The sequence below is a fragment of the Globicephala melas genome, chromosome 10 (assembly GCF_963455315.2).
Source record: "Globicephala melas chromosome 10, mGloMel1.2, whole genome shotgun sequence".
NCBI lineage: Eukaryota > Metazoa > Chordata > Mammalia > Artiodactyla > Delphinidae > Globicephala > Globicephala melas.
This window is the reverse complement of record NC_083323.1, coordinates 57,190,971-57,415,284: the sequence shown is the minus strand read 5'-3', so window position 1 is coordinate 57,415,284 and position 224,314 is coordinate 57,190,971. Positions and strand designations below refer to the sequence as shown.

The 224,314-nt window shown below is 48.2% G+C and overlaps 15 protein-coding genes across 57 annotated transcripts; 10 read left to right on the top strand and 5 right to left on the bottom strand.

Annotated features, from left to right (window-relative positions):
- Positions 1 to 3,077: 3,077 nt before the first annotated feature.
- Positions 3,078 to 4,616, top strand: INHBE (inhibin subunit beta E). The gene is made up of 2 exons (XM_030866938.2): positions 3,078 to 3,375; positions 3,626 to 4,616. The coding sequence occupies exons 1-2, from the start codon at positions 3,078 to 3,080 to the stop codon at positions 4,381 to 4,383; spliced, it is 1,056 nt and encodes a 351-aa protein (XP_030722798.1). The 3' UTR covers positions 4,384 to 4,616.
- Positions 4,617 to 7,053: 2,437 nt separating this feature from the next.
- GLI1 (GLI family zinc finger 1) lies at positions 7,054 to 17,634 on the top strand. 7 transcript variants are annotated; one of them, XM_060306761.1, is made up of 13 exons: positions 7,054 to 7,405; positions 10,005 to 10,193; positions 10,557 to 10,683; positions 10,914 to 11,006; positions 11,272 to 11,467; positions 11,722 to 11,866; positions 12,219 to 12,308; positions 12,399 to 12,536; positions 12,850 to 12,999; positions 13,620 to 13,784; positions 14,288 to 14,518; positions 15,037 to 15,304; positions 15,726 to 17,634. In XM_060306761.1, exons 3-13 carry the CDS (start codon positions 10,584 to 10,586, stop codon positions 17,468 to 17,470), a joined length of 3,321 nt encoding a protein of 1,106 aa, XP_060162744.1. In that variant the 5' UTR covers positions 7,054 to 7,405; positions 10,005 to 10,193; positions 10,557 to 10,583; the 3' UTR covers positions 17,471 to 17,634. The 7 variants fall into 7 exon arrangements, with proteins under 7 accessions (XP_060162744.1, XP_060162746.1, XP_030722392.1 ...); XM_060306763.1 differs by lacking the exon at positions 10,005 to 10,193; XM_030866532.2 differs by lacking the exon at positions 10,005 to 10,193 and having other exon boundaries at positions 10,536 to 10,683.
- A 183-nt stretch (positions 17,635 to 17,817) lies between these two features.
- On the bottom strand, positions 17,818 to 29,716 carry ARHGAP9 (Rho GTPase activating protein 9). Of its 3 annotated transcripts, none has more exons than XM_070046517.1 (19): positions 29,543 to 29,716; positions 25,057 to 25,124; positions 24,413 to 24,746; positions 23,915 to 24,138; positions 22,728 to 22,952; positions 22,427 to 22,540; positions 22,127 to 22,231; positions 21,835 to 21,896; positions 21,616 to 21,706; positions 21,267 to 21,407; positions 21,071 to 21,169; positions 20,701 to 20,842; positions 20,491 to 20,598; positions 20,022 to 20,120; positions 19,772 to 19,849; positions 19,571 to 19,624; positions 19,188 to 19,322; positions 18,727 to 18,832; positions 17,818 to 18,092 (listed from the first exon to the last, which is right to left on the bottom strand). In XM_070046517.1, exons 1-19 carry the CDS (start codon positions 29,550 to 29,552, stop codon positions 17,921 to 17,923), a joined length of 2,367 nt encoding a protein of 788 aa, XP_069902618.1. In that variant the 5' UTR covers positions 29,553 to 29,716; the 3' UTR covers positions 17,818 to 17,920. The 3 variants fall into 3 exon arrangements, with proteins under 3 accessions (XP_069902618.1, XP_030722388.2, XP_069902619.1); XM_030866528.3 differs by having other exon boundaries at positions 21,312 to 21,407; XM_070046518.1 differs by lacking the exons at positions 23,915 to 24,138; positions 24,413 to 24,746; positions 25,057 to 25,124; positions 29,543 to 29,716 and adding an exon at positions 23,056 to 23,122.
- Positions 28,931 to 47,182, top strand: MARS1 (methionyl-tRNA synthetase 1). Of its 3 annotated transcripts, XM_060306913.1 has the most exons (22): positions 28,931 to 29,126; positions 29,941 to 30,031; positions 30,192 to 30,270; positions 30,349 to 30,483; positions 30,831 to 30,906; positions 31,154 to 31,326; positions 31,505 to 31,611; positions 35,597 to 35,713; positions 35,856 to 36,059; positions 36,809 to 37,010; positions 39,037 to 39,111; positions 42,945 to 43,115; positions 43,286 to 43,381; positions 43,520 to 43,637; positions 44,324 to 44,537; positions 45,277 to 45,408; positions 45,516 to 45,620; positions 45,712 to 45,898; positions 46,452 to 46,523; positions 46,648 to 46,671; positions 46,761 to 46,853; positions 46,953 to 47,182. In XM_060306913.1, the coding sequence occupies exons 1-22, from the start codon at positions 29,018 to 29,020 to the stop codon at positions 47,097 to 47,099; spliced, it is 2,727 nt and encodes a 908-aa protein (XP_060162896.1). In that variant the 5' UTR covers positions 28,931 to 29,017; the 3' UTR covers positions 47,100 to 47,182. The 3 variants fall into 3 exon arrangements, with proteins under 3 accessions (XP_060162896.1, XP_030722376.1, XP_060162897.1); XM_030866516.2 differs by lacking the exon at positions 46,648 to 46,671 and having other exon boundaries at positions 28,932 to 29,126; XM_060306914.1 differs by lacking the exon at positions 28,931 to 29,126 and having other exon boundaries at positions 30,380 to 30,483.
- Positions 47,115 to 47,930, bottom strand: DDIT3 (DNA damage inducible transcript 3). The gene is made up of 2 exons (XM_030866526.2): positions 47,793 to 47,930; positions 47,115 to 47,702 (listed from the first exon to the last, which is right to left on the bottom strand). Exons 1-2 carry the CDS (start codon positions 47,928 to 47,930, stop codon positions 47,334 to 47,336), a joined length of 507 nt encoding a protein of 168 aa, XP_030722386.1. The 3' UTR covers positions 47,115 to 47,333.
- On the bottom strand, positions 47,815 to 51,514 carry LOC132598009 (DDIT3 upstream open reading frame protein). The gene is made up of 3 exons (XM_060306915.2): positions 51,291 to 51,514; positions 48,697 to 48,744; positions 47,815 to 47,950 (listed from the first exon to the last, which is right to left on the bottom strand). Exons 1-2 carry the CDS (start codon positions 51,351 to 51,353, stop codon positions 48,703 to 48,705), a joined length of 105 nt encoding a protein of 34 aa, XP_060162898.1. The 5' UTR covers positions 51,354 to 51,514; the 3' UTR covers positions 47,815 to 47,950; positions 48,697 to 48,702.
- Positions 51,515 to 51,559: 45 nt separating this feature from the next.
- Positions 51,560 to 60,778, top strand: MBD6 (methyl-CpG binding domain protein 6). 4 transcript variants are annotated; one of them, XR_009565625.1, is made up of 14 exons: positions 53,364 to 53,660; positions 54,702 to 54,765; positions 54,944 to 55,080; positions 55,374 to 55,476; positions 55,606 to 55,768; positions 55,998 to 57,053; positions 57,228 to 57,889; positions 58,169 to 58,322; positions 58,506 to 58,675; positions 58,806 to 59,219; positions 59,311 to 59,378; positions 59,602 to 59,665; positions 59,811 to 60,304; positions 60,564 to 60,778. XR_009565625.1 is itself a non-coding variant. In XM_030866511.2 (13 exons), the coding sequence occupies exons 3-13, from the start codon at positions 54,968 to 54,970 to the stop codon at positions 59,883 to 59,885; spliced, it is 3,042 nt and encodes a 1,013-aa protein (XP_030722371.2). In that variant the 5' UTR covers positions 51,560 to 51,616; positions 54,702 to 54,765; positions 54,944 to 54,967; the 3' UTR covers positions 59,886 to 60,778. The 4 variants fall into 4 exon arrangements, 3 of the variants coding, with proteins under 3 accessions (XP_030722371.2, XP_030722372.2, XP_030722368.2); XM_030866511.2 differs by lacking the exon at positions 53,364 to 53,660 and adding an exon at positions 51,560 to 51,616 and having other exon boundaries at positions 59,811 to 60,778; XM_030866512.2 differs by having other exon boundaries at positions 59,326 to 59,378; positions 59,811 to 60,778.
- Positions 60,779 to 60,937: 159 nt separating this feature from the next.
- Positions 60,938 to 75,549, bottom strand: DCTN2 (dynactin subunit 2). 5 transcript variants are annotated; one of them, XM_060305793.2, is made up of 15 exons: positions 75,353 to 75,549; positions 74,386 to 74,454; positions 65,847 to 65,943; positions 65,622 to 65,692; positions 65,200 to 65,298; positions 64,382 to 64,542; positions 64,040 to 64,190; positions 63,615 to 63,680; positions 63,361 to 63,399; positions 63,174 to 63,251; positions 63,013 to 63,084; positions 62,676 to 62,778; positions 62,468 to 62,559; positions 61,305 to 61,387; positions 60,938 to 61,098 (listed from the first exon to the last, which is right to left on the bottom strand). In XM_060305793.2, exons 1-15 carry the CDS (start codon positions 75,386 to 75,388, stop codon positions 61,086 to 61,088), a joined length of 1,230 nt encoding a protein of 409 aa, XP_060161776.1. In that variant the 5' UTR covers positions 75,389 to 75,549; the 3' UTR covers positions 60,938 to 61,085. The 5 variants fall into 5 exon arrangements, with proteins under 5 accessions (XP_060161776.1, XP_060161777.1, XP_030722382.1 ...); XM_060305794.2 differs by having other exon boundaries at positions 65,631 to 65,692; positions 75,353 to 75,547; XM_030866522.3 differs by having other exon boundaries at positions 60,938 to 61,387; positions 75,353 to 75,548.
- A 2,552-nt stretch (positions 75,550 to 78,101) lies between these two features.
- KIF5A (kinesin family member 5A) lies at positions 78,102 to 106,198 on the top strand. Of its 2 annotated transcripts, XM_060305517.1 has the most exons (29): positions 78,104 to 78,490; positions 89,479 to 89,566; positions 89,661 to 89,734; positions 90,131 to 90,235; positions 90,488 to 90,536; positions 90,968 to 91,023; positions 91,269 to 91,356; positions 91,645 to 91,769; positions 92,340 to 92,444; positions 92,769 to 92,917; positions 93,024 to 93,172; positions 93,445 to 93,620; positions 94,400 to 94,468; positions 94,844 to 95,050; positions 95,355 to 95,501; positions 96,112 to 96,300; positions 96,666 to 96,783; positions 97,158 to 97,222; positions 97,332 to 97,441; positions 97,799 to 97,900; positions 98,406 to 98,466; positions 98,716 to 98,787; positions 98,950 to 99,054; positions 101,649 to 101,865; positions 102,097 to 102,250; positions 102,567 to 102,649; positions 103,058 to 103,085; positions 103,542 to 103,656; positions 104,637 to 106,198. In XM_060305517.1, the coding sequence occupies exons 1-28, from the start codon at positions 78,362 to 78,364 to the stop codon at positions 103,618 to 103,620; spliced, it is 3,099 nt and encodes a 1,032-aa protein (XP_060161500.1). In that variant the 5' UTR covers positions 78,104 to 78,361; the 3' UTR covers positions 103,621 to 103,656; positions 104,637 to 106,198. The 2 variants fall into 2 exon arrangements, with proteins under 2 accessions (XP_060161501.1, XP_060161500.1); XM_060305518.1 differs by lacking the exons at positions 101,649 to 101,865; positions 102,097 to 102,250; positions 102,567 to 102,649; ... (1 more) ...; positions 103,542 to 103,656; positions 104,637 to 106,198 and adding an exon at positions 99,603 to 99,707 and having other exon boundaries at positions 78,102 to 78,490.
- A 2,861-nt stretch (positions 106,199 to 109,059) lies between these two features.
- PIP4K2C (phosphatidylinositol-5-phosphate 4-kinase type 2 gamma) lies at positions 109,060 to 121,336 on the top strand. 5 transcript variants are annotated; one of them, XM_060305578.2, is made up of 11 exons: positions 109,228 to 109,504; positions 112,380 to 112,477; positions 113,152 to 113,248; positions 113,609 to 113,752; positions 117,293 to 117,439; positions 117,629 to 117,667; positions 118,259 to 118,372; positions 118,744 to 119,011; positions 119,181 to 119,284; positions 119,466 to 119,565; positions 119,868 to 121,336. In XM_060305578.2, exons 1-10 carry the CDS (start codon positions 109,331 to 109,333, stop codon positions 119,544 to 119,546), a joined length of 1,266 nt encoding a protein of 421 aa, XP_060161561.1. In that variant the 5' UTR covers positions 109,228 to 109,330; the 3' UTR covers positions 119,547 to 119,565; positions 119,868 to 121,336. The 5 variants fall into 5 exon arrangements, with proteins under 5 accessions (XP_060161564.1, XP_060161561.1, XP_060161563.1 ...); XM_060305580.2 differs by having other exon boundaries at positions 119,466 to 119,577; XM_060305577.2 differs by having other exon boundaries at positions 119,466 to 119,588.
- A 994-nt stretch (positions 121,337 to 122,330) lies between these two features.
- Positions 122,331 to 127,672, top strand: DTX3 (deltex E3 ubiquitin ligase 3). 5 transcript variants are annotated; one of them, XM_030866501.2, is made up of 6 exons: positions 122,331 to 122,772; positions 124,116 to 124,180; positions 124,371 to 124,447; positions 124,814 to 125,543; positions 126,435 to 126,652; positions 126,972 to 127,672. In XM_030866501.2, exons 3-6 carry the CDS (start codon positions 124,419 to 124,421, stop codon positions 127,045 to 127,047), a joined length of 1,053 nt encoding a protein of 350 aa, XP_030722361.1. In that variant the 5' UTR covers positions 122,331 to 122,772; positions 124,116 to 124,180; positions 124,371 to 124,418; the 3' UTR covers positions 127,048 to 127,672. The 5 variants fall into 5 exon arrangements, with proteins under 5 accessions (XP_030722361.1, XP_060161565.1, XP_060161566.1 ...); XM_060305582.1 differs by having other exon boundaries at positions 123,255 to 124,180; XM_060305583.1 differs by lacking the exon at positions 122,331 to 122,772 and adding an exon at positions 122,824 to 123,494.
- Positions 127,673 to 128,065: 393 nt separating this feature from the next.
- ARHGEF25 (Rho guanine nucleotide exchange factor 25) lies at positions 128,066 to 135,144 on the top strand. Of its 4 annotated transcripts, none has more exons than XM_030866491.2 (16): positions 128,066 to 128,202; positions 128,494 to 128,608; positions 130,889 to 131,103; positions 131,240 to 131,335; positions 131,416 to 131,489; positions 131,660 to 131,726; positions 131,916 to 132,019; positions 132,209 to 132,278; positions 132,398 to 132,487; positions 132,585 to 132,677; positions 132,867 to 132,917; positions 133,091 to 133,168; positions 133,355 to 133,555; positions 133,710 to 133,890; positions 134,158 to 134,273; positions 134,675 to 135,142. In XM_030866491.2, exons 1-16 carry the CDS (start codon positions 128,104 to 128,106, stop codon positions 134,783 to 134,785), a joined length of 1,761 nt encoding a protein of 586 aa, XP_030722351.1. In that variant the 5' UTR covers positions 128,066 to 128,103; the 3' UTR covers positions 134,786 to 135,142. The 4 variants fall into 4 exon arrangements, with proteins under 4 accessions (XP_030722351.1, XP_030722350.1, XP_060161542.1 ...); XM_030866490.2 differs by having other exon boundaries at positions 134,158 to 134,369; XM_060305559.1 differs by having other exon boundaries at positions 133,091 to 133,555; positions 134,158 to 134,369; positions 134,675 to 135,144.
- Positions 135,145 to 136,915: 1,771 nt separating this feature from the next.
- On the top strand, positions 136,916 to 145,011 carry SLC26A10P (Solute carrier family 26 member 10). Of its 2 annotated transcripts, XM_030866489.2 has the most exons (18): positions 136,916 to 137,336; positions 137,806 to 137,916; positions 138,480 to 138,637; positions 138,829 to 138,993; positions 139,254 to 139,406; positions 140,137 to 140,219; positions 140,369 to 140,516; positions 140,627 to 140,740; positions 141,765 to 141,842; positions 141,932 to 142,027; positions 142,439 to 142,545; positions 142,657 to 142,726; positions 142,799 to 142,915; positions 143,056 to 143,089; positions 143,169 to 143,251; positions 143,349 to 143,403; positions 143,520 to 143,626; positions 143,939 to 145,011. In XM_030866489.2, exons 1-18 carry the CDS (start codon positions 136,994 to 136,996, stop codon positions 143,975 to 143,977), a joined length of 2,061 nt encoding a protein of 686 aa, XP_030722349.2. In that variant the 5' UTR covers positions 136,916 to 136,993; the 3' UTR covers positions 143,978 to 145,011. The 2 variants fall into 2 exon arrangements, with proteins under 2 accessions (XP_030722349.2, XP_060161541.1); XM_060305558.1 differs by lacking the exon at positions 143,939 to 145,011 and having other exon boundaries at positions 143,223 to 143,251; positions 143,349 to 143,657.
- On the bottom strand, positions 141,455 to 151,488 carry B4GALNT1 (beta-1,4-N-acetyl-galactosaminyltransferase 1). 10 transcript variants are annotated; one of them, XM_070046389.1, is made up of 13 exons: positions 151,470 to 151,488; positions 150,944 to 151,032; positions 149,821 to 150,724; positions 149,119 to 149,283; positions 148,876 to 148,982; positions 148,386 to 148,426; positions 148,058 to 148,238; positions 146,949 to 147,056; positions 146,618 to 146,808; positions 146,005 to 146,145; positions 145,514 to 145,754; positions 144,187 to 144,886; positions 141,456 to 143,225 (listed from the first exon to the last, which is right to left on the bottom strand). In XM_070046389.1, exons 3-12 carry the CDS (start codon positions 150,249 to 150,251, stop codon positions 144,669 to 144,671), a joined length of 1,824 nt encoding a protein of 607 aa, XP_069902490.1. In that variant the 5' UTR covers positions 150,252 to 150,724; positions 150,944 to 151,032; positions 151,470 to 151,488; the 3' UTR covers positions 141,456 to 143,225; positions 144,187 to 144,668. The 10 variants fall into 10 exon arrangements, with proteins under 10 accessions (XP_069902491.1, XP_030722357.1, XP_069902490.1 ...); XM_060305564.1 differs by lacking the exon at positions 151,470 to 151,488 and having other exon boundaries at positions 149,821 to 150,039; positions 150,631 to 150,724; positions 150,930 to 151,131; XM_060305565.1 differs by lacking the exon at positions 151,470 to 151,488 and having other exon boundaries at positions 149,821 to 150,039; positions 150,631 to 150,724; positions 150,944 to 151,131.
- Positions 151,489 to 194,106: 42,618 nt separating this feature from the next.
- On the top strand, positions 194,107 to 223,740 carry OS9 (OS9 endoplasmic reticulum lectin). 4 transcript variants are annotated; one of them, XM_030866485.3, is made up of 15 exons: positions 194,107 to 194,307; positions 194,734 to 194,910; positions 196,060 to 196,123; positions 196,254 to 196,330; positions 196,516 to 196,614; positions 218,856 to 219,066; positions 219,180 to 219,281; positions 219,517 to 219,617; positions 219,819 to 219,870; positions 220,256 to 220,344; positions 220,547 to 220,822; positions 221,108 to 221,297; positions 222,223 to 222,387; positions 222,545 to 222,657; positions 222,958 to 223,740. In XM_030866485.3, exons 1-15 carry the CDS (start codon positions 194,146 to 194,148, stop codon positions 223,081 to 223,083), a joined length of 2,004 nt encoding a protein of 667 aa, XP_030722345.1. In that variant the 5' UTR covers positions 194,107 to 194,145; the 3' UTR covers positions 223,084 to 223,740. The 4 variants fall into 4 exon arrangements, with proteins under 4 accessions (XP_030722345.1, XP_030722344.1, XP_030722348.1 ...); XM_030866484.3 differs by having other exon boundaries at positions 219,177 to 219,281; XM_030866488.2 differs by lacking the exon at positions 222,223 to 222,387.
- The last annotated feature ends 574 nt before the right edge of the window (positions 223,741 to 224,314 follow it).

Genomic DNA, 224,314 nt, shown 5'->3' with positions numbered 1-224,314 from the left:
GAGCTGTGGGGCTTCAGGCCCAAACTCATGGAAGTTATCCCAACTTTGACTTGAGGAAATCTTCATCTAAGCAGAGAATCTAAGGAAGTCTTCTGGTGGCTCTGCCTCCCCCTTCCACCGCTGTCTCCCACCCCCAATCCACCCGTTCCCCAGATCTAACCTCCCTCCCTCCAACTATAGCTTCAGTCCCCAGGGCCAAGACTAAGGTGAGGAGAAGCGAGGCTCTTGCCTTGGGGGCAGAATTTTAAGGGGATGCCAAAAAATTCCTCAGTCAAGATAAATAGGATCTTAATGCAATATTTTAAAAAATCAAACTCAATGCAAAAAAATACAAGATGAACAAAATAGCAAATTTTAAAATAAACTAAATTTAGAAGGATCAGTATTATTCCTTTTCCTTTTTGGCTCTGTCTTTGACAAAAAGGAGAAAGAGTGGAATTGTCTTCTTCCAAACCTTTTCTTCCGGAGCTCCCTGGCCCCTAACTCTAGACTTGGTCAGGCTTTTCTCTTTCGGGCAAGATAATCGCTCAGGCTCCTTCTACTTCCTTACCCACCCTCATTCTACTTCCTTACCCACCCTCAAGCCTGTCGCTACCCCCCAGCCCCCAACCAGGTTGGTGGTAGGGCGGGCCTGGGAGGCAGATGGCTGGGGTATTTATAACCTGGGAGCACTTCTTGAGAAAAGTGACTAAGATGCTAAGAGCATATTTATAGCTGGGTTCTGACGTAAGTGTCAGTAGGGAGGTAGGGGCAGGCCAGGCACAGCAGAAAGAGGGTAGGAAGAGCTGGAAATTGGGGGCATCTGACACAGAGGGAAGGGGAGAGATGGGGTCAATGACTCCTGCAGCCACTTCCTCTTGCTTTGCTTGACTCAGGCTCACCCACAGATAAGCCCTCTGAGACACCATGGGCAGAAACCTCTGCTTTGCAGTTCTGTGGTCCAGACCCCAGGGGGTAGAGGGCTGTCACTCAGGATAGAGAGGGAGCTGGGGAGAGCCCGGGACAGATGGGCTTGAATATGACTCAAGACCTAGGGTGGCGAGGAGCATCTAAAAGTCTCATTGGCCCCCTCCCCACCACAGGTGCCCTAAGTTTCTAGGAAGAGCCTGGCACCCATCACCACGCTCCATTGCCACGTGTCAGCAGCGATGAGATCCAAAACCAAATCGAAGTTAGCAGTGATGTGGTCCTGACGACAGCTTCTGCTCTCCAGCAGTGGCGAGGGGAGAGAGCTGAGGGACCAGCTTCTCTGTCTTCTGGTGTAGAGGCAGGGTCCCCAGAGTAAGAGGTTGGGAAGTGCTCTGAATCTCTCCACTCCCCAGAGCAGCCCCTTCCCTGGGAAGCTGGTCAGCGCCAAGCCTGCTGCTGTCCAGTGGCTCAGCACTGCCACATGGTGGACACTGGTGGTACTGAGCCCTAGCCCACAAGGCACCACCTCTCCCCCTGTGCCAGATCTAGCAGTCTCTCTTGACAGCCCCCACTGGCTGAATAGTGGGGAGACTAATAAATTGGAATAGGGGCACATTTCCAAATCACACTCACTTCCTCCCAGCTTCTTGAAGAGACTTGAGCACAGGGAGAAAGGCTGGCATGAGGCCTTGGTTAGGCCATTTAAAGCCAGCGAGCAGTGTGGTAAGGAGGGCTGGGGCTGGGACTAAGGTTGCTGTACTGGTCATGCTTTGTTCTTAAAAGTCCATAAACCTGGGCTTCCTGGTGGCACGGTGGTTGAGAATCCGCCTGCCAGTGCAGGGGACACGGGTTCAATCCCTGGTCCGGGAAGATGCCACATGCCGCCGAGCATCTAAGCCCATGCACCACAACTACGAAGCCCGCGTGCCTAGAGCCCGTGCTTGGCGACAAGAGAAGCCACCGCAATGGGAAGCCTGTGCACTGCAATGAAGAGTAGCCTCCTCACTCAGCAAAGACCTCATGCAGCCAAAAATAAATTAATTAATTAAAAAGAAAAAGTCCATAAACCTTCCATTTCCCACCACCATGAACAGAGGCTGGCAGCACTTCTAGGATATCCCAAATCTGGGCAGTTCTTACAGTGCCCTGAAAGAGAACCAGCAGCTGGGGACAGGCCCTTCCAACTCCCATGCCCCTCTGCCATCCTTGATGGACTCTGCCCTGCTGTAAGATTGCATCACCACTACCCCCACCTCTCTAGGTTTCCCCAGACATCACAGTAACATGCTACTCCCCCCCACACACCAATGCTCCAGCCCTCGTCCACACTGTGCTCCAGTCCAACTGGACTCTGGGCGGTCAGCACAGGCAAGGTCAGGGGGTGACTTCTGTGCCCCGTGGCACTGCCACCTTGGCCTGGGCAAGAGGACTCCGTTCCTCCCACCCCCAGCCTCTCACCACTGTCCCAGCCCCATTGCTAGAAATAAAAAGACCAGAGTTCACCTTCCAGCCCAGAGAAATAACCACTGGGATTCCCAGCTGCCTCATGGAAACTGCTGCAGCAGTGGTGGATGGGCAAGCTAGACAGACTGTAGGTATGGGGGAAACTGCCCTTCCCACCTTGCTCGTATGGAGTTCCCTCCCCCGAGCCCCAGACCTTGGGGACTGAGCATGTGAAATCATCCTCCTTCTTGCATCATGCGTGTCCACATAGCCCCCCCACCCCCATACCCCTGCCTCAAGCTCCGTGACCAGGGCCAGATGGTGAAACCTGAGCTCCAGGGGGGAACCTCCACCCCCTGCAGGGACCTGATGGGCAGCACAGTTGGCCAATCCTGGGGCTCAGAGGGTAGGTCTGCCTGCTGACCACTAGGTGAGGGAGCCCTAGGCTGCTGGCTCTAGAGAGGCCCCAGTCAGTAGCCAGACATGAGCTGTGAGGGTCAAACTGGCAGACTACACTGAACATAGCTACCCATCGGAGCGTCCACTGTCTGCCTTCCTGAGTCCCAGGCAACAGAAGACAGGTGGCTCTACCCTTGGCCAAGGGTAGGTGTGGCACTGCTGTCTGCTGCCGCCGTGCCCTCATTGGCCTCCACGCAACCAGACTCAACAGAAGGAGCTACAGCCATCCGAGGCTCCCGACTGACCCAGGGCCATTCACCAGGAGCATGGGACTCTCTGATGTCCAGCTCCAGCTGGTGCTGCTGTGGGCACTGGTGTGGGCACAGAGGGCAGGGTCTGTGTGTCCCTCCTGTGGAGGCCCCACACTGGCACCCCAAGCAGAAAGAGCTCTGGTCCTTGAGCTAGCCAAGCAGCAGATCCTCGAAGGGCTACACCTGACCGGTCGTCCCATAATAACTCATCCTCTACCCCAGGCAGTGCTGACCAGAGCCCTCCGGAGACTGCAGCGGGGAAGTGTGGTTCCAGCGAATGGGGAGCAGGTCATCAGCTTTGCTGCCATCACAGGTGGGTGAGGGAGAGACAGGCAGAGAGCAGGCGGGGAAAGGGAGAAGGGAGGGGAGAATGACAGCGACAGCAGAAGCAGAGGGAGCGCGGCACAGGAGGAAGAGGAAGAGTTGGAGCAGGACTGGCCTCGGAGTCCCTGCTTCCTCTAAAGGTGGGAGCTAGGGGGAGCAGCTGGCAGGGCTTGCGGGAGCGTCAGGGGACAGCACATCTCCGATTGCAGTCCTCAGTCCCTTCTCCATCTTCCCGGCAGACTCCTCCACCTCCACCTGCAGCTCCACGCTCACCTTCTACCTGTCCACGCCTCGGTCCCACCACCTGTACCACGCTCGCCTCTGGCTGCACGTGCTTCCCACCCTTCCTGGCACTCTTTCCTTGAGGATTTTCCGATGGGGCCCTAGGAGGAGACGCCGAGGGTCCCACGTCCTCCTGGCTGAGCACCAACTGACGGCCCCGGGCTGGCACGCCCTGACTCTGCCCTCTAGTGGCTTGAGGCATGAGGAGTCTGGTGTCTTGAAACTCCAACTGGACTGCAGACCGCTAGAAGGCAACAGCACAGCTGCCCCCCAAACTCAGCAGCTCCTGGACACAGCGGGAGAGCAGCGGCCCTTCCTGGAGCTGAAGACCCGGCCCAAAGAGCCTGGAGCAGGCCGGGCCAGGAGGAGGACCCCCAGCTGTGAGCCTGAGACCCCCTTATGCTGTAGGCGAGACCATTATGTAGACTTCCAGGAACTGGGATGGCGGGACTGGATCCTGCAGCCTGAGGGGTACCAGCTGAATTACTGCAGTGGGCAGTGTCCCCCGCACCTGGCTGGCAGCCCAGGCATTGCTGCCTCCTTCCATTCTGCTGTCTTCAGCCTCCTCAAGGCCAACAACCCTTGGCCCTTGGGTACTTCCTGTTGTGTCCCTACTGCCCGAAGGCCTCTCTCTCTCCTCTACCTTGACCGTGATGGCAACGTGGTCAAGACAGATGTGCCAGATATGGTGGTAGAGGCCTGTGGCTGCAGCTAGCGAGAGGACCTGGGGGTTTGGAGTGAAGAGATCAAACTAGGGGTTCCTAGGCAAAGGGCATCTGTGTCTGGAGGCATCAGATTCCTGACCCATACCTTCATCCAGTGGGTCACCTGGCAATATGAATGGGTTGACCCCTCTGGGACCCAAATGGGCACTTTCTTGTCCAAACTCTGGCACATCCCAGGCTGGTTGATGTGTGGGGAGATGGGGAAAGTGTGTCCTCTAAAGGAGTCTACCCAGAAAGTATGATTTCCTACCCTAAGCCATCTGAGAAGATGGCAGAGGTGAGGGAGGGAGGGTGGGAAGGAGAAGGCAGAGGAAAATCACTTAGTCTCTCCAGAGGAAAGTCCTCAAGTGAGGGAAGGAAGAAGCAGACCAAGGGCCCACTGGGCTTGGGATTGGGGGAAACAGGCTGGCCAAGTGTAAGGGCTGTGGAAGTGCTTGAAGGGAGGCTCAAGAGGGAGCTGGGAAAGGGGCTGACGGGAGGTGTTTGGGAGAGCCCCGGAAATGGGAGTCCAGAGAGAGGAGTGCTGAGCCTGAAAAGTTCTCTGGTTTTTCTTGGGGGGGGGGGCAGGACCCATCAGGGAGGCAAATGTTTATACTTTCCTAATAAAAATGAGGAAAAAAAAATCAACAAGTGTGAGTCATAAAGAAGGGCTGGGATGATGGTCCAGAGCAATTGTTCTCAGAGTGTGGCCTGGGAACCTCCAGGAGGTCTCTGAGACCCTTTCATGTAGTCAAAACTATTTTCATAATAAAACTAAGATGTTATATGCCTTTTTAATTTTCAATATCTCCACAGCCTACGGTGGAGTTTTCCAGAGACTGTAGGACATGAGATTACATCACATTTCTGACATCTTTGTTAATGGGATGTGTGCTTGTGTATTCTTGTGTTACAAACTTTTTTTTCAGTTTTAATTTCTAATATGGTAAATTGATATAAATCACATAAACAAAAGCTCAGTAATTTTTCAGAATATAAAGGGACATTGAAGCCAAATTGTTTGAGAATTGCTGATCTAGAGTCCTGGGTGGGGAGGAGAAAGCAATGCGCTCTAAAGAGCTCCCCTGTGACTTCCCTGGTGGCGCAGTGGTTAAGAATCCACCTGCCAATGCAGGGGACACGGGTTTGATACGGTGGGGTCCGGGAAGATCCCACATGCCGCAGAGCAGCTAAGCCCGTGTGCCACAACTACTGATCCTGTGCTCTAGAGCCCGCGTGCCACAACTACTGAGCCCGTGTGCCACAACTACACATGCGCTTTTAGAGCATGTGTTCCGCAACAAGAGAAGCCACTGCAATGAGAAGCCCGCGCACTGCAACGAAGAGTAGCCCCTGCTTGCTGCAACTAGAGAAAGCCTGAGAGCAGCAATAAAGACACAACACAACCAAAAATAAATTTAAAAAAAAAAAAAAAAGAGCTCCCTGGAAGGGGCATGTGTAAGGTCTCTTCTCCAGTTACCATTGATCTTGCCTGACCCTCTGGGTATAACTGTCTGGGTCAAAGTCATGTGGGGGAGGGAGGCTAAAATAGGGCTCCTTATCTGTCCTCCCACAGTTAATACATATATTTGTCAGGCCTCAGACCTCTTCCTAGCTTCACCTTTCCCCTTGACCCTCACACTGAACAGTTAACTGACTGACTCTTCAGACCCAAGGAGGCGTGGTTCTTGGAAGCAGAGCTAGGATGTGGGAGGGCTATCTGAGGGGTGACAGAAAAAGAAGGGGCTCCTTTCCCCCACCATGCCTTCTCCCCTTTCTCATAAAGAAAGTTCAGAGAGATTAAAATAGCTGCCCCTTCCCCTGCATCCGGTAACCATGGCAACACAAGTCCAAAGGGACAGGGCACTCCCCTATCAGACACTACCACTCTGCAGTAGCAGCCTCTGCCGGTGTGCCCCTCTGTTTCTTTGGGCTTATGCAACCCCTGCATGGGCTCCCAGCTGGGCTTTGGTGGGGGGACCTAAGCCTCCTACTCCTTCACTTCCCCAGTCTCCCCTGCCTCCAGTCAGACTCGAAGAAGGTGTCATGTGCCAGAAAGACCAGCAGAGGGAGCAGACAGCCTTGAAGAGCAGAAAGAAAGAGTGCCGCGTAGAGGTGCAGAGGTGGCCCCAGTCTCCAGAACTCCGAGATGAAGGAAAGTAGGAGTTCTCCGGGAACAGTGCTTCAGTCTCAGGGCTCCTTAGCACCTTTGTGAACACAGGCCCTGCGCTGTACCCAGAGCCTCAGCCGCTGCTCCTCCCTTTTATGCTCCATGGACCCCTCACCTTCCGCCCAGGGCTCCCAACCCAACTTTATCCCAATCCTGTTTCCACCCCAAATCTGTCCCAACCCCTTCATGTTCTATCCAAAGGGTGAGGCCGGCAGAAAAACTACAGGATAGTTATGGAATGCTCAGTTAGCACCAACTAAAGTCGACGACCCTACTTCCAATATTATTTTTCTCGGGTGAGTTTTTTCGTCACCCCTCCGCCCCCCAATATATTTCTCAATTTGTTTTTTCTGGCTCTGATTCAGGGCCTCTTCGTAGGCAGCCGATCCAGGGATCCACGCCGGGATTTACTGCCCACTACCAGCAGCATGTTCAGCGCGGGGGGGGGGGTGTTAGGCAGTATAGGGTGCCTCAAGGGAGGGGGAGGATCCTGGGGGTCCTGGGGGTGCAATAAGCCCGGCACCCCCTCTCTTGCTTCCAGCTACCCCGCCTCATCCTCCGGAACGGCAAGAGGGAGGGAAATAGGAGGGAGGTGAGGGGCGAGCGGGAAGAGCGGCGGCGCGCCAGCGGCTGGAGAAAAAGTTTTTGCAAAAGGGAAAAAAAAGTTTGCGCTTCTCGCGGGTGGTCCCGGCTCGCGGCCCGGCGGGCTGGGCCGGCTGGAGGGCTGGGGGCCAGGTTGGGGGGTGGGGGTGGCCCTGAGGCTGCGCTGCTGTAGCCCTGTCCGCCCCCCCTCCCCACCGCACACCCCCCAGCCCAGACTCCAGCCCTGGACCGCGCATCCCGAGCCCTGCGCCCAGACGGAGGTGAGAAGGGGGGCAGGAGGGGGACCACCTGGGAGCGGTGGGGGAAGGGACCTGAGGGGATGCTCTACTTGCAAGGGACACTGCCCAGCCAAGGCGGGAGACCTAGGGCATAGAGGCAAAATAAGAGTGGGAGAGCCTGGGATAAGATATTAGAAAGTTTGGAGAGTTTTTTCAAATGTATCTCCCTTTCTCTGTATTTTTTTTCTTCTGACAGTCTGTGTGTCTCTGTCTCAGGCAACCGTGGATCTCTTTGTTTGTCTCCGCCTCTCCCACATGTTAGGAACATCTCACTTTAATGAGGTTGGGATGAAGAGGTTGGAAGGACGGTTAGCTGGAGGTCTGCGTGGTAGAAAGGGGACTCCAGGTGTGATTGTGAGCGCAGGGCAGGAAGACATCAGTGTTTCTGAAAGGAGGGAACAGCTACGGAGAGTCTCCTAGATAGGGTGTGTGAGGTGACAAAACCACTGGGGGGCAGCTGGGCTTAAAGCTCTGACCTGTCTTGTGACAGATGTGCTTGCTGGTGCATGTATTTGGGGGAAAAAGAATTGTCTTCTGTAGTAGGAAGGGGGCTGGTGGAGTCAGTCTCTAGTTTAGGCCCTAGGAAGACTCCCCAAGGAATTTGGACTCCTGGGTCCCAATGGCTGTGGGCAGGGTGCTAAGGAGGAGCTGAGGAGACCTTGTCTTGACCCTCTGACCTCAGGACCACCAGGGCAGCTGGGGCCAGCCACAGGGAGACCCCTACTGGGATGGGGCGGGACCACTGGCCACTGCCTGCCTGTGCATCACCGTTGGCCCCCCTCCCGAACGGGAGCTGGGGACCGAGGCCCCTCCTCTGGCTCAGACCACCCTGCCTGCCCTTGCTCCCCGCTCTGAAGCCTCTTTCAGGCCCCATGACCCCGAAACAATCCGTCCTGGGCAGCTAGCTTTGGGGACAGGATTAGGGAAAGGGGATCCTATAGACACTGGGGACTGAAGGTTTTAGGGCGCTGGAGAACTGCGGTCTTCGTAGGATAGGTCTTTACGGTCCAGTAGAGGGAGAAGGCAGCGCAGTTTCCCGGGGGGGGGGGGGAGTTGTAAGGGCCGGAATAAGGGTGGGTTTTCCTTGGGGGGCGGGGTCCAGAGACCCCCCCCATTATCTCCCAGGCATCCCCTGCCAGGCAGCACAGACCCCGCCTTTGACGTCACTAGGGGGTTCCCGGGGGTCTGGAGGGGTTAACCCTTGGGAAGCTAGCTGGGATACCCGGGAACCTAAGGTGTCCTGGCCCCTCCCCCTCCCCGACACACCTTATTTTATTTACCCTAGTCACTTTCTCTCCCTGTAGTTTCTGGATTCTTCTTTTTCACCCCACCAAGGGGTCTCCCACTCTCCAACAGTGCCCCCCCCCCCACGGGCGCCAATGCCAGCTCTCTGGATGCACTGAGGGGACGAGGGAAGAATGTGTCCCGCCTCTCAGTCCACCCTCCCTCCACTCCGCTGCAGCTCGCTCCACTGGGCTCCCGGGGCGGGCGGGGGAAGCGGAGCCGTCTGCAGCCAGAGCCTGCGGCGGCGACTTGGGTGGGCCGAGGAGGCACGGGGGCGGGGAAGGCGGGACCGGGAGAAGGGGGGCGGGGCCGACTCCTGGGAGTTGGGGAGCGGGGGTGCGAGGGGGGACTCTGGAAAATTGGGAGACACAGAGGATGATTCAGGGCTCCAGCAAGGGAACCCTGGAGCTCCCTGCCCCATCCTGCGCTCTCATCCACACCCCAGAAAAACTTAATTTTCTGAAGCTGGAAAAGTTGGCGAAATCTTCCTTTCACTAATGTGAAGGGGAGACGTGGGTGGGCTGTGGCACGCGTGGGTGAGGAGGGATGTCGCCCAATTTCCATCTCGGCCTCCCCTATGGCTGGGCAGTGGGGCAGGAAGATGTCTGAGTAGGCATGTTTGGGGGAGTCTCTTTAGTTTTGGGGGGGTCGTTTGCTAGCCCCCGCCTCCTTCCCCTGGGTGAGTCATAGAGGAAAGAGGCGGGAGAAGTGTCCCCCCATCCAGCTGCCAGCCAGCTGTGCCCCCCCCCCAAAGTAGTGCCAAGGTCGAGTTGGGAGGTCTTGGTTGCAGGATCCGGATCTCTACTGGTAAAGGAGGAGTTAGGAAGAGTACAGCCCAGGCTGCGGGGCTCGGGCTGGGTCATGGGGTCCGGGTTGCGCTCCCCATCTTACCCCCGCCCTCACCCTAAATCCCAGCATCCTGGGATCACCCACCGCGCCGGCCGGCCCGCTCCCTGTCGCTCTCCACCCTACCCCGCCCCACCCCACCCTCAGTCCTGGGAGACCGGAAAACCCGGGGTGGAGTAAAAACTGGAGTTTGAGGAGAAAAGCGGACAGCGGCACCCTCTTCTCCCTCACTACTCCTCTCCAATGGATGACTTGTGTGTGTGTGTGTCTGTGTGTCTGTGTATTCTCCCAAAGTTTTCCCTCACAGCCCCTTTCCCGTTCCCGCAAAACAGACCAAAAGAGTTAGGCGGGCGCCCAGATTCAAACCACCCCTGAATAACACCAGCTTCCATCCTTTGTACCCAACAGACCCTGGAGGCTCTCCTCAGAAACTTTATCCCCTTCCACCCAGTTTTCTGCCTTAGAAAGGAAAGGACAGATCTTCTGGGCTCCCTCCTGGCCCCGTCAGCCTCTGTGGGCTGTGGCGAGGGCTCCCTCTGCTGGACACTGGAGAGGTTGTAGACGGGCTGTCCCTAGGCAGCGAGCAACAAATGAAGAAAGGGAGAGGGGCTCAGGCTGAGCAGCCAGCCCAGTGCCTGAGGTCAGTCACTCCTCCTCCTGAGTTCCCCCATCCCACCCCCTCAAAGCTGGCCCATGGTCAGAACAAGACGAAACAGAGGGCCCATGGTATAAAACACACACACACACACACACACACACAAACACACACCACCCAGGCAAAGCTCCCACCTGGTTCCCACAAAGATCCCCAAGACTGCCTCTACCTCTATGGGACTTCTCTCCTTACCGTCCCCTGGCTGAGTGAAGCTCACTTCAACTTGATTTCCCACGGCAGATGTCTTGGAGGTGCTCTGCCCAGGGTTCGGCACCTGACTTAGTTACCTGACCTTCCATATTTCTCTCCTGCCTTTATAACTTGCAGATCTCCCTTCCCCTCCTGCAGTGTCCCCACACTCTCCTCTGAGACACCATGTTCAACTCGATGACCCCACCGCCAGTCAGTAGCTATGGCGAGCCCTGCTGTCTCCGGCCCCTCCCCAGTCAGGGGGCCCCCAGCATGGGGACAGAAGGTCAGTGCGTACACCGATCCCCGGACCTTGATGACTGGCAGATCTCTCACCCAGTCCCAGGGATCCCTCGTCTATTGCCGGCCCCATGCCAGTTTCCCATATACAAAAAGATCTGAGACCCCATGTCATTGGTGCTTGGAATATGGGATCGGGCCTTACCTGGGGTTTCGAGGTGAGACCTTATGTGTCCTCCATTCCCAACCCCCATTCCAGCTGTATCTCTTTTCTAGGACTGCCTGGTCTGCCCTTCTGCCACCAGGCCACCCTCATGTCCGGCCCCCACAGTTACGGGCCAGCCAGAGAGACCAGCAGCTGCACGGAGGGTGAGGCTTCGGGCAACATCTCTTTCCTTTCTGCCTCTTTGGGACTTGTCCTGAGGGAGAAAGTTGGAGGGCAGGGCATCTACTTTGGAAGAGGAAATGCTTGGAGATGGGATCAAGGAATCAGAGCATGATCAAGAGGTCACAGATGGGGTCAACAGGGCAGAGTCTGGTGTCATTTCTTCTGGCTGAGAGTCAGGACCCATGGGCTGCATGCATGGGGGACATGCTCCTTTACCGTATCTATCTCCCCTGTTTCCTGCCCCAGCCCCACTGTTTCCTCCTCCCCGGAGTGCAGTCAAATTGACCAAGAAGCGGGCTCTCTCCATCTCACCTCTGTCAGACGCCAGCCTGGACCTGCAGACAGTTATCCGCACCTCACCCAGCTCCCTCGTGGCCTTCATCAACTCACGCTGTGCATCTCCGGGGGGCTCCTATGGTCACCTCTCCATCGGCACCATGAGGTGCAGACAGCCTCGGGCTAAGAGGCCCCTAAAGGCCCTACCAAACCCCATTAAAAGCCTCAAGCCCTCCAAACCACCTGACCCTATTTGAATCCTTATCACTTCAAAGGCGTGGAAGCCCTGCTCAGTACTTCCCTGGGACTGCCTCAACCACTTCCCATACCGTCTTCCAGAAACCCTCCAAAGAGCTCAAGCACTCCTGAGGCTTTCTGAGATGATAGTCCTAAGTAACTGCCTCTCCTCCTCCTCCTCAGCCCATCTCTGGGATTCTCACCCCAGATGAATCACCAAAAAGGGACCTCGCCTTCCTTCGGGGTCCAGCCCTGTGGTCCCCATGAGCCCACCCAGGGTGGGATGATGCCACATCCTCAGTCCCGGGGACCCCTCTCAACTTGCCAGGTGAGAGTCCTCATATTGTCACCTGATTTCCCTCAGTTCCTGGTGGGCGGGTGGTAGACTTTTCAGAGGAAAGGTGAATGAAGAACAGAGGACGTAAAAGTTTTCAGTGCCAGAAAAATTAAGGGGTGTGGGTGCTGGGATTCGCTCCTTGGGGTTGAATCAGTCTCTTCCAAATGAGATCCCACCTTTCACCCATCCCACTCACCAGTGCAGTCTAAGGAGGAAGTCTCTTCCAAACCCAGGGGTTCCAGATGCTTGGGTGGGGGCACTCAGGGCAGGAAGACCTGGCTGGGCTCTCCCTTCTTCCTGCTCACTTCTCCCTTCACCATCCTCACCTCTGCCCTCGGGGAAGCTGAAGTCTGAGCTGGATGCGCTGCTTAGCAAGCGCCCAGAGGAGCCCTTGGAAGGTGATATGTGCAGCCCCAACTCCACGGGCACACAGGTAAGGGGGAGCGGGGAGCTTCACCTCTGCAACCTGAGCGAAACAAAAGCTGTCACCCAGGTGACACTAGGATTTTCTCTCCTACCCTAGGATCCCCTGCTGGGGATGCTGGATGGGCGGGAAGACCTGGAGAGAGAGGAGAAGCCTGAGCACGATTCTGTGTATGAGACTGACTGCCGCTGGGATGGCTGCAGTCAGGAATTCGACTCCCAGGAGCAGCTGGTGCATGTGAGCCGCAGGGGGTAACAGGAGTGCTGGCTGGAGCCTGTAGGACGTTCTGGGTGGGACATGGTGGAATCAGGCTAAGGGCAGGAGGTCAGAGGTTGGGTGCCCAGTGGGTAGGCAGAAATTCAGGAGGTGTAGCTTTGTTTTAGAAACTTGGAAGAACGGAGCTGTGGGCTATGATGTTCTTCCTGCCTCTTCTTCCCCCATGATGGGAAGCCATGGAGGGATATGGTGTGGTGGGGAGGTCCAGGGAAGGTCTGTTGTGGATCTCAGGGGCATAGGGAACCACAGAGAACCTCTGCATCTTCTCCCTCAGCACATCAACAGCGAGCACATCCACGGAGAGCGGAAGGAGTTTGTGTGCCACTGGGGGGGCTGCTCCAGGGAGCTGAGGCCCTTCAAAGCCCAGTACATGCTGGTGGTGCACATGCGCAGACACACAGGCGAGAAGCCACATAAGTGCACGGTGAGGCAACCCCTCCCCAAGCTCAGGGCTCCTTTCTAAATCGGGGCTCCCCACCAAGGCAGGGCCCAGTCTGACTTTTGCCTCCATAGGTCCCTTCCTCCATAAACAAATATTCAAAAATTGTATTTTATGACTACGTTGGTATGAAGATGAACATACTGATATTATATATTAGAACACTTTCTTGGACCTAAAAGCTAATTTTTCCCCTTGTTTTTAAAAGAAATTAAAACATTTTTGTGGGCCCCTAGAAGTACAGTGGGCCCTAGGCACCGGGTCTGGAACTCTGCCTAATGGGGAAGCCCTGCACTGAGGATACACACTCCCCGGATGACCCCTCCTAAGACAGTCTGGGCTCCCCATGCAGGAGACGTGCCCTGGTTTGACCAGGGGCTGCTCGCTGCCTCAGCTCCATGTCCCTGCAGGCCGAGTTCCTCCAGCTACTTCTGTTCCCCCAGCTCTTGCCTGCCCTTGTCCCTGAATTTTGGGAATTCTGAAGCCCCAGTGCTCTCCCATCCTGAGTTATATTCTCTGATGTATGTCCCTTTTGAGATTCAGGGTTCCACTAATCTCCATGTCCTTCTGTCTGAGAGCGATCCTTTGACCCCCATGTCCCCTAGTTTGAGGGGTGCCGGAAGTCATACTCACGCCTGGAAAATCTGAAGACACATCTGCGGTCACACACGGGTGAGAAGCCATACATGTGTGAACACGAGGGTTGCAGTAAAGCCTTCAGCAATGCCAGTGACCGAGCCAAGCACCAGAATCGGACCCACTCCAATGAGGTGAATGCCCCACTCAAGAGACCCTCCCCACTTAAAGAAGCCACCTACTGGGGAGGTTCCCCCATAAGAAATCCCTTAGCCCAGCACCCACTCCACAGAGGTGAGTTCCCCCTACCCCCGACCCATATAATTCACCTGAAGAAGGTCTTTCTGAAACCAAGAGTTTCCACTTACCACCCCTCCTCTAACCAGCCAAAGGGCTAAACTAAAATAGACACATTCTAACTAGAAGAGACCCCCTGGTCCCTTCAACCCCTGAATTTATGAGGCCTCACAGACCTGGGTTCACGCCCTCATCTTTCCCAGCCCTGGGCTGTCAGTTTTCCTCATCTTCCCCTTGATTCTTTCATCCTTGACTCCAAGGGCCCTACTCTCCTATTTCCTTGGGTGCTATGCATTCTCCCTGACCCCCCTCGTCCTCACTTACCACCACTTTTTCCCATTTCTTCTGAATTCTCCCGCTTTGATCCTTTTGCCTGCTGTCTTCACTCTCCATTCAACAGAAGCCCTATGTGTGTAAGCTCCCTGGCTGCACCAAACGTTACACAGATCCCAGCTCACTCCGGAAACATGTCAAGACAGTGCACGGTCCTGACGCCCACGTGACCAAGCGGCACCGAGGAGATGGCCCCCTGCCCCGGGCACCGGCTCTTTCCACAGTGGAGCCCAAGAGGGAGCGGGACGGAGGCCCCATCAGGGAGGAGAGCAGACTGGCTGTGCCGGAGGGTGCCATGGTGAGGCAACCCCCTGCCTCTATACCCCCACCTGCCCTGCCGACATCTTTCTAGTCCCCTCCCAACTGTGCAAATCTCTCTTCTGTGGCTGGTCCCCCAGTCTCTTATCCAAGTTTTGCTCCTTGGGCTACCTCAATTCTAGGGATTTTAGTGTAATTAACTACTTCATGGGTTCAACAAACTCATATATAGGAATTAGTATATTATTTTAGGCCTTGTGCCTGTATAATTTCACGTACTCCTCACAACAACTTCATGAGAAAGGAACTTACTCTCCCCATTTTCAGATAGGGAAACTCAGGCATAGAGAAATTGTTCAAGGTCATAGAGCCCAAATTTGAGTCAAGGTAGTCTAGGCTCTTCTCATCACCTTTGGCCCTCGTCTTTCACTTGCTCGGCCCTCTCCATACCCTTAAGCAGTCACTGGGACGCAGGCTTTAGCCACTCACCAAGTTCAGGGAACTGTGGGGAAGGGGGGTGGGTGCCACCCTTAGCCCTCATCTTCATCTTCCCCACAGAAGCCACAGCCAAGCCCTGGGGCCCAGTCGTCCTGCAGCAGTGACCACTCCCCAGCAGGCAGCGCAGCCAACACAGACAGTGGTGTGGAAATGACTGGAAATGCAGGGGGCAGCACTGAGGACCTGTCTAGCTTGGACGAGGGGCCTTGCATTGCTGGCACTGGTCTGTCTACTCTTCGCCGCCTTGAGAACCTTAGGCTGGACCAACTACACCAATTCCGACCAATAGGGCCCCGGGGCCTCAAACTGCCCAGCTTGACCCACACCGGTGAGAGATGGGTGTTGGGGGTGGTTGCTAGGCTGGGACCTGGACCTTCCCTGGGGTTGGAAGGAGGACTTCACCCTTCAGGGCTGCTATACAGCTCCTTTGTACAATTAGAAAAACGTCCTCCTTCCTCAAGACGCTTTCCTTCCATCTATCAGAAAATTGTTGTGACATACAAAGTCTACGATGCAAATGCTGTCCCCTACGATTGTGCAGTGTACAACCTGTAGGACTGTTCACAGCGACCCTGAATCCCTGGTGACCCAGAAGCAGAAAGGGCATGGGTGAAGGAGGAGACAAAACTGAGTGGTTAGAGTTAAGGAGCCTTCCTTGGGATTCCAGGACAAGGCTATCCCTTGGGGGAGGCAGGGTGAGACTCAGAGGGCTCCCTGGCCCCCCTGCCTTTTCTACCTATCACTTGCAGGCACTCCTGGGTCTCGCCGTCTGGGCCCCCCAGTATCTCTTGACCGCCGCAGCAGCAGCTCCAGCAGCGTCAGCTCAGCCTATACTGTCAGCCGCCGCTCCTCCCTGGCTTCCCCTTTCCCCCCTGGTTCCCCACCAGAGAACGGGGCATCCTCTCTGCCTGGCCTCACGCCTGCCCAGCACTACCTGCTCCGGGCAAGATATGCTTCAGCCAGGGGAGGTGGTACCCCACCCACTGCAGCACCCAGCCTGGATCGGATGGGGGGTCTTCCTGCACCTCCCTGGAGAAGCCGAGCTGAGTATCCAGGATACAGCCCCAATGTAGGGGTCACCCGGAGGGCCAGTGACCCGGCCCGGGCTGCAGACCGCCCTGCGCCAGCCAGAGTCCAGCGGTTCAAGAGCTTGGGTTGTGTCCACACACCCCCCACAGTGGCAGGAGGAGGACGGAACTTTGATCCCCAACTCCCAACCTCTGTCTACACACCACAGCCCCCCAGCATCACTGAGAATGTCACCATGGATACCAGAGGGCTACGGGAGGAGCCAGAGGTTGGGACCTCCATGATGGGCAGTGGTCTGAACCCCTATATGGACTTCCCACCTGCTGATACTCTGGGATATGGGGGACCTGAGGGGGCAGCAGCTGAGCCTTATGGAGCTAGAGGTCCAGGCTCCCTGCCTCTTGGGCCTGGTCCGCCTACCAACTACGGCCCCAACCCCTGTCCCCAGCAGGTCTCCTATCCTGAACCCACCCCAGAAACATGGGGTGAGTTCCCTTCCCACTCTGGGCTGTACCCAGGCCCCAAGCCTCCAGCTGCAGCCTACGGCCAGTGTCCTCGTCTTGAACATTATGGACAAGTGCAGGTGAAGCCGGAACAGGGGTGTCCAGTGGGTTCTGACTCCACAGGACTGGCACCCTGCCTCAATGCCCACCCCAGTGAGGGGCCTCCACGCTCACAGCCTCTATTCTCCCACTTCCCCCAGCCTCCCCCTCCCCAGTATCCCCAGTCAGGCACCTATACCCAGCCACCTCCTGATTATCTTCCTTCAGAACCCAGGCCCAGCCTGGATTTTGAGTGCCCTACTCATTCTACAGGACAGCTCAAGGCGCAGCTTGTGTGTAATTATGTTCAGTCTCAACAGGAGCTGCTGTGGGAGGGAGGGGGCAGGGGAGACCCCCCAGTCCAGGACCCTCTCTACCAGAGTCCCAAGTTTCTGGGGGGTTCCCAGGTTAGCCTGAGCCCTGCCAAGGCACAAGTGGCCACATATGGACCTGGCTTTGTACCCAACTTGCCCAATCACAAGTCAGGCTCCTATCCTACCCTTTCACCATGCCATGAAAATTTTGCAGTAGGGGCAAACAAGGCTTCCCACAGGGCAGCAGCACCACCCCGACTTCTGCCCCCACTGCCCACTTGCTATGGGCCCCTCAAGGCAGGGGGCACCAACCCCAGCTGTGGCCATCCTGAGGTGGGCAGGCTGGGAGGGGGCCCAGCCTTGTACCCTCCTCCTGAGGGGCAGGTGTGTAACCCTCTGGACTCTCTTGATCTCGACAACACTCAGCTGGACTTTGTGGCTATTCTGGATGAGCCCCAGGGGCTGAGTCCTCCCCCCTCCCACGATCAGAGGGACAGCTCTGAACATACCCCACCTCCTTCTGGGACCCCCAACATGGCTGTGGGCAACATGAGTGTCTTACTGGGATCCCTGCCTGGGGAGACACAGTTCCTCAACTCTAGTGCTTAAGGAGTGGGGAAGCACAGATCCACATTTCCTAAGGGGTTTCCATCCCCACAAAGGAGTCAGGAGGAGGAGCCATAGCCCCCTGGAATACCCCAGGGATGGGAGGTATGGGCTGGGGCTGTACACAGTCTAACTATATTTGGGGAGGAATTTGATAATGACACTGTTTCCTGATAATAAAGGAACTGCATCAGAAAGAGCCCTGCTTTATATGTTATCTTGGGGGAGGGGTAATGACAGGGAACTAGAGAAGCAGGGTTTAATCCATCTACTTCCCTCTTTAGAGAAGCTTCCTCACCCTTTCCCAACCCCTCAGGTCCAACTCACAAAGATGGAGACAGTCATCTGGTAGACACAGGATTTAAAGGGATATCCTCAAAGCAGAACAACCCCCACCAAAGGCTATCCAACAGAAATCACCGGAGACACATTTTCTCTTCTACCTTGCCCCAGTCAGCGGAAGAGGCTGGTGTAGTCGGTGAGCATCAGCTGGACGAGCTGCCCAGGGTAGAGGGCATGGGCCGCTGGGTCAGATGTCTCCTGCTCCGGTCGAAATAGGGTTGGTCCAAACACAATTCCCAGGTTGTGGGAGGTCATGCGGTTCTTGTCTGAGTGTGCTATCACCCTGTGGGCAAAGGCCAAGAGACAGGGCCATAGGGCAGCAGCCTTGCCACTGCAAACAAATCTAACCCTTCAGAGGTTTGAGGAAGAGTTCACTTTGGGATCCCTCCATGCCGCGGCTGAAGAAAATCAAGGAGAGAGCCTCCAGGGGGACGGAGATGAAACCAATGGAGAAGCCTTCAGGATACAACTTGAAGATACAACCTAGGATACACCCACCTCTTCCCAACTTCAGAGACTGCCCCTAGAGTCCTCTCTGCTCACAATTTGGGAGGCTTTAATTCAAATGGCTATGCTCTCTCAGAGGTCACTGCCCAGGTCCAACTCCACCAAATAAGTCATCCCTACTGTCCCAGTGAAAGACAAAGAAGCAGAGGGAAGGGAGAGGGTGAGATTTTCCTTACTTCTCTCGCAGCATCCCTGGGCTTGTCTTGGTCCCCAGTTCCCCATTTGAGGCTGACTGAGCAAAAAGGCTTTGACTCTGGTAATATGTGCTCTGCACAGCGGTTGCTTATTTCCTCCATCACCCACTAAACTTAGGTGTTTCCCTACCTTCACCCCATCTGAACACAGAGTCCCAGCTGCAGGCCCCATCCCACCCTCTCCCAACATGAACAAAGATGTTCAGTCTTCCTGACCTGCATAAATGCTCCAGGAGGTACTGTAGAGTGTCATGGTTGGGCTTCGGCATTGAGCTTATTAATTCTTGTATTTGAGAGAGGCGCTGTTCTGATTCAGAGAGTGCTAGAGAGAGAGTGATGGGAAGGGCATGGGAGTGAGGTTAGGGAAGGTGCTAGGGCAGGGTGGGTAAACTCACTACTCTTTCCCATGCTCGGTGAAGACATCATTAATCTATCACAGCTTTCTTTTTTGCTGAGCCCAACTGCAACCTTAGAATTCTTTTAAACTCAGCCCTCTAAACACTCAGCAAAACAACAACTGGAGTTGGCACATTAGTTGAAAGTTATTTTCCATCTCTGTGCTCAGGATGGGACAGAAGAGTATAAGGGAACCTCTACTCTATTCTTTATCACTCATGCTCCCCCCACTTCCCCTCCACCCCATATCAAGGGTATTGCCCAAGGCTCCCATCCTTTACCAAGGGCAGCACGAAAATGGGGCAGCAGCAGTGGGGGCACCAGAGGCTGGGGTAGCTCCCTGAGAAAAAGCTTCAGGGCTCCAGTGATCACATGAATGTCATCCCACTCAGCACTGTCCAAATCTAATCGGCCTTCTGGAAGGAGAAGGAGGTACAGAGGGGCTCAGAAATGGCCAGAGGGACCCAGAAACTGAGAGATCAGGAGTTTGGGAAAAGATTCAGTTAAGGCAGACCACAGGAATGCCTAAGGGGTCCACAGTGGGGCAAGACGGCAGAAATCAGGATGGGGACAACCCCCCAGAAGCAGGACACGGGGGAATCCACGGGGAGCAGGGATGATGTGGGTGACTTTTAAGGGTCTGAAGGGCCCTCCATGTAAGTACCTTGTCCTGGCTGTTCTGGGAACATGTATCTCCCATCGGAGGTGATTGCCCGCTCTGCAACATGTATAAGAAGAGATCAAGCACTAAGACATGTAGCTCAAGACAGAAGACGTCCCTTTTCTGCCAGCTCCCTCACTCAGAACCACCTGTGATTCTGATACATGAAGTTCTTAGTACCACACCTGCCCAGAGCCACCTCACCTCTGTCCACCAAGAAGCGAAGTTTCTGGACCACTGCCAAGTTCCCGCTCACCCGGTAAATGCCATCCACATTTAGACCTAGGAGATAAGGCAGGGAGCAGATAAGGATTCTTGCTCTAAAGTGTGTGCTGGTGAGGGATCTGAGGGTAGAGTGAAAAAAGGGCAGAAGGAAGACTAGGATGGGGGAGGTGGGGAGTTCTGGGCCTTGGCCTGTTAGAAGGGGAGATTCTGGGGTCTCTGGGAAAGTGACCTCTCTTATCCACAGCAGCAACGCAGAGCCGCACAAAGCTGGGCACAGTGTCCCCTTCCCGCTGGCACAGTGATTCCAACTGGCAGCCGAACACCTGGTCTGGGGAGGCACAGAGTGAGGTGGGAAGCCAGTGACAGCGTCACCCACGAAAGCTCTTTCTAGCACGGGTCTTCACCCCAAAGTTGGGCTGGCTCTCCTGCCTGCCTGTTCCAGGTCTGGGCAAGGAAGTATACCCCCTCCCCCCAAAAATCAGCTGCAGGGGCGAAAAGCAGTGGTCTCAGAAGTCTGCTGATCTAGTTCTGGGAAGCTCTACTCTGAGCCTCGCTGAAGTTTTCTCATCCATGAAACGGGCTGATGCCGAGATCCGGAATGTAAATAAAAGTGCTTGCAAAAACACTAAAGCAAAAAAAAAAAAAAAAACACTAAAGCAGGCACTAAGAAGGGCCTTAGGTGGCCCAGCCCATCTCACCTCGGAGCAGACCCCGCTCCTGCAGGGTTTGCAAGGGCGGTCTCTTTGCGATAAGCCGCTTTAGTTTGTTTCGTACCCGGTTCTGCTCAGCTCCTTCCGGACACCGACCTGCGGAAGCAAGTGGAATCTGAGCATGAGAGCAGCCGCCACTGTGGCTCCGAGGAGCAGGGAAAAGCCCCCAGACCCCGCCCACCAGGCCTGCCCCTTAACTGGAGCTCCGACGGCTGCTGATCCGCAGCAGTGGCTTGGACACCGGCTCGGACTCCACTTCTTCGTCCTCCCCCGCGCTCAGTTCACCCAGCTCCGCAGGTCCCGAACCGGACAGACGCAGCTCCAGGGGGTTCTCTCGATCCTATATCAGCACAGCAAGATGGGCCGAATCAGAGGTTGGAAGAGAGCTAGGAGAGAAATCTGCACCCCCCTTGCCAGCTGCTGGGGTCCCACACATCCCAGGCCCACCCCAGGGCTCTACCTGCCACCTTGTCCCTCACCACCCCACATCCTACAGTTCCTTCTCCACTCCTTCTGCCCGCCCAAGCCTCTCCCGGGTCACTGTCCTGCCACCTCCCACCCATCTCACCAGGCGCTCGATGACCGCCCGCAGTGCACAGTGCCAAGCGCGTAGCTCGGCCTCGTGGTCTGACTGCAGCAGGAACTCGTGGCCAGGGACCGTGCGGATCTGAGGGGCCCGCGGGGAAAAGGCTTGAGTCAGCGGGAAGGAGCATAAAGAGCAGGGAGGCCCAGCGGGAGACCCGTGAGGGAAACTGGGGGCGCACCCTCGGGCCGGGCGGGGCTTCGGGGATGAGCGGGAGAGCGCTCACGTGTAGGACGTTGCGGCGGCTGGACAGCTGGCGGCCATGGGCCAGGGCGGCCCCGCGCAGGTCGACGCTGCTTTCGGGTCGGCTACCCGCCGGTCCCTGGCGATCCGGGGAGAAACTGAAGCCACGGCGCTGTTCCCCTCACGGCCTCCCTCTCACCCGGTGGACTGCGAGGACACGGGAGGCTGCGCTCCTTCCTCTCGACGTGCCCTCCCCCTCCCCCCCCCCACCCCGGTAGGCCTGAGGCCTGTAGAAGTTGTGCCGGAACCCCTCGTGCCCCCCCGCTGCTCCCCTCCCTCACACTCACCCAGACGGTGCAGGGGGCGGTCGGCGGTGGCTCTCGGTAGAACACCAGGCTGTTACCCGCTAGTACTACCCAAGATGGGCCCCAGTTCTTCCTGCAGGGGCGGCGGGGGCAGTGATAATAGTGCAGAGGTCATTTACATTCGCGTCCGCGAGGGCCCAACACTTGGCGCTACCCGCGGAATCCGACAGTCCCCGCCCCTGCTGTGTTCCCAGTTCTCACCGGAGCTTGCGGCCGCCCTGGGCGATCTTCGTCATGTTGAGCATGCCCGACCTTTCCACCTCCTGGCAAGAGGAAGGAAAGGTATCAATAAGCCACCCAGAGCCCCCCACAGTCACCATGGCTTTCCCCAGGGGATCTCCCAGGAGTGAGGTCCTTTAAAGTTGAGCGGGCGGTGCTCGGTAAGAGAGGATACCCAGAGAACGCTCAGAAAGAGGAAGACCTTTCTGAAGGGGCAAGAACTGGGGGCTGGGCAGGGAGGATCTTCACGTTCACAAGGAAACGGGAGACTTACATGGGGGTCGTCCAGGACCTGCGGCAGTGGCCGAGGGGACTGCAGAGCCGAAGGCTGGTCTGAGGGGTCGAGCTGGGAGGCGAGTCTGCAGAGGGAGGGTGAACCCTGGGGGAGGGGATTGGAGAAACAGGTGGAGGAAACTTTAACTTCGGAGTCCCTGGCTGTAGGGGGAAGAGGGGTGCGGATGTGGGGGTGTGAGTCAGGGGGTGTGGTGGGGTGCTGAAGAAGAATGTCTTGCATAAAAGAGAAAGTCTAAAAGGATGGCTTTTCCTGCATGTGATGGGGGGGCGGGAATCTCACCTGGGAGTCGAAAAGTCCTGGCGTCCCTGTGCCAGATTCTGAGTCCTTTGCCTGAGGTTGCAAGACACCGTTGTCCTTATTCATGGTCTGTGGCCCCTCCATGGAGCCAGGGTTCTGGGGAGAGGGAAAGGCAAAACTCCATCCAGATGCCACCTCAATCGGCTCTCGACACCCTTCTTAACAATTTTTTGATTTGTCTGATCTTCTGAGAGTCCCAGTGAGAAAACATACTACTTTGGGGATCAGTAGGGGAAAGAAGGAGATTGAAGGGACAAGGGACAAGCAGGAGGGAAGGTCTCACCATCTCTCGGGTGCGAGTGTGGCGTGGAGGCTTCCAGGATTTGCAGCCAGTCAGCGAATTTATGTAGAAGCAGCGTCCAAAGTTGGGGTCCAAGTGCTGCTCCCAGGCGTCCAGCCTCTGCAGCGGGGGACATGCAGGGCTTGTGGGTGGGGACCGGGGACAGCGGCGAAGGTCCACCAGGTTGCAGTACACAGGGGGCTCTGACATGAAGGTCTGGGGTCTTGCCTGCAAGGAAAGGGGGAAGAAAGAGGTAGTTATTCTACCTGAGCCCCTCCCCGATCTTCTCTCTCCTAACCATCTCCTCCTCTCTCCCCCACCATTTTCTCACCACCACCTCCTGGCTGGGGTGACCCAGGTACTGAGGAAGAAACCCTAGTCTCCTGCAGCTGTTTTTTTTTCTGTTTTTTTTTTTTTTTGACTCCCTCCCTCACAGTCTTTGCTTTTCTCCTCACTTCCTGTTGCCAACTTCCCTCCTCCCCCACCCCACCCCCACCAGAGGACCTCAGGAAAGGGGAACAGGCTTTCCGTGTGTATGGAGGGAGGGGTCAAGAGGAGCGTCCCACCCTCACATCCTCCAGAGTAAAAGGAGACAGAGAGGGGTCAGAGGCCCCTGCTAGCGGAGTGTGAGAGAGGAGGGGCCATTTTTCACCCACTAGTAAGTAAGAGAGAGGGGAGGGGCTGAATCTTCAGGAAGATCAAGGGAGTTCCATCTCTAGAGGAAACTTGCTGGTGACCTGAGCTAGCAAGACAGGACGCAGCAAAAAACCCTGCCCTGGGCCAGGAGTCAAGAGGCTGAGAGACAAAAGCAAAGCTAAGCTGGCCTTTCAGTCCCTCTATCATTTTGCAGGTTCCACGTACCCTCAGGATCTTTGCTACTTGCTGTCCCTCAGCTAGAATTCCTTCTCATCTCCTCATTTGTTTCAGGGCTGTCTCTCCTCATGCAGATTCAACTAAATGTCATTTCCTCAGAGATGCATTTCCTAGACCACTACATTCATCCTCCACCACATTTAGCTTCTTGGTAGTGCTTTTTAGTACCAAGGGCTATCTTATTTATGTGTTCATTATCCCCATGGGAATCCCTTGACGGCAGAGATTCTGTCTGTCCTGTTTGCTAATGTGCCTAGAACTAAGCCCAGCAGTAAATGTCTGTTGACTGACTGCTCAGAAGAAGCACTATGACTCACCATGTTCGCATCGGCGTCTGTCAGCAAGTCTTCCTGGGAAAGGGATCTTCTACTTGGTCCTTCCTGGAAGGGCTTCAGGAGGCTTGGCCTCAAGTTGCTAACACTGATACTTCTACACATTTTAGGGGGAAGAGGAGGAGGCTGCTCAGATGTAGCCTGGGCTCTGCCTGGGGTTTCCTGACACAGGTGCATCTCCTCCAGGGAGCCAGGAAGTAACTTTGGCCCTGGAAACAGAAAAATGGGAAGAGTTGGGGGCAGGGTCCCCCCATGGGTCTTGGCTGGGTCCCTGATCTTGGGGGCTCACAGGGAAGACAAGAGCAGGTAGAAAATTACATGAGATGTAGAAGGCTTGAGACTAGGAAGGAGAGGCGATAGGGACACCATGGTGGGGATGAGGGGTAGGAGTAGAGGATTAGCAAAAGCTTCGGGGAAGGGGATCTTTCCAATAATTCCCAGAAGCCAGGGAGGTAGGAAGGTGACGGGGGAGGACTTACTCACCAGGAGTCCAGAGGGATTGGCTGGGGGTGATGGTTGTTGGGCTCTGGGAAGGGCTGAATTCCTCTGTCATGGAGGCAGCTGGGATGAAGATGGGGCGAGAGGTGGAGGGTGTTCCCAGGCGCCTTACCAACCACCAGTCTGAGTTGGTCTTTTGAAGCAGTAGGAACCTGTCCCCTTCAGCCAGAGACACCTGCCGGCCATCTGCCCCAGTGTAAGTGAAGGCGTACAGGGCACAGAGCTGGGATCCCTGAGAAGGGCTCCGGGTCCCCAGCCCTAGGTTTCCCCGGGTACTTGGCCACCACCCGCTCGATAGCATTGTCGTCGGTACTGTCACCTATGGGAAAAAGGGGTGAGGGAGGTCCAGAAAAGGATAGGAGTGGCTACTTGCAGGCAGAGAGACATGGTTCTAAGAGCAGTGTGGGGTAGAGAGGAAGAATAGAAAGCCTGGGGTAAGAGGAGAGGGTAAGGCAGAGGGCCTGAGTGGGGGTCAGTAAGAGGTTTTGGGGGCTGAGAAGTCCTGGCTGATGTGACTAATGAGGAAGTATGCAAGTAAGGTGAGAGAGGATGTGGTCAGCAGGGCTTCGAGACCAGCAAGGCAGGAAATCAGAGGAAGGGGTCTAGCTGGGTGATTTTCCTCCAAGTACCTTCTGGGGCCAATCAGAAGATCCAGGGACAAGAGGAGCTGGTCCTGGGTGGTGGTGGGACTCTTGAGCTGGACCCAAGAAGATGAGGAGAAAGAATCAGGTCTGAGACAGAACACAGGCAAAGAGACAGGAGTTAATGAATGACAAAGATACAAAAATGTGTGACTCTTTATTAAATTTACACAAGCACCAATGTTTCTATTGCCAATCACCTCAGACCTAAAACTGCGTACTTCCTGTGCAGATTCAGAAAAACACAAAGACAGAGAAACAGAGTGCCAGAGAAATACTAAGACCAAGTTGGAGAGAAAGAGAAAGTGGCTGGGAGAAACACAGAGGGGTTCAGAGTTTGAGGAAGAGGTGAAAATACCATCCTCTCAATTTAGGATGTGTTTTGGGGAGCTGAGCAGCCTTGATATGATCCTCTGTACATAAGCCTCTTGGGTGGGACCATACTTTAGTGTGTGGGTTCATTCATTCATGCTCTTAGCAAGGATTGGCTGAGCACCTCCTGCGTAAAAAGAACAGTGTCAGCTACTGGAGATAAGAGAAGGGAAGGAGATAGACATAGCCCTTGCCTTCTTGAAGCTTAAAGACAGATCTTAACTGATGACATAATAAATTTATTAATTACAATTGAATCAGGGACTATGGACAAGTAGTACAGGATGCTTTGACAGCTTATGGGGGTGAATGGGGGACTAATGTTAGCTTCTCCCTGGTGGAAGGTGGGAACTGACCTCCGCTGTCGGTTGCCAGAGCTTTAAACCCCACGCCTGTGCTTCCTCCTTACCTGACCACGCCTCTTTTCCCCTTCTCTCAGTCTCTCCACTGCGAGATGTGAGGATTTCTGTCTGGCTTTGGAGATGTTGGGTAGGGAGTGCCCCACCCCCTTGGTGACATCAGAGAGCCAGCTCTCCTCCCGACACATGATTTGAGGCCTTGAGGCCCAGGCTGCCAGTATTGGGATTCTGTCTCAGTGATGTCTTCCTTAGTTTGCTCTGTTTTCAACTTGTGGAGAAACTTACCTCTCAACTCTCCCTTTCCACTTCCAAAATAGTGACCAACTTTATTCATTTATCCATTCATCTGGTGGTTGTTAAGTGCTCAAATCTCATCCTCTTCTGCCTTCTCTGCCATCTCTCCTGCACTTTATCCTTTTCCTCTTTATTGGCTCCTTACCGTTAGCTTTTAAACATATCCAAGTCTCTCCCATCTTTAGACGAACTTCCTTTTACTGTACTCTCCACCCTATCTCTGTCTTCCTTCTTACAGTCAAACTTCTTGAGAAAGTTGCCTAAATGGGGGTCTCCATTTCCTTTCCCCTCACTCCCTCACCTTTGCAAGCTCACTCCTCATAGGGTCACCCCTAACTTTGCAGGGACACTCTGCAGTCCTTATGTTGCTTGACATCTCAGCAACAGCCAACACAGTTGACCTTTTCAGCAGTTCCTTCTCTGTTGCATAAGGAAGGACTTTGCTTGCTTCTTAAACTCCAGAGGTCTGTCTGAGATCCTGTACCCTTTGCATTCTATACACCATAGGTGATCTTATTCTCTCCCCAGCTCAAATGACCTCCATACGTTGCTGGCACCATATCTCTGGTCCAGCTCTTTCTCTGGAGCTCCAGTCTAATCCATTGTCCACTGAAAAACTCCACTTGGGTTTTTCATAGGTACTACAAACATAGTATGTTCTGAACTGAACTTGTCAGCTTCCCCCCCAAATCTGTTTCTCTTCTAGTACAACTATTAAGTTAAATATACTTATTTATTTTTGGCTGTGTTGGGTCTTTGTTGCAGTGCACAGGCTTCTCATTGCAGTGGCTTCTCTTTGTTGTGGAGCATGGGCTCTAGGCACGCGGGCTTCAGTAGTTGTGGCTTGCGGGCTCTAGAGCGCAGGCTCAGTAGTTGTGGCGCATGGGCTTAGTTGCTCTGCGGCATGTGGGATCTTCCCGGACCAGGGCTGGGACCCGTGTCCCCTGCATTGGCAGGTAGATTCTTAACCACTGTGCCCCCAGGGAAGCCCCTATTTATTTATTTTCTTTTTTGGCTGCACCATGCTGCTTGACGGATCTCAGTTCCCCAACCAGGGACTGAACCCGGGCCATGGCAGTGAAAGCCCGGAATCCTAAAATCTAGGCCACCAGGGAACTCCCAAGTTAAATTTAAATTTATAAATATTTATTGAATGCTTACTGCCATACGTGCCAGGGCAAGGACCATGTGCTAGGCATTGTCAATTAAGAGGCCCTCTCTTGGGGAATTCCCTGGCGGTCCAGTGGTTAGGACTCAGCTCTTCCACTGCAGGGGGCCTGGGTTCCGTCCCTGGTTTGGGAGCTAAGATTTCTCATTTTTTGGCGTGGCCAAAAAAAAAAAACAGATGCCCTCTCATAACAATTAAAATACAGTGTGATAAACACTATGATAGGGGAAATACTATCATCTGTTGGAGTACATAGAGGATGTACCCAATTGCCCATGCCAGAAACCTGGCAGCCAACCTTAATTTCTCTTGTTTCCTCACCACTCACATTTAATTGATTACTGAATCTTTCCAACCTGCCTACTTCCTTTAATCCCTACAACTACTGCCCTTTTCAGCCCAGATAATATGACCTTTGAACTAGTCTCCTTGCATATAGTTCTACTCCTCTCCAGTCCATTCTTGGCACAGCAGCCAGAGTGATGCTTCTAAAACATAAAAATGGCCTGCCACTCCCCTGACTTAACCATTCAAAGGCTTCCCATTTTCCTCAGAGTAAAGTCCAAATTTTACAGTGTGGTTTACAGAGGCTTTCTCCTTTTAGCCCAGTGTTTTCACACTCCCCACCACAAACTCCATACTCCAGCCACACACTACTTCCTCACATTCCTAAACAGCATTGAGGTCTCTGGTCCTTTGCATAAGTTGTTTCCTCTGCCTGAAACACTTCCTTTCCCCACTCCTACCAACCTCCACCAGGCTAACTCTTTCTCATCAGCTAGGTCTCAGTTGAAAGGCCATTTGCACAAGAAGGCCTCTCTTAACCCCTTAGAGTCGGGTAGGGGTCCTAACTAGGAAACCCTACAGCAGATTTCACATTCCCACATTATAACTTTCATGACACGTTAAAGGTTATTTGACTTTCTGACTTCCCAGGAAGTCTGTGAGCTCCGCTAAGGCAGAAGCCTATATCTATTTTGTGAATAATCGTATCTTCAATGCATTGTATAGCACAAAGTAACCTCTCTGTACCTCAGCTCATAAGTACAATTAGGTATTAATTAATCTTAAAGGTATACAAAGATGATTAAGAAGGGTCCCTTTCTCAATTACTGATACGTGCTTCCTTGAATAACGTATACTTATTGACAAACTCTTAGCCTTCTTACTCCGCCTCAACTTACCTTTTTCCTTTACATGCTCCCTTCCCTTTAAATGAGATTGCCTGGCTGCATATGCGCTTTAGAATGGTATTAAATCAATATTTAATAGTCACATTCTTTTTTGTTAATAGGATATGTACCCTAATTTTTATTGTGTCACTAACGTAAGTTTATCATAACTCTCAACTCTAAAACTCTGATTCTTATGAACTCGAATCAAGAGTCAGCCATTGCGAACAGCCGCTATCATGACGTCGCCACTTCAGCAAGATGACTGGGGGCCTCGGTTTCCGTCACCGCCCGTGGGCTGCGTTACAGGATTAAAGCGCGCCGAGCCCCACACGTAAAGGTCTCCTCGGCCCTCCCACCAAAAATGTGCTGCTCTGGCACAGTATCTACTGCCTCTCCGTCTCTATGACACTCTTTTCCTGTTTCCTAGTGTTGCATGATGGGAGAAATAGTCTACTTTCCGGGAGTCTGGCCGGGGGAAAGGCCACATTCGGAACTCCATTTCCCGGCGTGCTTCGCGGCGGTCGCTCATCCCACTGGCGGGAGACCGGTTCCGGTTGCATCAGCGTGGGATCCGCGGCGAAATGAGGTTGTTCGTGAGCGAGGGCGCCCCGGGGAGCCTGCCCGTGCTGGCCGCCGCCGGGAGGGCCCAGGGCAGAGCGGAGCTGCTTATCAGCACTGTAGGCCCGGAAGGTAGTCTGCTGGTGCTGGTGGGCGGTGGATGAGCCGGGCGGGACTGAAAACACGCCGACGACCACCCTACAGTTGTCTTCGTCAACCCCGCCCCCGTCACGCACTCCCGTCAACCTTCTCCCGCATTATCCTTGGGCGCCCCATCCCCTCTTTCTTCCCAGTCGTACCTTTCATCCGTCACTTCCCTTAATTACCCTCAATGTACCCTTCTCTTGCCTTCCCTCCTTCCTCTTCCAGGACCTCGCCTCACTCTAGTGAACCTCTTTCCCTTTTCCAACCTTCTCCCACCCCTATCAGGCAACCCCCCCACCACACGTCACTCACATGATAACCGCCAGGTTCTCCTTTGTCGTTCTTAGGAAACCCTGCTTTCCTTTCCTAAGCACACAGAGACACACATACTCTCTTCGGTTTACCTCTTCTCATTCCCAGCCATATGTTTGGGTGACTCTTAAGTGGTTCTCTTGTCAGTCCTCCCAGTTCTCTTAATTTTGTTCTCCCACTGTAGCTCAGATCAGTCTCAGATATCCTGATTACTTTCAGTTGTTCCACTTCTTGGCTGCAGCACTACCCCAGTACCACCACCTCCTCGCTGCAGTCCCCATCTGTTGTTTCCAGCTGGCCGTCTCAGCTGAACACCTGCTGGTCTCTCCAGTTCATTCTGGACCCACCCCCTTTCAGTGCTCCTATCCTGGACCCTCTCCGTGAGACTGCCCATCCCCCCCCGCCCCCCGCCGTAAAGTTGTCCCTCTAAGTTGACAAAGCATTTCTTTTCTTTTCTCTGTTTTTCACCCATCTTCCTCTCCCGGGTCAGAGTGTGTGGTCCCGTTCCTGACCCGGCCTAAGGTTCCTGTCTTGCAACTGGATAGTGGCAACTACCTCTTCTCCACCAGTGCAATCTGTCGGTCAGTACTGGTTCTTGATGCAGGGAGGTGGCTGAATAGAATCAGGGATTATTGTCCTCTGTGTAGCCTTGTTTACAACCACTGTTTCACTGGGGGGTGAGAAATGGGCTAGACAAATGGGCCCCTTTAATTCTACCTCTGTTGCTCTCTTCCTGGGTAGATACTTCTTTCTGTTATCTGGCTGGGAGCAAGATGACCTCACCAACCAGTGGCTGGAATGGGAAGCGACAGAGCTGCAGGTAGGACTGAGATGTGGGGAATGGCAGGCAGGCTCTTGCTCTGCATGGCTGCCCTGACCCGTGTCTCCTGCATTTTAGCCAGCTTTGTCCGCTGCCCTGTACTATTTAGTGGTCCAAGGGAAGAAGGGAGAAGATGTTTTTAGCCCGGTCCGGAGAGCCCTGACTCATATTGACCACAGCTTGAGTCGTCGGAGCTGTCCATTCCTGGCTGGGGTGAGTTGGGCCTTGAGATGGGTACTGGGAAAAGCTGTATGATATACGAATTAAGAGGGAAGACTGTATTCAGAGTTCAGAACTTCCAAACTGCCACTTACTAGCAGTGTAAACTTTAAAACTCACAAAAACACTTTAAACTTCATTTTTTTCACCTTTGAAGTGAGGGTAATGTATTACTGTCCGCCTCAGTGGGTTATTGTGAAGATTAAGAGAGGTAATTTAAAATGCTTAGCACAGTGCTTGACACATAGTAAGTGCTTAGGAAATGTACGATACTGTTATGTCAATTGGGAAGAACCTGAGTGTCTCACCTGTGTACTTCTTCCTTTCTTTCCTCAACAAAGGAGACAGAATCTCTAGCTGACATTGTTTTGTGGGGAGCACTATATCCATTACTCCAAGACCCGGCATACCTCCCTGGTGAGAACTGTGCATATCACTTCTCCACCAGCCCCAACCCCAGGAGCTTGGTGTTGGGGTTACAGAGTGGGCAATAGAATATTGAGGACCCATTTTGATGTGTAGCTTGACAGGGCAGCTATAGCAGAAAGGTGGCTGAGGGAACTGGGAAAGGCAGCTGGAGAAACTTTGTGAAGAAGGGGAGGAGGTCCCTTCCCGCCTGCCCATTCTTGGTCTTACTGATTGCCTCTTTTCTTCCATGCCACAGAGGAGCTGCGTGCCCTGCACAGCTGGTTCCAGACACTGAGTTCTCAGGAGCCATGTCAGCGAGCTGCAGAGACTGTGCTGAAGCAGCAGGGTGCCCTGGCCCTCCGGCCCTACCTCCAAAAGCAGCCCCAGCCCAGCTTCCTTGAGGGGAGGGCTGTCAGCAATGAGCCTGAGGTTTGGAACAGAGCAGAGGGGTCCCCACAGAGCCTCAGTGCGTGAGGTGGTGGGTGGCTTGGAGAGGGACTTTGAGCATGACTGCTAACTTTTTCAGTTCATGGAGAGCAAGGAGAAGAGTTCTTTACTCTACGCACCCCCCCCTCACCTGGTGAGGGATACTGTCCACTCTTCATAGGAGGAGGAGCTGGCTACCCTATCTGAGGAGGAGATTGCCATGGCTGTAGCTGCTTGGGAGAAGGGCCTGGAAAGCTTGCCCCCTGTTCAGCCACAGCAGAATCCAGTGTGAGTAGGCACACATGAGTGGGGCTTGGTTTCTTACGTGGAAATTGTTGATTGAGCCAATACCTGCCTGTCGAATTCTCTTTGCTGACCTTTGATTTTCTGTCCTCTCAACATCTTGGCTAATACTTTGGATATACTGTCCATCAGTCCCATCTGCACCCATGTTTTCAGCTACTTTCTGTCTACTGATTGCACCTAAATCTGTTTTTTCCAGTTCACATCTCTATTCTGAGCTCCAGACATAGTTGTCAGACTATCTCCTAGATTCCTCCACCTCCACTGGCATTGCAAACTCAACGCGTACAAAACCAAACCTATTACCTTCCCTGCCAGCTTCTCCTTCTCCTTCATTCACTTGTCTTAGTGAATGACTCCCACCTTCCACCTAAAATTCCAGGCCAGAAATCTTGGTGTCATCTATCTATACCCTTCTCTCATCTCTGCTTGTATCATTTGTTCCATTACCAGGTTATTGATTCTAACTCCTAAAGAGTCCTTGTATCCATCCCTTCTCCCTGTCCTCACTGCTGCTACCTGAGATTGGGGCTCACCATCTCTTAGCTTCTCCTTCCGTGCCATCCCATGCTCCACACTGCCACCGGAATGGCTGCTTAAAACTGCCTATGTTATCATCTCACCTTCCTTTTCAGAATTCTACAGATGGTTTCTCTGTGTAGTTCACAAGGCCTTTCATGATCTGGCCCCTGCCTGCATGCTTAGCGTCATATTCTGTTACTCTCCTGATAGCTAAGATAATATTCACACACATACGTAGATTTTTCCATTGAAATGAAATGTCTGTAGTTCTGAACATGTTGTTCAATAAAGATTTAAGTGTCCACTCCTTGTCAGGCCCTGTGTGCTGGGAACTGGGTCTACAGAGGGGAACGAAACAGATAAGACTGTGCTCTCATACCACTTTGAGTCTAGTGGTATAGACAGGTGTTTAAAAAAAACTGTCACTCATGAAACTAACACAACGTTGTTAATCAACTATACTCCAAAATAAAATTAAAAGTTAAATAAAACCTGTCACACAAAGGTGTAATTATAAATTTTGGTAAGTACTATGAAGGAAAAGAACAGGATGCTATGAGAACATATCACAGGAGATTAACTTAGAAAAATGGCATTTGACCTAAGACTTGCAGGAATTCCCTGGTGGTTCAGTGGTTAGGACTCCACGCTTTCACTGCTGAGGTCCCAGGTTCAGTCCCCGGGTGGGAAACTAAGATACCGAAAGCCACGCAGCATGGCCAAAAAAAAAAAATAGGGAACTAAGACTTGCAAGATGAGTAGAGTTGGGCAAGGGTAAGTCTAGGGGAAGGGTGTCTCAGATAGAGCAAGCATCGTGTTTGGTTCTTTATAAGGAATTTCTAAAAGGCTAGTGGCTGGAGACTGGTCAGTCAAGGGCAGTTGGGTCAAGATGAGTTTTAAGAGGAAGGCAGGCTGAGATCATATACTCTCACACCTTGTTGTTTTTGCCCATGCTCTTCCTTCTCCCTGGAATGCCTGCATCTTACCTACCTGCTGTACAGTTGTTCAAGAGACCAGTTCTATCATTTCTTTCTCTGTAGAGCTTGTGAGAGTTTTAAGTGCTTCATCTTCTGGGAGCTTCCATTGTCATATTATGTTGTAATTGTCTCTTTTTAAACTTTTTTTTTTTTTTTTTTTTTAATTTTTGGCTGCGTTGGGTCTTCATTGCTGCACGCAGGCTTTCTTCTAGTTGTGGCGAGCGGGGGCGGCTCTTCATTGCGGTGCGCGGGCTTCTCATTGCAGTGGCTTCTCTTGTTGTGGAGCACGGGCTCTAGGCACGCAGGCTTCAGTAGTTGCGGCGCATGGGCTCTAGAGCCCAGGATCAGTAGTTGTGGCGTACGGGCTTAGTTGCTTCGCGGCATGTGGAATCTTCCCGGGCCAGGGCTCAAACCTGTGTCTCCTGCGTTGGCAGGCGGATTCTTAACCACTGTGCCACCAGGGAAGCCCTATAATTGTCTCCTTACATGTCTGTCTCCTCGCTAATCTGTAAGCTTATTGAAGGCAGGGCCTCTCTCTTCTTTTATGGTACACATTTTCTAGCACAGGGCCAAGCATTTGGTAGATTATGATAAAATTTGAATGAATTAATGAAAGTTTGTTCATTCACTGATTTTGAGTATTTCTTTTGAGTACCTGTTGAGGATTGTTTTAAAGGTAATAAAGAATAGGAGATAGATTTTTCTCAGGTGTTTATACAGGCTAACATGTTTAAATGTGTACTTAGAGGAGGAGACAATTGACTAAAGACCCTAGAGCCAAACCAGGCTATCTTCTGTGCTTTTCCTTCTGACTGAAGGACATCCCCAGTGTCTTTTTTTTTTTATTTTTATTTTTAATTAAACTTTTTATTTTGAGATAATTGTAGATTCACATGCAGTTGTAAGAAATTATACGGAGCATCCCCAGTGTCTTGATCAGGCAAATTCCCACCCATTCTCGAGGGCCAACTCAAGTAGTTCTGCCTCTGTGAAGTCTTAGTCTTAGGCCGGAGATACTTGCCTTCCTTCGAGCTCCTTGGGCACTTTGTACCACTCATCGCACTGATCCAGTTAGAAGTTGTCTGATAGAACGTAACCCTCTTGAGGGCAGAACCCTGGGCGTACTCTGGTGGTGCATATCTGCCACCGTAGTAAGCACACTCAAGATGAGAGAGACGTTACAAGGTGACAGAAAAGGAGCACCACAGATTGTGTGGTACAAGATGCTTATGGACTCGGGATACAAGGATGACTGGGTGGAAGGCCGGTTGCCAGTAAAGAAAGGCTTTCCTGAAGGAGCTGATTTCTAAGCTGGATTTCAGAGAAAACTATGGTATTCAGTCATGGGGAGAAAAGTCAGTTAATCCAGGAGAAAACAGTGAGATCTTTCTCAAGGAAATGAGCTGTAAAATGTTCCAGGAAGTAGATGGAACATCTAACTGGATATATAGCATGCAGCTGGGAAGAAGGGTAAGGTTAACATGAGGGAATCATTGGAGTCTCTATTAGCAGAATAGATTATGGGACTTGGTGAGCTCGCAGGATGCCCAGGGTTGAAGGACACGGTAAGTGATGGTAGTCAGCAATTGTAGATTAAGAATGGTTGGAAGTAACGCAACATTGTAAATCAACTATACTTCAATAAAAAAAAAATATTAAAACTGAAAAAAGAATGATTGGAAAGATGAAAGGAAACCTGGTGAGGTGTCAGTGCCAGGGAGGGGGGTGAATACAAGACGTGTGCAGCTGAGCTTTCACTGGTGATGAAGCGTGAAAAGAGAAGAGCAGACTGAGTGACTTCCGACAGCAGATTGAGTGACATGACTAGGAATGATCCTGGGAAAGTGGGGAGGAGAGGGTGGCTATGAAGACAATGGCTGGTTCCTGCTGGTTTGAGTCAGGCCGTGAGGAAGTGACAGATACGGGTTAGGGAGGGAAGAGTCAAGGGATATGAGAGGACTTGGGAAGGCTTGTGTATGGGCTGGCGAGCTGTAAGCATTTCAGGTAGTGAGTAGAGGTAATGTTAACATAGCACTTGGGAAGAAGGGAAGAGGTCAGTGCTGGAAACGCGTTTTTGGGTGGCACTGGCGTCTAGGAAGTCAGCAAATGATGGTGGTTGGACAGATCCTGGGGAGAGTTGTCAATATCCCAGAGTTTGGAGCCTGGGAATGAGCTAAAGGAAAAGGAGTACTTAGGGTAGTAAAGAGAGACAGAGCTCAGCGTCAGAATGAGGCTTCTTAGGAGCAGTACACGAGGCTTGCTTGCTGTGGGCAGGGCCCTGTATTTGCAACCGTAGGGATCTCACGGCTTTTGGGGGAGTTTATACTCCAGTGGATTCATGTGAGGAAAGACTTCAGATGGACGTGAGCCTGTTACAGTAGAACAGATGCATCTGGGTGTTCTGTGCACTTTGGGTCCCTCTTGACCCTCTCTTCTCCTCCCTGGACTGTTCTCTTCCTCTTCCCTACCAGGTTGCCTGTGGCTGGGGAGAGGAATGTGCTCATCACCAGCGCCCTCCCTTATGTCAACAATGTCCCCCATCTTGGAAACATCATCGGTTGTGTGCTCAGTGCTGACGTCTTTGCCAGGTGGAGCCAGCTGCTGGGGGAAAGCCCTGAGGGAGCAGTGGGCCCCAAGGGAATAGGAGGCCTCAAGGGGGGAAGCCGGAGGGATCCTGGGTACATGGGAGGGGCTGAGATGGGGCCTCATGATCACCACATTCCTTCCCAGGTACTCCCGGCTCCGCCAGTGGAACACCCTCTATCTGTGTGGGACAGATGAGTATGGTACAGCGACAGAGACCAAGGCTATGGAGGAGGGTCTAACCCCCCAGGAGATCTGTGACAAGTACCATGTTATCCACGCCGACATCTACCGCTGGTTTAATATCTCGTTTGACATTTTTGGTCGGACAACCACTCCGCAGCAGACCAAGTAGGTTTCCTCTAATCAGGCAGAAATGGAGAGTGGGAGCAGTGGGAATATCTAGGAGACAGAAAGAAGGAACCAAGATTGTTCCCCGCCCCCCACCCCCAAATATCCAGATATTGTCCTGAAATGTGTCCCAGGCATTATTACGGGGATTCATTGTGTGCAGAAGCCTGACCAGGGCTGAAGGTGCAGCTGAGGGAGGGAAGAGACAGGACTTAGGCTCATGGGAAGGACCTGCCTTCCCTCTACCGCCTCCCTTCTCTTCCTGGCCGCCACTGTCTCAGGACAGCCCCTCTCACTCCTGTGTTTATAGCAAATACACTCATTTTCCTCTGCCTGATTATCGTCCTTATAAAAACTGCATAGTAGACAGGCTGCCAGCTGAGAGTTCTGTGCAGTTTAGCAGCACTCTGATTTAATTTTAATTTTTAGGACATATCAAAGAACTAAACAGTCCTATTATCCTTTTGGAGATTTTTGTTAATGAAGAATACAAAACAGATCTGTATTTTACAAAAGTAAATTCTAGAGCGGTGAGGAAAGAGATCGTGTGGGGAGTTGGGCAGTTTATGTGAGGTGTTTGGGCTCATCAGTAAACTCCCTACAGATGACTAAGTGGTCTCTGACTGATTTCTTTGGCACTTGGACTGAATGGGTTTGGATCCTGGGTGGAGTGGCAGGAGGGAGGGGTGCACCACTTCCTCTGACTTCCCCCGGTCCACCCCTCCCCTGTCCCTTGCTCACCTCATCAGAATTACCCAGGATATCTTCCAGCGGTTGGTGGCCCGAGGTTTTGTGCTGCAAGATACTGTGGAGCAACTGCGGTGTGAGCACTGTGCCCGCTTCCTGGCTGACCGCTTTGTGGAGGGCATGTGTCCCTTCTGTGGCTATGAGGAGGCCCGGGGTGACCAGTGTGACAAGTGTGGCAAGCTCATCAATGCCATCGAGCTCAAGGTGAGAGGAGGGTCTCCTGGGAGCCCGGAAGGAGACAGTCTCTAATCTTAAGGGACTCCCGGTCTGGTCCGCCTCAGGTTCTTTTTTTTCTTCCTTTTTTTTTTTTTTTTTAATTGAAGTATAGTTGATTTACAGTGTTGTGTTAATTTCTGCTGTACAGCAAAGTGACTCAGTTATACAAATATATACATTCTTTTTTATATTCTTTTCCATTATGGTTTATTCCAGCTTATTGAATATAGTTCCCTGTGCTATACAGTAGGACCTTGTTGTCCATAGGATTTTTGTTTTAGCATTCAAGACCTTTCACCAGTGGCTCTTCCTACTCTGTCTTGGCAATTCATCACTCAGTTCACTGCATAAATACTTACTGAGCATTTACTATGTGCTTGGCATTGTGCTGGAAAATCGACAAGTTGAGTTCATATTACCCTACCTTTGCTCCTGCTTCATACCACCTGATCTGCATTTGTTTAGTTCTTTCTCTTTTCCATATATACCACCTTTACTTCTACTCCATGTTTATTCATTTGGTAGTTCATTCATTCATTCATTTATTCAACAAACTTTTTTGAGTCTTTAGGGTAGTCACAGTTCTAGGTGTTGAGGATGTAGCAGTGAACAAGACAGATTTTTATCTAGTGCGGGAGGAAACCAACACTAAAGATAGAATAGAGTCACTCCAGGGTAAACTGCCCGGAAGATGTGCTGGAGGGTGACTTCTGGGGGAAGAGTTGAGCTGGGTGATTAGGGAAGGCCTCTCAGAAGTAACATTTGAATTGAGAGTTTAACTGAAGAATGAGAAGGAGCCAGGAGGTGATGAGTGGGGTTAAGAGTGTTCCAAGCAGAAGGACCAGGAAATGCGAAGACCCGAGGCAGCAAAGCGCTGAAAAGGGGAATTGAAAAGGCCAGTGTGGCTCATAGTGAGTCGGGTCAGAGACAAGGTCAGAGAGGTAGGCAGTGACCCGATTTCCAGGGCCCAGTCAGCCATCTGAGAGTGGAATGGCACGCTGCTCTGTGGATAATGGGTAGGAGGGAAGCGAGAGAGAAGGTGGGGAAACCAGTCTGGAGGCCAGTGGTAGCTCAGAAATGGGATGACGATAGCTTGGACTAGGTTAATAGCAGTAGAAATAGCGGTGTGGGAGGGGGGAAGGATTTGAGATGTGTTTTGGAGGCAGACTCTATAGAACTTGATAGACTGCAATTCGGGGTGATAGAGAAGTCAAGAGAATGATGACTTGTATGCTTTTAGCTTGAGCAGCTTGGGCGGATGGTAGTACTATCTATGAACACAGGCAAGATTGGGTGAAGAAGAGCTTTCCTGTGGAATTCAGTGATACTATTTGGGTTTGTTAAGTTTGAGGTGCCTCCTTAGACATCCAAGGAGGGATGTTAGGTAGACAGTTGATAGAGGCATGTGGAGTTCAGGAGAGAGGTACTGAGAGTTATAATTTCTCACCTTCAAAAACCCAGATCAAAACTCATTCAGAAGCTTTCATTGGTTAGCTCCACCTGTTTACTCCTTTCGCCATCATCCTTCAATGTTTGTATAGTCAAGTTGTGCCATGAAAATGAGTATTTCTTGACATTTTGCCGTGTGAAAGCCTGTGCTTGTTTCTCACGCAAGCCCTCTCTCCCTGATTGATTGTAACTTCCTCAAGGAGAGGAACCGTGTGTCTTCTCTTCGTTGCTCTTTCTGCTCCTCACACAGCTGCGTACAGTGCAGGGCTCTGGGTCTAGCCTGTGCTCAGAGAATGCTTTTTCCTATTCTTTGGAGTGAAAGGACACAGATGTGAAACTCTGAGTAGCAAATGTTGTGCTATGCAAACCTGAGTCTGCAAGTTCAGAGAAGACCCAAGTAAGTAGTTCGTGAGTTGGCGGGGTGTGAGCGTGAGGCTAAGCTCGGTGCCAGACGGGGGACCTCATCTCTCTGTGCCTCCCCCCTCTCCTGGACAGCTCCTGGCATGTAGCCTGATCCTGACTGTCCTACCTTGGGTCACCCCTTCTCTTGACTTTCCCTTCACAGAAGCCTCAGTGTAAAGTCTGCCGGTCGTGCCCTGTGGTGAAATCCTCTCGGCACCTGTTTCTGGACCTGCCTAAGGTGAGTGGGCCTTTCCCTCAAGCCAGTCTGCATGGCCTCCCCTGCCCCCTCTGCCTCAGCCACAGGCAGAGGCAAATTTGTACCAAATCACCCTCATATATTTTTAATTTCCATTTTAAAATTATACTTAACATGCTTAAGGTTAAAAGATGTAACAGGAAAAGGGCACAAAGTGAAAGGTCCAGGCCCATCTGCCAAGAGAGATTTACTACTGCTGATTTTCCTTTGTAGCACTTGCACATGAAAGTATTCTTATGCCTTTTTTTTCTCCTTAATACAAATTAGATCATGGCATTCATATTCTTCAGTCTACTTTCTTTCTTTTACTTCACAATGTGTCTTAACCAATTTTTCACTTTAGTGGATTTGCTGCTTTTTTTTTTTCCTTTTAAACTTTTTATTTGGAAATAATTTCAAGCTTGCAAAAAGAGTTGCAAGAATAAGCAGTTGCTAGAACAAAGAACCTCATGTTCTTTACCCAGAAGAACCTCATGTACCCATTACCCAGATTCATGGCTGTTAAGATTTTGCTCCATTTGGTTTAGCTTATTCTCTCTCTCATACATGTATGCATCTGTACTTATATAACCTCTTTACTCTTGAATGCTGCCCGGTGTGTTTCCTAAGAAAAAAGACATATTCCTGCATAACCACAGTATGGTTAACAACTTCAAGAAATTTAACATTGATATAGTTGTGTGATCTACCAGCCATATTCCAGTTTTGCCAACTATTCCATTAATATCCTTTCTAGCATCATTTTTCCTGTAGTGTAGAATCTGGTTCTGGATCATGTATTGCATTTAGTTTTTCTGTCTCTTTAGTTTCCCTTAATCTGAAACAGTTCCTCAGCCTTTCTTTATCTTTTATGACATTAACAGTTTTTAATAATTATAGGCCCTGATTCCCCCTTTTAAAATAGAGTATTCATTCTGGATTTGTTGGCTGTTTTCCTCATGGCTAGATTCAGGTTATGCATCCTCAGCTGGAATACTACATAAATGATACTTTGTTCTTTCCAGATGATACTTTGTTCTTTCCAAAATGATACTTTGTTCTTTCACATCATGGCCATTTCCCCCTCATTGGTGATGTTAATTTTGCTCAATCAGGGTGTTACCCAGCTTCTCCACTGTACAATTAATGTTTTCCCCTTTGCAACTTATAAGCAGTCTGTGGGAATACACTTTAAGACCATGCAAGTACTTTGCTCTTCATTGAAAGGTTCCCTCTAAATTTAGCATCCGTTTATTTAATCATTCTTACCTGAACCAGTTTTTGTTAAGATTTGCCAACTCTGCCACTCCCTCCACATTTACCCTTCTCCTTCATTCATTTATTTCATTTATTATCAGTGTCAACTCATGGATGCCAATTTTTTTCAGTGGTTTATAATTGATTCCTGTCCTAAATAATTTTCATATTCGAATTGTCCCTTATTTGGCCAATGGGAGTCTATTCAAGGTTGTTTCTCTGGGTGTTTCTGAGGTCTCCCATCATTTTTTAAGCACTTCCTTATTTTCTAGCATAGCAGGATATTCTAGATTCATCTTGTTCCAGTCTGGGATTCAACCATTTCTCTCAACCATTTCTCTTCAACCATTTCTCTCAAACCAAGCCCTGTTTCTTTTTTTTTAAGTAGGTAACAGTGTTAGAGACCAAGATTTAAGTGTGCTCATTGCTACTGGGATGTCTTTGCTTCTAGGCCCTGTCAGCAGAGAGTTAGGCATTTGTTTTGGGTTCACACTGACACCTGAAATACCAGGCCAGCCCCATGGGGTTCTTCCTCACTTTCCCTCATCTCATATTTTTATTTCCCTTCTTCCAAACAGTAAGTACTCTGGTTCCCAACAACATTATTTACTCATTTGCTCGATTCTACAATACACCTAAAAATTTCAGAATTGCTTCACCCATACCACTATCAAAAAACCTACTAAGATGAGTTTAGGGTTTATTGGCAGTCCTGCCCCTTCCCCCCCAAGCGCGGGTATATAATCAAATATGTTCAAAATTGTCTTGGCTTAGTTTTTTCCCCCTTTAGTGTGGTTGTGTTACTGAAGTAAGCCAATAAGTTTGGTTCATTTGCTTCTAGTTCTTTTTCTCTCCTCATACTTACTAACTTAATTTTTTGAAAATGTAGAACATCAGTATGCTTCTGAAACATCAAAACCATGCAAAAAGGTATACGCAGAGAAGTGTCATTCCCTTATTCCCTTTCCTGTCCAGGCTACCTTGTTCTCCCATCTCCTGTAGGTGATGGGCTTTGTTTTCTGATTTTGTCTTAGTGTGTTTATTTTTGTAAAGATAAGCCTATATGTGTGTGTGTGTGTGTGTGTGTGTGTGTGTATGTATGTTATTTCCTCTTATACAAAATACAGCATACTGTATATACTCTTTTGCATTTTGTCTTTTCCATCTAACAGTATGTTCTAGAAATGACTCCATATCAGGATTACTCCATATCAGATGATAGAGATCCTTCTTACTCAGGCTTGTTTGTTTGTTTTATTTAAACAGCTGCATAGTACTCCATTTTGTGTGGGTACCATGGTTTTTTGTTTTGTTTTTTAAAAATATTTATTTATTTGCACCAGGTCTTAGTTGCGGCATGCGGGATCTTTAGTTGTGGCATGTGGGATCTTTTTTTTTAGTTGTGGCATGAGGGATCTAGTTCCCTGACCAGCGATTGAACCTGGGCCCCCTGCATTGAGAGCGCAGAGTCTTAACCACTGGACCACCAGGGAAGTCCTGTGGGTACCATAGTTTATTTAACCAGTTTCTTGTGTTTGCCATTTAGGTAGTTTCCAGTATTTTGCAGTTAAAAATACTATTGCAGTGACTAACCTTGTGCATGTGTATTTTTGTATTGTGGGAAGTGTATCTTCAGGATAAATTCCTTAACAGGGATCACTTGCTGTGTCCAGGAGAAATGCATATGTAGGTTATTGCCAAATTTTTCTCAATAGGTGTTATTCCATTTTACATTCCTCCCAGTAGTGTGTGTGTGCACTTGTTTGCCCAGAGCCTCACCAGTAGAGTGTGTTGTCAGGTTTGGGATGCTACAGTATTTATGTGGATGAATCACATGAACCATCCCTTACAAAAGATTTATCTTTGTTTTTCTGCTTACAGAAGTGATATACACTTGTTTTTAAAATTTCAGAATGAGGGAATTCCCTGGCAGTCCAGTGGTTGGGACTCTGCACTTCCACTGCAGGGGGCACAGGTTTGATCCCTGGTCGGGGAACCTAGGATCCCACAAGCCACGCAGTGCGGCCCAAAAAAAAAATGTTCAGAATGAAATACATGGTGTAAAAGTGGATGTTCCCCTTAATCTCATGAGAATAAAGCACTGAGATATAGTTTTCCTCAAAAATTTTTTGGCCTTATGTTAATCTGTGTATTACTATTCTTTATTTTTATAAATAGGATTATATCATATGTTACTGTTTAGCAGTTTATTTAATGTATTTCTGAGATCTTTACATATCAGTACATACAGGTCTTCCTCACTCTTTTTAAAGGGCTTATAAGTATTTCATTATGTTGATATACCATATTTCTTTAAATTCTACAGAACCAAGTGAATTAGTTTTAATTTTTGCTGTGGTGAACTGTGCACTTCTTTATAAACACATCTGTACACACTTATGTGAATATTTCTGTTGAAAAAAATCCCTAGAAGTGGAATTGCTATGGCAAAGTCATGAATCCTTAATTTTAATTATATATCACCAAACTACTCCAAAATGGTTGTACGTATTTATCCTTATGGTGACCACACATGCGACTGTCCTAAACCAGCTCTCTGTGCTTCTCTGCTGTCTCAGTTGGGAAAGCCGCTGGAGGAGTGGTTGGAGAAGACGTTGCCTGGCAGTGACTGGACACCTAACGCACGGTTCATCATTCGTTCTTGGCTTCGGGATGGCCTCAAGCCACGCTGCATAACCCGAGACCTCAAGTGGGGAACCCCTGTGCCCTTAGTAGGTTTTGAGGACAAGGTAAAAACGCTATGCTTTATTCATATCTCATATTATTCAGCCTTGGGATTGAAACCCTGGGCTAGCAGAACAGACTTGATTGTGTCTTGATTCAGTCTGAGGCTTTGGGTTGGCAAGGTTTTCCCAGTGTTCTTGCATCTTACTGTGTCTCCTCCCTCCTGACCCTCCAGGTATTCTATGTCTGGTTTGATGCCACCATTGGCTACCTGTCCATCACAGCCAACTACACAGACCAGTGGGAGAAATGGTGGAAGAACCCAGAACAAGTGAGCAGTTTTTTGTTAGCCTGTCAAAGACCTGGGGAGGGTGCGTGTATAGTGGGGGTGGTTAGCGGTGGGTAGCTGATCTTTCTTGGGCCTTTGAAGAGGATGTCAGGAGCTCTGTCTCCCAATTATATTCCATAGGTGAGCCTGTATCAGTTCATGGCCAAAGACAATGTTCCCTTCCACGGCTTAGTCTTTCCTTGTTCAGCCCTAGGAGCTGAGGACAACTACACTTTGGTCAGCCACCTCATTGCTACAGGTACCCTGGGAGATTGGAGAGGGGGATGTTCTTAGGGAATGAGGGCCAAGACAGTACTTGGAAGAAACTCCTGGAGAGGTGCTAGGTCTTGAGTTAGGAGTTGAGATGGAATAGGAAACAATTAGAACATGGAAGCTCAATGCAGAAAAGGAAACAAGGGCTTCCCTGGTGGCGCAGTGGTTGAGAGTCCGCCTGCCGATGCAGGGGACGCAGGTCCGTGCCCCGGTCCAGGAGATCCCACATGCCGCGGAGCGGCTGGGCCCGTGAGCCATGGCCACTGAGCCTGCACGTCCGGAGCCTGTGCTCCGCAACAGGAGAGGCCACAACAGTGAGAGGCCCGCATACTGCAAAAAAAAAAAAAAAAGAAAAGGAAACAACCTGAAGAGAGCAAAAGTCCAAAGCTAAATTTTGTAATGGGTAGAAGTAAACAGAAGACCAGAATGCAGAGGAAGGATCTCCCAAGTTCTGTGCAGGCCATCTACTCTAGAACTGAGGTTGAGGGAGAGGAAAGAAGAGTTAGTGGGTCAGAGAGGAAGGACATGATTTTTTTTTTTTATACAGCAGGTTCTTATTAGTTATCTGTTTTATACATATTAGTGTATATTTGTCAATCCCAATCTCCCAGTTCATCCCACGAGGAAGGACATGATTTGAACAGATGGTTCTCATTCTCCTTCTCTGTCCAGAATACCTGAATTACGAGGATGGGAAATTCTCTAAGAGCCGGGGTGTAGGAGTGTTTGGGGACATGGCCCAGGACACAGGGATCCCTGCTGACATCTGGCGCTTCTATCTGCTGTACATTCGGCCTGAGGGTCAGGACAGTGCCTTTTCCTGGACAGACATGTTGCTCAAGAATAATTCTGAGCTGCTTAACAATCTGGGCAACTTCATCAACAGGTGGGACCTGGTGAGGGGTGAGAGTCAGCAGATGAGCCTGGGGTGGGGCTAGTAGGCCACGTATGCTTGGTGCGAGTTAGTTGTAGAGATGTGATTTAGCAGAGTTGGTCACAAAGTGAATTTTTGTGAATTATTTTCTTATTAATGTTCTTTGTAGAATTGGAAATGTGTTTTTTCCTAGCAAAAAGGTTCACTTGCAGACCACTGAAAAGTTTGGCTGAAGAAGGGGGTTATTTTAGCATAGGGGTAGGAGACTTCTGCTGTACTTTTCAGTTTTCTTACTTCAGGCTCACATTCCATTATCGGTCCCTATCTCAGCTACTCTGCAACCTAAAGAAATATCCTCCATGGCTACACACGCTTTCAGGTTTGCTCATTAACCACATTGAACAGATAGTCCCTACTAGAGGATTTATTTGTTTGGTAGCAATTAATGCATATTTCAACGTGATCATTCTGAGTTTTTAACTTCTTAAAAATAAACGGTTGCTTAACTTTATTAGTTCCCTTTATATAAGGGATATCTGTATATAAAACGTCTGTTATGTGCAGACTCATATTCTTACGGGAGAGGGAGAATAAGGAATTAATTTGTTAAGTTTTGCCTTCCAGCTTGAGGGAGCCAGGTGGTTTCAGTTCTGAGAAAATGCAGAATTATGAAAATCGTGTCAAATTTCTCTAAGGAGACTGGGCAGTAACTTCTCTTTTCTCTCCCCTCTCCTGCCCTCCTCCCATCCAGAGCTGGGATGTTTGTGTCTAAGTTTTTTGGGGGTTTTGTGCCTGAGATGGTGCTCACCTCTGATGATCGGCGCCTGCTGGCCCATGTCACCCTGGAGCTCCAGCATTATCACCAGCTGCTAGAGAAGGTTCGGTAAGTAGCTATACCTCTGTCTCAACTCAGTGATCTGCTGGCATGTTGAGAGCCCCATACTGGTCCCCCCAGAACCTTACACCTTGGCCTGCATCCTTCCTTCCCAGGATCCGGGATGCCTTACGCAGTATCCTCACCATCTCTCGCCATGGCAACCAGTACATTCAGGTGAACGAGCCCTGGAAGCGGATTAAAGGCAGCGAGGCTGACAGGTAGGTAAGGAGGTACGGTTGGATCTAGGAATAAAGTGGCTGGTAGGCTACGTCCTCCTGGGGGTCGTGACTAATATCTTTTCTTCCTCAGACAGCGGGCAGGGACAGTGACAGGCTTGGCAGTGAATATAGCTGCCTTGCTGTCCATCATGCTCCAGCCTTACATGCCCACGGTTAGTGCTACCATCCAGGCCCAGCTGCAGCTCCCACCTCCAGCCTGCAGCATCCTGCTCACAAACTTCCTGTGCACCTTACCAGCAGGACACCAGATTGGCACAGTAGGTCTCTAGATTTGAAAGAGCCAGCTTCTCTCAAAATTCCTGCTTTTGCCAAGCAGCCTCTGGGGAGGGGTCAGGGAAGAACTTAACTTTGGGCATGAGACTCTCATAGCTATTCGAACCCCTTCCCCACTCATCCCCACTCTTCACTTAGGCTTGTTTCTAATATTAAGTCCTTAGTATTGGTTTACAAGCCCAGTGTTTTCTGTAGCTCACGTATCCTCACTGTCCTTCATGCCAGGACCCAAGGGGCAGGGAGAATACAAAGTAACCACTTCCTCAACACAAGGGGATAAAAGTATGTACACCTCTAAGCTTTTGCATCAACCTAGCATCATTAAATAGTTTAAATAACTTTTGACCCTAGTGAATGCTTTTTCTGGATTCTTTACTGAAATCAGCAGGTATTTGCTCAGTGTTACACTCTGTAAGAGTGTTTTTTCTAGACCACTGAGTTCCTAAATGTCAGAAGTTGGGGTGGAGAGGCCCTCTATATAGTCTGGTAGAGTTTATACCTAATCAGTGAATGATTCTGGAATTCTTTTTTTCACAGGTCAGTCCCTTGTTCCAAAAACTGGAAAATGACCAGATTGAAAGTCTGAGGCAGCGCTTCAGCGGGGGCCAGGTGAGAAAACTAAAGACTGTGCCTCACCCACCCACAGTTAGCATCCTCCAGTAGCCCTCACTCACCCCTCTTTCCATCTATTGGCCCTGCTGCTTCCTCACTTCATTTTTCTTTCCTGTCTTAGCTAGAAGAGTCCTTGTCATTAAAGGTAATCACTTTCCCCCTGAGATGTTATATAAAACTTGAGGTCAGGGAATGTATATGGTAGCAGGTGCTAACTCTGTTGTTGATCTCAAGGCAAAAGCATCCCCCAAGCCAGCAGCTGTAGAGACTATGACAACAGCTGGACCACAGCAGATACAAGTGCTGATGGATGAAGTGACCAAGCAGGTACGGAGCTTAAGCCCTATGGGAGGCTGGAAAAGCTGAATCCTAAATAGGTCGTTTCTGGTCTCACTGTTGTGATTCCCCCATCCCCTCTTCTCTTAGGGCAACATTGTCCGGGAATTGAAAGCACAAAAGGCAGACAAGAACCAGGTTGCTGCAGAGGTGGCTAAACTCTTGGATCTGAAGAAACAGTTGGCTCTAGCTGAGGGGAAACCCCTTGAAACCCCTAAAGGCAAGAAGAAAAAGTGAAAGTGAGAACTTGGCTCCTAGAAAGTCACTTTAATGGATGTGGACAGTAATAAATAAATGTACAATCTCTACATACATGCCGAGACCCTCTCCTGTCATCTACCCTAAGTTTTCCCCCTACTGAATAGATGGGGGTGGGAGGGGTCCATCGTTGGCACTGGTGAGAAGGTGGTCAGTAGATACTTCCAGGAAGGGTCGGAAGTGGCCCGAGGGGGAAGTGCTGGTCCCAGCCGTTCATGCTTGGTGCACATTAACCATCCGGTCAATCAGGGCTCGGCGAGTCGCCTCCACTTCCCTGGTCAGGCGCTCGATTTCCTGCTTGAGCCGTTCGTTCTCTTCAGCTAGCTGTGCCACTTTTCTTTCGTTCTCTTGTTCTTTCTCCTTCATGCGTTGCTTTCCAGCCCGTGCCGGGGACTGGCCACTGTGTTTCCGTTTCCTGGGTCTTTCTTGGTCTTCCTCTTCTTCCTCCTGAGCCGGGGAGCTCTGACTGGAATCCGGAGAGCTGGGGCTCTGGGAGGTGCGCGTGACCGCTGCTCGTCCTGGCTCCTCGGTCAGCCAAGCCAGGGAGGCGGGGTCAAGAGTGGTGAAGGCTTTTGGTTCTTCCTTCAAAGGAATGAGGAAAGGCAGAGTAGGTGTTAATTAGCTGAGAAGAGACGGGCAGCCCCTGACCAGCGTTAGGCCTAGCATTCTTACCTCCTCGTTTCCAGGGGGTGAGACATAGGTACCGCCATTTTCATCTGAGGACAGCACCTCCTGCAAGTCCTCATACCAGGCTTCCAGCTCCCAGCTGGACAGTGTCCCGAAGGAGAAAGGCAGTGACTCAGCTGCCATCTCTGTGGCTGGATCAGGCTCTGGGAAAGGACATAGTCAGGATAGTGGGTGGGGGAAGAAGCTCCACAAAGCCGTCAGTCTACGGGTTGGCACACTGGCCTGCTGCCTGTCTGTTTTGGTAGATAAAAGTTTATTGGAACACAGCCACATCCATTTATTTACATATTGTTTACGGCTGCTTTCATGAGACAACAGCAGAGATGCATAGTTGTTACAGAGACTATTCTGTGTGGCCCTCAACGTCTAAAGTACTTACTGTCTGACCCTTTAAAATTTACCAACCCCTGATCTAGAATGATATTCCGTCTTTGCTTTTGCCCAGCACATGAAGAAGCAAGTGCCTGGATGTGCATTCTTATGGGTTCCTGGTAAAAGTCTTCGGCCCCCCTTGGGGAACTCCACTGGTTGTGTCCAGGGGCGGTCACCAGACCATCTGTGCTCCTTTCTCCTCCTGTGTGGGGAGCTTGGGCAAACAGTCCTTGGGTCAGTCTAACCTTGGTGGGGACGGAGGTGTGGTGAGACCTCACCTGACTGCTCACTCAGGGCCAGCTTTCAATTAGGACATGCTCTAAGAATAGTGATTTGGTCACCTTGTTAGGGGCAGGTCAGGAGGATGGATGTGGCCTAACAGCAAAAGCCTGCTCAGATTCAAACCGTCCTCTCCCACCTTCTCTAGGTGTTTTCATAATTTCTTAGGGCCCCAGTAAAGGGGGCCTAAGCAGCAATTCTTAGGAGCTGGTTTTGGGAAAGGGTTGGTTAAGTTTACCTGCTTTCAGGTGTGGTGATGTATGAAGATACACTTCCTTCTGGAACACTGTGGTGATCAAAGATAAATGTTAGCCATTTCTGGAAGGGGGGAGACAGGCAGGTTCTTTTATCTCCAGCTTCCTACTGCTCCTTCCTTACTTCTTGTCTTATTGAGTATAGTTAGTTATTGGTCCCTGTAGCCATTTCTAAGGACAGAGAAGAGCCTGACTTCCTTTATTTTTAGTTGCTGACATTTGTAGTCCTGATTACATAATAACAAAATCCTGGCCAACTCAGCTTTCTCTAAATTTAAGGCAGTCCTCAAATCTGCCAGGGTAAGGACTGGACTACAGGGAAGGGAAAAAATCAAGTGGCATTTTCCTAATTCCATTCCCACACTGACATCCTCCAAATGTGTATTTCCAGTCTAGACCTCTCCTGGGACCTCCAGCTCTAACTGCTTACTTGCCATTCTCTTTTTGGATATCTAATATGCATCACAGACTGAATGTGTCCAAAGACCAACTCCTGCTAATCTTCTCCTTCCAAGGTCTTTCCCATCTCGGTATACAGCAACTTTAGCTTGAGCCAAAAACCTTGGTATCATCCTTGATTCCTCTCCTCTCACACCCCACAATCCAATCCAAACCACCAGCAAAACTTCTTGAGTCATTCTTCAAAACCCCAGAATCTAAACACGTCTCACCAGTTCCACTGTTTCTAATCTAGATCAAGTTACTATCATCTCTCGGGTGACTGCAGAAACCTCTTGACTGCAGGTCTCCCAGTTTCTGCTTCTGCAACCCCTCCCAGAGTCTATTCACAACAGCCCCCAAAGTGAGTCTTTTAAAACTTAAGTCAAGGGCTTCCCTGGTGGCGCAGTGGTTGAGAGTCTGCCCGCCGATGCAGGGGACACGGGTTCGTGCCCTGGTCTGGGAAGATCCCACGTGCCGCGGAGCGGCTGGGCCCGTGAGCCATGGCCGCTGAGCCTGCGCGTCCGGAGCCTGTGCTCCGCAACAGGAGAGGCCACAACAGTGAGAGGCCGCAAAAAAAAAAAAAAAAAAAAAAAAAACTTAAGTCAGGCTGTGTCATTCCTCTATTCAAAACCTTCTCATTTCACACATATTAAAAGCTAAATTCCTTAAAACGGCTTAGAAGGCCCTCCACAATCTGCTCTTTCCTTGCTCTGTTTTTCTCATTGACCACTCTCCGTCTTGCTCACTCTAGTCCAGCCAACTGGCCTCCTGTTCCCTAAAGATACTATGCATGCTCCCACCTTAGGACCTCTGCTCTTGCTATTCCTTCTCCTGGAAAGCTCTTCCTTCCACATACCACATGGCTTACTGCCTTGCCTATTTTTAGGTCTTTCATTTAAATATCACCTCAGTGGGGGAATCCCTGACCACCCAGTGTAAACTGTAACCTCCACTCAGCATTCTCTACCCTTCCATGCTTTAGTTTTTTTCTATGGCACATGTTTGCTTACTGTATGCCTCTTCCCACTGAAATGTAAGCTCTTTGAGAGGAGAGATTTTTTTCTCTCTTGTTTACGGATAAATGCTGGGTCCCAAACTTAACCAGCATAGTAGGTGCTGGTTAAGTATTTGTTAGGAATCAATGGATAAATGTCCCCAATCTCTCATAGGGAAAGGAGGACGAAGTCCAGAGGCAGAGCAGCAGCTGCCTATCCCTGGGGACTGTAGATGCAATATCGTCCTCAGTGCTTCTGTACAGGGCTGTCCTCCCTGGAGAACCCTCCTTGCTTTCCAGTGTGTGGGACATAGCTTTCATCATCAGTGGAGCCCCGGGCCAGAGGGCTGCAGAGCCAAGCAGGGGGCTGACCTGATGCAATGGTTACACAGAGATTAGCTGGAGACAGGACAAGGGGAAAGAGGCAAGGACCAATCCCAGGGGAAAGACAATCCACTGGGGTGACCTCCAAATGGCTTCCTACACTTAAAAGATCCAGGATGCTCTCTTCTGCAGAGGGCTTAGGGACCTCTGGGGAAAAGGAAAACTCATCTCTGCTCCCCGTCCATCGACATCCCTCTTCCCAAAGGCTTGTGTCGGTCTTTTAAGATTCTCTCCTCTGCAAGGGTGCAAAAAGAATGTCCTGTGGAGGGTCCAAAAGCCCCATCTACTGACGTGGCTATGCTGGCCCTGAGACGCTGCGGCTAAGACAGGATTGGGGGTGGGGGAGGACGCTAGTGGCAAAGTGGCGGCAGCGGCCTGAACCACTGTCAACCAGCCTTCTCGGCGCGGGGATGTGTCCTGTTGCCCCGCCTCCCACCCGGCAGGCCTAACAAGGAGGCCTGGGGTCTGCAACGGGAGAGAAAAAATCTTCCTAGGGCAGCTGGGGCCCCTTCCCTGAACAGCACAGAGTAAGGCCTATGCTCCGGGCAGTGGTGGGATGCTGCTGTCGTGCGAAGGAAGAGGAGTCTGTAAGCACTACTTCTGAATGTAGGCTTCTCATCCCTCCCCCGGACGGTCACTTCACTTCATTGCGGAGGGTGTGGGACCACATCCTTAAGAGCGGATGCCCTAACTTTAAGGTGACAACTGGTGTTCACGAGGATGGGAGGGTAAAAGGTAGATGGGGGAATCAGTACTCGCCTCTCTCCTCAGGTTCCGGCTCTGATTTTGGCTCTGTCGCTGCCACCCGCTCATCTTCAACATGATACACTCTATGCCTTAGACTCAAGCCTCTGACCCGGATAGCGCGGAGCTGAGATCTTTTAATAGGGCCTTGCCCTCCTCTCCGGAGGCGGATCCAGAAGCCTACCAATCATAAAGCGGCACGCCGGCATTGGCCCCGCCTCATACCTTACATCCGCCACTCAGGAGCCCCAAGGCACCGCCCCCATCGCTCCCTCCCGCTTGGGGGTCGACTTAGTGTTGGACCCGGAAGTGGCTTTGGGTCACGAGGCTTCGCGGAGGAGGTGAGTCATGCGCGCGCGCGGAGGGGAGAGCTGGCGGGGGAGGGGAGGAAAGGGGGGCGGGGATGATGCAATGTTTGGCAACCGGTGTCTGCGCGCGCACGCGCAGGGCACTACAAGGGTGGTGGGAGGTGCGGGGGGGGGGTGGGGGAGAGGAAAGAGGGCGGGGCGCCAGCTCGCGGCACCCAACGGCCCCAACAGCGCTCAACCGTGGTTGCCCCTAGGCTGCGGTGTGAAGCCTTACTGCGGCTAGTCTCCCTCAAGAGCTCTTGTTCTGCCCACCTGACTTGAGCCCCAGTTTTACCTCCTCCACAAGAGACTCCCATTTTCTTTGCCCCTCATCCCCTCCCAGCAATGGACACAAGGTCTTTTAAACCTCCGTCCTTTGAAAATTTGCATCCAACCACCAGGGTTGTTTGCATCTTCTTGAGTCTTCCTAAAGGGGTCCTCTCTTTTAGCTCCCTGGCTCCCTCAGAAGAGGCCAAGTAACTTGAATCCCCTTGGTAGTCATTTTCAGCTCCTCCTCGCTGAAGAGCACCCTTAAACTCTTTATAAAGTTTTTGATGAGCCCTTGGCATGCCAGAATTCATGTTCTTTGCCGGGTGGCCCCGATTCCCACTCTTTCCCTTATCACCTTCCCCCGTGGTGCTCTGGTGCCCTTCACCAAAGATCAGGCCCGCCCTTTTCAGTGTACCAGACCTGCAAGTCCTTTGACTCCCTGCTGTGAGGAGCGGGGCATAGGCCTCCTGCTTTCTAGGTGTTTGGGCTACAGTAGGGCTGTGTTGCCTGGAACACTGCGTGCACGTGAGCGCACGACTGCCTTGGACTAGGTTGTCAGGAGCCCAGATTCTAGCCTCAGCGGTCCCTCACTTGCCCAGGGATCCCAGGCCTGCCTGCCACCTAATCTCCCCGTGCTTCACCGTTCTTGTTAGTAAATAAAAGATAACGAGTTATGGAAGTAAAATGAGAGAATTATGAACTTGGAGGCAGCTTGAACAAAAGTGAAAAGCACCGTGGAAAATGCAAAGTATTTTTCTAGTGCCATTAGGGAGAAAACAGAGGCCATATGGTGGCCTGTTACATATCCTGTCATACCCTCATGGGGGCAGCCGGAGTTTGTCCTAAGTAGAAACTGTCAACAAGGCTGGTTGTGGCTGGGTGGCAGCTTCAGGCGGTGGTGTGACGGTGACAGGTCTTTGGCCAGGCCTGCACCATTGCTCCAGAGCTCCATTTCTCCTTCTGTAAATGGGGGTGGGGGTGGGTTGGAGCAGATGGTCTCTCCTGGCCCGAAGACATGACCAGGTTGTCAGTGACAGGCAGAGGTCATGTGACTTGACAGGCCGGGGTCGTGTTGTGACTTGTTGACCTGGGGAGGCGGGTCAAGTCCCAGCACACTACCCGGGAAGCCTTTGGGGGCGGGGCAGGGCAAGTCGCGACTTTCATCTTTTGGGGCCGGTTCCTCCCGGACCTGGCATTCCTGGCTACCCCAACAGATTGTGGCTTCGGAAGGGGCCCCTCCCGGGGGAAGGCTGGGATTGGCCACCAGTGGCCTGGGAAGAGGCTCGGATCCTTCCGCTGAGGCCGGGGGGGGGGGCGCGGGGGGGTGGGGCCCGCGTGGGGTGTTTGTTCTCTTGGGGATTAAAGGGGGGTTGTGGGGGAGGGGTAGGCGCGCTCCCGCATGCGCACTGCGGCCCCTCCAGTTGGCTCGTCCTTGTCCGCTGGGCGGGGGCCCGGCCCCGCCCCTCTCCCGTCCGGGCAGCGGCGGCGGCAGCGGCGGCTGCGGCGGTGGCGGCGGCAGCGACGGCGGCGGCGGTAGCAGCCTGCGCGGTGCCTTCTGGGAACGGAATCCCCAGGGCTGCCCCTGGCCCCCATGGCGCATGCGCGGGAGGCCGCTCGGTGATCCGCGGCGGCGGCAGCGGCGCTTCCTGCTAGGACCGGCCGGGGCCGTACCGGAGGCTCGGGCTCCACCGACCCTCCTCCCACTCCCTCCCACTCACCCTCTGGGCCGCGACTGCGCAGGGCGGGGCCGGCCGAACCATGGGCCGCGGTGAGTGCAGGGCCCGGCCCCCCCCACCCCGCCCCTCCCCCTCCCCCTCCCTTCCCCTCCCCTCCCCTCCCCTCCTCTCCCCTCCCCTCCCGTCCCTACCCTCTGCCCCCTCCGCGTCCTCTCGGCCCCTTTCCCTGGCCCCATCCCCATTCCCCCGCCCTCACCTGCCCCCACCGTTTTTCCCTCTCACTGCTTGACTTTTGCCTTCTTCACCTCCTTCCCCTCAGTGCTTCGCCCACCCTCCGCCCGCCCTCTCCCCAAGTTCCTTCCTACTTCGTGCGCCTTCCCCTCCTCCCCAAGCCGAGGGAAGCAGGCTGGGTGACAGGCGCCTTGTTATGAGAGGGAAAGTTTAGAAGCCGCCAGTGTGGGGTGGGAGCGATGGTAAGGTTGGAGAGGATACTTGCAGGTTTGGGGGGCGTCCCCATGTACATCAGAGGAGAATTCTTCTTGGAGGTAATTTGAAGCCAGTGGGACAGGAGGTGCTGAATCCCCTTGCCTTAGGCTTGGGGGAAAATTGGGAGTTTCTGAGAATCGTGGGAGAAGACCCAAATGAACTAGATCAGTGATTGTCTAGTGGAGCCAGGCATGGGGGGAGTTATGCTGGTACCACCCCAGCGGGCAGTTGGGCAATTGCCTGGTGACCTGTGGGGCAATCTACTTTTTATATGATCTTCCTGAGGGGGAGGGAACAGCAGGGGCCAGACTCTCTGGGAAACTTCCTAGTGGCCTGGTATTATAGGAATTAGCCCACACTCTTGGCTGAAGGTTTCTCTCCTTGGTGGGACAAAGGGGCCTTACCCTTTATATGCCTAGGGATTGGGCTGTGATTCCTTGGTCCCTGGAAGCTGAGGCTTTGACCCTCTGGTCCCTAGGGACTGGACATGGAAAGGATGGTTGTGGACTCAGCCAGCAGATCCCTGAGATCTTTATGGGTACTTACCTCATATTATTAAGGATCTTTCCCTTGAGAGTTTCCTGGGCTGTGGTACTTTCCTAGCTTGGGCAGATTCCTGACGGTCCCTCCTCTCTCCTGTGTTGCAGGTGTGGGCTAAGCCGGCGGCCCCGGCTTTAGACTGGACCCCACAATGTTTGCAGAGATGTTCAGGTAGCCATGGTGGGATGGCAGAGGGTTCCCCCTCATTCTCTCTCCCAGCTCTCCGAGGGTTTCCCCTTGCCTCCGAGTCCTCTTGAGTCTCCCCACACCTTTGCTTTTCTTAAGTGCTCCCTCAGGTACCCAGCCCAGTTTAATCCTCCTAATGCCACATGGATGTCTGTGTTATCAGGCACGTGGGAGCTGATTACACACAATGAATGGGGGCAATGAGAGCAGTGGAGCAGACAGAGCTGGGGGCCCTGTGGCCACATCTGTCCCCATCGGCTGGCAGCGCTGTGTTCGAGAGGGTGCTGTGCTCTATATCAGGTATGACTCCCCAAAATTCCCCAGTTTCTATCCCCAGGCCCTTCAATTGCCTGAGTTTTCTCCCATCCCTCCTCTCAAAGCCCAGATTGCTGGTGCCCTGTTCCTCTTCTCTGTTCCTCCTCCTTCCTCAGCCTTTTTGCTCTCTTTGTCTCTGGCCCTTTGCATTTCTTCTCTCTGTCTCTTCCTTACTCTGCCCTTCCTAGGAAGGTCTTTGACTAATGAACTGTTCTTTAAGAGTCTCTCCCAATTCAGTGTCAACTAATCCCATACTCTCTGACCCTGTCCTCTCCCAGCCCAAGTGGCACAGAGCTGTCTTCCTTGGAGCAAACCCGGAGCTACCTCCTCAGCGATGGGACCTGCAAGTGCGGTCTGGAGTGTCCACTCAATGTCCCCAAGGTCAGAGTGGTGAGGGGAGCCAGAGAGTATAGGGATGAGCCGAGAGACTTAATGCAAATCGCTGACTGTGGTAGCTCTTCTCACAGATTCTGTTCCCTCAGGGTCCCTGTCCATGCTTCCACCTTGCAGGTTTTCAACTTTGACCCTTTGGCCCCGGTGACCCCGGGTGGGGCTGGGGTGGGGCCAGCATCAGAGGAGGACATGACCAAGCTGTGCAACCACCGGCGGAAAGCCGTTGCCATGGCAACTCTGTACCGCAGCATGGAGACCACCTGCTCACACTCTTCTCCTGGTGAATCTTTTCCACTTTACAGAGACTGAGGAAAACTTAAGGGCCTGGAAGAGGGATGGTGGGAAGAGCTTTGTGAGAGGGAAGCAAGGAGAAGGGTGGAGTGGGGAGCTGCTTGGTGAGAGGAGGGTACAGGGAAGCTGGGAATTTATGGGAGAAGGGATGGAGAAGACAAAAGAAAGTTCTTGGAAGGGGAGCCACAAGTTGATCCTTTGTTTCTCATTTATTGCAGGAGAGGGAGCGAGCCCCCAAATGTTCCACACTGTGTCCCCAGGGCCTCCCTCTGCCCGCCCTCCCTGTCGAGTTCCTCCTACAACTCCGCTTAATGGGGCTCCTGGCTCCCTTCCCCCAGAACCACCTTCAGTTCCACAGGCTTTCCCCCCTCTAGCGGGCCCTGGGGGGCTCTTCCCACAGCCAAGGCTTCCCGACCCAGTCCCCTCTGGAGGCAGCAGCAGCCCTTGTTTCCTGCCAAGGGGCAATGCCCCCTCTCCAGCTCCACCTCCTCCACCTGCTATCAGCCTCAATGCCCCCTCATATAGCTGGGGAGCTGCTCTCCGATCCAGCCTGGTGCCCCCTGACTTGGGCTCTCCTCCAGCTCCCCATGCCTCCTCCTCACCACCTTCTGACCCTCCTCTCTTCCACTGTAGTGATGCCTTAACACCCCCTCCCCTGCCCCCAAGCAATAATCTCCCTGGTCCCCCTGGCCCCCCTGGTCCTGCCACTCAGCCACCAGTGTCTTCAGCCACTATGCACCTGCCCCTGGTCCTGGGGCCCCTAGGAGGGGCCCCCACGGTGGAGGGGCCCGGGGCACCCCCCTTCCTTGCTAGCAGCCTACTCTCTGCAGCGGCCAAGGCACAGCACCCCCCTCTCCCCCCTCCCAGCACTTTACAGGGCCGAAGGCCCCGTGCCCAGGCGCCCTCAGCTTCCCACTCCTCATCATCACCCCGCCCCTCTCAGCGTCGTCCCCGCCGCCCCCCAACTGTACTGCGATTGCTAGAAGGGGGAGGTCCTCAAGCCCCTAGACGGAGCCGCCCTCGGGCCCCCGCTCCCGCCCCACAGCCTTTTCCTCTCCCTGAGCCCTCCCAACCGATTCTCCCTTCTGTGCTGTCCCTGCTGGGACTCCCCACCCCTGGCCCTCCCCACTCTGATGGAAGCTTTAACCTTTTGGGGTCAGACGCACACCTTCCTCCTCCCCCAACCCTCTCCTCAGGGAGCCCTCCCCAGCCCAGGCACCCCATCCCGCCCTCCCTGCCTGGGACCACCAGTGGCAGCCTCAGCAGTGTGCCAGGTATGTGAGTGTGATGGAGCCCTTCCTCCCTTCGGGTGGAGAGACAGCCAAGGCATTTACGGGGAATTGAGAGAGCTCTGTGGTGGTTTTCTGGGTTGGGGGCAGGGAGGTTGGATTCTTCGGACGCTGGGAGGAAGGACCTCCCTTGAGCTGAACCTCTCTTTTTCTTTGCAGGTGCCCCTGCCCCACCAGCTGCCTCCAAAGCCCCCCTAGTCCCTAGCCCTGTGCTTCAAAGCCCATCCGAAGCGCTCGGGATGGGATCGGGCCCAGCCTGCCCTCTGCCTCCCCTGGCTGGTGGGGAGGCTTTCCCGTTCCCCAGCCCCGAGCAGGGCCTGGCACTGAGTGGAGCCGGCTTCCCGGGGATGCTAGGGACCTTGCCTCTCCCTCTGGGTCTGGGGCAACCTCCGCCTTCTCCATTGCTCAGCCACAGTTTATTTGGCGTGCTGGCTGGGGGAGGGGGACAACCTCCCCCGGAGCCCCTGCTACCCCCACCAGGGGGACCTGGCCCTCCCCTAGCCCCAGGCGAGCCCGAAGGGCCTTCGCTTTTGGTGGCTTCCCTGCTTCCACCACCCCCCTCAGACCTTCTTCCACCCCCTTCCGCACCCCCTAGCAACCTCCTTGCCTCCTTCCTGCCCCTGTTGGCCCTGGGCCCCACAGCTGGGGATGGAGAGGGATCTGCAGAGGGAGCCGGGGGTCCGAGTGGGGAGACATTTTCAGGTTTGGGAGACCTGCCCCCCTTGCTGTTCCCCCCACTTTCAGCACCCCCCACCCTCATAGCTTTAAATTCTGCGCTGCTGGCTGCCAGCCTGGATCCCCCGTCAGGGGCGCCCCCCCAGGTGAGGATGAGGATGAGTGGGTGGGACAGAACCAGAGGTAGAATCAGAGATAGGAGCCGGGAATCAAAGGCTTTCAGTTTCATGTCTGAGCTCTTCCTCAGGGTCTTTGGGGAGGGCTTAATTCTTGGCTGGGGGTAGGATGGCTGCAACAGCTGGGTCTGTATTTAATAAACATGGCCTACTTCATGTGAGGCTTCAGTGGGATTGTACATATGAAAGTACTCTAAACTTACTGAATACTTTACACATGTAAATGTAATAACTATTCTTTCTCCTTAGCCCTGTGTCCTGAGTGCCCCCCAACCTGGACCACCTACCTCCAGTGTCACCACGGCAACTACTGACCCGGGGGCCTCCTCTCTGGGCAAGGCCCCCTCCAACTCAGGGAGACCCCCCCAACTCCTTAGCCCTCTGCTGAGTGCCAGCCTGCTGGGTGAGTCTGAGGGAAGACTCTGGTGTGGGAGAGAAGAAAGGAAGCAGAAAAATTGAGAGTAGAGGCTGGATGAATTAGGGAAGAAAGTCTCTGACCACCGGGTAAAGGCTAAAAGAATAATAGGGTCTGCTCAGCCTAGCTGATTGGCCTAGGGAGACCCTTGACTTTACAATTCCTCAACAGGTGACCTGTCTTCGCTGACCAGCAGCCCTGGAACCCTCCCCAGTCTGCTGCAGCCTCCTGGCCCTCTTCTCTCTGGCCAGTTGGGGCTGCAGCTCCTCCCTGTGGGGGGAGCTCCTCCACCCCTCTCAGAGGCTTCTAGTCCCCTAGCCTGCCTGCTACAGAGTCTCCAGGTGAGGGTATGGGTGTGGGTGTGTTTGTTAGGGAGAGAAGTTTTTCCCAAACTGGAAGTATAGACATTTTGAGTTAACAGTAGCAGAGGGACTGCATTTGAGACTGACTGAGATTTTGTTTTGTCTGCAGATCCCTCCAGAGCAGCCAGAAGCCCCCTGTCTGCCCCCTGAGAGCCCCACCTCAGCCCTTGAACCGGAGCCTGCCCGGCCTCCCCTCAGTGCCTTAGCCCCACCCCACGGTTCTCCCGACCCCCCAGTCCCTGAGCTGCTCACTGGGAGGGGGTCAGGGAAACGGGGCCGGAGGGGAGGAGGGGGACTTAGGGGCATTAATGGTGAGGCCAGGCCAGGCCGGGGCCGAAAGCCTGGCAGCCGGCGGGAGCCTGGCCGACTGGCCCTCAAGTGGGGGGCACGTGGTGGCTTCAATGGACAAATGGAACGGTCCCCAAGAAGGACCCACCACTGGCAGCATAATGGGGAGCTGGCTGAAGGGGGTGCTGAGCCCAAGGATCCATCCCCTTCTGGGCCCCATTCTGAGGACCTTAAGGTGAATGCAGAGTGATGGTGGCCTGGGCACAAAGACTCTGAGGAAAAGTTGAGGCCAAGGCGCCTTCTCCTAACTTTTCCTACACACACAGTCTGTCTTTTCTCAGGTGCCCCCAGGGGTAGTCAGAAAGTCTCGTCGTGGCCGGAGGAGAAAATACAAGTGAGTGTTGGGCCCACCACAATACCGGCCTTTCCCCACATCTTCTTGGGTTTATAGAAATAGCTCAAGAGTGACTTGGCTTTCAAAAAGGCAGATACTTGCTTGAATATGAATAAGGATGTTACGCCTTTACTATCCAAACGTAGAAAGTTTCCCACCCAAACTCTGAAATTCACCTGGTGCTTGGGGAGGTGTTCCTGATCATCTGTGCCCCTTATTGCAGCCCCACCCGGAACAGCAACAGCTCCCGCCAAGACGTTACCTTGGACCCCAGCCCCACAACCCGCGTAAGTGTGCGTCCCTGTGTGGGTGGGTGCGAGTGCGTGTACGGGGTGAGGCAGGAGGAGAAGGTCAGTGGGAGTGGGGAGAAAATAAAGGACTTCCTGATACCTAGCTGTTTGATCACTTCTTTCAACTTCCCCTCTTGTATAGGCGGCTGTCCCTCTGCCTCCCCGGGCCCGCCCTGGCCGTCCTGCCAAAAACAAGAGGAGGAAACTGGCCCCATAGCAGCCATACCTGGAGCTGGATCTGACCCTGACTGGGGAGAGCTGAGTGCTGAGCCTTGGGAGCCCCTGCCAGCCACGTGCACCTGTGGACAGTGGGTGGGGGCACTACTCCCCACTCAGAGCACAAATGCAACCCCTTCCCCACAATCCCATCCTGAGCCATTGCAGGGGGTAGGGAGGTCACCCCCTCCCCCCCAAAGCCATGTCACTGAAAAGGCCTGGGGGGGGGTATATGGCCCTCTCCCCACCAGGCTAAGGGGAACACCCCTTTCCCCAGGTCTTTTATTTGTTTAAGTTATTTTTGCACAAATGACTCTTTTATATTTAATTCGACTTCATTGCCTCCCTTCTCGAAGCCAGCAGGCTCAGTTTACAAACCTGTGAGCTACTGTTGGCTGCTGCCCTCCTTCCCAGTGAAAGGTACAAAGCAATAAGCATCATGCACCCTCCCCTCACCCCTACAACACCCCTCTGCCTCTGGCTCAGGTTGCTCAAAGCACAGATCCCTTCTTACCCCTGTCCCCAGGTTTGAAACACATAGCCTCATTTCAAGGTGTAGCCAGCTTCCCTCTACTTTCCTCTGGGATATAAAAAGGGGGTAAGGGGGCAAAGAGAGCCGTCTGGGTCTCTCCTCCCATACACACTACACTGCCCCTTCTCCCCCCATCAAAACGCTCAGAGACGTTGTGATGATGCGACTGAGGATTATGCAACGTGGTCCAACCGGAGCGGCCAGCATGACCAGCTGTCCAGGGGCTGCCTCCTGCCTTTTCTTTTGTAAAGACAAGACCTTTGGGAGTTTTAATTCTGTTTTGTACTTGCCCTTTGGGGCCTCCACTGCTTTTCTATGGGAGACACTCTTAATTTAACAGATGAGAATATTTTGAAACTCTGGCTCTGACTCTGTCCTCATTTTTTCCTTAGTTCTTTTGTAAGAACAGGTTACAATTTAAATCCTTCTCTTGTAGTAGAGAGTGGCTTAGACTGTCTATTACACTGTGAATGTCTCTCTCTCTAGTGCTGCCTCTTCCCCAGGAAACAGCAGAGGCCACACAGAGTACAACAGCATTTAATGGTCAGAAACAGTTGTACAGTATTACAATCAGTCACAGAAGCTGTGCTGGAGGACAGGATCCAATCCTTCCCCACACCAGGCAAAGCAGTATTGGACAGGAGCTGGCATGTGGCTGGGCCCACGTCCTCATCCCCGTGGCCTGAGGGGAGACCACCATCTAATATCCCCCAGGTTCCACTGCTCTTCAGAGGAGGGGTGTAAGCCCCACATGCAAGAAGAACCCCTTGCCCCCCAGTGTCAGATGGGATGTGAGAGTTATGATTAAGGGGAAACCCTGTGTAAGGTGTTAACGGAGTTCAAAGGGGTAGGGATTACCCCTGTTCTCCATCTCCCAAAGGTGCTCACTTTCCCAGTTTCTTCATCCGTTCATCAATGTTGGCAAAGTTCCGCTCAACTGTGGACAGGTTATCACGCATTGTTGTCTGCACCTAGAAAAGTGACAGAGCTATTTTACTCTTTGTCAGGTTCGGGTGCTTACCTGAATGAGGACCTAAAGAAATTCTCTTACAGAAGGCAAAAAAGATATGGAGGGGGATTCCCTGGTGGTCCAGTGGTTAGGACTCAGCACTTTCACTGCCAGGGCCCCGGTTTGATCCCTGGTTGGGGAACTAAGATCCCACAAGCCACACGGTGTGGCCAAATTAAAAAAAAAGAAAAAAGAAACGGAAACAAGTTGATGGGCCCCAGAGCGGGAAGGTTATTGCACCAGTTTCCAGGCTGCCCTGGAATACCGTGGACCTAGCACAGGGTCTGCCAAGCAGGCAGGCTTCTTAAGAATTCCCATCCTGACTTTAACCAGAACAGCTCTTTTATCTGTTTTATGTAATGAGGAACAAGTAAGATTTTGTTGACATGAGGGTTTCACAGGTCCAGTTTTAGAAAACTGCTCTGGAGGAAGAACATATACCAAGCACTTTAATTTATCTTGATGGTCCTACGATACAAGACAACTTTAGTGCTTCTCCCAGCTCTGAGAACAGTGCCCCCAACAGAAACCGAGGACTCGCTATGTGCTGGGCACTGCTAAGAGAATGAAGGAAGAGGCGAGGCTCACTGCCCAGCATCAGGAAGGAAGTGGCAGAATCAGGTGGGAGCCCAGCTCCTGATTTCAAAGCCCATGTTCTATCCGATGTGCTGTGCCCAGAAGCATCTGGTTGAGGACCCAGGGCGGGTAAAACTAAGCTGTGACTACAGAGTGAAGGGGTAGGTTTTATAGGAAAAACTGAGGTTTACTGAACTCTTAACAATTCACTCATATTATTTCACCTAATCCATAAAACTCTGAGGTAGGTGTAAGTTTCCAGACGGTAAGATGGAGGTTCATAGATTAAATAAGTTGTCAAACGTCCCACAACCATTGAGAAACAGTATGGAGACTCAAACCAAGCCCCTGCCATACCACCATGCCACCAAATGGGCTAAGGCAGAACCCTATGGAGATGAAGCTGGAGAACCTAGCCTGTGTGTGCTGGGGAAGGGAAGTAGCTGACCAGTAAAGGGGCACACACCTGGGTCAAGAGGGTGGCGCTGTCCTTGAGGGAACAAGCGATCATCTGCTGTGTCGTATCCAAGTGTGTCATAAGCTGACCAAACTGCACGGCTATGAAAGAAGGTCAGAACGGTATGTGTGGTGTTAGAATCCAAGACCAGAGGGAAGGGAACGAAAGCTGCCCACTTTCTAATTCCTCTTAGCACCCCTGGCAGCTGGCCTCCCACCTTGTTCATGCAGCTGCCTGATGGTGACAAGTCTCTGCACCAGCTCAGGAAGGGTGGAGGCGAGGGGGCTCCAGCGCTGTATGGTTTCATACAGCTGGTGCACCTGGACGGACAAGACAGTGGCCAACCTTCAGCGAAGTACACACTGACCATTCACTAGGGTGGGAAAGGTCAACTTGGTGGGGCAAGAGGGAAGCACTGCCTTTTCTCAGCTATTAAGAGCATATGAAGACAGGGACCTGAGGATTCAGTGCTCTCATGCTTTGCTCTTAACCACCAGAAGAGTACATAAGGGAGCAGGAAAGGGTATGAAGATGGAGGAAAGGTAATTCCTGACCTTGCTTTGTGCATCTGCATCCTCTACAGAAGCTTTATGCTTGGCAATCTCATTCACTTTTCCCAGGACACTCTGAAAGCACAGGTTTTAAGGTTTATAGGGCATCTAGGGCTTCCAGAGTCCCAAGCTACCTGTAATCCAATTTGCCCCCCACTTAATACCTGTAGCCGAGCCTCCACTTGGTCCAGAACTGCAAGGTCCAGGGCGCTCACCTTTGCTTGCAACAGCTCTACAGTCTCCTGGGGGCGGGATTTAGGACAAGCTTCATGAAGGGGAAGAATCAGACTAGAAAACCCAATCCCGATATCCCCTCTGTAATCCAAACACTCCAGTTCCTTTTACACTCACCATAAGGCAGGCTCCCTGCAGACCTGCAGAAAGGGGATTCTGATGGGGAAAAGCAGGAAAGAAGTCAGTGGTTCTTATCTCTCCATGCGATTACCACCTTCTCCCATCCTTTCTGGTTCTAGCGGGCAACCCCTGGCTGATCCTGTAACTGGAGCCCTTTCCTGACTCCTCCCAGGATTCTGTGGAATGCTGTGGACCTCAGGGCTCAGGGCGCAGGATATGCGGGTTAGACTAAGTATAGGAGAGCACCTGACCTGAGCATCCTGATCACAGCGTACAGCTGCTTCCAGCTCCGCCAGGCGCTTCTCGAGTTCTGCCACCTAGGGGGAGGAAGGAGGGGAGATTTGCCATCCACCTCCCTGCTGCTGCAGTGGGAGGTAAGATCCTGCTCTTTGCTTGTCTGCTTACCACTCCCCTACCCTCTTCCCACCGCTCTGCCAAGGGACTTCTTTCCCTGGAACACATCCCTAGTCAAAGTCTTCACTGAAAGTAGATGGTGAGGCAAACACGGAGAATGAGACATCAAGAGGAATCAAGCATTCCCAGCACCCTCTCCCCAGATGTGATCCCTTGGAGGGAGGGAGGCAAGTCTCTAGAGCCACATCTCCCTGGCCCCTCAACCAACAATTACATACATACATACATATATACATACATACACACATACATACATACATACTTTGGCAGCTTGAGAGAACTTGTCCTGCTCAGGCCGAGAATGTAGTTCATAAGTGACAAGGCTGCTATCTGGGGGTGTCCCACTAGTGGTCTTTCCCCCTGAACCAGTCCCTTTGCTGTTCTTTGTTGCTTCCAGCTGCAGCAGTAGGCGCCTAGGTCAGGAAACCAGAAACAATGTCATGACTTGAAGGATGTGGGTCAGCCCAGTCACTCTCGTTTCTGCCTCACAGTCAGCATTAAGGAACAGCTAGGCCACTTCTCCCCTTCGTATCCCTGTCAGTACCTGGCTGAGTCCCTCTACACCCCAGTCACCAATGATTTCCCAACGAAGTCTGGCACCCACTTAGCCAGAGCTCCATCGGGGTCAGTAAGGTTGATTGCGGCATCTGGTCCCAGCAGCTTCTCCAGATGGGAAGCAACCAGCTGCTGCTTCAGGGCTGCCAGCTGTTTGGCCAGCACCACGGGGGTCAGCTTCTCCTCAGTGGCTGACTCCTTCACTGTCGTCTGGTATGAAAACAAACAGACAGTGAGGGGTGGCAAGAGTGAGTCAAGGAAAAAAAATAGATCAAGACCCTTAAAAATAGCTGCGGCTGAGGACTTCCCTGGTGGTGCAGTGGTTAAGAATCCGCCTGCCAATGCAGGGGATCCAGGTTCGAGCCCTGGTCCAGGGAGATCCCACATGCTGCGGAGCAACTAAGCCCATGCGCCACAACTACTGAGCCTGTGCTCTAGAGCCCACGAGCCACAACTACTGAGCCTGTGCTCTAGAGCCCACGAGCCACAACTACTGAAGCCTGGGCACCTAGAGCCCATGCTCCACAACAAGAGAAGCCACCTCAATGAGAAGCCTGCACACCGCAACGAAGAGTAGCCCCTGCTCACTGTAACTAGAGAAAGCCTGTGTGCAGCAACGAAGACCCAACGCAGCCAAAAATAAATAAATAAAAATAAATTTATATTAAAAAAAAATAGCTGTGGCTGAAACTCACTGGGATGGTCCTTACCCACCTATAGTACCGAATATAAATTCATGTGCATTTCTAAACTCTGAAAACCTCAGCCCCTTATCCAGGAGCTTAGGGAAGCTTTCTCCTCTTGCTGGGAGGTCTTCCTCTGCTACATAAGTCATAGCAGAGAGGGGAGAAGAGAGTTTATAGTTACCTTGATTTTCTCAACTTCAGTCGTCAGCTCTTGGACCTCATGCAGCAGTCTCTGGTACTTTTGCTGGGGTGTCTCCTTCACTCCCAGACCCTCTCCAAGCTAGAGAGCAAGCACAGATGGTGATGTTACACCTCCCAGTAGAGGGAACCTCAAGAATTGGTCCAAACCCCAGGCCTAGTTTGTAAGTGTATCATGCCCAACTCAGAATCCACGCCATCCTAGTCCAGGAGGACTGGAGATGGCTGGAGGCCTGGAGACGCTCCAGAGCAAAGAGCAGGGGGACAAAGCATCCTCAACTGCATCCTGCTGGCCTCCTCAGGGCCCCCATCCACAGAGAAACTTGGAATCCCAACTATGTCCCTTGATCTCTCTCCTAAATGCCCGCTGGGTAGGACTGCTGCACCATTCCCATCAACACACACACAACAAACCATCTCGTATTCTCCAGATTCATATCCCGTTCTTTTGGTTTTTCCAATTCGATCTGAGAAATCTGCCAAGAAAAGAAGACGGAATTGAGGGCCTGATCAAGACACACGGCAGTCATGGTCTCAGATGACTGTGAGGGCTTCCATAAGACAGCCCAAAGCAAAAGTCAGTAAGGCCTGAGGTCAGGCTTCCCCATCCAATTTCCAACCGGGTCTCACCAAGTCCCTTTGTTCCCACTCTCTTGTCTTTGAACTTGTCATAGGCAGCATTGGGATTGACAATGATGTGCTCCACACTTGTACTCGTCAGCTCCTCCTGCAGGAACAGGTAGTTCAGACCAGGGGCAGACTCATTCCCACCCTCGAACTTCCCCGACCCCACAAAATCCCCAAGCCACTGGGAGACTGGGCTGTACTTTCCCAAGGGGAAAGAAGGGCGGCTCCATTCCAAGCTACAGACCCAGGTTCAACCTAGGAAATGAAAGCTTCCTGGTAAATTTGGAGTCTCAGTTGTATAAATATTAACACCCTGATTCAACTGGGAACAGAGGCTGCATAACCTCCCCGCCCATTCTGTACATAAGCCTCCCTATCCCCTCCCCTTCCCCAATCCAACTGGGCCCTCCCAGTTATCTGGCACACACCATGCATTCAGGGCAAGAAATCAACTTGACTTCTTTCAACCTCCCCCTCCTAAAAGTAAATTTCCTTGCTGCTGAGGAAGTCTATTTTCAAGCTAACTTCCCATCCTTGCTGGAGGGAAAGAGGAGACAATCAAGCTACTAACTCTGAGAGTGAATATCAGGACTTTCATAGCTGCTGAAGGGAAGATACCAGCTCTTAGATACAAAGGGAAGGTTGGCAGAAGGCCTGACCAGAAGCCTTGTTTCCAGGCTGCCGTGAAGTCAGGGAATTCAGGGGATACAGAGAAGAGGCAAATGCTTTTTAATTTTTTGGCCGCGCCGCGCGGCACATGGGATCTTAGTCCCCCAACCAGGGATCGAACCCATGTCCCCTGCGTTGGAAGCGTGGAGTCTTAACCACTAGAGTGCCAGGGAAGTTCCTTGCTGTATTATTATTATTATTATTATTATTTGCGGTACGCGGGCCTCTCACTGTTGTGGCCTCTCCCGTTGCGGAGCACAGGCTCCGGATGCGCAGGCTCAGCGGCCATGGCTCACGGGCCCAGCCGCTCCGCAGCATGTGGGATCTTCCCGGACCAGGGCACAAACCCGTGTCCCCTACATCGGCAGGCGGACTCTCAACTACTGCGCCACCAGGGAAGCCCACTGTATTATTTTTTAAGGGACATCTTAGAAGCAACAAGCATAAGCTGTATCTGTTTGCCAAGAGTACCCATGGGCAAAGGCCACGTTTAAGTCCTGAAATGGAGATAGCCCGGATCTTTTCAGAGAAGCTGCAGTACCTGCCTCTTCTCCCTGACCCTTCTGCTGTTTCTCAAGCACTGAAGCTCTTCCATAAAGAGGGGAGGTGGTAAAGAAAGTGAAAGAGATTTCACCCTAAAAATTGATGCAGAAAGGTTCCCTCCTTACTAGGTATCTATTAGCTGTTCAGATTCTAATAACTACACCAAGACCATGCCCTCCGGACTGCATGTCTCTCCTTCAATTGTCAGCAGTCCGACAGGTCTCATTACGTTACTGAAGGAAGTGGAAGGAGACCAGAAATCCTTTCCTGTTGGGGTGGACATCTCCACCTTCCACAGGAAGAAAGTAAAGAGAGTCTTCCCTCCTTTAGCCAGAGCAATGATTCTCAACCCTGGCTGCACAACAGAATCACTTAGAAAAGGGGCGGGGGGCGGGGGAGAGGCCTGGGTTCACCTCTGTAGATTCTGATTTAATTGTTCTGGGGTAGGGCCAGGGTAGTGGGCCAGTTTAAAAGCTACCCAGGTCATTCTAATATGTATCCACGACTGAGAGTCTCTGTCTGTGTGTGTGTAGTAGGGGTTGATTGGTGGGGGAGCAGTTATGATGGAGAGACATGGAGAAAGAGCAGCAGACACAAGCTCCATCCTTCATCTCTGCTCTGCTATTACAAAAGGAACCAGTGTGAGTGGCAGCTTTATAAATAGGGAGGAGGGGGGTAAGGAGAAAATATCAACTTCGACCTTTACCTCTTCTTCAGGGAAGTGCTAGGCAGAGGGGCAAGAGCTAAAGATTAAGGGAAAATAAAAGGGTTCAACGTCCCATATGCAAGTGCCTAGGGGAAGAAACAACTGAGTCCTAAATTATTCTCTCCTTAATTTTCTCTGAAATGTTATGGCCAGAGCACACACTGGCCAAATAATTGTGTGGTCTCTGGCCTCTAAAAAGTGTTTGTCTGAGAAGGACTCATGTCCAGGAGAAGGACTCATGTTCGGGAAAGAACATCACCCTCTCTCAAGTTCCCCCTCAAGAATATGCCTCTCCTCCTGTGAGTGCCCCGATCAAGGCCAATGAAGTAGGAAGAAAAACCTCTTTGGGAGGCAGAGTCTACAGACCAAGGAAAGAAATTAATCACAGCTACCATTTTGTTAAGCCCTTATTGTAAGCCAGGCACTATGCAGATGAGAACCTGCTTTCCTAAATAGGGAAGGTGTGGAATAAGAAAGGGTCAACAAACAGAGCATGAGTCTCAGAGGTTCTGGGATGGTAGGAGGGATGGTCAGTGCTTTCATCTCACTATTCCTGCTGCAGGAGCACATCCTGAGGCAGAAGGGCTGCCCGACGCTGGCATCCTCTTGGAGCCTCTCCGAGGGTGTGGCCCCGGAGACTCAGGTCGACAGCATACTTTAGCCCTCCGGTGGCACCTACTCCGCCAGTGACTCGGAGATCTGGGGGCATGGGCTGGAGGTAATGTCATTACAGTGATTCGTGAGATGGGAAAAGGTCAGCTGGGGCTGGGGCTGAATAGAGGGACAAAAGATTTAGTAGAGATAAAAGGACAGAGAAACAACTGCCCATCATAGCACACCCCGTTAAAAAGCACATGAAAGGTCAGGCTTCTTACCAGCTCCTTGTGGTTTCCCCAGAGGTGAGAAAATCAAAAGAGTTAAAAGGAAAGGGAGTGGGGACATGGGGGTGAGGGAGGGAAAAAAAAGACAAAATTGTTATTAGCAAATTGTCACATGCACTACATGATAGTCTTCAAACATACTGCACCACAGGGCCCAGGGGAGCCTAGCAAAATTTTGGGGCCAAGAAATTTCAGCTGGAGTCACCACATACCCCAAGAGAAAGAAGAGCTTGGGACCCTTTCCTCTCTGATGGTGAGGATGTCATGAAGCTTTGCCATTAACAGCAGCAATTCAGGATCATCTGAGAACTAGTAGTTAGATGTTGCAAGCTGGTGGCATGGAAGAGGACAGTGCGGGGAGAGAAGACTGAGATGGAGGGGAAGCTGTAGAAATGGCAGAATGTGAAGCAGAGGCTGTGAAGACATTCTGAGAACGTGTAGCTGATTGAAGGTCCATGATTCTCAAGGGGGCGTTCATGGCTCAAGTCTTCTTATCTCTCGGTTTCTCTAGTTTTGAAGAATTAGGCATTTGGATGGCAGAATCAGTCATAATGAGGGTGCTCATGTGGGTGGTTTGATATGACTTTATGTTAAGCAGAACAAAATATGTTAGGTACAGATGGTGAGTTTAAGGAAATCCGAAGTACCTAATTGAAGCCCCATCCTCATTCTCTGTTGCCAGAGGAGAGGCAGGGCAAATCCTGGTCCCTTGCGTAGTCTGGTGTATTATGTACGTCCATCTTGAGTGGTTGGGACTCACCCTACAGCTCTGAGGGATCCAGAGCAATTCTGCCATGATGTGCTATAGCACAAAGAGTCCAAAAGACACCAAGATTCACAGCTACCAGACATGTGCAGAACGTATTTCTTCAACCCTCTGTTCACAAGGTTCACAGGGGTTGGAGGGTACACAAGGGGGAAAGGTGAGAGTATTTCAAAGAGGCTGGATTTTAGTTCAGGCCACGTAGACAAGGCTCCACTTCCAGGCAAGACTGGTAAAGAACTGCCAGGAGAGGAAATCCAGCTGTATGCACAGCCTTTCCAGGATCTCTACTGATGGGCAGACAGAAGTGTGGGAAGTCGAGGATGGTTATATGTATATGAAAACACACGATGGAACAAAAACAACTGCATCCTCTCCCAGAGATTTCAGCTAGATACATCTGAACTTCAACCTCGCCATTCCCGTCTCATGCCAGAGTCCAGCCCAGCCGAGACTCCTCTTTCAGCTCAGGGTAGAGGTGGATCCAGGTCCTGTGGTCTAGGCTGGGATGTCTCTGCAGAGTGGGTGTAAGCACTCACAGGTGCACACATGCAAACACACAAGGGGAGGCACACACACTATACCTTTCTCTTACTTGCCTCACCAAGCTAAAACCAGCTTGAGAAAAACTCAAGGATAAAGAGAGGACAATGGGCCATAAGTTCAAGTTCAAATCATCAGGAACAAGCAGAATGGGGGAGGAAAGAAAATCAAAAAAAGGAAAAGTGGTATATTTGTTTGTAAATAGTATATACCACCTCCAGGTCTGACCTATGCGTGGGTTGGGAAATGAGATTTTAGGGATAATTTCTGTAACCTGGAGTAGTAATAGTCACCATGGGAACCTATTACACCAGCCAACTTGGTTAGAAAATTCTAAGTGCCCTGATCCCAGGTACCAGTTTACCTGGTACAGGACTCTCAGTCCCTCTCACTAATAACCTCCCAGACGCCCCAGGGTTGTTTGGCTAAGTGGCTATGCCTCAGAGGGCAAGACCTGAGGTTCCAGATCAGACACAGGAAGAGGTCACTGCTGCTCTCTGAGCCTGTTAGGCTCTGTGCCAACACCGCAGCCAGGGGCACTTCGGAACCATGATGACAAGGAAGATGGATAGTGCTGTAGAATAAAACTGTCCAGGATGGACCAACATAGTGCTGACCATCCAACCATTTCTAAAGGAAGGGTACAGAAACAGAAAGACTCACGAAAGCACAAAGAACCCAAGCTAGTACCTTAAAAATGTATATAACACCCCTTTCCTATCCCATTTACTTTTCTCTAAAGGCTTAGCATAGGAGAATATTAAAATGAGGTTTTTACCAGGTATAATCCACATACAGTCAAGAAGTGAGGACTGTTGCTGTCCCCCTTGTTCTCCACCCTTGTCCAGAATGGCTAAAAGTCACTCCCTTTCTCTTAACTCCATTTCAGTCTGTGGAGGAGAAAGGCAACCCCCTTCCAACTCCAGCTCTTAAATGCCTTATGTCCAGAAGCAGTCTTAGTCTCCATGCTTCTATCCCATCCTCCATTGGACAGTTGTATTCTGCACACCTCACAAGGGGAAGAGACAATGATCCATGAATCATAGCTGTGCTTCTAAACCTTGATTAAGGATCTTTAACCATGAGGCCAGCAGGCCCCTTAGTGATCCAGCTAGAGATGCATTAGAATTTAAAACAATTAGCTGCAACAATAGCACAGTGACAGAGCATTGCATGCGAGATGGCAAATGAAAAAACATGCAGAGAAGAAGCATCGAATGGTCTTACTTGTGCAAACTAGTGTCCAGGCAAGGTGGTGAGGAGGGAGGATGGGGGAAGCATTAGGAAAAACTCAGATAAGTTCAAGTGCGCCAATAGTCAATGAACACAATCAAGCATACTCTGTGATATCCTAAACTGCAAGGAAAAGAATCTACTATTTCACATCTCAGGCTGGTGGAGTTTTCAGCATTATCTACCCTTTGGAGAACCAAACCTCTGCCACAGACCCACCAAACTAAGGCTAGGTCACTTTTTCCCTTTCACATGCATCAGGGATAGTTACAGCATAAAGGGAGGGACTAAATCCTATTTCTAGTGAGTTTTCTAAATTTACTCCCCTTGTTCCGGCAGTTCAAAAGCCATGAGCAGAATGCCACACAGACCCAAAGGTAGGCTGTGGGCCCAGGGGGGAAGAAATTCCAATTGGGAATTAGCTTTCCTGACAAGACATTTTAAGAAAAGTTTCCAAAAAGCCCATCACCCCAATCAACCCAGGAGTGTCTGAAATGCAGAGGGGATCCTCCTAGCTTGAGGAGTTAAGAGCTAGACTGTGCCGTTTTCTGGCCCATTCACTTTAGAATATTTTAGTTCCTGCTAAAATTGTTTTGAAGGGATAGCAGGAAAATCAGGATTATGTTTACCAAAAATAAAACCTTCTACTACTTTCCTCCCCCATCCTCCCCACTATGGGAATCGCAAACTTTAATGTTTAAGTTAAACTAGCAATTACAATCTTTAGGGGCTATTATAGGATATTATTTCCTTCAGCAGCCCAATTTCTTCCACAGTGGAGCAATGAGAAAGGAAGTGAAAAGACAGTGAAGGTCAATACCCCTTGACTATTTCTTTAAATAAAAATCTGGAGACCGCCCTGAAAGGTTCCATACGAAGCCGGTCGTCCTGGCTGTCTCCAGGGAGTGGAACTACGCAGTGGCAGGCAGCGGTGGGAAGAGACACTTTTTGTTCTACGTGCATATATTACTTACTTCAAAAACTAATAAAATTAAAGTTGAAAATAATCTGGAAACTAAGGCAGAACATGCTCTCGCCAGGAGTGAAGAAGGTGACTGAAATCTCATGGTTCAGCCACAATAGTGGTGATGTGCACTGTCACCTGTACTAGGTCTTGGGAAGGTAAGTGAGAAGGGGACAGGCTGCTAGTGAGAATCCAGGCCTCACAGAAATGAGGTTTCTGGATTGTCTAAGTACAACCCACTGCTCCTCAAGTTGCACATATACGTCAGTATTAAGAGCAGTGGCAGAACCATTACTCAGCTGACTTCCTGAAAGCTGCCCTCCTAAGGCGCACAGGGACATGCAGGGGCCAGAGACATTAGCTGACATCAGGAAACATCTCAGGCCTCTCCCACTCCCGCCAGGGCTCTTGAAGTAGCTGAAGGTCTCCCCACCCCATTTACTCCTCCCTAGTGATGGAGAGTCATTTAGCTGAGCCTTAGGTGATGGAGGCAACTTAGCTCCTCTTGTATTTACCATCCAGTTCCTATATACTTCTATACTGGCATTCTGGGCTACATGCTGCAGGAAATGAACACTTACGGTGTGCTCTCCCCATCAGCCACCCCACTAGATGCTACTAAAATAGGCTGCTCAGGCTCAGCAGGGAGGAACAGCCAATCAGGGATGCACATTCAGTTCTTCCATGCCTGGGATGAGGGTCATGTTCTTTTTATTAAGAGATAGCCCATAACTTCAAAAGGAGAATTACAATGTATTTTTTCGTTTGGAAAGGGGACTGCTATATTACCTGTCTGTATCACAGCCAGCGACAAAGGGACAAAGTTCCACTCATTATCTCACCATGAAGGCTTGATATTTTCTAGGCAGAGGCCTAGGCCAGAGTTGAACAGTCTCTGAACTATGGTAGTAGAATGGAGTCCTCGGTATACATACTCCTGCCCTTTGAGGTCAGAGACTGCTCCCTAATAAGATACCTCTTAGAGTGACAGGTCTACACCTAGGTCCTGAGCAATGACAACATCTGCATTATCTCCAGATACTCAAGTTTGGGGGACAGACTGACATGCCAGCAAGTACAGAAGCAACAAGGAACACACCACTCTGAGAGGGGACAGGGAAGGTGTTCCCCACAAAGTAGGAACCACTTCCACATGGGGGAAATCAAATAAGGAATAAGTGAGTACGCCAAGCCATACATTATAAGCCAGCCACCAGCATTCTCCAGAACTAACCAGCCCCACAGACATAACCACAGGACTTACAGACACACATACTGAGCCTGTTCCCACTGACTCTTGGTCACAACTTTATTGAGATCTCACACCATCAGTGTGACCCTAGCCCAGCTCTCCTTGGAAACTACAGAACCTAAAACACATCCTATAAGACATGTTAACAGATCTTTGCTCCTCTTGGCACTTACATATAGAATTTTTACTATGTTGATTTCATTCACTCAATTTTTTCTTTCATGTTTCCTACACGTATCCTAATTCCCCCATTAGTCTGGGTGATTTTTGAGGGCAGGGACATTTCTTCCTCTGCATTGCACAAAAATCAACAGAGAATGAACACATTCAATAAATAATGCTAAGTGGTTTCCCTTATGGTTAAAATGTGTCCATAACTAATTCCTTCCCCTTGAGTTCTTCTTGAATTTGAAAGTGCTACCAGGGCCTCTCCTCTGCTGATATGAAAGATTTATGTGCTTCCTCAAATTTGTTTCGCTCTAACCAGGTTCCTTATCTTCCTAAAATCTCGAATTCATTTTCCTGCTCCTTGGCCAATGGATACTGTATATTCACATAAAAGAGTATTCCTCAATACTTCAAAGTCTAGCTCTTGTTAGGATAATAACAAACATGTACTGAGCAATATATTTTATGAAATAGAAGGCCTAGGTCTTAACCTCAAGCAGTTTGTAAGTGCTCAGGATTCATGAATCATTACCATGGACTAGTACCTAGAGCCCTAACTAAGTCACTAGCCCCCAACCTGTTTTAAGATATTCCAATTGTATTTAAAAGGCCCAAGTACCAGGCCTCTTAGCTGTAATTCCACTGACCTGACTCTCCTTCCTGGCATTGCTCATTTGCAAGCCCTGCGACATACATACCACCCAGGCTGGGTTGGCATACCCGCTTATTGCTGTGGGTGGCTCACCAGAAAAGGGAAAGGGCCTGCCTGGGGGAGAGAGATCAGAGTCCAGAGGAGTCCTGAGGCAGCACACAGTCTTACCGCATCAAACTCCGCTTGATCATCCTCAGGCAGGTCGCTGGTTTCATAAACATCTGGCTCGTTCCTGGCCTGCAGGTAGAAGCAGTGACCACCCAACCTCACTACCCAGCATCCACCAACACCCCTAACCCCACTCCATTTGAACAAGTTAACAGAGAAAGCAGGCTGTGACGCCACGATTCTGCCCCTTCTTTCACCTGCCCCGTGACCTGCCTGTCAGTTCCCATGTCTCAGAGGGGTGGGGATAACAGTGGGGACATCTGATGGTTAATGGTGAATGTTAAGTGATGACAAAGATGTCACCCTGAATCTGAAGGGGGGCGGGTCCTCGGCACTCATGTCAGGAGGAGAGGAGCTATCATTAGGCCCTGTACACACTACCCTGGCACAAGGGCTGAGAGTGACTCAGGACCTTAGTACCCAAGGTCCTATCCCAACCCCCACCCCGAGAATGCAGGCAGGGCAGCACAAAGGGAGGGTACATGCCGGCCTGTGCGGGGGTGGTTTGGGAAGGAGGTTCCCCAGAGGACATAGTTCTCCATCTGGCACAAGAGGGGTTCTGTCACGGTAACCTCGTCACTCTTGCCAGGGTGAAGGCCATCACCAAATGGTGTGGTATGTGTGTCTCGGGAGGGGGTGGGGGGCTCATGGGAAGATTTGGGGAGACACGGGTGGTGTTGACACGGATGGCAGAAGCACTCGAGCACAGTGCTAAGTGCCTGGAGATGATTTCTGAGCCGAGAAACCGGCGACTGCCGGAAAGGGGCCTTGTAGGCCGTCCCACGGCCCAGCCCAGTCGGGTAGAAGGAGTCCGGAGGGTGCAGCGGCCGGTCGGGGAGCTAGCGGCGGGAGCCCTCGGGGCGGAGGAGGGGTTTCAGGCGGGAAGGGTCACGGGTTGCTGTCTGTTGGGGGTCCTTAGGAGGTCGGGGGCGCGGTCTTGGGGAGCCAGGGCCGGCCGTGTACTCACAATGCCGGGAAGATCGGCGTATTTAGGGTCCGCCATGGCGGCGGCGAGGCGGGGTTGGGGGACCGGGGCCTCGGTGGAGCCGGGGCCGGTGTTCGGGTAGGGGAGAGGCTGGGTCCGGGTCCAGGATAAGGCGGCCGCAAAGGGAGCGGCGGAGGAGGCGGAGGAGTAGGAAGTCTCGCGACAGGAGTAGTACAGGGGAAGGGTGAAGCAAAAGTCGCGAGAACAACCCGCTACCACACCCCTGGAGTGACAGGGATTGGCGAGAACAAGACCTGGGAATGACGTAGTGGCGGGGAAGTGTCGCCTAGGATTGTGGGATATGTAGTCTTGGATGATCCGGCTTGGGCGGGTGACGGACAATAACGCGCCTTGGGAGTTACCTCGTACGACTTATTTTCTTTCGTTTTTACGTCGAGTCTGTGAAAGAGCTTTTATAATTCCTGTTTCTCGAATAAATTTGGACTCCCAGAAATTAAATGACTAGGTAAAAATAACACAACTAGGCATGCTATGGCACAGCCAGGGCTTCGAAACAACAATAACAACAAGTAAAATTTAGTAAAGATTTAGTCATGTTAGGAATGAGAAAGTTAAGTAAACTTCTCAGGTTAGGGCTGTCAGGTAAAATACAGAGCACCTAGTTAAATGTGAATTTCGGATAAACAACTAATAGTCTTTTCAGTATAAGTACGTCCCATACGGTATGGGACATACTAACACACACAAATTATTAGTGTTTCATCTGAAATTCAAATTTAACTGGGCTTCCTGTTTTTGTTTTTCAAATCTGGCAATTCTACCTCAAATAGAATAGGCACTTGGTAGCACCATGTCTGTCTGAATACCTTCTGTGCTCTTAATCCCTTCACTAATGGTTTTCAGACTTTTGAATTTCACAGTTCAATACAATTAAAACAACAAAAAACCTTCTTGAAGATAGGCATAGTATTGCTACCTTTTTATTTTGCCAAGTAAGTACATTAAAAAAAAAAAACCTACTCTCTACTATTACCATCATTACTTAGTAGAAAAGTATGGAAGGACATACAGTACTCTCAGAATAAAAGTCCTTTGAAACAACAAATCCAGCTTTATTAAAAAAACTTACCACATTCCACATTGTGTGGTGGCTTTTTGGGGGAGGGATGCATACACATGAACTTTTTTCTCTGACCAGTGACCCTCTATGGACTAGCATTTTGAAACTCCTTCACTAAGGATGCCATCCTGGAACCCTTGGGCGCCTGAGGTTGGGCTATTTCCTGAGCTTGCAGGATGCTGCAACAATTAGAAATAGTGCCAGACCAAGTGACTGAAGAAATGCCTATATTTCTGAGTTTATAGGAACTCATTGTCATTCTATGTGTCCTCTCTTGGCTCCTCCCCAAGCCTCTTTCTCCATAGTCCTACTGCCTACCCATCCAGCTTCTTATGCTGAACCCTTTTCCTTCAGTTTCCTTAAGATTCAAGGTGAGTTAGGGGTATATGTCCAACTTGGAGACCCCTTCAGCTGCCTTCCGAGTGGTTAGGTCTTGTCTGGCCAGGCCATCTTTCTCTCCTCCTTGCCTCATAGTATAGTATCTAAGTGACCCTAGACACTTACCAGGCAATTGCTAGGCAGAACCTCCATCCCCTCCTCCCTTCTTCTCCCATCACCCTGCTCCTCCCCTTGGCCTAGAGCCTCAACTCCTGCAGTCTAACTCTGTTGGCCAGCAGAGGCCCTGTGACGTGGAGAAAAATCTATCTGGCCAGTTTCTAGGTGGTTCTGTCCAGGGGCTGCAGCAGGAGTCTGACCTGAGGGGAGGAAGGACACAGAATCTCTAGCCTTGGCTCTTTTTTTCCCAGGGAAGGGAGAGAAACAGAAGAAGGGCCTGAGAAAGGGGCTGGTGTGTTGGGACTCTGTCCAACAGTACTGAGACAGGAAACACTCACGTAGGTGCCTAAACCTGCCTGAAGCCCAAATGCAGTTGTCTGCTCTAGAGGTCCTTTCTCAAATCCCCTCTGGCCTTACCCACCGCCATCATCACCCCTCCATCACTGCTTTCTGACTCCCTTTCTCTTGCAAAATTACTCTTGCCCACCTCCATCCCAGCCCCGACCTATGAGGCAAAAATAAGAATTTTACCTGCTTTTGAATTCTAATAGGCCAGAATAGGAGTTTTTCTTCCTTCCAACTGGGGACCTATTGTGTATGTTGGGGAGAGAGTAGAGTGCACCTTTGGATGTAGAAGGGGAAGGGAAGACCCAGACCTCCTTTGACCCTCCTCTCTGAAAAAATGGGACCTGGACACCCACCTCCATAGGGGTACAGGCAGCTGCCCTTGAAGGCTGAGTGGTGGGCTGGGAATCTTTGCGAGGGTTGTGGGGAGAGGGGAGGAGAGGTGTGCTCCCACTTTGGAGAGAGGATTGTGATGGGGGTGAAGGATGCCTTGGAATAAAGGTGTAAGCACTATTGACTCTCTTCCCCGGACAGTAGACAGGCCCACCTCGGATCCCTTAGCCCTTCCAGGGGGGTGGAGTCCGAGCGAGGGACAGACGGGTCCGGGATGCAGGGGGTGGGACGCAGTGAGTGACTGAGGTGGGGAAGGGGTGAGGACCAGATACTCTCCGAGGGTTAGGGGTGGGGAGAGGAGGCGAGAAAAGAGCAGAGGCGCCGCGGTTCGGCGGTGGGCGCCGCGGCGTGGCATGCCCCAGCGAAGGAAGCCCCGCCCTGCTCCTCCATCGCCGCCCCGCCCAGGCCCGCAGCGCCGCGCTGCAGCGCAAGGGGCGGAGAGGCAGAGCGCCGAGAGAGGACCAGACGACCAGGTCTCCCGCATCCCGGTGCCGCAGGAGCGAGGAAGCGCGCCTCGGCCCTGTTCCCCAGCCTTCGTCCAGGCGCCCGCCGCGCCTTTCTGAGCCCCAGAGACCGAGCGCCTGTCCTCCGCCTGGGCCTCAGCTGAGCCCCTCTCCCCCGGAGCACATACGCCCCTGCAGCAGAAGAAGTGCCCCAGCCCCACACCGGCGACCACCATGGCCGAGACCAACAACGAATGTAGCATCAAGGTGCTCTGCCGATTTCGGCCCCTAAACCAGGCCGAGATTCTGCGGGGGGACAAGTTCATCCCCATTTTCCAAGGGGACGACAGCGTCGTTATTGGGGTGAGTGCCGCCCCTGGAGGGAATTTCGGAGAGGGGGCGGGAGGCTGAATCTTTTCCCCTGCCGAGCCTCAGCCCCTGCCTGTCTCTGCGCCCTCTCTCCACCGCTCATCCTCCATCCTTTTCGCCGCAGCCCCTCCTCTCCCTGCATCAGGATGGCTGGGTGTGGCCTGGCCAGGCCGGCGGCCGAGTCTCTGCAGAGCGAGAGGGGGCTACTTTCCCGCGATCAGGGGACCGGATTCCCCTTTGCTGCGCTCTGCAGCGTCCCCACCCCTAGAGCCAGTCCCATGTTTTTCTGATGTTTTCCTTCTTCCCTAGGGAAAGCGCATCTTCCCTTTGTTATTGGCTCAGATCTCTACCCCCCACCTCCCAGGAAGGGGGAGACTAGTGGATGGGCTAGATGAGAGGTGGGCAGTCCAGGGTCTCTGCGGAGGTATAAATGAGAGTGGACTCTAGGATCAAGGCCTCCATCATTCCCTGAAGTAGTTACAGTCTGGACTTGGGGGGAGGGCACAGGTCTGATGAAGGGTTTTCAGAGAAAGAAATATGTTGGTGCCACACCCAGTTTGGTGGGGGAGCCTCTGGGTCCTAAGGAAATGTCTGCCTTTCTCTCCCAGGTACAGTAGGAGGAGGATTTCAGACCCCCCAGCTCACCCTAACAAATAAAAATAACCAAACCCTGAGATCCTAACAAGTAGTTGCGTATTCATCCTTTCTCTTGATGATCCAATAAAAAGTAGCAAACCATCTCCTCTACCTCATCATGACAGCCCCTACCCATGGAAGAGGCCTTGTTAAGAAGGAGAACTAGTATTTACTGTGTGCTTGTTACTCTACATATATTATTTAATCTTCAAAACAACACTCTGAAGAAGGTATTAATATTTCCACTTTACAGATGAGGAAATTGAGGCCCAAAGAAGTTGAATGACTTTCTCAAGGTCACACTGTTAATTCACGGATCTGAACCTAAATCTGTGACTCCAAAGCTCACGTCTTTCCTTCTGTATCACATTGCCTCCACGGTTTTCTGTTCTGGACTTTTATCTGTGATGGCTCCAAAGGAATTCCTAGGGAATTCCTCACCTACCCCTCCTTTCCTAGATTGGTTGGGACTGTCAGGCTATGGGGTGAAAAGATCTGGGGTTCAGTCCAATAGGGAGTCAGGCTTAAGGGGTGCTGGGCCAGGAAACTGTAGCCAGTTTGAGAAGGGAGAGGCCCATATAAGGACCATCCTCAAGGTCAGGGGCACTTCTTATGTGTCTTTGATCCACAGTGCTTGGCACAGGGCATGCTCGTTAAAAGAATGAAGGGAAAAAAAGGGAGGGAGCCTGGGCCTTCTGAATCAGTGAGATTGGGACTTTGAGTAAACATGCCTTAGGAAGAGACTTGCTTACATGTCCTGTCCCTAAGGGCCCTAGTCCATCACCAGGCTCTCTCACCCACACTATGGACTCAAGTGGGTGCTTTCGCCCTGTGTGTGTGCTTATGTATGTGTGTGTTTGCCACATAGAGAGGGCCCCTGCTTCTCTTTGTCTCAGGGACGTTAGACCTTGCAGTCTGGTCAGTCTGGCCAGGCTAAAATAATGCCTGGATCAACCCTCGGGGCCTCTTCTCTGAATAGTCTGGACAGTGGGCGTTAGCTGTGAGAGTTAGAGCTTGAGGGCCCCCTGAGACATAAAGGCTGAGAAATAGGAGAAAGGTAGTTACAGAGGAACAAATCCACAAAAGGCTTCCACTTTTAAGGCTAGCTTCCTTGCTCTGGGTTTTTTAGGTAAATCTGAACCAACTCCTTTAGGCTCTCTGGGCCATCCATCCTGGCACGGTGGGCGCAGGGCATGGGGTGATGTTGGGAGGAGTTGTGTTGATCTGTCCGATTTGCCTAGCTAAACAGGAGAGACGTGGTGGAGGTTGGGAGGGAGGAGAGATGAAGAGAGGCCCAGGGCCCCCTGCCAATTCAGATTCTATCTTACTCCACAGCTGTTCCTTCCTTATCTGTTTTGCCTGATGTTTGCAGGCCTGTACCTTTGTCTTGCTCTGTATCTTCCCTTGCCCTAGCCCTTCCTGTCAATCTCTCCTGCCAAGATAAGTGCTTATGGGGGGGCCATTTTGTCTCAGGCAGCATCCTTGGAGCTTGCCTTCCCAGCCTTTCTATTCATTCCTCATTCCGGAGGATGAGGGCTATAGGAGAAGTGATTTTGAGGAGTGCCTTGAGGGTCTCAACAAGGGAAAGAAATCTCCCATTCCCTTTCTTCTCTCTCCCTCTAGCTCCCTTTGGGGACCAGTGTGTGGGAAACTGAGGAATTCATGGAGCAAGCAGCTTCAGGATGTCTGGGAAGGTGAGGGAAGGATGAAGGTGGGAGAGGCTAATCTCTCCAAGCCCAACCCCTGCTCCTTTCTCTGACGGCTCTCCTCTCTGCACTGCGGCTAGCTCTGGGCTACAGAGTCCCTAATGTTCATGGGCTTTTTCTGCTTGGCAAAATGTAGGAGAATAAGCTGGGAAGACAGCCCTGTGAGCCATATCCACACCAGCCCCCCATGACTTCTCCCAGGAATCTGGGGGATGGAGCTTTGCCCAAGTTAATGTCCTGAGTCATAGTAGAAGGGTGTCTGGGTCACTGTCTGTGTGTGCTATGTACCTTGTTTTGCTCTTTGGGTCACTCAGAATCCACTGTGACTTTTTAAGTGGACCCCTTTAAGTGTCTCTGCCTTGGTCTTGGTGGGCAGAGTGCCTGCTGTCTGAGCTGTTGCATCTATACCAGACACGGGAGGGATGACAGCAGGGAAACACATAGCCTCTCCGCCCCCCCCCCAACTTCCTCTGTCCCTCCCCTTCCCTCCCTCCCTCCCTCCCTCCCTCATTCAAGTATCTACCACATTCTACCTCCCTTAGGTCTCCTGATGGTTAAGTGGGTTCTTAAGGAGGCAGAAAAGCAGGGTCACCAAGTACCTCATTTGGAAAAGCCAGGTTGGGACCGGCAGGATTATTGGAACAGGGTCAGTATTGTTTGAGGTGGCTCAGGATTCCTTTGATGTCTGAAGAGAGGGAGTAGTCTCCCCTTAGCCTTGGGCGAGTCTGTAAAGGAAAATGGAGAGGGGAGGTAATGTTCACTGTGGCCAGTGTCTCTCCAGCATTACCATGGCAACAATCCCCAGGGGTGTCACTATGGAAATCAGTCCTGGTGCTCTGAAGTTCAGCCTCTACCAAGTGCTTTAGCAAAGGTTGAAAAGGTTGGTCGTCTTTGGACCCCTGATCTTAGGCCCTCCCATTAGCTTTAGTCAGCACACACAGGGAAAACTCCAGAAAGTGCTGGGAAACACAGTTGGACAGGAGACAAGGTAGCTTAGAGTGGGTCAGAGGAGAACAGAGTCCTGGGTTGGGGAACTCTGAAGAGAAGCCCTCTGGAATAGGCACTGAGGAGCGCTTAGACTGCTGTGGGTGGAGACATAGTGGAGCTCAGAGGCATTCCTCGAAGGTGGAGGGTCTCCCTGAGTGTTTCTGACCTAACAGTCTTCTAGTCCCTGACGCTGTACTGAGTCACAGAGTCTTGGATTATTACCTGGAGGTAGAGATGGTGAGGGAGGCTCCTTGGAGAGGATGGGTGGGAGAACTGCATTCTTCTGAAAAAGGGGGTGAGGTTGCCAAAAGGGAGTGATGAAGGGCTTTAGCTCTGTCCAGAAACATTTGGAGAAATGCCCACATGGAGGGGGGCGGGTGGGGTAGGGGAAGGAAAAGCCACGATAAGGATCTGACGCAGTGTTGGTACGTCAGTTCTGGGATCCCTTTGGCAGTGTGGGTCTGGAATCAGACTGCTTGGGTTTGAAACCTTGCTCTACCATTTCTCAGCTGTTTGACTTTGGGCAAGCTACCTTACCTCTCTGAACCTCAGTTTTCGCATCTATAAAATGTAATAATAATTGTACCTACTTCCTACGATTGCTGTGAGCATTAAATGAGATAATGCATATAAACTGCTCAGCACAGTGACAGGCACATAATAAACTCCCAATAAGAGTTAGATGTTATTATCATTTTATATGTGCTGTCTCCCCACAAGCTAACCTTTGGCACAACTGGGCAGTGGTTAACATTTTCCCCTCTTACTGGTTGTTTCATCCAAACATCCAGGTCCCTAGTATCTTCTTGCTCTCTTCTTCCATCAATATCTGTGCTTCTTTAACAAATATTTACGAAGAGCATCCTGTGGGCCAGGGACTATGCTTGATGTTGGGGATTTAGAGGGAATCCCTGCTTTCAGGAAACACTTGGTCTACACAGTGATCCAGGCTGAAAAGTGGCCTGGGCAGAGTCCTGGGAGGGGGCATCAGAAATGGCTTTTGCTAACTGTACGTACACTTCCCCAGATTCTGATAAGAAATCTCCCACAATGTACTACAGTCTGACTTAGAATAAATATGTCATGAAAGATGTGAATAATGGTGATGCTTCCCATGTGAGCAGTCTAGAAGTGGAAAAAGTGGAAAACCACTGGTCTAGTTATTCTCATAAAAAGATCTGACAAAACGAGTTCACCGTGGCTGTAATCAATAGAAAATCAAAAGACATTTGTACTTCAACAGATATAAAAATCTTAAGAAATGAACTAGATTTGGGACTCAAGGGCTCAACCAAGAGGAGGGAAGTGGTAGAAGGCCTTCCCAGAAACCCTAGAATTGTATCCATGGCTTTCTCTGCTCACGAGATTACTAAGTGCACCCATTTTTAGCTCTTGGATATTTTTTATCCTCATGGTTCCGAGAATGCCACCCTTCCTCCCTCTCTGGTCTCTTCTTTCCTCCCAGCCTAGGCTGAGGAAAAGGAGTTCCTTGGGCAATAAGTACCTTCAGCACTTGGAGAGCGCCCTCCATTTCATTGAGTCCACAGCACCCTCTGGAATCCTGTAACTGGGAGTGTTAGAGAAGAGAGAGAGAGTTAATCCCCACGTTCCCAGAAGGGAAGAAGGGAGCGGCGAGGTTGGCTTGAGAGTCATGTTTAATCCCCTTTGGCTGCATGCCTGGCTTCAAGAAGCACGGATAGACATCATTGGTGGAGAAGAGGTGAGAGCCACTGGCCTGAGATGGACATGTTTTGTTTGTTTCTATTTCTTGGCCACTGGATGGGAGAAATATTGAGTTAGATTACAATTCAAGAATCAAGGATCAATGATAGAATAAAACAAATTGAAAGAAAGATATTACCACTTAGAAGGAGAGGCGTCAAGGCCACTTAAAATCTGTTTATTGTAACACTGTATGATTTTATTCTGTGTAATAAGAATTTTATTCTTTGTAATGAAGTGTAATGACGAACGGTATAGATAAAAAGGGTGAAAAATTCACAAAAGTCCTATGAACAATTCATAAACTCACTCAAATCTTAAAAATAATCAAGGTAGATTTTTCTTTAATAATTCTAAACATAATCATAATCTGATTACAACACTAATATATTTTAATTGTTGACAAAGTTAAAAACAAAGAAAATCACATAGAAGAAACTAAAACTCACTCAAAATCCCACCCCCCCCAAAAAATACTGTTAACAATTTGATGTATTTGTTTCCAGTAGTTTTTTCCTGCATATATACATATAATAATTTTAATAAAAGTGTATCATAAACTATATTGTTTTGTAACCTCTTTTTTCACCAACAAAATATCATGACTATTTCACCATCATTAAATATTTTACATAATTTTATTTATTAAGAAAACTAAGTTAATTTTTTAATGTCTTACATGCACATGTGACAAAATTCAAATGATATAAAAAGATATACAATGAAAAGTAAGCCTCCTTCCTACTCCTCTTTCCTAGCCACCCAGTTCCCCTTTCAGAAGGCAGCCTTATTGCCAGTTTCTTGTGGATCCTTCTAAAAGAATATCATACATTTACAAGCAAATACATATATACATGCATGCACTTTGTTTTAACACAAATGATAGCATACTATACATTTTGTATACATATACATATAGTATACATACTATAGTATACATACTATACATTTTGTTCTGTACCTTGCTTTTTTTTTACTTAACAATGAGTCTTGGAGATCCTTCTATATCAGCACAGATATCATTCTTTTTAACAACTGTATAATTTATTGTAGGGACATGCCATAATTTATTTAGCCAGGTCTCTATTGATGGATGTGGATATCTAGGGTTGTTCTAGTCATCTGCTATTACAAACACTTGAACGACCATATGTATATTTAAGGGCCCAGCCAGTGCAATGCATCCTCAAACTATTTTTGGCCACTGCATGCATGTGGGATCTTAAGTCCCTGACCAGGGATCGAACCCATGCTCCCTGCAGTGGAAGCATGGAGCCTTAACCACTGGACCACCATGGAAGTCCCATCGTCAAACTATTTTATTTTGGCCACTTTGATAGGTTAAAATGCTACTTTATAGTCTTAATATTCATTTCTCTTATAAACAATGAGGTTGTGCGTAATTCATATTTTAAGAGCCATTATCACATCATTTTGTGATGTGATATTTTATGATAGCACTTACTGAGGTATAATTTACATACAGTGAGTGCACAAATCTTATGCAAACAGCTGGATGAATTTTATAACATATTTTGACACCTATGTGACCACCACCCAGATTGAAATCTAGAGCATTTTGATTGCCCCTGAAAGCTCCCTTTTGCCCTCTTCCTGTCAGTATCACCCCAAGGCAACCGCTACTTTGACTTCTGTCACTACAAATAAGTGTTGTTTATTCTTGAACTTGATATAAAAGGAATAATACAGTATGTGCTCTTTGAGTTTCAGTTCTTTCACTCAACTCCTTTTTGAGATTTATTGGTGTTCTATTATGACATCATTTTATTTTTTAATTAAAAAAAAATTTTTTTTGGAGTATAGTTGCTTTACACTGCTGTGTCAGTTTCTGCTGTACAGCAAAGTGAATCAGCCGTATGTATCCCCTCTTTTTTGGATTTCCTTTCCATTTAGGTCACCACAGAGCACCGAGTAGAGTTCCCTGTGCTATACAGTAGGTTCTCCTTAGTTATCTATTTTAGACATAGTAGTGTATATATGTATGACATCATTTTAAATAGCAGCAAAGAATAAAATATATGTACATGCCATAGTGTAATCAATTCCTTGTATTAACCAGTCCCCTAAATGTAACTCCTTTCAGTTGTCTTCAGTTTCTCATTATTATAAGCAGTGTTGATAATAAACATTCTTGTAGCTAAATATTTGCTACAAATATTCCCCTAGTACAAATTCTTAGGATTAGAATATCTGGGTCAATGGATATGTACAATCCAAGGATTTTGATTATGCATTTTTGAATTGCCCCTTAGAAGTATGGATGTACTGTCCTACCAGAAAAGAATGAGCATGCTCCTTTCGAAGAAGTTATACCCCCTTGAACCCTCATCTACACTGCATATTACAATTAAGTTTTTGTTTTCTAGTTTGATAGGTGAAAAATGATGTTACTGTTTTTTTCTTCAAAAATGTTGATCATCTTTATGTTTATTGAACATTTGTATTTCTTCTTCTGTTGTTAGTACCTAACTCTTGTCTATATTTTTCTGGTTAGTTTTGTCCTTTGTTACTAATTTATGAGAGTTCTTTATGTAGTAAGAATATTAATATCTTTGTTTAAAATTTTTTCTTATTTAAAAATTATGTATTTTCATTTTGGAATAGTTTTAATCTAAATCAAAAAGAACAACAACAGCAAAAAACTCCTAAAATCCCACTGTCCAAGGATAGATACTGTTAACACGTTTTTCTGTGCAAGCTATACATATATACATATATATAATTTTTTTTACAGACATGGACTAATCCTTCATATACTCCTTTGTGTGTGTTTTTTTATACTGCATACTATTTTAAAAACCACTTTTTTCTTAAAATTATTTTGTGCGTACCTTGTCATTACACATTTTTCTGTAACATCACCTATTCTATTTTCTTTTTTTAATTTCAAAGTAATACATTGTCATTGTAAAATATTTACATATCACAGAAAAAATGTAGTAAGCATAAGTTCCTGTCATTCTGCTCTCCAGTCATAACCACCATTAACAGATCTATATACAGTCTTACGTGTCTTTTTTCTAAGACTGTTCTATCCATATACTTTTTAAAAATGTATAATCACATTATACAAATTGTTTTTATTTTTTCACATGATCAGTCTTGGACATGTCAATATATGTAAACCAACCTTGCTCATTTTTTTTTTTGCGGTACGCGGGCCTCTCACTGTTGTGGCCTCTCCCGTTGCGGAGCACAGGCTCCGGACACGCAGGCTCAGCGGCCATGGCTCACGGGCCCAGCCGCTCCGCGGCATGTGGTATCTTCCCGGACCGGGGCACGAACCCGTGTCCCCTGCATCGGCGGACTCTCAACCACTGCGCCACCAGGGAAGCCCCAACCTTGCTCATTTTAATGGGGGTAGATTATGGAGGTATCATACCCGATATCTTCTTGATGGATGTTTGAACTGTTTCTAGTTTTTCTTGGATACAAACGGCTGCAGTGAACATCCTTCTACACACATCTTTAAGTGCTTAAGCAAGTGTGCTACACACATAAAATAAATTCCTAGCATTGAAATCGCTGGGACAGAGTATGACCAGCATGGACTTTTAAATATTTAATAGAATTGTCCTCCAGAAAGCCTCTATCAGTTTACAGTACTCCCTTAGTTGTAGAGAGCACCTTCACAATTTCTTTCTCTTTGTGGATTCTGTTTTTTGGGCTTCAGCATCTTTCACCACAGAGACCAGATAAATATTCCAGGTAGATATTTATCATAAGCCAGATTTAAAAAAATTTTTTAATGTTAAAAAATATTTATTAGTATAAATAATATTTTCCTTTTTGCAGAGAAGTAAAAAGAAGGAAACAAAATAATACACTATCGTCTCACTCTCTTTGGCATTAATAAAACAAGACAAAACAAAACACTTGTACATGGTTTAAAAATGTAAACTTTCCGGGATACAGACTGAGAAATGAAAGCCTCCTCTCTCCCAGTTTCTCTCTCCCAAATAACCACTGTTAATACTTTTTTTTTTTTTTTTTGCAGTACGTTAATACTTCTATATAATTCCTTCTGGAAAAAAATTCTCCACATGTTGATGCAATATTGTAGATATACCTAGACCCACATCTTCAGCTTTAGCCAACTTTTATGATTTCTTTTTTTTTTTTGAACCGCAAAGACTGTTTATTTGACACCAATAGCATACATCATAGTAAAAAGGAAACCAGTGATCCCAATTTAATGTTGTTTGGGGGACTCTAAGATAAAATAATAAAATAAGTGGTATTAACAGTGGAAAGAAAGAGACAAAACTATTACATGCATATGATTTCATACTTGGTAACTCGAAAGACTGAACAAAGAAGCTAATAACATTAATAAGATATTTTATAATGTGATTGGATAGAAAATGAATAAATTGAAGGACCTATTATGTCCCAGGATCCAAAAATACACCTTATAATAAAGTATGACTTTTCTTAATTAGTTAAAATGTGTCTCCCAAACTCTGGTGTCCATAGATCTGAAGGTTTACATATCAGTTGAAGAAAGATGGACTCTAGTAAAATAATTTGACAACTAAGTCATAGTCTCTTTATACCGAATGACGGGAAAACACGACTGAGTAGTTTGTCACTTATGATGGAGAACAAGCATAGTCACATTTAATCTTACCAGAGATCTTCCCTTTAATATGACTAGATAGCAAATATATTCTGTTTGGCTCCCTGGGTTGTAAATATTTTGTATCTTTAGCATTCTTATCAGCACATGTGATTTATAACGTATTATCTGAATTAAACAAAGTACTTGGAGGTCTGAGTGACTTGCTTCACAGTTTCTCTTAACTTAAAGCTGCTTCCCTAAAGGGAGATCTATATTTCTTTTTTTTTTAATTAATTAATTATTTTATTTTTGGCTGCATTGGGTATTCATTGCAGTGCGCGGGCTTCTCATTGCAGTGGCTTCTCTTGTTGCGGAGCACGGGCTCTAGGCGCGCGGGCTTCAGTAGTTGTGGCTCACGGGCTCTGGAGCGCAGGCTCAGTAGTTGTGGCGCACAGGCTTAGCTGCTCTGTAGCATATGGGATCTTCCCGGACCAGGGATCGAACCTGTGTACCCTGCATTGGCAGGTGTATCCTTAACCACTGTGCCACCAGGGAAGTCAGAAACCTAATATTTCTGATTTCATATATTCTTTTCACAAAGAGAGAGCTTGTGTTAATATTTCCACAACAGCTCAGTAGTTCGGTATTTGTGTATTTCATTTACACAATAGGCAACATACTATACATCTGTCCCTAACTTTGCGTCTTTCACTTAATACATCTTCAACACCTTTTCATATCAGGACATATGGATCTATTGAGGAAGATATTTTTTAACTTAGTGGTAGATTTTTTTTTTTTTTTTGCGGTACACGTGCCTCTCTCTGCCGTGCCCTCTCCCGTTGTGGAGCACAGGCTCCAGATGCGCAGGCTCAGCGGCCATGGCTCACGGGCCCAGCCGCTCCGCGGCATGTGGGATCCTCCCGGACCGGGGCACGAACCCGTGTCCCCTGCATCGGCAGGCGGACCCTCAACCACCGCGCCACCAAGGAAGCCCCCAGTGGTAGATTTTTTAATGTTAATATATTGTTCTTCACTCTCCACAGCCTGTGGCCCTCTTGTCTTTTCCCATTTGGCTTCCCAGGCTGGGGGTCTGGGATGGTGAGTGCTAAATCATCACACCAAGACTGAGATCCACTCATGCAGTCTCGCTGTGTGACACTCCTCAGTGACATTCTACCCCACAGACACAACTCCTGATGTCAGTACTAAATTTTGCCTCTTGTTGGTTTCCTTCATCCCCATAATTGTCCACGTGTACAGAAGTTTGAAGAACGGGTGCCTTTTCGGGTGTTTCTCCTCCCTCACACCTGCCTGCTGATGTCTGCCATCTGTTATTTCCATTCCAGGGGAAGCCATATATCTTCGACCGTGTATTCCCTCCAAACACGACTCAGGAGCAAGTTTACCATGCGTGTGCCATGCAGATTGTCAAAGGTAATGAATGTATTTTTAGAATGTACTTTTTTCAGGCTCCTCATTCCCTACCCCACTTCTCTCTACCAGTGTTCTTTCTCTGCCATCTCTTCAGATGTCCTTGCTGGCTACAATGGCACCATTTTTGCTTATGGACAGACATCCTCAGGGAAGACACATACTATGGAGGTGAGGGTTCTGACTTTTATGGGAATGAGGAGCTGGGAGTGTTAATAGGAGGCCAAGGAATCTCAGTAGGGAAAGATCTAGAAATTGAGGGCTGCCTGGTACAGAGGATGAACGGAGGGCAGCGTTATAGTGGAAGTTTAATGGAATCCCTTCAGCCTGCTGCAGTTCACCCTCCTTTCCACTACTCCAGTTTTCTTCTTTTCACCTGGAAAAGCAGCAGCAATGAAAGTCCAGAGAGCTGCTCACTTCCCTCCTCCTTCCACTAAAAGGTAGTGACCACCCCCTAAGTTAGGATAGTCTCCTTAGCAGCTGTTATCTCTGTGTTCATCTGCATACCGCCAAGTTGTCTGATCCCTCCTGAGCCCAGCCTCATTCCAGAATACCCTTACTCCCCAGGGAAAGCTGCACGACCCTCAGCTGATGGGAATCATTCCTCGAATTGCCCAAGACATCTTCAACCACATCTACTCCATGGATGAGAACCTTGAGTTCCACATCAAGGTGATCAGGGCATGACTGCTGGGCATCCTCTTATGGGACTGGGAGGGGAAGATCTAGTATGAACCCACTGAGATCCTGGCGCCCCAACTTATTCTCCACCCTGGTTACCTAAGTTCTTCTCTGCCAACATAGTCTCTTCTGCCCTTTCCCTCCCACCACCACCATTTGAGTGGGTTGCGTTAGCCTGAGATCCCTGTATCAGATTTAAGATAGGCCCTCTTCACTTCATACTTCTCCTTTCTCCCCAACCAGGTTTCCTACTTTGAGATTTACCTGGACAAAATCCGCGACCTTCTGGATGGTGAGTGGTGTTTAACCCCGGTGGGTGGGGTGAGGAGGGCAAGGAAGAGAAAGATCACATTGCTTTTGGGCTCTTGGGTTTTGGTACTGTTTGGTGAGTGATGCAGCAGGCACACAAGGACACACACACTTGTACCCATGTCCCTTGCCTCCACTCACCAAGAATTTCCCAAACCGAAAGGGTCAGAAGATGAGCTTAGGTGCCCAGGCCCACATATAAACAGCCTGAGTCTAGCTGCAGCCCTGGGGCTGGAATCCTGCAGGAGGAAAAACAGCCTTCAGCGCGTGCAGGGGGTTTCATCTTCACAGGGGAGTCTTCCTCCCTCTTGCACATAGAGGAATCCACCATCCGAGTAGACTGCAGCGTGCAGGGGTTGGGGAGGGGGGGGCTGGAAGTGCTGGCCTTGCTCACCCTAAATTGTCTTGATTCAGTGACCAAGACAAATCTGTCTGTGCACGAGGACAAGAACCGAGTGCCGTTTGTCAAGGTGAGAGTGGGGATGGGACACCCAGGTGGGGCCAGTGTATTGAGAGTGCAGGTGTAGGACGGTAGACCAAAGGCCCACCCAGAAGTTGGAGGGTGGACATCCTGGTGGGGTGAGACATGCCAAGGGGCTGGGGAGAGTCCGGAGCCCGGGAAGAGGCACCGTCTTGAGAGGTCATTTGGTCACTGTGCAGGTAATTTAATTTGCAGATCAAAGTGCATGGGTCACTGTCCATTTGCCCCCTACAGGGTTGTACTGAGCGCTTTGTGTCCAGCCCAGAAGAAATTTTAGATGTGATTGATGAAGGGAAATCAAATCGTCATGTGGCTGTCACCAGTGAGTGGGGAGACAAGGGGATCTTGACCGTGGGGTCTGCCTCTCCTCTGTGCCCTCTGGGGCTGAGGGACGCGAAAGTGAGCAAGGGAAGGCTGTGTCTTCCAGAGGAGGAGGGACGCTTGTCTGTGTGACCCTGAGACCTGCTGCCGGGGAGATGTAGGGGCTAGGCTAGTCCCGACGGACACCCCCTCTCTTGGCGGGTGGAGGCAGTGGTCCGTGGAATCCGGGGCTGAGGGCTTCCGTTACGCAGGGGGTGGTACAGGGACTGTTTCATCCTCCCTCCTACAGACATGAATGAACACAGCTCTCGAAGCCATAGCATCTTCCTCATCAACATCAAGCAGGAGAACATGGAGACCGAGCAGAAGCTCAGTGGGAAGCTGTATCTAGTGGACCTGGCAGGGAGCGAGAAGGTTGGGGGTCCTATCGGGGTGGGGTGGGCAAGGAAGGAAGCCTTGGAGGGGGGTGGCCTTTCTGTAAATCAAAATAACTTTCTTATTGAGCTAGAATTCACATACCATAAAGTTCACCCTTTTAAAGCATATAATTCAGTGACTTTCAGTATGTTTGGCAGGTTGTGCATCATCACCACTAATTCCAGAACATTTTCACCACCTGTTGACAGTCATGCCCTCTTCTCCCCTCCCCCATCCCCTGGCAACCACTAATCTACTTTCTGACTCTGGATTTGACTTTCTGGACATTGCACATAAATGGAATCATATAACGTGTGTGTGTGTGTGTGTGTGTGTGTGTGTGTGTGTGTGTGTGTGTGTGTGTGTGTGTGTGTGTGTGTGTGTGTGTGTGTGTGTGTGTGGTGAGGTCTGTAGCAAAAGCGTTTAGGGAAACAGAGGAAGGGCCTTCTCTGTTCTTTCCCTCTCCCCGTCTCCTTGGACTAAGCCACCTTACGTGGAGAAGAGGTGGGGAGAGCCCACTCCCTCTGCAGCCGCTCACGACATACTCACCCCTTCGTGCCCTGGTAGGTCAGCAAGACTGGAGCAGAGGGAGCCGTGCTGGACGAGGCCAAGAATATCAACAAGTCCCTGTCAGCTCTGGGGAACGTGATCTCTGCGCTGGCTGAGGGCACAGTGAGTGCTCCTTAGGTGTCCGCAGCCCTCAAGCCCCACCCCGTCTTCTGCCTTCTCCTAATGCCCCACCTCATCATGCCAGTTCATGGGTTGCTCCGCCCCTAGTCAGCACCACCGTCCCTTCTTTATTTTTATTTTTTAAATTTTTTTGGCTGTGCCATGCAGCTTACAGGATCTCAGTTCCCTGACCAGGGATTGAACCCGGGCCACAGCAGTGAAAGCCTGGAAGCCTAACCACTAGGCAACCAGGGAACTCCCCCACCATGCTTTCTGATTCCCCCGTTGAATTTTTTTTTCTGATTTGCGGCCTCTCTCTTCCCCCAGAAAAGCTACGTTCCATATCGTGACAGCAAAATGACACGGATTCTCCAGGACTCCTTGGGAGGAAACTGCCGGACAACCATGTTCATCTGCTGCTCACCGTCCAACTACAATGATGCGGAGACCAAGTCCACCCTGATGTTTGGACAGCGGTCGGTGGCAGGGTCCCCTAACTCCCTGCCGCAGCCCCTGCAGCGCTCTCCCCTCAGGGTCTTGTGAGCCTTAATGGAGGTCTCATCTCTTCGTTCTCCTCTCCAGGGCAAAGACCATTAAGAACACTGCCTCCGTGAATCTGGAGTTGACTGCCGAGCAATGGAAGAAGAAATATGAGAAGGAGAAGGAGAAGACAAAGGCTCAGAAGGAGACGATTGCAAAGCTGGAGACAGAGCTGAGCCGGTGGCGCAGTGGTTAGCAACGGGTCCAGTGGGTGCACGGAGCCAGAGAGGGCTCCTACGATCTCCAAGGGGGGCTGCGTTTCCGGAGGGGTGCAGTAGAGCAGTCATGAGAGAAAGCGAGAGCGGCTTGACTGCCTTTACCCCCACCCCCCGAAAGGTTGACGGTCCATTTGGCAAGAGAGATGGAGGCCTGGAGGTCTCCGCATTGTACAGTGAGGGAGGAAGGACCCTCGGATGCAGCTGTCCCTTCTCCCATCCCTCACCTTGTTCCACCCCTTTGCCAGGAGAGGACGTGCCAGAGACGGAGCGCCTGGCTGGGGAGGATGCTGCCCTGGGAGCTGAGCTCTGTGAGGAAACGCCCGTGAACGACAACTCATCCATCGTGGTGCGCATCGCGCCTGAGGAGCGGCAGAAGTACGAGGAGGAGATCCGCCGCCTCTACAAGCAGCTTGATGACAAGGTAAGGACGGTCGGGCAGGGCACAGAGGTGAGGGCCCAGTGGGATGGTAAGTGAGGGATTAAAGAAGTAGATTATCCTGCCGTTTTTCTGATTTTAAAAGAGATGAATGTTCATTATTGAAAATGTGGAAGATAAATAAAAATACATAGAAGAAAATTTAAATCATCTCCTCCCACCATTCAGAAATAAAGCCACGCAATTGAGATGATACCATATATGTAACTTTGCATCCGATTTTTCCATTCCTCATTATATAATGAGCAATTTCCTACTTTGTTAACAACTCTTCGTAAAAGTGTTTTAAAACAGCTGCCTAACAGTCCATTTATCAGAATGTATTTAACCATTTACTTAGTTACAGGCCTTCTAGGGTTTTTTGTTTGTTTTTTTGTTGGTTGGTTGTTTTTGCTATTATAAATCGCTCTGAAATGACTATCTTTGTCTCTTGTGCGTAAGACTTTGCTTTGGAATGATTTGATTAGAATGGAGCGCGAGAGTGGGATTTCTCAGTTAAAGGATGTGAACATTTAAAGGCTTTTGCTGTGCATTGTCAAGGTTATACCAACTTCTAGGAAGAAAGGGATTAAAAAAATGAGGGCAGGGGTCAAGGAAAGAAGCCGAGGGAAAGACCCCTTTCTTTTTTTAGGATGTGGAGTTTCTAAATCAAAGCCTCAACTAGCTGGATTTGTATCAGGATCCACGTGTACCCCAACCCTGTAAGTCTACACTGGAAAGAGTAGCTCCCTTCACCCCGCCTTTACCCCTTTTGCCTCCAACAGGATGATGAGATCAACCAGCAGAGCCAACTCATAGAGAAGCTCAAGCAGCAGATGCTGGACCAGGAAGAGGTAACGGGAAGGAGGGCAAGACACGAGTGGAGAGGGTTGCGTGTTCACCCCTGAAAGGCATCAAAAAGACCTTTTCCTGATAAGATGGAAGAAGGGGCATTCTGCTTAGGGCTGAGTCACCCTCCAAGACTCTAGAAATCTGGAAACTTAATTGGGGTTTTGCTTAAAGCACGGATGCCGGAGTCTGGGTGCTTCTTCATTCTGTTGCCCTACTTCTGTGAAGCGGAAAGCCCACTTCCTCTTGACTCTTGCTTTGGCCCTTGCTTCTCTCCTAGACCTATACCTGGGTGGGGGGCTCAGCTTCCCCAGACCAAGGGGCCGTCGAAGTGGTCGCCGGCAGAGGACTTCCTCACGTGGCTCGCCCCTCCCTTGCAGCTGCTGGTGTCCACTCGAGGAGACAATGAGAAGGTCCAGCAGGAGCTGAGCCACCTGCAGTCGGAGAACGACGCCGCGAAGGACGAGGTGAAGGAGGTGCTGCAGGCACTGGAGGAGCTGGCCATGAACTACGACCAAAAGTCCCAGGAGGTGGAGGAGAAGAGCCAGCAGAACCAGCTTCTGGTGGATGAGCTGTCTCAGAAGGTGGTGAGTAGCCGGCTCGGAGCTCCCTGGCCTCAGAACATCCTCCACATCCAAAGGGACCTCTGCTTCCTGATGGGGCAGGATCACGTTTGCACCTTTGCACTGCCGTTCAGTGTGTCGTGGGACACTCCCCCATCCCGCCACTGCACTTGGCCCTTCTGACCCCTCTCTCTTCCAGACCCTTCTGCAGGGCTTGTGTTCTCTTCATCGCAGCCATCAGGGTCATGCATGAAGGGAGAGGCCTCCGCCTGGGCTGGGGAGGGGAGCAGGAAGATGGCGATGGGATGACCTGAAGGGCTGTCCCCAGGCCACCATGCTGTCCCTGGAGTCTGAGTTGCAGCGGCTACAGGAGGTCAGTGGACACCAACGAAAACGAATTGCTGAGGTGCTGAACGGGCTGATGAAGGACCTGAGTGAGTTCAGTGTCATCGTGGGCAACGGGGAGATTAAGCTGGTGAGTGGAGAGAGAGGCGGCAGCCTTGTTCAGGTCATTCTCGTTCTGGGCCCTGGTGGGAGGTGCCGGTGAGACAATCCAGGCCCTCAGGGATACTGGGAAGGCGGGGTGCCAAAGATCCAGGAAACACGCCTGCAAACTAGACACAGGAAAGCAGGTAGAGGTTTGCATAGACTCAACTGAAATACACATTCTAAATCCACACACCAACTGAAATTCACATTGCTGAATAAAGAAGCAGTGGAGATGTGCTTACAGCAGGATTTGGTGATGGGAGCACACAGTTAGGAATGACATATGCAGATCTGTGGCAGTGACAGTGACCCGTCTGGGTGATCAAGCAGGTCAGTTTGACTACAGAATATCCTATTGCTCTACAGGATGAAAGAAGGTGACTGTCAGAATTGGATCTTTAAGCACAGAGAGAGGGATTTAGTGTGAAATGACAGGTGATACAGAGCTGCTAGAAGTCATCTGGAACATACCCATCCCACCCGAGTCCCTGTGTCTCTGGGTGTGTGTGCCTGGGGGCTAGGCCGAGTAGAAGGAAATGGATAAAGGGCTTCCCGGCAGCAGAGAGGCACCTCCTCCCTCCCTTGCTCTCCCACAGCCGGTGGAGATCAGCGGGGCCATCGAGGAGGAGTTCACTGTGGCCCGACTCTACATCAGCAAAATCAAATCCGAAGTCAAGTCTGTGGTAAAACGGTGCCGGCAGCTGGAGAACCTCCAGGTCGAATGTCACCGCAAGATGGAAGTGACTGGGCGGGAGCTCTCATCCTGCCAGCTTCTCATCTCCCAGGTGAGTGCAGAGGTCCAGAGCCTTTGGGTGCCATGGGAGAGGACGGGCAACTCTGTGCTTATGGGATAACTCCTAGCACCCATGTTTATGTCAAGAGCCTAGGGTCAACTGAAGTCAAGGACAGAAGAGCTGGGGGGAAGCATGAGAGGGTCCAGGCTAGAGAAGTGAAGGATCGGGGGGTACTGCCCTCTGATCCAAGAGGGTCTAAAGGAAGGGTCTCCAGAGGAATGTCCCTCGACCCTGCATCCCCATGGGAGGTGTAGCAGGAAGGGAGGAGAGCTGGAGCTTATGGAGGTCTGCACTGCCTGGAGTTGGGTCCTTTGCTGCATCCATCTTCTTCCTCTGATGAACCCTCACCCCACCAGCATGAGGCCAAGATCCGCTCCCTGACGGAATACATGCAGAGCGTGGAGCTCAAGAAGCGGCACCTGGAAGAGTCCTATGACTCCCTGAGTGATGAGCTGGCCAAGCTCCAAGCCCAGGGTGAGGCCCTCTTAAACGTCCAACCCCCCCATCCTGGGATCTAAGATCGCAGAGGGGACAGGGAGGGAAAGTGACAAACATCACAGGAAACCACCCAACGGCACACTCACCAAAGCATTAGACTGAAATCGTGGAGTCCAACTCACATGCTGCTTAGCACGCTCTTGCGCGTAGCTCAGCTTCCATGAACCATAAACCCTGCATTGTTCTGTGTCCCTGCTGTATGAAATTGGACCGTCCTCACCCAGAAGAACATCCCTGTGGGCCCATTCTGGGTGGACGTGCCTTGCTGTGCCTGGAGCTCTGGTCACAATGTGAAGTTCTGTCCGGAGGAGGTAGGTCTGATGTAAGCTGTCTTCCCCTCTCTCCCTCAGAAACTGTGCATGAAGTGGCCCTGAAGGATAAGGAGCCAGACACACAGGACTCAGAAGATGTGAAGGTGAGTGGGGAAGGCGTGGGGAGGACTGGAGCCCAGCAGGGCTGTGCTGGTCCTCACTGAGCGGGTGTCTGGGAGTCTAGCTTTGAGCTTGGGGTGGGGTTGTTTGCAGAAGGCCCTGGAGCTGCAGATGGACAGCCACCGGGAGGCCCATCACCGGCAGCTGGCCCGGCTCCGGGACGAGATCAATGAGAAGCAGAAGACCATTGACGAGCTCAAAGAGTAAGAGTTCCCCAGGGAGGCTCGTCTCCACCTGGTCCCCTCCCCTTGCTGTGCCTACTCAGATGCTCCCTCTTGCACCAGGATCCGGTTCTTTACCTTCCATGTGTCATTCCCCTGACAATGACACGACTTTGCAGCCCAACTCCAGGAGGTACAAGGAGTGAGGACTAGTCCCTATCTGCAAGGCTATTCTGATTAGATAGCTCAGGGCCCCTCACCCTGTCATGGAAGCAGTGACCTGAGTCTGCCTCTGATACCCGAAGGTATAGAAGAAGGAAAGTGTTTGAGGAGCTGGGCTTCCCTTTGCCTCTTGCTGACGTCTTTTTGTTCTCCCCAATACCTCTTTGCCCCCCGCAGCCTGAATCAGAAGCTCCAATTAGAGCTGGAGAAGCTTCAGGCTGACTATGAGAAGCTGAAGAATGAAGAACATGAGAAAAGCACCAAACTCCAGGAGCTGACGTGAGTGACGGGTCTGCCTGCAGACCCTACTCAGACATGCTGCAGAGGCAAGACACAATCTAGATGTGAATATGGTGACCACAGGAAGCAAGTGCCTCAGAAGAACAGTTCGATGGGGTGGGGCAGGGGGAAAAAGGGAGGCTTCTGTTCAATATTAGCAGATATGGAAGGATGTGGGGGATGTTTTGTGACGTGTAAAAAGCAGGTTACAAACAGTAGGAATGGTGTAATCCCATAACAGTTATGTGGGATATGCATGCATGGAAGAGTCTGGAAGGATGGACACCAGAATGTTCCCGATGGTTTGATCTGTAAGTAGTAGAATCATGGGCTTTTTATGGAACTCGTTTACTTATCTTTTTTTTTCTTTTCTAATTTCTGCACTGTGAACATGGGTAACTTGTGTAATATATAATAATAAAATATAGATCAAAGGAATGGAGGAGGGAGGAGAGAGGGAGGCAGGGAGGCCCTGAGGGATTCTTCTGTTTCCCTCTTCCTCCAGATTTCTGTATGAGCGACACGAGCAGTCCAAGCAGGACCTCAAGGGTCTGGAGGAGACAGTTGTGAGTGGTTTCCTTCTCTGCCAGGTTAACAGGGTATGGGTGGAGGGCTTCAGTTCTTCCTCCCGATTTCTTCCTAACCCCATTCCTCCTAGCCTTTCTGCAAAGTCAGTCTGTGGCATGATCAGGACGCACCTTTTCCTAAAGGACGAGTGACTCATTTGTCTAGAGAGACTGAAGGGTCCAGTAATTTGGGAGGGGGAACGGTGACCGGGTATTTGGAGGACCCCAATTTTTCATCATTGTTTCCAGGCCCGGGAACTCCAGACCCTCCACAACCTTCGCAAGCTGTTCGTTCAAGACGTCACGACTCGAGTCAAGAAAGTGAGTGCCGTCTCGGGGTCTCCCCAGCCCCCATATCCTCCCCCTTTCCCCAGGCTTCTCCAGACCCTGTGGCCTTCAGTGGGGCTGGCTGGAGCTGGTCTGGGTGGGACCTGATTGGCCTCAGGACAGCCACACCTTTCCCCTGCCTCTGTCTCTCATCAGAGTGCAGAAATGGAGCCCGAGGACAGTGGGGGGATTCACTCCCAAAAGCAGAAGATTTCCTTTCTTGAGAACAACCTGGAACAGCTTACAAAGGTTCACAAACAGGTAAGAGTGAGGGTAAGGGGTGAAGAGAACTCTTGAGGCCGGGAGCCTAGGATACCTAAATCTTTGGAAGCCCTTGGATTTAGGAAAATCTACTTGCATGTTTTCCTTACTTTTCCCTTTTCCCTTTCCTACAAATCCCTTCTTTATCCCGTATTTGGTTCCACTTTTACCTTGTTCTTGGTTCTATGCCTGTTTTCCCTTTCCCAAAGCTCCCAGCCTGCCTCTGCTCAAAGTGGAATTCCCCAGGCCTACGCTGTTGGAGGGAAAGGTTGAAACTGATAGAGGTTTCAGAGGCATGGGGCCGTGACCGTACACAAGGGATACTGGTCAGACGTTAGCCAGAGACGGAGAGCAGAGAGACAAGAAGTCAGGAAGCTGGGCTTTCTCTCATGGAGAGGACTCCCTCTGCCTAGGCCTGGGGCAGGCACACAGGGCAATTACATGATGTCCTCAGACGGCCCAACTGGCCCCTGGTCAGGGCCAGTGAAAACTCCTGTGTATTAAGTTGCTGCCTCTCTATCCCCCTCCTTGCTGCTGCGGTTCCTTAGGTGGAAGACTGGGTTTCAAAGGTATGGGGTGGGGAGGTGGAAGGGGCAGTCCAAAGGAGTCAGGACAGGAAATGTTTGGGGCATACATAGAAGGATCACCCTGGCTAGCGCCAAATAGCTGAGCCTTGAAGACAGATGCAACAGACTGTCAACTGGCTCTTTTAACTGATTCGTAAAATAAACCCTAACCTATGCTTCATTCCCTTCTTTTCGAATCCACCTTAAAATTCGTTTTAAACTCACGTTCTCATTAAACTACAGCTTCAACTTCTTTTCTTCCCAGTGCCATACCCAGCATATATAGTAAATACCCAGTACATCTTCTTATTTTTTTAAATAATGAAGAAAATCCTAGAACTGTGGCCCAGTGGTAGTCCACAGGGTTTATTTATTTTATTTCGACCTGCAGAGGGCTTTAGTACCATCTTTCCCCCTTTACCTATTATAAAACAGTGTGAACAACATTATAGAAAAGTTGAAAGGGAAGAAACTTTTGTAATCGGTTTTGTCATTCTTTTTCATTTCTGTGTTCATTTTCCTTCTTAATCCAAATGCATATTACATTGCTTTTTTTCCCCAATTTTTGTCATTGTAGTAAAGTACACATAACATAAAATGTATGACCTTTAATCATTTTAAGTGCACCATTCGGTGGCCTTAAATCCATTTGTAATGTTGTGCAGCCATCACCACCATCCCTCTCCAGAGATAAGTCTTTTCATCCTGTAGAACTGAAACTCCATCCCCATTAAATAAGAACTCCTCATTCCCTGCTCCTCCACCCCCTGGCAACCCCCATTCTACTTTGTCTCTATAACTTTGACTACTCTAAGAATCTCACCTAAGTGGAATCATCTGGGATTTGTCCTTTTGTGACTTGTTCATTTCACTTAGCATAATGTCCTCCAGGTTCATCCACATTGTGGCACATTTCAGGACATCACAGGCTGTTTTCCTTTTCCCCCATGAAGGCTCTGCCTCTGTTCTAAGTCTCAAAGACCAAAAGCTACTCACCTATAGGAGAGAGGACTCCTAATATCCTACCTCAGGGGACACAAGACTAGAAAGGAAAACATGAGTGATGTAGAAACCTCTCAGTCAACAGAATCTTAAATAGCCAGGGCCATAACCCTATTACAAATTAAGCTAAGTTATTGTCACAGCAAAACATTGTTTATAATCTGTAGATTGTCCAAAATTAAAGGGACAATTCTCCCAGTGTTCCCTGCTGCACTGATTTACCTGATATCTTCCAAGGCCGGCTCCTCCTGCAATCTGTAGGGCCCTAGTCATTGTGTGAAACCTTGTAAAAAGATCAGGAAGTCTTTTCTGGATGCAAGGTGGTTAATACCACGCTGTAGCTTAATTTAAATGGGGAGAGGGACAGCCCAGGAAATCCTTGAACATGAAGGTAATGAGCACAAATGTTTGTGAGACTTCAAAACATTTTCTTTCCTTCCTATGGGGCGGCCATGTGTGTATGTGTATCTGTGTCTGTGTGTGTGTGCGTGTGTGTGTGGTGCGTGGGCTCCTGTATTCCAGCTTCTGCTCCTGCTCTACACTGCACCTAACCTGCACTCAACACCATCTCCACCCTCCAAACTGCTACTGTGCTCTTGCTGCCTCGCCCTGTGCATGCCCACAGAGTCATCTCTGGGGGAGGGGGAGGGGCCTCATTCCCATGGTTGCCCTGGGGCTGTTGGTCTGGCACCAGCTGTGAGATATTGGGGGGTTGGTGGTGTTTAGGCCAGGAGGAGACTGGAACTCTTGCTCTCCCAAGCGTTCTGGGCTACAGAGGAGTTGGCATGTTTTTGCTGCCTGGAAAATGATGGAACTTTTTCATGCCTGACCACCATTTGCTAAAGGGAGAAGGAAAGAACTGGCCAGAACAGCAATTAGGTAAAGGGAATGAGGCCTTTGGAGGAAACCACATGGTCTCCACCTTCCCTGACATGACTTTTCCTTATTCTCTCTCCCACCCTCACCCCCGACTCCGCTGCCTTGTTCGCCTCTCTCCCCGCCTCTTCGCCGGGGCTCGTCCCACAGCTGGTACGTGACAATGCAGATCTGCGTTGTGAGCTTCCTAAGTTGGAAAAACGACTTAGGGCTACGGCTGAGAGAGTTAAGGCCCTGGAGGGTGCACTGAAGGAGGCCAAGGAGGGCGCCATGAAGGACAAGCGCCGGTACCAGCAGGAGGTGGACCGCATCAAGGAGGCCGTTCGGTACAAGAGCTCCAGCAAACGGGGCCATTCTGCCCAGATTGGTGAGTGGGGAGTGGGCGTCAACAGGCGTACGGGAGGGATCACCACCTGGGGGAACCCAGCAAATTCCTCAGTGTAACCCCACCCCAGCCTCACCCCACCACCACTACAAAACAGTAGAAAAGTGAATTACCTTACTTGCAACTCAGTTCAGCTCTAGCTAAATGACCTTGCAGGGCAACTGCAAGGTAACAAATAGCCTCTTCACGGTCATTTTCCTTTCTTTGCCGCAGCCAAACCCGTCCGGCCTGGCCACTACCCAGCATCTTCACCCACCAACGCCTATGGCACCCGGAGCCCTGAGTGCATCAGTTACACCAACAGCCTCTTCCAGAACTACCAGAATTTGTACCTGCAGGCGGCACCTAGCTCCACCTCAGACATGTAGTGAGTGACCATGGGCGGGCTGAAGTCCCAACCCAAGGCTCTCTGCACCCTATAAGGCATAAGGCTGGGTTAATTATTGGGTGAGACTTAATTCTTTTCCTAAGTAGCTTCATTTCTAACCCTTTCTCAACTTCACACCTTTGATTAGAAGGTGGGCATCTGCCCTCCCAGCCTGAGGCCATGTTTGTCGTCCTCTGGTCTCTGGGGATGGGAGGGGTGGATGGCTTCATCCCTGAGGGTGAGTGTGGATCAGTGGTCCTCGGAATAGTGGAAGGTGGGTGCCAGAGGTTGCATCTCTCTCCTCTGCTCCATCCAGCTTTGCAAACTCCTGTACCAGCAGTGGGGCCACATCTTCTGGAGCCCCCTTGGCTTCCTACCAGAAGGCCAACATGGACAATGGTGAGTGAAAAAGATGGGTAACCAGCCTGTGGGATCCCCAGGGCAAGTTGAAAAGTATCAGAAAAGTAAGTGACTCTGCACCTACAGCTCAAACACTGCATCCCTTCAGGGTCTTGGACGCTTAGAAGTGGATTCCTCTGGTCACGTGCCTGTCCCAACCCTTCCCTTCCCTTCCCCTTCTCCTCTCCTCTGTGAGGGCTGAGGGAGGCTTTTTCTCAAACAAAATAATGATGCAGCTTGGGGTAGTTTAAGACGAGTGCCACAGACCCAGATGGCAGCTATGTTGCCAAGACACTTACCTCTTTCTCCAAGGGATTAGGATGAGAGAGGGTTTGAGGAGACCGTTAGTAACACCCAATCTCTTTTTTCCTTCTTCCAATCTTGTGTTCTCCATGATGTTCTCTTCAGGAAATGCCACAGATATCAATGACAATAGGTACGCCGGTTGCCACTGCTCTTGGGCTCTCTGGGTGGGACCAGAAGAAATGGTTACATTTCCCTCATGCCTTACTTAGAGGTTCGCTGGAGACTTTGGGGAAAGGAGGAGGAAATGAGAACCATTCTCGCCATCACTGTGTTGTCCAGGAGGTCCAGTCACCCCCAGCCTCGGTGTAGAACACTGTCCCCTCCTCCAATTCTCCCTGTGGTTCCTCCCCATGCCAGCTATGGGGGCTGGGAGAAAACGCCATGGACGTCTGATGACCTGGGTTTCCCTCCTACTTTGGGGAACTTTGTGACCTTGGGCAAGTCAGCTCTATCTCTCTGGCCTTGATTTGCCCTGTATTCCTGCCCTTCATTATCTCACCGGGATGCTGAGAGAGCAAAGTGACAGGAATGCTGTCATTTATACGGAGCTAACAATGCTGTGATTATGCTGGGTCTCTTCTTCCAGGAGTGACCTGCCATGCGGCTACGAGGCTGAAGACCAGGCCAAGCTGTTCCCTCTCCACCAAGAGACGGCAGCCAGCTAATCTCCCACACGGGCTGCTGCATACCTGCACTTTCAGGTAGTTTCAGGCCGCTTCCTCTGACCAGCCTCAGGTTGCCTCCTTTCTTGCCCTCAGCTTCTTTGTTTCTCCTGCTTTTTTTTAAATCATCTCAAAACTTTTACTATATAGTTGTCCCTCAACTCCTGCTGTCCCCTCCCAGGGGCTACATCAGAACTGCCCGGTGTCCCCTAGGCACTGGCCTCCCCTCCCCCCTTGTGCTTGGCCGTAGTGGGAACCACAGTACCGCCTTTATGCCACTAGGGGTCGCTGCAACATGTCAAAAGAAGTGGGCAAGGGCAGTGTCCATCTAGAGCCGCAACACAGGTCACAGAACCTAGTGGTTATTAGGAGACCTTGGGAGATCTCTGTGTCCTATACTCCTCATATCTGTATATGTCACCAATGAGCTTTAGCAAATGCCCCAGGAAGTCTAACTTTTTGTTCGTCTAGCTGCTGTATCAGCACTCCCCTCCAATCTTGCTAGTGGAGGTGGAAAACAGCTGTGTGCCCACCTCCAAGCCCCACCTTCACCTCTGTCCTGGGTCCTCTCCCCTGTTCCCTGTGCTCTCCTAGCAGCACAGGCACCTTCCTGGTTCTTGTGTGTCACCAGGCTTCTCGCCAGGTTGCTTTATGGCTCAAAACGGGCACTGGGATCCTGTTTTATTGTCCACCTTGGATCCTTGGAGAACGAGAAACGAGAGAACATGGCCAGTCTCCTAGTGGGCGGCATCCAAGCTGAGCCCTCTCCAGGGGTTTTCCAGGGTAATAGGCCAGGTGCACGTAGGCAGAAAGGCATGAGAAGCAAGCAGTGGGAATGGGGGAGGGAGAGTTAGGGAAGGCCTGTGGGTGGAGGAGCAGGAGATGGCAGGGTGGCGTCTGGCTGTTGATATCAAAGGAACAGGACTGTAAACCCAAGTTGGCACAGATGCCACCCTGTTCCTCTTCAGTGACCGGGCTGCAAGGTGGTTCCTCACAACCTCTTTCTCTTTCTTCCCCAGTTTCTAAGAGGGACTGAGGCCTCTGCTCTCAGCATGCTGCAAACCTGTGGTCTCTGATACTAACTCCCTTCCCCAATCCTTGTTGTCCGACTGTACTATGTATGATGTCTTCTCTTACTCTGTATCTCTTTGTACTCTGTATCTATATATCAAAAGCTGCTGCTATGTCTCTCTCTTCTCTCTGTCATACTCTCTAGTATCTAATGATGTATTTAGCAATTTCTAAGCATAGTATACCCTCCTCATTTGGGGCCATAGGGAGGAGGGTCAGTGTTTCTTCTTCCTCTCCTATATGCATCTCTCACACTGAATGGTGTTAGTCACGGAGATGATAAAAGGAAAATGGGAGCTAGAGGGCTGTGATCCTTCACAAACACACACACACACACATGCACATACACAAAGCCTTAAGCAGAAGAATGTCTTGGCGTCATGAGAAGATACAGAAATAGACTCTTCCTCCCTCCTCTTCCACATTTAGCACAGGGGAGGGTGAAATGGAAGGACTGCTTAAATTATACGGTGAATTTTCTTCAGACACCCCTCACCCCAACGGAGGGGTTCTGGGTGTGCACCTCTGCCCCCCGAAGTCTGCCTTTTGCCTCCCTCTTCCTGTGCCCCCTGGACAACCAAGAACATGGATTGCTCAAGGGACCACTTCCCTTTCTCCTCAAAACTCCTTTTGATATTCTCTACCCCAGAGCTCATGACCAGAACCCAAAGCTGCTTAAAATTATTTTGAAACATTGAGGAGGCCAACCCATTTCCAACAGTCTGTCAAATGGTTGCTCATCTGTCCACGGTGAAAGTTATAGCCAAGCGTAAGCAAAATGAGTCCTTCTTTGGCTTTGGGGGTAAACAGACTAGAAAATTCCTAAGTATTTTTTTTGCCACAATGATGGGCTGGATTCCTTTCTCTGTCCCATATTGGGCTGCATGTTCTTCCCGTCTCCACCTTTTGGTTTGGGGGCTTCCAGTTCATTGGCAAAATAGGTATCTCGAAATGCCTTCCTTTCAAGCTGGAGCCTGACTTTTCCCCGATGATACACATTAAAAAATGTTTTTTTCCAAAAAGAATTCCCTCTGTAATGTCCTCATCTGGTATTAAGTGCACTTTAAAGAAAAGGGCAGGGCAGATTTTCCAGAGGTGGAGGAGCCCAAGGGCTTGACCCAGGGGGCGCCCCCCACTCCCTATGGAATTGACAGGACTATTGTTTTGTTTTCATATCCTGTCCTACCACATGGTGCTAAGGTGGCTTTCCAGGTAACTGCAGGGATGGAGAGTGGAGGTCACAAGCCAGTCCAAATCAAGAAATATAACCTGGTGTCCAGATAGCCAGTCTTATCTGGGTTGGAAGAACAGGGTAGCAGGGCAACCCATCACCTAGTTTCTAAGTCAGGAAAGAAAGCTCAGTGTGAGTGTCAGCTGGTAAATACAGCCTGTATTGGCCTGTGACTCCTTCAAGCGAAAAAGTCCTTTCTCCCTTTACCTGTTAGGCCCTTTTTAGCAATTAAGGAGAAATGCAGGGAAAAAAAAAAATACCAGAGGGGTGTAGAATAAATCCAAGGCGGTGACATTCAGACATTTTTCAGAACCAATCTTATATAGAACCCTGACATAAAGAATAGCTAAAAGTGACGCAGACCTGGGCAGTTTGCATTTTTGTTGTTTGGTGGAAAATGCTTCACTAGTTGAGGAGCCCTTGAACAGTCCTTAAGAGACCCCAAGGATTCTGTAGAGTAGATTGAAAACCACTGCTCTGAGGAAACGGGTTCAATCTGGCTCCCCTGCCCCAAGCAAAGAGGGAAAGGGTGGGGTTGGTGAGCCACGCTGTCTCCAGACGCAAGTGGAGAGGAAGGAAGATACCTGTGCACCTGGAGACTTGTGCTAATGTCGGCCAGCAGGGCACCCAAGAATCCAGTGAGCTTTATGTAATCTTGCCACCAAATGACTCTTTTAAAACACAGAAGAAAATGTGAAGGTGTAGGGCAGATGAGGAGAGAGGTGACAGAGGGAACAGCCTTCTCTTTAGCAAGATGTAAGGGAAATGTAATTCACTTACATAAACAAGAAACGACACACACACAAAGCCTTCACCAGAAGCTTCACTCCACATCCCCCTCCTCCCACCCTCTCACCACATTCCTTTCAGAGAGCCAGGGTCTCCACGAGGGGCACCTGGCCTGCCCCCTCACATCTGCCAAAATGTTGCATGCCAGCGTGAAAGACAAACCAAACTGCACCAACCCCAGTGTGTATTTACTTGATGTACATAGATACCTTTAAAATAAAATAAATTCAATGATGGCTCTCCGGTGTTGTAAGTCTTTATCCCTCCCCAGTCTCACTCCCTTCCCTGCATGTAATGGCATTATGACAGCGTGGGATATATCCTTCCAGGTGTTTTTCCATATATTTACACGCAGGCTTTTTTCCCCCACTTGACAATATGTCCTAGAGATCTTTTCATGTCAAGATACATATTTACCTCATTAAAAAAATACATGATTTTTCATAAACGTATCCTATAATTTATTCAACCATTCCACTATTGGTGGACATCCATCTAGGTTGTTCGTAATTTTTAACAAAAAATGGTATCCTGTTTTCTTCACTGTTTTCCCCAGACCACCCTCAGCCCCAGCATCAGTTCCATCCCTCTAGTGTGTCTGCAACCCTCCCTCGCCAAGAGCTCAGCTCTCTTGTCCCAAGATTGTTTACCACAATCACCCTTCTACCCCCCATTTTAGAGCATAGCCCTACCTGTCTTCTCTGCTCTTCCTTCAGAGTTTCTGAGATAAGTGAAGAAAACCATACGACCAAAACACTAGGGCAATTAAAAACAGCTCCAGAGGTAACTTGACCTTTGGTGCTGATTTAACGTTCCTTCTGTGTGTCCCCGCTGTTTTCTCTCCCACTCTCCAGAGCAACTGGTCTAAGCCCTCACTCCTCAAGATCCCTTCTCACCGTCCTCTCTTAGGCAACAACTCTGTCTGTTTTAAAGGGTAAATTAAGGTGACTGAGTGTGTGAAATTCTTCACCTCCCCCCCCCCCACCTACACACTTAACCTCTGTCTATACAGATCCCTTTGCTTTCTCCCATCTGACAAGTGATAAATCTCCCTTCTCTGGACTAAATCAAGGCCCTTCCAGATCTTCATTCCTGAGGTACTTACAAAGACTCAATATATAAAATAACTAATGAGAGCACTCTATTCAGTGCTCTGTGGTGACCTAAATGGGAAGGAAATCCAAAAAAGAGGGGATATATGTTACAGTAGAAACTAACACAACATTGTAAAGCAACTATACTCCAAAAAAAATTAAGAAACTAAAACAAAAAATATATAAAATAACTAAAAGTGATGCAGACTTGGGCAGTTTGCATTTTCTTTGTTAACTTCTGTCTCAGTGATTTCTTCCCTTGTCCTTGGTAAGGTCTCCCTTAAAAGTGTGTTTTACTCTGTTTCTCTATAAGCCACTCCCCACCTTGTTTTCTCACAGCCAAATTTCCTGATGAAGTCCCAGGCTTCCCTTCCCCACTTCCTCACCTCCTAGTCATCCCGCAGCCCACCTGGATCTGGCTCTTGTTCTGCTGAAAGTGCTTTCCAAAGGTCACTAGTTGCCAAAGACAATGGGCACTGCTCCTTCCATGTCTTGCCTCACCTTTCCATGACATTTGACACTGCTCTCCATTCCTTCCTTCTCGAAATTCAACTCCCTTGGCTTTTGTGACCCTGCTCTCCTGGCCCCTTTTACTTCTCTGGCCACCCCTTCTCAGTCTTCTCCCACTAGCCTCTCACATGGTGGCCTATACCAGGGTCCAGCCTTTCCTTGCCCTCCCTGGGAGGTGTCATCCTCACCTACAGCTTCTTCGCAAAAATTAAACTTTTATCCCCAGCCCAGATCATTCTGCTGAACTCTGGGCCCATATGTCCGGCTGCCCTCAGGTGCCTCAAACACGGTCCAAATTGAACTCTTGTTTTCAACCAAAACTGCTCCTTTTCATGTCACCACCATCTCTCTACACCTTAGCCAGAAGCCTAGGATTCATTCTCAATGTCTCCCTTTCCCTCAAATCCCACATCCACTAAGGATTTTACAAACTGACATCAAACTATACCTTTAGATGCCAGCCCCTTCTTTCCATCCCAATAATCATTGTTTTAGTTCCTCATCTCGTGCCTAGACTTTTGCAGTACTCTGGTCACCCTCCAGAATGATGCCTGAGAGGTCTTTCTAAAAGCACGAAACCCACTTAAGGGATCTCTTACTTCGTAAAGAAATGCTTTCGGGTTAGCTTCAGGGCGGAGGTTATTCCTAGAAACTGGGCAAAACCGGAAGGCGGCGACTTTGCAGCAAAGAAGTCCTAGACCGAGGGGTTAAATCAGGCCAGTTCAGGCAGCATCCCCTACGCCTGGATGACTGGTCTGGACCTCGCGGACTGCTCGCAGCCCTCAGGGCAAAAGGCTTCGGTGCGACTCCCCACCGCCAGGTGAGTCCAGCCAACGCGCTGGCGTTGGGGCAGACGTGCGCCCGCCAGGAGGCGGAGTCAGCCTGCCCCGCCCTACTCGCGCGCCTGCGGGCCAGCCTCCGGTCACGTGACGGAGGCGCAGGTGAGCGCCGCTTCCGGGGTCGGGAGACCACTTCGCGGCCGGCTCCGGCTTTCACTCGGTTGGGTGTGCGGGAGACTATGGCGTCCTCCTCGGTCCCGCCGGCCACTGTACCGGCGCCGACAGCGGCTTCCGGCACAGGTTTCGGCTTCGCTTCCAAAACCAAGAAAAAGCATTTCGTGCAGCAGAAGGTGAAGGTGTTCCGGGCGGCCGACCCGCTGATGGGCGTGTTCCTGTGGGGCGTAGCCCACTCGGTGAGACCCGGCCCCGGCCCCGGCCCCGCGGAGGCCCTGTCCGAACCTCTGAGCTCCTCCGGGCTTGTCTGTTTCCAGGCTCCCGCCTCCGGAGCCCCTAGCGCTGCCACTTTTCCCCCAGGCTGTTCTGGTCTGCCCACCTGCCCTCAGGTGTTTCACCCAGCGTACTTTCTCGCTGTAGACCTTTTTTTTTTTTTTTAACGTAGACTTTTGTCTCTCCCTCCGCCCGTTACTCCTCCACTCTGGTTCCATCTTCCCCAACTGAAATCCAGCTCCCTGCTTCCTTCCAGTCCGTTCCAGCCTCAGGCCACGGAGACCGGCCGGGACCCGGCTCCGTCTGGAAGGACATTAGGGAGAGTAGCTTTTCTGGCTTGGTGGTGGTGAGGTCTCCAGTGAGAGTGTGAGTGTAGAAAGGGAGCGGAGAGGGTAACTGGATGAAGGGAATCGTTCACTTCTCCTTTGCACCTTGCTTTACAGCCGCCGTCAGTGACGTTGGAACCTTGGCTTTGGGGGAAGCTCCAGGCTTCCTGGACCTTCTAATCCTGCATGTCCTTTCCTTTCCCTTCCAGAGGTACAGCATTTCAGAGAAGCTACCCCACCCTGAGCCTAGTGGTTGCACTTACTCAGCACTTAATGTATGTAAGCCTTTGGTCTTAATTGCAACCCATTGCTGGCTGGAGTAATGGTATTTGGTGTAAGTGGGGGTCATCTTTGACCAAAGAGCTGGCTCAGGAGCTCTGGTCATGGGGACATTATGGTGGTGAACTTTAGAATCAGGGAACTGCTGTCGAAGGTTGGCCTGGGAATCTGGAGGAGGCCAAAAGAGGCCGGCGCATCTACTTTCCTGAGGATACCTCAGGTGAAGGAAGCACAGCCATTGCCCCCCTTCCCTCAGATCTGGATTGGAGGGATGCAGTGACCTTGAATATGACAGGCAATATTTAAAAAAATTTTTTTTTTTAATTTATTTATTTTTTGGCTGTGTTGGGTCTTCGTTGCTGCCCGCGGGCTTTCTCTAGTTGCGGGAGCAGGGGCTACTTTTCGTTGCGGTGCGTGGGTTTTTCATTGCGGTGGCTTCACTTGTTGTGGAGCACAGGCTCTAGGCATGCGGGCTTCAGTAGTTGCGGCACGTGTGCTCAGTAGTTGTGGCACATGGGCTTAGTTGCTCCCCTGCACGTGAGATCTTTCTGGACCAGAGGTCGAACCCGTGTCCGCTGCATTGGCAGGCAGATTCTCAACCACTGCACCATCAGGGAAGCCCCCAAGCAATGTTTTAAAAACTCAACTTCCTTGAAACATTATAGTCATGGTAGTGCTGTGGAGGTGGAAGGGGATGAGGAGGAATACAGTTTTTGTCACATTTTTATTTGTGGCTTAGAAAGTCATCTGGGGGTGTGTCAGCTCCCTTTTGCATTTGTGGCTCTGTGGACTGCTCCCAGCTCCGTCTAAGGCACTTGGTATGGGCAAGGCTGATGGAGGTGGGCTGTCTCTGTTATGACTCATCCATCCGTCCCTTTGGGAAACTTAAGAAGGAGGGTTTTCCTTTGGTAAGATTGGGGAATTACACATAAGACCTGCCTCAGCTTCCCTAGGTATATATACTTTAGCCCCAATACCCCACCCTCCAGCCAGCACACATTTACTTCAAGGGTCTGGAATGGAGAAATTCCTTGAACATATGCCTTAGTGATGATTCAGCCTGCTTAACAGCAGGTGGCGAGGAGGGGGCATGAAGAACTGTAGCTGAATTTTAGGCTGGGAATCTCTAGTGGGTTTTTTTTTTTTTCCCTCTGGAGGAATGTGTTCTGTCCTCCTTTTCTACTGAGAATGAGAGGAGCTGGTTTTTCATTGCAGTGTATGGGATTTAGGTTAGACTACACTTCATAACCTCTGTCGAATGATCAAGTAAGGATAGGCAAGGCATCTGTTTATTCAGTTAATAAACACTTCAGGACCACTGTGGGCCAAATATTGTGCTAGCTAGGCACCTGAGTGATGCAGATGACTAGAACTGGTCCTTACCAGAGCTCACAACCCAGGTGGGGAACTCACGTAAACTAGAGGTTAGAGTCAAGTGATAAGGGTGCGTGAAAGATACTGTGGCAACAGTGGGGAGAAAGCACATCTCCTGGGCATTTCTTAGTGCAGGATCCCCCTTTCCACCCTGAATTAGCAGACTGCTGATTCTTGGGGCTGAGGAGAGCATGTGATGCTTGCATCCTTTGGGATGTGGGTTGGCTTGACTTCAGTGAACAGATGCCTAATGAGCTCATATCCTTTGCCTGCCTGCATTCCCTCTAAAATCAGCTGTTTTTCTTTTATCTTACACCTAGGCAGGTGGGGACCTACTACAGAGAACTGGGTCAGAGTGGTCAGGAAGGACTGGTCCTGTTTGTAAGGAGATGCCTCCTTCAGGATATGGACGTTTCATTCTCGCTGCTGTCGACCCCTCAGAGTCCCCTTAACTCTCCTTGTACTTTGAAAACACCTTTTGTTTCCAGTGGAGCATGGAACTGTTTGTCTTGAATGTCTTGAGTCTGCTGAGGGTCTTTTTTTTCTCTAGAATTTGTCACAGCTTTAAAAAATAGTCCAGAGTCGCTTACAGAGTTTGCCTAATATAAAGTGACTGTTGTGAGCATGAAGTTCCACGGGGGCGGGAGTGTGAGGGGCTGTGTGCAAGGGTTGCTTACTGCAGGCCTTGGGCAGCAGCAGATGGCAGACACATACTCTGACCTTTGTCAAGCATATGCATGACCAGCGTTTTTAAGGGAATGAGGTTTGATTTGCCCTTTTCTGACTCTTGCCCAGACACAGTGCATAAGTAGCTCTCCACACCCCTGCTCACTGGCTTCCTGTTCTTGTGTTGGCTTATCAGATCAATGAGCTCAGCCAGGTGCCTCCCCCGGTGATGCTGCTGCCAGATGACTTTAAGGCCAGCTCCAAGATCAAGGTCAACAATCACCTTTTCCGCAGGTATGTGGGGATCCCCACCCTTCTCATGTCAGCCTTCCTAGAAGAGAAAATAAATAATTTTAAGAGTTAAGATTGAATGAGTTGAAGGTTTTAGATTTAGAAGACAACTTACAAGTTGTTATTGTATTGTCTAACCTTCCTTCCTATGCAGAAATTCAGTATTTTTTAAAGAAACCACTAAAATAATTTCCAATGTTCCTTACACCCTTATCTATGTGTACTAGTTTGCCTCTCCTCTAGCCTGGAGATTCACAAAGTAATAAATACGTTTAGATGCCATTACCATTAGCTTCTGAGAGGGACTCCCTGAAAGAAATACCTGAGTCCTTTAAGCCCTCCTAGTATCAGAAGATGCCATTCAAGACCTATTGCTTATTTAGGGATGTCTCTGACTTGCCTGAGATTTGGGAAATGCTGCTGTTTGGATGGGCAGTAGGTCGTGGTTCTGCTTAAGCCGCTTACCAGTCATGTGACTTCAGCAGGTCACTCAACCACCCTGAGCCAGTCTCCCCTTCTATAAAATGGGAATAATACACCTTTAAAGGACCTCACAAGGGTTTTATGAGAGTCAAATAAGGTAATATGTGTGAAGGTGCTTTGTAAAGTGTCAAGCCCTACATAAATATAAGGTAATATTGTTACCTTGTTTCTTATCTTGAAAACCTCTATTGCAGGGAAAATCTGCCCAGTCATTTCAAGTTCAAGGAGTATTGTCCCCAGGTCTTCAGGAACCTGCGTGATCGATTTGCTATTGATGACCAGGATTACTTGGTGAGAGTCCATTGGGTGAGGATAGTCCTTTCTCCCTAACAACTGGGGAATCCGTGGGACAGTCATGTTTGGAGAAATGAGGGCCTTCACAGGTATTCTTTATTTTTTTGTGGTCACAGGCATCTAAAAAAATCTGAAGAAAGCTATAAACCCTGTCCTTGGGGGGAAATGTAGATACATTAAAATTTTTGCTTTCAATTTCATTTAGTCCATATATGGACACCAAATTTAGAACCCTTGCTCGTCCTCTTACGTCAAGATTTTATCCACTTTCAGGTGTGTTCAGTTGGCCACTGTCCTAGACTTGCATCTCCATATAAAGGGGAGGAAAAGAGCTTCTAGCCTATTTTGTGTCCCCAGGTGTCCCTTACCCGAAGTCCCCCGAGTGAAAGTGAAGGCAGTGATGGTCGCTTCCTTATCTCCTATGATCGGACTCTGGTCATCAAAGAAGTATCCAGTGAGGACATTGCTGACATGCATAGCAACCTCTCCAACTACCATCAGGTCAGGTCTCTCTCCAGCCTCATTCTTCCCCTCCCTACTCATAACTCAGCTCCAGAGCACTTGGGAGACTTCCTATCCCTCTTTCTCCCTATAGCCCATTTTGCTCCCCAAGAAGCATTTGACATCATACTTTTGAAAACAAGGCATTTCAAAAAGAGAGCCTCTGCATACCGATTTGTGTTTGATTAAATAGAAGAGTTCGTGTTCCTTCTTATTTGGCACTTCTAATCTAAAACCGCTGTGAATTGATAGATACATAAAGGGTACATGTATAGCAAAGTATAAACTTTAGACTAAGTCAGAATTAGATGAAGTGTTAACACCAAATGTACTATCAGGAATAAATGCAGTCTGGGGAGAAAACCAGGATAAGTGCACAATTGGGATAGATTGGAGGAGAGAAGCCATGATCATATCCAGCCCTAAGTGGGATTAGGGAAACTATTCTATCCGATCAGATGAATTTGGAATGTGAAGTTTCTGGACTATTTTGGGAGTAAAAACATGCCTGAATATCTTTCTACTGAAGAAAAATCTCACCAAAATCAATGAGCAAGGAATAAATGAAAGATTCTAAAAGAGTTTTTGGTTATTCAACAAATATTGGATGTCTGTTGTTATTAGGTCTTATGTGAGGCAGTAGAGAAAGAGGTGAATGAAATGGCCGTGGCCCTTGAATTTCTCTTGTTCTAATGGCAGAGACCAGTAAGCTAGCGTTAGTTAGCACACAGCAAGCTGCGTGCAAGGAGTAAAGGTATCTAGGGGATGCTCTGGGGTGGCAGAGGAAGAGCATCCCAACTCACCTGGGGCAAGAGGTGCACTTGGTAGGCTCAAAGAGAGTTTTTTAGAGGGAGTATCCTAGAAGTTGATTCTTGCATGACTAGTAGGGACCAGCCATTGGACAAGGAGGAAGAGAGCACTCTAGGCAAAGGAAAACAGCACTTGTAAAGGCACAGAGCCATGAGAGAGCTTGGTGTTGTGGAACTGCAAGAAATTCAGTGTGGCTGGGATAAGGTATTGTGGAAAAACAGTTAGGCAGGAGCCAGGCCGTGAGGGTTTTATAAGCCACACGAAGAGTTTGGGCTTTATCCTGAAGGTGGTTTGCAGGGGAGTGATATATATGTTATTTAGAAATATCCCTGTGTCAGCATTTTAGAGAATGGATTGCAGGAGGGAAATACTGAGAGTGGAGATACCAATTAGGAGGTAATTGTAATAGTCCAGGTGAGAAATGACAAGGGCCTGGAGGGATGATGCAGTGGAGGTGGAAAGACCTTTGGGAGAATTGTGAGAATTAAGGCAGAGGCGCTCCAAATTCCTGCTTAGGGATAACTGGGTGCCCAGTGACCAACAGTTGGGAAGCAGAAAAAGAAACAGGTTTTTGGAAGAAGACAGTTTGGATTTAGGCATGTCGAGTTTGTGGTTTCTTCAGTTCATGCAGATATAGATGTCCCATAAGTGGTTGGGGTATGGAGTTTGGGAAAGAGGACTAGATTAGAAGTCTAGATTTCAGAACCATAGGTGAATAGATGGTAATTATCGCCATGAATGTATTATATTGGGTTGGCCAGAAAGTTCGTTCGGGTTTAAGATTATGGATGTGTCGAGTGAAATGAAAAGAAGGTTGAGGAAAGAACCTTCCGGAGCAAGAAGAGAAAAGAGCCCATAAAGGAGACTAAGAGTTGTCTGACGCTTTTTTTTTTTTTTTAACGTGATTGCTAAGTTTAATTCAACAGCTATACACACTCCTGCCTTGTAAAAATAACAGAATGCTCCTCTCAAAGTTACATAGAGACGTGAGCACAAGTTTGCTGTTTTTAATACAGCTCTACAAAAAAGTTGGCACCAAATGCACATAAAAGAAGTTTTAAGGCTTAATAAAAATACAGACTAGTAACTTCTCAATACAGCTTGGAGGCTGAGAACAGGATGCTAAGAGTTAATGAAACTTCCAGATACAGGCAGTCCCCAATGTACAGAGCATTTTCCACATGCAAATGGCCTCCCCCATCAGGTTCAAAGGAGCAAAAACTTTTTCTTCTGTTCTCCCAGTGACCAGACTACCCTGGCTCTCTAAAGCCATGCCCACGGCCCCAAGCAGGGAAGATGAGAACAAAAGTAAGGCCGCGTGGTCAGAGGCCTTACTCTGCTGCCCAGAGGCTCTGCTATGGTTGTGTTTTCCTCCTTCCCGCAGGCCTCTATCCCCAGCTCTGCCCCAGAAGTCCCTGCCAGGGGACAGATCTAGAGACCTCTTCCCCTGAGTGGCTGACGGTGAGGCTGAGACTGAAGCCCCAAGGGCCAGCGCCATGTCAGGGTCTTTTTGGCGAGAGTTGTCAGATGCTTTTAATGATTTATGCCCTACTGCATTCCACACAGGATTTGAGGATAGAGAGGAGTGGTGTGATGGGAGCTCAGAGTGAAGAGAGTTTTAAGGAGAGGCTGGTCAGTAGTATCTAGTGCCAGCCAGTTGAAATATGATGACTAGATACCCATGAGATTGGCAACTGAGGGATTTGAGGCAGTGAGGAGTAGAGAAATTTCAGAGGAGAAATGAGGGTATAATCTGATTTCAGTCGTTTGAGGTATGAATGAGAGAGAGGCAGTGGACTCATGGCTGACTAATTTTTTGAGAAGGTTGGCTATGAAGAGAAGTAGGCAGCAACACTGAGGGAGATTGTAGCATTGAAAGAGGAATTTTTTTTAAGAATCCAGATTATAGGCCATCTTGCAAACATTTTTACTGTGGGAGTCTAGCCCACCAAAGAACATTGGTCTAGATCAGTGGTCCCCAACCTTTTTGGCACCAGGGACCGGTTTCGTGGAAGACAATTTTTCCACCGACTGGAGCTGGGGCCGGGGGCGGGGGATAGTTTAGGTGGTAATGCGAGCGATGGCGAGCTCACCCACCACTCACCTCCTGCGTGCGGCCTGCTTCCTAACAGGCCGAGGACTGGTACCAGTCCGCAGCCCGTGAGTTGGGGACCCCTGGTCTAGATAAAATCATTTTGTTGATGTAATTTCTACTACTGGTTCTGTGACTACTTGTGTATAAAGAGGGATAATAACATGTACCCTTCCCCATCTCAAAGAATAATAAAGACAAAAGGAGAGATGGCGCTTTAAATTTTTTTTTTTTTTTTTGTGGTACGCGGGCCTCTCACTGTTGTGGCCTCTCCCATTGCGGAGCACAGGCTCCGGACGCACAGGCTCAGCGGCCATGGCTCACGGGCCCAGCCGCTCTGCGGCACGTGGGATCTTCCCGGACCAGGGCACGTGTCCCCTGCATTGGCAGGGGGACTCTCAACCACTGCACCACCAGGGAAGCCCCACTTTAAATTTAAGAGACATTATACATATGGGATAAATGAAAGGAGATGATGATTCAGAAACTGCACGGATACCAGGGGCATCTTTAGAAAGTCCCCACACCCCTTTGGAGCTTCTGTAACCTCTACTTGAATCCCTATGGAATAGTAGCATTTGAATTCCCATCCCTGAGCTGCTCAGCCTCTTCCCCTTCCTTCCTCCCTTCCACCTCAGTACATTGTGAAGTGCCATGGCAACACACTGCTGCCCCAGTTCCTGGGGATGTACCGGGTTAGCGTGGACAACGAAGACAGCTACATGCTTGTGATGCGCAACATGTTTAGCCACCGTCTCCCTGTGCACAGGAAGTATGACCTCAAGGTAAGGAGAGGAGGTGAGGGCTGAAGGGGAGACTCCTGATGACCTGAGGGAGGGGAATGGCCAGGGAGGGCACTGGATGATGCATTTTAAAGGAAAGAGGGCTGTGAGTTTGAGGACTTGTCTTAGGAGCTGGGTCCTGACTGTTCTTTTAGCCACTTCTGCTGACTTTGTCTTTGGGTCTCTCCACAGGGCTCCCTAGTGTCCCGGGAAGCCAGCGATAAGGAGAAGGTGATATAATTTTAGATGATAGGGTGAGGGATGGGGGAGGGCAGGTCAAAGGGACCTTCTTGGGATAAAGAGGTAGGGATCCCCAGCTATTTACTCTTATCTTAAACCACCAGAAAGAAGAGAGATGTAGACTTTTCCTGATCCAGGGATTGTTTGGAAGGGGCAGTGGGAAGAGCTTCTTTGTCACTGGCATGGGTTAGTCCATGTGGAAGGTTTCGGGATGCGTGAAAATGTCAGACTTCAAGAGCAAAATGCCTACCAGCCGCCTCCCATTCTGAGCTCTGTGTTCAAGCAGCTGTTTTTGCTTCAGAAGAAAGAAAAGTCAGAATGGAGGTTCTGGACTGAAACCATAGGCAGAAAGTAGGGGGGTGTGATTTGGGGTACAGCCGCAGTGGCTGAGTCTGGGGAAGCCACCAGAGGTAAGAACAGGCTCTGGGCAGCATCCTAGTGTTAAGTCAGTTGAGAGATGGGCTGTAAATCTGTCTCCCCTAGACACCCCAGAGTCAGAGACAAAGCCCTACATAGAGCAGGGTTTTCTGAGAGCGTGGGGTAAGGGCTGTATTCCCAAGATGTCCCTTTACCTATTCGCAGGTTAAAGAATTGCCCACCCTTAAGGACATGGACTTTCTCAACAAGAACCAGAAAGTTTATATTGCTGAAGAGGAGAAGAAAGTCTTTCTAGAGAAGCTAAAGAGAGATGTGGAGGTGATGGGTTGGGGTGCTGTGGGAAGTGGCTTTGTTTCCCTTTTTTGCTCCCCACAGGGCAGTTGCCCATTCACAATACAGGGGAACTCGTCCCCTTCCCTTTGGGTTCTCTGCATATAGGGGAGTTGGATAAGAATCATGAAAATCCTCTAGAGGTGACTTATGGAGGGGGTGGCTGGCTTGAGCTAAAAGAATGATCTTAGATACCCAGGACAATTAGGTAATAAAGGGCAATGGTATACTCCCAACCCTCAATTTTTACACTTCTTTTCCCCAGGAGGGCCCCGGAAATTCAGGGATGGAGGTATAAGGGTGGTACCTGGGAGTGGAGAGGGAGATCTGGGGCTTCTCATTTGTCAGTGGGGTTTCAGTTCCTAGTGCAGCTGAAGATCATGGACTACAGCCTTCTGCTGGGCATCCACGACATCATTCGCGGCTCTGAACCAGAGGAGGAGGGGCCTGTGCGGGAGGAGGAGTCAGAGGGGGATGGGGACTGTGCCCTGACCGGACCTCCTGCTCTGGTGGGCTCCTATGGCACTTCCCCTGAGGGTATCGGCGGCTACATCCATTCCCACCGGCCCCTGGGCCCTGGAGAGTTTGAATCCTTCATTGATGTCTATGCCATCCGGAGTGCTGAGGGTGAGAAAAAGCCTGGAAATTTTAAGGGTGGGGAGGGTGGTCCCTGGAGGACAGAGACCAGGGTGGTGGGTGGAGAGGCTGTTTAGCTTTTCAAAACAGATCTGACTGGTTCCTGGGGAGAGGGAATTGGGACTGTACTTGCTCTTCATTGCTGGTCTCTCTTCCCCAGGGGCCCCTCAGAAGGAGGTGTATTTCATGGGCCTTATTGACATCCTGACACAGTATGATGCCAAGAAGAAAGCAGCTCACGCAGCCAAAACTGTCAAGCATGGGGTGAGGGTTCTCTAAAGCCTTTCCTTTCTTGTCTTGACTATTCAAGAGCCTCTTGTGCCAGAGCAGTGGGGTGGCAGAAGGATGAAGGGTTGGGTATGGAAATGATCTGGAGTGGAACTGAGAGTGGGGAGTCGGGGAGGGGTGCGGGGCCTGACACCATGTTCCATACCTCCTCTCACAGGCGGGGGCAGAGATTTCTACTGTCCATCCTGAGCAGTATGCTAAGCGATTCCTGGATTTTATTACCAACATCTTTGCCTAAGAGACTGCCTGACTCCATGGTGACTGCTGCTGTGTGTTCCAGGTGGTGGGGTTCTGAGAGGCTTTGGGGGAATTGTGGGTATTCTGGCCACTCTTCTGCTCTTTCTCTTTTGCTAACTTCAGGCTACAGGCTTCTTCCACCCAGATAACTCATTCTTGTTGAGTAGGCTCTTCCTGGCCCTCAGAAATACATTGTCCTCTTTCCTCTTCCTTTCCTTCTCCCTTCCCCTCCATCAAGTCTGCTTGCTTCATTAGTGTTACTGTTGACTCTCTCCCAAGTGCCTTGATCTTTGTAAAATGTCCTGTTGTTTCTATAACATAGGAGGAGCTGGGGGAAGGGTGTTGTTTGCCATCTTCAGGACCTGACTGGACAGACGGACCTGGCTCAAGCTGCTACTGTGGATGCACTTTGCTGTGTGGGATGAACTAAGAGTGTCTGAATTTTGCTGATAACTTTATAGAGCTCACTGTGGCACACTTCCTTCCCCGTAGGCCCTGGGATGGAAGATTTTCAAAATACTACAGATGTGGGTGCAGGCATGCACACATACGATGGGATATGGCCAATCTTATGCGGCTGGGGTGGAGAATGGTGGGCGGGCTGGCAGCTCATGGAGGTGGGACCTCTGAGGACTCTTGTGATTATGCAGGGAATTGGAGGTCTCTGTTGAGGGTTGACTACTCTCCAGGCTCTTCCCTCACTCCACGTTCACCCCCACCAGAGATGGCCACAGTGTTGAATCCTGGGTTTGACTGTCACTGCTCTTCACCAGGACCTCACATCCCTCCTGGAGCTGGAACCCTTCATTGGGGGTGTGGCCAGTTCTGGAGGCTGGGAGGATGAGCCAGGGGTATAAGGTTCACTCCCTATGTTAAATTTCCTTTCTTCATGTCTAGCCACCCCTAAGGTTTTAGACCGAGCAGAAGGGAATATCTCTACCTGGGTTAACCCTGGTTATTTCAAGAGAAAGGAAGTCTCACGTGTGGGAACCTCCTCTACTCTCTGGAAGTGTGCCCATAGCATACTTACTTCCCCTCTCCTTCCCAAACGCTTTTTCCAGTTGGATTTGTTATTCTGTTCATCTTATACTGCTACTGTGTCTCTCAGGGGACAGATGGCCGCCTTTGTCATCTTCACTCTCCACCCCCAGAGAGGAGTCAGAGCCATAACCCGGCCTCCTCCAAAGATAGTTGAGTTAATACGTGATATTCTCAGAATGTAGCAGATGAGCTGAGATAGTGTACTCTGAGATAGTGTACTCCCTTCCCCGCAATGCCCTTGGGGCTCAGGCAGCCATTCTTCTTATGATCCTACATCCCCCCTGAGGCTTCTGCACTTCTCTGAAACATAAAGATGGGCACCAACGAGTGGCCTGTGGGGTACAAAGACTCTTGCTCTGTATCTGCCTGGACTGATCTGTCTCACAAGAAGTCATGAGGTCATAAAGGAGAATTCCTCCTGCCCCTCCATCTTCTGCTCACAAGAGGAGTCCCTAGTTAAGGATTAGAGTCCCTATAATATGTTCCTGTCAGGAGGCTGATGGATCTTTTTCATTCCAACCATCTACCTTCCCCTGTTGAATGCAATAAAACTCCATGACACCAGCAACTGTTCTTTAGAAATGGGTTTTCTGACCATGTGGCTGATGTATCATAAGCATTATGGTCTTCTTCATTTGTTGCTTCTGTTTTTTTTTCATCTTTTTTGTTTTATTAATTAATAAAAAAAGATCTTGTGTATTTACTCCTGTTGCTGTCACTATATAGAAAATAAATTATTGAATCCAAATTCCTTCACAGAAATGCCTCTTGCTATTTTGGAAGCCTGGGCTTAGGGATGCAGAGACCAGATGAAGAATTCTGATTGGTCTTTAAGGTGTTGGGTCCCTAAGGATATGGGTTTCAAGGTAGATGGCTGTGAACTTAAAAAGGTGTTGAGGAGTGTGCATGGGAATGGAAAACATTCCCCAATTTTGTGGGAGTTAGCTATAGGGGGGCCAGGGACAGCTGAGATGATGTGACCCTCCCTCTTCCCCCAGGGTTTTGGGCTAGATCACACTCCCATCTCTGTAAAGGTGAGCACCAAGCACACATGAGCTAAAGGAGAAGGAATTCAGTGTTCCTGCAGGCTTCCTGGAGAGAAGTCCTCTGTCTGCAGGGCAGGAAGAGTACAGCAGGGTCCTGGGAAAGTAATGAAGAAAGTGACCAACCATCCAGATGGAGAGGGAGTAAAGAAAAGGGGGTGGATTATCAGAAGTTGCTGCCAGTCTGGGAGATCCATCCGGTGCTTCTGGCTGAGGAGGTCTTTTGGCTGGTGGAAAAACCTGGCTTGATGTGGCCCCAGGGAAGTGAGTTGGACTGGGGGCGGAGATTGCTCTGATGTGGGAAGCAGAAGAGAGAAGAGCTTTTTTTTTTTTTTCTTTGAGAGTTTTTAACTCTATTTCAACCATAAACTTGATACTACCATCACTCCAAGGCATTTTAAAAAAAGATGTATTCACTTCGCATTCTGCACCAGCCTCAGTATCCCTGTTTGTGTAAAGAGAAAAATCACAGACACTTACCAATACCCATCTGGGAGCAGGTTTTGCGGGGTCACAGAAGGTAACAATCTGGGAAAAGGCAAGCGATGAGGCAGGGGGTTGAAATGGTTTAGTCCTGGACTTATTTTTTAAAACCAATGCTTTTTACTATTACTCTTCTTCCTACTCCATATTCCTCAAAGGCCTTTCTAGAAAAAGGATCACAGAGAAATTGCCCTCTCTTCCCCATCTACCTAAGCGACACGCCTCACCCACCCATCCACCACCACCTCCCAGAAGCTGCCACGAAGCTGGCTGGGAAAGAAAAGGGAGAGGGCCCCCTCCCGGGAGGGGGAAGCGAGGAGGGTGGCGTCTCTAAGAGATTTAACCTCCCACCCGCGGTTCCACGATACCACCCCAAGCCTCCGAAGATTGGGACGGCGCCTCCATTTTTGTTTTGGGGCAGAAGAGCGGGGGCTTGTGGATAGAAGGGGTCAAAGCAAACGGTGATTATTACCCGTGAAGGGGAAGGGGGGGTGCCATCCTTCTTCCTTCCCTTTCCCTCAGTCTGCACCCCCTGCAAACTCCCCCCCCGCCCCCCGCCACCTTCTCGGGGTCTCCCCCCCACCCTGGTTGCTAAGGCCCAGACCGTCATCCCAGCAACAGCCTCAGTCATGTGACCGGCAATGGCGGCGCTGACAAGAGGTAGGTGAGCCCGGCGCCCCCCACACCCGCCGCGCGCCCCCCGGGCCCCGCTCACACCTCCCCGCGCGCCCTCCGGTTCCCCCTGCGCCCCCTCCTCCGCCTCCTTCCCCCGCGCGCGGCGCCGGGGCCCCCTTCCAGGCCCCGCTAATGCTCTTTCTGTCACCCTCCAGCCTTGGCCTCCATTCGGGGGTTCTGGGGCCCGCGATCGGGCCGACATCCACCCCACCCAGCTGTGGGGCTGCGGGGGCTCTGCCGAGCGGGCCATGTGGGAGGTGGTTCCGGGTCGGGTCTTGCAGGAGGTCGTGGGGGGAGGGGTGGAGATGCCTCAGTTGATGCCCGCAGGGACCCTGGCCCTTCCTGGCTGCCCCTGTGGGCGGCCTCTGTCTGGCGAGAGGGACAGGCCCCGTGTCCGGCCTGGGTTGCTCCAGAGGAATCGGACCCAGCATAAACTGTGGCCCCGCCTCCCTTTTCTGTGCCATCAGGACTCGGAGCAAAGGACACCTAGGTCCTGGCTTCTCTCTGATGGGGAGAGGGTGTTCCACCTGGATGGACAGTATGAGCCGAGGCTCTAGGGTTCCAATTTCACTTTCTGAATCTTGAGCTGCATCTGGCCTTGAGGGGACTATGATGGAGGCACAAACGGAGAGCTGCTCCCCTATGGATCAGTCAAGGAATTGAGGTCACGCTAATGGCCCTTCTTTCTATTTGGGCTGCATTTGGAGGTATTGTAGGGATAGCTCTGTAGCTGAACACGGCAAAACTCCGGGGAAACATCAGGCTGCTCCAGCGGATCCCTCTGCCTGAGCCCCACCCCTCCCTAAATGTAGCCTAGGTAGCTGGCAGGCTTGGACTTCACCTGCCGGGTTTAAAAGGTGACAGCGACAGCGAGAACTTTCTTATTGCAGGGGCTGCTGCCACTTTGTTGGCATTCCAAGCAGACTCCAGCAGAAGGGACCGGGTTAACTCTCAAGGAAGGCTCCCTAGCAATAGGGGCTGAATTATTCGGGAATGTGGAGTAGGGCGAGGAATTGGGGAGCAAAGGAAATATTCTTGTCCTTGTGACCTGAGGGAGGTGGCAAAAAAGACCTCTATCTGTGTGGGCTTTTCCCTTCCAGACTTCTCTTATCCATGCCCCTAGGCTTTCTTAAGAGCCTCAGAGCTGAGGAAGAGGAAAGTTAGCATGCTGAAGTTCCTTCTTTAGCAACTTGGAGAGTGGCTGGGGATGGAATTCTGCAAGAGACAAGGAGAGGAAATGAAAGAGGAGGTTTTGTTTCTGGGCAGACTGGGGAAAATGGTAACATTTGTCATCCTAACCCAGTCCCCCCCCACTCCCCCTGCCCCAGTCCTGGTCAGCTGAGTGTGGAAACAGAGGGATTTCTGCTGCTCTCATCGTCCATGGGCTTTCCAGGTATCTGCCTTTCATGGGAACCTCAACTTTCACCTTTAAATTGGTTGCCTCTATTCCACGTTCCAAGTAATCCCATTCCCAGTAACTTACACCCAGATCCTGTCTCTGTTAAGTGGGCTGCTGGGTTGGGGCTTGTGGAAATGGGAGAAGGGGTTTTTCATTTTCCCTCCTTTCCCTTTCCACCCACCAGGTCACACAACCTACAAGTAGGGAGCAGGAACAGAGAGAGAGAGCCTGCATGCCAATTCTAAGCTCTTCAGGATCAAAGTGAGCAAAAAGGAGGGCAAAAATCTCCCTTCCTTTTACAGAACTCAGTTCTCACCTGATGTGGGGGGAGGGGCCGGTTGTTTCTGTGATCTCGGGAGCAGTATAGGAGAACCAAGATTGATGCTCGGCTTGGATGATAATAAAGATATAGAAGCTTTCTTGCTCTTCAGTGGGTGCTGGAGTTTGAAAGATAAGAGGAAACAGAACATGAACTTGGGGGAGGAGGTGGGGGTTGACCTCTGAGTGAGTGGAGATAATATAGGGTTGGAAAGGAACGGGAAGTAGGAGGCACTAATATTTGTCAAATGGGGACCCCCCACCCTGAGTCCTTTTCACCCTGGGGGCAGTGTCGTTCGTCCTGTCCAGAATGGCAGCCTGTGGAGGCACCTGCAAGAACAAAGTGACTGTCTCCAAGCCTGTGTGGGACTTCCTCAGCAAGGAGACCCCTGCCCGGCTGGCCCGGCTTCGGGAGGAGCACCGTGTGTCCATTCTCATAGACGGCGAGACTTCTGACATCTATGTCCTCCAGCTTTCCCCTCAGGGCCCTCCCCCAGCCCCTCCCAATGGGCTCTACCTGGCCCGGAAGGCTCTCAAGGGGCTGCTCAAAGAGGCAGAGAAAGAGCTGAAGAAAGCTCAGAGGCAGGGGGAGCTTATGGGCTGCCTGGCTTTGGGGGGTGGGGGGGAGCACCCTGAGCTGCACCGCCCAGGCCCGCCCCCTCTCCGAGCAGCCCCACTCCTGCCCCCAGGGGCACGGGGGCTGCCCCCCCCTCCTCCTCCCCTGCCCCCTCCTCTTCCCCCCCGCCTTCGGGAGGAGGCAGAAGAGCAGGAGAGCACCTGCCCCATCTGTCTGGGGGAGATCCAGAATGCCAAGACATTAGAGAAGTGCCGGCACTCATTCTGCGAGGGCTGCATCACCCGGGCCCTGCAGGTGAAAAAGGCCTGCCCCATGTGTGGCCGTTTCTATGGGCAGCTGGTGGGCAACCAGCCCCAGAATGGGCGGATGCTGGTCTCTAAGGATGCCACACTCCTCCTACCCAGCTATGAGAAGTACGGCACCATCGTCATCCAGTACGTCTTCCCGCCCGGTGTCCAGGGGGTAAGAAGCCTATGGCCTGCCCTTACCCTTTGGTTTTCCCTGCGCTTGTTCTCTGACCTAGGAAAACTGGGGGAGGGGGAGTATGTTTGTTAGATGTGATACAGTCTTGCTGTCTCCCGGTATGCCTTCCCACTCAAGTGCCCTGGAGCTAGAGGCCCCCTTGAAGCCTAGCTTTTCCATCCCCATGACCCCAAGGCACCCGTGAAAATAGGTATGAGAGAAAGGAATTGAATTCTATTTCTTTGATGAACTTGGATGTTGACATCTATTCTTGGCAGAGGTGGAGTCTGTGGACGTGGTGGCTCAGGTGCGGACAGGCACGGTGGGAAGGGTCTGACCCCCCTTAACAGTGCTGGGAGCGTTACTCCATTCCAGATTTATGAGAGGGAAAACCTTGATGACAGTGGAAGGTTAAAATAGGAGCGGTCAAGAACGTAAAGGTGTCTTCCTGCTTGACAAAGAGTAATGTCCAGTTCGGGTTTGCAGAGTGATGAGGAAGCTCTGAAGGAGAGTAATAGAAAAATAGAACAGGTTAGACAGTGGAAGATGCATTGGGAGTGTTTCAGGTGGAGAAGGGAAGGCTGAAAGACCAGTTATTCCCAGTCTTCACATTTCTGCTGAGTTATCTGGAGAGTAAGGCCTAGCTACTTTTGAGAATTCATTTGTTGCTGAATTGAGGCTTGAGGGATTGGGACAGCAGAAAGGACCTCTTAATGATGAGGATTTTGTCTGGAAACAGGCTTCTGCTGCCCAGACCCTAGAGCTGCACCTTCCCTGGCAGGCTGTCGCTGCCCCATCAGCGTTAGCTGGGGGTGTACGGCCAGAAGGCTGGCCAGGATGACCCTCAAGATGCCCAGCTGCTCACTGCCCACTCTGCCTCCCCCACCCCAGGCTGAACACCCAAACCCAGGAGTTCGGTATCCTGGCACCACACGGGTGGCCTACCTCCCGGACTGCCCTGAGGGCAACAAGGTGCTGACCCTGTTCCGCAAGGCATTTGACCAGCGTCTCACCTTCACTATCGGCACGTCCATGACCACAGGGAGACCGAATGTCATCACCTGGAACGATATCCACCACAAGACCAGCTGCACAGGGGGACCACAGCTGTGCGAAACGCCTTCTTCCCTTCCCTTGGCTCCACCCCTTCTCCCCATTTCTCTCTGGGAGCCTCCTAACTGGAGAGGACCACCCCCAAACTATTCAACCATATTGCCTGTCCCAGTTTCTCCTGTAGTCATCCTGGTCCTAATGTGCCCAGCTTAACCTACAAAAATAAGCAGAATTGGGCTCAGTTATCTTGGGTTTGGATAATCTCAGGGAAGGTGGGGAGGGGCTAGAATGGGGCACCAGCATGAGGGTGAGCCTGGGGGTAATATGAGTAAGCCTGAACGGCTAACCCTGACCCTCATTTCTCTTTGCTCCCAGGTTTGGGTACCCGGACCCCACCTACCTGACCCGGGTGCAAGAGGAGCTGAGAGCCAAGGGCATCACCGATGACTGAAGGACATCCCCTTTGGGAGGCCCCTGCTGTTCTCCTTCAGTAGGACCCAGTGGGAGCCTCTGTTGTCTCTCCCTCCGTCCCCCTCATCACTCAAGTAGGGGACTGTCTGACTGGGGAAGGGGTTCAGAGAAGGAGGGGCGATCCCTTCCCCAGTCCCCCACAGGCTGAGTGCTTCAGTGCAGTGTGAGCCACTCTCTTCTGGCAGAGTCTGATGTCCCAGGCTCTGCTCCCCTCCTCCCCCTGTACATACTCCCAGTCTTCCTGCCCCCTCCATTGCCCTTGGCTTTTTCTGGTTTGTGATGTGCTCCAGTGACTAAGCTGAGAAAGGACCTGGGTGGGGAGGAGTGGGTCTCTTGATCCCCCCCCCCCATACTGCTCCACTGCTGAATTTCTGCTCGGGGAGAGGGGTCAGGCTGCTGTGAGCCCCCGTAGAGCCGGCCGCATATGTTCTTCAGAAACAATACCCCTTCTCCCTTAACCTTGTCCTTTCTCTCCTGTGTCTCTGTCTTTGTCAGTCTTTCTCCCACTCTTCTCTGCCCCCTAGAAGGAGCCTCCTTACCCTGTTCTGGAATCGCCGCCAGACTGTAGCTTTTAATTTAATAAAAATAAAGTAAAATATGCAACTCTCTAAGCCACACCCGTTCTGTTCTGTGGGCCGGGGGTGGGGGGTTGGGAGGTGGGGTGAGGAGCTGGACCTGCTGAGAGGGAGAAGGGGGTGGTGATCGGGAACTCCCTGGGCGCCTCCCCAGGCTCTCTGCCTCCAGAGGGCCTGGGAAAACGGCAGGTACTTAGTGGGCTCCAAGATAAAACTGCGAAGCCTTGGATCGTGCTTCGACAGCGGAGTCAGGATGAAGTGGGGTTTGTTGCTGAACTACAGTTGCAGAGAAAGGAACAACCCTACCCCTTTTGAAAAGTTTGGCTGGGGTGGGAGTGGGGGCGGAGCCTGGCAGGGGGCGGATTCCGCGGCTGCAACTCCCCGGACGCACGCTGGCCTCAGAGCCCCCCAGCTTCCGTGCCCCCTCGGCTCTGAAACTTGGAGGAGGGTAGGGGTCCAGCATGAAGCCCCCGGAGCGCCCCGCCCCTGGCCGCACTGACCGGATACTGGGGGTCATGGGGGGCATGCTGCGCGCATGCGCCCTACCCGGGCAGGAGGGGGTAAGAAAGGGGGACCACGGTGGGGTCGGGGGTCTTTAGGGGGCTTCAGGATGGCTGCACCCCACAAACTCAATTTACCCGCAAACAAGAATCCTTCGGGGTAGTCGCAGGAATCCAAAAGTTCCATTAAGAGCATCATAGGCACGTTCTTGGGTAAACTGCTCCCTCCACCCCAGCCTTGGCGAAGACCCTTTTATAACAAAGTGGATTTTGACAGGAGGGAGAAGGGGAAGCGGGAGGTCTAGGCTGGCCGTGGAGGGCGGGTTTCTTACGATCACTCTGTCCCCGCAGCCCCCGAAGAGAAGCCCCCTAGGGCTGGGGGGGACCGAGCCAGAATCTAACTGTACGGAGGGGAATCAGAGAGGGGAGCGCGAACGCGAGGTCCCCGCCTGGGCTCCGCTGCCCGGTAAGAAGCTAGGGGTGGGGTGGGGCACAGTTTGCCATGCTGCGCAAAGTGGCGAATTAAAAAATATGCTGCTCGTATTAGTATAAAGGTTCGCATCTAATTTGCATGAGACCCATATAGACGCTGAGACCTCCACGCTTCTTCTCGCCCTCTAGCCCGCTGTGTGTCCCCCATCTCAGCGGGTCCCGAGCCCCCGCTGGCGTAGTGTCCCCGCGCCCCACCCCTGGCCCCTCGCCAGCCGAGTCTCCAGGACTTCTCCTTAATTGGTGATTAGCCTCAGCTGGAGTCCCGGGGCCCGGAGGAAAGAAGGGTCCGGCGAGAGGGCGGCACCCGGGCTGTGTTCCCCACAAAGAGCTCCCCATTCACGCATCCCCTACTGGGGGACCTTGTCCACCCCTGCGCGGCTAGAGACAGTCCCAACCCCAGGACCTCTTCGCACAGGCTAAGGCCCCATCCGCCGCGCCCTTCTCCGCCGCAGAGGCCGAGGGGCGACCCTAGCCGACCCCGCCGCCGGGCTTAACCCCCACGCCAGTGCTCCGCAGTCGGAGCCGGAGATGCGGGAGGGAGGGGGAACCCGGGGCTGGGGAGCCCAGGCTAGAGAGGAGGGGCGGAGGCGCTGGGGACTTGGAGTGGGTACGAGGTGGTGCCTGGGGAAGGGGGAATTGGGGCGGGAACCCAGCACTGGCTGAAGGGGGAAAGCGAGGGAGAAGGCGGAGCTGGGCCGCAGAGGCCCCTCCCCGCGGCGACCCGGCGGCGGGGCCTGTTATTCTGCTCGCCGCTCGGCGGGGACCCGCGCAGCGCCAGTGACTCGGGGAGTCGGCCCCCGCCTCCTCCCCTGACCAGGCCTAGAACTACCCCCAATCCGGGAGGCCGGAGACGCAGCTGGAGCGGCTGCCGCATCCCGGCCCAGCCTCCTCCACCATCCCTCCCCTTCCCGCTGGACATCTGGACCCTGGGCCCCGCACCGACTGGGTTCCGGAAACCCTCCCCGCCCAGCTCGGCGGCCCGGCCCCGCGCCGCCCTCTCTACAGAGTCCCCAGCCCTTTTCCAGACCAGACTTCCGCCTACCCCTGGACCCCCGCCTTCCAATTCCCTCCCTCCCCCCGCCTCCCCCAGCCTGGAGCGGGGTAGGAGGGAGGGGGGGTGTGCGCCCTGCGCCGTCCCCGCCCCCCGTGGTTCCCCCTGCATGGCCTGCCCGGGTCGGGGGTGTGGGGGGGCCCGGGCGCCATGCGGGGGGGGCAAAAGGGGGGTCGCTGTGCCTGTCCCCGCGTGATCCGAAAAGTGCTGGCAAAATGCGTCTGCTGCTTCGCCCGGGGGGGACATGGTGAGTGTAAGGTCGCGAGGGCCCAGTGTTGAGTGGGGGGCGGGCTGAGGGTTCAGGACTTGTGTCTGTCCCGGCCCTAGGGATTTAGAGGCTGGAGACTATACCTGTGTTTTCCAGGAAAGTGACCTAATAGATGATCTCTAAGATCCCCTCTTGCCTTCAAATTTCTAACAGTTAAAAGTTAAGGAAATTGGGGAAGGGGCAGGGGACTCCTCTCGACTGAGTGTGAGAAAAACCCATCCACAATCCCCTTATGCCTAGACCACATCTTCCCTGAAATCCTTCTGCTGAGAATCTACTTCAGATCTGAAGAAGGACAGGGGGATGGAGGAATGAGGGATGAGGGGGGTCTACCAGGGGCTTTTTCCCAAATCACAGCTCCGCTGTCCCTGAGCCCAGGCCAAGGATAACACCGATGAGCTCTCCTCACTTGCCCCCTCTATTGGGTTTGTGCATGTGCTGGGAAGGTGGGCTGCAGAGGTCTTTTCTTTTTATAGTAACTAGTGCACTTGGTGGAGGAGGGGTCTGGGGGTGGCAGATGGGCTCTTAAGCTCTTTTTCTCCCCCCCCCCCGCCACCACCCTTCTCAGAGAATGGTCTGTACCCATTGCAAGGGGGAGGGTTGTAGGAGAACAGATGGCCACCCCCAGCTTCCAGTGTCTTCCCAGATGGCTGCCCTTACCCCCATATTGGTGCCATGCTCAGATATGGGGGAACCCCCACATGTAACTGGGGGTTCCAGGCCTAGGGAGCCAGGTGTTTTCTGTCCTTCCCAAGGGTGTCCTGGTGAAATTTTCTCTCCCGGCCAACTCCAATGACGATGGCAAGAAAGTGAGCCCTGAGGGACAGGGGCTGAGCATCACAGAGCAGAGACTCTCGGAGCTCCCTAGGGACCCTGAATCTGGAACTGAAGCAAAATTTATCACCCCCTTTCTCCCCCTACCCCACCCCCCTTAGAATCCTATTCCATTGCTGGCAGTGAGGGGAGTATCTCGGCTTCAGCTGCCTCGGGTCTGGCTGCTCCCTCTGGCCCCAGCTCTGGCCTCAGCTCTGGCCCCTGTTCCCCGGGACCCCCAGGGCCAGTCAGTGGCCTGAGAAGATGGTTGGATCATTCTAAACATTGTCTCAGTGTGGAAACTGAGGCAGAAGGTGGCCAGGCTGGACCATATGAGGTGAGGAGGGAGCACCAGAGAAGCATGTAGGACATCCATGAAGGGTGCTGGGAGAGGGCAGGTTGAGGGGGCCACTGGTCACTGGGGAGACACAGCTACTGTCCCTGACCTTTGAGACTTGACCTCTGGCCCCCAGAACTGGATGCTGGAACCGGCTTTAGCCACAGGAGAGGAGCTGCCAGAACTGACCCTGCTGACCACATTGTTGGGGGGCCCTGGGGATAAGACGCAGGTATGAAGACATGAGTCTGGCGTGGCTTCCCTCACCCAAGAGGCATCCATTTGCTTACTCTGGGATGTTCTTCCTTACAGCCACCTGAAGAGGAGACTTTGTCCCAAGTCCCTGAGAGTGAAGAGGACCAGAAGAAGGCTCTGGAAAGGAGTATGTAAGTGTCCACACACTCTCTATCCCGGACCCCCGCAGTCGCACAACTTCCAGAGGATTGTCTCTCACATTTTAGATTTGAGACTTGGAATTTCCCCTGAGGTTGGCTGTGGTAATGAAGGGGCTTCTAGTCCAGGAGGGAGGAAGTGGCTAAACCTGTTCTCTTCCCAGGTACGTCCTGACTGAACTGGTAGAGACAGAGAAAACGTACGTGGACGACTTGGGGCAGATTGTAGAGGTAGCTCCCTTTTCCCTTCCCAGCCCTGGCCCAGCCCCTTCCCTCTCCCCAGGGCTAATGTTAGGAGATGCCTTGTTGCTCCTCTGTCCCGCCTTCCCAGTCTCCCCTACATCCTGGACTTCTTGGGGAGGGGAGGTTCCCACCAGGACTGGCTCCACACACTCATGTTCCCACCCAACCTTCCCACAGGGTTACATGGCCACCATGGCTGCTCAGGGGGTACCCGAGAATCTTCGAGGTCGTGACAGGATTGTGTTTGGGAACATCCAGCAAATCTACGAGTGGCATCGAGAGTGAGTGATGGATCCCTGAGAGCGAGGGGAAGGGGCGTATGTCTGGTGGTCTCTGTATCCTACCCACGGGCCCACTGTTGCCTGAGGAATGTTTGGAGAGACTTCGCGGGGAACACTACCAGGGCAGACAGCTCTGAGTTGCTTGGAGTAGGGGTATTTGACCAACCTTTTCCCTCCCTACTCCTCCAGCTATTTCCTGCAGGAGTTACAGAGGTGTTTGAAGGATCCTGATTGGCTGGCTCAGCTATTCATCAAACATGTGAGGCTTGAGAGAGTGGGGCCCAGGAGGGGAGGGGTTTGGGAGTGGGTCAGGACTTTCTGGAGATGTGCCCTCTCTCCTCGCTCACTCTACTCTTTCTTGAATTTTACTCCTGTTAGGAGCGCCGCCTGCATATGTATGTGGTGTACTGTCAGAATAAGCCCAAGTCAGAGCATGTGGTATCAGAATTTGGGGACAGCTATTTTGAGGTCAGTGGCTGAGATACCTTGGGGAAAGGGGGACAGAATCGTCAGCATGAGCAGGCTTTCCAGGCTGCAAAACCACCCCATCTGTCCCTGTCCCCAGGAGCTCCGGCAGCAGCTGGGGCACCGCCTGCAGCTCAACGACCTCCTCATCAAACCAGTGCAGAGGATCATGAAATACCAGCTGCTGCTCAAGGTCGGGGCCACCTGTTCCCTGGGGGCACGGCTGGTTGGGATGGCCCTTTCCTCATTCGTCTCCCCAGGTTTCCTAAGGCTCCCCACCCAGACTTCGGGGGCGGCCCTCACCTGTGTCCTCAGGGGAGGATGTGAGGGCTTTTGAGGATGTTCTCATAACCTCCCTGAGCATTTCTTCTCTGTGTCTTAGGATTTTCTCAAGTATTATAGTAGAGCTGGGATGGAAACTGAAGAGCTGGAGGTGAGTACTCCCAGATCTCACAGGACACACCACGCACACCTCATCTTCTTAGTCTCCTGGGTTCCTCCAGCTCCACGGGTGGTGAAGGGGAAGGCTGGTTGGCGATAGAGACGTGGTCTGAAGACACCTCTTTTCCAATGATGACAGTGCTCTTCTTTTCACTTGTGTCCCAGCAAGCTGTGGAGGTCATGTGCTTCGTACCCAAGCGCTGTAATGACATGATGACCCTGGGGAGACTGCGGGGGTTTGAGGTACAGGGATGGAGCAATGCTCTTCTGCCCCAGGCTGAGCACTCAGGAGATCCTTACAGGGAACTGTGCTCTCCTGGGGCTGACAGGAGATGGTTGGTTGGGAGTGTCAGGGGAAGGAGGGAGGAGCAGAGAGTTGCCCCTTTTCTCTTATTGTTTTTCTCAAAGGCCACTCTCCTTTGGTTTCAGGGCAAATTGACTGCTCAGGGGAAGCTCTTGGGCCAGGACACATTCTGGGTCACAGAGCCCGAGGCTGGGGGGCTGCTGTCTTCTCGGGGTCGAGAGAGACGTGTCTTCCTCTTTGAGCAAATCATCATCTTCAGCGAGGCCCTGGGAGGAGGAGTGAGAGGTGGAACGCAGCCTGGATATGTGTACAAAAGCAGCATCAAGGTGGGGAGGGTGTCCCAAGGGAGAGGTCTGACTGGGATAGGGGAGGCCTCTGAGAGGACGGTGGCCCCTCACATCCTCTTTGGATTTGTTGGAGGGGACAGGAACCAGAGAGGGCCTGAAGAATTGGGGGGCTACCTCTTATTTGCCAATCCAGGTGAGCTGCCTGGGACTGGAGGGGAACCTCCAAGGCGACCCTTGCCGCTTTGCACTGACCTCCAGAGGGCCAGAGGGTGGGATCCAGCGCTATGTCCTGCAAACTGCAGACCCTGCGGTCAGTCAGGCCTGGATCAAGCAAGTGGCTCAGATCCTGGAAAGCCAGCGGGACTTTCTCAATGGTGAAGCTCTCACCCTCCCTCCCCGACATCCTCCCTTGGTCCTTGGATCTCCTGAATCCCTCACTGCCCAATCTCCAGTCCCTGCCCTCACCCCAGCTTCTCCCCATCCCTCATCCTCACTTTTCCACAACTAGCTCAAGATTTAGTAACTCAGAATCCCCTAAAGCCTCAAGCGACTTACATTGGTGGACAGTCCTTGAGAGCAGAGCCCCTGGGAAAGGGCGTGTCTCTGCTGTAACCCTCCTTCTGTCCCTTTGTTTGCCCCAGCACTGCAGTCACCCATTGAGTACCAGAGACGGGAGAGCCAGACAAACAGCCTGGGACGGCCAGGAGGTCCTGGGGTGGGGAGCCCCGGGAGAATTCGGCCTGGAGATCAGGCCCAGGTCAGCACACACACACCCATCAATGGCTCTCTTCCCTCCCTGCTGCTGTTTCCCAAAGGGCAGGTGGCCAGAGTCCCCCTGTCCCTGGACACACAGGTATGAGGAATGGAATTCCCTGGTTGTAAGGGCAGAATGGGGAGGTCCTCTCTTGTTCCAGGATCCCCAAACCTCCTTCCCCTGTATCATTCCTTTCTTCCACCACCTTCCTTTTGTCTGCCCCTTCCTACTTCCCATCTCTTGCCCTCCCCCACTCCAGTTTAACCCTGAGAGAAGCTGATGGTCTCAGATAATCTAAGATGTCTGGCAAGAGGGGGTGGCTTGACTAGGGCTTACACTGACAAGAGAGGAGTGAGGGTGGATTCCTGAACTTTTGTGGTCCTCTGACTTGAGTCTCTCTTCAGGCCTCCAGTGACATCCCCCAAGCTCCTCATGACTCTCCTCCAGTTCCACCAATTCCAAACGCCCCCCCCTGCCAAGCCAGACTTGCCAAGCTGGATGAAGATGAGCTGTAACTGGTGAAGGCCATGGGGGTGGTGCTGACTCAGCCACTCTGTTCCCCCAGGAACTTCAGGGCAATCCTTCTGGCAGCGCCCCAGAATTCCTCCCTCTTGGTGTATCTGGAGGGTGGGCGAGGCTGGGAGTGTCAGCTTGCAGGAGGGAACCTAGACTCAGAAAGACTTCTTTCTGCCCAAGAAACATAGGTTCCTTCAGCCCCCACCCCTATGCATGCATCACAGGTCCCCCCCAAAAGGGTAGGAGGGCTGGGGCAAGGGCCAGACAGAAACTATTGGTTTTGTTTTTGATTTTGTTTTTTCTGTTTTTTGAGAATAAAGGTTTTGTTATATCACTAAAGCTGCTGTCTTGGCAGAGGGAAGGGGAAGCTGAAGTAGGGGTAAGTGGGGTAAAGGGGTATGGAAGAGATCAGCTGGCCCCTCAGATCAGTCACTTGAGGAGGGGCCTGGTGAAAGGAGAAGGGTGCGGGATGTAAGATAAAAGATGTCATTATCTTTGTCCCTCACCTGCGGTTGCAGCAACTCTCATCTAGACCTGGAGCTTAGGGCTACTGGAAAACCCTAGAACCTTGACGTATCCTCCCCTTTGCCCAGTCCCTCTTTCCCTCCCCTCTGGTCTCTGTTCTAGACCCCACTGGAAAGCCCGCTGTGGGGTGACTTCCCACCATTCCCCCCAACACCCAGATTCTAAAGCTCCGAATGCCCAATGTACCTTTCTTTCTGGGGCCACCATGTTCAGCTCAGGGAACATGGGGAGGTGAGAGGATGCTGGGGTGCTGTGTCCCCTTCTGGCTCTGGGTGTCCTTACTTTTGCTGTCTGGGAGGTTGTAAGGCATATCCATACTGAGCAGGAAGGGATTCTTCTTCAAGCCACAGACCCAAGAGCGGAGAGCCCAAAGGGGTCTTCACCTCTCCCAACTTCTGGGACAGCCCCTGGGACAGAGAGCCAAACGTGCAGAGATCCGTGTCCAGATGCCCTGTCCTGGGTCCTTGGGCATCGGTGTGCCCACTGTGTCCATCCGTCCCCTGGGCCCAGTCACGTGTACTTGAGCTTCCTCAGCAGACAATAGACTGCTGGGGTGGGAGGGTGAGGAAGAGCTGGAGTCTCCCTGTGGGCCTGAGGTCTCTCTGGCCACAATGGGGGGAGGGACCTCTAAGGTGGAGGGGACAGGACGTACAGCCCAGATAAGACTTCTGGGGAACAATAGGAGGAATTGAAGAGGGGAGACCCACCCTCACTGTACCCCACCCCCAGGGCTTTGGGGTCAGGGACTGGGGAGGGCTGCTAAGGATTCGTGTGAATGGAGGAGGGGATGGGGCAAATAACAGAATTCTGGAGCTCAGAACCTTTGAATCTCTTTAGGGACCACAGGGGTACATGAGGTGGGTGGGTGACCCTTTTGTACTTAATTTAACCACATACGTGTTGTTGAGTGCCTACTTTGTGAATAGCACTGGAACGTAATAAACAGTGCTTCAGTGTTTTTGGCTTCTGAGAAATAAAATCAAAGTTCCCTGTCTGTTCAGTGTTCCCCCTGAGGCCCTGAACTGGGAATTTAGGCCCAGCCACTCCCAGCAGAGGTGTGTGTGTGGCAGGGCGGTTCTCTATCCATCCGTATCCAATAGCAGCTGCTTCCCATCTAGATAGTTTGTGAAACAGCTGAGGCCAATGGAGCCCCTTACACTTTCTGGGGACAAGCTGCGCCCCATGAGGATTTGGGTCTGGGGCGGGGCGGGGAAGGGAAGTTGGAACGCCGCTGAACTTTCTTGTGGGCAATGCAGCGGCCCTGGGAATGACCAGTAACCCTAGAGGAGTCAGCGTCTGTCTTCGCCCAAGGTGCAGATGCGGAAAGGAACCGGGAGCGAGAAGGCGGGAGTCAAAAGACCTAGGAGCGGTAAATAGTGGGTGTTGGGTGATGGGGCGCGTTTGTCTTTCGCCCTGCCTCTCTGGCTCCTAACCCTTTCCACGGCCATCCCTCCCCCCATAGCAGGCTGCAGAGCGAGCGATCTGGCCAAGGATGTCTGAGGAAACGCCTGACGTAGAGACACCCCCTCCCCAAGGCGCAGCCGGCTCCTGACTGTAGAAGGTCCCCAAGAGAGGGCGCCCTCCGGGACGGGATTGGACCCTGCTTCGCGGAGGCGGGACTCGGGGCCCGCGGGCGGAGGGGTATTTAAGAATGGGCGGAGTTGGAGGTGGCAGAGGGCAAAATGAGTGGGCTACCCGGTGCCAGCACCTGCCCAGGTCCGGGAGAGGCCTCCGACCTTAAGTCCCCCCTGGGCGCCAAGTTCAGGGAACCTCTTACCGAGGCCCGGTTTCAGCAGCTCTTCGGGGACGCAGAGCAGGAGCCCGAGCTACTCGCGGAGCCCCGCTGGTCGCGGCTGCGCCGGCTTTGGAAGCGGCGGGCCCGCGCCTGTTCCGGACCGGGGCCGTGGCCCCTGCTGCGGGCGCGGCTGCCCCCGCTGCGTTGGCTGCCCCACTACCGCTGGCGGGCCTGGCTGCTCGGGGATGCGGTGGCCGGAGTGACCGTGGGCATCGTGCACGTGCCCCAGGGTGAGCGGCGCCAGCAGCAGCCTGTCAGGGGCCCAAGCTCTAGAGGGCTTCGGGTTGGCACGGGGCCTGGGAACCGGGAGCGAAGTGGTGGGTTAGTGTGGCTTGAGGGATCGGCGACAGGGACCTGAGGCCAAGTTCTGGGTAAGGACAGTGGAGCTCCATCAGATCCCCACCCCCAGCTCCCCTCATCTGTGCAATTATGCGCGAAGTCTTGGACACGGTCCGGCCCAGGGAACTGGAGAGAGGCAGGACGCCTGCCCCCCAGGACGCGGCCGACACAGATCTCTGACCTTGTCCGCCCCACGACCTCCCATCGAGGCCCGTTAACCCCTCAGTTCCCTCATGTGGCGGGATTTAGAGTCCCCGGGCCAGCCTCTAAGAGTGCGGGAAGGGAAGGACAGTCCTGGAGGCTGGGCACCCTGCCGCCTAACCTACACACCGGAGACCTTTCCTTCCACTACTCCCCCAGGCATGGCTTTTGCCCTCCTGACCTCTGTGCCCCCAGTGTTCGGACTCTACACTTCTTTCTTTCCCGTCCTCATCTACACCTTGTTGGGTACTGGGAGACACCTGTCCACCGGTGAGTGACCCAGTGACTCCTCTCCTTCTCTGTGGGGTGGAAAGGACAGGGGTTTGAGGCTTCCGTTCTTGTAAGCTCCCTCGCCCTTATTCCCGTCTTCACGCCCCCCACCTTCCCTTCCGCCTCTGCCGCTACACTGCCGTGAACCTCTGACCTAGACAGTGCTCGCTGCGGGTGCTGAGTGGGTGCAAAGAGGCGGGAGTTTACTCGGACTTTTCCCCTCCATGAAATTTGGTTAAAATGAACGTCTCTACAACTTGGAAGAGGGGAGAGGAGATACTCTGTCGCCCAAAGGAGCAGGCAGTCCCCAGGGCGTCTGCAGGAGGGGGCAGTGACGCAGTTGGGAGCAGTTTTTTCCCGGCGGGCGCTCCCTCCTTTCCTCCCTCACCGCTGGTTCCGGGCTGCTGCACCAGCTCTTGGCCCCAGAGTCTTCACCTGAGCAGCAAGCCTTCTAGGAGAGGGCGTCTGACGGCAGCATCCTGGGCGGAGAGCGCGAAGCCTGGGCTGTCGCCGCGCCCCAGGTGGCACAGCTGGTGATCTCTGCGTTTGTCCCCCGGCCCTAGGAACTTTCGCGGTACTCAGCCTTATGACGGGCTCGGCCGTGGAGCGGCTGGTGCCTGAACCCCTCGAGGGGAACCTGAGCGGCATTGAGAGGGAACAGCTGGATGCTCAGCGGGTTGGTGCGGCTGCGGCCATGGCCTTCGGGAGCGGGGCACTGATGGTGAGGGAGGACCTTGGGGGAGGACCCTGAGGGAATCCACGCTGGGGGCCCGGAGAATTGGGCCAGGGGAGAGGGAGGGACAAGTCTCCAGCACCGGTCTAGGCGGGAGAGGTGCGCGGACAAGCTGGTGCACTGCGCCGGGGCTGGTCTGCTCCTTCTCCAGTGGTGATGGCTCATCTTCTCCCCTGCAGCTGGGAATGTTCGCGCTGCAGCTCGGCGTCCTGGCCACCTTTTTGTCGGAGCCTGTAGTCAAGGCGCTGACCAGTGGGGCCGCCCTGCACGTGCTCGTGTCCCAACTGCCTAGCCTTTTGGGGTTGCCCCTCCCGCGTCAGATCGGCTGCTTCGCTCTCTTCAAGGTGAGGGTGGGAGAAGAGCGGAGAGGCTTCTAGCGGTCCTGGGAAGAGGGAAGCCCGTAAAGAAAGGAAGTGGGGGCGAGTGGAGGGATAGTGTGTGGCATGGGCGGAGAAAAGGTCAGAACCACGTGGCTGAATGAGGGTCGCTGAGGAGGTGGAAGCCCTGATGGGAGCCAGGACAGGCCTCGCCTCAGTCTGGCGGGTCCGCGCTGGGGGCAGTCGACCCTGGCCCCAGGCCCTCTGCTCACTGCCCCTGCCCGTAGACGCTGGCCGCCGTGCTGACGGCGCTGCCGCGGAGCAGTCCCGCCGAACTGACCGTCTCGGCGCTCAGCCTGGCGCTGCTCGTGCCCGTCAAGGAATTGAACGTGAGGTTCCGAGACAGGCTACCCACCCCGATCCCAGGGGAAATCGTCATGGTGAGGATGGGGTCCCAGCCCCGTGCACCGCACAGACCCTGCCCGTCCGGTAGGAACTGGCCGCTGCCGCCCCTTCATGGAGTGCAGAGAGGTCACAGATGAGAGGTCCTGCTTACATGTGTACTTTTCCAGGCCTCTTCCCAGAACACTTTGACCCTCGGGAATCCCCCACCCAAACGTCCCCCCTTCTCTCAAAAAGCCGGCTGTAGGCCTCTTAGAAAGCCTTCTTCCTCCTTACAGCGCCCCCTTGCGGTGTCGCTCGCCACGGCACCTTCGCTCCCGTCTCTCCCCTCGCTGGTCCCGCACTGTAATTCACGGTTTATCTTCCTCCCCGCGTCCACCTACATTTCTCTCTCCCGCCCCAACTAAACAGGCTCTCCTCGTCTCCACGGATACCCCATATATCCCTTGATATAACCCAGCTTCCCTGCTTAGAATGGCTCGATTGCACCTCTTGATATCCACCATCCCTCATAGCAGCCCCCTCTTACTTCTTCCTGTCCCTCTCTCTCCATAGCTCCAGGCATACATCATTCTTCTTTCCCATCCCCAACCTCCTTCACTCTAAACCAGTTGTTAGGCATCCATCCCCAAAACATCCCAGCTACCCCAGTTGCTGGGCTCCTGCAACCACCTAATCCTGCGTTGCAATCCTCTCTCATATTGAGCTCCTTCCAGCATCTGCCAGGGGCCTGTCTCCTCCCATGCTCTAATTTGCTCTCTTTCCCAGGTGCTTCTGGCCTCCGTGCTCTGCTTCACCTCTTCCCTGGACACAAGATACAACATCCAGATAGTTGGATTGCTGCCCGGAGGGTAAGAGAGAATGGAAAGGCACCAGTTTTCTTTCCTCACAACTCTCCCACCCAGCACCTTCCCCTGTCCTGCCCTATGCCATTTCCTCTCTCTTGCTCATATCCTTGTTATACCCAACCCATTCTCACCATGGATTCCTCTCTCTCTAGATTTCCCCGGCCTCTCCTCCCCAACCTGGCTGAGCTGCCCAGGATTCTGGCCGACTCGTTGCCCATGGCACTGGTTACCTTTGCAGTGTCTGCCTCCCTGGCCTCCATCTATGCAGACAAGTACAGCTACACTATTGATTCCAACCAGGTGTGACTTTGAGTGAGGACCCCAACCTCATTCAGGGGACAGCCCCCTAATGGGATTCCCCCCTCCCAGCCATGCCTTTGTCTCCTCTTCATCTCACTGCATCCCTCCAGGAGCTCTTTGCACATGGTGTCTCCAACCTCATCTCCTCCCTCTTCTCTTGCTTTCCCAACTCGGCCACATTGGCCACAACCAGCCTACTAGTGGATGCTGGTGGGAACACACAGGTAAGAGCACGTCCCTGGGTGAGGAGAAGGGGGGAGGGGCATCCAGGTTGGGTGGTGGTGGAACAAGTGGAAGATTGGCAGATCCCCAGTTGGCAGCTCTATAGAGAAGGATGGAATTCTGTGAGGGAAGGTGAGTGAGGAGATGGGATTACCTGGGTAGGAGGTATAGAAGAGAAGAAAGGTACATTAAGACCTTTGTAGACTCTAAGCACTGAAAAAGTTTATGGTGCCCTATGTGCAGTTCAAAATAAGAACAACACTATCTGGAAAATAAATTTAAGAAACAAAATTCTGGTGTTTTTCCTTGTGAGGACATTTTCTTTTAAAAAGAAATATCACATATCAAAGTCTCTCCCTAATGTTTTTGGTTTCTTGTACTTTGTTGGTGCCCTAAGCATGTGATTAACCTGCTTTTAGGGTCATCCAACAATGGCTTTTAAGATGAAGGTAGGCTGGTGGGGGAGGGATAAGTTGGGAGATTGGGATTGACATATACACACTGCTATATATAAAAATAGATAGCTAATAAGGACCTACTGCATAGCACAGGGCACTCTACTCAATACTCTGTAATGACTATGGGAAAAGAATCCAAAAAAGAATGGAGATATATATATATATATATATATATATATATATATATATATATATATATATATATATATATATATGTATGACTGATTCACTTTGCAGTACAGCAGAAACTAACACAACATTGTAAATCAACTATGCTCCAATAAAATTTTAAAAAAAGATGGAGGTCAGCTACAAAAATAGGGATGTTGAACTGCATCTTGGGGCAGACCAGCAAATGACAGGCATTTAATTGGGGGAGGGGAAGGTAGGTGTGAGCGGCAGAATATCAAGCAGGGGGTTGAGGAGTGAGGAGTATCAGTGTGGAAGGGGATTTGGGAGGAGGGAGACTTCCAAGGAGGATGAGGCAGAGTAGGCAGGGAGACCAACTCTCACGCGGGGGTGGGTGAGGTTCCCTCCCTTCTTTGCTTCCGTCCCTCCTTCCCTCTAGGTGGCAGGCCTCTTCTCCTGTATGGTTGTCCTGTCTGTCCTGCTGTGGTTGGGGCCCTTCTTCTACTATCTGCCCAAGGTAAGCAGCAGAGGAGGTGGAGGGGTGGCTGGGATGGGTGGCGACATCCCTCCACACTGGGGTGGTCAGCTTACCTCCTCTGCCCCAAGGCTGTCTTGGCCTGCATCAACATCTCCAGCATGCGCCAGATGTTCTTCCAGATGCGAGAACTTCCACAACTATGGCGCATCAGCCGCGTGGACTTTGTGAGAAATGGCAGCATTACCCTCGGATGCCCCCTCCCATTTACCAGCGTCCCCAGCCTCTGCCCTTGATCGAAGCTAATTGTCCCAGTCCTAAGTTCTGCAACCCACCCCCCCCCAACATGTATACCTCCTAATCCCTTTACTCAGAGACAAGGTGAAGGGTGGAGCTTGAACCTCTTCAGACCTGAATATTTGTAACTCCCCAGATGGTTCAAGGTCTGGGGTCATTACACTTGGTGTGTATCCCCTATTAGGTCCATCCCGTTCCTTCCTTCTGTCATTGTTTCTACTTTCTCCCAGGCCATCCCTCCCCATCACTTGCCCCGGCAGTCACTGCCCCTGGACAACTTTCCCTGGCAGGGATGGCCTGGCATTTCTTTTGGTCATTTCGCTCCCATCCATGTCCTGCAGGCTGTGTGGATGGTCACATGGGTGGCTGTCGTGACCCTGAGTGTGGACCTGGGCCTGGCTGTAGGTGTGGTCTTCTCCATGATGACTGTGGTCTGCCGCACCCAGAGGTGGGAGTAGAGATGAGGGGAGTCAAGATGAGCGGAGGGAAGAGAAAAGAGTGCCTGGGGTGACTCTCCAGCCAGGTCAGGCTGGGAATCTGACCCCAGCTTCCCGCCCAGGGTACAGTGCCTGGCACTTGGACTGGCTGAGGGGACAGAGCTCTACAGGCCACTCAGAGAGAGTCACAAGGTGGGTGGGCTACAGCCGAAGAAGGAAGGGAAGATTAGACTCGGATGTTTCACTGACCCTCTGACCCCTTAGCTCCTCCAGGTCCCAGGGCTCTGCATCCTGAGCTATCCAACACCGCTCTACTTCGGGACCCGTGGGCAGTTTCGCCGCATCCTGGAGTGGCACCTGGGGCTTGGAGAAGGAGGCAAGGTGAGGGACTTGGTCAAAGGGGCATGTGGCTTCTTTGGGGGTGGGAGACAGGTGGGTGTTCTGGGGGGGGTCATTGTGCTCAAGGGGTGCATGTTCGTGCTTGTGTCTCAGAGATGGTGACTACCCTTTTCTACTCACAGGAGGCTCCAAAGACAGACGGCCCACCTGATGCAGGTGAGATGGGATGACAATGAGGGAGATTTGGGCACAACCCATGGAGGCATCTGGGTACTCCTGCCTTCTGCCATCCTAGTTGCTGAGCCTGTCAGAGTGGTAGTCCTAGACTGCAGTGGTGTCACCTTTGCAGATGCTGCAGGGGCCAGAGAAGTGGTTCAGGTGAGGGAGAGGGTAGGTTAAGGAGAAAGTCCCCTTGTCCCACGAATACTCTCTGATATAGGATTTAACCCCCTGCCCTCCCCCCCGCCCCACGTAGCTGGCCAGCCGATGCCGAGATGCTGGGATCCACCTTCTCCTGGCTCAGTGTAATGGTGAGATGTGGAGGATGGAGGGATCTGGAGAGTGGGGAGTGACTGGACGCTTGCGGGGAAGGAAGAGGACACGGTGTAGTTGTAGGACCTGAGAGCCTGACCCCTTCTCCACACAGCCTCAGTGCTGGGGACACTGACCCAGGCAGGACTCCTGGATAGAGTGACCCCAGAACAGCTGTTTGTGAGTGTCCAGGATGCAGCTGCATATGCCCTGGAGAGACTGGTGAGGGGGCAGTAGCAACGGGAGTGGAAGCCAGGAGGTGCTGGGCTATGGCAAAGGAGGTGTGAGTCAGTGACTGAAGATCCAGGCAGAGGGATTTGTGAAGGGGGCTGAGGAGGGAGATGAAGGAAAGGGGTGGGGATGAAGTGATTAGTCTATATAAGACTAAACCAGGGAGACTGGGCCCAGCTGTGGGTGAAGAACTGAGGAACTAAGGTTCCAAAGCAGGCGGGGTACCCCTGAGAGGTCTGCCAAATCTTGGGTGAGGGAGGGGGGCACCTAATCTACTTCTGACATGTCCCTTCCCTTTTCCAGGAGCTCACTGGTCCAAAGACTTGCACAGTGTGGGTCTGACCCGGTCATGTGGAGTGTGGAGGGTCCCAAAAGCATGTGTGTGAGGAGGGCCAGGGTCCCCGAGCCCCCTTACTTAATATAACTAATAAAATGAAGCTGAAAGTCTCTGGGGTTCATGAAGTGAGTCTGGGTGTCTGCACACAGACCCTTGGTGCCCCATTCCTCCATGCGCACAGCATTGCAGAGACACAACTGAAAATGGCTTTCACCTGTATGTTCACTGGTCCCCACACCAGCTCCCGTCACCAGTTCTCTCCATGGGGTGGGGCTGCAGTCGCTGCACAGAGTCCTGGATCCAGGGATGCGAGGGAGGCCCCAGCCCTGGGAATATATACTGGGGGCTTCCCCACCCCCTTGGTCCCAAGGAGATGAGAGTGTTTCCGCTTTAGGATTTTAGAGTCCCCATGGGCTCTTTGGCACTTGGAAAGCAACCCCCCACTTCCTGCCCTATGGGAAGGGGGTGGGAGGAGGACTTGGCACTGGCTGTGGGTTGAGTTATGGCTCCATCATGCCCCTGGGCACTCGCAGAAAGGAGGAATGTCACCAGGACAAGCCCCTATTTGGGATCAAGTTCTGAAGGAGATTGGAGACAGTCAGTGGAGTGGTCACTGGCTGGTGGGCTTTGCTAGATATTCCTGGCAGGTGCAAGGAGGTAGGCCCAGCCTGACGGTTGGAAGGCCCCGAGTGGCCGTCACTCTGAGGTCATGCACTGGAGCCGGTGTTTGAAGAAGAGCAGGCGGTGTTTGGCCACCTGACTTTCATCCAGGGATCCCGGGTAACGGTACCGAGCATAAGTCTCTGCCCTGGCGTCCCGTGATGTCCAAGGCAACTTCAACTTGGATGCGTGATCCACAACAACGTCTGAGCAGGAGCCCACCTGAAGAGAACCAAGTCCATCCAGGAAGAATTCTGGGGGTGGAGGAAAGGCGAGGACACAATGAAGGGTCTTGAGGATACAGAGGCCCCACCGTTAAAGGAGAACTGAGATTTGGGATATGCTGGGTGCATATGCAAAGACCCCATTTCTAAGGACCTTGGGCATGTAAATCAACCCTTTTGAGTCTTAGTTTTACTCTTGTATAAAATGGAGTCAATATCCTTACCTTGTGCTTTGAAAACTGATCCTCCGCCCCACCCCCCGCCCCTCCCTGCCCCGCCCCCAACACACACACGCAGAGGTTCAATAAATGCCGAATGGGCTGCTCCGAGGTGGTCTGAACCAAGGGATACGGCTGGGAGCGAGATAAAGGTGCAGGTGGCAGTGGTGGGGAAGCTCAAGACGGACCCAGCAGTTGTACTGGCTGTGGAGGTTTAAATGATGCTCGGGGCTGAGAGGGTGGAAGCTCTCTCTCTTGCCCGGGCACAGGTCTTGGTAAATCTTCGTAGAACTGCTCTAGGGGCCCCGGTAGCAGCCGTGGGCTCCACGGGGGTGGTCGGGGAGTAGTACCCAGGGCCCTTGGCGCCTTACTGCACCGAGCCCAGCCCAGCGCCCCGCGGGATCCCTGCCGGGCCCGGCCAGGAGGGGGCGCCACTCACCCAGGTGCGCCACGCGGCTGAGGCGCGGGTCAAAGCCGACCTCGCGCACCTTGTCAGTGCGCGCCAGGAAGAAGTTGACCACGCCGTCGGTGACCACGCACCCTGGGAAGCCGACGAGCTCGTGGTGGAAGCCGCGCTTCTGCCGGAGGCAGTTCCCGCGGCCTGGCGCGCCGGGCTCCACGCTCAGCAGCTGCCGGTACGTGGTGGCGAAGCCGGAGATCTCGCGCACCGCGCCCCCGACCTGCCGGGGCGGGAGGACGGCTGCAGGCGGGGCGCGGACCGGAAGGGGATCCTCTCCCCCTCCAGGGCGGCTCTCCTGCCCTGTCCTTCCCCGCTTCTCCCCTGCAGGACCCAGATAGTGCCCCAGGCTCCGCTTCGTCGTCCCCTCCCGTCCCAGGGCTGGCTGCCCTCAATCGGGTCTACCGGCCGGCCGCGGCCTTAGACTGCCGAAGGCTCTCCTCCCACCCTACATCTCAAGGCCCCTCCCCTACCAGGTCCAGCGGCGTCCGCTCCAGCACGTCCACAAGCCTCTCCAGTCGTGTCCGCGCCGTGAAGACGAAGTCGTCGTCCACCCACAGCACGTACTTGGTGGTTACTTGGGATACGGCCAGGTTCCGGCCTGCGAACCAGCCCTGGGGAAGGGTAAGTACGGTTGGCGATGCTGTCGAGATAGAACGTAGCCCTCTGCCACCTTTTCTCCTCACTCCTGACCCCTCTCAACAGCCTATGCCCCTCTCCAAACTTTCGAGTGCTTACGAATGGCCGGGAGCTAGGTAAAAAATGCATTTCCCACTTGTGTGAGGCGCTGAGTCAGTGTTCTGGGGGAAGGTATTGGAATGCATTTCATTCATGCGTTCATTCATTCATCAACTATCTACTGAGCCCCCCACTAGGTGCTAAGCACCATTCTCAGAACGCAGCGCTGGTAAGACACACGATTCCTGCTCCCGTGGAGTTTACATTCCAGAAATCCTCATGCTTAACAGGCGCCTCAGTGATTCTGAGGCAGGTAATCGTGGAATCACTATGGTGGAGACTGCAGACTGAGGGTGCGCCCCCTCCCGGTGCCCTGTGGCGCACAGTTCAGCCTTGCTGGCTGCTCACCTTGCCAAAAGGCATGAGATAGTGCTCGATGTGGGGACCTCTAATGCTCTCTGGCTTGTCGCTGTCGTCGGCGATTACCACTGTGACTGTCGGGTAGAAGCGGCGGATGCTGGCGATGAGTGCCCGTAGCCGATTGTAACGAAGGAAGGTCTTAGTGGCAATGGTGACCAGAGCGCTGATGTTGTACTGGGCTGGGAGTGAGGGGCAGGGTTAGGTGCAGAGGAGAGTAGGGAGTGAAGAGCAGGAAGACATCTCGCAGGGGTGTCTCCCAACTTGTCGCCCTCTCCCAACTTGCTCCCCATCAGGGCTGGATCTATGTCCCTGAACATACCAGTCTCACCTCCCAGGGGTAGAGACCCAGGTGGGTACAGCTGAGGGCTGGGTGGGTGTCTTATGCGTATGGTGAAGGCAACTTTGTGTCCCTCGGTGGAGAACCGGACTGGGAAGAAAGGACATGAGATGTGGCCCCTAGGGCTTGGACAACATTGTCTTTTCAGTAAAACAATATTTAAGCGCCTACTCTGTGTAGCACTTTTCTAGGTCCTGTTAGACAAGAATGCAAGGTTCTTATCCCCATGGAACTTACATTTTAATGGGTGGGAGAAAGATGATAAAAGAGTTCATTAAAAAGCTAACCTTTATTGAGCATTTACTATGTGCCAGGCACTTTTAAAGTTACCTTAAATATATGGACTCATTTAATCCTCACAGTAGCCCTATTAAGTAGATTCCTACTACAGAAAAAGAAGGCACAGAGAAGTTAACATGTCCATAATTACCCAACTGTTAAGCAACAAAGCTGGGATAGGAACCTAGTCAGTCTGGTTCCAGGCTAAGTAAGTAAGAAAATTCAGATACAGATAAGTATTGAATAGAAAATAAGACAAGTAATGTGATAGTGAAGAGGAGCCATTTGAGCTGAGATCCAAATGATACGAAGGAGCCAGCTATGCAAAAATCTGCGGGAAGAGCATTCTAGGCAGAGGGAACAGCAAGTGCAAAGGCTCCAAAGTGGGAGCAGGTTTGGTACAGAAGCCTTGGAGAGAAGCAGGAGGACTGTGTTATGCCCCTTTTGCTAGAGGAGAAATGGGGGCTCTGGGAGATAAAGCCCTTTGCCCTCTAGTAAGTGGTGGGCTGGGAATAGAGCTTGAGTCTTCTGGCTCCTGGGGCAGGTCACTTCCTGGGGCCCCCATGGTTGGCCTGAAGGGGGGACACACCCAAGGCTCGGGTTTCCCTCTGGCCTGCTCCAGCCCCAGATGAACAAAGGCCCCTTCTCTCCCTCCCTGGCCCTGCTGGCCCAGCTGAAATGCCCATTGTGTGGCTGGGCAGCGCTGGCCATGGCCCGAGTGTCTCCCACACCCTCTGCCACTTGCTCGCTCCTGCCTTTCTGGGCTCCCTGTGTTCACCCAGCCTGTTACTACCTCCACCTGGGCCTCGCACCTATGTCTGCTGTGTTTGCCTGGTAGCTTCGGCTGCTATAAGTCACCAGTTGCAGCTGCCGATTGAGTTGGTCCAGCCCTGGGCTGGCGAGGGTGAGATGTGGCTGCCCCTCTCCAGTGAGAGTCACTCCAGTCACTTCCCCTGCCACGTCCCAGGTGCCCAAGGAGGCAGTCAGGTTCACCTGGGAGAGGGGATTGGAGAGTGCAGAGTGAGGCCCCAGACCCACCTCTTGCCTCCCTGGTTCCTCCATCCCTCCTTTGGCAGCTTTGTTGCCCTCCCGGCATCCTTAATGCCCACTTGGCCTCCTCGCCCTCCTGTTTCTTCTCACCTGGTATACCTCCTGACCAGAAGTGGCCTGCAGGCTCAGTCCTGGGAGGAAGGAGAGGGGATCAAAATCACAGACAATCTGGAATTCCTCATTTTCTCTTCCCTCTTTCACCACACCCAGCACAGAATTTCTCATGCATCCCTCTTGTTGAGGCCACAGCAGGGCACATTGCGGGGCATAGCCTAGAGTAACTTATTTTTTACTCCTTCCCATCAAAGCAGTAGCTCTTCTGTGGCCTGCCCTACCTGTTCACCTAATTTTGGCCAGTCAGCAAGAATAGACCCTTCTCCCCAAACCTCTCCAGTCACTGTCTTCTACAATTCCTGACAATTTTAGAGTCCCTTCTGTCCCCATCTCCCACCTCATGAGCCCTCCTTGACCTCAAGTCTCCCACCTCCCATTCCAATCTTCCCTCATTCTTCCTCACCCAACCTGGGCTCTGCCACCCCCCACCGTGGCTTAGGTCATCCCCTAGGACCGTTCTCCCCACCTGGCACCAAGATGCTCCTGAGGGGCTGGACCTCCACACCCTGCAGGGGGTACTGTAGTGGGGAGTTGGCAGGGGCTATGAGCAGCTGGTCAGCAGCAGACTGGCTCCTGGCAGTGAAGGAGGGGGAGGACAGAGGAGCAGTCAGGGGGAGACGGGCTCTCCCTCCTGCCACACCCACCCTCCAGGCTTCCCCCTGCTCTCCCCCTACAGAGTCATGCCCTCCTTTCCCACTGGTACCGGTACCTTGAAAGGAAGGCCTGGAACTCCTGCTCCCTCAAGGCAGATGCAGCCCTCAGCTCCTCAGGGTCAAAGGCCTTGGTGAAGTCAATGGCTTGGATCTGCCTCTGGAAGGGGAGGTGAAGGCTCCCCCCACTGGACTCACAACTGCAGTTGTTTGTGGACAGCAGCCTGGAGCCGGGAGGAAGGGTCCTCAGAGCCCAGCCATGCAGCTCACTTATCCCACAGAACATTTACACAGGACCTACATCTTGGCCTTTCAACCCTGTCCATCCAAAATCTGTTCCCTTAAACACTGCTCTTCAAATAGTCCCCAGGAGGAGGAACCACCAAAGGAATGACGCATCCCCTAAATCTGGATTTTACAGAGGTGTAGAATAGGGCCAATTGCTAGGTGTTCAGAGTTGCCTACACGCCATTAGGACCCCACCTGGACTCTCCTTTCATAGGGAATCACCAGGACTCAGAAAGTCAGGGCCCTCCCCTGACGGCACACCCTCCCTTCCCCGTACCGTGACAAGGTTCTTGGAGGACAGATTTGTCCCCCCGCCAGCACAAGACTCAGTGGCCCCCTCCACCTCCCACTTCACCCCTCTGCAACCAGTCGTGGGGAGCCCAGGCATCAGAGCTCAGCAGTGGAGGAAACAAGAGCTTCCCACGCCACCCCCCAGCGAGTGCCGTGCCAGTACCACGACTCCTTGCACTCACCCCACCACTTGCTCCTTGATCCTGACTGGGATGTGTGCGTACCGGGGCTCGGGGGCAAGACCTGGCAATTCTGGCCTGGGGTTGCCCTGCAGGGGCGTCCACAGCGCAAGAGGTGCCTGGAGGCCCGGCGCGACCCGGGTGCTCACGTACAGGAGCCCCAGCGAGGCGCAGGCGAGCAGCAGGACCAGCACACAGAGGGCCCGGCGGCCCAGCCGCATCCTGGGTGGGCGGTAGGGATGGGAGAGTGAGAAAGGTGGGGAGCGAAGGCGTGGGTTGGGGCCCCCGCGCTTCCGGAGGCTCCTGCCGGCCACCCGGGGCTTTCCACATCTCGCGCGCCAGGATTTGCGTAGCGAATCGGTACCCCTGTCCCCTCCCCTCACTTCCCGGGCCTCGGGTCTCCCGGCCTCCTTTCTTCTCTCCCTCTCCCGCATCTTGCTTTCCTCTCACGCCTGAGGCCGGGCATCTTGAAGCAAGAGAACGTTGGAGGTAGTGGTTTCGATGCGGCGGCTCATAAGTAGAAGAGTACCATTTTATCAGAATAGCGGGTGTTCCCGAGCCCGCCACCTCCCCTGGCCCGCGCATCCCCCAACCCCTCAGTCCGAGCATCACCTGGCCCCGGCTGGGCTGCAGAGGGCAGCGCCACACCTTGCCTGTCATGAAAAATGCAGAATCACGCCCGCGCTACTGGGTGGCCCCGGCGGAGGTGACCCCATGAGTGGCCTCGGGAAGCTGTGCGGGGGGACAAGGTGGACCTGCGTGCGCGCCTCTTCCCGCCTCCGGCTCGGCCCCTCATCCCGCCCGGGCACTGACCTGTCTAACGCTCTGAGGCCGCCGCAAGATTTCGGTCCGGGCTGCGCCAGGCTCTCAGCCCCAGCCTGGGGGTCCTCATGGGGCTGGAGGCGGCCTGATGGGGGAGTCGGGTGTGAGGCTGAGAGTGAGGGGGATCCTCCTGCCTCCCGAGCGCGCCCGACCCCTCCCGCCTTCGGACTCTCCGGGCTTTGTAGACCAAGGCGCTGGGGTGGTTCTGGGCGTTTCCTGCGGAGGTGGGGATCGGAGTCCAGAAGCCGCCGCACCCCAGTCCCAGAAACAAATCCGAGGCTCCCCGGTACCCTGTTCCACTTGCCGGGCCGGGAGAGGTCGGGCCGCCGCCCGGCTCTTCAGTTCGCGGTTCCGCGCGGCTCAGCTCCCGGGCTGGTTCGGCGGAGGATCCGGCTACGCGCGGGGAAGGAGAGCGCTGGGGCGCCTTCTGGTGGGCGCCGAGGACATTGTGGGGGCGCGAAGCCCGCGCCGAGCGCAGGTCCTTCTCTCTACCCCCCCTCCCCCTCCAGCCCTTCGCCTCCGAACCCTGGCATCTCCCCCGCCTGCCCCCAATCCCAGTCACTCTATTCCCTATGCGTTCGGAGCCGCCCTCTCGTCTAGACTGTAGGCAAGGACAGGCGACAAGGGCTTCGGGAAGAGTTGGGGCGGAGACGCCCTGTAACCCCATTTCAAGGAAGATTTGGGTACTTAGGGTGAGATAAAGGAAGACAGACAAGACTCTGGAAAATAAAAAAATGCCTGGCTAAGAAAGATAGGTTCACAGCCTCCCTCCCATGCTCGCCTCCCCCGCCCCCCAACCCCAGTTATCTAACGAACACTCAGTGATGTACCAAACACTCGGCAATTCAAGGGCCTGCTTCTCCTGACTGCTCCTTGTTGCAGGTTTGCGGGAGGAAAGAAACCCCAAACAGTGGCTAGATTGGTTGTAGTTCTGCGTGCAAGCTGCAGACCTGTAGACTCCCTTCTTTGTAGCTGGATTCTTGACGCTGTCCTAAATTCCGTGGTTCCACGGTTCCAATAAAAGATGTCACGATTTAATAGGGAAAAAAGATATAATAAGAAATGTAAAATAATGAAAATGTGGGGACGGGGAGAGGGAAGGATGGATTGTTGGATGAATTGTGTACAAAGAAATGACTAATCAGCTGGGGGAAAAGTGCGATTCTCACCCTCCTTACACCAAAATAAATTCCAGATCTATCAAGTATTTTAGTATTAAACGTGAAACCACAAAGAGCAGTAAAATAATTCATGGAGTTTGTTTTGTTTTTTATGGTCTTGGAGTGGGGAAGAGATATATAAAAAATATTTAATATCAAGATATATAAAAAACTCGAGTGAAAAAATTTCTGTAAACAAACTTGAGAGAGAAATGACAAACTGTGAAAAAGTATTTGCAACATGTAAGACAGATGAAGGTCTGCTTTTCTTAAGAGCTCTAAAACATCAGTAAGAAAAAATGGGGACTTCCCTGGCTGTCCAGTGGTTGAGACTTCACCTTCCAGTGCAGGGGTGCAGGTTCAATCCCTGGTCAGGGAGCTAAGATCCCACATGCCTTGGGCCAAAAAACCAAAACATAAAACAGAAGCAGTATTGTAACACATTCAATCAAGACTTTAAAAATGGTCCACATCAAAAAAAAAAAGAAAAGAAAAAATTATCAATTACCACCAAATGAACAAAAATTGTGATTAGGCAGTTGACAGAAAAAGTGAAAATGGCTTTTAAAATATATGAAATTATACTTGACCTTATTCATAATAAATAAAATGCAAATTAGAATAACAATGAAATGGTTTTTGATTACCAAGTTAGTAAAGGTCAAAGAGCTTGCTAGCACATTGAGTGGTCAAGTATTTGGAGAAACAGTCACTACCATACATTGCTGTGAGTGTAAACTGACACAACTTAGAGCAATTGGCCAATCTATTAACACTTAAAATATTAATCATTTAAATTTTAAATATTAGCAAGTTAAAATTTTAAAGATATGGTTCAGTCAGACAATGGAACACTGGGTTAATCTATATCTATTGATACTGGATGATATCCAAAGCTGTTAAGCAAAATAAACAAGGTACAGAACAGCATATATAGTTGGCTCCTGAGTGTGGGTTTTAGCTTCTGGGTTTGTCCAAAATCTGGAAATGAAGTGCTGCCATAATAAAAACCTAAAAATGTGGGAAAGACTTTGGAACTGGGTCTTGGGTAGCAGCAGGAAGGAATTTGAGGAGTGTTAGTGAAAGACCTAAGAATGTTGAAGAGCATGTTAGTAAAAGCCTCATGTCCTTTAAGGAGGCTGCTGATAAAGAGAAGTGAGGAAAGTAGGGAAATTGAAGGAAAGGGGGTCCTTGTTATTGAGATACATTTAGCAACATTGTCACCAGCAGTGGGGTGGAAAGTAGAAACTATACTAATGAATTGCAGATCTCATTGAGGAGATTTCCAAGCAGAATGTTGAAGGTGCCATCTGGTTTCTTCTTGTTGCTTTTTTTTTTTTTTTAAATAAATTTATTTATTTATTTTTGGCTGCATTGGGTCTTCGTTGCTGCGCGCAGGCTTTTCTCTAGTTGCGTGAAGCGGGGGCTGCTCTTCGTTGCGGTGTGCGGGCTTCTCATTGTGGTGGCTTCTCTTGTTGCAGAGCACAGGCTCTAGGCGCATGGGCTTTAGTAGTTATGGCATACAGCCTCAGTAGTTGTGGCGCACGGGCTTAGTTGCCCCGCGGCAAGTGGAATCTTCCCGAACCAGGGCTTGAACCCATGCTCCCTGCATTATCAAGCGGTTTCTTAACCATTGCATCACCAGGAAAGTTCTTTTTTTTTTTTTTTAATATTTATCTGTTTATTTATGCTCTGGGTCTTATTTGCAGCATGTGGCTTGTAGTTGCGGCATGTGGCCTCTTAGTTGCGACATGCATGCCGGATCTAGTTCCCCGACCAGGGATCTAACCCAGGCCCCCTGCATTGGGAGTGTGGAATCTTACCCACTGGAGCACGAGGGAAGTCCCTCTTTTTGTTGCTTATAATAAAATATGAAAAGAGGTAAGCTAAAGGAAGGAATGCTAACAAAAAGGATCTGGGGATTGTTGGGTTTGAAAATTCCTAGCCTCTCCAAGGACAAATGAAGCTAATATTTAAAAAATGGCTTGCAGGCAAAGATCATATCTAAGGAATGCTCAAGAAAACATGGTCTGAAAATGAAGCCAAGGAGGTGAACATAAATTCTTTGTTAAGAAAGAGTTAAGGCAGTGCCTCAGAGAATATTTCAGTTTAACAATAGGACTCTCAGTGATCAAAGGAGAAGCTCAAGGAAGAGAAAGGTTTATCTATAGTATTTGTGAATACAGCTTTCATTTGGTGTAGTTAATCTCAATAAGATTCACAGGAGGGCTTCCCTGGTGGCGCAGTGGTTAAGAATCCGCCTACCAATGCAGAGAACACGGGTTCGAGCCCTGGTCCGGGAAGATCTCACATGCCGTGGAGCAAATGAGCCTGTGCGCCACAACTACTGAGCCAGCACGCCACAACTATTGAAGCCCGTGCACCTAGAGAAGCCACCGCAATGAGAAGCCCGCGTGCAGCAGCAAAGACCCAATGCAGCCAAAAATAAATATAAATAAAATAAATAAATTTATTAAAAAAAAAAAGATTCACAGAAGACCTATAAAGATTTTAAGAGAGCTGTATCTGCAGAATTTTATTGGTGATAGAATGATTCTCTCTTATCATTCTGATAGATAAATGTTTGCTGTTTTAAGTCCCCCAAGTTTGGAGTAATGTATTACATAACAATAGATAACGAATACTGAATATTATACAATTGACCTTGAACAATGAGAGGATTACGGGCACCAACCCTCAAGTCGAAAATCTATATAGGGACTTCCCTGGTGGTCCAGTGGTTAAGACTCCACATTTCCACTGCAGGGAGCACAGTTCAGATCCCTGGTTGGGGAACTGGTCAGAGAACTAAGATCCTGCATGCCGTGAAGTGCAGCCAAAAAAAGAAAAGAAAATCCGTAGTCAGCTCTCCATATCTGGGGTTCTGCACTCACGGATTCAACCAGCCATGGATCGTGTAGTACTGTACTATGTATTTAGTGGGGAAAAAAATCCTCATATAAGTGGACCCGCACAGTTCAAACGTGTGTTGCTCAAGGGTCAGCTGTATAGACTGAGAAGAAATGGTCTGCAACTATACACGATAACTCATAATGCTGAAAGAAAAAAGCCAAACACAGAAGATTACATTCTGTGTGATCCTTTTTATTAAAGTAGAATACAGGCAAAATTTATCTGTGATGTTTGTAGTCAGGATCATGATTATCTCTGAGGGGTGGAGTAGTAACTAGAAGGGGTCAAAAAGAATCTGGGTGCTAGTAAAGTTGTGTTTCTGCATTGGACTGCTGATTACACAAGTGTGCTTAATTTGTAAAAATACACAGAGTTGTATACTTGTAATCTGTATACTTTTCTGTATGTATATTGTACATGGATACACAGTTTAAGAATATGTGAGACTTTCAAATGCCTGCTTCACTGGGTCTCATCCCCTCCAACTTTCCCAAAGACTGTTTCTGCCATTCCCCGCCCCATACATTGTCAGTCTGTCCTCCACTGGCATGCAAACATGCTGTCTTTTCTTCCTTCTTAATAGACCCCTCCCTTGACCCCTGCATCACCTTCCAGCTACCTCCCCATTTCTCTGCTCCTCTTTATGGGAAAACTTCTCCAAAGAGTAGTCAACATGTCCCTTCCTCCCCTGGATCCACATCAATCCAGAATCTACCCCATATTTCCACTGAGTCTGCTGTTATAAGATCCCCCATGGCCTCCTTTCTGCTAATCCAGTGATGACTTCCCTGTCTTCATCTTACTGAGCAACTCAGCAACATTTGACACCACTGGCCGTTCCTCCTTGAAATCCTCTTTTCTCTTGGCTTCTGAGACATCATGCTCTCCTTGATCCTCACTGGCTGCTATCCTATTTCCTTCACTGAATCCCCTCCTTTGTGTGATCTCTCATTGTTAGAGGGCCCCACGTTCAGTCCTTAGACCTTTCTCCCTGGATTCTCTCACCAGACAATGTCACTTAACCTGTAGGGGAAGAAAACTTTTTTCCCCTATGCCCTTAGGTTTTATACCTGGAGTACTGCAAATTAAACTGACAAAAGACAGATTAACATGAGAAAAGTCTTATTATGTATGCATATGGAGGGCTTCATAGAAAAGAACTGAGATCCAAAGAAGCAGTTAAGCCTGAGGCTTATATACCATTTTAACAAAGAGCAGTAAATTGTGGAGAAGTAATAAGGCAAAGGCAAAAGGGTTTGGGCTTCTAGGAGTGGTAAATTGTGAGATGGTAAAAATATGGGGGAAAGGAAGGTAAGGGTTATTTTAGTAAGGTTTGTTGTGCAGACTCCAATTTGTGCAGTCGTGGGGTGAGAAGTGTCTCTGGTTATTAAGAGTTGTTCTTCTTTCCTGGTCTAGTTGAGGAGAGGGGGGGACACCTTCACAAAGGAAAATTTATACCCTACCTTTGGGCAGATAGGGGAAGGGTAGAGAGCTTTTCCTGAGTCTGCTGCCTCCAGCTCAAAATAATCCTTATGCCAAAGTTGCATATTTTGGGGTCACATCCTCTGATCCCCTTCACAGCCCATGGCTTTAAAGCCCACCTATCTGCTGATGACCTCCAGAAGAATAACCCCAATCTTCCACACTATGCTTCAAGACCATAGGTCTAAGGGCCAACTCGACATTTCCACGTGGATGTCTAATATGTATTAAAACTTAAAAAGACCAAAAAAAAAAAAAGAATATGTGAGAACAACATATTGCTTTTGAAAATATTCAGAAGCTTTTTTCTTCAAGCAGTACACCCAATTTCAGTGGGGTGGTTCTTCTTATAGTCACCTTGGGTCAATCACGTAGCTGTAGCCATCTGGCAGCTCAGTGGGGGCTGGGTGATACAAGTTGCCTTTACTCACATGGTGGCAGTTTGGTGCTGGCTCTTAGCTGAACTTCTCTCTCCTTGTGGGCTTTCATCCTCCGAGAGGATAACCTGGGTTTCCTTACATGGCAGTTTCAGGGGAGCAAGTGGGTGAGAGTGGAAGCTGCGTGGTCCCTTGAAGCCTTGCTTGCAATTCACATAACATTATTTCTCTCTCTCTCTTTCTCTCCTCTCTCTCCATATATTTCTCAAATATATTTCTGCGCCAAAGCAAATTTTCAGGCCATCTCAGATTCAAGGAGTGGCTACACTCATAAGTGGATATGGATGCAAAGATCTTATGACCATTTTTAATCCACCAATATCATCAACGGCCAAATCTTTAAATCCAGGAACTGTTTCTTTTCTTTTTTAAAAATAATTAGTTAATTAATTTTATTTATTTATTTGGCTGCGTTGGGTCTTTGTTGCTGCACGTGAGCTTTCTCTAGTTGCGGCGAGCAGGGGCTACTCTTCGTTGAGGTGCGCAGGCTTCTCACTGCAGTGGCTTCTCTTGTTGTGGAGCACGGGCTCTAGGCGTGTGGGCTTCAGTAGTTGGAGCACACAGGCTCAGTAGTTGCAGTGTGCGGGCTTAGTTGCTCCACGGCATGTGGGATCCTCCCGGACCAGGGATCGAACCCATGTCTCCTGCATTGGCAGGCAGATTCTTAACCACTGCGCCATCAGGGAAGTCCCAGGAACTGTTTCTTAATTAGGTACTTTTAGAAAGGAAGAATGTCTTAATAACTTGGTGTTAACATTACAAGGAGTAGTGCTCTGAAATGGCAGAGCTACGTACACAAAGGTACCTAGAAGTAAACATATAGACAATAACAATCAACAAAAGACCCAGATCTTCTAATACCCTTTTCCACTAAAAGGAAGCAGGCTCCTCAGACTCATTCCAGGTCCTATCCCAGGACTGGGACAGGAAAAGTTAAAGATGAACCTGGAATGTCAGAAAGCAATGAAATACTTTAAAAAAAAAAAAAGGATGGGAGCATGTTCAAAGGACACACACAGGAGCAAGTTTAAAGGGGCTTTCACTGGCTGAATCTGGGAAATTTTTTTTTTTTTTTTTTTTTTTTTTTTTGTGGTACGCGGGCCTCTCACTGCTGTGGCCTCTCCCGCTGCGGAGCACAGGCTCCAGACGCGCAGGCCCAGCGGCCATGGCTCACGAGCCCAGCCGCTCCGCGGCATGCGGGATTCTCCCAGACCGGGGCACGAACCCGCGTCCCCCGCATCGGCAGGCGGACTCTCAACCACTGCGCCACCAGGAAAGCCCTGGGAAATTTTGAGCACCAAAATAATTTAAGATAGGAATGAATTATAAACCATTGAAAAAATAGGAATCCATGAGTCCACACTGATAAGAAGTACATAATTGAATAAATTAATTAATGTAGGAAAAGAGAAACTGCTGATTGATAAATATGTGGGAAATGATGAAGTGGAAAATAATTCTGCAACCATCATAGTAAAAATTGTTTTGGGCAAGAATCATCAATGAGTGCTAATTCTAAGGGAGGAAGTTTGATGAGGAGTAAGGTGTTTACAGAATTTGAAGTGTCTCCCCACAGTTTTCTTGTTAGTTGTAAGAGGAAAGATTGTAACTGCACAGACAGCACCTTGACTCCGTAGTCAGAATTAACATTACTAATGAGGGGCAGAGGACATGGTGTGCCTCCAGGTATGCCACCCTGAGAAAGACACAGCATCACTTATGCAGTATTCTGGAATAACTTGTATTCTAAATATGGGAAAACACACAAGCCCTAATTGAGGAATATTTTATATATTTGAAAGAAACTGGCCAATATTTTATTTTTAAATGTCAATGTCATGAGAGACAAAGACAGACTGAGTAACTCTTCCAGATAAAAGGAGACTAAAGAGACAACTAAATGCAATATGTAATCGGAGATTGGGTCCTGTCCTTGAGGGGAAAAAAGTGCTGTAACAGACATTTCGGAGACAAATGACAAAATTGGAATATGGATGGTAGCTTAAAGTCAATGTTTTATCTTTGTTAAGAGATAGATGGTAAATGTTAAATTTCCTGAAGTTGATAACTGTGGTTACCTAAGAAAATATCTTTGTCCTTAGAAAACATACTCTGAAGTATTAAGAGATAAAGTGGCATGATGTATGCAATTTACTTTCAAATGGCTTCGGAAAAGAAATAATAAAATGTGTATGTGTTGTATATATATGTGTGCATGTGATATATACAATATGTAATTTATATGTCATTAATTTAATAATTATTAGCTATTATGAACTATATAGATATAAAGCTATATCTATATATAGAGAATGGTAAAACAAACGAAAAAGAAACAAATGATAAAACAAATTTTGACAAAATGTCAAAAATTGGTGAAGCTGGTTAAAAGATATGTGGGATTGGATTGGATGAAAGTGGTCAAATAAAAAAAATTTTTAAAGAGATAAAAAAGCATATGTGGGAATACTCTGTATGTATTCTCCAAATTCCTAAGTTTGAAATTGTTTCAAAGTAATTTAAAAAGAAAAAAAATTTTGCTCCTCTACTGCTTTAGTTGAAAGTGAGCATCTATTTAGTAATTTAGTGATGGTGCTGAGAAATTTTTTCAGCATATTACTGTCACACTTATCAAAATGGACAAGTAAAAATTTTAATAATGAAATAATAATAATTTAAATATTCTAATATAACTTCATATTATTTTTTGTATCTCATCATTTCATTCTTCGATGGTGATATTTAGTTTCAGCTAAATACTGATTTTATCACTCTGTATACACAAACACACACACATTCTTTTTGCTGAACCATTTGTGTTAGTTGTGACTTTTTACTCCTATATACCAAAATACTTCAGTATCTGTCTCCTAACAACGAAGATATTCTCCTAAATAAACAACGTGATTGTCAAACTCAGAGATTTATCACTGATAAAAAACCATTATCTAATACACAGTCCATATTAAATTTCTCCAGTTGTCCCAATGATGTCATTTATAGCTTTTAAAAGTATTCCAATCAAGGAGTGCTTATTGTATTTCTTTATCATGTCCCTGTAATTTCCTTATCTTTGAGGATATTAAACATACTTATTTAAAACATTTTTTGAGTTGCTCTATTATTTGCATTTACATAGAGTGACTTCTCCTGTTTATTGAGCTTGTTGATCTGTCATGGTGGTTCTCTTCATGATAAGCTTTGAAATTTTTGTTGGCTAGCCTGTCTTTTGTGAGCGTTTCATTCTCACATGTGTGTTTTTTTTAGGGTTTGTTGTAGATGAGGTGTTTCTTGTTCGGCATCAGGTGGCTTACAATGTGGTTCTCGGATTGGTTTTTGCATGGGTGATAGTGCCTTCCATAGGGCATTTTTGGGGCTAAGAACGACTGGTGAAGCTACTGGCAATTGGTAGGCGGGTGTTAGCTAAGCTAAATGAATAGAACAAACCTTGGTAACAAAGACTTGCCAATACAAACTCAGTTGAAAACACTGCTTTAGGCAGCTCTCAGCCTCCAGAATCACAGTTGTTGCTATCAGCAAAACTGAGGTCACAATCACAACAAGCTTCCCAAAAGAGGAAGCTGCTTATTGAAGAACCCCTTGGCCTCTACCACAAGTCACATCAGGTGAAGTGGACACTTTCTACTGGAGGGCATCCCTCCTCCCCCAGTTTAAGGCCTAATTCAACTCAGGTTTCTTAGGCATACATTTAATTGATAAAGAAACGTCTAGCTGCAAGGGATTTGGGGAAATGTAGTTTTTAGTACTCCAGTTTCTGCCGCAGAAACGTGCTAAATATGCCAGTCCACTTCAGAGTTGTAGGTTTCCCTCTCTCCCCCTGCATCCCTCCCTACTAAGTGGTTTTGTGACCGTCTCCCCAGTCCAGAACCAGAGTCGATGTTGAACACGCAGGGATCCAATCGGGGGTGATGTTGCTGATCCCGTCCCTAGCTAGTTGGGGGTCTAGTTTATTCAGCATGGTAGCCTGGAGGGCTGGTTAGCCTACTCCTATCTGCTCTTTGTAGTCACTCCAGGCAAGCGGCTTTTAACTGATAGAGCCCAGTCAGGGGTCACAACATCATACAGCCACCTGTCATGCAGCGGATAGTCTAGGGAACTCTCCAAAGGAACTGGTTCCAGACGGCTAGTACCGGCCCTGTGGTTTCAGCCTCCAGCCATCATATTTCCATTTCCAGTTCAAGGAGATGCTTATTTTGCTTTTTGTTTTATCATGGGTTGCCTTTTAAATGTGCATTTGGAATACATTATCTGTCTGTTATTTTATCTGTTTGCAGTGAGGGGAAGATTTTCTCTAGAATTCACTCAGTCCTTCTGATGGAAAGTGAATCTATAAACCTTGTCTACTTATAAACTTTTTTTTTTGCGGTATGCAGGCCTCTCACTGTTGCGGCCTCTCCCGTTGCGAAGCACAGGCTCCAGACGCGCAGGCTCAGCGGCCATGGCCCACGGGCCCAGCTGCTCCGCGGCATGTGGGATCCTCTCGGACCAGGGCACAAACCCCTGTCCCCTGCATCGGCAGGCGGACTCTCAACCACTGCACCACCAGGGAAGCCCCCTTTTTTTTTTTTAATCAGAGAAAGGACTGTACTATACTCACGGAACCACACACTGCTTCTTTTCACGACACATATCTCTTGTAGGTCTTTTTATAAAAGCACCTGAAAATATATCTCATTTTTACAGTTGACTGCATATTATTTATGTTATATGACTATATCGTAAGTTATTTAGTCCTGATCGACACCTTGTTTCCTTTACAAATAGGGATGCAATAAACATACTAGGTGAACTTTCGTGAATATGTCTGCTCTATTTAAACCAAATGCCAGTTATTATATGTGAGAGTGCTCTTTAATTTAGATTTTTTTTATTTGTATTTTTTTAATATCTTTATTGGACTATAAATGCTTTACAATGTTGTGTTAGTTTCTGCTATATAACAAAGTGAATCAGCTATACATATACATATATCCCCATATCCCTTCCCTCTTGCGTCTCCCTCCCACCCTCCCTATCCCACCCATCTAGGTGGTCACAAAACACCAAGCTGATCTCCCTGTGCTATGCAGCTGCTTCCCACTAGCTATCTATTTTGCATTTGGTAGTGTATCTATATCAATGCTACTCTTTCACTTCGTCCCAGCTTACCCTTTCCCCTCCCTGTGTCCTCAAGTCCATTCTCTGTCTGTGTCTTTATTCCTGTCCTGCCCCTAGGTTCATCAGAACCCTTTTTTTTTAGATTCCATATATATGTGTTAGCGTACGGTATTTGTTTTTCTCTTTCTGACTTACTTCACTCAGTATGACAGACCCTAGGTCCATCCACCTCATTACAAATAGCTCAATTTCATTTCTTTTCATGGCCGAGTAATATTCCATTGTATATATGTGCCACATCTTCTTTATCCATTCATCTGTTGATGGACACTTAGGTTGCTTCCATGTCCTGGCTATTATAAATAGTGCTGCAGTGAACATTGTGGTACATGTCTCTTTTTGAATTATGGTTTTCTCAGGGTATATGCCCAGTAGTGGGATTGCTGGGTCATATAGTAGTTCTAATTTTAGTTTTTTAAGGAACCTCCATACTGTTCTCCATAGTGACTGTATCAATTTACATTCCTAACAACAGTGCAAGAGGGTTCCCTTTTCTCCACACCCTCTCCAGCATTTGTTGTTCGTAGACTTTTTGATGATGGCCATTCTGACTGGTGTGAGGTTTCAATTTAGATTTTTGACTTGGGTTATGGCAAAGAGGCCATCCGAAACTGTCAATCTGAAGAGGCAACCAAGAAAATTGTGAGCCACTTACTGCTTGCCATACACACATTTATTCTCATTCGACAGATTAATGAGCAATCAGCAATATGATCAATTAAATAGTGGTGAGAGCTGACAAAGGCCCTGTGCTACCTAAACCACAGAAATGTGTCTGGCCGGGGGCATGAGGCAGGCTCTGAGGAGCTCCTGTTCTTTATGTCTCATCACAGAAAGAATTCAGTGAGAGGCAAAGTGATTGATAAGAAGTGACTTATTAGAATAGGACACTTGTCTGCTGTGTGTATTTATGAATATTAATGAATAAAAACTGCTTGGCTGGTATACCTTAACTACTTCATGAGGTTTTTTTGCAGCATGCAGGAGTTTTAGCGACCTTGTTTTTTAAAAAATTAAATACAAGGAGTAAAACTTAAACAAAAATAAAAGCCCAAAGCTTTCCCAAACATTACTCAATGATTATGCAGCAAAAGCGTTACTTGACAAAGTAGCTTTTGAATGATGTCTGCCTGATTCACCTTACTTTGCGTGCCTCTGTGCACAAGCCAGCTCTGCAGTGGAACCTGGGGTCGGAGCTGTGTCGTGCTCTGCCCTGTGTGACTGTCCTATGGTCCTGTTAGTCATCTTACCATGCAGAGCTCAGCCTGTCTAACTCATCCATAGAAGAGACACCAGCAAAGCTGCTGTGAGAATCTGTTGCAGGTGTCTGAGTGCCCTAAAAACAAATCCTGTTCTATTTTTTTAAGTTTTTACTTTTTGTGGTTGTTTAAATTTTTTTCAGTTGTTAAATATGTTTTATTCAGGTGTAGATAAATTTCATTTATTCACTGTTCAACAAAGTTAAAATTTAAAAAAAAGAGTGGGATGCTTGTGAGGCTTACAAGTGGACAGGCAAGGGAGTGTGTGCTGCCCTGAGTATTTAGTAGGTTACATTTTTATAATCAAAGGAAAAGAGGGGAGGAGGTGCAGACCACCTTCTTCTTCATTCTTTGAGTCTTCCATCATTAACTCCTCCTTCATGTCGGGCAGGGGAGTTTTTGACCCTAGATGGCCCATCCAGGACTGTTGTGGTGCTATGGAAAAATTATTTTAGGTCTCAGTATAATGAGGGTTTTTCACTTGGAAAAGTCACCTTTCCCTAAATTATTGTTTTTCATATGCACAGAGAGCATGTCCTAGGGGTCATCATTGGGCAGGGTGTAGGCCTTATTTTTCCACTATTGTTTTATTGTCTTGAGGCATAACTCATGCCTCCATTGCATGGTTTTGTGAGTTTGCTTCGTTTTGTTGTTAGGCAAGCCTGTTATGATTGCTGTTAGTATGAGACAGTTTCACTTTTTTTGTGCTAATATTGTTGATATTTTCTTGGCACTTTTGCCATTTTCTTTTTCTTTTTCCTTTTTTTATCAGTTGACTCACTTTCTTTCTGTCTTCCTTCCTTCCTTCCTTCTAGTTTTATTGAGATATATTTGACATACAGCCCTGTATAAGTTTAAAGTGTCCAGCATAATGATTTGACCTACATACATCATGAAATTATGATCACAATAAGTTTAGTGAACATCCATCATCTCATATAGACAAAATGAAAGAAAAAATTAAAAAATATATTTTCCTTGTGATGAGAGCTCTCAGAATTTACTCTCTTAACAACTTTCATATATAATCTACAGCAGTGTTCATTATATTTATCATGTTATACATTACATCCCTAGTACTTATTTATCTTACAACTGGAAGTCTGTACTTCTGACCACCTTCATTCAATTCTCTCTCCCTCCAGGTCCCTCTTCTGGTAACCACAAATCTGACCTCTTTTTCTATGAGTTTGTCTGTTTGAAGTATAATTGACGTACAACATTATGTTCGTTCCTGGTGCACAACACAGTGATTCAGCATTTCTATACATTACAAAATGATCACCACGGTAACTCTGTCACCATACAAAGTTAGTACATTATCATTGACTATATTCCCCACACTGCACATTTCACCAACCATGCTTCGTTTATTTATTATTTTTAAAAAGTCTTTATTTATTTGGCTGTGCTGGGTCTTAGTTTCGGCACGCGGGACCTTCACTGTTGTGTGCGGAATCTTCATTGTAGCACATGGGATCTTAGCTGCGGCATGCAGGTTCTAGTTCCCTGACCAGGTGGTGAACCTGGGCCCCTGTATTGGAAGGGTGGAGTCTTAATGGCTGAACCAGACGAGAAGTCCCATGACTCATTTACTTTGTAACTGGAAGTTTGTTCCTCTTAATCGCCCTCATCTATTTTTTTTCATCCGCCTAACACCACCCCGGCCCAGCAACCATCTGTTTATTCTCAGTATTTAAGAGTCAATTCCTCTTTTGTTATGTTTGTTCCTTTGTTTTCTTTTTTAGATTCCACATATAAGTGAAACCATACAGTATTTGTCTTTCTCTGACTTATTTCACTTAGCATAATACCCTCTAGGTCCATCGTGTTGTCACAAATGGCAAGATTTCATTCTTTTTATGGCTGGGTAATATTCCGTCATATGTATATGTCACATCTTCTTTATCCATCCATCTATTAATGGGCACCTAGGTTGCTTCCATATCTTGGCTATTGTAAATAATGCTGCAATAAACATAGGGGTGCATGTTTCTTTTCGAATTAGTGTTTCTGTTTTCTTCGGATAAATACCCAGGAGTGGAATAGCTGGATTGTATGGTAGTTCTATTTTTAACTTTTTGAAGAATCTCCATACCGTATTCCATACTGTTTTCCGTAGTAGCTGCACCAATTTACATTCCCACCAACAATGCATGAGGCTTCCCTTTTTTCCACATCCTCACCAACACTTATTATTTCTTGTCTCTTTGATAACAGCCATTCTGACAGGTGTGAGGTGATATCTCATTGTGGTTTTTTTTTTTTCTTTTTTTTTTTTTTTCATTGTGGTTTTGATTTGCATTTTTTTGACGATTAGTGATGTTGAACATCTTTTCATGGGCCGGTTGGTCATTTGCATGTCTTCTTTGAAAAAAATGTCTATTCAGGTCCTCTGCTCATTTTTTAATTGGGTTGTTTGCTTTTTTTGCTATTGAATTGCATGAGTTCTTTGTATGTTTTTGATATTAACGCCTTATCAGATCTGTTGTTTACAAATGTCTTCTCCCATTCAGTAGACGGCCTTTCGTTTGTTGATAGTTTGCTGTGCACAAGCTTTGTAGATTGATGTAGTCCCATTTAAAAATTTTTGCTTTTGTTTCCCTTGCTTGAGGAGACATAGCCAAAAAAATGTTGCTAAGACATGTCAAAGAGTGAACTATGTTATCTTCTAAGAGTTTTATGGTTTCAGGTCTTATATTTAAGTTTTTAATCCATTTTGAGTTTATTTTTATGTATGGTGTGAGAAAGTAGTCCAGTTTGATTCCTTTGCATGTAACTGTCCAGTTTTCCTAACACCATTTATTGAAGAGGCTGCCTTTTCCCCATTGTAGATTCTCACCTTTTTTGTCATAGATTAATTGACCATATATGTATGGGTTCGTTGCTGGGCTATCTATTTTGTTGCATTGATCTATGTGTCTGCTTTTGTGCCAATACTATACTGTTTTGATTACTGTAGCTTTGTAGTATAGTTTGAAACCAGAGAGCATACCTCTAGTTTTGTTCTTCTTTCTCAAGATTGTTTTGGCTCTTCAGGGTCTTTTGTGTTTCCATACAAATTTTAGAATTATTTGTTCTAGCTCTGTGAAAAATGCCATTGGTATTTCGATAAGGATTACATTAAATGTGTAGATTGCCTTAGGTAGTATGATCATTTTAATAACAATATTAATTTTTCCAGTCCATGAGCACAGTATATCTTTCCATTTGTTTGTGTCATCTTCAATTTCTTTCATTAGTGCCTTATAGTTTTCTGAGTACAGGTGTTTTACCTCCTTAGTTAGATTTATTCCTAGGTATTTTAATTAATTAATTAATTAATTAATTAATTTAGGCTGTGTTGGTTCTTTGTTGCTGTGCATGACTTTCTCTAGTTGTGTCGAGCGGGTGCTACTCTTTATTGTGGTGTGTGGGCTTCTCAATGCAGTGGCTTCTCTTGTGGAGCACAGGCTCTAGGCACATGGGCTTCAGTAGTTGCAGCATGCAGGCTCAGTAGTTGCAGCACGCGGGCTCTAGAGCACACAGGCTTCAGTAGCTGTGGTGCACGGGCTCAGTAGTTGTGGCTCATGGGCTCTAGAGTGCAGGAGTAGTTGTGGTGCACGGACTTAGTTGCTCCATGGCATGTGGGATCTTCCTGGACCAGGGATCGAACCCATGTCCCCTGCATTGGCAGGTGTGTTCTTAACCACTGCACCACCAAGGAAGTCCTATTCCTAGGTATTTTCCAATGCAGTTGTAAATGGGATTGTTAATTAATTTCTCTTTCTGATAGTTCGTTGGTAGTGTATAGAAATGCAGCAGATTTTTGTATATTAATTATGTATCCTGCAAATTTACTGAATTCATTGATGAGTTTTAATAGTTTTTGGTGGTGTCTTTAGGACTTTCTGTATATGGTATCATGTCAGCTGCACAGTTACAGTTTTATTTCTTCCTTTCCAATTTGGATGCCTTGGGCTTGTCATAGCAAGCCTTTATTATGTTAAGGTATGTTCCTTCTATACCCACTTTGTTCTTTTTTATCATAAAGAAATACACACACATATATACAAACTATAGTTTAAAGAAGAATGACAAAACTGACCACTGTGTACCCACCGTTTTGTTTAAGCAATAAAACATTACTTGTTCCATTAAAGCAGTCATTCTCAAAGTATGGTCTGTGTACCCCTGCGAGTCCCCAAGACCCTTTGTGGGGAGTCCATGAGGTCAAGGCTGTTTTCATAATACACCAAGGTGTTATTTGCCTTTTTTGCCGGTTTGACATTTGCACTGAGGGTGCAAAAACAACGGTGGGTAGAACTGCTGGCTCCTTAGCACTAATCAAGACAGTGGCACCAAACTGTACTGGTCATTGTGTTCTTTACTGCCACACGCTTGCAGTAAATAATGCCAGTTTCACTTAAGAATGTCCTTGATAAAGCAGTAAAAACCATTAGTTTTGTTAAATCTCAACTCTTGAGTGCATATATTTTTAAACTTCTGGGTTACAAAATGGGAAATGCCAATAAAGCACTTCTGCTGCATACCGAAGTACGGTCATTTGGAAGGAAAGTATTTGCATTATTTAGATGCAAGCTGAACTAGTCCTTTTTTTTTTTTTTTTTTTTTAAATGGAACACTGTTTTTACCTGAAAGCATGATATATAATACTATGTTTGTTGAAATTTGGGAATTTGGCAGACATTTTTACAAAAATAAATGAACTGAGTCTGTCACTTGGAGGAAAACTACTTGGCAGTGTTTTTTGCCAATGATAAAACTGGAGTTTTCAAGTCAAAACTAGAATTTTGGAAAACTTGTACCTGCCAGCTGAGCTTTATAATTTCCTGGTACTTAAAGACTTTTCTGATGAGATTGGCGGTAATATTAATGAATATGATTTTTTTGATGCTGTGTAATAAAATGTGTCAACATTTGGAAGATCCACATAACTCCATGAACCAGTGTTTTCCAAATGACCAATTCATGATGTTACAAAATTATATAGGGGTAAATGTTCCAGTCAAAACACAAGATGTATTTTAATATGACAGAGTAGAAAAAGCTTATTGATAGGATTTCAGATTCCACATTGCAACTAATCTTTAACAAACTCCTCCTTGTGGAGTTGTATAAGATCAAAGAAGAATATCCATAATTATCTGAATAGGCTATTAAAATACTCCTCCCTTTTCCAGCTACATAGCCACATTTATTCATGTATTTTAATCAAAACAACCTATCACCATAGATGAATGGAGAAGCAGATATGAGAGTCCTGCTATCTTCTGTTATTGTCACACACTAAAAAAATTTGCAAAATTGTAACAGCACCCCTCTTTTCACCAATTTTTTATTTTGAAAATATAGTTATTTGTTAAAATAAAATATGTTATTTATGTTAAAAGTGGTGGCTTTATTATTATTATTTAAAGTGACATGAATATATATATTTAAAATTTCTCAGTTTCAATTTCTAGTACAGTAAATATCAATAGATATAACCCATATAAACTACAGTTGTTCAGAGGACTCAAGTAGTAAGAGTGTAAAGGAGTCTTGGGATTAAATGTTTGAGAATTATTGCTGTAAAGCCCCTAAAGGACCTTCCCTATTAAACCTCTTTCCTGCTCCTGTGTAACTCCTATTCAGAGTTTCAGTTATTCCCTTTCTCTTTCTTACAATTTACCGTATATATTCCGCTTCTCGATCACATCTCCTGCCCACATTCTACTGCTGGTGGGATTTGGCTTGTTTCAAGTTTTTGCTTCTACAGATATTTTTGTACACATTTCCTGGTGCACGGGTGCAAGAATTTCTTATCGTATATACACAAGTGGAATTACTGGATCATAGGTCAAGAAATTTTCTGGATCATAGGTCAAGAAATTTTCAGCTTTATGAGGTAGTGCCAGATTATTTTCTAAAGTCATTGCACCAGTTTACACTCCCACCAGTAGTATATCGAAGTTCCAACTGTTTCTCCAACGCTTGCTGGCATTTTCTGTAGTAAGACTTTTTAACTTGTGCTGATCTGTTGGCTGAGAAATATCTCATTTTGATTTTCAGTTTCAGTTTCTTCCTTACTTATGAGGTTAATCCTCTTTTCATAAGTTTAAAGGTTGTTTGTATTCCCACACTTCAGGAAATGCATATTGAAGTCTTTTGCCCAGTTTTCTATTGGATCGTCTATATTTTCAATTTGATTAATGGGAGTTCATTATATATTATGGATCTTTGTCCTTTGAAGGCCATTTCTTGAAAACATCTTCCCTTAAGTTTAAGACTTGTCTTTTTACTCTTTTTATGATAGCTTTTTGATGAACCAAAGTTCTTAATTTTAACGTAGAAAAACATCTTTTCCTTTACAGGTAATGCGTTTGATTTAGAGTTCACGATGAGATTCTCTCCTACTGTCTTCCAAAAGCTTTGGAGTTTTGCCTTGAACATTTAGGCTTATAATACTCCTGGACTTGATTTTGTGGATGATGTGAGGTAGGGGATTCAAATTTTTTTTCTTTATGGACTTCTAGTTGTCCCAGTATCAATTACTGAAAAGCCTATCTGCAGTGCTCCTCTGTCATATTATTTTGTGTCCATATGTGTGGTCTGTTTCTGGGTTCTCCATACTCTTCTATTCATCCACTTATCTTTCTCTGCACCAATATTACACTGTTTTAATTACTATATCTTTTTTTTTTTTTTGCGTTATGCGGGCCTCTCACTGTCGTGGTCTCTCCCGTTGCGGAGCACAGGCTCCGGACGTGCTGGCTCAGCGGCCATGGCTCATGGGTCCAGACGCTCCGCGGCATGTGGGATCCTCCCGGACCGGGACACGAACCCGTGTCCCCTGCATCGGCAGGTGGACTCTCAACCACTGTGCCACCAGGGAAGCCCTAATTACTATATCTTTAAAAGATGTCTTTATAACCGGTAGGGTAATTTCTCCCATCTTGTTCTTCTTCATGGCTACTCAGCCATGTAAATTTTAGAATCAGTTTGTCAGGATCAACAAAAATAACAGGATTTGACTGAGATTTCTTTTTTTTTCCTTCTGTTTTTCAACTTTCATTTCACTAAAATATATCATGTGACTTAAAAAAAATTAATTTGTTTATTTTTTGGCTGCGTGGAGTCTTAGTTGCTGTGCGCGCAGGCTTTTTCTGGTAGCGGAAGCGGGGCTACTCTTCGTTGTGGTGCGCGGGCTTCTCATTGCAGTGGCTTCTCTTGTTGCGGAGCACAGGCTCTAGGCACGCGGGCTTCAGTAGCTGTGGCATGCGGACTTCGTAGTCGTGGCTCGCGGGCTCTGTAGTTGTGGTGCATGGGCTTAGTTGCTCTGCAGCATGTGGGATCTTCCCAGACCTGGGCTCGAACCCGTGTCCCCTGCGTTGGCAGGCGGATTCTTAACCACTGCGCCACCAGGGAAGTCCCTACCTTGACTTTTATAGTAGTCATTTCCTTACGGCTCTCTATGGTTTAAGTTTCCAAATGTGACTCCCTAGACACGATAGACTTGCCTAAGATCCAGTCTTAGCCTTCCCCTTTTATGTCACTTTTTTTAATGTCACTTTTAAATAGGCAAACATTTTTAAACTTTACATTGAGATATAATTTACAAGCCATAAAATTCATCCATGATATGTGTACAGTTCTACAATTTTTATTTAATTATAGTTGTGCAACCATCATGGCAATCCAGTTGTAGAACATTTCCATCACCCCCAAAAAGTTCCCATGTGCCCATCTTCAGTAAACCCCCACTCCCACCCCCAGCCCAGGTACCCCCTGATCTGCTTTCTTTCCCTAAGCTTTGTTTTCTCCGGCATTTCATGTAGATGAAATAATAAAATATGTAATCCTTTGCATCTGACTTCTTTCATTTCACATAATATTTTTGAGGTTCATTCGTGTTATAGTGTGTATCAGTGCTTTCCTTTTTAGTGCTGAATGATATATCACATTTTGTTCACCTGTTCATCGGTTGATGGACATTTGAATTGTTTCCAGCTTTTGGTTGTTATGAATATTGCTGCTATGAACATTCGCTCTTAAGTCTTTGTGTGAACATGTTTTCATTTCTACTGGCTATTAGCAGGTATAAGTACTTCATTCTTTTTATGGCTGAGTAATATTCCATTACATGTATATACCTTATTCTGTTTATCCATTCATCCACTGATGGACATTTGGGTTGTTTTGGCTATTGTGAATAGTGGTACTATGAACATTCATGTGCAAGTATGTTTTGAGTATCTGTTTTCAATTCTTGGGATATATACCCAGAAATGGAATTGCTGGGTTATACAGCAATTTAACTTTTTGAGGACCTGATAAACTATATTCCATAGTGGCTGCAATATTTTACATTCCACCAGCAATGTACGAGGGTTCCAATTTCTCCACATTCTTGCCAGCACTTATTTTGTATCCTAATAGGTGTGATTTTTTTAAAAATTGAGATGTAATTGACATATAGCATTGTGTAAGTTTAAGGTGTATAACATGTTGATTTGTTACGTTTATATATTGCTCTATGATTAACACCATAGTGTTAGCTAACACCTCTATCATGTCTCATAATTATCATTTCTTTTTTGTGGTGAGAACAATTAAGATCTAGTCTTTTAGCAACTTTATAGTTTATAATACTGTTGTTGAATATATGATTTTTAAAATTATAGCCATCCTAGTGTGTGTGAAGTGGTATCTCATTGTAGTTATTGTTTGCATTTCCCTAATGATTAATTATATTAAGCATCTCTTCATGTGCGTGTTGGCCATTTGTATATCTCTTTGGAGAAATGTCTATTCAGGTTTTTGCCCATTAAAAATTTTGGGGGGTTGTTGTTGAATTGTAGGAGTTCTTTATATATTTTGGATATTAATCTCTTATTCAACATATAATTTCCAAGTACTTTCTACCATTCTGTTGGTTGTTTTTCACTTTCTTGATAATGTCTTTTGATGCATGAAAGTTTTTAATTTTAATTAAGTCCGGTTTATCTATTTTTTCCCTTTTGTTACTGTGCTTTTCGTGTCATATCTAAAGATCCATTACCAAATCCAAAGTCATAAAGATTTACTCTTGTTTTCTTCTGAGTTTTTAGTTTTATCCCTTGTGTTTAGGTTGTTGACCCATTTCTTACTCTTTCTTATGGCTGCATTTATTCTATTATAAATCTGTATGATCATTTATCTAAATAGTTTCCTGTTAACAGACATTTAGTTTATTTTAACTATTTTATTAAGACAAAAGTGCTATAGTGAATAATCTTGTACCTATAGAATATATGTAGATTAAGTTCCTAGAAATTCACTCTTGTAATTTTGATATGTACTGCCAAATTGCCCTGTGTAGGTAACTTATTCTCTGTGGTGGTTAATTTTACGTGTCACCTTGACAGGCCATGGACCACCCAGATATTTGCTTAAACATCATTTTTGGATGTGCCTGTGAGGGTGTTTCTCCATGAGATTAACATTTGAATCAGTAGACTAAGTAAAGCAGATTGACTTCCCCAACGTGGGTAGGCATTACCAAACGGTTGTGGGCCTGAACAGAACAAAAAGTCTGAACAAGGAAGAATTTGATCTCTCTCCGCTTCCCTGCTGTGATGGTATATCAGTCTTACTGTTTGTGACGGTATATCAGTCTTCTCCTTCCATCTGGCTGGAACTTCTACACCATTGCCTCTCCTGGTCCTCAGGCCTTCAAACCTGGACTGAACTTACACCACTGGCTCTCCAGGGTATCCATCTTGCTGACTGCAGACCATGGGACTTACGCTCCATACAACTAATTCCTTATAATACATCTCCATATATATATTTATACTATTCATTCTATTTCTGTGGAACTCTGACTAATACACTATCCCTCCAGAAAAGTATAAGAATGCTGGTTTCCCTACAGCCATGCCAACTCAGTGTATTTTTAAACTTTTGGATTTTGGCCACTCATCAGATAGGCATCAGGTAAAGAATAGTGTCTCAGCTCCGTTTTTTAAAAATAGTTATTTATTTGGTTGCCCTGGGTCTTAGTTGCGGCAGGCAGGCTCCTTACTTGTGGCATGCAGCTCTTAGTTGTGGCATGCATGTGGGATCTAGTTCCCTGACCAGGGATTAAACCTGGGCCTCCTTCACTGGGAGCGCGGAGTCTTATCCATTGCCTACCAGGGAAGTCCCTCAGCTCCATTTTAACTTGCATTTTTTTTAGGAAACGGTATGTAATCTCACTCATGTTGAAGAGCTATTGTCTTTTTTTCCTCCTTTACTCTTTTCTTTCAACCATTCGATTCTTTACTCATTTTTCTAATGGGGTGTTGATTTTTTTTCCCTCTCAGTTTATAAGAGCTCTTCACATAATAGATTATCCCTATGTCCATGATAGGAGTTGCAACTATTCTTCTAACTTCTTGCGCAGGATGCTTCCCTCACTCTCTCCTTTTCTAATCATGCATTTAAAGCTACCCACTTCAGGGAATTCCACAGCGCTTAGCGATTAGGACACCACGGCGCTTTCACTGCCGAGGGCCCGGGTTTGATCCCTGGTCAGGGAATTAAGATCCCACAAGATGAAAAAAAATAAATAAATAAAATAAAGCTACCCACTTCACTCTGAGGACCATGTTGGTTGCATCCCTCAAGTTTTTTTTTTTTTTTTTTTTGCGGTACACGGGCCTCTCACTGTTGTGGCCTCTCCTGTTGCGGAGCACAGGCTCCAGACGTGCAGGCTCAGCGGCCATGGCTCACGGGCCCAGCCGCTCCACGGCATGTGGGATCTTCCCGGACCGGGGCACGAACCCGTGTCCCCTGCAGTGGCAGGCGGACTCTCAACCACTGCACCACCAAGGAAGCCCCTTTTTTTTTTTAAAATATTTATTCATTTATTTATTGGCTGCGTCAGGTCTTAGGTGCGGCACATAGGCTCAGTAGTTGCGGCGCGTGGGCTTAGTTACCCCGCAGCATGTGGGATCTTAGTTCCCAGACCAGGGATCCAACTGGCATCCCCTGCATTGCAAGATGGATTCTTACCCACTAGACCACCAGGGAAGTCCCCCATCCCTCAAGTTTTGATATGTGGTGTTTCCATTTTCATAATGATTTGTACTTGGCTTCAGGACTTATTTAGAAATGATGCTGATTACATTTCTAAACAAATGTGTTTTGTTTCTGTTGCTTTTATATGACTGCTACTGAGTTCTAACTTTGTGCCATTCTGTCAATGATTTTTTTGGTGATTGCTGAGGCTTTCTTTGTGATGAGCTTTGAAAAATAGTCTGGGTGTGCTCGAAAGCATGTGTTTTCTCTAATAATTCAGTTCAAGATTCTAATTGTGTTGTTCAAATTTTCTGCTAATTTTTTGTCCAGGTACCAATCAATTATTGAAAGGTTGTGTTAAAATCCTCACTGTGATGGTTCATTTGGCAATTTTGATCACTTTTCCTTTATAAATTTTGAGGCTGTGTTAGGTGGATATAAATTGAGAACTGTGGTATCTTCGTGGTAAATTATTCCTCTTATATTTGTCTTATACCTTAATGTTCTAATCATTTTTTCCTAATCACATTTTTTAATTATTGTGAAATATATCACAATATGTAAAGTTGTATAAAACATGCACATATTATAATAAGGTATATGTATAATAAAGTGAGGAATAATAAAGGAAATACCAATCTAATCACTTTATGGAAAAGCACTGACAGGACCTTAAAAGCTCCTCTGTGCCCTGCACACCCCATCCCTCGTTCTCCCTTAGCACAGAGGTAACCGCTATCCTGACTTTGTGAGGATAATCCCTTTGCTTTTCTTTAGAGTTTTACCATATGTATGCATCTCACTGAATTTAGTCTTTTTCTGAACTTTATACAAACGGCATCATATCACATGAAAACACCTAGAGTATATATACAGAAGTCACTTGTTTCTTTACTGTTTTGATGAGATGCATACATGTCGATGGCTATAGTTGCAGTGCATTCATTAACGTGCCCATATACTATTCTTTTGTATAGTTCGTCATCTATCCACCCAAATTACTTTTCATGGACATTTGGATTGTTTCCATTTTTCTGCTGTTACCAAAAATTGCTTCTATGAACAACATTATTTTAAGTACCTCCTAATATTATGTGCAGAAATTTCTTCAGGAAGAATTTCATCTGGTAGTACATCACTGGGTATAGGATATGAAGGTGAACCCATATCCTATTTTAGTGTAATGTCCACTTTATTTGGCAATGCCAATTGTTTTCCCAAATGGTACTCCACTTATAGTGTATAAGAGTTCACAATGTGTCATATCCTGGCCAATACTTGGTATTGACAGACTCTTAATTTTTTAATAATTTATTAAGTGTTTAATGGTATCTCATTATGAATCTAATTTGCATTTCACTGATTCCTAACAATTGATCATATTTCAAGTTTTTATTGACTAATATGAAACTGATTTAAACTAATGTACTTAATTGATATCCTATTAGGTCAAACTTTAGTATGAAATTAAATGAGTTATTTATTTTAATGTTAAACCAATTTTGCATTCCAGAAATGAACCCAGTTTTGTCATTATGTATTATCCTTGACTATCCTTTTTATATCTTGCTGGATTCAGTTTGTTAATTTGTGTGTGTTTGTTTGCTATTTTTAAAATTGAGATATGATTGACATATAACATTATATTAGTTTCAGGTGTACAATATAATGATTTGATATTTGTATGTATTGTAAAATGATCACCACAATAAGTCTAGTTAACATCTGTCACCCTACCTAGCTGCAAACTTTTCCTTGTGGTGAGAACTTTTAAGATTTACTTTTCCAGGAACTTTCAAATTTGCAATACAGTATTACTCACTATAGTCACCGTTCTGTACATTATAGCGCCATGACTTATTTTATAAATGGAAGTTTGTGTCTTTTGATCCCCTTCACCCATTTTGCCCACCCCTTACTCCCCACCTCTGGGAACCACTGATCTGTACTCTGTATCCATGAACTCAGTTGTTGTTTTTATTTATTTATTTATTTATTTTATTTATTTTTTTTTTTGCGGTACGAGGGCCTCTCACTGCTGTGGCCTCTCCCGTTGCGGAGCACAGGCTCTGGACGCGCAGGCTCAGCGGCCATGGCTCACGGGCCCAGCTGCTCCGCGGCATGTGGGATCTTCCCAGACCCGGGCACGAACCCGTGTCCCCTGCATCAGCAGGAGGACTCTCAACCACTGCGCCACCAGGGAAGCCGTGTTTTTAATTTTTAGATTCCACATATAAGTGAGATCATACAGTATTTGTCTTTCTCTGTCTGACTTATTTCACATAGCATAATGTGTTCAAGTTTCATCCGTGTCGCAAATGGCAAGATTTCATTCTCTCTTATAGCTGAATGACATTCTATTGTATATATATACACCACATTTTCTTTATCCATTCATCCATCGATGGACACTTAGGTTGTTTCCATCTCTCGCTATTGTAAATAATACTGCAATGAACATCAGGGTGCATATATCTTTGAGTTAATGTTTTCCTTTTCTTCTGATAAATACCCAGAAGTGAAATTGATGGATCATATGAGAGTTCTATTTTTAGATTTTTGAGGAACCTCCCTACTGTTTTCCATAGTGACTGCACCAATTTACAGTTCCACCAACAGTGCACAAGGGTTGCCTTCTCTCCACATCTTCTTCTTCCTCTTCAACATTTGTTATTTCTTGTCTTTTTTTTTTTTTTTTGCCTTGCCTTGCGGCATGTGGGAACTTACTTCCCCCACCAGGGGTCGAACCCGTGCCCCCTGCAGTGGAAGCGGGGAGTCTTAACCACCGGACCGCCAGGGAAATCCCATTTCTTATTTTTTTGATAAATAGCCATTCTACAGATGTGAGGTGACATCTCTTTGTGGTTTTGACTGCATTTCCCTGATGGTTAGTGATGCTGAGCACCTGATTTTCCTGTGCCTGCTGGCCATGTCTTCTTTGTAAATATGTGTATTCAGATCTTCTGCACATTTTAAAATCAGGTTGAATGTTTTTTGTTATTGAGTTATATGAGTTCTTTATAGATTTTGAATATTAACCCCTTATCAGATATTGTTTGCAAGTATCTTCTCCCATTCAGTAGGTTGCCTATTCATTTTGTTGATGGTTTCCTTTGCTATGCAGGAATTTTTAAGTTTGATGTAGTCCCACTTGTTTGTTTTGCTTTTATTGCCTTGGTTTGGTGTCAAATCCAAAAACTCATCACCAAGACCAGTATCAAGGAGGCTACCACCTATGTTTTCTAGTTTGTTAATTTTTTAATAAACTGATCCTGAGAGATACTGACCTGTAGTTTTTCCTCCTAGTACTGTTCCTGTCCTTATCATGGTTTGGTAACAAGGGTATACTAACCTCAAAAAATAAGTTCAAAATGTTCTCTCTTTTTCTTCTATGCTTAGAGGAGTGTATAAGATTGTAATCTTTTATTCAGTTTTTTATAGAATTCACTTGTAAAACCATCTTGGCCTAGGTTTTCTTTTGAGAATATTTTAAACTAGGATTCATTTTCTTTAGTAGTTTTAGGGCTATTCAAAGTTTTCAGTTTTAGTAAGTTATATTTTTTATAAATTTGTCTATCTAATTTTTCATACTATTTTCATAAAGTTGTTCATGATATCCTTCTATTTATCTTTTTAATCGGTAGCTTATGTAACTAGGTTCCTCCTTTCCTTCTTCATGGATTATTATTATTTTTCTTAAATATTTATTATTTGGGACTTCCCTGGTGGTCCAGTGGTAAATAATCCGTCTTACAATTCAGGGAACGCGGGTTCGATCCCTGGTCAGGGAACTAGGATCCCACATGCTTCAGGGCAACTAAGCCCGCATGCCACAGCTACAGAGCCCACGTGCCCGGGAACCTGTGCGCCACAACTAGAAAGAAGCCCTCATGCCTCAACGCCTGCAGCAACTAAGACCCCACCCAGCCAAAAATAAATAAAGTAAATAAGCAATAAAATAAATCTTAAAAATTTTTTTTAAATTATTATTTATTTATTTGGCTGCGCCAGGTCTTAGTTGCAGCATGCAGGATCTTCCTTGTGGCATGCGGGATCTTTTTCTTTTTTTTTTAGTTGTGGCATGTGGAATCTCTAGTTGCAGCATGTGGGATCTAGTTCCCTGACCAGGGATCAAACCCCCGCCCCCTGCATTGGGAGTGTGGAGGTTTAGCCATTGGACCACCAGGGAAGTCCCATCATGGATTATTTTTGCCTCACTCTTTTGTTATTCGTCAATCTCTCCAGAGGTTGATCAGTTTTAGTAGTATTTTCAAAGAACCAATTTTTGGCTCTGTTGAGCTTCTGTATTGTATTTATTCTCTATTTTATTGATTTCCACTCACTCTTTATTTTCCTTCTGTTTTTTGAGGGGCTTAATTTTCTGTTCATTTTTCAACTTCTTTTTTAAAGAATTGAGATGTAATCAACATACGTTATATTAGTTTCAGGTGTACGACATAATGATTGGATATTTGTATACACTGCAAAATGATTACAATAAGCCTAGCTAACATCCATCACCACACATAGTTACGTTTTTTTCTGGTGATTAGAACTTTAAAGATCCACTCTTTTGGCAACTTTCAAATATATAATGCAGTGTTATTAACTGTATTCACCATGCTGTTCATTATATCCCCAGGACTTATTTATTTTACAATTGGAATCAACTTCTGGAACTGAATGCTTAGCTCATTTATTTCCAGCTTTTCCTCTTTTATAATATGAACACCTCTTATAAAATTTTCACCAAGTACTACTTTAAGTATCTCTCACAAGTTTTTATGACTATTTTAATTTCCTTATATAATTTTAAAATGAATAATATTTTCCAACGATTAAAAATCCAGAAAGTATAAAAAAGTGTACAGTGAAAAATCTACCTCCTGTACTTATTTCCCATCTGCTCAGTTCTCGTTGTACCCTCCCCCCACCCTCAAGGTAACCCTGCTGTAAGTTTTTCATGTGTCCTTTCAGCCTCTCTTTGTGCATTTACAAGCAATTATGACTAGAGATTCTTTTTTCTCTTCCCTTTATTCACACACAAATATAGGATATTAAATGCACTGCTCTGCAGCTTGTTTTTATTCCCCTTAATAAAAGGGAATTGTGTTCCCCCTCAGAGAGTTTTCAGTAGAAATACATATAGAGTTGCCTCCTTTGTTTTTATGGTTGCAGATTATTTCGTTTAGGAATGTTTCATCATTTTGTTGCCATTACTATCCTGATTAAAATTGTTTCCCCCAATCTTTTGTTATTACAAAAGATTATTACATTGTACGTATGTACATGTATAAATACATCCATAAAAGTATAATTACTGGGCAAAAGATATGTTTATTTAAAGATTGTATTTTAAAAAACACTTTATTATGGAAAATTCAAAACAAATATAAAATTAGAAATGTTATAATGAGGACTTCCCTGGTGGCGCAGTGGTTAAGAATCTGCCTGGCAGTGCAGGGTACATGGGCTTGAGCCCTGGTCCGGGAAGATCCCACATGCCGCGGAGCAACTAAGCCCGTGCGCCACAACTACTGAAGCCCACGCGCCTAGAGCTTGTGCTCTGCAACAAGAGAAGCCACCGCAATGAGAAGCAAGTGCAATGCAACTAGAGAAAGCCTGCGTGCAGCAACAAAGACCCAACGTGGCCAAAAATAAATCAAATAAATAAATTTAAAAAAACATAACCATCTATGATATCTCACTAAAAAATTACCAGTAATTCTTTAATATAATCAAATATTCGGTATTTCCAAAGTTTCCTAATTATCTCAATTTGGTTTTTTTTAAATAAGAAAACTATAGGCTTCCCTGGTGTCGCAGTGGTTAAGAATCCTCCTGCCAATGCAGGAGACACGGGTTTGATCCCTGTTCCGGGAAGATCCCACATGCTGCAGAGCAACTAAGCCCATGCGACGAGCCACAACTACTGAAGCCCTTGCGCCTAGAGCCCGTGCTCCGCAACAAGAGAAGCCACAGCAATGAGCCTGCGCGCCAAAGTGTAGCCCCCACTCGCTGCAACTAGAGAAAAGCCCGCATGCAGCAACGAAGACCCAATGAAGCCAAAAATAAATAAAATAAAATAAATAAATAAATAAATTTTTTTTAAAAAAAGAAAAACTATGCTTGGCTTGTTTGAATCACAGTCCTATTAAGGCCCATATACTCCGTTAGATTGTTATGGCTCTTTAAGTTTCCTTTAATCTATGGATAATCCCACCATCATTTTTTATTTCCTGCCATTTATTTATTATTATTAATTAAAAATTTTTTTAATCAATTTATTTATTTTTGGCTGCGTTGGATCTCTGTTGCTGCGTGCAGGCTTTCTCTAGTTGCGGTGAGCGAGCGCTACTCTTTGTTGCGGTGCACAGGCTTCTCACTGTGGTGGCTTCTCTCGTTGCAGAGCACGGGCTCTAGGCACGTGGGCTTCAGTAGTTGCGGCACACAGGCTCAGCAGTTGTGGCTCGCAGGCTCTAGAGCGCAGGCTCAGTAGTTGTGGCCCACAGGCTCAGTTGCTCCGCGGCATGTGGGATCCTCCCGGACCAGGGCTCGAACCCGTGTCCCCTGCATTGGCAGGCGGACTCCCAACCACTGCGCCACCAGGGAAGCCCCATTTATTTATTATAGAAACTAGATGTTTACCCCCTTGTTTTCCATAGTCTGCTTTTGCTGATTGCATCCCCAGGTGTCTTTTAATGTTTTCAGTCCCCCTGTATTTTCCGTAAATTGGTAGTTAAATATTGATCAGATCAGATTTCTTCTTTCTTTTTTTGTTGATCCCACTTTTTGGCCACACTGCGCAGCATGCGGGATGTGGGACCTTAGTTCCCCAACCAGGGATGGAACCCATGCCGCCTGCAGTGGAAGTGCAGAGTCCTAACCACTGGATGGCCAGGGAAGTCCCCAATCCCACAAGTTTTGATATAACAATATTTTCATTATCAATAAATTATAAATGTTTTCCAGTTACATTATGATTTCTACTTTGAACCATGGATTCACAAACAAATGACAGAAGAGAACATGGGTGATCACACAGTATATTTATAGGGCCAGAATTGAGGGTAGTGTACATCACTTCTCACACCATTGGACAAAACTCAGTCATACAGTTCCATCTGACTACAGCAGAGACTAGGAAATGTAGTCTAGCTGTAGGATCAGGAAGAAAATGAAATCGGTTTGGTGAACATATGATATGGCTTTTACCAGAGTCTATCCTTTTAGTCACCAAATATTCATTTTATTTTTACTCACACGTGTATATAACACACTCACCTCAAGTGAGAGAACCCAAATTCCCATCTAGTTCTTGCATCAAGTTCAACCCAAAATCTCAGAGTGATTTGAAGTCCTCTTCCTCAGTTCCAGATGTGGCTCCTCTATGCCTGCCCACCCCCTCACTTATAGGTACAGAAGAGCTGCAAATAAACACTGACACTCAGAAGAGGAAAGAAGGGAAGGAAGACCAGCTGCAGTCAATGGCTCTTAGTGATATGGGCATCCTGCAAGGCAGGCATAGTGAAGTTTCCTGCTGTGCAGCAGAGAATTCCTCTGATTAGACTCTGGTGCTGCTATTTGAATAAACCTTGTTATCTGTATTCTCCAAGGAGCCACCTTTGGCATGGGGTGGGGCGTTTACTTATTCTCTATCCTCATGATTACATCTCACGTAGGCTTTGGAGAATATTCCCTCCTTGGGCCCATACAAGTTTTAGAGCCAACTTTCTATAGTAGAAATTTGGAAGCCATATAGTGGTTTTACATTTGAACTGTCAGAGACAGTTTGTGGTTTCCTTGCAGTGCAATGCTGCAAAAACTTAGAGGAGATTTTTCCTGTCTCTTAATTCAAGAGAGGACACATTCTTAATCTGTGTTTTGCCACAAGGCTGGATATTAGTAAGACTTTTTGATCAGGGCCTTCTCAATTTTATTTCTCACTGTTTTAAGTCTTAAAGCAATAGAGTTTTCCAACAGTTTAAGACCTAATGTTTCTGGACATGTAATTCCCTTTAATATTTGCTTGCAAAAAAAAGCCAGTACTCGCCTGAGCTCATCTCTTTTTTGTAATGCATCCAAAATTTTCCAGTGCATGCCATTTGATTCTTTCCAACCTCTTCCCTTTGTGCTCAATAGCGTATACTGTGTTTTCCAAATTATTACAGGCATCATTTTACCAAGTATTTTGTCATTGTAGAACATGATGTTCCAGATAGTGTCTTTGGTCTCTTAGCTCCACACCTACCCTTTTGGAACATCTTCTCTAATGTCAGGTAGGACTACTTTCCTAATCATGTTGTTTCCTGTTATGTTCTAACAGCTGCTGGAGGGAGCTGCAGTGGTAACATTGGTAGCAATGTGATTCTGAGTTTCTGTTCAGGCATCCGGGTTTCAACAGCAGCAGCCTCAGTGCTCAGCAATGGTAGATTCTGGGTAACACCATTTTCCCTTTTGCTCCACTGGCCCTAGAGTTAGTCACATCCTGCACTTACTAATCATTGAATAACCTTATCTTCTGCTCCACTGGCCCTAGGGTTAGTGACTTCCTGCACTTACTAATCATTGAATAACCTTATCTTCTGCTCCACTGGCCCTAGAGTTAGTGACTTCCTGCACTTACTAATCATTGAATAACCTTATCTACCCCTTTTTTCTACTCCATCCCTCGTGGCACTTTGTAAATGATTATCTGTATTAAATTCTCTCTATTTGAAATACCCAGAAGTGTTTCTGTTTTCCTAACAGAACAGTGTTTACTGTCTTGTTTACTAACACAAATAGATTGCCATCCTTTGAGCCTCCAGTATAGTTTTCTCATTGCTGGCCACCTGATTGCTAGGTCAGTGCCGTATATTTTGGTTTTTGTTACAGCAGCACACCACTTCCACTATCATAACCCTGGTACCAAAGCCAGACAAAGAACTACAATAAAAGAAATCTACAGACAAGTATCCTGTATGAACATAATGCAAAAATCTTTGATAAAGATTTCTATTCTTTCTATTCTAGCAAATAGAATTCAGCAGCATATTAAAAGGATCATACACCATGAGCAAATGGGATTTATTTCTGGAACGCAAGGATGATTCAATATACAAAATTTGATCAGTGTAATAGCCCACATTAACAAAATGAAGGGAAAGGACCGCATGATCATCTCAGTTGAATAAGCAATCAAATAAACATTCAATTGCTGGAGAGGGTGTGGAGAAAAGGGAACCCTCGTACGCTGTTGGTGGGAATGTAAGTTGGTGCAGCCACTATGGAGAACAGTATGGAGGTTCCTCATAAAACTAAATATAGAATTACCATATGATCCAGCAATCACACTCCTGGGCATATATCCAGACAAAACTATAATTCAAAAAGATACGTGCACCCCTATGTTCATAGCAGTGCTATTCACAATAGCCAAGACATGGAAACAACCTGAATGTCCATCAACAGATGAATGAATAAAGAAAATGTGGTACATATACACCACATATATATACCATGTATACCATTTGCAGCAGCATGGATGCAAGTAGAGATTATCACACTAAGTAAGTCAGATATCATATGATATCACTTATATATGAAATCTAAAATATGACATAAATGAACCTATCTATGAGACAGAATAGAATCATGGACATAGAGAACAGACTGGTGGTTGCCAAGGGGGAGGGAATGGGGGAAGTGATGGATTGGGAGTGTGGGATTAGCAGATGTAAACTATTATGTATAGAATGAATAAACAACAAGATCCTACTGTATAGCACAGGGAACTATATTTAATATCCTACAATGAACCATAATGGAAAAGAATATTTTTTTAAAAAAAGCAGGGTCTGAAAGAGATATTTGTACACTCATATTCATAGCAGCATTATTCACAATAGCCAAAATGTGGAAGCAACACAAGTGTCCATCAAGAGATGAATGGATAAGAAAAATGTGGCATATACATACAATGGAATATTATTCTGCAATGTGCTACAGCATAAATGAATCTTGAGGACTTTATACTGAGTGAAATAAGCCAGTTACCAAAGGACAAATACTATACGATTTTACTTTTATGAGGTACTTAGAGTAGTCAAAACCATAAAGACAAAAAGTATAATGGTGGTTGCCAGGGGTTGGGGTAGGGGATAATAGGGAGTTATTGCTTAATAGGCATAGAGTTTCAGTTTTATAAGATGAAAAGTGTTTACAGGATAGATGGTGATGATGGCTGCACAACAACGTGAATGTACTTAATACCACAGAACTGTATACTTAAAAATGGCTAAGGTGGTACATTTTATATTATGTATATTTCAAAACAATAAAAAAGTCCTTTAAGACAGTTGCTTGCCTATATACCAGCAATGAACAAGGGGAATTTGAAGTTTAAATCACAATCATTTACTTTAGCACTCCCCAAAATGAAATACTTAGGTATAAATTTAACAAAATGTGTATTATATCTTTATGAGGAAAACTATAAATTCTGATGAAAGAAATCAATGAAAAATTAAGTAAATGGAGAGATATTCATGTTCATGGATAAGAAGACTCAATATTGTTAAGATGTCAGTTCTTCCCAATTTGATTTATAGATTCAACACAATTCCAATCAAAACACCAGAAAGTTATTTTGTGGATATTGACAAACCAATACTAAAGTTTATATGGAGAGACAAAAGACCCAGAATAGCCAACACAATATTCGGGAGAAGAACAAAGTTGCAGACTGACACTGCTTGACTTCATGACTTCCTGTAAAGCTACAGTAACCAAAACATAGTGGTATTGGTGAAAGAAGAAACAAATAGATCAATGGAACAGAATAGAAATCTCAGAAACAGGGACTTCCCTGGTGGTCCAGTGACTAAGACTCTGCGCTCCCAATGCAGGGGGCCTGGGTTCAATCCCTGGTCAGGGAACTAGATCCTACATGCCGCAACTAAGAGTTCTCATGCTGCAACTAAAGATCCCGTGTGCCGCAACTAGGACCTGGTGCAGCCAAATAAATGAATAAATATATTTTTTTAAAAAAGAAATCTCAGAAATAGACCTACATAAATACAGTCCACTGATCTTTGAGAAAGGAGCAAAGGCTGGGAATTCCCTGGCAGTTCAGTAGTTAGGACTTCACGCCTTCACTGCTGAGGGCCTGGGTTCAATCCCTGGTTGGGGAACTAAGTTCCACAAGCTGCAAGGCACAGCTAAAAAATAGAGAGAGAGAGAGAGAGAGAGAGAGGAGGGAGCAAAGGCAATACAATGGAGAAAACACCATCTTTTCAACAAATGGTGCTGGAACAACTGGACGTCCACATGCAAAAAGAAAATGAATCTAGACACAGACCTTACGCTCTTCACAAATGTTAACTCAAAATGGATCATAGGGCTTCCCTGGTGGCGCAGTGGTTGAGAGTCCGCCTGCCGATGCAGGGGACACAGGTTCGTGCCCCGGTCCGGGAAGATCCCACATGCCGTGGAGCGGCTGGGCCCGTGAGCCATGGCCGCTGAGCCTGTGCGTCCGGAGCCTGTGCTCCTCAACGGGAGAGGCCACACAGTGAGAGGCCCGCGTACCGCAAAAAAAAAAAAAAAAGGATCATAGACCTAGGTATAAAATGCAAAATTATAAAACTCTTAAAAAACAACGTAGGGCGTAGAGAATGGACTTGAGGACACGGGGAGGGGGAAGGGTAAGCTGGGACGAAGTGAGAGAGTGGTATGGACTTACATATACTACCAAATGTAAAATAGGTAGCTAGTGGGAAGCAGCCGCATAGCACAGGGAGATCAGCTCGGTGCTTTGTGACCACCTAGAGGGGTGGGGTAGGGAGGGTGGGAGGGATATGGGGATATATGAGGGAGGAGATATGGGGATATATGTATATGTATAGCTGATTCACTTTGTTATAAAGCAGAAACTGACACACCATTGTAAAGCAGTTATACTCCAATAAAGAGGTTTTTTTAAAAAAATAACATAAGGGAAAATCTAGATAATCTTGGGTATGGCAATAACACTTTAGACACTACATCAAAGACACCATCCATGAAAGGAATTATTGATAAGCTGGACTTCCTTAAAATTAAAAAATTCTGCTCTGTGGAAGATGCTATCAAGAGGATGAGAAGACAAGCCACATACTGGGAGAAAAATCTGCAAAAGACATATCTGATAAAGGAATGTTATCCAAAATATACCACAGAACTCTCAATTTCAACAATAAGAAAACAAACAAGCCAATTAAAAATTGGGAAAAACACCCGAATAGACACATCGCCAAAGAAGATATACAGATGGCAAATAAGCTTATGAAAAAATGCTCTACATCATATGTCATTAGGAAATTGCAAATGAAAACAACAAGATAGCACTACACGCCTATGAGAATGGCCAAAATCTAGAACACTGACAATACCAAATGCCAATGTGGGTCAACAGAAACTCTCGTTCATTGCTGTTGAGGATGCAAAATGGCACAGTCACTTCGAAGGACAGTTTGGCAGATTCTAGCAAAGCTAAACATACTCTTAGCATATAGTCTAGCAGTCATGCTCCTTGTATTTACTCAAGTGAATTGGAAACTTACATGCATACAAAAACCTGCACACAGATGTGATAGCAGCTTTATTTATAATTGCTAATACCTGGAAGTAATGGTACCTCCAGACTGTGGAATATTATTGAGCAGTAAAAAAAAAGAGTTATCAAGCCATGAAGAGACATGGAGGAAGCTTAATTGCATATCACTAGATGAAAGAAGCCCATCTGAAAAGGCTACAGCTTGTGCCATTCCAACTATATGACATTGTGGAAAAGGTAAAACTATGGAAACAATAAAAAGATCAGTGTTTGCCAGTGGTTAATGGAGAGGAAAGGATGAATTGACAGGTCACAGAGGATTTTTAGGGCAGTGAATCTATTCTGTACGATACTATTAATGGTAAATATATGTCATTATACATTTGTCAAAACTCGTGGGAACTAAAGGCCCAGGCCGTGGAGGTAACACAGGTGGCTGGTTTCAGGTGGAGCAGGATTGTTTGGCCACAGCAGAGACCTCCCAGTCGGCCACAGGAGAGACCTTGAAGGACACTAAGATGCCTGGTGAACAGCAGACGGAGGAGGAGGTGGGAACAGGAGGGGGAAGAGGAGGAAGAGATACAAGAGGAGACTGGTGCTTCTGGTGAAGAGTGAGCAGGATGAGGGTGAGAAGTATGAGATGGTGAAACTCAAGATCCCCATGGACCACAAGGAGGTCTCCAGGGAGGCGCCAGCACCCGTGGCCAATAGGGCAGGTCCACACTTGGGCTGGCCTGCAGCCATGCTTTTGTTGGCCCTCCATGTCGACCAAGTATCCACTGACATGGGTGAGAGGCTCTTCCTGTACACCTAGCACAGCCAGGGCTCCTTGGTGAGACTGGTGCACAGCAAATATGGCCAAAGGAAAAAAAAGAAAGAAAAAAAAACCCTCATAGAATGTATAACACCAAGAGTGAACCCTAATGTAAACTGTGGACTTTGGGTGATGATGTGTCAATGTAAGTCCAATGATTATAGGGAATGTGCCACTCTGATGTGGGATGTTGATAGTAGGATAGGCTCTGCATGTGTGAGGACAGGGAACTCTCTGTACTTTATGCTTAATTTTTCTGTGAAACTGAAACTGCTGTAAAAAATAAAGTCTGTTTAAAAGAAAAAAAATGAAATGTGGTTTTCAGAATACCAGCTCCAACATCACAGTGGTATATAGAAGGGTGGATTTGAAGCCAAAAGACATAATAATCAGCATACCCTCCATGCAGACAATACAAGAAACCTTGAACAATTTACTTTATTCATCAAGTTCCCAATGTGTGTTATTGCTTTGGTGTGTTTTGATTCCATCTTAATAGTTAAACCCCAGAAGACATTAGCACTGTTTTTTCTACTGTCAATAATCATGTAGGGTTTTTACCTATTTCTCCACTTCATTCCTTCTTACATCTCAGACCTTCCATCTTGTATCCCTGTCCTTTCCTCTGAAGTATATCTTTACTGGTTGCAAACCCTCCTGGGGGGTTGTTTTTTTTTTTGTTCGTTTGGTCTGAAAATATTTGTATTTTTCCCTCATTATTGAAAGATATTTTCACTAGCCATAAAATTCCCAGTGGCAGTTATTTTCTTTCATCACACTGACAATATCATTTATTGTCTTCTGGCTTCCATTGGTGTCATTTGAGAAGTCAGTTCTCAGTCCAACTGCTGCTTCTTTGAAGGTAATCTGTTTCTCTGGCAGCTTTTAATTTAATTTAATTTAATTTATTTACTTATTTTGCGGTACACGGGCCTCTCACTGTTTTGGCCTCTCCCGTTGCGGAGCACAGGCTCCGGACGCGCAGGCTCAGCGGCCATGGCTCACGGGCCCAGCCGCTCGGCGGCATGTGGGATCTTCCTGGACCGGGGCACGAACCCGTGTCCCCTGCATCGGCAGGCAGACTCTCAACCACTGTGCCACCAGGGAAGCCCTAATTTTATTTTTATTGTGGTAAATATACATGCAGTGAAATGCATGGGCCTGTGTTGTAGGTCAATGAGTTCTGACACATGCATCCACCCATCCAACCCATACTCTGGATGATTTTAATATCTGCTGTTATTCATTAGTGTCATTTAGTTTCATGGTGATATGTCTTAAGTATAGACTTCTTTTCCATCTATGCTGTTTTAAATTTTGGGGGGCCTCTTGAATATGTGGATTTTGTATCTTTCATTAGTTCTAGGATATGCTCAACAATTATCTTTGCTTCATTCTTTCTTTCTGTTTCCAGGACTCTAACCAGTTTTCTCACTTTACTCTCTGTATGTCTTATTTTCTCTTTCATATTTTTCTCTTTGTTCCTCTGTGTTTCATTCTGGCTATGTTCTTCTTATGTATTTTCTACTTCACTAATCCTATCTTCAGCTAAGTTTAAACTTTCTTTGAGTATTGAAAAAGAAAATTTAAATGAAAAATTTCAAATACAATCAAATGTAAAGGATAATGAATCTCCATGTATTTATCATGCTGCTTCAACTAAAAATATGGTCAATTTTGTTTCATCTATACTCCCACCACTTCTCCCAGACTCCCACAGAATTATTTTAATGCAAATGCCAGTCATTATACTCTTTCACTGATGCATACACGAGTACGTATCTCTAAGAGATAAGGAGTATCTTTTTAACATAACCATAATACCATTATTACATCCAGCAAAATTGACAATGATATCTTAATATCATATAATATCCAGTCAGTGTCCAAATCTCCCTAGTTGATTCATAAAAGTCTTTTTCTAGGTAGTTTGATTCAGGATCCAAACAAGGCTATACATTGCATTTGACTGATACATTTCCTAAACCTCTTTTAACCTATAACAGTCCTCTTCCCCCTTTTTTTCTTGCAATATATGTGTTGCAGAAACTGGAATATTGATCCTCTTTTATTCTAGATTCTCATGGTGTTGTTTAACATATTGTCCTGTTTCTCATATTTCCTATAAACTGGTAGTTATATACAGAGTCTTGGTTTTTTGGCAAGAATCCTTTGTAGATGATGCTCTGTACTTCCTACTGTATCCCATCAAGAAGCACATAATGTCTGGTTGTTCCTCTTTTCATGATGTTAAGTTTTATCAGTGTATGCACATGGTGTCAGCTTGGTTCATCTATAAGCCTCTTAGCTAATGTTTCTGACAGTCATTGATGACTACTGCCTCGATCAATTATTTCGTTAGGTAATTATTTCGTTATAAAATGATGACAGTATATCATTCCTTCTGCTCTTATTAGCTGGAATTCTTCTCTGAAGAATAATTGCTTCTTAAACTATTTAGTTATTTTATTTAGTTTTTAATTTAAAACTCTATATTTTAATTTCTAGAAACTCTATTTTAAATATGTTAGATTATTTTTATAGTTTCCTGTTTTCTGATATATTTTCAAATTTCTTTTATTTCTTTAAGTATAGTAAGCATAATTATAATCAGTGTCAGGTAATTACAATACTGAATTCTTTGGGGCTCTGTTTCTGCTGTTGTTTCTTCTGGTTCTCATTCACAGTGTCTTATGTCCTTTTGGGTTTAGTGATTTTTCATTATGAGTTACTAACTTCCCTTGGAAAATGATTTGTAGGAGTTCTTTGGTGCCTGGGATGAAGAGGATATTTTTCCAGAGTGGATTTGCATTTGCTTCTGCCAAGTGCCCGGGCCATTATTTTCTCCTCCTCGGAACCACTTAAATCTAAATTTACAGCTTGAATTTTTTTAAAGCCATTTAAATGTTGTGAAATTGGTCTGTAAATTTCTTTAAGGGCCTACTTGTGATTACAAATTCTCCTTTGTTTGGCACTGAGGCAACCTTCCTTGCACTTCCCTGGAGCTGGGGACCTGGGGACAGGTTCACTACCAGGAGGATTTTCTCTCAGAGTCTCCACCTCTAGTGCACCTTTTGTCCCATCCTCTAGAAAACAAAAACACATCAACAAAGCTCAAATCTGTACACCGTTGGTGGGAATGTAAATTGGTGCAGTCACTGTGGAAAACAGTATGGATGTTTCTCAAAGAACTAAAAATAGAACTACGATAGAGCAATCCCACTCCTGGGTATAGATCTGAAAAAAAACAAAAACACTAATTCAAAAAGATATGTGCACCTCAATGTTCATAGCAGCATTATTTACAATTGCCAAGATATGGAAGCAACCTAAGCATCTATCAACAGATGAATGGTTAAAGAAGACATGGTATATGTATACAATGGAATCCTACTCAGCCATAAAAAAGAATGAATATTTGCCATTTGCAGCAACATGGACGGACTTGGAGGGTATCATGCTGAGTGAAGTAAGTCAGACAGAGAAAGACAAATACTGTATGACATCACTTACATCCGGGATCCAAAAAATACAACAAGCTAGCAGACTCACAGATGTAGAGAAAAAACTAGTGATTACCAGTGGGGAGAGGGAAGGGGGAGAGGCAATATAGGGGTAGGGGATTAAGAAATACAAACTATTATGTATGAAATAAGCTACAAGGATATATTGTAAAGCATAGGGAATATAGTCAATATTTTATAATAACTGTAAATGGAGTATAACCTTTAAAAATTGTGAATCACTATATTGTACACTTGTAACTTACATAATATTGTACATCAACTATACTTCAATTTTAAAAAGAGTTCAAAAAATACATTAAAAAAAACAAAGGTTGGGGACTTCCCTGGTGGTCCAGTGGTTAAGAATCTGCCCTCCAATGCAGGGGATGCAGGTTCAATCCCTGGTCAGAGAACTAAGATCCCGTATGCTGCAGGGCAACTAACCCCATACGCCACAACTACTGAGCCCACACGGCACAACTAGAGAGCCTGCGTGCTGCAACTACTAAGCCCACGCGTTCTGGAGCCCGTGCACCACAACTAGAGAGAAGCCTGCACACCGCAACTAGAGAAACCCGTGCACCACAATGAGGAACCCGTGCACAGCAACGAAAGATCCCGCATGCCACAACGAAGATCCTGCATGCTGCAGCTAAGACCCAACACAGCCAAATAAATAAATAAAAATTTTAAAAAATTAAAATAAAAAAAAAACAAAGGTCAACTCTGCAACTTTGGCAAATGCCTTCCAAGCAAATGTGACTACAGGGTTTTGACTGTCAAAACCCTCTAGGTTTTCTGACTTCATTTAGATTTTGGCCTGTTAATTCTCCACTGTCCTGTTGGCTTTACCATGCTTTCAGAAGGAAGATAATTATATTTTACTCAGCATTTTAAGTTGTTTTTAGTGTGAGGATAACCAACCACGTTGAAGAAAAAAGAAGTCTGTTTAGCTTTTCCAACACAACTTTTTATTTTCATTGGAATTAATGTCTTTTTTCCCCCTTAACTTTCTTTTTTTTTTTTTTAACATCTTTACCCCTTAACTTTCTACATAATGATACTTATCATTAATATATTCCCAGGCTCTCCTCTGGTTAAACAAATCTGTTCTCAGGAAGTTCAAATGTATTTGTATTCAATCAGTTTTATTTCTTAAAGAAATCACTCCCAAATCCTTCTGAACTGCTCTAATCTTATGAATTGATCTCTAGTCCTGCCCTACAACTTGGAATCTCCTTTCAGCATCGCCTTGGGGATTCCTTTTGTTTCTCTTTTGTGCAGGATACCTTGTTTCTTGGATTTCATACCTTTTCTGTCTTTTGACTAACATTTGTCCTGGTGTCATAAATCCTCTCCTAACTTTCTGAAGAACAATGCATGGAATATCCATATTTTGAGACCTTGCATGTCTGAAATTGTCTTTATTCTGGACTCATAATCAGATCATAGTTTGGCTGTGTGTAGAATTCTAGGTTGGAAATAATTTCCTTCAAAAATTTGAAACCATTCTTTCTTGTCTTCTATCTTACAATGTTTTGATAAGCCTAACTGCTCTGATTCTTGATCCTTGTATGCAACTTGTCCTTTCTCTCTAGAAGCTCTTAGAATTGTTTGTCTGTGTCCAGTGTTTTGAAATTCTATAATGATGGATGTGGTGTGGGCCTGATTTGTTTTGCTATCAGTGTGCCCTTTCAATTTAGAGACTCAGTTCTCCATTTCAGGATAATACTTTAAAATAATTTCTGTGATGATTTCTTCCATTCTGAGTCTCTGTTCTTTTTGTGGAACTGTCATTATTCAGATATTCAACTTGCTGGACTGATCCTTTGCTTTTTATTAATTTTCTCCTAAAGTAGAGCAAATTTGATTTTCAACTTTATCCTCCAGTCTTTCTACTGAATTTTTATTTCTGCTATCATGGTTTTGATTTCCAAGAGCTCTTTTTTTCTTACCTGAATAGTAGTTACTTTTAAAAATAGATTCCTTGTTGTTATCTTACACACACAATATATTATCTCTCCGAGGATCTTGATGGATTTTTTGTTTAATTTTCAGTTGCTTTTTCTCCCTTGCAATTTGTTTCCTCTAAGTTGCTCTTTTTCTTCTTGCTTGTTTTGGTGTCTTCCTTGTACATTAAATACTTTCCTTAAATGTTTTATGATCCTTGGCTGTCAGCTTATATTTTAGAATGAGAATATTAAAAAGCTGATTGGAAAGATTGTGTGAGGGCTGGGGCACATAGGCCAAGGGCTTAATTGTAGGATTCCTTCACCTGTTTCTTTAAGAGAAGCCTGATGAGAGTATCTTTGGGATTTCTCTTTGGGGCTGGACAGACTCTCCAGATGAGTTTTTCCAAAGATACAGTCATTTCATGTTTATGTTTGTTTAGGAATCAATTTCACAGGTTTGCTAAATCAGTTACCATTCCTCCATTTGCTTTCTAGCTTCTAAAATGTTGCTGCTGTTGTCTCCTTTCCCTGTCCCTTTGTTCCTACATGGCCTGGAGGATAATACGTGCATTCGCCGCCTGCCCCTCTCCCCCCAGCTCCCAGTTTTCAACTGGAAGTCCCCATTATTTCTTTAGGATGATTTTATTAGACGACAACTGCAGGATCGCGCTGAAAGGTTTTGACAGAAATTACCAGATTGCCCTTAAGTTGTATGTATATGTGAAAAGAGGAATACTATTATATAATAATTGTTTTGCCACAAGTATTAAGCAGCTTTCAGGAGTATTGCGTGCACGCACCCATACGCCTCAATCCTCCGCCTGGCGGCGGCCGGACACAATACAAGAAAAGGCTTAAAAAGCAATTAGAGATGCGCACAACAGCTGGGCGAGGACGGAGAAAAACTGCTTAACTCGGCCTAGCGGGTAGACGGTGCCTCTCTGGAACTGATAGAGGGTGGGAGGGGGTCCGATATCGTTGGTGATTGGTTGGCCTCTCTGACCAATCGTGAGCAGCGAGTGGTTTTGCTAATCGTCGTGATCCACCTCCTCGTGGGCTTTGGAGGCACATTAGCAAATGGGACTAGGGCACATAAGAGGGACAGAATATTTAGCCAATAACACCTTGTGGCGTTGATGGGCGGGGTGAGGCCGCCGCCAGGTTTAGGGCGGAAGGAGTTGTTCTGGATTAGAAGGGGAACGAAAGATGGCGGCGGAAACGCTGCTGTCCAGTCTGTTGGGGCTGCTACTTCTGGGGCTCCTGTTTCCCGCAAGTCTGACCGGCGGTGTCGGGAGCCTGAACCTGGAGGAGCTGAGTGAGATGCGTTATGGAATCGAGATACTGCCGTTGCCTGTCATGGGAGGGCAGGTGAGGAGGCGTAGAGGGGACGAGGGTCCGGGGCAGAAGGGGAAGGGGGAGAAGGTAGAGGAAGAAGGGCAGCTGTGGAGTCTGTGGCGGGAGCCTAAGGAGAATCGGGAAGAGTTAAGCAGGGGTTTTATGAGGACTCCGGAGGGTCGTAATCAGAGACCCATTCCCTTGGGGCCAGGGCCTGGGAGGGGTGGGGCTTCCCACTGTCCACTTCAGGTCCCAGTTCCTGATTGAAACACTCAGACTCCTCCCCCGTGGAGAAGTGGGAGTGCCCTCGCCCCTCACTCGCTAAACACAGCTGGAGGACTTGTGGTTCTCTCTGTCTTGACCGGGCTCTTCCCCAGGATATGAAGAGGGATCTCGTTGTTCTCCCTGATCCCAACCTCTCTTTGCCTCCCTGCCCCCCGACCCCCACTTCTTTCCCAGAGCCAAGCTTCGGACGTGGTGATTGTCTCCTCTAAGTACAAGCAGCGCTATGAATGTCGCCTGCCAGCTGGAGCTATTCACTTCCAGCGTGAAAGGGAGGAGGAGGCACCTGCTTACCAAGGGCCTGGGATCCCTGAGTTGTTGAGCCCAATGAAAGATGCGCCCTGCCTGCTGAAGGTGAAAGGGACTGGGATGGAGGGAACTAGGGCTTGGAAACTATCTATTTGGGAACCATTGTGCCTGTGAATGAGGAGTGATGGGGAGGATCTGTTGGAGTTAAGAAGGCCATTGAAGGAGTAGGCATATTGTACAGATAGGAAAGAAGCAAAGAATCCTGTAACCACAGATGACACTTTGCTGAATGTAGAGGAGAGTTAGAAGAGCTCAGAATTAGGGTTAAGCTAAGACTGAGGTGCTAAAGAGGGTCAATGTGGGGCAGTAGGGGCGCTCCCCTAGAGAAGCCTTCCTGGTAAAGTCACCCCCTCCCCTGTCACTCTCTGCCCAGTATCCTATTTTATTTTCATCATGGCACTTTTCATGATCTGAAATCATCTTTTTAACTGAATCGTCCGTTTATTCATTTTTGGTCTGAGTCCTAGCACTAGAACGTAAGTCTATGAAGTCAAAGAATTTATCTTGTTCACAGCTCTATCCCCCGTGGCTAAAACAGTGTAAGAGGGTTCAATTAATACTTTAATATTCTATGTTTCCCTGGTCTGAATGCTACAAGGATATCATGGTTTCATATCTTTATGGACGACAAAGAAGGATTTTTTTTCTTTTTTTGGCTGTGTTGGGTCTTAGTTGCCGCACGTGGGATCTTCATTGAGGCACACGAGATCTTTCACTGCGGCACGCGGGCTTCTCTCTCTAGTTGTGGCGTGCGGGTTTTTCTTTTCCCTAGTTGTGGCATGCAGGCTCCAGGGCGCGTGGGCTCTCTAGTTTGAGGCACGTGGGCTTAGTTGCACCACGCTATGTGGGATCTTAGTTCCCTAACCAGGGATCGAACCCACATCCCCTGCATTGCAAGGCAGATTCTTTACTACTGGACCACCAGGGAGGTCCCCAAAGAAGGACTTTTTTATAAAAAGAGAAGAGTGGAAAGCCTCCAGGTGCAAACCACTTAGGCTGTAGAGGTCTCTCTCCAAGTCACAGAAGGCAAACAGGCCCTCCCTCCTCACCGAGAACCTGGAGGATTGAGTGTGGAAGCAGAGGGAGATGAAAAGTAAATGAGAGATTATGTGTCTTGGAGCCAGGAGAGATTCTGGTTCCAAGAAGAGACATCTGTACTCCATCCCCCGATTGTTCGTTTTTTTTTACTGTCAGACCAAGGACTGGTGGACATATGAATTCTGCTATGGACGCCACATCCAGCAGTACCACATGGAAGGTGACTCCCGCCTACATTTTTCCTAAGCCCTCAGCAACCTGTCATGGAAGGTGACCTGCCTCCCCAGTTCCCTTCCCTCCTAGTCCTCTGAGGACAGGGTAACCACGCTTCACTGTGCTTTCTCTTGCAGATTCAGAGATCAAAGGTGAAGTCCTCTATCTCGGCTACTACCAATCGGCCTTCGACTGGAATGATGAAACAGCCAAGGTGGCAGGAGTGTGGGATTGGGAGAGAAAGGGGTCTGGGCTGCAGACTGAGAGCCCTGACGAGAAGGGGAGGGTCAGGATTAGCTGACGTGTTTCTTGGGGTTTGTTGGCTATTAGGATAAAGTGCTCTTCTTCCCCCTTGCTGTCTTTCTCACACCCCTCCCTCCTGCCTGATATCCTCCCCAGGCCTCCAAGCAGCATCGCCTGAAACGCTACCACAGCCAGACCTATGGCAACGGGTCCAAATGCGACCTCAACGGGAGGCCCCGGGAGGCTGAGGTTCGGGTGAGTCTTGGGTGAGGGAAGTTGACACTCCCCCAGTGACAACTCAGATTCTAAGGGAAGAGGGCAGGGTTGCGTGGTATAGTCAAGAGTTTCTCTCCCAGACCCTAAACTCTAAGTTTAAGACTCATATTTCTAGCTTCGCGTCACTGCCTGGATTTTCAGAGGCAGTTCAAGTCAACATTTCCCAAATCCTCCCCTCTGGACCCCCAACCACACTTTTATCTGTGTTTCTCCTTTTTGTCACCTAAGCTGGACATCTGAGTGTCATTATTGACTCTTACTTCTTCAATTGTCCTCCTTTCATCATTTAACGACTCTGCAATGAGGTCGTGCTGGTGTAGGTATTGGGCTCTGCTCTGGGGGTACAGTGGTGAGCAGACACGCAGCCCCTGCCCTCATGGACTACAGTCAGGAGAGGAAGACAGAGATTAAAGAATCACAGAAATGAGCCTGTGATTACAAACTGAGAAGTGATATGGAGGAAAGGAATCAGGGTCAACAACAAAGTCCACTCTCTACTTCTAGACTTCTCTCACAACTCGCCTCTTCTTTCCCATGCTTGGTACCTTCATCTCACTTGCATCACTGCCAACAGCCTCTTAACAAGTGTTCCCCATCCAGTAGTCCTTAACTGAGTTCAGGCAGACAGCTGTATGGTAGGCAGAGTTTCTCAGGTGATTCTAATGTGTATTCACAAACATAAACACCTGTAGAGAACCACGTGACACAAGAATTATCTTCACGTAATACAGATTTGCACATGCAGCTGTGTGCTGGTAAATGCGGAGCACCGGGATCGCCAGGGTAGGGTGGGGTGGTGGAGGGGGAAGCCCAGACGTAATGTTTGCCAGTATCCATGGTATAAATATCCCCATCGTGGCAAAATTCATACTATCACTGTGATGTCAATCATCTTGCGACATCCCTGAAAACTTACCAGTTGGCTCTGGCGAACTGGCCTGACCTGGCTTCAGCACACCACTATGAGCAAGTGTCCCTTCTCTACCGAGTTCTGGAAAGCCTTCAATAATTATGCCTCACACAAAGGATAAGATCCAAACACTTCAGCACAGGCTGGGGTGGCAGCAGCGGAGGTGGTGGGAAGCAGCCAGATTCTGGATATATTTTGAAGGTAGAGCCAAGATTTGTTGATGGATTGGATGCGAGGTGGAGTCAAGTATGACTCCAGGGATTTTAGCTGGAGCAACTGGGAGAATGGAATTGTCATTTACTCAAGTGGGAAGAAACTGGTTTGGAGGAAGAAACTAGGCTGGTGTTGGACATATGAAGGTCAAGATGCCTATTAGATATCCCAGTGGTGATGGTCAGCTGGTAGTTGCGTCTGTAACTCTGGAGTTCCGGGACAGGGTCTGGGTTGGAGATATAACATCTTACTGTGTTTCTGTCCCACTGCCCTTCTTCCTGTCCTTTGAACCAGTGAGTCTTATTGTTCCCTCTGCCTAGCGCCATCTTCCCAGAGATCTTTGAATGGCTGGCTCCATCCTGTCAGGTTATATACACCTATGACACCTCCACAGGGAGACCTAACATAGGCACACAGACACACACACCCTTCCGCCTTGATCCTGGTAAACAACTACGGTGTTTTATATTCTTCAATGCATGTATCATTTCCTGAAATTAGTTTATTTTTTGAGTTTAATCTGTCTCTCTATCCCCAGTAGAATAAGCTCTAGGAAGTCAGGGACAATGTCTGTCTCATTTTATGCTGTATCCTCAGTGCCTTCAACAGCGCCTGGCACCAAGTAGGTGCCCAGAGATTATTTACTGAATGAATGGAAGAAATGATGAGCCATTTCAAAGGCCACTTTATTTTACGTGACCTTTCTTGGCTAGCCCAGAAAGTTCATTGTGTTCCCTCAGCGCTTCATATACATGCAACCACGTCCACATATATCCCCGTCTTAGCCTGTTTGGGCTGCTGTAACAAAATACCACAGGCTGGGTAACTTATAAACAACAGAAATTTATTTCTCACAGTTCTGGAAGCTGGAAGTCTGAGATCAGGGTGCCAGCATGGTTGGGTGAGGGCCCTCTTCCAGGTCACAGACTTCTTGTGTCCTCACAAAGGAGCTCTGTGGGGTCTCTTTCATAAGAGCATTAATCCCATTCATGAGGGTTCCATCGTCATGACCTAAGCATCTCCCAAAGGCCCCACGTCCTAATACTGTCACACTGGGCATTAGGAATTCAATATACGAATTTTAGGGAGACACAGACATTCAGACTACAGCAGCCCACAGCATCCACACACACATATGACCTATTATAGCGCTTGATCGTATTGTTTGTTTCTTTACTTGTCTGTACCTCCAGTAGGCCGAGAACTGAAGGCAATTTTCCTCACATCTGCTGAACCATATGCCCTGTGCTAAGCACTGGAGATGAAATGGTGACTGAGAGACCCAGTCCTGCTCTCAGGAGACAGACATTAAATAAAGAGCCACAGGAAGCAGGGTAAACTCTCTGATGGGTGAGGCACTTCTCACAGGGGAGCACACGATAAAGGAACTAATCGAGTCCAGGTCAAGGGGAGGCCTCTGGAGGAGGTGGCCTTTGAACCAGCAGTTGAAGGATGAAGAGTTAGTCCAGCAGCTATAGACCAGTGGGAAGGAGAGGGCGTTCCAGGCGGAAGGTACAGTGAGTGCAAAAGGCCTGGAGGCAGGAGGGATCGATAGCCGTTCCCAGTGACTGGAGGGAATTGTGGGAGATGAGGCTGGGCAGTCTTTAGGGGCAAGTCACAGGTCATGAAGCTCTGTAGCTGTGTTGAGGGGTTTGGACAATCGGAGAAACGAGGGGCGCCAGTGAAGTACTTTGAGCAGAGTGGTACCATATTCGGTGTTGGTTTTGAAGGCTCGCTCTGGCTGGAGCATAGCAGATGGGTGGGAGACCAGTGAGAAGGTGGTTGCAGTAATCCAGGTGAGAAAACAAGGTGGTCCAGGGGTGAAGACATGTGAATTATTGGAGAGATTTAAGGGGCAAAATCAATATAGTAAGATTCCCAGGTTTCTGGCTTGAGCAACTGGATGGATGGTGATTTGTTTTTGAGATGGGTACAGTGGGAAGAGGAGTAGGTTTGGTGAAGGAAAATGATGATTTTGATGTTGAATACGATGATTTTAGTGGCTGTAGGCATCCAAGTAGAGATATCTGAGGAGGCTGTGGATCTGTGGGTCTGGAGCTGACGAGAGAGATCTAAATAGAACCCAGAGTGCTGGAGCCATCAACATACTGTTAATGATTGAAGCCATGGTATGGATGAAATCCCCCCCCTGCCCCCCGCCCAAGAAACAGGATATAGTGAGAAGTGGGACAGAACTGTGAGGAAGCCAGCATTGAAGCCTGGGCAGAAGGGAGCTTTGCCAAGAAGAAGCGACCAGAAGGGAGACTGTGGTGACATGGAACCCAGGAAGGACATGTCTCAAGGAGGGACTGGTCCATGTTGTTGGCTGCATCTGAACCTTCAAGGAAGTGGAGAATTAAAAACTGCTTGTGGGTGATCATAGGAATTGTTATTTTAATAAAAGCAAAACAGGAACATGGAAATAAAAATTCAGACTGTAGGGATGGGAACCAGATGAAAATTGGTAAGTCCTCTGCTCCCAGTCTCCCCTGACCAGTCCTTGGGTTGGACTCAATGCCAGAGGTCATTGGCAATCTCCACCAGAGCAGTTTTAGTGGGCTGGTGAAGCTGAGGTGTTGAGGAACGTGGTGAGGAAGTGGGAATCTTTGAAGAAGTCTGGCTGTGAAGGGAAGGGAAAAGGCGAGCACTAGTTAGCAGGGCTGTGGGCTTGGGAAAGTGGGACTTTGTGCTTGTTGTTTCATGTGTTAAGATAGGAGCGTGTTTAAATGCTGGGTGGACCTAGTAGAAAGGAGGCAAGGCTGAGGTTCAGGAGAAAGAATGAGAAGAGAATGTGGGCAGGGCTGCGATCCTGAGGAGGCGGCTCTGTGCTTGTAACTAGAACAGAAAGATGGCATATTTGCTGGGGAGTCTGGAGGTTTTAGTGGCAGAAAGTTGAGGGCGTTCCTCTGTGGCTGCTTTTATATCCTGATGGGCCACCCAAGTTCGTAGCCCGAGTGACTGAGTGAATCCCCCACTCCGGGGCAGGCCTGGTGAAGTTCCATCTTCCCAGTGCCTCCTTGGCGGGAGCAGTGTGCACAGCGTTTGGTAAAAGTGCAGTTTCCGGGGAGTTTTGGAGCAATCGGTTAGCCATCTGGAATTAAATAAATTTGGATCCCTATCTCAATTCGTACATTAAGATTTCAGAGAGATCTAAGATTTTTCCATTAAAATGTTTAATTATGAAACATTTCAAACATACAGAAAATAATGTCAAAGAGACCCATAAATCCACTGCCAAGTTAAACAGATGTTAACATTTTGCCATATTTGCTTCAGATCTGTTTTTTTTAATAGAAGGAATAAAATGCTAATGATATAGTAAAAGCCACCCTCTCATTTCTTCCCTCTCTTTCCTCTCCAGAAACAACCACAACCATCTCTATGCTTGCTTTGTACTTTTATTAATGCTACACATATCACAGGCAATATATGTATTTTGTATTTTGAAATTATACATTGGTATAGTTTTGCTTTTTCACTAATCCATGTTTTTACCATTCTGTGGAGTGACATGGAGATCCAGTTCGATGACTTTTTTAAAAAATAAATTTATTTATTTTTGGCTGCGTTGGGTCTTCATTGCTGCACGGGGGCTTTCTCTAGTTGCAGCGAGCGGGGACTACTCTTCGTTGCGGTGCGTGGGCTTCTCATTGCGGTGGCTTCTCTTGTTGCGGAGCACCAGCTCTAGGCGTGCAGGCTTCAGTAGTTGTGGCACGCGGGGTCGGTAGTTGTGGCTCACGGGCTCTAGAGCGCAGGCTCAGCAGTTGTGGTGCACGGGCTTAGTTGCTCCGCGGCATGTGGGATCTTCCCGGACCAGGGCTTGAACCGTGTCTCCTGCATTGGCAGGCGGATTCTTAACCACTGCACCACCAGGGAAGTCCTAAAATGGGTTTTTCTATATCTGTAAAATATGCTGTTGAGATTTTGATAGGATTGCATTGAATATGTATATCACTTAGTGTAGTATTGCCGTCTTAGTAATATTATGTTTTCCAGTCCATGAACATGGAATGTCTTTCCATTTATTTGTATCTTCTATAATTTCTTTTGATAATGTTTTGTGGTTTTCAGTGTACGAGTCTTTCACCTCCTTGGATAAATGTACCCTAAGTATTTTTTTTTTGATGCTATTGTGAATGAAATTTTTTTTTAAATTTCCTTTTTGAATTGTTCATTGCAAGTGTATAGAGATACAACTGATATTTGCATGTTGATTTTATTCCTGCGTCTTTGCTGAATTCATTTATTAGCTCTAACAATTGTCTTGTTTGGGTTCCTTTGGATTTTCTTTTCTTTTTTTTTTTTTTCAGGAGAAGGAAGGATTTATTACTTACAGCAAGTACGAAGGACAGGGGGGATCTTTCCCAAAGCAGTGTCTCCCCGAACAGCAAAATTGGGGAATTTTTTAGCTAAGGGTACAAGCATACTCATGAAGAGGCTTGAGTAGAGGAGATCAGCATAGAATTGGGGCAGAAGTGGACAGAGTCCAAGCTTTAGTGTATTGAAGTCAGGAAGGTCAGTATCATTATTCTGGCCTCTATCTGGGTGGGGGCCTTAGTTCCTACAGAACTCAAAGACTGTATCAGATTGCTATGTATATCCCTTGAGGAGGAGCTAAAACTGCACCCCAGATGGGACTCAAACCCGCAGTCTTCCAAGTGAAACCACACAGCTCGTCTCAGGACTTAATGAAGCTCAGGTTCTTTATGTTTCAGAGCAGAAGGAATTCAGCAAGAGGGAAAGTGATAGGTAAGAAGTAGATTTATTAATATCCTTTGCAAAGAGGTTGCAGGAAAATGAGGCACAAGAGATGGTCATGTCCCAGGTCTCAGGTGAGTTCCTGGGATGGGCCATCAAGTGAGGGTCCTTGATTTTGTGCAGGAAAGAATTCAAAAAGCAAGCCGTAGTAAAGTGAAAGGAGAGATACACATTCCATAGGCAGAATGTGGTCCATCTCAGAAGGCAAGCATGGCCTCCTTTGGATTTTCTATGTGTAATGTCATGTCACCTCTGAAACAGATAAATTTACTTCTTCCTTTCCAATTTGGGTGCCCTTTATTTCTTTTTCTTGCTTAATTGCTCTGGTTAGAACTTCTAGTACTGTGTTAAATAGAAGTGACATAAAGTAGGCATCCTTATCTTGTTCCTAATATTAGGGGAAAGGCTCTCATTCATTCATCATTGAGTGTGACATTAGTGGTGGGGTTTTCATGTATGGCCTTTATCATGTTGAGACATTCTCTTCCTAGTTTATCAAGTGATTTTATCATGAAAGAATGTTGAATTTTGTTAAATGCTTTTTCTACGTGAATTGAGATGATCATGTGGCTTCTTTCTGCATTCTATTATATTAATGTGATATATTATGTTATATAGATTGATTTTTTTATATGTTGAACCATCTTTGCATTCCTGGAATAAATCCCACATAAATCATGATGTATAATGCTTTCAGTGTGCTGCTGAATTTGTTTTCCTCGTATTTTGTTGAGAAATTTTGCATCTGTATTCACAAGGGATATTGGCCTATAATTTTCTTTTCTTGTAATACGTTTGTCGGGCTTTGGTATCAGGGTAATGCTAGCCTCATAGAATGAGTTAGGTAGGCATTTTTTAATATATTCCATATTTAATTCCTTAGTTACTTACATTTTCTCTATAGCTTATCTTTTTCTTTTGTTTAGAATGTCTTAAATGTACCTTTAACTAACAAAATTTTTTTTCAGAACAAACTTTTTATTGAAGTAGAGTTGATTTACAATGTTGTATTAGTTTCAGGTATACAGCAAAGTGATTCAGTTATATATGTATTTTCAGATTCTTTTCCATTATAGGTTATTACAAGATATTGAATATAGTTCCCTATGTAGGTCCTTATTGTTTATTTTATATATAGTAGTGTGTATCTGCTAATCCCAAACTTCGAATTGATCCCTCCCCCACCCCCTTTCCCCTTTGGTAACCATAAGTTTATTTTCTATGTCTATGAGTCTGTTTCTGTTTTGTAAATAAGTTCATTTGTATCATATTTTAGATTCCACATATAAGTGATATATGGTATTTGTCTTTCTCTTTCTGACTTACTTCACTTAGTATGATAATCTCTAGGTGCATACATGTTGCTGCAAATGGCATTATTTCGTTGTTTTTATGGCTGAATAGTATTCCATTGTGTATATATACCACATCTCTTTATCCATTCATCTGTCAATGGACATTTAGGTTGCTTCCATGTTTTGGCTATTGTAAATAGTGCTGCTGTGAACATTAGGGTGCATGTTTCTTTTTGAATTATAGTTTTATCCGGATATATGCCCAGGAGTGGGATTGCTGGATCATAGGTAACTCTATTTTTAGTTTTTTTGTTTTTGTTTTTTTTGCGGTACGCGGGCCTCTCACTGCTGTGGCCTCTCCCGTTGCGGAGCACAGGCTCCGGACGCGCAGGCTCAGTGGCCATGGCTCACGGGCCTAGCTGCTCTGCGGCATGTGGGATCTTCCCGGACCGGGGCACGAACCCGCGTCCCCTGCATCGACAGGCGGACTCTCAACCACTGCGCCACCAGGGGAACCCTATTTTTAGTTTTTTAAGGAACCTCCATACTGTTTTCCATAGTGGTGCACCAATTTACATTCCCACCAACAGTATAGGAGGGTTCCCTTTTCACCACACCCTCTGCGGCATTTATTATTTGTAGACTCTTTAATGATGGCTATTCTGACTGGTGTGAGGTGATACCTCATTGTAGTTTTGATTTGCATTTCTCTGATAATTAGCAATGTTGAGCATCTTTTCATGTGCCTGTTGGCCATCTGTATGTCTTCTCTGGAGAAATGTCTATTTAGATCTTCTGCCCACTTTTTGATTAGGTTGTTTGTTTTTTTTTGATATTGAGCTGTATGAGCTGTTGTATATTTTGGAAATTAAGCCCTTGTTGGTCACATTGTTTGCAAATATTTTCTCCCATTCCATAGGTTGTCTTTTCGTTTTGTTTATGGCTTTCTTTGCTGTGCAAAAGCTTTTAAGTTTAATTAGATCCCATTTGTTTATTTTTGCTTTTATTTCCACTTCTCTAGGAGACGGAGGCAAAAAAAATTTCTGTATTTTATGTCAAAGAGTGTTCTGCCTATGTTTTCGTCTAGGAGTTTTATAGTATCTGGGGTTTTTTGGGGGTTTTTTTCTGTTGTTTTTTTTGGCTGTGTTGGGTCTTTGTTGCTGTGGGCCGGCTTTTCTCTAGTTGCGGCAAGCAGGCTTCTCATTGCAGTGGCTTCTCTTGTTGCGGAGCACAGGCTCTAGGCGTGCAGGCTTCGGTAGTTGTGGCATGTGGGCTCAGTAGTTGTGGCATGTGGGCTCAGTAGTTGTGGCTCGTGGGCTCTAGAGTGCAGGATCAGTAGTTGTGGCGCACGGGCTTAGTTGCTCTGAGGCATGTGGGATCTTCCCAGACCAGGGATCAAACCCATGTCCCCTGCATTGACAGGCGGATTCTTAACCACTGTGCCACCAGGGAAGTCCCAGTATCTGGTTTTATATTTAGGTCTTTTAATGGGATTGTTTTCTTAATTTCTCTGATATTTCATTGTTAGTGTATAGAAATGCAGCAGCTTTCTGTATATTAGTTTTGAATCCTTAACTCCAATATGATTAAAATTTTCAGTCTTTTTCTTTATAGTTTGTACTTTGGATCTTTTATTAAATACTTTTCTATTCACCTATATTTTTGAAGTTTTAGAAGATTTCTTATTATATTTCGGACTTCAATTCAATCAAAAATTTAATGTATAGTGTAAGCTTGGGACCTAAATATACCTAATTTCCATCAGGATAACCAGTTGTCCCAGCATCATTTATTGAGTAATCTGCATTTCCTCTCTGATTTGTAGCACCACCTCAGTCATTTATCAGGTTCCAATATATGTGTGTACTTTCTTATTGGCTTCTCTTTTGTTTTAAAAGTCTGTCTATTACTAAGTTTTGTTATCTGATAATGTGCATTTTCCTTTGTTCTTCAAAACCATCTGGGCTATTATTGGATAAGTTCTGTGAAAAACTGTTTTGGGAGTTTTAACTGCAAGTATGTTGAATTTTAGATTAATTTGGAGAGAATTGATATTTTATGATATTGAGTCTTCATATACTATGAACATGATGTTTACTTGTTTTTATTGTCTTGTACTTTAGTAAGATTTAAATGTTCTCTGTGAAGCTCTCGTACATCTTATGTGAGGTTAGTACTAGAGACCTTGTAGCTTTTGTTTATTTGTGTCTTGTGTGTATATGTACATGTTTCAAGCATACAGGCACCTTATAGTTTTTGATGCAATTGTAAATGGCATCTTTTAAAAAGTACATCTTATGATTGATTGTTGCTGGTGTATGGTCACATTAATTGATTTTATGTATTGATCTTGTATGTAGCAACTTTGCTGAACTCTCTCATTTCTAATAGTTTGCAGATTCCCATGGATTTCCTGTGTAAATAATCATGTCATCTGCAAATACAGACAATTTTGGTTTCTTCCTTTCTAATTCATATACATTTCATTTTCCTTATACTTACAGTGCAATAGAAATGGTGATGATGGCCATCTTTGACTTGTTCCTGACTTTAAAGGGAATGCTCCTGAAGTTACACTAGTTTTTAAAAGTATTTTATTTATTTATTTAGCCGTGCCAGGTCTTTTTGTGGCACGCAGGATCTTTGTTGTGGAGTGCAGGATCTTCGTTGTGGCGTGCAGAATCTTTAGTTGCGGTGTGTGGGATCTTTTTTTTTTTTTTTTTTTGGCTGTGTTGGGTCTTCACTGCAGTGCGTGGCTTTCTCATTGCGTTGATTTCTCTTGTTGCAGAGCAGGGGCTCTAGGCACGCGGGCTTCAGTAGTTGCGGTGCGAGGACTCAGTAGTTGTGGCTCATGGGCTCTAGAATGCAGGCTCAGTAGTTGTGGCACATGGGCTTAGTTGCTCCACGGGTTGTGGGATCTTCCCGGACCAGGGATTGAACCCGTGTACCCTGTATTGGCAGGCAGATTCTCAACCACTGTGCCACTAGGGAAGTCCCCATGTGGAATCTTTAGTTGCGGCATTCAGGATCTTTTTTCATTTGCAGCATGCAGGATCTAGTTCCCTGACCAGGGATCAAACTTGGGCCCCCTGCACTGGGAGTGCAGGGTCTTTATTTATTTATTATTTTTTTTTAAAATATTTATTTTATTTACTTATTTTTGGCTGCGTTGGGTCTTCATTGCTGCGCACAGGCTTTCTCTAGTTGTGGTGAGTAGGGGCTACTCGTCCTTGCGGTGAGCGGGTTTCTCATTGTGGTGGCTTCTCTTGTTGTGGAGCATGGGCTCTAGGCCCACGGGCTCAGTAGTTGTGACTTGCAGGCTCTAGAGCGCAGGCTCAGTAGTTGTGGCGCACAGGCTTAGTTGCTCCGCGGCATGTGGGCTCTTCCTGGACCAGGGCTCGAACCCGTGTCCCCTGCATTGGCAGGTGGATTCTTAACCACCATGCTACCAGGGAAGCCCGCGCAGGGTATTTAACCAAGGTTTTTGTTTTGTTTTGTTTTTAATAAATTTATTTATTTACTTTTGTCTGCGTTGGGTCTTCATTGCTGCATGCGGGCTTTCTCTAGCTGTGGCGAGCAGGGGCTACTCTTTTGTTGCGTGTGCAGGCTTCTCTTGTTGTGGAGCACAGGCTCTAGGCGCGCGGGCTCAGTAGTTGTGGCTCGCGGGCTCTAGAGCACAGGCTCAGTAATTGTGGCGCACAGGCTCTAGAGCGCAGGCTCAGTAGTTATGGTGCATGGGCTTAGTTGCTCCACGGCATGTACGATCTTCCCGGACCAGGGCTCAGACCCGTGTCCCCTGCATTGGCAGGCGGATTCTTAAACACTGCGCCACCAGGGAAGCCCGGGAGTGCAGGGTCTTAACCACTGGACCACCAGGGAAGTCCCTGAAGTTACACTATTAACATATTTTCCTGTAGGCTTTTTGTAGACTCTCTTTATCAGGTGAATGAAGATCCATTCTGTTCCTAATTTGCTGAATATTTTCATGATGCAAAGCTGTGGAATTTTAACACATGTTTTTCTGTATCTATTAAGAGGGTCCCATGGTTTTTCATCTCTGTTTTTTTATATGGTAAATTAAAGTAATACATTTTCTAAGGTTTTTTACCCTTGCATTTCTGGGATAATCCATCGTCATGAACTATTCTTAACACACTGCTATGTTCAGTCTCCTAATACGTGATTTTTACAGCTATTTTCATGTGTGAATTGGTCTATAATTTTCTTTTTTTGTATTGTGCTTACCTTCTTTTGGTATCAGGTAATATTAGCTTCATAAGTGCCTTGAGAATCTTCCCTCTTTCTTTGTTCTCTGAAATAGTTTGCTAAGATAGGAATTCATCTGTTCTTTAAAGGTTTGGGAGAACTCTGTAAAACTGCCTCATCCCCACAATTCACCACAGTATTGGTATATTGTGGCCATGGTTTTTACTACTGTTTTAATTTACTTAATGATAATAAAATTTTTTAGGTTTACTATGTCATGAAGCATTAATAAATTATAATTTCTTAAGCCATTATTTCATTCCTAAATTTTCAAATGTATTAGCATAAAATTAGTGTTTTATTTTTATCTAAAATCTGTTTTTGTAGGTATACCCCCTTTTTAATTCCTAATATTGACTTTGCCTTTTCTCTTTTTGTTGATCTGTCTTGCCAGAGATTTGTCTATTAGTCCAAGAGCTACCTTTTGACTTTGTTTATCCTCTCTATTGTCTGATTACTATTTCATTAACATCTTCATTATTTTATCTTTATTATTTCTTTCCTTCTTCTTCTTTTAAGTTTGTTCTGTTCTCTTTCTAACTTGGATTTTTTTTCACACTTAAAAAATTTTATACTTAATTTTTGAATAGGTATTAAATTTTCATAGCTCCAATGTAGAAATGCTTTACAAAGTATACAGAGAAAAGCCTCAACACACCTTTCCCCTCATCAGTCTCTTCCCATCCCCATAAAAAGGTAACCATTGTTAGCTTCTTTTTATACACTCAGAAATTTTTTTTGCTCTTATTAAAACATTTTTAAAAATTGAAGTATAGTAGTTGATTATATTATATAAATTACAGGTGTACAATATGGTGATTCACAATTTTTAAAGGTTATACTCCATTTATAGTTATTATAAAATATTGGCTGTATTCCCTGTGTTATACAGTATATCCTTGTAGTTTATTTTATACATTATAGTTTGTACCTCTTAATCCTCTATCCCTATATTGCCCCCCTCTTCATCTCCCCACTGGTAACCACTAGTTTGTTCTCTATATCTGTGATTTGACATTAAGTTATTTATTGCTTTTCCAATGTTAAACCAATTTTGCTTTCCCGAGATGAACCCAGTTCAGTCATATGTATTACCTTTGACTATCCTTTTATATCTTGTTGGGCTCAGTTTGTGATGTTTTAAAGGATCTTGTATAGTGTATCTCCTGAGAGATATTGACCTGTAGTTTTTCCTTCTAGTACTGTCCTTATCATGCTTTAGTGACAAGGTTATGCTAGCCTCAGAAAATAAATTGAAAAATATTCACTTTTTCTATACTCTGAAGGGTGTGTAAGATTGCAATTTTTTATTCCTTAAATGTTTGCTAGAATCACCTGGAAAATCATCTCGGTCTAGGTTTTCTTTGTGGAAAGATTTATGGAAACCCTTTATGATTTGTGGAAATCATAAACTTATGATTCATTTGATTTAGTAATTTTAGGAATATTCAAAGTTTTCTGTACCTAGTTGGGTCAGTCTTAGTAAGTTATATTTTTTAGGAATTTATCTAGTTTGTCTCATTTTTCAGATTTATTGGTATAAAGTTGTTCATGATATCCTTCTATTATCTTTCTAATTTCTGTAGCATCTGTAATTAGGTTCCTCTTTTCCTTGCTCATGGGTTATTTTTGCCTTGCTCTTTTGTTACTGGTCAGTTTCTCGAGAGGTTGGTCAGTTTTAGTAGACTTTTCAGAGAACTCATTTTGACTATGTTGACCTTCTGTATCGTATTTGTTTTCCATTGTATTTATTTCCACGCTAACCTTTATTTTCCTTCCTTCTACTTTTTTCAGCTTTAATTTGCTGTTTTCTTCTAACTTCTTGAAATGAATACTTAGTTCATTTCCAGCTTTTCCTCTTGTATAATTCGTCTCTTATAAATTCTCTCCAAGTACTACTTTAGGTATGTATCACAGTTTTCTAAGCCTATTTTAAGTTTATCTAATTTTCAAATGGATAATACTTTCCCATGACTCAAAACCCAGAAACTATAAAGAGGTGTGCAGTGAAAAATTTCCCTCCAAACTTCCCTCCCACCTGCTCATTTCCCATCGCGCCCTCCCCCCACCCCCGCCCCCCAAGTAACCCTGCTTAGATTATTCTTTGTCCTTCCAGCCTTTCTTTGTGTGTTTAAAAGCAATTATGACTAGAGATTCTTATTTCCTGTTCCCTTTTTTTACACACAATACACAGTATATTAAACAGACATTCTGCACCTTGTTTTTGTATATCTTGACAATAATTCTTAGACATCTTTCAGTGGCAGTACATCTAGAACTTTATTCTTTGTTTTCACATTTGCATAATGTTCCATTGTGTGAATATTCTATCATTTTGTCACCATTACTGTACTGATTAAAATAGTTTCCCCCCTACTTTTTGTCATTACAAAAGATTATTCCATTATACATATGTATATGTGTAACTGTATCTTGAAAGTGTAATTGCTGGGTGCAGGTTGTATATATTTAAAGATTGTCTTTTTAAAATTTTTGTTATGGAAAATTTAAAACACAGAATCAGAGATAATTGTCCAGTGACCCACCTGTGTGTCGTCTGGCTTGAGCCAATATGGCCAGTCTCATTTCATCTATCCCCTTGCCCACCCCCCTGCACTACACCTCCACTCCCAGATTATTTGGAAACAAATTACAGACATCATATCATTTCATCCATAAATATTTCTGTATTATCCCTAAAAGACTAGAGCCCTTTTAAAAATATAACCACAATACCATATCACACTAAAAAATTAACCATAATTTCTTATCACCAAATATTCAATAATTTTGTTTCCCTGATTATCTTATATATCTCATAATTATATAGATTTTAATGGTGATACCATTTAATTTGAGTCCTCAAATACAAGTCCTGGACCATGTAAGTTTCAATTTGTTGAGACTTGTATGGTCCAGTATATGTCAATTTCTGTGAATGATTCTTTGTGCTTGAAAAGAACGTGTCCTCTACTGTTAGGCACAGTGTTTTCTGTATGTCTTTCAGGTCATGATTGTTCAAATCTTTTGTATCCTTACTGCTTTGTCTCCTGCTATAATTATGGATTTGTGTGTTATTCCTTATTATTCTTTGAATTTATTCATCATTATTCTGTCAGTTGTTGCTTTTGTATCTTGGGGCTATGTATTAATTTGTTCAACAAATGTTTATTAAGTGTTTCTATGTGCCAGGCACTGTTCTAGTTGCTAGCGATATTTCAGAGAACACAACAGACAGAAATGCCTGCTCTAGTTGGGAGAGACAGACAATAAGGAAGATAAAGAATTACACACAATTTAAATTATCTTCCTCATAAATTGAACATTTTAACATTATGAATTGACCTTCTTTATCTTAGTAATTTTTTTACTTAAAGTCTCTTGTGTGATAATATTAGCTGTAACAGCTTTCATTGAGTTATGTTTACTTATTTTTTTCATCCTTTTGCTTTTATCTTTTCTATATTCTTATGTTTTAAATGTGTCTCTAAATAGCATATACTTGTATTTTTAACCATTTATATGTGTGTGTGTGTATATTTGGACTTATGTCTAACGTTTTATTTTATGCTTTCTTCTGTTCCACTTTTTTTTCCTCTCCTTTCTTGCTTTTGGTTTGCTTTATTTTGTCTTAATTATGCCACTTTTTCTCTCATCTCAGTGGGAAGTTATGCTCTTTATTTTTTTAAATAACATCTTTATCGAGATATAATTCACATACCACACAATTCAGTGTGCAATTCAGTGGTTTTTTGTATATTCAGAGTTGTACAACCATCACCACAATCAATTTTAGAACACTGTCATCACCAGAAAAGAAATCCACTACCCTTTAGCAGTTACTTTCCATTCCACCTCTGCACCAAACCCCATCCTCCCTCTAGACAACCTCTAATCTTTCACTCTATAGATTTGCTTATTCTGGGCATTTCATTTCATATATATATGCAATGTGTGACCTTTTGTGTCTGGCTTCTTTCATTTACCATGTTTTCAAGGGTCATCTGTGCATAGCATGTACTTCATTACATTTTATTGCCAAATAATATTCCACATTCTATTTATCCATTCATCAGTTGATGAACACTTGGGTTGTTTGCACTTTTTGGCTATTATGAACAATGCTGCTTTTAACATACGTGAACAAGTTTTTGCGTGGACATATGTTCTCATTTCTTTTGGTACATACCAAGGAGTAGAATTGCTGGATCATATGGTAATTCTATGTTTAATCTTTTGAGAAACTGCCAGACTGTTTCCAAAGCAGTAGCATCATTTTATAATCCCACAAGTGGTGTATGAGGGTTTCAGTTTCTCCACATCCCCATCAACACTTGTTTTTCATCTTTTTGCCTATAACCTTCCTAGTAAGTATGAAATGGCATCTCATTGTGGTTTTGATTTGCATTTCCCTGATGGTTAAGGACGTGGAGCATCTTTTCATGGGCTTATTAGCAATTTGTCTGTCTTCTTTGGAGAAATATCTATTCAGATCTTTTGCCCATTTAAAAATTGCAGTGTCATTTTATTATTGAGTTGTAAAATTTCTTTATATATTCTGGGTACAAGTCCTTTCTCAGATGTGTGATTTGCAAATATTTTCTCCCATTCTGTGGGTTTCCAGTTCACATTCTTGATGGTGTCCTTTGCAACACAAAGGCCTTTAATTTTGATGGATTCCAATTTATCTATTTTTTGTTTTTGTTGTTACTTGTGCTTTTGATGTTGTATCCAACAAACGATTGCCAGGAAGACTTACACCTATGTTTCCTTCTAAGAGTTTTATAGTTTTACATGTAGGTCTTTGATCCAGTTGGATTTAATTTTTTGTATATGGTAGGAAGTAGGAGTCCAACTTCATTCTTTTGCTTGTAGATATCCAGTTGACCTAGCATCATTTGTTGAAAAGATAATTCCCACTGAATCATCTGGGTAACATTGTTGAAAATCAAATGATGATAACAGTGAAAATTAATTTTTGGACTCTCAATTCTGTTTTCTTGGTCTATATATTTATACTTATGTCAGTACCACAATGTCTTGATTATTGTAGCTTTGTAGCAAGTTTTGAAATCCATAAGTACAATTCAAAATCCAATCCTGTTCTTTTTTTTCAAGATTGTTTTGGCTATGTGGAGTTCCTCGAATTTTCATATGAATTTTAGGAACAGTTTGTTAATTTCTGCAAAGAACGTGTCTGAAATTTTGATAGAGATTGCATTGAATCTGAAGATCAATTTGGGGAGTATTGTCATCTTAACAGTATTAAGTCTTGTAATCTGTGAACTTGGATGTCCTTCTGTTTGTCTTTAATTTCTTTCAGCAATGTTTTGTAGTTTTGGAAGTTTTTTTGTTTTGGTTTGTTTTTTTCCTGGGACATAGTGGGTGTTAAAGAATAGTTAGCTATTGGGGTTTTTTTGTTTTTTTGTTTTGGCTGCGTTGGGTCTTCGTTGTGGTGCACGGGCTTCTCATTGTGGTGGCTTCTCTTGTTGCAGAGCATGGGCTCTAGGCACGTGGGTTTCAGTAGTTGCAGCACACAGGCTCAGTAGTTGCAGCGCAGGGGCTCTAGGGCGTGCGGGCTTCAGTAGTTGTGGCACACAGGCTTAGTTGCTCTGGGGCATGTGGGAATCTTCCCCAACCAGGGATGGAACACATGTCCCCTGCATTGGCAGGCAGATTCATAACCACTGCGCCACCAGGGAAGTCGTATTGTTTTTATATTATTATTTTTTAAAAATTGAAGTATAGTTGATTTAGGGAGTTCCCTGGCAGTCCAGTGGTTGACTCTGTGCTTCCAGTGCAGGGGGCACGGGTTTGATCCCTGGTCAGGGAACTAAGATCCTGCAAGCCACGTGGCAGAAAAAAAAAAGTGTGAAGTCTAGTTGATTTAGTGTTTTGTAGTTTTCAGAATAATAGTTCTACACTTATTTTGCTACATTTATTCCCAATTACTTAATTCTCTTTGATGCTATTGCAAATGTAATTATTAATTTTATTTTTGGACTGTTCATTGCAGGTGTATAGAAATACAGTTGATTCCTATATCCTGTAACCTACTGAACTCATTTATTGTAATTTTTTTTTTTTTCTAGTAGATTCCTTAGGATTTTCTATATGCAAGATCAGGTCATCTTGTAAATAAAGATAGTTTTAGTTTTTCTAATCTAGATGCCTTTTATTTCATTTTCTTGCCTAATTGCCCTAGTCAGAACCTCCAGCATGATGTTGAATAGAAGTGGCATGAGCAGACATCCTTCTCTTGTTCCTGATCTCAGGGGGAAACCATTCAGTTTTTTACCGTTAAGTATAGTGTTAGCTGTGGATTTTTCATAGATGCCTTTTTTTTTTTAAATGCTACTTTTTTTTTTTTTTTTTTTTTGGCTGCATTGGGTCTTCATTGCTGTGCGCGGGCTTTCTCTAGTTGCAGCGAGCAGGTGCTACTCTTTGTTGAGGTGTGCGGGATTATTGCGGTGGCTTCTCTTGTTGTGGAGCACGGGCTCTAGGTGTGCGGGCTTCAGTAGTTGTGGAGCACGGGCTTCAGTAGCTGTGGCTTGAAGGCTCTAGAGCGCAGGCTCAGTAGTTGTGGCGCATGGGCTTAGCTGCTCCACGGCATGTGGGATCTTCCCAGACCAGGGATTAAACCCGTGTCCCCTGCATTGGCAGGTGGATTCTTAACCGCTGTGCCACCAGGGAAGTCCTATAGATGCCTTTTATCTGATCGATGAAGTTCCCCTTTTCCTTGTTTGTTGAATGTTTTGATCATGAAGAGATTTTGAATTTTGTCAAATGCTTTTTCTGTATCCATTGAGATAATCATGTGGTTTTTGTCCTTTATTCTATTGATAGGATGTATTAATTAAATTAATTGATTTAAAAAATGTTAACCCAACCCTGTACTCCTGGAATAAATCCCACTTGGCCATGGTGTGTAATCCTTTTTATATGTTGTGGAATTCATTTAACTAGTTGAGGATTTGGGGGGTTATAATCATGAGAGATTTTGGCCTGTGGTTTCCTTTTTTGTGATATCTTTATCTAGATTTGGTGTCAGCGTAATACTTGTCTCATAGAATGAGTTGGGAAGTATTCTCTCCTCTTCTATTTTTTGAAGAGTTTGAGACCGATTGGTATTTTTATTTTTTAAATGTTTGATAGAATTCATCAGTAGACCCCCCTGACCCAAGCTTTTCTATGTAGCTAGTGTTTTAATTACTAACTTAATCTCTTTACTTGTTACTGGTCTATTCAGATTGTCTATTTCTTCTTGAGTCAGTTTTGGTAGTTTGTGTCTTTCTAGAAATTTGTCCATTTCATCTGAGTTATCTGATTTGTTGGCATATAGGTGATCATCGTATTCCTTTACAATCCTTTTTATATCTGTAAGGTTGGTAGTAATGTTCCTTCTTTCATTCTCAACTGTACTAATTTGAGTCTTCTCTTTTTTTCTTGGTCAATCTAGTTAAAGTTTTGTCACTTTTATTTATCTTTTCAAAAATCAACTTTTAGTTTATTTTCTCTATTGCTTTTCTGTTCTCTATTTCATTCATTTCTGTTCTAATCCGTATTATTTCCTTCCCCCTGCTTGCTTTGGGTTTAGTTTGCTTTTCTTTTTCAGGTTATGGGTCTGATATCTTTCTTCTTTTTTGTATTTTACAGGTAAAAATTTTCTTCTAAGCACTGCTTTAGCTGCATTCCATAAGTTTTGATATATTGTGTCTTCATTGTGTTTTCACTCATCTTAGTATTTTCTGATTTTCTTGTGATTTCTTCTTTGAGCCATTGGCTACTTAGGAGTATATTGTTTAATTTCCACATATTTATGAATTCCCCCAAATTCCTTTATATTATTGATTTCTAATATCATTCCATTGTGGTCAGAGAACATACTTTGCCCCTCCTTTCCTTTTTAAATTTATTTCATTGAAGTATACTGGATTTACAATGTTGTGTTAATTTCTGCTGTACAGAAAAGTGATTCAGTTATATATACATTCTTTTTCATAATTCTTTTCCATTGTGGTTTATCAAAAGATATTGAATATAGTTTCCTATACAGTAGGACCGTGTTGTTTATCCAGTCTATATATAATAGTTTGCATCTGCTAATCCCAAACTCCCAATCCTTCTCTCCTCCACCTCCCCTCCCCCTTGGCAATCACAAGTCTGTTCTTTATGTCTGTGAGTCTATTTCTGTTTCATAGATAAGTTCATTTGCATAATATTTTAGATTCATATGTGATATCATAATGTATTTGTCTTTCTCTGACTTACTTCACTTAATATGGTCATCTCTAGGTCCATCCATGTTGCTGCAAATGGCATTATTTCATCCTTTTTTACAGCTGAGTAGTATTCCATTGTACATGTGTACCACATCATCTTTATCCATTCATCCATCCTATTCATCCATTGATGGACATTTGTTTCCATGTCTTGGCTATTGTAAACAGTGCTGCTGTTAACACAGGGGTGCATGTATCTTTTTGAATTATAGGAGAACATACTTTGTATGATTTAAGTTCTTAGCTCCTTGAACATATTTATAATGACTACTTTAAAATGTTTCTCTATTATAAAGCAGAAACTAACACACCATTGTAAAGCAATTATACTCCAATAAAGATGTTAAAAAAAATGTTTCTCTGTGAAATCTAACATCTGTGCCCTCTCACAGGCATGTTCTGTTGCCTGCTTTTTTCCTGTGTATGCATCACACTGAATTGTTTCTTTGCATATCTCGTGATTTTTTGTTGAAAACCAGACATTTTTGGTATTATATTGAAGCAAGTCTGAATACTGATTCTTGCCCTCCACCACAAGACTTGTTTTGGTTGTTTGCTTGTTTATTTCTTTAGTGACTTGGCTGGGCTATTTTAATGAAGTCTACTTCTCCTACAATATGAGGCCTCTGATGTCACTTCTCTGAGGGCACAGCCTTGGACATGCACACAGTCACACGAGAAGACAGTGGTTTCAGCAGGGCTCACTTTGTCTCTCTTGCTGATGTTACCCTGTCTGCCTCTGCTGGTCTCATACCCAGCTGTTCTTACCCACTAATTGCCAGCTGATTGCTCTGTAGTTTGTTACATGTGGGCCATAAGTTGGTCCATAGTCTGATCCAATTAAATTTGGGCCCCTTTACAGGGGTTGGTTTTTTTTGTTTGTTTTTTTTTTTGCGGTACGCAGGCCTCTCACTGTTGTGGCCTCTCCCGTTGCGGAGCACAGGCTCCAGACGCGCAGGCTCAGCGGCCATGGCTCACGGGCCCAGCCGCTCCACGGCATGTGGGATCTTCCCGGACCGGGGCACGAACCCGTGTCCCCTGCATCGGCAGGCGGACTCTCAACCACTGCACCACCAGGGAAGTCCCCAGGGGTTGTTTTTGATGCTATCAGCTTCTTTAGTGCTTACCATCAAATTTTTCATTTTTTTGAATGTGCCCGTAGGATTAAACTTCCCCATACTCTGTTTTACATGAAGTCAGTTCCTTTGGAAAGAGCTTTGGAGCTCTCTGTTCTTATGGATTGCCTCTCCGCTGGGCAGAATCTCTAAGCCCCTGCTCCGGAGCTGGTATCAGGGACGGTGATCCAGTTCTGTCAGAGTGACACTCCTGGGCAGGGGTAATAGCCTCTGGTCTTCTCAGTTTGCATCTCTGTTGCGAAACCTCTGCCCTTTTAGTGATCTGTGGTGGGATCAAGGCCCAATATTCTTGTCCTGCTGCACCTGAAATAGAGCCTCTGTCCTATGAGTGGGGCTGGGTGGAGGAAGGGAGTCCTCAATCTCTTGGCCACATTCAACAGGAATTTATTCTCTGCAACTCAGAACTAGAGAGGACTGAGAAATATTTGTGGCCTGCCCCTCTGGTGAAATACCATATCCCTTGGCTGGATGCTGAGGGGATAGGAAGCCCCGTTTTTTGGACCACACTCACCTGGAGTGGAGCATCTGTCTAAGTGAGCTGTGAAGTGGCGGTTGGGGAAAGAGAGGGAGGGAGCAGGTCATGGCCCAAGTACTGCACACTTTCACGGTCCAAGATGTAGCAGATTTTCTTGAATAGATGTTTTTTAATTTGTCGTATGTCCTTAGGAAAATTTCCAGAGATTTTAAATGTGAATTTAAAAAAACTGTTCACCGGTAATGGAATTTCACTAAGCAGTGGGTCTGCAGAGCTCCTGCTGCTATTCAGAAGTGGGGCCTCCCTTCTACTTTTAATAGTTACTTTAGAAATTACAATGGTGTATGCTAAATTTATCAATGGTGTATGCTAAATTTATTAATGTTAAGGCTAACATTAATTGATATCTTTGTTCTCTTTCTGAATAATACAAGGACCTTAGAACTGTTTGACGTTTTTTTTAAATCATACACACACAAAGAATATATAGATTTCAAATACATATGAAAATATATATCAAATATGTAAAAGTATGTACATACTGTATTTATATAAAGCAATAACGTGAAACAAATCAGCCGGTTACCTACAGTTGAGCTGCCCAAGTTCAGTTCCTATTTTTTACCACTTAGCAGCTGGTCAGCCTGGATAAGTCCCTCAACCACCTCAAACCTAAGTTTCTTGAGCCACAGAGTTGAGATAGTAGTACCTCCCTTACTGGGTTTCTGTGATAATTAAATGAGATAATGCATGCAAAGTGCCATATGCACAGTGTATGCACAGTGCCTGACAAACTGTAAGTGCTTAATGGAAGACCGCTGCTCTGAGAACTAATGGTAATTGTTGGTGGTAATTACTATTTACTCACCCTCTCTGTCCTGGCAGTTCCTCTGTGACGAGGGCGCTGGTATTTCTGGGGACTACATTGATCGAGTGGATGAGCCCTTGTCCTGCTCTTACGTGCTGACCATTCGGACTCCTCGGCTCTGCCCTCACCCTCTCCTCCGGCCCCCACCCAGTGCTGCTCCCCAGGCCATTCTCTGCCACCCTGCCCTGCAGCCTGAGGAGTACATGGCCTACATTCAGAGGCAAGCTGGTGAGTAATTAAAACGAGGAAGGAGAGACATGGGGAGGGACATGCAGAAGATGAAGTACTGAAGAGCTGAGAGGAATGTGTCCCTGTCCTGCCTACACGCTGTCTTTCAGTAGACTCAAAGCAGTACGGAGACAAAGCCGTAGAGGGTCGGCAAGACCTGGACCCTCAAATATGGAGTGAAACCAAGCCTGGGGTGATGCCCCAAAAGAAAGCAGGTAGGCCCTTGTGTCACCTGTTCCATGAAACAGGTCTCCCGTTTCTTCCCTTCTCCAGCGTTACCGTCCTGTACACCCAGGGGTGTCTTGTCCTTAACAGTCCTGACTGTTGGGATGGGTGAAAAAGTACTACGGGCCCTAACCCCTTAGTAACAGAGGAGAACGAACCCCATGCTATTTGCTCCCTTCTGTTTCTCCCCTCCTTTCAGGTTCTCCCTTGTTCTCTGTATTCCAGGCGCAAGCCTAGCCAAGGATGATGGTAAGGAATCAGATTTCTGGAAGATGCTTCACGAGCCAGAGGAACAGGCGCCAGAAACGGGGGAGGCACAGGCTGAGGTGAGAGCCAGCTTCCTAGCCGTTTCTCTGATGAGGCTGAGCCTGGGCTTTGGGCTGGAGGGCCACTCAAGCTGAGGTCATTATGATGAGATGACCTCCATTTACCTAGGGGTGGAAGCATTTACCCAGAGTCATTGCTTTAAGAGTACGGTTGGCATGCATAAGCCTGCGTACTTGACTCTGCCCTTTTCTTCTCATCAGGAGCAAGAACCAAACCTTGAGGCAACGGATCCAGCGCCAGGCTCCCACGATGGTGAGTGAACCCTCCACGTCTCCTTTACCGCTTGAATGTATTTTCAGGTTCTGCAGGGGGCAGGTGGGGGGTAGGGATAGAGCTAAAACACTGGGAGGGAGGTTGGGCAGCCAGGCCAGCAGCAGATTCCTTTTTATAGGAGTGCGTGAAAGAGCAGGGGACGCGGCAGCTTGGTAGCATCCTTCTCTCTCTCACCTGGGAGGCCCCCTTAGGCCACATGAGCGCTCTCTGGAGGGGTGTGTTGGGCCCTATCTCTCACACTGGACAGGTAGTTCCTGCAGGCACGGACTGTGTCCTTCCTTGGCCTCCTCAATTCCTCTACTTAGGAAGTAAAAACAGAATTAATTTAAGACACAATGGGTCCGTTCCTATTCTTTCATCACAGATTTCCAGAACAACGTGCAGGTCAAAGTGATTCGGAGTCCGGCAGACTTGATTCGATTGATAGAGGAGCTGAAGGGTGGAACAAGAAAGGTATGGGCCCTGCTCCAGGGAGGGGTGGAACCTGCCTCCCTGCTGGGAGCATTCGGAAAACCACCCCTGACCTGGGCCTGACCTCAACTTCCTTTACTCCTCCTGAGTCCCCCGCTACCACCTCCCTGTTTGTCTGCCCACCACGTGTCTACAGAAACCCCAGCCATCTACCATCTCCCTCTTTCTCCCGATCCCCACCCAGGGGAAGCCAGACGCAGGCCAAGAGCAGCCTGGAGACGGTGCTGCAGAAGTCGCTCCCAGGGGACCGGAGGTGAAGGAAAAGCGTGATCCAGAACATGAGAACGAGGTGGAAGAAGAGGACGACGATGAGGATGAAGAAGACGATGAGGATGAAAGGCAGTTGCTGGGAGAATTTGAGAAGGAACTGGAAGGGATACTGCTCCCGTCAGACCGAGACCGGCTCCGTGCGGAGGTGAAGGCTGGCATGGAGCGGGAGCTGGAGAACATCATCCAGGAGGTGAGCTCCACCCTCTCCACTCTTCCGCCGGCTGCTTCCGCAGCTGCCAGCGCCTGTGGGCGGGACAGGCCCAGGGACCGGAGGAGAACAGGGGCAGCACCTCGCCTGCCTGGGACATATGACCTGGCGCCCTGAACCGCTAGCTGCTTACTTAATTAAAAGGGGGGATGGTGGGGAAAGGGGTCAGAGAGAAGGATGAGACTCAGATACTACTCCTCCGTGGAGCATGGACTGCCCCTCACACTGCAGACCCTTGACTCTCCACCCCCACCTTGGGCCTCCCAGACAGAGAAAGAGCTGGACCCAGACGGGCTGAAGAAGGAGGCGGAGCGTGATCGGGCTATGCTGGCCCTGACATCCACTCTCAACAAACTCATCAAAAGGCTGGAGGAAAAACAGAGTCCAGAGCTGATGAAGAAGCACCAGAAAAGGAGGGTTGTCCCCCAGAAGCGTCCCCCATCCCCCCAGCCAGCAGGTGAGAACTGTCAGACAGGAAGGAGCACCAGGTCCGTCATCTTCATCCCTTCTGAGAATGCTCACTCTCTCTCTCTTTCTGGGGTACTGTTCTCGCGCTTGCCTTCTTCCCAACACCTCTGTCCCTTCGCCTGGTTACCTCCTAGTCGTCCTTTTGGGAAGCAGCTTTCGGAGGCCACAGGGCCTCTGGCTTGCTGGCGTGCCTGTTTGCCGGCTTGCTCCTGTACATCCAGTGCCTAGCACTTTGGCCGGCACCTCGTGGGTGATCAGTAGATATTAACCGAATGATGTGAGCCTGTGTGCGGAAGACCGCACATCTGTGACAGGTGCTGCCTATCGACGGCTAGCACTGCGCAGGGAGTGGCCCCAGCTAGCAGGGTGTCAGTGGGGCAGCCCAGCTGCTCATAAGCCAGCTGCCTGGACAGACTCGAAGTTCGCTTACTCTTGCGCCCCTTGTGTCCATTCCACGGGGCCTATGGGTGTGGAGACCAGGCATTCCAAATGGAATGTCCTAGTCTCAAACCTTCCATCCCACTCTCTCTATTATAAACACTGAAATGTCTTTTGAGTCCCGACATTGTGGGGTGCCAAACCAGTTTTCCAACCTGCTTCTTAAAACAAACTTCTTTGCAGGCCCAGGTGGCCTGATTTTTGCTTCAGAAAGCAGTCGTTCTCCTGTAGGTGGTGGGCAGAATTATCGGGTCGGGAGGGAACAGGGGAGACTGCAGTTGGTGCAGGGAGCTTTATGGGTTGCAGCGGGGTGGGGTGATGGGTGCTAATTTATTCTGAGCACTAGCTCACATACATGTTCGAGATGGAATAACTGCCGAAACCAACTGATGGCTTAGGGAGAGGTGACCACCACAGCCCCTCACCCTGGAGTCACGGCTCTGCTTTGTGTCTCCCTGTGTGTCTCCCCCTCTAAGAGGAGGATCCTGAGCACAGAGTCCGGGTCCGGGTCACCAAGCTCCATCACGGAGGCCCCAATCAGGATCTGACTGTCCTCGAGATGAAACGGGAAAACCCACAACTGAAACAAATCGAGGGGCTGGTGAAAGAGCTGCTGGAGAGGGAGGGACTCACAGCCGAAGGTGGGCCCTGGAGGGCGGGCTGGATTCAGAGCTGTTGGAAGGGCTTGCTGCCGAAGTGGAGGGGCTGGGAACCTCGGCTGGGGGCCCGGGGGCAGAGGACCTGTGCTGAAGCTCCCACCCCTCCTCTCTATTCACCGGCTGTCCCGATCCTTTCCAGGCAAAATTGAGATCAAAATTGTCCGACCGGGGACTGAAGGGACTGAGGAGGATGCGCGCTGGCTGACTGATGAGGACACGAAAAACCTCAAGGAGATCTTCTTCAATATCTTGGTGAGAGGCGCCCCGCCCGCGAGTCCTGTCCAGCCTTCCCTCTCCCGCAACCAGCTGAGGTGTTGAGGGTGTGGTTGAGAATCCTCCAGGCACCTCCCAGCCTCGCTGCTGGCTCAGCCTCAGTTTCCTCATCCGTAAGACGAGGCTATTGGTTCTGGGCATCGGGCTCTCAGCCAGAGAGCCCCACGAGCCGTGTGTGCGCTGGCTCCTGCCTCCCCCATGCTTGCCCGCCCTCCCGGATCCTCCAGCGCCCGGGGCCTCCCTCGGCCTCCGCTCACCCCCCCTGTGCCCTCCCACCAGGTGCAGGGAGCTGAAGAGGCGCAGAAGGAGCGGCAGCGGCAGAAAGAGCTGGAGAGCAATTACCGCCGGGTGTGGGGCTCTCGGGGCGGGGAGGGCACGGGGGACCTGGATGAATTTGACTTCTGAGACCACCGCCTTTGGCTCGCCACGGAGTCCAGAGTCTTCCTAGACTGGCCCTGCCTCCTTCCCCCGCAACCCCCGGGGTCCTGAGGCAAAACAGCAGAGGAGAGCTGAGCTGTGAGCTGTGGACCTCGAGGCCCTCCTGGGGGTGTGGAGGGGCCTCGGGCTGAGCGCTGCTGCTACTGCTGAGAGCGCCCTCAAGACCTCCTAGGCCTGTGAGATTTGCTTTCCTGGGCTTCTCCCCGTACCCGCGTCCTTTCCTCCCGGCTTCCCCCGTGTCGTCTCCCAGCTTGTGGGTTCCTTTGCCCTCCCTACCTAGAGCGTTGTGAGATCTTTTGAGTGGAGCAGGGCAGGGGGAGCAAGAAGTGCGGGGCGGTCAGCAGGCCCCAAGAGGCACGCCCACTCCTGCCTTACACCTGTTCAGAGGGCCTTCCCCCTTCCCCCAGACTGGCTTGGGATGTCCTGCCCCTTTCCCTTTCCACACTGTTCCCTACAGTCTGTGCTTCTGAGTTGAAGCACCTTCTCTCTGTTGCTGAGAAAATGGGAAGAAAGTTGCCCACCACCTCTAACACGATCCCATGAAAAGGGTAGGCTGCGAATCCACCCACCATGTTCTAGAACAATCAGGTTTCTAAATAAAGAAATGGACCATCACACCATCAATCTTTTTTTTTCTTTTGGGAGGGGGTAGGTGGGTTTGGGGCTCAGTAGGGAGGAGACTTGGTGTTCTCCTCAGGCTGGAGGGCACGCTCTCTGATCCCATTCTGTGCGCCACAGTCCCGGCAGTAGCAGTGGGGCTGGAGTATGCAGGAAGAGACCAGGACGGTGAAACAAAGCCTGCTGGCCTGGCCCTGACTGAAACACTTGCAGTGCTGGTGTCCCTTCTTTTCGTCATCTGTCCATTTCTGTCCCTTCTCTTCTCCCCTTTATATCCCGAGAGCCACAAGGCACACACCGAGTTAGCCCACCACAGGGGCCTCCTGCCGAGCTCTCCTACAGTGCTGCAGACTCCATCCCCCTACCTGCCAGCCATACCACTTCATTTCCCAGAAAAGACATCTACCTTTGGCCATGCCCAGAGAGAGGGCTGCTGCCCACACAGGCCAGCTTCCTAGTATGCCAGTGGTAGGCAGGCCTGGTTAGGTGTCTCCATCTCTTCCTCATTGCCAAGTGCAAATCTAGGTCCCCTGCTTCCCCCACTTTCTCCCCTTGCTCTGTCCGCATCTCTCAGGTGTGC

Excerpts from the sequence above, each read along its gene's own strand:
- INHBE (XM_030866938.2), top strand. The coding sequence starts at position 3,078 with ATGGGACTCTCTGATGTCCAGCTCCAGCTGGTGCTGCTGTGGGCACTG. Across the intron at positions 3,376-3,625 it reads CAGCTTTGCTGCCATCACAG|ACTCCTCCACCTCCACCTGC; the intron begins GTGGGTGAGGGA and ends TCTTCCCGGCAG.
- PIP4K2C (XM_060305578.2), top strand. The coding sequence starts at position 109,331 with ATGGCGTCCTCCTCGGTCCCGCCGGCCACTGTACCGGCGCCGACAGCG. Across the intron at positions 117,668-118,258 it reads AAGCCAGCGATAAGGAGAAG|GTTAAAGAATTGCCCACCCT; the intron begins GTGATATAATTT and ends ACCTATTCGCAG. Across the intron at positions 119,285-119,465 it reads CCAAAACTGTCAAGCATGGG|GCGGGGGCAGAGATTTCTAC; the intron begins GTGAGGGTTCTC and ends CTCCTCTCACAG.
- MBD6 (XM_030866511.2), top strand. The coding sequence starts at position 54,968 with ATGAATGGGGGCAATGAGAGCAGTGGAGCAGACAGAGCTGGGGGCCCT. Across the intron at positions 57,890-58,168 it reads CGTCAGGGGCGCCCCCCCAG|CCCTGTGTCCTGAGTGCCCC; the intron begins GTGAGGATGAGG and ends CTTTCTCCTTAG. Across the intron at positions 59,379-59,601 it reads GGCCGGAGGAGAAAATACAA|CCCCACCCGGAACAGCAACA; the intron begins GTGAGTGTTGGG and ends CCCTTATTGCAG.
- SLC26A10P (XM_030866489.2), top strand. The coding sequence starts at position 136,994 with ATGAGTGGGCTACCCGGTGCCAGCACCTGCCCAGGTCCGGGAGAGGCC. Across the intron at positions 140,517-140,626 it reads ACACTATTGATTCCAACCAG|GAGCTCTTTGCACATGGTGT; the intron begins GTGTGACTTTGA and ends GCATCCCTCCAG. Across the intron at positions 142,028-142,438 it reads GCATCAGCCGCGTGGACTTT|GCTGTGTGGATGGTCACATG; the intron begins GTGAGAAATGGC and ends CATGTCCTGCAG.
- GLI1 (XM_060306763.1), top strand. The coding sequence starts at position 10,584 with ATGTTCAACTCGATGACCCCACCGCCAGTCAGTAGCTATGGCGAGCCC. Across the intron at positions 12,537-12,849 it reads CCCAGGAGCAGCTGGTGCAT|CACATCAACAGCGAGCACAT; the intron begins GTGAGCCGCAGG and ends CTTCTCCCTCAG. Across the intron at positions 15,305-15,725 it reads GCCCAGCTTGACCCACACCG|GCACTCCTGGGTCTCGCCGT; the intron begins GTGAGAGATGGG and ends TATCACTTGCAG.
- ARHGEF25 (XM_060305559.1), top strand. The coding sequence starts at position 128,104 with ATGAAGCCCCCGGAGCGCCCCGCCCCTGGCCGCACTGACCGGATACTG. Across the intron at positions 128,609-130,888 it reads CGCCTGGGCTCCGCTGCCCG|AATCCTATTCCATTGCTGGC; the intron begins GTAAGAAGCTAG and ends CACCCCCCTTAG. Across the intron at positions 131,727-131,915 it reads ACTTGGGGCAGATTGTAGAG|GGTTACATGGCCACCATGGC; the intron begins GTAGCTCCCTTT and ends ACCTTCCCACAG.
- ARHGAP9 (XM_070046517.1), bottom strand. Across the intron at positions 21,408-21,615 it reads CCGCCCCCTGCACCGTCTGG|GGACCGGCGGGTAGCCGACC; the intron begins GTGAGTGTGAGG and ends CCGGATCGCCAG. Across the intron at positions 21,170-21,266 it reads AAGCCCCGCCCGGCCCGAGG|ATCCGCACGGTCCCTGGCCA; the intron begins GTGCGCCCCCAG and ends CGGGCCCCTCAG.
- OS9 (XM_030866484.3), top strand. The coding sequence starts at position 194,146 with ATGGCGGCGGAAACGCTGCTGTCCAGTCTGTTGGGGCTGCTACTTCTG. Across the intron at positions 194,308-194,733 it reads TGCCTGTCATGGGAGGGCAG|AGCCAAGCTTCGGACGTGGT; the intron begins GTGAGGAGGCGT and ends CTTCTTTCCCAG. Across the intron at positions 219,067-219,176 it reads CTACATTCAGAGGCAAGCTG|TAGACTCAAAGCAGTACGGA; the intron begins GTGAGTAATTAA and ends GCTGTCTTTCAG.
- B4GALNT1 (XM_070046389.1), bottom strand. The coding sequence starts at position 150,251 with ATGCGGGAGAGGGAGAGAAGAAAGGAGGCCGGGAGACCCGAGGCCCGG. Across the intron at positions 149,284-149,820 it reads ATCAAGGAGCAAGTGGTGGG|GCTGCTGTCCACAAACAACT; the intron begins GTGAGTGCAAGG and ends TCCCGGCTCCAG. Across the intron at positions 148,427-148,875 it reads CAGGAGCATCTTGGTGCCAG|GACTGAGCCTGCAGGCCACT; the intron begins GTGGGGAGAACG and ends CCTTCCTCCCAG.
- DTX3 (XM_030866501.2), top strand. The coding sequence starts at position 124,419 with ATGCCAATTCTAAGCTCTTCAGGATCAAA. Across the intron at positions 124,448-124,813 it reads CTAAGCTCTTCAGGATCAAA|AATGGCAGCCTGTGGAGGCA; the intron begins GTGAGCAAAAAG and ends CGTCCTGTCCAG. Across the intron at positions 126,653-126,971 it reads TGCACAGGGGGACCACAGCT|GTTTGGGTACCCGGACCCCA; the intron begins GTGCGAAACGCC and ends CTTTGCTCCCAG.
- DCTN2 (XM_030866519.3), bottom strand. The coding sequence starts at position 68,489 with ATGACATTACCTCCAGCCCATGCCCCCAGATCTCCGAGTCACTGGCGG. Across the intron at positions 65,299-65,621 it reads AATACGAGATGGTTTGTTGT|CTTGGAGAGGGTCTGGGAGT; the intron begins GTGTGTGTTGAT and ends CTTGCTCTCTAG. Across the intron at positions 63,400-63,614 it reads GCTGTGATCAGGATGCTCAG|AATCCCCTTTCTGCAGGTCT; the intron begins GTCAGGTGCTCT and ends TTTCCCCATCAG.
- DDIT3 (XM_030866526.2), bottom strand. The coding sequence starts at position 47,930 with ATGGCAGCTGAGTCACTGCCTTTCTCCTTCGGGACACTGTCCAGCTGG. Across the intron at positions 47,703-47,792 it reads CACCCCCTGGAAACGAGGAG|GAAGAACCAAAAGCCTTCAC; the intron begins GTAAGAATGCTA and ends ATTCCTTTGAAG.
- LOC132598009 (XM_060306915.2), bottom strand. The coding sequence starts at position 51,353 with ATGTTGAAGATGAGCGGGTGGCAGCGACAGAGCCAAAATCAGAGCCGG. Across the intron at positions 48,745-51,290 it reads GCCGGAACCTGAGGAGAGAG|TGTTCCAGAAGGAAGTGTAT; the intron begins GCGAGTACTGAT and ends TGATCACCACAG.
- MARS1 (XM_060306913.1), top strand. The coding sequence starts at position 29,018 with ATGAGGTTGTTCGTGAGCGAGGGCGCCCCGGGGAGCCTGCCCGTGCTG. Across the intron at positions 29,127-29,940 it reads CAGCACTGTAGGCCCGGAAG|AGTGTGTGGTCCCGTTCCTG; the intron begins GTAGTCTGCTGG and ends CTCCCGGGTCAG. Across the intron at positions 43,382-43,519 it reads GGTGGAAGAACCCAGAACAA|GTGAGCCTGTATCAGTTCAT; the intron begins GTGAGCAGTTTT and ends TATATTCCATAG.
- KIF5A (XM_060305517.1), top strand. The coding sequence starts at position 78,362 with ATGGCCGAGACCAACAACGAATGTAGCATCAAGGTGCTCTGCCGATTT. Across the intron at positions 78,491-89,478 it reads ACGACAGCGTCGTTATTGGG|GGGAAGCCATATATCTTCGA; the intron begins GTGAGTGCCGCC and ends TTTCCATTCCAG. Across the intron at positions 99,055-101,648 it reads TTACAAAGGTTCACAAACAG|CTGGTACGTGACAATGCAGA; the intron begins GTAAGAGTGAGG and ends CTCGTCCCACAG.